This window comes from Lithobates pipiens, unplaced genomic scaffold, assembly GCF_037356315.1.
Source record: "Lithobates pipiens isolate NorthernLeopardFrog02 unplaced genomic scaffold, aLitPip1_a1.2 Scaffold_18, whole genome shotgun sequence".
NCBI lineage: Eukaryota > Metazoa > Chordata > Amphibia > Anura > Ranidae > Lithobates > Lithobates pipiens.
The window spans coordinates 319,545,649-319,834,006 of record NW_027507758.1 but is presented as its reverse complement, the minus strand read 5'-3'; the positions used below and the strand labels follow the sequence as shown (position 1 = coordinate 319,834,006).

Genomic DNA, 288,358 nt, shown 5'->3' with positions numbered 1-288,358 from the left:
GAAAGAGCTGAAGTTACAAACAATAATCCTATTTACCCCACTTTCCCTGTGAAATATCCCATGAGATCGCCACTACAGACTATACTCCCTGTCTATCCTCATCTAGCATACTATTGTAAATCAGATCTACTATTATCTCAACAAGCCTGCATTAATAAATTCCTGATATCACAATATAAAATAGTATTATTTTTTTCAATAAAATGTAGCCTTTGCCACTAAAATTAAACCTGTAACCTTGCATGTTGTTAATCTCTTCTGCCATTCTTGTAGCTGCTGAAGCCCTTGGAAATACCTAGTACTTCTAGGTATAGGGGATATATGACTTTTTACTCTTCCTTCCTCCCACAATGTAGTACTTAGGCTTGAGCCACCAATCACAAGCTCCAAACACTGCCACATGGGGGTGGGTGGAATTTTAATAGTCCTGTGTCAACTGACAAGGAATACTTTTATCTCTCGGCCCTGGATAGGAGAGAGAGCCTGCCAGGAGAGAGATGGGAGCAGTGCTGTGATTTCCATGATCAGTAAACTATAGCCCAGCTCCTCACCCATGGGACTGTGCTAGCAACTGGGAAAAATTCATGGAAGAAGCAAGAGAGCAATGGCAATTTTAAGCTGCTGGAGACCAAGATAGACTGGGCTCGGGGCAAGGGCTGTGCAGAGTGAGGGAGCATAAACGAGTCAGCTCAGTTGAAGAACCAAGGGGGTGCCTTGTGGTTTGTGTACAGAGATATGAAAAAAGAGGGTGCAGGCTTGAGAGGGGAGGCTTAGGGCATTTCAGGTTGTTTATTGCCTGACCTCTGGGGACATACTACCAGAGAGAGACCACCGGAAAGACCAACTAAAGAGATAGTGGGACCAACAACTCTAATCCTCCTTCGTGCAGCCAGAGAGGCATTGTGACCTATTTCCATTCACCTCAATCCAGCCTACAGGAGTGGCCATTGGAAGACAGAGCGGAGGACATTTGCTCAGTATCTGTGCCTTTCAGTCACCTTTGTATAGTTGCCACACTGTTTTTGGACTGTCATTTATACTACCTTACAGTACAATGATACCTCCTACTTTTTCAACTGTTACTGGTGTGTTGACATTATTCCCTTGCACCCACATAGTGTGTTCTGGCAGGGTTGTTTCACAGGCAAGAAATTAATGATATGTACTTTGCTACACTTATGTTTGCGCCAGTATTTAATATCAGGTTAATCCTATCATTGTTGAAACTGTTCCCTAAGCACTTCCCTTACAGAGCTTATTCTTACTTAAATAGAGCCTGTTTTATTGCTTATGGTGTGTTGGTGAGTTGTCTGGTTCACTTAAGGGTGGGTCTCCACTGGGATGGGCAGAAGAACCCAACAATTCAGTTCTTGAGCGAATCAATGTAACATAAGATGACTTTATATTAAGAGGTTTAACAGGGCAAGTAACCAGCTGAAATATCAGTCAAGCAGTAAATACAGTGCCTTTAAAAATTATTCATACCCTTTGAAATTTTCCACAATTTGTCTTACAACCAAATACGTAAATGTATTTTATTGACCAACACAAAGAGGCACATAATTGTGAAGTGGAAGGAAAATGATAAATGGTTTTAATTTTTTTTGCAAATATCTGAAAAGTGTGGCATGCATTTGTATTCAGCCCCCTTTACTCTGATACCCCTAACTAAATTCTAGTGGAAACAATTACCTTCACAAGTCCCCTAATTAGTAAACAGAGTCCACCTGTGTGTAATAAAATCTCATTATATATACAGCTGTTGTGTGAAGCCCTCAGAGGTTTGTTAGAAAACCTTAGTGAACAGACAGCATCATGAAGGCCAAGGAACACACCAGACAGGTCAGGGATAATGTTGTGGAGAAGTTTAAAGCAGGGTTAGGTTATAAATAAATATCCCAAGCTTTGAACATCTCACAGAGCACTGTTCAATGCATCATCCCACAATGAAAAGAGTATGGCACAACTGCAAACCTACCAAGACATGGATGTCCACCTAAACTGATAGGCCGCACAAGAAGAGCATTAATTATTGAAGCAGCCAAGAGGCCCATGGTAACTCTGGAGGAGCTGCAGAGATCCACAGTTCAGGTGGGAGAATCTGTCCACAGGACAACTATTAGTCGTGCACTCCACAAATCTGGCCTTTATGGAAGAGTGGCAAGAAGAAAGCCGTTGTTGAAAGAAGGGCATAAGAAGTCCTGATTTTCAGTTTGCGAGAAGGCCATGCGAGGGAACCAGCAAACATGTGGAAGAAGGTGCTCTGGTCAGATGAGACCAAAATTGAACTTTTTGGCCTAAAAGCAAAACGCTATGTGTGACAGATACAGGGCAATCTTAGAAGAAAACCTGGTAGTCTGCAAAAGACTTAAGACTGGGATGGAGATTCACCTTCCAGCAGGACAATGACCCTAAACATACAGCCAGAGCTACAATGGAATGATTTAGATCAAAGCATATTCATGTGTTAGAATGGCCCAGTCAAAGTCCAAACCTAAACCCAATTGAGAATCTGTGGCAAGACTTGAAAATTGCTGTTCACAGATGCTCTCTATCCAATCTGGCAGGGCTTGAGCTAATTTGCAAAGAAGAATGGTCAAAAAGGTCACTCTGTAGATGTGCAAAGCTGGTAGAGACATCCCCAAAAAGACTTGCAGCTGTAATTGCAGCAAAAGGTGGTTCTACAAAGTATTGGGGGGGGGGGGGGGGCTGAATACAAATGCACGCCACACTTTTCACAAAAGTTGGAAACAATAATGCAAAACAGGTTTCAGGACAATAAAGAGCATGCACGCACTGCATAATAATGCAAAACAGATTGTAAAAGCTGCACAAACATGGACTCTTCATTAAAATGTCTCTGTGAATCAATCAGTGTAGCATGTGGCTGCATTGCACAATCAGGGTAACGTGGCTGCATTGCACAGCCGCTATAAGATTTAATAATAACAGAGAATCTAGCTGAGAATTACTGCTTCAGTAAAACAGTTCAGAAAACAAATAGCTTCCCTCTCAGTGAAGTCCATGGTAGCTCTAGCAACACGAGCAAACAGCTGGTGGGATCCAAGATCAAGGACAATGAACCTCCCTATTGGAACTGGAGAATTCTGCTAGCAATTATGGTGCAGTTTTCCTAACAGTAGCTGGATATTCTAGAGAAGCTCTGTGTTACTAGACTTCCGCAGTCAGAACTGACTGTCCTTACTCCGGTTCTGACAGTGGAGGGCAGCTCACCTGGCTGCAGAGTTGCAGGACGTGGTTAAGAAGCCAATGCCTGCATTTCAGCACAGTGAGTAAAAGGACACTCCCCTACAGAGGCATTATTTCGGATGTTTTGAGCTACTGATGTTTGTGTTACCTAGCCTTATATACATGTTTTAATAAATACGTATTTTGCATTTTTTATTGGGAAGACAGCAATCTGGAAGCATTCCCTGTGGAAATGCGCTGGGCTAGAGCAGAGGTTTGTACCAGTAACTGACAAGCCATGGTTAGTGCCCAGGCATCCAGTCAGTGGAACAAATAAGTGATTTCAATCTTGGAAGTGAATTTGGATGCTGAATAAAGTTTTTTTAATTTGTTTAGAGCAGCGTTTCTCAACTCCAGTCCTCAAGGCTCCTCAACAGGTCACGTTTTCATGATTTCCCTCAGATGAAACAACTGTAGTAATTACTAAGGCAGTGAAACGGATCAAATCACCTGTGTAAAATAATGGAAAGCCTGAAAACATGACCTGTTGGGCTGCCTTGAGGACTGGAGTTGAGAAACACTGGTTTAGAGTGCTGGGTAGATGGATTCAGAAGTGAATTCCAACCATGGATGATGTCTAGGCAAAGATTATGCTAGCTTGCTGAGGGCGGAAAGGAAGTAAAAAACATTTGGGGGGTGTATTGTGACATACATATGTAGTGGAACAAAAATATTACAGCGCACACATGCACAACTAACATTTACCTCCAGCAAGGCTTTTTAAAAACACCTAGACATTTTCAAAAAACATTATCAAAAAATATGGGGATTTGGTCACACCATATTGCTATACGGTGCTTAAGCCCACTTACGGCAACAACGTTTGAAAATGTCTAGGTGTTTTTTAAAAAGCCTTGCCGGAGGTAAATGTTAGTTTTGCATGTGTGTGCTGGAATATTTTTGTTCAGTTGTATGGTCTTATGGCAGCACCATATTTATGCATTTTTTTAGGGTGTGCCCCCCAAATATCTTGTTTGTTTATACATATGTAGTGGTCTCCCCAGCTTCCAAGGGCCTGATGGCGACCCCCAGAGCTAGGGAAAACTGACATTCCTCCTCAGAATGCAGGTTACTAGGCATAGTGGGTGTGGTGCAAGGTGAAAAGATTTGGCGCCAGTCACTTTTTGTAAAAATTAACAAAGAGAATTTTATTCTTTTAACAGAAACAGTGGGAGAAGGGGGTAGGGCTCAGGGAACCTTTAGGCAAATGCAATTGTAATTAGGCAAACTCTGTAGACAAAAATAGAACTAGACAGACAGCAATACAGATAAAGGGCCTTTAAGCTGAAAGCAGCAATCTGTATCTTGTAGCAACTGCTGTCTCCTATAGCAGCAACTCCTCTCACAGTATCCTACTGTAGATCTCCCAGCTTAACTCATAGTATCCCACTGTAGCTCCTTAAGCTCAGCTCGCCATCTCTTACTAGATTTCTTGGCCTCTCTGCTCCTGCTGGATCCCTAGAACTATACCCACAGCTAACCAATGTACTTATCTTCAAGCTTTACTTACAGCTGCCCGCTGTACTCCTTCAAGCTTTACTCACAGCTACCCACTGTATTCCTTGATGAGTCTCCTTTGAAGCTTTCCCACTTACTTCACCATTCCCTGGCTAGTGAAGCATCTGCTCTGATACTCCTTTAGAACTTCATCCCTTCCAAACTTTCCTCTGGTAACAGGAGTGATCGCCCCTCCGGCAACTGCTTCTCCTTTACCTCTGGCAATGAACAGGATCCCCTCGGGCTAAGCCTCTACCACATGCAGTTCTGCCCCAGGCTTCGGGCTTAACCTTTGCTGCTCTTCCTTTGTGGAACCCTGAACTACTGTATAGGCCTCATGTAGAACTAGCAACCAGTAGGACTCGGGCTTCAGGCCTAGCAGCCAGGAGCTGTTTGACACACATCCTCCCAGACTGCAGCCCCCGGGCAGGAAGAACCTCGATCACCTGACTCCTCCCGAATAAATAGCCTATCCCAGCATGCACAGTGACCAAAAGAAACTCCTGCTGATTGGCTGAGACAATTTATTTACCCATCACCTGAATTGACTATAATCCATCATCCTAATGCCAAGGGGAACAGTTCCACCTATTGACAGAAGAGAGAGACCACCAATTAAATTCAGACTTAGGACAGAAATCAGTGGATCAAACTATTAACCAGGCTAGTTACCACCTAGCACGACTAGATTTATTAACAGCCCTGTTTAGAATCAGGGTCCTACATATACATGCAGGGGTTACTACTAGGGATGAGCCGAACACCCCCCGGTTTGGTTCGCACCAGAACTTTCGAACGGACCCCAAATTCGTACGAACTTTAGAACCCCATTGAAGTCTATGGGACTCGAACGTTCGAAATTAAAAGTGCTAATTTTAACGGCTAATATGCAAGATACTGTCCTAAAAAGGGTTTGGGGACCTGGCTCCTGCCCCAGGGGACATGGGTCAATGCCTAAAATGTTTTTAAAAATGGCCGTTTTGGCGGGAGCACTGATTTTAATGACGATTAAAGTGAAAAAAAAAGTGAAATATTCCTTTAACCACTTCCCACCCAGCCAATGCATATATACGGCCGGGTGGGAGCCGTCTACTTCTGATAGGACGTTCAGGAACGTCCTTCAGAAGTAGTGGGATCACGCGCGCGTGCCCGCGCAGCGGCGCGATCCCGATGTGCTCGTGTCACCCGGACACGGCACATCTCAGATCGGCAGGAGGGCTCTGTGATTGGCCCTCCTGATCACATGACGGCCATGTCCAATCACGGCCGTCATGTGATGTAAACAAACAGCCGATTGCTAGGCAATCGGCTCTCCTCTCCTCACACGGAAGTCATCGCTGAGGAGAGGAGAGCAGAACGCTGCAGCCGGCTGATGATCAGTGAGTATGAGCTGTTTTTTACAGCTTTTTACTCACTGATCATCAGTCTAGTGTCAACACACAACACACAACACAGTGTAAACACAGTCCCCACATATGTCCCCAAAACATACATGTCCCCAAAACATACATGTCCCCAAATAATAAAAACACATGTCCCTAATAATAAAAACATGTCCCCCACATATGTCCCACTAAAATCACATGTCCCAATGATTATCTGCACACATATGTACGTGATCACCTGCACACATATGTACATGATCATTTGCGTACATATGTCCGTGATCACACAAACCAATTATTATACACTTAACGGAATTTTTTTTACCAAAAACATGTAGCAGAATACATTTTGGCTTAAATTTATGACAAAATTAGATTTTATTGGATTTCTTTTAAAATAGAAAAAAGAAAATATTGCTTTTTTTCCAAATTTCAGCTTTTTTTGCGCTTATTTCGCAAAAAAATTAAAAACAGAGTCGTGAATAAATAACACCAAAATAAAGCTCTATTTGTGCGAACAAAATGATAACAATTTCATTTGGGTACAGTGTAGCATGACCGCGCAATTGTCACTGAAAGCGCTAGAGCGATGAAAGCTGAAAATTGGGCTGGGAAGGAAGGGGCGAAAGTGCCCTGTATTGTAGTGGTTAAATATGGTGCCTGGGGGGTGTCTGTAATATGCCTGTGAAGTGCCACGTGTTTCCCGTGTTTAGAACAGTCCCTGCACAAAATGACATTAAACGGAAATAACATCATTTAAAACTGCTTGCGGTTTTAATGTTATATCTGGTTCCTGCAATATGGTTGAAAATCATTGAGAAAAATGGCATGGGTAGCCCTCCCTGCCCATTACCAGCCCCTTTGGGTCTTGTACGCATATTAAGGGGAACCCTGTACCCATATTAAAAAAAGGAAATGCATGTGGCCCCCAGGCCCTATATACTCAGAACAGCAGTATACAGGCGGTGCAAACAAGACAGGGACTGTGTAGGTTTGTTCTGTTAAGTTGAATCTGTTTGTAATTTTCAACTGGTACATTTTTAAAGTGTAGCTCCAGTCAAAAAAACAATTTTTAAGCTTTTTGGAAAACATAGGGAAGTGTTATCACCCCTGTATAATTTGTTTTGTCGTCCATCTTTTTTCATCTCACTTGCTGTTGTCTCCTTCCGTTTGCAAGTAGGAGATGTTTGTAAGTTGGATGTTTGAAAGTAGGGGCCTGCCCTATATGCTCTGCAGAAATGGCGGAACAAGGTGTTGGTTTTGCCACAACATTGTAAGCCCTGAAAGTGACTCTTGGTGGGCGCTGGAGCGCCCTGCTGTGAACGATTATATCAAGAATTGTAATTACATGCCATTGTTGAACAGTGTTAGAAAAATTGACCTTTGGTGGTTGTGGTGCTGGTGCCACAACACTATAAGTCCTCACAGTTACTCTGGGTGGGCACAGGAATGGGCCCTCCTGTGAAATATTATATCAAGAATTGTAATTACATGTCCCTGTTAAACAGGGGCAGAAAAATTGGGCCTTAGGCACTGGTGCTGGTGCCACGACACTGCAACCTCTCCCATATACTCTAGTTTTATTGCAGGAATTAGCCCTGCTGCAAAGCATTGCATCAAACATTGTACTTAAACTCCCCTGTTAAACAGGGGCAGAAAAATTGGGCCTTAGGCACTGGTGCTGGTGCCACCACACTGCAACCTCTCCCATATACTCTAGTTTTATTGCAGGAATTAGCCCTGCTGCGAAGCATTGCATCAAAAATTGTACTTAAACGCCCCTGTTAAACAGGGGCAGAAAAATTGGGCCTTAGGCACTGGTGCTGGTGCCACCACACTGCAACCTCTCCCATATACTCTATTTTTTATTGCAGGAATTAGCCCTGCTGCAAAGCATTGCATCAAAAATTGTAATTAAACGCCCCTGTTAAACAGGGGCAGAAAAATTGGGCTAATGGCATCACCCAGAACCAGAAATGTTCTTCCAACATATCAGTGGAGGAGGAAGAGGATAGACAATCAACATAACAGGACAGTCACTCAGCATCAGCATAGGCAGTCTTGAAGGGATGTGATATTTCAAAAAAAAATTATTCGGTTACATCAGCTTTAGGTGCTTGGTAGCTGTGGGTGATCCAAGACTGATTCATCTTGATGAAGGTCAGTCGATCAACTGATTCAGTGGACAGGTGCACCCTGTGATTGGTAACAAAGCCACCAGCAGCACTGAAGGTGCGTTCCGAAAGAACGCTGGATGCAGGACAGGCCAGTAGCTCAATTGCATACTGTGCAAGCTCTGGCCAGTGATCCATCCTCAAGACCCAGTAAGCCAGAGGATTTTCGGTGGGAAAGGTGTCCAAGTCTGACCTTGCTCCTAGGTATTCCTGCACCATGTAAATCAGACGTTGGCGATGGTTGCTGGAACCGATCATACCTTGGGGCTGCAGACTAAAAAATTGTCTGGAAACATCAGTCAGACGGCCACCTTCTCCACCGCTCCTTCTGACCGATGCCTCAGCAACACGTTGTCCAGGACCAGGAGTTTGTAACCTCCCAGTCTCTGGGAACGCGTTGCACAGACCTTTCTGCAAGGCCTCCTGGAGATGTCTCATCCTCTGCTCCCTCTGCGATGGCAAGCTAAGGTCGGCAACCTTACCCTTGTACCGTGGATCAAGGAGAGTGGCCAGCCAGTAATGGTCCCTCTCCTTGATCCGAAGAATACGAGGATCCTTCTGCAGGCTTTGCAGGATCAGGGAGGCCATGCAGCGTAGGTTAGCTGAGGCATTCGGTCCGGAGTCCTCTGGGTCACTAAGGGCAACATGATCCGCAGCTACCTCCTCCCAGCAACGTACAAGTCCACGTGTTTCTTGGGACTGTAAATCATCCCTACAAGACTGCTGCTGCTGATGCTGAGTGCCAGCCTCCACCTCCATGCTGACGCAATCATCCTCCTCCTTCTCCTCCTCATCCACTTCCTGTGTGATGGGTGGCACAGCAGGAACACTGTCTGGATAAAGGGGGCCTTGAGAGGCAAGGAATTCCTCCTCTTCCTGCCTCTGTTCTGCCTCAAGTGCCCTGTCCATTATTCCACGCAGCGTATGCTCCAAGAGGTGGACAAGAGGTACAGTGTCACTGATGCATGCACTGTCACTGCTCACCATCCTTGTGGCCTCCTCAAACGGTGACAGGACAGTGCATGCATCCCTGATCATGCCCCACTGGCGTGGTGAGAAAAAACCGTGCTCCCCTGACCCTGTCCTGGTGCCGTAGTCGCACAAGTACTCATTGATGGCCCTCTGCTGCGTGCGCAGCCGCTGCAGCATGGCCAACGTTGAGTTCCACCTGGTGGGCATGTCACATATAAGACGGTTCTTGGGCAGGTTCAACTCCTTTTGGAGCTCAGCCAGCCGGGCACAGGCATTAAATGATCGGCGGAAATGCACACAGACTTTCCTGGCCTGCTTCAGGACATCCTGTAAGCCGGGGTACCTGCCCAAGAACCGCTGCACCACCAGGTTAAGGACGTGAGCTACACAGGGCACATGGGTCAGTTGTCCCTGTCGGAGGGCGGAGAGGAGGTTGGTGCCATTGTCGCAAACCACCATTCCTGGCTTAAGCTGGTGTGGCATCAACCACCTCTCGGCCTGCCCCTGCAGAGCTGACAAAACATCCGCCCCAGTGTGGCTCCTGTCCCCCAAACAAACCAGCGCAAGCACGGCATGGCATTGTTTTGCCTGCGTACTTGCGTAGCCCCTGGAACGCCTACGGAGCACCGCTGGTTCTGAGGACAGAGCACTGGAAGAGGCCATGGAGGAAGAAGAAGAGGAGGGGGTGGAGGAGAGAGGTGTGTCACAACCAATAGTAGCATTTTGGAGGCGTGTTGGCGGAACAACCTCCAACACTACTGCACCTTGTCCTGCATCCTTCCCAGCTGCCAGAAGAGTGACCCAATGGGCCGTGAAAGACAGGTAACGTCCCTGTCCATGCCTGCTGGACCATGAGTCAGCGGTAATATGCACCTTACCGCTGACCGCCCTGTCCAGCGAGGCAAGGACATTGCCTTCCACATGCCGGTAGAGAGCCGGAATCGCCTTCCGTGAGAAAAAGTGGCGTTTGGGGACCTGCCACTGAGGAACCGCACATTGTACAAACTCACGGAAGGGGGCCGAGTCTACCAACTGAAAAGGCAGCAGTTGAAGTGCTAGCAATTTAGCCAAGCTAGCATTCAACCGCTGTGCATGTGGATGGCTGGAAGTGAACTTCAATCGCCAGTCCAGCAGCTGGGGCAGGGACATTTGCCTGCTATAATCGGACGTGGGTGTACTGCTAGCAGAGTGCCCGGAAGCACTTGGCTGTGACACACCTAATTCTACACCTTCATTCCTCTCAGAGCAGGTTTCAGAGAGGACTGAAGGTCTAGTGGGGTTGGAGATGCCAGCTGATGGGGAGCAAGGAGAGGTCCGCTTTGTTCTTTGGTGTGGGTCTTTGAGGTACGCTTGCCAACGAGCTGCATGGCAGGTCAACATATGTCTGGTCAAGCATGTGGTGCCCAAGCGGCTGATGTTTTGGCCACGCGAGATAGGCTTGAGACATATGTTGCAAATAGCAGCGGTGCGATCAGATGCACTCATCTCAAAAAAGGCCCACACCAAAGAACTTTTAGAATAACGCGCAGAGGCAGCGCCCTGCACAGGCGGAGCTCTGCGGTGTGATTCAGTCGGTGTGCTGCCCCTAAGCTGGCCCCCGGAGGGCATTCTGCCTCGTTGGACATGTGCCTCCTCCTCCTCCTCCTCTCTCCTACCAGGCATCCACGTGGAGTCAGTGCCCTCATCATCCCCTCCCTCTTCATCGCTGTAGCAAACCTGGCAATATGCTGCAGCTTGTGGAACATGACTGCCAGATTGCTGTCCTTCTTGAGCATCCCCTCTCTCTGCATTCACGCTACTGCCTTCCTCTAGCTGAGTGTCATCATTAGAGCCCACAAAACACTGGGCATCCTCCTGGAGCATGTACCCAACACTGTGCTCAAAGAGTTCAGGAGACTCCTCAGGAGGACGTGGTGGGTCTAGGGAAGGAGTCACTGATGATGACATTGAGACGAGGGAAGACGATGCGTTGGCAGCTGCTTTGCTAGTACCCTGAGACTGGGTGAGAGAGGATGAGGAGGATGAAGAGGGCTTGGTCATCCACTCTACCAAGTCGTTGGCATGTTGCGGTTCAACATGTCCAGCTGCCGAAAAGAAGGACAAGCGTGTCCCATGGCCACGTGCTGATGACAATGCACCGCGTTGGGTAGTGTATATTGTGCTGGAGGCACACAACACCCACTAACTCCTGCAGATGCCTTTATCATAGAACACCAGAGATAAAGGGGTATACTGTAATGGAGTCACACAACACCCACTAAGCCCTGCAGATGGCTCTATTAGAGAACAGCAATAAAGGGTAGATACAGGTGTATATTGTGCTGGAGGCACACAACACCCACTAACTCCTGCAGATGCCTTTATTATAGAACACCAGAGATAAAAGGGTATACTGTAATGGAGTCACACAACACCCACTAAGCCCTGCAGATGGCTCTATTAGAGAACAGCAATAAAGGGTAGATACAGGTGTATATTGTGCTGGAGGCACAAAAAACCCACTAACTCCTGCAGATGCCTTTATTATAGAACACCAGAGATAAAGGGGTATATACAGATGTATACTGTGCTGTGCTGGAGGCACACACAACTTCCAAAAACTCCTGCAGATGGCAAGTGGGCTCAAATAGAGAAGAGCTATGTAGGTGGATATAGCGGTAAGTACTGGGTACAGAGCACGCAGACAGCACGCACAAGCTCCTAACACTTCTGACTGCAAGCTCTATTATAAAAGATAGATCACTAGCTATATAGGTGAGGTGAATATAGCGGTGTATACTGCGGTCAGGGCACGCAGACAACAACCACTACAGAAGAGCAAGATCTCAGTTAGACCACTAACTGCTTCAGACGCCAACACACTACACAAGGCCGCCGCGCTGGCGGCCTTATATAGTGTGGGGCGTGTACTACACAGCGTGAGCTATGATTGGCCACAGGCATCCTGCCTGTGGCCAATCATGGCTCTCCTCGCTGCTGGCGCTGTGATTAGCCAAGCATGTGGGGTCACAGTGCATGCTTGGCCAATCATGAGCCAGCAATGCACTGCGATGACGCAGTGCATTGTGGGCCGTGAGCGCCACACGAATTTGGCGCGAACTGCCCATAATGTTCGGAATTCGCAGAGCGGGCGAACAGCCGATGTTCGAGTTCAACGTATGTTCGACTCGAACACGAAGCTCATCCCTAGTTACTACTTTCAAAAATTCTCTTTCTAAATTGTAGTGTTCAGCATGTGTCTGTTTATAAAGTTTTAATAATAACTTCTGCTTTGTGGAAAGTTAAGTTTGATCCTCCTGTTGGTGTATACACAATAAAACAAGACTTTATGAGTAGTGTTTGCAGCCTCTACATGAATGGCATGAGTCCTGTTTTTTTAGGTGTCCAATAATTTCCATGTTGCACTGCAAAGAAAGGTGTACATGGCCAGATAGCATTGAACAGTGAGAGTTGCTTAAAATGGATGGTTGAATAGAACATGGGCAGAAACTGTTAGGATACATATAAAAGGCAGCTTACAGAGTGTGGCAGTCAGGAGTATGTATTGCACAAAGCAGCTTATAGAGTGCAGCTGTCAGGAGTATAGAACGTACAGCATAGCCTAGAGAATGCAGCATTGAGGAAAGTCCAAAAATTTGTGCTAGGCTTGTAAGGTTATCTTACTGATGTTGATGTAAATAATCTGGTTCCTGGGCAGGCGGCTTCTATACCCTAAAGGATCTCTATGGTTTCCTTGGCTTGTAGTGTAATGTAACAAAAGTGGATCTTGTAGCTCCACATCACTGCTAAGAGGTCAGATACAACTTTATTTAAATTTCCACTTTTAGTCTGTTCACATTGTTGCCAATCAAGCTGTGATAAAGTGAGCATTTTTTTAATCCCTGAAATACATTGGATCATTTTTGGATTGTGCCCCTTACTTTTATTGCAAAAAAGTTGTATCTGGACCTCTTTGCAGTGGTGTGCTGCTTCAGTTTCCATTTTTGTTACATTATAATAAATTGCACTAGAGCCACTGTTCTCAACCACAAACGCTTGTTTGGGGTTCCTTGAGCTTTGGCTTATTGAGCTCCCATCTGTTTGTGCCTATATAGTTCAGAACCAGTATCATGAGAATAATGAACTTTTTAGCTGTATGTAGGGGTCACATTTTTATGACCACTAAAAGAAGAGCATTCTTCCGACTGAGTATCAATGTAAAGGGCATTTTGCCCCCAGACTGCCAACAAATTTAAGTTTTTCAGGGGTTCCCTGAGACCTGAAATTTTTTTTAAGGCCTCATGTTCAATTCAGCTGGTAAACAGACGTTTAGGATCGTTTGGGTGTTTTTTTCAGCAGCCCCTGAACTCTCCTTAACGTTGTCTTAGGCTGGATTCCCACCAATGCAGTTTTAGTGCTTTTTACATTTTTAGATTTGGACTACAGTCCATTTAACATTTAACGTTCTGTAGTGCAAATCCGCAAAATGCAAAAAGCACTAAAAAGGCATAGGTGTGAATCCAGCCTTATGGGTACATGTACACTCAGGCGTTTGTTGTAGTTTAGAAGTAGTTGAGGTTAGCAGCATTTTTCTTAAAGTAAAAAATGTTGTTCAGGATGGAAGTTTAGGGGCATTTGAAACGCCAAATTCTTGTAACAGCGTTTAAACGCTGTAATTTACATTTATAAGCATTTTTGTTTATAGGCGTTTTCAATGGCAAAGAGAGAGAGAGAGAGAGAGATTTCACCTGCATTGGGAGGGTGTACTGATCTCAAATATCTGTTATCTGTAAAAAACGCTTCTGAACATAAATGCCCATAAATGGGGCATGTAAAAGTGGCAAAACCGACGTTTTTAAACATCCATTACTAGCTGTCAACTTCCAACGTTCAGAAGAGGATTTCAAATGTCCTGTGTACATGAAGCCTAAAGCCTCATACACACAATTGGATTTTCCATGGGGAAATGTGATGACAGGCTGTTGGCGGAAAATCCGACCGTGTGTATGCTCCATCAGACAATTGTTGGCCAACTTTCCGTGGACAAATGTTGGATGGCATATTTATAAATGCTCAGAAGCAAGGACGAGCCAGAAGTGGTCGGTATCGTAAAATAGCGTTTGTAATGGACAATTAAAATTTGTCAATTTACCACAACACCATTATCACGTAGATTTTAAGATCAAAGCTACAACTATGTTGGTGTCCCATGTTAATTTTACATTGTATTTTTTTTAAATGTAACTACTTACTCCCAAAATGTCATTTGAAGTAAAACATATAGCCAAGTATTATGCCCTGTATACACGGTCGGACATTCTGATGACACAATCCGTCCGATTTTTTCGGATGTTTTTTGGCCAAACATGTCTTGTATACACATGGTTGCACAAAGTTGTCAGAAAATCCGATCGTTCAGAACGAGGTGACATACAACACGTACGATAGGACTATAAAGAGGCCAGTAGCCAATAGCTTTCGTCTCATAATTTATTCTGAGCATGCGTGGCACTTTGTGTATTGGAATTGTCTTCACACGATCGGAAATTAAATGATCAGATTTTGTTGTCGGAAAAATTTTAGATCCAGATCTCAAACTTTGTGTTTTTTCTTCCGTTGGAAATTCCGACCTTAAAAGTCCAATGGAGCCCACACACGATCGGAATTTCCGGCAACACAGTCAGATCGCACATTTTCCGTCGGAAAGTCTGACCGTGTGTACAGGGTATTATTCTCCACAATTTTTTTATTGTGCATTAAAAAAGAAAACAAATAAAATTGGACATGCTATCTGCCAATAGATCTTAACCAAAAAGTGCATTCTATGCATCCAAAAATATAGAAAATATACAAGATCAAATCATTATTCCCCCAAAAAAATTATGTAAAAGCAATAATAAATAACACATTATCTCCTCCAATTCCGCAACATGGCTGGTTGATGAACAGCCGTCCAAAAACTGAAGAGTGCAAAATGAAAAGTGCAAAATGAAAAGTGCAAAATGAAAAAGCGCGAATCAATACTCACCAAACTTCTACTAACATAAAATTAGCAGAAGGAGCCCAAAGGGTGGCGCTAAAGAGCTGAAAAACAATGTAGTACGTCACTACATTCGTAATTGTTTGCCAACAATTTTGTGGCCGTGTGTATGCAAGACAAGTTTGGGCCAACGCCGTTTGGACAAAATTCCACGGTTTTGGCCAACAATCTGATCGTGTGTGCGAGGTTTAAGGGTTCCTCTATGGTACAAAGGGTGGGAAAGGCTGAACTAGGGAGTGCAGCAGTCTTGGGCATATAATGAAAAGTATGTCCTACTAATTGCAGCAATTGGATGTAAAACAGAGCTATGCATTTTGCAGAACAATGAGTCTGTTTGAAGATTTCCCTTTGTTTCCAGTTCCAAAGATCCCAAATTTTGGGATGTCACCAGAAAATTAATAGAGGGGATATCTTCAAATGGAGACAATAGTTCTGGTGACACTGGTGAAAATCAGGGATTCCCTCACTTTAGAGGGATTTTCTCTCTCTTCCTCTTCACTTGGCTTTGGGACAGGAAGTGAAGGTAAATCTCCCCAGTCGGACACAAATGGCAAAAATAATCTGACAGGTAATATAACCCTCTTACTCTATCTGATATGAAAAAAAAATGTTTTGCCCTCTGCTTTAATACAATTTTTCTGATATGCTTGCTTGCGGAGTTATTGCTGTATAACAAAATCAGACACTTGATTAAACACTCCAAATGGCACTCCAGATTTTAATGGAACAGCTTATGTAGTCATTTGTAGATATGCTCCCTGTGGGGGCAGTCTGGTCTCTTTTTCTTTATGATTATATAACTAACAATCACTACCAACATTTAATTAAATATGAAAGCACATGTGAATATAACTGGAAAGCAGTGATAAATGTAAAATAACATTTTCATGGAAGCTCAAAATTTGTCCCTTTGTGCAGCATATCAGGTTCTCATAGGAGTCACTTTATACATTCATGATTTGGCCATTAGTTATTACTTTGTGGGCAGTATAGCTAAATGACTGAAAATGTACTTGTCTTCACAGTCTATAGGAGGATAGTCATGCTGCAGAAAAAAAACAACCAACTTTCCCTAAACATGCACATTAATTGACATATTTCTCAAGATAGCCAGCAGAAAATACACAACTAGCTCACAAAGATCATCTGATTTCTCTTAAAGTGAACCTATTCGTGAGCATGTAACTTGTTTTCCTGTTCTTTATTATGGTGATGTGATGGGTGATTAACGTGATATTAAAGGCAAGCTTTTGCGATTCGGCACTGCGTTGTTTTAACTGACAATTGTGCGGCCCTGCGACCATACACCAAAATAAAATTGACGTCCTTTTTCCCCTCAAATAGAGCTTTCTCGTGGTATTTGAACACCTCTGTGGCTTTTATTTTTTTTGCGCTATAACCAAAAAAAGAGCGACAATTTTGAAAAAAAAAAAGCAGTATTTTTTACATTTTGCTATAATAAATATCCCCCAAAAATCTATACAAAATTTTTTTTTTCCTCAGTTTAGGCCAATATGTATTCTTCTACATATTAAATCACAATAAGCGTATATTGATTGGTTTGCACAAAAGTTATAACGTCTACAAAATAGGGGATATATTTATGGCATTTTTATTATTCATTTTTTTTTATTAGTAATGGCGGCAATCTGCGATTTTTATCGGGACTGTGACATTATGGCGGACACATCGGACACCTTTGCCTCTTTAAAAATGCACTGATTACTGTGTAAATTACACTGGCAGGGAAGGGGGTAAACACTAGGGGGTGATCAAGGGGTTAAGTGTGTCCTAGGGAGTGATTCTAACTGGGGGGTGGGCTACCACTGACATGACAGCGATCATTGCTCCCGATGACAGAGAGCAGTAGATCTCTGTCATGTCACTAGGCAGAATGCCTTGTTTACATAGGCTTCTCCCTGTTCTGCAGCTCCGTGACACGATCACAGGACACCGGCGGACATCAAGTCCACCGGACACGTGGGCATGGTCATGCTGTACGCGGCAGGATGGACAATTAAAGGGGACAATTAAAGGGGACGTACAGGTATGCCCATTTGCCCACCACTGCCGTTGTGCCGACGTATATCGGTGTGCAGTGGTCAGCAAGTGGTTAAATAACATACGTTATGTCTGTTATTTAACCAACAACCACCACCAACAAATGTTATGCTTACCTGCTCTCTGCAATCAATTGTTGTGCATAGAGAAGCCTCGATTACAGGTTATGCTGCAACTCCTGAACCCACTACAACCCACTCTCTCTGGACCTCAGCTGTTCCCCCTTTTAATAGCGCAGGAGGGCTGGCTAGGACCAACAGTCTGGGAACTGAGCTTACAACAGTTAACCCTTTCTCCCAACCTGAGCAAGCCGCTAGCTCGATAGAACCAAATATTTCAACCTCCAAATGAACCAATGTATAAATGAACCATCTTTGAAATTTGCATATGGATTAGCTTTACTGGCTCATTCATATGCATAAATAAGATGCGGGGGGACCGCATCTTATTTATATAGTAAGCTGAAGGAAGCTCCTCCATTGGCTCCTGCCAAGGGAAGGACTACCTGCTGCTGCATCTCTCCAGTCCACCAGTAAGGAGGGGTCTGTACAGGAGGGTTGCGGTCTGTACTGGAGGAGGCTCTGTACTGGTGGTAAGGGATGGAGTCTGTACTGGGGGGTTCTGTACTGGTGAGAAGGGGCTCTGTACTGGTCAGGGTGAAAGAGGTCCATACCAATCAGGGGTCTCTGGACTAGAGTGAAGGACTCTGTACTGTGGGGGGCTCTGTACTGGATGGGAGGAAGGTGGTCTGTACTGAAGGGGGGCTTCTTCACTGTTGGGGAGGGAGGGGGACTGCACTGGGGGGGGGCTGTACTGGTGGGAAGGAGGGAGGTCTGTGCTGAAGGTTAGAGTATGTCCTGATGGGGGGGAAGCTTGTACTGGAAGAGGGTTCTGTACTGAAGGGTGGGGTCTGTTCTGATTTCGGAGGGAGGGACCGCTACTAGAAGGGGTATCTATACTAGTAGGGAGGGAGCAGGTCTGTACTGAAGAGGGGTCCGTAATGGTGGGGAGGGGGTCTCTACTGGAGGGGGATCTGTACTGGTAATCAGGGAGGGGTATGTACTGAAAAAAGGGCTGGGTGAGGGGTAAGTGGTGTGGGACTGATCTGTACTGGGGGTCTGTATTGAGATAAGGGTTGGGAAAGGGTCAGTGTTGTGGGGTGGTCTGCACTGGGTGATCTGTCTGGGAAGAGGCTGGAAAGATGGTCTGGCTGTTTAGGGCTGTGAAGGGAAATCATTTCTCAGATGGGGTTTTGGTGTTGTGTGTGGGGGGGGGGGGGATTCTGTATTTGGGGGGATAGAATTTGTACTGGAAGGAGGGGGTCATTATTGGATGTACTCTGGCCTGTGTGATATACACTTGTGTGCTCCTGACCCCTGCACTCCTGAGCCCTGTGTGACAGACATTATGTTGTGTATTTCTTTGTATTTATCACCATATTTTGTGCAAGAGCTGTTGAGTTGCTGCACTTTAAACTGACTGCAGCAATAATGTGTAGATTGTAATGTGCAGATTGTGCATATGTTTGTGTGTAATTTGCAGACATTGTTTATATTTTATGTAATGTGCAGATTGTGCATAATGTGAAGACTGTGCATAATTGAAAAAAAATAACCATAGCTTGTTGACATGCATTATTTGACCAACGGCATATATGATACTAAAGTGCCACCTTGTCACGTACCTAGTGGACGAACCCGACCTGCAGGGGATGGCTCTCTTGCTGCTCCGACTCAAAGGTCCTGGTAGGATGAACAGGAAGCACAAGAGTCAAGAGTGGCACGAGTGCCTGGCAAGATCAACAGCAGAAGATGGATCAGGAACTCAGGAAGCACTATGTAGAAGGACATCAGACTGGGCCAGAAGGTAGGCAGGAACCTGGAAGGAGCTGAATCAGCAGGCAGGTGCAGCAGACTGGAACCGGACAGCAGACTGGAACTGAACAGCAGACTGGAACCAGGAACCAGGATACCGGAGCTGGACCTCAGACTGGAGCTGGACTGCAGATAGGAGCTGGACCGCAAGCTGGAAGCTGGACAGCAGACAGGAACCAGGATACTGAGACTGGAGGGTCAGACAAGCCGGGTCGGTAATCAGGCAGACAGCGGAGGTACCAGAGGATCAAGCAGAAGAGTAGTCAGACAGGCCGAAGTCGGATGCAGGTGGATGACAGGGATGATCGGGGACAAGCCGGGTAAAGCACAAGCACAGGAACAGGTTTTCAGGGGTCAAGACACACACATGCTGTAGAACAGACAGCGCCAACGGGCGCACGCGCACCTGTGCGCGAATGCGCAACGGCAAGCTCAGGATGCCTGTTACTGGCAGGAACTTCCTGACACACCTAGAGTTTGAAGTTAGAAAATGTTTCTCTCATATAAACAGATGTAGAAAGGTATATACACCCATGTGGGAATGGCTATCCAAACTTTCTAAATAAAAGGCCAATAGTTCAAGCTGAAAGTGGGACTGTACAAGATCAAATAGGATTCTGCGAAAGGGAATAACGCTAGATGCCATACTACAAGAGAGAAACAATACAAGAACACCTGCAATCTCCTGCAATTGCTTGAAATTCCTGGAGTTCTGTTTACTATGAAGATCGCAAACCAGCTATAACACAAGCCAAGTTACTTTTTAGTGTATCCCTATACAGTAGCTGTCACGATCGCCCTAACGTCTCGACTAGACATAGAAACCTTACCCGCCGGAGCCTGTCGTGGAGAGTCCGTCGTTCCCCGTCAACGCGCGTCAAAGCTAACGAACGCACTCGCGTCGACACGAACGCGCGCACGCGCACACGTAGGTCACGAACGGGTGCACGTCTACGTGCGAGGGCGCGCTGACCCGTCGTACGTTCGCTTGGCGCCCTGAAGCCTTCTTTAGTCATTGGCTCCCTTCCATCTGTGCTGTCCAGTCTACAGCGTGTCCGTGATCCGTGCTGCTCGTATCCAAAACCTGTTATCTGATTCCTGACATCCGGCTTGTTCCTTGACTCTGATTGATTGCTGCCTGCCCACGACCTCTGCCTGTTTGACCACGTCTTCTGCCTCATCCCTTTGTACCTTGCTGATCGTCTCCTGCTGACCCGGCCTGTATCTGATTCCGCTGTTCCTGCTACCTACCTGAGTTCCTGCTTTACGGAACATCTGCTCACAGCCAGTTCCTGCACTTGTGCCTGCCAGCGACAGTCAAGCACCATCCGCTATACCAGCCTGTTACCAGTGCCCAGCTGACCTCCCGGACTAATACCGGCTACCAGGCACTTGTGCCCTCTGGACTGTTGAATACCTGTCTCCACCTTCAGGGGTTCAATAGCCAGGGGATACGAGGGGCCGCTCCCTGCACTCCAGGCTCGACCATCAGGTACGTGACAGTACTGGACAGCCATGTCCGAGCCTGCGCAGGGAGCCTCCCCCATGGATGAACTCTGCCACCATCTGGCCGGCCTTACACAGGCAGTTAAGAATCTACAAGAGGGCTACGGCAGACTGGAGGAACAAATCCAGGCGCTATCCGCCTCTGCACCAGCGGCTCCTGGGGCCCATGCCCCGCCGTCAGTCGTAATGCTGCCACCGGAACCCAGGGTCCCAACCCCGGAACGGTTCACAGGGGACCGGAGCAAGTTCAGGGCATTCCGCAACTCCTGCGAACTCTACTTCGCCCTACAGCCCAGAACTTTCTCCCTTGAGGCAACGAAGGTGGGGTTCGTCATCTCCCTATTAAGCAATGAACCCCAGGCCTGGGCTCACCGACTGTTGGAACAGAAGGATCCGTCCCTAGACTCCGTGGACACCTTCTTCCGGGCAATGTCCAGGCTTTATGAGGATCCCCAGCTAGCCGCCACTGCCGAAGCAGCCCTACATGCCCTACAACAAGGACGCAGACCCGTAGAAGACTACGTCTCTGAATTCCGACGTTGGAGTGCAGACACGGACTGGAACAATGCGGCCCTGCGGTACCAGTTCCGCATGGGGCTTTCCGAGGCCCTGAAAGACGAGCTGGCACGAGTGGGTGTTCCTGAGACCCTGGAGGCCCTGATTGACATTGCTATCCAGATCGACAGGCGTTTGAGGGAGCGCCGCCAAGAACGATCCACCACGACTCCCCGTCCGGTTTGGATGTTACCACGGGTGCCTAGTCACCCACCTCCGCCTGTTCCAGTTGCATCCACATCGGACACCCCGGAGCCTATGCAGCTGGGGCTACTACGCCCGTCCCTGACCCAGGAAGAACGCCAGCGTCGTCGGGTCAATAACCTATGCCTATACTGCGGGGAACCAGGGCACTTTGTTCGTTCCTGCCCGGCGAAGATGCGTAAGTGCCTCCGTGTTCCACCTGTCTCGTCTCCTATGTTGCCAGATAACATCTCCCATCTAGCTGTTCCTGTTCTCTTGCAGCTCCCAGGAAGGACTATCTCAACCCACGCGGTAATTGATTCCGGGGCATGCAGTGGCTTTATTGACTCGTCTTTCGCCCGAATGAACAGGATCCCTCTTAGACCACGAGTGAAGGGGCTCTCGGTATACTTGGCTGATGGGTCTACTCTGGAATCAGGGCCAGTAATTCAGGAGACCAGTCCTCTACCCGCCATCATCGCCGGGTCTCACCAAGAACTCCTTTGCCTGGATGTCATCCAGTCTCCCCTGTTCCCCATCATCCTAGGCATGCCTTGGCTGAGGGCACACAATCCTCACATCAACTGGGCCACCGGAGTAATCAAGTTCCCCTCTGACTACTGCCACCAGCATTGTTGTCCGACTCCCAATGGTGACTCGTCAGTCCTTCTCTGTCTGGATGCGGATGAAGAAACCCGACAGGCTGTACCTGAGCAATACCATGCGTTTCTCGATGTTTTCAGCAAGAAGGGCGCAGAGACTCTCCCTCCTCATAGGCCTTATGATTGCCCTATTGAACTGCTCCCGGGGGCAGAAATTCCGTTCGGAAGGATCTTCCCACTGTCCGAATCCGAATTAAGTACTCTAAAGACCTACCTGGACGATAATCTTAGAAAAGGGTTCATCCGACCTTCCACCTCCCCAGCGGGCGCTGGAATCTTCTTTGTCGAGAAGAAGGATCAATCCTTACGTCCGTGTGTGGACTATCGGGCACTAAATAAAATCACAGTTAAAAATCGCTACCCTCTGCCATTAGTACCTGAGCTTTTCCAGAGACTGGGTTCCGCTAAACTCTTTACCAAGCTGGATCTTCGGGGGGCTTACAACCTCGTCCGTATCAGAAAAGGCGATGAGTGGAAAACAGCTTTTCGTACCCGCTTCGGACACTATGAATATTTAGTGATGCCTTTCGGGTTATGTAACGCCCCGGCTACGTTCCAGCATTTTGTGAACGACATCTTCAGAGACTATTTAGATTTGTTTGTTATCATTTATTTGGATGATATACTAATCTTTTCCTCCACTTTAGTTACCCACAGAGAACATGTCAAGAAGGTCCTGACTCGCCTCCGCTCTCACGGCCTGTATGCCAAGCCAGAAAAATGCGTTTTCGAGAAGGAAAGTATCCAGTTCCTTGGTCTGATTATCTCGATTCGAGGGGTCGAGATGGATCCCCAGAAGATAACTGCAATCCAGGACTGGCCTGCCCCATCCGATAGAAAAGGAGTTCAGCGGTTTGTGGGCTTCGCGAATTTCTATCGCAAATTTATAAAGGGATTCTCCTCCATCATCGCCCCCATTACCGGGCTAACCAAGTTGGGCACCAAGTTCCGCTGGACACCTGAGGCACAAGAGGCCTTCGAAGCCCTGAAAAAGCTATTCGTTTCAGCTTCGATTCTGAAACATCCTGATCCTACCCTGCCATACACCCTTGAGGTTGACGCTTCGGAGGTGGCAGTAGGAGCTGTGTTGTCCCAGAGGCAGGGACCTAAGTCCGTACTCCACCCAGTTGCGTTCTTCTCCCGCAAACTATCCGAAGCCGAGAGAAACTACGACGTGGGCGACCGTGAGCTACTGGCAATTAAGTCGGCACTGGAGGAGTGGCGCTATCTGCTAGAAGGGGCTATCCACCCAATCCTGATCTATACAGATCACAAAAATCTCGAATATCTGAAGACAGCTAAGAGGTTGAAGCCTCGTCAAGCCAGGTGGGCACTCTTTTTCTCACGATTCGTATTCCACATAACCTTCCGCCCCGGATCCAAGAACACGAAGCCAGATGCTTTATCTCGCATGTTTAGCCAGCCGGAAGATCCACCTCTCAGTGACACCATCCTTCCTGCTGGAAACTTCCTCTTACTCCAAGGAGATGTGGTCTCTCAAGTTAAACAGGCTTCCAGAGGCGCCTCACCTCCACCCGGTATCCCGCTGTCCTCCAGCGATGATCTTATGTGGCATGGGAACAGGATCTTCGTCCCCCAGACAGCTCGGACCTTAGTTCTGGCTTCCTGTCATGACCATCCCATGGCTGGCCACTTTGGAACGTTCAAAACATTAGAATTACTCAGGCGTAACTTCTGGTGGCCGAAGATGAAGAACGACTGCAAGAGTTACGTACAGACCTGCACGACCTGCATTCGGAGTAAGGGCAACAAGTCCAGAGCCTGGGGCTTACTAAAACCTCTACCTGTCCCTGATAGACCATGGAGAATGATCTCCATGGATTTTATCGTCGAACTCCCCCCTTCGGAGAACCATACAGCGATCTTCGTCGTAGTCGACAGGTTCACGAAGATGGCTCATTTCTTGCCCATGAAGGGCACTCCCTCTGCCGCGGAGACAGCTAACGTCTTCATAAAGGAAGTTATAAGACTTCATGGCATCCCCACCAATATCACATCTGACAGGGGGGTGCAGTTCACATCTAGATTTTGGAAGGCACTCTGTGCAACTCTGAAGATCGACCTCTGCATGTCCTCAGCCTACCATCCGCAGACCAACGGTCAGACCGAGAGGACGAATCAGACCTTAGAGCAGTACCTGCGTTGCTTCTCGTCCTTCTCACAAGACGATTGGGTCTCCCTGCTACCTATGGCCGAGTTCGCCTACAATAATTCAGTCCATTCAGCCACCAAACAGTCCCCTTTTTATGCAAATTTCGGGTACCATCCGTTGTTCTTGTCTGGCGATCTTCCTGAATGTCCGGTGCCAGCACTTCAGAAGAGACTTGCTTTCTTTGAAGAGAATAATAAACTCTTACAGGAAACCTTGACTAAGTCGCAGGAACATAATAAGAAAGTCTTCGACAGAAGAAGAAGAGGGGAGCTGGATCTCAAGACCGGGGATAGGGTCTGGCTGTCCACCTTAAACCTCAAGTTAACCTGTCCCTCCAAGAAATTGGGTCCCAAATTCCTGGGTCCCTTCCCGATCAAAAGGAAGCTAAATGATGTGGCATTTGAGTTGGAACTCCCTGAGTCTTTCCGAATTCACCCGGTGTTCCACGTATCGCTCCTCAAGCCTGCAGTTGAGGATCCTTTCTCTGACAGGACTTCCTGCCCTCCGGAACCGGTGTTGGTCGATGGAGAGATCGAGTTCGAAGTCGAGGCCATCATGGACTGTAGGAAAAGAGGAAACCAGGTCCAATTCTTAGTTAAATGGAAGGGCTACGGACCCGAGGAGAATTCCTGGGAGCCAGAGGCTAATATTCATGCCAAGAGACTCATCCGCACCTTCAAGAACTCTCACCCGAACAAGTGGGCTCGGTTGGGCATCCGGGGGCTGCCCCTTGGGGGGGGGCAATGTCACGATCGCCCTAACGTCTCGACTAGACATAGAAACCTTACCCGCCGGAGCCTGTCGTGGAGAGTCCGTCGTTCCCCGTCAACGCGCGTCAAAGCTAACGAACGCACTCGCGTCGACACGAACGCGCGCACGCGCACACGTAGGTCACGAACGGGTGCACGTCTACGTGCGAGGGCGCGCTGACCCGTCGTACGTTCGCTTGGCGCCCTGAAGCCTTCTTTAGTCATTGGCTCCCTTCCATCTGTGCTGTCCAGTCTACAGCGTGTCCGTGATCCGTGCTGCTCGTATACAAAACCTGTTATCTGATTCCTGACATCCGGCTTGTTCCTTGACTCTGATTGATTGCTGCCTGCCCACGACCTCTGCCTGTTTGACCACGTCTTCTGCCTCATCCCTTTGTACCTTGCTGATCGTCTCCTGCTGACCCGGCCTGTATCTGATTCCGCTGTTCCTGCTACCTACCTGAGTTCCTGCTTTACGGAACATCTGCTCACAGCCAGTTCCTGCACTTGTGCCTGCCAGCGACAGTCAAGCACCATCCGCTATACCAGCCTGTTACCAGTGCCCAGCTGACCTCCCGGACTAATACCGGCTACCAGGCACTTGTGCCCTCTGGACTGTTGAATACCTGTCTCCACCTTCAGGGGTTCAATAGCCAGGGGATACGAGGGGCCGCTCCCTGCACTCCAGGCTCGACCATCAGGTACGTGACAGTAGCATACAGACCATTGTCAATGGTGATTTGCTAGAAAAGTGTACACATGTGTGTTGTATGTATATTTGTAGTACTCTGTATGTTTTGTATTGTTTTCCTACAGTTGCAAGTAGTTTGTGGGTGCAGCATTCTTGTTTAGTAACAGCATGTTAATATACTACAGGGTTATTAATTTCCATGTTTAACCAAGAAGTAGCCAAGATACAAGAAAACACCCGAAGCTAAGGAAAGGGGGATGTTGGGGCATGAGCTGTGACATTTCCCCGTCCTATGTGTCCTTTTAATAATAGCAGTGGTCTCCAAACTATGGCCCGCTGGTTGCTGTTGACCTGCCCCTGCAGTGAGAAGGTCCTGTATGCAGGTCTTTCTCATTGCAAACCAGACTGAAGGTGTTGAGTATTAAGAATAGCAAGGCAAAGCATTCCAGCACCCAGCAACAGGTGAAGTAATCTCCTTCATGATTGTGCCTGTGTCATCCTGGCCATGACATCACTATGAGGAGCAGCACAGGACACGAAGCTTACCAGGTAAGTACTCTACATATTCATGTTTGAGAACAAGGTCAGTGGTCACTGAACACTACTGATAGGGCACTGTTCCCACTGACACAGGGGCACCTATTATCCCACTGATCGCTCACACAGAGGCACCATTACTCCCATTGACACAAGTGCACCATTCCTCCCACTTACCACTTACGCTGGGGCACCATTTTTACCATGTTCACAGGAGCAACATTCCTCCTTGTTAGAATATTATTCCAAATTCATATTTTGGCCCTTATAGGTGTTATATTCATGGCAAGCTTGCAAAACAAATTTGGTTTATGATTAGTCATAATAAATATAGTATGTGTGAATGACTTTGATCAAATGTTCAGTAAAATAGATCCTCATCTAAAGCTGAGTATTGCTAGAAGTATCTGGTGTATGTAGTTAGTTTGAAAATTACATATAAGGTATCTGGTATAGAATGTCAAGGGAGGTACAGAACAGACCAGTATTTATGTAGTTAGAGAAATAATACATATTTGTTTATATCCTGTTAAGTTTAGTGTAGTCTCAGTCATATTAATAAGTATTAGTATATAGTTACTTAATGTAGTTAAAGTTGGTAATATGTGTTCATATTAGTAGATGTTTGGTTATATGACATTACATGATCATCACATTACTACAAGTGTTGCACGTGGGATTGTCACTAAAAATCCATATATGTCTCTCTAAGTTAGTATCTCCTTTTGTATAGCATATTGCTGAAGTTTGCAGAAATGGATATGTGCCATACAAGGTTCTACGTTTTTGTGAGGTTATTATGTTCACATGTAACATATAAAGCAAACGCTTCAATATTGAAGGTCAGACAGACACACACACCCACTAGTAGAGATGACACAGACATATTCACACAAAGACACTTTGACAAGTTGGAACAGCTGAATTCTCGCAGAAGTCTAAGAACGTAATTTCCTGCTTCTTTTTGGTTACACAAGACAGCATGGAGACAGACGGCAGCAGCCATGAAACACACATGCTTTTATAAGCTTATTACAACTATTTATTCTATTTCATATATTTTTACCTTCACTGATCTGAACTATTATATCTTTTACAGTGTATTTATAATGCCAATAAACTCACACTTTGTTTTAAGTCAGTCTGAATGCTATTCATCCAGAAATGCCCTTGAGATACAACAATATTAGATATTATTTTTATTCTTCACTCCCACTGACACATGGGCATAATTCTCACCATTGACAAAGTAATTTATTACTCCCACTGACCAATGACATTAGGGCGTTTATCAATCCCACTGATGCAGGGGGGTATTTTTTCTCCTACTGACTATGGATGTAGAAACTTTTTTTTTTTACTTTCACTGATACAGGGCCATTTATTATTAACACTGATGCTAGGACATGCTTTACACCTGATGCAAGGGCAATTTTTACTCCCACTGACCTCTGAGACAGGAGCATTTATGACCCCTAATATCCACTGATGCAGGGACATTTATCATTCCCACTAACAGATTTATGAGCATATTTAGTGTCACTGACTACTTACATAGGGGTAATTATTATTACCACTGATGGTGGAGCATTTACAACTCTTATTTACCACTGATGTGGGGGCATTTTATGCTTTCATTTAAATAAGATCATTTTTTTCTTCCACTGACCACTGATGTAGGAGCCTCTCACTGACCACTGGCGCAGTTGTATTTTTTTACTCCCGCATACCACTGAATACCAATGTACGGACATCTGTTCACTCCCACTGACACAGGAGCATTTGTGACTCCCATTTACCACCAATGTAGGGGTGATTCCTATCTTTTGTTATTCTGAAGAAATCCATGTGTGTTTGGTGGGAGTGGTTTCATAATTATCACCCTGCTATGGCAGCTGCAGAGCACTAATGAGGAAAGCTGCTTGGCCTGCAACCCTTTAGACACGTTCCTATTGGAAATATCTCACCAAAAATTACATTTTTGTTGCAGGTGATGCCTGAAATCTGACTTGTATCTTAGGCAGATTTTTGGGAAAATTGGTGAGCCAATCAAACAAGCAGGAAATTATGTTTCCGGGGAGTGGTCAGTACACATTCTGTGTACAGAACAACTCCATGTAGCCATATTACTTTGCATTTATAGAAAATTACAGCGGCTGCAGATTGAAAAGGAAAGGTAATTTTTAAAAACATTCAATTACGATATGACTTGTATCGTAATTGTACACGCTATATTATTTTATCTTTATTTGCTATTTTCTTTCCCCACAAAAGTGGAGTTACCCTTTAAGTATATTGTCCAACTCCCAGCTGTATGAATTTAAAAAATTCTTATTGAATTTAAGCATATCAGGTGATGTGGATTTGTGTAATGAGGGAGGGTGTGGCCTAGGGAGATCAACACTCTATATCAAGGTGTGCATAATTGTTAGGCAGCTTTTTTTTCCTCAGGGAAAAAAAGAGATTTAACTGACTATAGAAAGTCTTAGGCCCCTTTCACACGTGCGGACCGTATGTTTGTATTTCAGCCATCCGTTTTCGGATGAAATACGGACATACATGCATCCCTATGGGATAGCGGGTGTCATCCGACGGTTCAGCGGGGATCAACGGAGCGATCCCCACTGAGCAAGTGGATGTTCATGGGGCGGATCATCACGGATCCGTCCCATGTGAAAGGACCCTTACAGAGGGATTCAGTACTCTTGAAATTGCGGAGATATTGGGGTGTGATCACAGAACAATCTTTTGTTGCAAATAGTCAAGAGGGTCTCAAGAAACCTGTTGAGAAATAAAGATACAAATGAACTGCCAAAGATTTGAGAAGAATCAAACGTGAAGCTACCAGGAACCCATTATCCTCCAGTGCTGTCATATTCCAGAACTGCAACCTACCTGGAATGCCCAGAAATACAAGATGTTCAGTGCTCAGAGACATGACCAAGGTGACTGCCAGCCATGAGCGATCGTGAGCACGAGAGGCAGAACAGGGACATGTGTGTGTAAACACACTCATCCCAGTTCTGGGAGGAGAGGAGAGAGAGATTGTGAGTTTCTACTAGCTGGGAACCACAATCTCTCATCTCCTATAGTCAGTCCCATCCTCCACAGTTAGAACACACACATAGAGAACACAGTTAACCCCTTGATCGCTCCATAGTGTTAACCCCTTCCCTGCCAATGACATTTATACAGTAATCAGTGCATTTTTATAGCACTGATAGTGCTATATAGTGTGAAAGGGGTCTTAGTTGCACAATAATTTTGCACACTAATAGTTGCTCAATAATTGTGCACACATAGATATTCTCCTAAGAAAGCCAAAATCTCACTTTGACTTTCTTAAATATGCAGGTTTGAGGTTTAGATTGAAAGCACTGTAGTTGTTCAAATATAAAATGAATCCTCAAAAATACAACTTGCCCAATAATTATGCACACAGTGTATACTCCTGCTGGTCACAGTCTGGCCCCAAAAGGGTGATGGACACTAAATTGGTCCATTTTTATAAAACTGTTTGTGGACCACTGATTAATAACCACCACCTTTTCCACACAATATTTACGACCTCTTCCACACAAATAATACATAGAAAATATATGCAAAGAACATACCATGATAGTCCATTTTAGTTGCTTTATACTCAGTAAATAAACATCCCATTTCCTTTTTTTTTTTGATTTATTCGACTATCTTTTGGATTCACTCCACACCAGCCAAACTGATGTGACCTCTACCTAAATTGAAGGTATAACATGCTTTATAAATATTTATGTGTCACCTTGTATCCACCCCTTAGTTAACCTTCCTGCACGACTGTTTTTCCCCTGATCTCTTGTCCATCTATTTTCACCGTGTATCTCATAAAATGAAAATTCATATGGTGTAGTGTTCTAAATGTTATTAACATTTGAACTGACTTAACTTTTGCAAAAAGTCTGCTTAGTTGTTAGGTAAATGAAATCAGGTAGAAAGATACAAAAGGAGCAGAAATATTAAATATGACCTCAGATAATAGAAAAATAAAAAAATAGTAGTATAAAATTTGTACCATCATCCAGAAATCAAATAATGTAAGGATTGGTAACCTGATCCCCAACCAGGTTACCAGAAATGGGGGCAGTTTGGACTATTGCGGTACAATAAAAACGATACAATGAATAATATAACAAGGTAATGATAATGAAAAGATACAGATGATTTTATTGATGCCAGAAAACAAATCATCATTTACATATTAAAATATTAAAAACATAAGCGCAGTACATATGTATATCATCAGTGAGTAGTCACAATACAACTGTTGATCACAGATATCAGTTTCCTCGACTAGTTTCGCAGACTTATACTGCTTCATCGGGAGGTTATCTGTGATTAGATCAAAAAAGCGAAAAAATAATCAAAAAAGGGAACAAAAAATATAATAATAATAATGAAATTTTATGCAGCATCCCAATTAAGAAAAATTGGTTCAAAAAGGTTAAAAACGGGGAGAGAGCGACACAGCTTACCCATGCTCCAAACAGGCGTCAAGCTCACAGTGCTACCACCTGATAACTAGTCCCCTGCGGCAACTCGGGGAAGCTATATAGTGTGATGATTAGGGTCTAGGTAATGGAATAAAATAAATAAATAAAATAAATCAGTGTACTGTCAGCTTATCGGGATAAGTCAAGTGAAGTGAGTAGATAATTGGATGGTAGTGCGAATAGTTGTGAAACCATATAAGTGAAACAAATGGAGGAAGGAACAATTGCGCGTGTATTGGAATATGTGAAAAAAAGAAACCCAACAAGTCAAAAAGTGGTGGTAAAACGGTGTGAATTAGTGAAATTTGTGGAGGTTGGGAAAACGACGTGTGGGAAAAAGGGAAAAAGAAAAAGTGAAGAGGGGAAGGGAAGGGAGGGGAGGGGAGATGGGGACAGTGAGGACGTGAGTAAAGGAGAAAGTGAACGTGCATAAAAGAAAATAAGTAAAGCAAGTGTGGATAAGTATGAAATAAAGTGAATAAGGGGAAGCAGGGTATACCTGAAATTGTTGTTAATAAAGGTAGAAGGATCCCGGGAGGGGCATACCCAATAGGGGAAATGATGCCGATGTATGACCCCAGTAGGTATTGATAAACACCACGGGTTCAGAGTGGAGGCATAGTAGACCCTATCCACCCATGCCTAAGTCTCCTGTAGAGGAAATAAATGGTAACACTTTTAAATTCGGTTCACAACGCCAATAATAATACCTGAAAATACAGGGTGTTATCTGGGGATTTGAGAGAGGTATATAAGGTTTGAGAGAGACACTTACTAAGGGTTAGCTGGAGCATACCATCCCGGGAACTCCAATCTAGATCCACACATCACAGGCAGACACCTGTTCTATATAGCTCCCAACCCTGTGACGTTTCAAGAGCGCCCTAAGGCGCCGGTGCATGACGTCACAAAGCCAGGCTAACGCACAGTGCGTGGGCAGGATAATAGCGCGCACGCATGCGCACCAGCCCCGCAGAGTCCCACGCACAACGCCACAAGGTCAGAGCTCCCACATAGCGTATGCGTGAAATAGTCGCGCACATGCATGCGCATCGGCCACTAAGGCCAAAGGGACATAGTCCCTGCCAGTGCCAATGCAAGGGGAGGAGACCGACCCGTAAATGGGATGGGCTCCACCACCCGGGGGCTCACCGGGCTGCCGCAAGGGGACGCAGATGGAACAATCCGAGCGAACGCCTGTCAAGGAGGGGGGGGGTGAGGGAAAGCAGGGAGCTCATTTATAATAATACATAAAAGGGATGTATTAGCCATAAGGATTAATAGAGATATGTGTAGCACAGTAGTTAATTATATAACAAAAGGTACATATGAATAATATACATAGATAGGATGAAACATCCTATGAAGCCAATGCAAACTACAGATTCGAAAGAGGTCCAAGGTATCAAAAGGGCAAATGATTAGAGGCCATGATAGGGTATATCCTGGTCAGGGGTGGCGGGTAGCCTATGGTTTGATTGTAAAATATATCAAGCCCGACCTAATGGATGTCTAGAATGAATAGTTGCATGAAGGCTTACAGTAATAATAAATTAAATGATGAGGTAAGAGTAGTTAAATATAAAGAGAGGTCTTTGTAATGCTAGGAAAGGGGGTTAGATAATGACGTCAAAAGTGGGGGGCAAAGGGGCGGCCCATCCCACCTAGATCATTCACCAACGAATCCAAGCCTAGCAGCATGCCAGGTGTGTTATCCACCCATAATTGTGAGAAATATTAAATATGACCTCAGATAATAGAAAAATAAAAAAATAGTAGTATAAAATTTGTACCATCATCCAGAAATCAAATAATGTAAGGATTGGTAACCTGATCCCCAACCAGGTTACCAGAAATGGGGGCAGTTTGGACTATTGCGGTACAATAAAAACGATACAATGAATAATATAACAAGGTAATGATAATGAAAAGATACAGATGATTTTATTGATGCCAGAAAACAAATCATCATTTACATATTAAAATATTAAAAACATAAGCGCAGTACATATGTATATCATCAGTGAGTAGTCACAATACAACTGTTGATCACAGATATCAGTTTCCTCGACTAGTTTCGCAGACTTATACTGCTTCATCGGGAGGTTATCTGTGATTAGATCAAAAAAGCGAAAAAATAATCAAAAAAGGGAACAAAAAATATAATAATAATAATGAAATTTTATGCAGCATCCCAATTAAGAAAAATTGGTTCAAAAAGGTTAAAAACGGGGAGAGAGCGACACAGCTTACCCATGCTCCAAACAGGCGTCAAGCTCACAGTGCTACCACCTGATAACTAGTCCCCTGCGGCAACTCGGGGAAGCTATATAGTGTGATGATTAGGGTCTAGGTAATGGAATAAAATAAATAAATAAAATAAATCAGTGTACTGTCAGCTTATCGGGATAAGTCAAGTGAAGTGAGTAGATAATTGGATGGTAGTGCGAATAGTTGTGAAACCATATAAGTGAAACAAATGGAGGAAGGAACAATTGCGCGTGTATTGGAATATGTGAAAAAAAGAAACCCAACAAGTCAAAAAGTGGTGGTAAAACGGTGTGAATTAGTGAAATTTGTGGAGGTTGGGAAAACGACGTGTGGGAAAAAGGGAAAAAGAAAAAGTGAAGAGGGGAAGGGAAGGGAGGGGAGGGGAGATGGGGACAGTGAGGACGTGAGTAAAGGAGAAAGTGAACGTGCATAAAAGAAAATAAGTAAAGCAAGTGTGGATAAGTATGAAATAAAGTGAATAAGGGGAAGCAGGGTATACCTGAAATTGTTGTTAATAAAGGTAGAAGGATCCCGGGAGGGGCATACCCAATAGGGGAAATGATGCCGATGTATGACCCCAGTAGGTATTGATAAACACCACGGGTTCAGAGTGGAGGCATAGTAGACCCTATCCACCCATGCCTAAGTCTCCTGTAGAGGAAATAAATGGTAACACTTTTAAATTCGGTTCACAACGCCAATAATAATACCTGAAAATACAGGGTGTTATCTGGGGATTTGAGAGAGGTATATAAGGTTTGAGAGAGACACTTACTAAGGGTTAGCTGGAGCATACCATCCCGGGAACTCCAATCTAGATCCACACATCACAGGCAGACACCTGTTCTATATAGCTCCCAACCCTGTGACGTTTCAACAGCGCCCTAAGGCGCCGGTGCATGACGTCACAAAGCCAGGCTAACGCACAGTGCGTGGGCAGGATAATAGCGCGCACGCATGCGCACCAGCCCCGCAGAGTCCCACGCACAACGCCACAAGGTCAGAGCTCCCACATAGCGTATGCGTGAAATAGTCGCGCACATGCATGCGCATCGGCCACTAAGGCCAAAGGGACATAGTCCCTGCCAGTGCCAATGCAAGGGGAGGAGACCGACCCGTAAATGGGATGGGCTCCACCACCCGGGGGCTCACCGGGCTGCCGCAAGGGGACGCAGATGGAACAATCCGAGCGAACGCCTGTCAAGGAGGGGGGGGGGTGAGGGAAAGCAGGGAGCTCATTTATAATAATACATAAAAGGGATGTATTAGCCATAAGGATTAATAGAGATATGTGTAGCACAGTAGTTAATTATATAACAAAAGGTACATATGAATAATATACATAGATAGGATGAAACATCCTATGAAGCCAATGCAAACTACAGATTCGAAAGAGGTCCAAGGTATCAAAAGGGAAAATGATTAGAGGCCATGATAGGGTATATCCTGGTCAGGGGTGGCGGGTAGCCTATGGTTTGATCGTAAAATATATCAAGCCCGACCTAATGGATGTCTAGAATGAATAGTTGCATGAAGGCTTACAGTAATAATAAATTAAATGATGAGGTAAGAGTAGTTAAATATAAAGAGAGGTCTTTGTAATGCTAGGAAAGGGGGTTAGATAATGACGTCAAAAGTGGGGGGCAAAGGGGCGGCCCATCCCACCTAGATCATTCACCAACGAATCCAAGCCTAGCAGCATGCCAGGTGTGTTATCCACCCATAATTGTGAGAAATATTAAATATGACCTCAGATAATAGAAAAATAAAAAAATAGTAGTATAAAATTTGTACCATCATCCAGAAATCAAATAATGTAAGGATTGGTAACCTGATCCCCAACCAGGTTACCAGAAATGGGGGCAGTTTGGACTATTGCGGTACAATAAAAACGATACAATGAATAATATAACAAGGTAATGATAATGAAAAGATACAGATGATTTTATTGATGCCAGAAAACAAATCATCATTTACATATTAAAATATTAAAAACATAAGCGCAGTACATATGTATATCATCAGTGAGTAGTCACAATACAACTGTTGATCACAGATATCAGTTTCCTCGACTAGTTTCGCAGACTTATACTGCTTCATCGGGAGGTTATCTGTGATTAGATCAAAAAAGCGAAAAAATAATCAAAAAAGGGAACAAAAAATATAATAATAATAATGAAATTTTATGCAGCATCCCAATTAAGAAAAATTGGTTCAAAAAGGTTAAAAACGGGGAGAGAGCGACACAGCTTACCCATGCTCCAAACAGGCGTCAAGCTCACAGTGCTACCACCTGATAACTAGTCCCCTGCGGCAACTCGGGGAAGCTATATAGTGTGATGATTAGGGTCTAGGTAATGGAATAAAATAAATAAATAAAATAAATCAGTGTACTGTCAGCTTATCGGGATAAGTCAAGTGAAGTGAGTAGATAATTGGATGGTAGTGCGAATAGTTGTGAAACCATATAAGTGAAACAAATGGAGGAAGGAACAATTGCGCGTGTATTGGAATATGTGAAAAAAAGAAACCCAACAAGTCAAAAAGTGGTGGTAAAACGGTGTGAATTAGTGAAATTTGTGGAGGTTGGGAAAACGACGTGTGGGAAAAAGGGAAAAAGAAAAAGTGAAGAGGGGAAGGGAAGGGAGGGGAGGGGAGATGGGGACAGTGAGGACGTGAGTAAAGGAGAAAGTGAACGTGCATAAAAGAAAATAAGTAAAGCAAGTGTGGATAAGTATGAAATAAAGTGAATAAGGGGAAGCAGGGTATACCTGAAATTGTTGTTAATAAAGGTAGAAGGATCCCGGGAGGGGCATACCCAATAGGGGAAATGATGCCGATGTATGACCCCAGTAGGTATTGATAAACACCACGGGTTCAGAGTGGAGGCATAGTAGACCCTATCCACCCATGCCTAAGTCTCCTGTAGAGGAAATAAATGGTAACACTTTTAAATTCGGTTCACAACGCCAATAATAATACCTGAAAATACAGGGTGTTATCTGGGGATTTGAGAGAGGTATATAAGGTTTGAGAGAGACACTTACTAAGGGTTAGCTGGAGCATACCATCCCGGGAACTCCAATCTAGATCCACACATCACAGGCAGACACCTGTTCTATATAGCTCCCAACCCTGTGACGTTTCAACAGCGCCCTAAGGCGCCGGTGCATGACGTCACAAAGCCAGGCTAACGCACAGTGCGTGGGCAGGATAATAGCGCGCACGCATGCGCACCAGCCCCGCAGAGTCCCACGCACAACGCCACAAGGTCAGAGCTCCCACATAGCGTATGCGTGAAATAGTCGCGCACATGCATGCGCATCGGCCACTAAGGCCAAAGGGACATAGTCCCTGCCAGTGCCAATGCAAGGGGAGGAGACCGACCCGTAAATGGGATGGGCTCCACCACCCGGGGGCTCACCGGGCTGCCGCAAGGGGACGCAGATGGAACAATCCGAGCGAACGCCTGTCAAGGAGGGGGGGGGTGAGGGAAAGCAGGGAGCTCATTTATAATAATACATAAAAGGGATGTATTAGCCATAAGGATTAATAGAGATATGTGTAGCACAGTAGTTAATTATATAACAAAAGGTACATATGAATAATATACATAGATAGGATGAAACATCCTATGAAGCCAATGCAAACTACAGATTCGAAAGAGGTCCAAGGTATCAAAAGGGCAAATGATTAGAGGCCATGATAGGGTATATCCTGGTCAGGGGTGGCGGGTAGCCTATGGTTTGATCGTAAAATATATCAAGCCCGACCTAATGGATGTCTAGAATGAATAGTTGCATGAAGGCTTACAGTAATAATAAATTAAATGATGAGGTAAGAGTAGTTAAATATAAAGAGAGGTCTTTGTAATGCTAGGAAAGGGGGTTAGATAATGACGTCAAAAGTGGGGGGCAAAGGGGCGGCCCATCCCACCTAGATCATTCATCAACGAATCCAAGCCTAGCAGCATGCCAGGTGTGTTATCCACCCATAATTGTGAGAAATATTAAATATGACCTCAGATAATAGAAAAATAAAAAAATAGTAGTATAAAATTTGTACCATCATCCAGAAATCAAATAATGTAAGGATTGGTAACCTGATCCCCAACCAGGTTACCAGAAATGGGGGCAGTTTGGACTATTGCGGTACAATAAAAACGATACAATGAATAATATAACAAGGTAATGATAATGAAAAGATACAGATGATTTTATTGATGCCAGAAAACAAATCATCATTTACATATTAAAATATTAAAAACATAAGCGCAGTACATATGTATATCATCAGTGAGTAGTCACAATACAACTGTTGATCACAGATATCAGTTTCCTCGACTAGTTTCGCAGACTTATACTGCTTCATCGGGAGGTTATCTGTGATTAGATCAAAAAAGCTAAAAAATAATCAAAAAAGGGAACAAAAAATATAATAATAATAATGAAATTTTATGCAGCATCCCAATTAAGAAAAATTGGTTCAAAAAGGTTAAAAACGGGGAGAGAGCGACACAGCTTACCCATGCTCCAAACAGGCGTCAAGGCGTCAAAAGGAGCAGAGTCTTCTGTACTAGATGAATTTGGTCATCTCAGGGGGCCTGTGGTATTGCAGCTGAGATGTCCCTGATTTGATTATTGTACAGGGCCCCAAATTATTTAAATCAGTCCCTTAATGAAGAAATAACATTGCTACATTTTAACTCTCATTAACACTTCAGACACGGTTCTGCTAATGCCATTTTACACAGAAGTAGTAATATCTGCTCCAGTGTTAGAGAACAAGTCCCCTCTGTCAAGTGGCCAGTAAGGAGCTCAAGGGGGAGAGGAGCAGAGTGTATTACACATGTCCAAAGTACTTAGATAAAAAAATGTTTGGGTGTGCGTACTGTAGTATGTCTAAGGTCCACAACTAAGCTTTTATCAGAGTTAAAAAAAAATAGTTCTGGAATTTTTTGCCAGACAGAAAACACCCTTGCTAAAAAACGCTGATAACAGCCTATGCGTGCATGGACGCGTAGGGTAACATGCTGGGGAGTTTACTGGCTGCAGAATAAAATGTCTAAAGCCAAAAACAACAGTTGTAAAAATGTCTAGTGTATATGAGGCCTTAGCCCTTGTACACACGGTCGGACATTCCAACAGAAAATGTCCGATCGGACCGTGTTGTCGGATAATCCGACTGTGTGTGGGCTCCATCGGACTGTTTCCGTCGGAATATCCGACGGACAAAGTTTTAGAGCTGGGCTATAAAACATTCCAACAACATGATCCGATCGGACTTTGTATGTAGAGAATTCTGATCGGACAAAGAGCCACGCATGCTCAGATCAAATTCCTAGACCAAAGCTATTGGCTACTAGCCTGAACGTAGTCCCGTTGTAACAAAATTACTTCATCGCGTTACGTACGATCAGATTTTCCGACAACTTTGTCCGACTGTGTGTATGCAACACTGGTTTCGGACAAAATCTGTTGGACAAAATCCGACGGATTTTGTTGTTGGAATGTCTAACCGTGTGTACAAGGGCTTAGAGTTATCCCCAGAACAAGAGGTATAGGGAAATCTTCCAAAAAAGACACAATCTGGGGATAACTGTCTAATGCCCCGTAGACACGATCAGAAATCCCGTCAGCAAAAGTCAGATGAGAGTTTTTGGTAGGAAAATCTGACCGTTTGCATGATCCACCTGGGTTTTGCTGGCGGAGTTTCCGCCAGCAAAAGATTGAGAGCAGGTTCTCTATTTTTCCGACAGAAAAAGTTCCAATCGGAAATTCCGATCGTCTGTAGCATTTCCGAAGTGCAAAATTCCTACGCATGCTCGGAAACAATTGGACACACGCCCGGAAGCATTGAACTCCATTTTCTTGGCTCGTTGTAGTGTTGTATGTCACCGCATTCTTGACGATCGAAAGTTCAGAGAACTTTTGTGTGACCGTGTGTATGCAAGGCAAGCTTGAGTGGATTAATGGCGAAAAAACCATCCAAGATTTTTCCGACTAAATCAGATCGTGTGTACGTGGCATAAGAGGAGAATACCTTTCACTTTCAGAGTTTTCTCCTAATTTCCATCTCTGGCATAGGAAGTAAAGAGAAATATCCCTGTGGTACAAAAACAGCAAAAGATTACCTGGCAGTGGTTATATCCCTAATAAGAAGGGCGTTTTGGGGACTTTGAGTGAGGCACAAGACACGTGGTAGGAGAAATTGTAAAATTGTTTAATTGGCATTTAAATAAAGCATTGAACGTAACTATATTTATCTATATACACAAGGCGAAGGCATACAAAAAAGAAGAATTCATGTATGTACATGCACGCATCTGAAATCGCATAGTATCCCATGGAAGTAACCATTATAAAAAGCCAGTGCTTATTGAGTAATGGATACAAATGGGTTATAGGATGCAAATAAATCACAGTTGAGATCAAGCTATGTGTTGCCACTTATCAGGAGAAAATGCATAACGTTTCTGAAAAAAATGAAGACCCCCTTGCTTTGGAGGTTATATACCTTTCCTTCTCTTTGGTTATATTTACACTTTAATATGTACAGTCTTGAGGAAAGAAGGGAAAGGGGGGACATGACTGAAACCAATGGTAATTTTGTGACCGAAACGTTTTTCGTCAAAGATTTCTTCAGCGGCATTTTTACAGTGACGAAAACTAAAAACAAAGTACAGCACTTTTTCATCCACTGACGAAAACTATGATGAAAATCAGATCAGTTTTCTTTAACGAATGAAAACGGGGATAAAAATGTCAAGCAGGGACATTTACCCTTGTGAAATAACTTCCATTTTTTTCATGGAGCTCCGCCTGCTTCCGCAGTCCACTCCCAGCAAGCAAGCGCACCATGACGAGATGACTGCCAGAGACCTGAGAGTGAGAGCAGCACTGTGCATTACAGGCCTCCCGAGTCCTAACTCCTGACGTGTCAAAAAAGCCGCCAGGCACCCAGAGCAGAGCAGACTGCGAGTGTACAGTAATAACAGCTGTGGTACATTACAATTACAGCAGGCATTTTAGTTGACTAAAATACGATGACTAAAATTGGACTAAAACTAAAAATTAGTCCTAAGACTAAGACTAAAACTAAGACTAAAACTAAATCGAAATTTGCTGCCAAAATTAACACTGGTCCGAAACCATTACATTTATTAAGGTGTGAATAAGGTTTAGGAGGGCAATATTTTCAATATGAAGACAAGATAAAGAACTTAGCGACATGATCTCAAATTAGCAGTTGAATTGTTCAAAAACAAACAGAAGAATAGTTTATGCTTGAAATAGACTTCCAGCAGAAGTAGTAAGTCAGTAAAAAGTAAGTCTTCATGTGCACGGGATGTTTTTAGAGCCTCTCCTGAATGATTTAACTTGACAGATAGTAACCAACGTTTAAACCATTTGTTTTGCCGCGTTTACATGCCACGTTTAGCAGCGTTTTTTTTTTTAAATAGGCAAAAATGAAAAACCCCTATAAATGAAATGCGGCTTAAAGCGAGTTACTGCATTAATGCCTCTAAACTCAGCTTCTGAACCCATTTTTTTGCGTTCCAAAAAAAAACTTTAAATGCAACTGTCTAGAAACTACTATAAAATGACCCTGTGTACATGTACTGATAAGTTAACATAGAGGAGAGTTCAGGAGCATTTGAAAAAAATGTCCAACTGCTCCTAAACATCGCTTTACCAGCAGCAGTGTACATGAGGTATGAGTGGATTTAAACATGCTTGGGACAAAGATAGATCTACAGTATATTCAGGCAAAAATGTTAAAAGAAAAGAAAAAAAAAAAAAGAAGAAGAAAAAAAAAAAGGCACACAAAATGGTCCACTTGGTATTTTTCTGTCCGGTAATTCTTCAGTGTTTCTTCGATTAATATCATTCAGTTGAAAAAAAGAAAAAAGCGTAATTACCAATGTTGTTTACGTATCACTAAGATTTTATATCTTTCCCTAGGGGGACCTCTGGTGGATTTTATGAGTAACTGTAACAGCAATAAGACTGACTTAGGCAAACATTTTCCTATAAAAATTTTAATGCAAACTTATGTTCTCTGTTTATATTGCAAACCTTTACTGCTTTTCCTGATTTTATATCAGAGCGATAATGTACCGGAAGTCATTAACAATATATTAGCCAATAACAATAGTAGCGCTCAGTCTCACTCTCTACAGTAACACACTATTCATATTGTATTCATCTCCGTGTTCATATTTATATATAAACACATGTCCACCATGTATAACTGTAATGGCCAGACTTGGCTAATACTTGATAGATTTTTGCAAACCGGTGTCTTACAAACTAGGGTTGCACCAATACCATTTTTTTAAGATGAGTACAAGTACCCATGAATTTATCTGGCCGATACTTTATCTCTAAGAAGCCTGAATATAGAACTCAATAGAAACTGTTTTATGAGTGACTATTAGGAAATTTAGATGTAATCACCAACCTTAAAGGGAATTTAGATATTTGGAAGATAGGGGCAGATGGAATGGGGATGTATCCGCATTAAAAGTTATCTGGGGTTGGAACTCTATTGGAAGGAAAGGATCTACTATTTTTAGGCAAAATATATAGTGAGTAATGAGTGATTTTAGAGATGAGATTTTAGTATCTTATAAATATGTCAGATTCATTGTACATACATTGGTTTTAATAATACTATTTTAGTATAAATAAAGTGCATAAATAGTTTTTATAATGTATTTATTAATACACTTATGAATTTAATGTACCCTAAAATTATAAATTAGGGTGGCATGTTGATGTTAACATCAAATCCAATTAGCCCGGAATGAACCCATTGACTGAGACAGGCAGCAGTTCCAGGAGATGATGTGGAATTAGGCTAAATCAAGATTAAGGAGAAAAAAGGGTTTAGCATTCGGGTGAGGAAATTATAAATTCCGGAATGCCGCTCTGTATGGCCTCTCCCTCAGACAAAGTCATAATGACGAAATGCGCCAGATCGGTAGGGTGACCTGTATATACAGTGATGATGTAACCTAATGAAGGGTCACCGATATTTGTAAACCAATGCTTTTACGCTTGGTGTGTTTGTAAGTGTGATTTTAAGGGGGGATGGAGTATCAATAAACTTTGCATGTATACTGGATTACGCCATGTATAGCTGTTTTCTTTGATAAGATCATCAGCTCCAGGAGTGATCTTACAGTAAATGCGGAGTGCCATCTCTCAGTCGATCTCAAAGGGACACTGAATTATGCTGATGATTTAAGAGGATCTGGTGAGTTTTAAATCCTAAGGAAGCGGTTTTCACGTGGTGAGGTGCTGGTGGATGCTATACAACACTTCAGAGAAGGAGCAGTATCAGTTAGACATGGTGGACTGGTGTTTATATATAAATCTGATCACGGAGATCAATACACACTTATATGAATAGCGTGTTACTGTAGAGATTGAGCGCTGCTATTGTAATTGACTAATATATTGTTAAAGTGGTAGTATGGTCAATTTTTTAACTTTTACCTACAGGAAAGCCTATAATAAGGCTTACCTGTAGGTAAAAATAATATCTCCTAAACCTGTACGGTTTAGGAGATATTCCCCTCGGTATGCGCCGCTGACTGCAGCGGCGCATGCGCACAAGGGGGTTCTCTCCGTGAAAATTCGGCAGCGCTCGTGCGGCCGGACTGAAATCTCCCGCGCGCATGCGCGGGAGTGACAATATCGCGGCTCCGGCCACTCACAGCGCCGGAGCCGCGATACCCGGCTCCCTCGGCGTGGATCGGGCCAGATGTCGGGGCCTCGTTCTAAGGTAAGTATTTCATAATGAGCTAGTATGCGGTGCATACTAGCTCATTATGCATTTTGCTTTGCAGGTTTAAAAAAAAATAAAAAAAAATTGCGGGTTTACTACCGCTTTAATGACATAATGTTTGATGTATTGAATTTAGGTTTATAGTAGCTGCATAAAAGTCATATTTGTTTGAAGTATATGTTTATGATCAATAGCCTAATATTAACTGAATTGGGGCACTGAGTAAGAGGGATCACATTTTTTGGTGAACATTTTAGAGGAATAAATGTACTGGAAGTGTAGAGAGGGGCCTGATCCTTAACCTTATGCTCCTTGTTACAAAAATGTGTACATTGCCTGCTTACTGCCATGAGGACAGGATGCAAGATTATGTGCACTGAAAATGGGAATTATGATACTTATAGCCTGTATATCATAGTTTAACAGTGTGAACAAAAATGATTACATTTTGTTGTGTTCAAAAAAAATGGTTGGCCATTTGACTTTTTTTCTCTTTTCATAGTTAAGTTTGGTTGCACACTTGCCTTGCTATGGTTTACATTTTCAAAGCATATAAATCAGTTCTTGCAGTTATAATGGCATATATACAGTGTACAAAGGGACTATAGGCCCTTTTCCAGGCAAAAAAAATAGATGGAGTGAGGGCTTACAGAGGCATAACTAGAACCTTCAGGGCCCAGTGCAAGAAACCATGAAGAGCCCCCTTGACCCCCAGCTAGAGCCCTTCCCCACTGATCTCGAGACCCTTTACTCCTGTCACAAGGCCCTTTATTATGGTCCCATAGTGGGACCCTTTCACATGTTCTGTAGTGGGCCCCTTCTTGCTGTCTTGGGTTTTTCCATCAGCAAAATTGAAAAAAACATGCTATCAAATTTTTACTGGCGGGAATTCAGCCAGCTAAATTTCCGATGGAGCATACACACGGTCGCATTTTCCGATGAAAAGCTCTCACCAGTCTTTTGCTGGCCAAAATTCTGATTGTGTGTACGACGCAGCATTACTGTGTCCTGGAAATAAAGCTAACAGACCTTTAACTATATTGTTTTGTTATTTACTTTAATGCCTGGGATGGGTGTATTCTAATAGAGAGAGAAGCGTGGATCAGCATATGTCTTGAATGGCTTTTGAAAAGAGAGTTTATTGTTTGCTTATTTTTTGAATTCTTAGTATTTTTATTAGCTTCTTAGCTTTTTTTTTTTAAAGTTATATGGGGCTAGGGTAAACTAGTTAATTTCCTCACTCAGATGTATACATGTATACAATATGTATTTCCTTGCTGGAAAAAGCATGTTGTCAGAAACTATTTTCTGTGGAATACTGTTCTGGACCCTAATTTTGTAATGATGATATTTTGAGAACTAATGGGTATTTAGTTCTAGTAGGTGCTTAGAAATTTCCATAAGCTATATTTATAGCGTTACACAACTCTAGCCTTGTTTACAAATGCCATGCAGCCAAATAGCTGCTTTATATGAGCACCAGTGACATTTTGTCTACCTCAATGCAGGTGGTCAGACACTATAGCTTGCTACTGTGTGCTTCACCTATAGCAGCCCCCTTTCTCTTAAGACAAGCAGGCCTATGGGTACTTGGTTGCCTCCAGGACTTTTACACAATGGTATAGTGCCTGTCCACCACACTAGGGCAGACGCAAACAGAGCAAACAACATAGACTCCCACGGGAGTCTATGCCTCTTCCTGTCCCAGCGCGCTGTCTGCTGGGACACACATGGGTCCCAGAGACAGCTCGGACCATTCCCATTGCACTGCGCAGCTTGCGCATGCACAGTAGGGAACCGGGAAGTGAAGCCGCAATGCTTCACTTCCTGATTCCCTCACCAAGAATGGTGCCGGCAGCAGCCGAGAGCCGAGTGGTTGCTCAGCCTCGGCTGCCGACATCGTTGGACTCCAGGAAAGGTAAGTGCCCATTTGTTAAAAGTCAGCAGCTGCAGTATTTGCTGGATTCCCTCTTTAAGGCTTTGAAAAAGGCTTCAACTGACCCTCTGACTGGATCATTTGTGGGGAGACTAAACACCCAACACTGGGGATCTCCCTGCAACCATGTAATAATCAGGTTAACTCGCTGTGCTTCCAAACCAGAAGAGTGTGGCTTAAGCTTAAAAAATAGCATACAACTATTTTTAAAGTTGGAAAACGCATGGGGGTCACAAAGAAAAAGATCAAGTGGGTTAACTTTGGGCTATGGCTCCTGCGTTACTGCTGGAAGTGCATGCATCGTGGTGCATCGGTGACGGTGTAGAAGCTGTATATTCATCACATAAGATCTGATTGGATTACACTGATTATTATTTATTTTTTTCAGTGAATAAGGGTGCGAATGGACATTACCTTATGTTGATATTCAGCACATTGATTGATAATGGAGTTTGTGCTGTAACCTGTGCTATATATTGGTTTTGCTAAGCATGGGAATTTAAAAAAAAAACTGCAATATATGTAATATTTTATCATTGAATGTTTATAGATATTCACCATAAGATCCTCAGTTCTATTTCTAAATGTTTGCGCATTTGCTGTTTTAGGCCTTCCTTTAAAATGCAACTAAGATGTGTTGTGTTAATTGTATTTATTTATTTATTTGTGAAGGGCATATGTTTTTAAACTTTTTAAAAGTGTTTTTTTTCTGTTTGTGTGGAAATGGTAGCTTGAGCTATTGCCAATATATTACCATATAAAATATTACCATATAATATTTCATATCAAACAGGTTACCAAAACAAGTTTTATATTATATTTCTTAGTCCTGACCATAATAAATATAGACAATATATACAAAATGACTACATTCCCTTTAAGGCCCGGTTCACACCTGCGAATCAACTGCAGGTTACCGCATCTCACCGGACATGCATGGTAGTTCACACTGCCATATGCGAACTGCCGGGGAGTGTCATTATATGTTAACAACACCCCCATTTCAGCTCGCATATCGCACTGCGAACTGACAGTTCGGTCATGAATAGGATCGCATATGAGTGAACACATATGCAATCCGATTCTGGTCCAAACAGAAAAAAGGGTCCTGTGCGTGTTTGGACCAAATTCAGTGCGATATCAGCCATACTATCTGTATGGTTGATATCGCACCGCACAGACATCGTATGTAATGTGAACAGCAGTGGCGCTGCAAATTACATGCGATGTCTGGCATCGCACAAGTGTGAACCAGGCCTTAAAGGGGTTGTAAAGTTTTTTTTTTTTTTCTAAATAGGTTCCTTCAAGCTAGTGCATTGTTGGTTAACTTACCTTTTCCTTCGATTTCCCTTCTAAATGTTTTTTTTTACTTTGTCTGAATTTCTCACTTCCTGTTCCTCCTCAGTAAGCTGTTCAGTAAGCTGTTATGGCTGACTAAACACCGCTCGGATGATGGTGTGAAGTTTACTGAGGAGAAACAGGAAGTGAGAAATTCAGATAAAGAAAAAAAACATTTAATAGGGAAACCGAAGGAAAAGGTAAGTGAACCAACAATGCACTAGCTTAAAGGAACCTATTTAGAAAATAAAAAACAAAGCTTTACAACCCCTTTAAAGTATAAATAAACACAATGCGCATTTTCTAAATACCTAAATGTTGGATATGATCAGCTAAAGGGTTAACAGATGATAGGATGGCTTACAAACTGCAGAAAATATTTCATCTGCAAGTTTTCATTGTTGATTGTATCGCGCTTGTCTGATCCTTTACTATCTCTACAATGAAATTTCCATACACGTCAAAAGATTGAAGGCTTCACTGTAACTCACTGGTCACAACATGGACAATACCCACTGAATGTGATTACGTGGCTATTTTAGGTCAGCGAAAATAGCAATAAAATGTACTGAATCATCAGGACGTTTATATAGGATACAGTCCTGCTTCTTAATAGCAGCCAACATACACAAAACTGTCTAAGAAGCAATAAGACAATCAGCTTGTGACAGTGGGGTCACTTTGGACACAGGGTGAATAAAAGAAACCCCCGATACGGTCTGTGATAGCCATATTCAAGGCTGTATATACATTGTATATAGATTGGATGTATACTGTATATGGGGGTTAAGTATCATTGCTGTGAGGAATTAAGTTGTTTTGCATTTCTATTGTTCATTTAAGTCTGTCCTTGTGTGTATTGTAAAGTGCCAGACAGACTGGCTGCCAACCCTTTGTGAAAAGATGTGTATTGGGTGGGATCGTTTGAAGCCTAGCAGACGTCAGGATGAGGTGTTGAGTCTTGGGATGTGTGGGTGGAGCTGGGCCCTTGTTCATGTTAAAGCATGTGCCTTGAATTGTGTATAAAGTTACAATGTTTCTCATTAATAGAGTCATTCCTACTACAGAAGAGACAGAGTGCGTCTCGTCTTTTTGCCAGAGGGGTCGGCTCCTATAGGAAAGGGTCGTTTAGCTGTGGATATTGGTAGCGAGTGGATGTGTGTCTAGGAGAGGGAACATCGTAAACGGCGTTAACCCCCTTTATATTAGGGGTGCCGTTACACAGCTTTATTTAACAAATATTACTTTGATTAAATTTTAATGAAGTTTTAGGAAGAAGCACAATACTGAATTCAGTAAGTGAAATAAGTAGTAAGGGATCTAACATCACTCAGCAGTCTATGTGTATAATACAAATGTTTAAAAAATTACAATATATGATTCAACATTTAAGAAACTATGAGGCCTCATGCACACTGGAGGTTTTTGGACGTTTTTACAGCAGCTGTTTTTTTTGAAGTAGACGTTTTTTTCTACTGTCACAGCAGTTTTGGGCAGTAACGTTTTTGAGCAGTAAAAAAATCCCCAAACTAGTGGGTTCTGAGAGATGTTTATCAGCTGTAAAAACACTCTAACGCAGATAAATGCTGATAAATGTTGATAAACGCTCAAAAACGTCACTCACCTGCATTTTTTATGTTTTTGATCCATTGTAAAAAAAAAAAAAAAAGCAAAAAAACGCAGAAAAGCGCCAATAAACGCTAAAAAACACTATTGCAAAAACGCTGAAAAAGTAAAAAAACTCACTGCAAAGCTACTGACGTTTTTATAACGTGATTTTAACGTCCAGTGTACATGAGGCCTTATACATAATAATAAAATTAGATCATTTTGTGTTTATTTTCCTTTTTATAGAAATTCATTTTAAAGTGAAACTTTTTTAACTTTAGTCACAAAATGAAGTCCTGCTAGATTATCTTTTGTAGGTATAGCTATGTAAAACATTAAGGCCTCATGCACACTGGACGTTAAAATAGAGTTATAAAAACGCCAGTAGCTTTGCAGTGAGTTTTTCAACTTTCTTTAACGTTTATCAGCGTTTTTTGATGTTAGAGCATTTTTACAGCTGAAAAACTCCTCTCAAAACCCAGCCAAAAACTGCTGATAACAGCCTATGTGTGCATGGACATATAGGATAACATGATGGGGAGTTTTTATTGATTGTAGAAAAAAAGTCTGAAGCCGAAAACAGCTGCTGTAAAAACGTCCAAAAACTTCCAGTGTGCATGAGGCCTAAAAATAAGTGTCTATACTATACTATACTATACTATACTATAGAATCCAGTAATACACTGTCTCACCCTTATCTGCACATGCTCAGTTGCTCTCTATTCTTCGGCATTGTGGCCACAATCAAAGCCACTAGAGGTTGATCTGCTAACAGCCTAAAGTTTTACTGATCCTCAGTGGTTCTGGGATTAGGCAAAATGGCAGCCTTCAGCAAGAAAACATAGGGGCAATGCCGGTGGCAATTTACAGCACACACTAAATGTGGTAACATAATTGTATATTCCTTGCTAAAGAACATTATTTTTCATCAAGTTACTATGGGTAAAATTTCACTTTAACCAGCTGATTCCCAGGTATTGTATTCCACTGGGTTAAATTCCACTGGTTCAGAATGGTGTCAGTTCTGTTAATTTTTGTCTTAGGTTAACCACTTGCCGACCAGTGCATGACAATATATGTCGGCATAATGGCACGGCTGTGCAAATTGGTGTACAGGTTCTCCCTATTTAAGACGCGGCATTGTGGGTGAGTGCGCACCGGTGTCCTGCAATCATGTCATGGAGCAGCAAAACGGGGAGATGTAAACAATTAATTTTCCCCGTTCTGCCTAGTGACATGATAGAGATGTACTGCTCCCTGTCATCAGGAGCAGTGGTCGCTGTCATGTCAGTCATAGCCCCCCCCCACAGTTAGAATCACTCCCTAGGACACACTTAACCCCTTGATTGCCCCTGTTAACCTCTTCCCTGCCAGTGTCATTTATACAGTAATCAGTGCATTTTTATAGCACTGATCGCTGTATAAGACAATGGTCCCAAAATAGTGTCAAAAGTGTCCGATGTAAAAAATAAATGTGTAGTGCTATGTTAAAGGAATAAAATTATATGGATCCTCATATAAATCATTCAATAAAGAAGAAAAGCCATATTCCTTAATATTAGTTAGACATAAGGACCAGAAACTTTTTCAAATAAATTGAAAATACATGATGAATGCCTGGCTAGATAGTATTGCCTTGTTGTTCCCATGTGGGGTCGCAAGAGAGGGCGGGTCGGGCCTCTTCTTCATGTTGAGGCTTGGACACTCGAGATGCAAGACCGGATGTATAGCCAAGCCTCGTTTTCAAAGTGAGGCTTAGATGTTAAGAATTTCAGACCGGATATGACGCTACCCGTGCCTCGATCTCATAGCGAGGTGTGATCATGTAGCGGGGATTGGTCGTTCTCGTGCTGGGAGCGAGGCTCGGATAGCGTAATCGGCGGAGAAGTGAATTTGATGTTTTTTGCCATATAAACCAGGTTTTATACAATTTTTCTGGTTGGGTTGTTTTAATGCTAATGACGGACGTTAGTGGTGAGTACCTCCAAAGGGGCTATTTAATAGACAAATAAGTTTTTTTTTTTTCTTACGAAGCAAACACTTCTGGTTTATTACCAGAAGTGAGGTCAGGCGGGAATTTCGAGTGGCGTCCCAAATGACATGGGGGTCAGCATCCTTTTAAAAGCGGTGCAGGCAGAGGGGGTCCACACCCCAGGTGACGGCTTTTTAGTTGAAACGCGCCGGGTAGATTCCTCTGCAGACACGGCTATTTCTGTATTCTTGTACATGACGCTTTTTGATACCTACAAAATGTGAGTCTTTTTCTAATTTAAATTATTAAAATTTTCTACGTGACAATATTACGCTATGTCGGGTTTCTACTTTTATGGTTCCATGCACAAGATTATCATTCCATCTCACATCGGACAGTAACAATTTATTCACCCTATTTGATGTGGCCCTATAAGCTCAGTCCAAGGAATATCCATACCATTGGAGAGATCCCATATACAAAGCCCATAAGACGTGGGGGAGGTATGTCTCACCAAGTCCAAGTCCTCTGGTAAGCCTCTTCTACTCCCATGGTGGTGGCGGTGTTGCATGTTAGAAGAGCACGTCGTTTCTGAAAGCAACCTTTGGAAAAATTGACCTCTCTACTTTCTTACCATTGGACATTACAGTTTTGAGACTTGTTTGGCACGAGCACTTTTCTAAATAATATTTTTTCTTTTTTTAACATATATTTTTTATTTCATATATTTTCATATATATATCTGTTCACTTATACTTTATGTAAGTTTCTGGTCCTAATGTCTAACTAATATTAAGGAATATGGCTTTTCTTCTTTTATTGAATGATTTATATGGGGATCCGTATAATTTTATTCCTTTATCATAGTGCTACACATTAATTTATTTTTTGTCATTTACGCTTTTTTGTCTAGAAGCTGTGTTGGCGGCTTGATAAAGTTTATCGCCACAGCGCAGTATATATTGAATCACAAAAGTGTCCGATGTGTCCGCCATAATGTGGCAGTCATGACAAAAGTGCCCTGGTCAGGAAGAGGTCAATTCTTCCGGGGCTGAAGTGGTTAAAGACTGTGGCTAAGGGAAGTGCTAAGTTTTATGGTCATATAACAGATTGGGTCAAGAGTCAGGGACATGCTGGAAATTACATTTTTAAAGGTACTTAACCAATTAAGCTTTAACACCTGTATATAATCTACATTTCTCCTGTGGGCCTGTACAGTATATTAAGCAATAACTTTTTCATTACTTAAAGAGTAACTCCACTTTTGTTGTGAAAAACTTGCAGCAGATTCCTAATTGTTTCTTTTCTGACAAAATAGCTGTTTGTTGTCTGCAAAGTGAATCTGAACAGAGTTACTTTTCATTATTAATCAGCTGATGCACTCATAATGGGGAAACCGTCCCCACCAGGAGAAGACAGTGAATATAGCTAGCAGCTATTGTAATAGAATCCGGCAGGCTGGTTGATAAACTTGGTACATCAGCACATGCCAGAAATGTAACACTACCATTGGTTGTGCTCTCAACCAAACTGTCAAGTCATCCAATGGCTGGTGTCTAAACTGATCACATGTGCATTATCATGGCAATTGTAGATTAAACAGAGGCAAAGATGGCAGCTTTCTTGGCTGAAAATGATAGGGGAGTTTACTTACCCTTTAATAGTTCAAACTGTGTATAGCCGGCCTTAGCCATACTAATAGCAGAACCCATTTCCTCCAGTTAACCATTCAGCCCCGGAAGATTTTACCCCCTTCCTGACCAGAGCACATTTTACAATTTGGCACTGCGTCGCTTTAACTGACAATTGCGCGGTCATGTAATTCTGCACCCAAATGAAATTTGTGTAATTATTTTCCCACAAATAGAGCTTTCTATTGGTAGTGTTTGATCACTTCTGCGATTTTTTTTTTGCACTATAAACAAAAAAAGTGCGACAATTTTGAAAAAAAAAAAAAAACAACAATATTTTTTACTTTTTGCTTTAATAAATATCCCCAATTTTTTTTAAAAAACAAATTTCTTCATCAGTTAAGGCCAATATATATTCTTCTACATATTTTTTGTAAAAAAAATTGCAATAAGCATATATTGATTGGTTTGTGCAAAATGATAGCGTCTACAAACTATGGGAAAGATTTATGGCATTTAAAAAATTTTTTTATTAGTAATGGCGGGGATCTGTGATTTTTAGCGGTATTGCGACAGACAGATCAGACACTTTTGACAAATTTTTAGGACCATTGACATTTATACAGTGATCAGTGCTATAAAAATGCACTGCTTTCTGTGTAAATGTGACTGGTAGGGAAGGGTTAACACTGGGGGGCGATCAAGGGGTTTACTGTGTTCCCTCAGTGTGATCTAACTGCATGGGAATAGGACTGACTAGGGACGGAGACCGATTGTTGTTCCTACTTAGTAGGAACAATGATAGGTCTCCTCTCCCCTGAGAGAACAGTGCTGGCTCTCGTGCACGCAATCGCGTGTGGCCAGCAGCGATCGCACGTGGCCAGCGGCGATCGCACCCCCCTGGCCACATGCATTGGGTCCCCCGGCGTGCAGTGGGCATGTGCGCGCGCCTTCTGGCGACTCTTAAAGGGGACGACATACCCTTACGGGGTTTTGCAAAGCCATGCCATTCTGTGGCAGTATATCTGCGTAAGGCCGTTGGCAAGCGATTAAGCACACATTTGTCAGTTAAACAATGTAATCAATCTATTGGGATTTTTCTATTGCTGTGCATTGACAACAGTTTAATCGGCAGAAGATAAGAGCTACAGGCACATGTGTGTCTCATTCCACCAAGGGAAAGTGCCAGGAGCGCTATGATGATAGATTTGTTTTGCAGAGACTTATACTCACTGTTATTGACCTTTTCAAATCCCAAACTTGAATCCCGCTTGCAGAGCTCATCAACGCTTTCAATATAATGAGGGTCTCTCATATAAAGCACTATCCCCGCCCGCAAAATAATTTGCCATTCCAACTGGAAGTAGTTGTTACAGGGTGGGATTCAGGGTCCGTCTCATGTTGCCTAAGTCAATGTACAGGGATAGGGACAATGATAGGCACTCACTCAGGTTGAACTGGATGGACTGGTGTCTTTATTCAACCTTACTAACTATGTAAATGGGACAGGTGGGTGTCAGAGAGGTTATATAAGAGCCCTTTCACACTGCCAGTGCCCAGGCATCAGCGGTAAAGCACTGTTTTTGTGTCGCTTTTCAGGCACTAGTGTGGAGCTTTTAACCCCCGCTAGAGGGCAAATAAAGGGTTAAAAGGTGCTTTACAGGTGCTTCAGTGGCACTGCCCATTGATTTCCTAAAGTGCCTCAAAGAAGCTGCTTGCAGGACTTTTTTTGACGACCTGCCAGCGCAGCGCCCCAGTGTGAAAGCACTCTGGCTTTCACACTGGGATTGCAGATGAGCCTTTTTTCAGGCGCTTTACAGGCACTATTTTTAGCGCTAAAAGCCTAAAAGTTTTCATGTTTTTCTGGCTTCCGGTGAGCTGTGCGAATCAGCATCTCCATGGCATCTCAGTGATCCAGATAAGGGAGCATACCTAGACCAATCAAGAAGGAGAATTTTTCTCTGCAGTATCTGTTCTTTTCCTGCAGAATCTCAGAATCTCGGGAGTGTGGTGCATGGTATTTGGGGAGTACATCCTGCTTCATATCACTGTGTACTACAGCACTACTTCCCAGAGGTGCCGACACTCAATACTGGGGGGTTCCAGAAAAAGAAAGGCTCGCTTTACATAACAAAGTAAGATATACAGTGGTGTGAAAAAGTGTTTGCCCCCTTCCTCATTTCCTGTTCCTTTGCATGTTTGTCACACTTAAGTGTTTCAGAACATCAAACCAATTTAAACAATAGTCAAGGACAACACAAGTAAACACAAAATGCAATTTGTAAATGAAGGTGTTTATTATTAAAGGTGAAAAAAAATCCAAACCATCATGGCCCTGTGTGAAAAAGTGATTGCCCCCCTTGTTAAAACATACTATAACTGTGGTTGTCCACACCTGAGTTCAATTTCTCTAGCCACACCCAGGCCTGATTATTGCCACACCTGTTCACAATCAAGGCATCACTTAAATAGGAGCTGCTTGACACAGTAAGGTCCACCAGAAGATCCTTAAAAGCTACACATCATGCCGAGACCCAAAGAAATTCAGTAACAATTGAGAAAGAAAGTAATTGAGATCTATCAGTCTGGAAAGGGTTATAAAACCATTTCCAAAGCTTTGGGAATCCAGCGAACCACAGTGAGAGCCATTATCCACAAATGGCGAAGACATGGAACAGTGGTGAACCTTCCCAGGAGTGGCCGGCCGCCCAAAATTACCCCAAGAGCGCAGCGACGACTCATCCAAGAGGTCACAAAAGACCCCACAACAACGTCCAAGGAACTGCAGGCCTCACTTGCCTCAGTTAAGGTCAGCGTTCATGCCTCCACCATCAGGAAAACACAGGAAGAGATCCTGAAGGAGAATGTCCGACCATCTGTTCGTGTACTCAAGCTGAAACGAACTTGGGTTCTGCAGCAGGACAATGATCCTAAACACACCAGCAAGTCCACCACCGAATGGCTGAAGAAAAACAAAATGAAGACTTTGGAGTGGCCTAGCCAAAGTCCTGACCTGAATCCTATTGAGATGTTATGGTATGACCTTAAAAAGGCAGTTCATGCTCGAAAACCCTCTAATGTAACTGAATTAGGACAATTCTGCAAAGATGAGTGGGCCAAAATTCCTCCAGGACGCTGTAAAAGCCTCATTGCACGTTATCGCAAACGCTTGGTTGCAGTTGTTGCTGCTAAGGGTGGCCCAACCAGTTATTAGGTTTAGGGGGCAATCACTTTTTCACACAGGGCCATGATGGTTTGGATTTTTTTTCACCTTTAATAATAAACACCTTCATTTACAAATTGCATTTTGTGTTTACTTGTGTTGTCCTTGACTATTGTTTAAATTGGTTTGATGTTCCGAAACACTTAAGTGTGAGAAACATGCAAAGGAACAGGAAATGAGGAAGGGGGCAAACACTTTTTCACACCACTGTAAGTCATTCTAAAACTAGCATCTGTAATGGAGATATCACGTAAATCTTGTATGTAGGTTCGTAATTGTTGGCCAACAAGACAAGTTGGAGTCAACATCCTTCAAACAAAAGTCCACAAATTTGTTGTCGGAAACTACACATTTTATTTTATATTTTCTCCTGTTTAAAGAGGAAGTAAACCCTGATGAGTTTACTTCTTCTTTCATTCCCTGCAAAGGTAAAGCATAATGGACTACTATGCATCGCATAGTAGTCCATTATGTGTCACTTACCTGACACAGGAGCCAGCGAAGTCACCGCTGTCCCCTGTAGTCCGGCGCATTCATCTTCTTGGTGGGTCTCGGTGCTCTGCTGCTGTCATTTGGCAAAGCCGCGATGATGTCACTCCCGCGCATGCGCACGGGAGCCGACACTCGTGGCATATCGCCATTGACCGCGGCGCGCTACGTAGACATCAGTGCCTGTCTTTCGGCAAATATCTCCTAAACCGTGTAGGTTTAGGAGATATTTCTTGGACCTACAGGTAAGCCTTAATCTAGGCTTACCTGTAGGTGAAAGTGGTTTGTAAGGGTTTACAACCACTTTAAATTACACTACATTTCCCTTTTGCACTTTGACATCAGAATGTAGGATTTCTGGTTTAGACATTGATAACAGGCATCTGTGTATGCCTGTGTATGCCCATTAGTACGGCCTATCATTTTTTACACACTTTTTATGTATGTATATAAATATACATCTCACATCCTTCACATATACCATTTCCTTATTGCCAACACATAAGTGGTAGATTTATTTTTCACAGCTATCACGGGGACTTGTTGGATTTCTCTCCATGCCAGCCATTCCATCTTGTCCTGTTTGCACTGTTGGCCCTTTGAATCTCACACCCACAGTTCCCGGGTCAGACATTTCCAAGGGACCACCATTAGGTCAGGAGTATGTGATGTCTTGCAGATTTGTAAGTATGGATCCCCCCTTGGTTGATACCCAATGTTTGAATTAACAGAATACATCTTATTATGTATATCATATATTCCTTAACTTTTTCTACTTTTTAGACAATTGTGTGTACATCAACCCCTGGGGAAGTGATGTCATGTCACAAAATGCGTCAGGTCACATAGATGCAAGTTCGCACCTATTATTGATTTCTCTTTGTAACACTGTACCTGGCTACGGAATTAATATGTATACATGGACCAATCTGCTTGACTATATGGCATTATGCTACTGTTCATCCGTGGAGGAGGAGAAGGAACCAAAAATTTCAGGGACGTAGGAACCCCTTTTTCAAGAACCTCTTGCCTTTACAGCCGAGAGAAACCAAACTCTAGAGTATATCATACACTATGCAATCAGACCACACAATCTTTGCACAATCCCCCACAGATTCATACAAACCATGCATTATGTGAACTAACCTATATAATCCTATTAATTGGCAACTCATCAGGCAAGCCTGTGAACTATACAATTTACAGTGTGTAGCACCCTCTACTTAGGTAGGTGCTGAAGGTAAGATTTTTGGTGAGTGCAGGTAAATTTAGGCAGGTCTAGCTGGAAGCTGTCCATTCTTCCGTGTATAATTTCCTAAAGGGTTGCCCAACCCACTGTTGCCAATGGATGCAGTTAATGTCCACCTGCACCAGCTTGACAAAGGCCTGTGACGGTGTGTACCTTGATTTCTATTGTCTCTATTTATCCACTTCAATACACTTCACTTCAATAAAGGGCACTTTCACCCCCTTCCTGCCCAGGACAATTATCAGCTTTGAGTGCTGTTGGACTCTGAATGACAGTTGTGCGGTCATGGAACAATGTATCCATATGACATTTTGGATAATTTTTTTTACAAATTTAATGCGATTTAATCACCACTTGTTTTTTTTTTTTTTTTTTTTATACTTTGCTAAATAAATTAAAAAAGACCGAAAATTTTGAAAACATTTTTTTTCCACCTCAGCGAATTTCCCGAGAGACTTATTTTAACTTTCCCAGTTCAAATTTTGGTCTCTTCTTGTTTTCACATCATCATGGTTAAAAAATTTCAAAATTATTTATTTTTATTGATCGGATATTTTTAAACTTACATACATAAAAACTCTACCACCAAATTTTAAACCCCTGTCTACCCCCATGCCCCCTCCCTGACCTTGTTCTCTGTGTTTTCTCTATAACCCATCCTTTTTTTCTTTATACTTTTCTGTAGATTGAATTTTTTCCCATTTTTGAGTGTAAGTCAAGACTTTTCCATTTTCTCTGCTTTCCAGGTTTGCCATCTTATTATAATACTCTATTTTCTCCAACCAGTCTCTCAAATCTGGCTTTTCACTGTTTAGCCAGTTTTTCGGAATCAGCCCTTTTGCCGCCATAAGGAGTATCAGCGTGATTGTTTTCCTTGTCTGCTTCCTTGATTTTTAAGATCCTGAAACAGGCACGTCTGAAAATTATATTCTATGTTTTCTTTAGTTATTTATTTTATAATATTCACTATCTCCTGCCCAAACTCCTTTATTTTCGGGCACTCCCACCATATGTGCAGCATTGTTGCCTTTTGGTTACAATTCCTCCAGCATAGTGGGGAGCTCTCTGTTTAATATTGGCTTAATCTTGCCGGTGTCCAGTACCACCTGGCTAATAATTTATAGTTCATCTCAATAGTTTTCATGTCTCGAGCACCGTCGTGGACTGCTCTGATCATCCTCTTCCCTTGTTCTTCACCAATTTTTAGATCCAATTCCTTTTCCCATTGGTCTAGGTAAACCGGTCTTCCTTGTCCTTCTAGTCCTGTAAGTATATTGCATATTATAGAAATTCCTTTCTTTAAAGAATGTTGTGTATAGCAGAGCTTTTCCAAGGGCCTCTTTTCTCCTTCACCTCTTATTGGCATTGGGAGTGATTTTACAAAGTGTGTTATTTGAACTAGATTCCAATCATTTAACCAGCGTCCCTTTCTATTTCCTGTCATGTTTTAGTATTTCCCTTCACCACTACATCTTTCAATTGTGGGTTTTTTATTTTCTGAGCCATAAATATCTAATTTCCAGAGGCAAAAAAATAGGTTCCTGTAAGTGCCATTAACGGGGAGTTGTGCTCCCATTTCTCTCTCCGGCATAGTGTATGCGATATTTTGAACACATTTTTAGTCAATATGTGTGAATCTTGTCCCAATATCCTGTATTTTTGTGATACCCAAATATTTTTGTGCAAAGTGGTTCATCATTTTCCTTCGTCCATTCTATCATCCGTGTCAATATTACTGCTTTATAATATCTGTATACATCAGGGGTTGCCAATTTTGAAAATAGTTTTTTTTTTTTTGTATTTCTGCTATAAAGGTTTGTAAATAAATAATCTTTCTTCATAAATTTAGGCTAAACTGTATTCTGCTACATTTCTTTGGTGAAAATAACCCAAATCAATGTTTCCAGTATTATTTGGTCTGTAGGAAAGTCATAGAGTCTTAAAACTATGGTATATACACTCTATTACTAAAAGTATTGGGACACCTGCCTTTACACCAGGGGTCTCAAACAGGTGGCCCTCCAGCTGTTGCAAAACTACAAGTCCCATCATACCTCTGCCTGTGGGAATTATGCTTGTACCGGCAGCCTAACAATGCCTCATGGGACTTGTAGTTTTGCATCAGATGGAGGGCAGCCAGTTTGAGACCCCTGGTTTACATGCACATTAACTTTAATGACATCCCAGTCTTAGTCCGTAGGGTTCAATATTGATTTGGCACATAACAGCTTCAACTCTTCTGGGAAGGCTGTCCTCAAGGTTTAGGAGTATATCAAAGGGAATGTTTGACCATTTTCCCAGAAGCGCATTTGTGAGGTCAGGCACTGATGTTGGACGAAAAGGCCTGGCTCACAATCTCTGATTTAATTCATCCCAAAGGTGTTCTATCGGGTTGAGGTCGGGGCTTCCCTTCACTGGAACTAAGGGGCCAAGCCCAGCCCCTGAAAAACAATTCCACACCATAATCCCCCCTCCACCAAATGTTTCGGACCAGTGCACAAAACAAGGTCCATAAAAACACGGATGAGTGAGTTTGGGGTGGAGGAACCTGACTGGTCTGCACAGAATCCTGGCATCAACCTAATAGAACACCTTTGGGGTGAATTAGAGAGGAGACTGTGTGCCAGGCCTTCTTGTCTTCATCACTGCCTGACCTCACAAATATGCTTCTGGAAGAATGGTCAAACATTCCCCAAAAGACCAATTCCAAGTTATTTAGTAAGAGATATTACAAGTTTTTTAGAAATTGTTATTTTTTTGTCACAATTTTTTGGAAAGTGAAGAAATTAGCCATCATATAACTTGTGTGTCAGCAATGTGGGACATTGACTGGTGACAGTATGCAAAAAAATAAAAATTTAATTAAAACAATTCTTAAATTCTTTTATTTTGATGACTTTTTCTCACAATTTTTTTTTTTAACACACTGTGACCAGAGCAATACAATGTTACAATGTTACTGTACTACTCTGGAGAAGTTATCAGGATTTATTTTTTATTTTTTACACATTATAATTGCTTATACCATGTCCATAAGCACAGTCAGTCACAGATCATGCCGCAGGGTGGCCAAGAAGGACGTCATATGACATTCACCTGGAATAACGAACGTGCTGCCCAGCTGTCAATGGACAATAGGCTGGGTGTTTAATCTGCATTCATATTTCCTGGATAAACCTGTTCCCCCTGATAATCCATGATCTCCTGCTTAAATTTATCAAATATAGCCCTACTCTTTCTTTTCACCAGGGTCCCGCTCAGGTCTCCTCATTTTTCTATTCTGTGTACTGAATTCCTCTATGTTTTTTCGAACATCAACTGCTATATATCTAATCAGTGCTTACTTTATTTATGTTTATCATTTTTTTTTTGGGTTATAGATTGGAATTGACAATGGAATAAATGCCTATCCTATAATGCTTGATGTGATATGGCATACTTGGATATTTGCTACTATTGTAAACGAATTACTGACCAACTAACTTTATACAGAGAATACAGGGAATCAAAAGAATCTGGTAGAACAGAGTCAGCAAAAGAACAGAATAACCAGTGTCAAGGCAGGTCAGGAACGATGCAGCAGGTAGCAGGTACAAGGGAATGTTTACAACAGGTACTCGGGAGGTAGCAGGATGCAGGTCAGGAACAGAGACCAGAACAGATAGCAGGTCCAAGAGCAGCGGATCCGTGAGAACAGGCACACAGATAAAGCACTGAGGCAGTGTAATGCCCCATACACACGTTCAAACATTCTGACCACAAAATCTGTCAGATTTTTTCCAACGGATTTTGTCTGAAACTAAGGTTGAATATATTTTTATTGAGTTTCAATGTAAAATATAACACAGTGAAGAAAAAGGAGGGGGGGTACATAATGAAGAGAGTTGGAGGGAAGGGATGGGGGGGGTGGCGGTGTTCACATACCATCCATGGTGTATAATATTACATTGGATACAATGGAATTTCGCTCTTCAAGACGAAATGTATAGTGTACTGTGTTGTCTTTGTATTGTGTTTTTCTTTCAGGATGCAACGAGATTGACTGTCAAAGCTCATCCGAGGGCAGGTGGGTTTAGTCAGTTAGCTGGGTGGTATATGTACAGCATTGAATGTGTTACTGTGAAAACGTTAATGTTTGAATATGTTTTCCTTTCCTTCCCTTCCCCAACACCCATGAAAAAAAAAGGAACTCAGGCACTGCATAGTTTTTGATAGGGTAGGATTTTTACCCTGGTTGTTGCCTAGACGATGAGGACATCTTCTAAATAACCAAGGCGGGGGGGGGGGGGGGGTGTAGCGGTCACATTATGGACAAAGTGTCATTCGTGTGCTAAATTAGTTTTTTGACTCAGAACTGTAATGGGATTCTGAGGGTTAATTATGTAGGTTAACTTTGACATCAGTTTGACTGGGCTGTGTTAGCGTTCTGCCTGGTCATGTGTACAGTGAGGTGCACATGACAGGCCAGAACCAGGCCTGATTGGTCGTTTTGGGTATCAGATTCCTTGGAGCCAATCAGTGGGTGTGCCAGGCCCCGCTGAGGAATCTGGGAAGGGGTACTTAAGATGTTGAGATCACATGTTATGGGTGGTTTGTTCGTGAGGCCCTAGCGGTCTGTTCCTGATTCTGGACCAGGGTAGCCCCGCGAGGGGTCATGGTCACATTAGCGTTCATCGCTCCGTGACATGCTTCGGTTGGCTAACCCCAATAGACCCGCCTGGTCTGGGGTTGGGATCAGTCTGTTCTCGAGTCTCGGGAACTGGCTGGTCCGAGGAGCAGTAACTGAGGGAGGATTCAAGGCATCCGGGTGTGCTCTCGGCTTGGAGGGGCACCGCAGCTCGTGCAAGTGACCGGGGGAGGACTCTTCGGAGGAGGGCCAACAAGCTGGCATCCTGAGAAGTGCCTGGTTACTGAGTTGTTAAGGACATTGACGAATCCACACTTTTTCCAGTACTGTCAAGGAGACAGAGAAAGTTCCAGGTACTGAGGAAAAAGGTTCCTGTTCACTTTCAGTTACAACTTGTACAAGGTCAGAGATTTCACAAGTTCTGAGTCAAAGCGCTGATTGCCATAATCTCTGGCTAGAGATTTGTTCAGTCTTGAAATGCCCAGCTGCGAGTGGCTACTCTCTGGGTGGTACTAGAGACTTGTTATATCTGCAGTTCAAAGTGCCTGAGTTTCTTCACCCTTGCCCTCTGTTCCCATACGAGACTGTATTGTTGGATGTTACCCCTGCAAATAAAAACGTTTCAAAAGGACTTAATTGGTGTCAGCATCCAAAGTTGTTGGGTACCAACCCTGGGAACCCCTAGACGTGGAAGAACAAGCCAAGCGGAGGTAACCGGTAAGCCCAAATTTAAGGCCGCCCTGCAAAGGGTTATGGCCGCTACACAGACAAGAAAGTTGCCATCCTATCCTCTGTTTGATTTGCAGTTGTCATGGTGCCATACATGTGATCAGTTATGAAACCAGCCATTTAATGACATGACAGTTTGAGAACACAAGCACAAACATGATGGGTTTGATGGGTGGATTTAGTTCCACTTTAATCTCTATGAATGAATGTCATGAATTCACAGAGGGCAGGTATGGCATGCCCAAGGACATATTCCCAAGCATTTTTTGACAGCAGTTGTTTAGGTCTGTGTTATGTTATAGTTCAATTTATTTGTGTTAGTCGGGGTAACAGTTTTTACTAGTAAGGGTCCATTCAGACTAGAATGCAGTGCGGCCTCCCACACTGCATTCCAATTGCACTGCCCTTGTGATCTGCTGTGAGATACAGTTAAAAGTTAAGGACACCCCAAACGCAGGTTGTAAAAGCCCACACCGGATCACGGATCATCTGGTACAAATGTAGCATGCAATGTGGTTGCCCTGCGTTTCAAAAAGTAGCACATGCACTACTTTCGGTACAGTGCGATTACAGCCCATTCAAAGTAAATGAGCTGAGATTGCACTGTATAGAACTGCATGGGAATCGTACACGAACCGAACAGCGTTCCTGTGCAGTTCACATGCAGTTCCTAGTGTGAATGGGCCCTAATACTTTAGAAAGGTATGTATGACCCCAAAATTTCCTTTCTCAAACTGTTCAGCCTTTTTAAGGGGATCTTTAAACTTCAAGTTCATTTTTATATATCATCCTGGAAATTTTCTGGTAATGGCATTTTTATTATAAGACTAACTTCTGTTTTTTGAGGAGCTGCAAGTGATGTTATTCATAAACTTTCTACTGGAAATGATGAAATTTGAGTTTCCAAATCTACCCACTAGCCAATACAAGCCATTACAAGAAAAATCTGCTTTACCATTTTGTTTTTTCATTTGGTATATATATATATATATATATATATATATATATATATATATATTATATATAAATATTTTATTATTATTATATGATAAATAACATAGCAAGATGTACGAAAACCCCCTTGCTTTAACTTTAAAAATAAGACTGTAAATTCGAGGAATTGTTGCCAGGTAAGAAACCTGCTGGTGATTTAGAATCGACTCATTACTGAAAATGAAAAAAGTTGTTAACACAATCCTACCACTTAGTCTACCAGCATTAAGTGACCCAAGCCCATTTTGGTGCTGGTATGCAAGGCTAATGTAATACTGACATAATGTATTTGGATAGTTATGTAGCATTTTATTGAGCAGCATTCTAAATATATATACTTTACACCAAAAAAAGAATAAAAAAAAGTTCCAATAACATTACTGATATAATTAAAGAGCAAAGTGTGGCATATAGGTATTATTCAGTAAAAAGCACTTCATATACTTACTGAATATGTCTTCTTATAACCAATAATATATATTTTGTTAAAAAAAAAGGTTTAGTAGATAAAGAAATTTGTTCATGAAGCAAGGTCTAGGTTTGTATACTGCAATCACTGTCATCAATCATAGCATATACATAGAAAAAGTCATGTACACTTTATTTACATTGTTGATCTGATAGGTCTGACTTTTATATACATATATAATATATATACATATAATTGTACATACATATAGATAGAAATTAACCAGATGAAAGTGTAATATGTCAATTAAAAAGTTGCTGTGCAATTTAGTTTTATATCTGAAGAGTTTTATGCACTGCATTATATATATATATAATAAAATTTACAAATCTCGGTTAATGCTAATTGTCTAGAATCAATGGCACATCTATCAGTCTGTCCCCAGATGCCAGGGTGCTAGGGGTAACCTTGGACTCCGAACTGTCCTTTCAGGCCCACATACAAGCCCTGTCCAAATCATGCCGCCTTAGCCTCCGTATCATTTACAGAATACGCCCCTTTTAACTAATGTCACCACCAAGCTTCTAATTCACTCCCTGGTTATCTCTTGCCTCGACTACTGCAAGTCCCTCCTCGTTGGATTACCTTTACATAGACTATCCCCCCTTCAGTCCATAATGAATGCCGCTGCCAGACTCATCCACCTTACCAGCCATTCAGTGTCCTCCACCCCTCTCTGCCAATCCCTGCACTGGCTTCCACTCACCCAATGAATAAAATTCAAAGTACTAACAATAATTTACAAAGCCATCCATAACTCTGCCCCTAGTTACATCACTAACCTAGTCCCAAAATACCAACCAAGCTGGTCTCTTCGGTCATCCCAAGACCCCCTGCTCTCTAGTTCCCTTGTCACCTCCTCCTATGCTTGCCTCCAGGATTTCTCCAGAGCTTCTCCCATTCTTTGGAACTCCCTACCCCAATCTGTCTGACTGTCCCCTAATCTATCAATCTTTAGACGATCCCTGAAAACCCTTCTCTTCAAAGAAGCCTATCCTACTTCTGACTAACACTGTTTTACTTCCTCCATCAGCTCATCCCCCCACAGCTATTACCTTTTGTATCAATTGACCCTTCCTTTTTAGATTGTAAGCTCTAACGAGCAGGGCCCTCTGATTCCTCTTGTACCAAATTGTAATGTAAATGTAATGTCTGCCCTGTTGTAAAGCGCTGAGCAAACTGTTGGTGCTATATAAAACCTATATAATAATAATAATAATAATAATAATAATAATCTCTGTGCGGCACTTTTTTTTTTTTACTCTTCTTGACAAAATTGAAATCTTGCATTTTAATTTGTATTACTGCTGCAAGACTGATTTTCTTTGTTTAAAAATACTGAATGCAATGGATTTATGATGCCTAATTTCTTTCCCAGGGGTGTACTATTGCACAATATCACTAGAAGTGTCCTTTGTGCTTCCTCTCCCACACAAGTATGTCACTCATGTTCCTGTATTCTGCAAGAGCTTGCAATGACCTTCATACTTAATGAGTGAGCTAAAGGAAATAACGCAGTGTGCTCTTCCCAGCAACTGGTAACTTGTATAGGTAGGAAAAGTGACCTTTGGAACATAATAGCTGGAGAAGGCAAATTTGTGACCAGAATGAAGGAACATAGTCTTTTCATTAATATTACAGGGTCGCATGAAATGTGAATTTCATGGTGGAAATATCCACCCAAGCTAAAAGTAGAGCTATAGGCAAAACATTTTTTTTTTCATTTTGGATAGAGCAAGGGATGGTCATAACCCCTGTCAGTTTTTTTTTCACCATCTATGTCCCATTTGGGGGTTTTACCTTTACTTCCTGTCTCATGGGCAAATAGAAAGCGAAAAGAAAACCCTTCAAATTAAGGAAATCCCTTAGGGACCTCCAGGTTACTAGAACCAGGAAGAACTAGGGGACTGTTCCCATTGGAAGATTACTATTACTTTTATGGGGACAACCCAAAATGTGGGGTTTTCTTTACTTTCAATAACAATGGTAAATGGGACAAATAGAGAGGGTGAATCTCCTTAACGGGGACACACACAGCAATGAAAAAAGACAAGGATTCCAACCACTCACTCCAAAATCAAAAAAAAAAAAAAATGTTACCCTTTAAAGCTGCTACTGTATGTATTCTTCTAGTTGTGCTGCAATAAAGGTGTATTCCAGCAATGGCGATAGCTATGATGGGTCTTGGAAAACACAACAACTAACACTGCTTCTTGGCAATCTCTCTGATCATGTGACCAGATGGGTTTTATGAATGTACAGTATATCTACTGCATATTGTACTATGCTGAAAATACCTGTGTGGTAGCAGTCCTTTTGTTGGGGATTGTTAGTGGTGGCTCTAACCTGGTTCTGTATAGCTGTCAAACACAACCTTAAACTTGACAATACAACAGCTAACATCATGAAATTATTGTGCTGCATGATTTTTAAATGCATTCAACACCATATGGTGTACCCATGAGTATTATGCTGGTTAGTTGGGATAATTCAAGGCCATATGATTACAATTTCAGCAGAATAATAATAAACTGGAAAATATTAAAATTCAGTCCATAAAAAATATAAAATATTAAAATTCAGTCCATATCTTTCAGGTTCAATCCATAGCATTCAGTAATCTATGTGCATTAATAACAATGACCCTCGTGTTGATTAGCTTTGCATTTTCAGGAAATGATATACCAATGAAAGCAAACATTTCTGTATTTGTATTTATGCCATGCTATTACATATATATAATCATTTATATTGCTGTATACAAATAATTAAAGTAAGCTTATGAGAGCAATTAGACTTCCATCATTTTACCCACCATTACCAACTACAATACCTCTAGCATCTGTGAAAGAAAGTATTTTTTATTACATTTTTCAGATAAATTCAACGCTATCTGGTGAGGTACTTGCAGAGAAAACAAAACTTTTTTTCCCAGTTCAAAATCTCTCTGTACGTGATTTTAATTTTACCAGTGCACTGCATTAAAGAGGACCTATCCTTCTTAAACCTAAAAAGCACAGGTGTATGCAGTTCTGCAGGCAGAACTAAAAACACATTCAAGTCTGCAGCACAGTGGCTAAGGCTGGCCATAGATGGTCGAATTTAAAAATCATTTTCTTTTGAAAATCAGAAAATGTGTGAATTTTGTGATCCGATGATGCCACCATTGATTTCAAAATTCGACCAACCAAGCCTTCGATTTCACCTCATGTTGCTACAGAAAATAATTTTCGTGGCGGGGAATCTTCTTTTCTTTCCGGGAATTTTCTTTCTTGCACGTGCGCATTTCTTTTTTAATTATGGTTCTTGCACGATTCTCCCATCATTGATTGGAAATCGTTCCTTTTTCAAAAAATTTCCATGTCCAATTACTCAAATTCGATGGCTGCACAAAATCGGCTGTTGCTGCAGCCCACTAATGGGGTGAAATACGAACGAAAATTCTTAGATAAGATTTTCTAAATAAAAAATGATTTTGAAATTCGACCCATGTATGGCCTGCCTAAGTGGTTAGCACTTCTGCCTGGTAGCACTAGGGTTTCTTGGTTTAAATCCCAACCACAGCACTACCTGCCTGGAGTTTGCATGTTCTCCCTGTGCTTGCGTGGATTTCCTCCCACATTCCAAAGACATGCAAATTGGCCCTAATATATGTGAGTTAGGGACTTTTGAGTGTAAGCTACTTGAGGACAGGGACTAATGTGAATGTACAATATGTATGTAAAGTGCTGTGTAAATTGGCAGTGCTATATAAGTACCTGTAATAAATGAATTCTAGGGAGCTCTCATGTGCAAACTGCAAGATCTCATGGGCGAAGGCCTTTTTTTTTCATAACAGATGACTAACAGGTAGTGGTTCCTGACTTTGCACATGCATCTATGGCAATCTATCACAATATCTTAGGCTTAATGTACACGGGTTATTTTAAAACCTCTCCTGAACAATTTTACTTGACAGATAGTAACCGATGTTTAAAAACATCCGTTGTGCCACATTTACATGCCGTATTTGCATTTGGAAGCATTTTTTACATTGAAAATAGTCATAAATGCTTCTCCATTAAAAATGTCTGTAAACGAAACATGGCTAGACGCGAGTTACCACGTTTAGCAGCGTTTACAAGCTGTTACAGGCATTTGGCATTTCAAATGCCTCTGAACATCCATCCTGAATGCATTTTTTTGCTTTCCAAAACATGCTTCTAAACACAACTGTCTAGAAATGACTATAAACTACCCTGTTTATTCTTGGATGCATGCCAGTAGGTTGAATCACTCACACACTTCTTTCATTTCTGGGTGAGTCTAGCAGCTTGCCTTCCACCCCCACTAGATGCCCTGTGTTAGCAACGCTACTGCCACGCCTCCCTCTACATTACACTAGTTGCGCCTGGGGCAGGTGAACTCTCTTCCCACCCCTTTCCCTGCCCTGGGATTTGCGGCCCCAGACCCCTGGGCAAATGCCCAGTGAACCCTTTGGCCAGTCCTGGCCTGCTCTATACCCAGTGATTAAGTGTTAGTATTTAAGAATTTATTGAATTGGCGGTCTAGAAATTTGTCTCCACGGGAGTCCTTTGTTGATTATGTTCAATAAAAATGCCAGTAATACTTACATATTCTAACAGCAAATGTAAAAATTAAAAAAATCATTGTAGTCAGAAATTGTAAATGCAAAAATGTAAATTAAATTGCATTAGGGCATTTTTATCTAATAGTTGTAAAGTAACATACCTGCCATTTTATTGAGGTATTTGTTCTTTTAAAGGATAACAGCAATCATAATTAGCAATTATAAAATAGTAAAGGCATTTAGTCTAGATCCCACATTCCCATTATTCACATGGTGAAAGAGTCTTAAATGTGAAGAGAGTCCTTCACTACAATTCTTAACAGAACACAGACCAATATATCAAGTTAAAAAAGATAAAGGACCCTGGAAAGATCATCCTTGAATATGTGTCAATTGCGTGGGTATTCTGCATTAGCCGCAAGCCAACGTGGCCCTTACGTCCTTTTTTCCTGGCGGTATTAGAATTTGGACTCAAGGTCAAATGCACCACCATTTTGTCCTGCTTCTCTACGTCTTCTGTGGCAATCTGACTTTTAGTGTATCCAGCCAAACTGTTGGTGTCAGGGTCACCATACATTCCATCCAACATCATTGTCTTTGTGTGAGACATCCCACATGTGCAGGGAAACTGAAAAGGAGACAGGGAACTTTGATTAGCTGTATCTTACTATTGTGAGTTTATAAACAAGAAAGTTATTTACACAGCTCATTGCATTTCTGCATGCAACAAATTGCTTGAAGCATATTAAGCAGCTAATTAACTTTGAATTGGAAAAAAATATTTTTTTATCATTTAAAATTAAGGAAGTAAAATTGTAACAAACGACATAGTGACCTTAATTAAGGTTCATAATAAAAATCATAACTGTGTTTTTAACTTTTAATTACACATTTGATTAAAATATTTTCTTATGCAAAGTTTTTTTTATATATGAAACATATTGACTATGCCAGCATGTAAGGTCAATTTGGGAAATAATATAACTGAGATGTTTACAAATATTGCTGAAAATATAGTAGAGCATCTGTAAGCACACACTAATATCAAAGCGTTTATTTTCATTTTTCCATAAATCTATGCCCCAAGCTAATCCACAGCGCAGAATTGGATAACATACATTGCAGATAATCATTTTAAGCAATGAAATTAAAGACACAACATAAAATAAATGCATCAGTACATGCTAACAATTCACATGCGAGGCCAGCCAGTCAGTGCTTCTCTCTCACGTAGAAACGACCCTTGGCCATGGCTTAGAGGTTTAAGTAGTAGCCAGGCAAGGGTTGGCAAGGGTTGACAATAGGGGGTACAGCCAGTCCTACCATAGTGGGTTCTGGCCCCATCGGGTGAGAAGGGAGGCCAAAACCCGTCAGTCATGTGGCAGGCAAAAGAAGAAACTGGGCTGTTGGGAAAGTTGGCAGAATGGAGGATGGAGAAGAGTGAATCTGGGGAGGAGGATCAGGGAGATGTAAATGGAGAGACGAAGGGGGACTCAGATCATGCTCTGGGAAGTAGACAATTGAGGGAATGAGGATCGGAGGTAATGCTGGGTGGGAGGACAGGTTGAAGGATGACTGCATGGATCACCTAATAGGCAGGAAGACCAGTGAGCGTAGGACATGATCAGATATAGGCTCGGCAGGAAGACCAGTGAGCATAGGACATGATTAGATATGTGCTCGGCAGGAAGACCAGTGAGCATAGGACATGATCAGATATAGGCTCAGCAGGAAGACCAGTGAGCATAGGACATGATCAGATATAGGCTCAGCAGGAAGACCAGTGAACATAGGACATGATCAGATATAGGCTCGGCAGGAAGACCAGTGAGCATAGGACATGATCAGATATAGGCTCAGCAGGAAGACCAGTGAGCATAGGACATGATCAGATATAGGCTCGGCAGGAAGACCAGTGAGCATAGGACATGATTAGATATATGCTCGGCAGGAAGACCAGTGAGAGTAGGACATGATCAGATATAGGCTCGTCAGGAAGACCAGTGAGCGTAGGACATGATCAGATATAGGCTCGGCAGGAAGACCAGTGAGCATAGGACATGATTAGACATGTGCTCGGCAGGAAGACCAGTGAGCAGGGCTGGACTTACCATTGGGCTTGACTGGGCTCAAGCCCATGGGCCCCGCCCAATAGGGGGCCCCGCAGGCCCCCTGAGATACACAGCTGAGTGTACTCGGCTTGGCTTCACTCACAGTCACGCCCTATGATGGACATAACACAGGGACTGAGCATTACTGTGAGCTGAGTCAAGTAGACTCGGCTACTCTTGGCTCCGTTCGGGACTGCAAGAGGACCCAAGAGCTGCCGAGAGGACCTGAGAGCCGCTGAGAGGACCCGAGAGCCGCTGAGAGGACCTGAGAGCCACCGAGATACACAGGACTCTGTATCTCGGCAGCGCCATTTTTAAACTTCAAGACTGCAATGACAAGGCTGCAAATGACACTGACAAGGCTGCAAATGACACTGGACAAGGCTGCAGATGGACACTGATAAGGCTGCATTGATGGGTATTTAAATGTAAGTTTTTTTCCTTAAACTTCCCTCCTAAAAGTTTTTTCCCTTAAAATTCCCTCCTAAACATGGGGTGCGTGTTATACGCTGGTGCGTGTTATATGTCGATAAATATGGTAATGTATAGAAGGTAGGGCCCAAAAGTGACTCAAGCCCAGGGGCCCCCACCACCCTAAGTCCTGCCCTGCCAGTGAGCATAGGACATGATCAGATATAGGCTCAGCAGGAAGACCAGTGAGCATAGGACATGATCAGATATAGGCTCAGCAGGAAGACCAGTGAGCATAGGACATGATCAGATATAGGCTCAGCAGGAAGACCAGTGAGCATAGGACATGATCAGATATAGGCTCAGCAGGAAGACCAGTGAGCATAGGACATGATCAGATATAGGCTCAGCAGGAAGACCAGTGAGCATAGGACATGATCAAATATAGGCTCGGCAGGAAGACCAGTGAGCATAGGACATGATTAGATATAGGCTCGGCAGGAAGACCAGTGAGCATAGGACATGATCAGATATAGGCTCGGCAGGAAGACCAGTGAGCATAGGACATGATCAGATATATGCTCGGCAGGAAGACCAGTGAGAGTAGGACATGATCAGATATAGGCTCGTCAGGAAGACCAGTGAGCGTAGGACATGATCAGATATAGGCTCTCTATCTTTGCCTAGGATTGATTACTACAAGAGGAGGCACATCCTGGAGGAAAGGGCAGAACAAGCTCACTTGTAGATATTATAGTTACAGGATGATACAAACCATTTACCACTGATACAAGTGCTTACAATGATCAGCTTTTATTTATTTATGAAAAACCTTTATCCCAAAAGGAAATAACTGTTGTTGTAAATGCGTATAAAGTTTGAGCTGGAGTTCAGCTTCAATTTGTTAGTGTATCTAAATCTGCTAGTATATTTAAAGGTCCTCTCCCCCACATGAACAATGCTGCTCACATGTGCCCCCTGTGCAACTTCATCCAGGGTGGGGGCACTCTAATGCAGGAGGTGTGCTACTGGCCAAATCAAGTTGGGAAAACAGAGGGGAAAAAAAGCCTAAAAAATAAAGCAAATGCAGCCATCACACTTAAGGATTGACAAGCTGCAATATATTACATTTTTGTTTTGGGGTTTAATACCGCTTTAAACCTCATCTGAATTATCCCCTCGACTCCTCTCATTATTCGATTTTAGACTTTTATTTCATCCAGAGATGCAGTAAAACTATACCTAACTTCTAGTTAGAACAGCCTAGTAGTTTTTTTTAACCCTTTCATTACCAGAGATCACTAATGGCCAGATGCCCAGGCTAAATTTAGTAGCCTTGGCCTGCATTGGTTAACTTTACAACTCGGATTAATTGCATATCCAAATATGTATTTTTATATTTTCAGGACATAGCTGTAAAAACAAAAACAAAAAAAACGTTTTTTAATACTGTAATTCTATTAAACAAATTAACACTGCCACCTGGCACACTGCAGTGCCATTGACAGGCTCAATTATTATTTTGTACATTTAGCCTTTAGCCTGCATGTAATTAGTATGTCATAGTGATCACATAATTGGGAAACACTATGATTGGTTCCAAATTGTTTGTGGGGATTTGAGATTGGCAGTGACATCTGAGTTTGATAGCTAGCAGCAGTGCAAAGAGTCACTGAACTGGAACATACTGGGGTTGATTTACCAATAGACTGTTCGCTTTGCAAAGGAATTTGCACTTTGCAAGGGAATTTTCACTATACCTTAGTGAATGAAGTGAATCTCTTCTCCAATCCTGTGCAAGCAAAGGCATGTGATTGGGTATTCTTTGCAAAGTGAAATTTTACTGCATTTAGTATGCTTTGGGGCAAATCCCATCTCAAAGTTCAAGTTTGCTTTCATAGTGAACATTCTATTAGGTTTTAGTAAATCAACCTGTCTGTGTTTGCATAACAGAGGTTGCAGAGCACTGCGCCCGGGCCCACCCACCTGTGTGACATTAGCAAATTAATATTCGCTTATGTCTCGCTGCTTCTCCTCCCCACCAATCAGGAAGTGACTCCTGAGACTCGATTGGCCGGGAGTCTTAAAATGGTTCTCAGGATCTGCCTCCTGTTCTGCCAGGAGGAGAAGTATTGGCCCCGGGGCAGCAGAAGTCTCTTCTTGGAGCCCTCCACCAGATTCAGAACAGCAGTGCACCGCCTCCTCGTGTTCCTCCCTGCACCTCTCTTGCAGAATAAGGTAAGGCTATGGATCGCGGGGGAGGGGGGTTGGGTGGGAGTGTGAGAGGAGTGCCCCCTATCCAGTGTGAGGGAGGCCTGTGGGGTCTGGGGTGTAGTGCCGGTGGATCGATCGCCACGCAGAGGGGGGTCTGGTGTGTAGGGCCAGTGGATCGATCGCCATGTGGGGATGGGGGGTCGGGGGTGTAGTGCCAGTTACGTGCAGAGGGTATGATTCTACAGCAATCCAGTGTTCCAGCAAAGAAATGGTTAAAATGCTGGCTGCAAATATGAACCAAAAGGCAAACTAAGCTACATTTTAGGAGGTGTCACAGGTTAGAAAGCCATTCAGAATAGATGGCACTGCATTGCATAAATGTGCATACCACTGAGTGTGTGTGTGAGAATGGAGTCAATGGCTGAGACTGTAAGCCCTTGTACACACGGTCGGAGATTCCGACGGAATGTGTCTGATCGGACCGTTTTGTGGGATATTCTGACTGTGTGTGGTCTACATCGGACTGTTTCCGTCGGAGTATCCGACGGACCAAGTTTTCCACGCATGCTCAGATCAAATTCCTACACCAAAGCTATTGGCTACTAGCGTGAACGTAGTCCCGTCGTAACGAAATAACGTAATCACGTCGGATTTTCTGTCAACTTTGTCCGAACGTGTGTATGCAACAGTTTCGGACAAAATCCGTCGGACAAAATTCGACGGATTTGGTTGTCGGAATCTCCGACCGTGTGTACAAGGGCTATGAAGAGCAGGTGAACAGTGTAACAGACGGCAAGATAAGAAACTCCTGAAAGTGGCACAAACAAGTGACAATGACGTTTTCCAAAGGTAGGGGTCTAGCATGCGTTTGCAACCTCCTTTTTCAAATACCATCCTGCCTCACTGTTTAGGTCCAGATCAGTGGTGCATGGGGGGGGGGGGGGTGTAGTGCCAGTGGATCACCCTTTGATCGATTGATCAATCAATCATGGCCAAAATTTTGACCACCAGCCGCCACTAATATGTATGTATAATTAAAGACATCCCAAAATACTGAAAGACAATTTTTTCAAATACACGTATAAAGTATAAAAGTATTATATACAAGATGTCCAGGATTTCCTTTAATTTTTACTTAATCCACACATAGCTATATGTAATGCTATATGTAATACTATGGTATTGTGTGGCTTTAAAATGCTGAATTTGTGTCAACAGTAGAAGCCATGTCAGCGCTATGATGAAATCATCACTGCTGTTCATTGATTGAAGTTTAACTTTGTAAGTATTTTGGCAATTGAGGTTCAAGGAAGACACCTTACCAAAATTCACTTTCAGATTCACAACAAAGGGAATCTTTTGCATCCTCTACATATTATTAAGTCTTTGCACAGTTAATGAACTTTTCACAGAACTGTGTTCATAACAACGAAACCAAAATTTTAATCGCAAAACATCTGTTAGATGATATGTCCAATTTTCTTACCTTTTCTCTCATCTTCCTCTCTTTTCTCTCTTGCACTGTAGTCAAGTAATTGACAGCAGCATATTCCAACACCGATAGAAAAACAAACACAAAACTAACCCACAGGTATATATCAACAGCTTTAATGTATGATACTCGGGGCATGGAGGCGTTCACTCCAGTAATGATGGTTGACATGGTCAGCACTGTTGTTATACCTGAGAAAAAAAAAGGAAACCAAGATCTGTTAATACAGAATTAACCCACATTAAACCCACATATCTCCTAAACTCCATTTGCTTTGGCACAATATACCCACATACTGTATTGGAATGGTTAAAATGTGGGAAAAAAGGAGAAATGTGCTCTTGATATGCAGTGTAAGAACCATGACACTCAACAATTTATTTCAAATATAATATTCAAAATGTTCAAAATAGGTGGCCACAGCACTAAGGAAAACACAGATATAGTTTAGAAAGCATTGATTCCAACTCAAAACAGTTATGGCATGAGTTGTACTGACAGCAATCAAAAAACCCTATAGGTCATGTAGCATTTCAGTGGAGTACCAGGATAAGATCAATAAAGTATTTATGTAGCCAAACGGTAGCTTTGTTCTTACCAAACCACATCTAAAAGTCTAAGGTCAGCAGTTGGTAATAGCTCACAACCAAAAAAAAAAAAACTATCTTTACAGACAAAGAACCATAATGTATCTGATTCTCACTGAAGTTGGTCATATGCACATGGAGAGAATACAGAAATCCTACAAAAGGACATGCTTGCAAAGGTCTAGAGCAGTGATTCTCAACCAGGGTTCTGTGGAACCTAGAGGTTCCTTCAGCATTGTGCAATTTCTGCCTCTCAGATAAGTTCCCACTGACACCATTGATCTTTTTAGCTATCTGTAAGGAGGTATTTCTTCCCAATGACCACAAATGTAAGGACCATTCTTCCCACTGACCATCACACTAATGTATCATGAGTTGTAGATGTAAAATTTTTAGCAGTGGTTCCCCGAGACCAGAGAACTATTTCAAGGGTTCCTCTGTGTTGAAAAGGTTGAGAAAGGCTGGTCTAGAGTGACTTTTTGTAACATATGGCTGACGCTCATTCCGCAGCATTTTATCCAGGACAGTAACATTGTGCCCAGAGTTACAGAGAATGGGGGCAAAGTATCAATTTAACTTTTTTCTTTACAGCTATATTTCAGATCTGCTATATGCTAGTGATTTATACTGAGGAACCTGTGCATTTTACTGCAAGGCCCTTTTTATTTTTACATTTTAACCAGAGTGCATGTTTACATTTACAAATGATTCATATTAAAAAAAATATATTTATATAAGTTCTGGTAAGTTCCATATCAAAATCTTCATATCAAAATGCCTATTAAAACAAGCATAGATGGACCAGCAAAGTGGCTTAGTGCTGGAGTCCTGCTCAGAACACTATCTGCATGGAGTTTGTAAGTTCTATCTGTGCTTACATGGGTTTCAACTGGTTTCCTCCTACATTCCAAAGACATGGTGGTAGGTTAGTTGGCTCCTGTCTATATCTTAATATTAGGCATATATGAAAATAATTTTACTGCAATCTTCTTTTCTCATCCACCTGTACATAAAGAGGATTGCGGCCTTACCAAGAGAAACTCTGGCAGGAACGGCTCTGCGATCTATCCAGAATGAGACCCAGGACAGCATGACCATAAGAGTTGCAGGGAAATATGTTTGCAGTAGGAAGAAAAAAATGTGACGTCTCAATGTAAAATTAATATACAGCCGGTTGTACCACCCTAGAAGACACAGCATTTATATTTTTATTAAAAAAATAACAGAAGATAGGAATTAATTAATTAGATGTATACTAGAGTATAGGAGCCACATATACTAAATCTATAGGCATCACACATCGAACATGTAACTACCACAAAATAGTCCATGATGTTGAAAGTGATAGCGTTAGCTGAATTTTTTTTAATATTTCACAAATAAATTCTGAAAAATCATGACTGCATAGCTTTCACAGTGTTTGGTGTGAAGCTCTAAATCAACTCTTGTACACACAACAGTAACCTATGTTGTTGAACAGAGCCTACCTGTGTGCAATATACACATATACACAAAACAATTTACATAGATCATGCTCACATAGTCTTTACACCAAAAAAAGTCCCAGTTGAAGTTTCCCTGATATAAAGTTTGAAGGAGCAAGAGTGACTCTTTAATAGAACCAACAATAGACAAAACAACTCAGTACATACAGTATGTGGTCAGGCTGCCTATTGATATGTTTTGCTTCCACTGGGGCAAGATCAGAACATTGTTCCAACAAAATGGAAATTGGATGCTTTTCTGTATCCAATACCTGAGTGGATTCATCTTACATGCCCATATAAACTATCCAATCACTCAAAGATTGTTCAAGGCTCAATAAGCCCATTAAGTAAGACCCTTTCACTAAGGCCGCGTACACACGGGCGGACTGTTCGCCCAACTTTGTCCGCTGAACAGTGTTTGGGCGGACAGTCCGCTCGTGTGTGGGCTTTCAGCGGACAGTTTCAGCGGACAGTTTGACGGACAAGGTTTTTCGGAATTTCCGAAAAACTGTCCGCTGAAACCTTGTTTCAGCGAACAGTCCGCTCGTGTGTAGGCTTGTTCGTCAAACAAAGTTGCGCGCATGCTCAGAAAGGATTTTCACGCCGAAAGTTATAATGCAGTGTATAGGACGTCGTATTTTTCGTCCCGTCGTACGTGCCGTTCACGTCATCGCGCACGGTTTCAGCAAACTGTTCGTCCGTCGTGTGTGGCCATGTCCGTCCATGCTAATTTTGAGCGGACTGTTTGCCGAAACTGTTTGACGGACAAAGTTGGGCGAACAGTCCCCGCGTGTGTACGCGGCCTCAGACTTTCTGACCAGGTCTACCGGTCAAGCTTTTGGGTGGACCTGCACATTGCAGGTAGGTGATGTAAATGGACTTGTATCCCTTTATATCCGCCAACCTCCAAGTCTGTCCAAATTCAGAAAAAAAAAATGAAAAAGAACTGTCCATTTTTATAGACCTAAATATGACTTATCAGAGGTAGCATGATGTAAACAGACACAAGTCCATTTTCATCCAGCAGCCTATATATCCAACACGGGTCCACCACAGTCAACTGACAAAATGCAAAAAAAAAAAAAATGAATGGCTCTGATGTCACAAAACTAATGCCATCCCATTCAGATCAGATTTGGCCCACAGATTCCCTACTGAACAGAGCAGAGCGGCCATGTGTAAAAGGGCCAGTGTCATGTTATATTTATGGCTATTTTCTTTAGTTGTGTTGTTCAAGTTACCTGTGCTACTGTAGAAGGCTAGTCTAGATGTAGTATGAAATTTTTGAATCAGGAATTGAGATAGTGAGATCTTCTCATCTGTTTTTAGGGATTCATTTCCATTCTTCCAGTAGAGCATCAGATCTTCATCAGTATATGCATCTTTAAATAAAAGAATGTTAGACAATGTTAGATGTAATGTTAGCTAAACACCCATAATTTGTAAAACCTGGAAGGTTCTCTCTACATTCAAGCATCAAGTGGTTGATTTTCTTTTCCTAACAAAAATGGAATTATACATTAAAGTGAAACAACAAAAGCAACAACTCAATGTAAAACTAGCAAACAATGGAAAGGTATACATGGGCGTGGGGAATATACAAAACATCACAAAAATTCCCAGCACACTTTCAAGCTAGCCTTCATATGTTTGAATATTGCAATTACATTATATGCATTAAAAACCTCTATTTTAACCTGAGTAGCTGAAACTGTTTAGCATTTGATAGACTAGGAATAACTTGTACGGAGGAACATTTCTATCAAAGATTAACCTCCCTGGCGGTACGATTATTTCAGATTTTAGGTGCTGAAAGCGGTACAATTATTTTGCATGAAAATTTGGCGTTTTATATTGTAGTCCTGTAATTCTTAGGAATAACTCACTTAAATCTGTCCAAACCAGAGTCTAGCAGACATCCCCAGTATGATAAAGTTTGAAAAATGAAATCATAAATTCTAATATAATAAATAACTATAAATAATTATACCAAATAATAATATAGTAATAATAAAAATTATTCAATAATGTAATCAAATCAAAAACACTGACATTTGCTCAGTTGCAGAATTGTCGCTGTCATTACTTTTCAGTATTCAATGACGGATCTCCCCACAAATCGGTATCGCTCAATTCTGCGAGTGATTCTAATTTATTTTCACTGTTTTCTAGCTGGTCTAAAACCACTTTTTCTGTAAAGGGACGGTTTTGGTTGCTATGGACAATCTCCATTTTCCAGTCAGAAAGAAAAGTATTTATAATATAAAATTGCATGCAGGACACTGGGCAGACCACTAGGGACAAAGGGGATGTGAAATAATGACATACAGTAATGTAATCTGTAAGATTACATTATACTGTATGTAATGTGTGTGTTTTACTTTTTGAATTTGGCGCCGTTCTCCATCCCCAAGCGTTGCAACCCTCGCAGGGAATCGAGCTTGGCTCCATGATAGATCGAACGGAGGATGAGCTGCTCGCACCATGGGGGAACATCGCTGGATCCAGGGGATAACGTAAGTTTACTCATCCTGGATCCAGCGATGCAATCCCGAGTCTGGCTCGGGGTTACCGCTAATGGTACTGATTTTTCACCCCGAGCCAGACACGGGAATACCGCCAGGGGGGTTAAAGAGATCCTCTTACTAAGAAACACAGCCTTGGAAATTCAATAAAGCCTTGGAGCATAATTCGTTCCAGAAACATGCTTCTAATCCAAAGCACTTGTATATCAAAGCAAATTTCCCTATAAGAAATAATGGAAACTCAAATGATCAAGACATCACTTGTATATCAAGTCAACATTTATTTAAAAATGTTGCTTGTCTTGCAAAACGCTCTCAAACCAAGTTACTCTCAAACCAAGGTTTTACTGTACATCAATTTAATAAATAGATAAGTCAGTGGCCCAGTTAAAGCGGAATTATAGGCAACATAAAACATGACCTACAGTATACAGTATGCTACTACTAAAAGTAACACAGCATGTTTATCTTTCTAAGATCCTCCTGTAGCATAGTATATTACCTTTTGATCCTTCCAGGAAATCCATGTTACTTTCCACCTTCTATAGCAGGTGCAGCAACAAACTCCTGAAGGAGCTGCTGGGTTTAATGGGCCTTCATAGGTTTCTACTGGCAAAAACAGCAGAAAACTATTTCCTTCACTAAGTAGCTTCTTCCTCTAGCACAGGCTAATGCAGATTCCATAAACCAGATGGACTTCTACTAACCTGCTGTAAGAATGGCTTAGACACTGACAGATCCAGTCCTTTAAGTGCCCAAGCCATTCTCACAGGTTAGTAGAAGATCTTTAAAGTGGTTCCAAAGTCTCAAGGTTTTTTACCTTCATGCATTTTATGCATGAAGGTGAAAAACTTTTCCTGTACAGCAGCCCCCCCAAGCCCTAATACTTACCTAAACCCATCTCAATCCAGTGATGTGCACGAGAGCCCCAGCATTCCGGGGACTCTCAGTCCTCATCGGCTGAGATGACAGCAGGAGCCACTGCCTACCATTGTTGTCAATCACAGCCGGAGAGACAGGGCGGGGCTGCCACGACTTTGTGTGTGAATAGACATGCAAAGCTGAGGCTTGGGAGTGAGACTGCTTGGGTGTCCCCATTGCAATTTGCTTGCTCTTGGGGTACTCTGCAGGAGGGAGGGACACAAGAAGAGGAGGATGGAGACTTTCTGTGCAAAGCCGCTGCACAGAGCAGGTAAGAATGACATGTTTGTTATTTTTAAAATAAAAGAAGCCTTTATAAAAAAAAAAGCCTTTTATATTACTTTAAGGCAAGTCCGAAATTTATAGTTGTGGTGCTTTAAGCTGGGACCAACAAATTATGAAACAGGACTCTTTTTCATGTTTCTCCCCCAGCATAGGGGCCCAAAAAAAAGAAGAACTGGATCACTCAGAAGGCCTGGGAGGCAATAGCCTCTGGAATCACAGCCTCTCCAGGAAGAAAGTCTGGGAAGTAAGGGATCCCTTATACACCAATCCTTTCCAGAAAATACCCTCCTAGACAGTTCAATTATTTATCACTTACTCAGCCCATATCACTGGCACAGACTCCCAGTGATTGGCCTGGGTGAAATAAATATTCATAACCCACAACACTGTATGTCCTAACTCTATCTACCGAAGAACACTCCCCAAAAACTGGCAGAAGCAAACAATGTGTTGGGCTTAGGAGAAACATGAAAAACCCAGATAAGGTAGGAACACAGGCTTGGGCTAACTGTAAACATAAAATGTAGACTGGGGACACTCCAGCTCATTGCAGCCTGCAGTGAAATAGCTCAGCATCGTTGACTCCTTGTGGGACAGAGTAGTCTAAAGCCTGGTACACACGATCGGATTGTTGGCCAACAGAGTGTCAGACTTTTGCCAAAAGGGAGTGTGCCAAGAACTTGTCTTGCATACTAACGATACACAATTGCCAGTCAACAAACATGAATGTAGTGACCTACTACGAGGAATGTCAGCTCTTGTGTTTGGTGAGCATTGATTCGGAACATGTGTGTTTGTACTTTCAACTTTTGTGTGACGGATTTGTGTATTGACCATACGAAAATCTGACCATTGTCCACTGAAAATTTACTAGCCTGTCAAACAAAATTTGTTGGTGGAAAATTGGACAACAATTGTCAAAAGGATAACACTAAGGGCCGGTTCACACTGCGGGCGATGCGAGGCGACACGACTCGCCTCGCCTCGATCTGACAAGTCGCCCCCGTTCTGTACAATGGAACCGTTCTGAGAGGAGCGACTCGAGGTTCCTGTACTACTTTCGGGCGACCTCGGGGCAACTTGCATTGACTTCTATACAGAAGTCATCTGCAAGTTGCCGCTGAGGTCGCGGCAGGTCGCGGCGAGGCAAGTCGGTGTCGCCTCGCATCGCCTGCAGTGTGAACCGGCCCTAACAGCGCTTATACTGCTTACTGGTGGAACTGTCAGTCTCCTGTTCCCACCATGCAGTTAAATTAGGTTAAGTAAAGTATTATTTTGCAAATAATCATTAGTAACCAATATAAAAACTTTAAGAACTTGCAAGCATATAAAAGAAACAATATATATAAATGAAACACAGTCCCATAATAATCAGTCCAACACCAAAAAGTGACAGAGTCCTTTACACCTTTCTGCGTGATTGCAGCACATATCATAGAGTCTGTCTTCCCATGTGTGTGGATATACGTAAGAGGAATCCTACACCTTCACCAGATTTTCACCTCTATGTGTGTCCACTCAAATGGCCGCTTACCAGACGTTAGTAGCTTTTAAGCCTATCTCTGCTGCAGAGGATCCCGCTGTGTGTTCCTGTGTCCTCCGTTTAAATCACACTCATTGTATGCAGACATGTAAGAAATGCAAGGGGTCTAATATAGCGTAGTATCCTTTATTAATAATACCCGTCTCCCCCCTTACAAAATGCACTTACTTTAAAATTTCAATTAAAAGCATGTACAACATGGATGTCAGCTATAATGGACAAGCTTCTCACCACCAGGCTGGTATCCTCGTCCGTCACAGACTACTGCGTACATTGTGTGACCACGCCCTCTGAAGACGTAATCACGAAACGCGTCAAGGCGTGGTCACGCGAGTAGTGAGGGTGAACAGCAAAGGACGAGGACCCGGGTCTCTACACACAGGCTGTGACAGACGAGGATACCAGCCTGGTATGCATGCACACTAATAGTTGAGTGGATACTCCTGTTCAATACCTATAATTTCTGAGACTTCTGTTACTATACCCTGAGCGAACATGGATGCGGTCAATTTTTTGAATAATCGTAATATAGATTTGAGTACCATTTTCTCTGCAGAAGAAGACTGGGAGGAAAATGAGGACTTGAATGTTACATTAAACAGTCTGGCAAATGCACTTGAAAAACAAATCCGCACATGGTGGGATATAAATGCATTCGAACATTATATAAAGGAACAAATAATCATGCGCAGCATGAGATGGGAAGTCAGCCCACAGGATGGCCTGGATGACCCAATCTCTACCACTGAATGGTTAGATTTTTTTAATGATGTAGGTATGAAACTACAACATTTAGTTCTTAAACGTAAAAAGAAAAAAATGGATACACTAAAAGTAAAAATAGCAGAATTACAATTAAAAATACAACCTACACCAATTACACCGCAACTAATGAATTTTGATGAGAGCATTAAGAGAAGACTAGAGAAAGTAGACAAGGAGGTACAAAAGAAAAAGGCAAAAAATATTAGGAGAGATATCATAGATTTTAAGACAAATAAAATTTACACATGGCAGGATCCCCGGAACAAAACCACTATGAGCACTCTTATCATCAGTATCCTCGAGATACACAGGATCATTTTTTAGATCGGGACAGGAGAGACTACTCCCCAAGGAGACCTCAGGAGACACATTGGAGGAGGGATTCGCCTGGAAGAAGACCACCACAGGAACCGTATCACTCCCCCATAAGAAGAACAGAAAACGAAAGAATACGAAACAGCCCAGAACGAAGAGAGGCTGCAGAGCGGGAAAGAGAATCCAAACGAAAAAGAGAATGATTGGAGAAGGAGTTATCAATTTGAGCGATACTCCCATTTCCCCAGAAGAACTAGCCGTTCTTGATAAAGGTCTCAAATTTGCCCCCACAAAAAATTTGAACAAATTTGACACGTATATTGGCATCCAAAAATACATTAGAAAAATCAATATCAAAAAGTACATTATGAACAATCCTATTAAATCCAATACTATTATAGCAAATGAACCTAATCCTGCACAATTTAGCACTTTACGCAATAATTCAGTGTTTAATCCACAAGTCAGTGGTAATCAACATGTCGAAGTTTTCAAAAAACTCGTGTTGGATGATATATATACCATGAAGATCAAAAAAGTTTCCGATCCAGGATATATCAAAAAAGGTATTAAAACATTGACACAAAGAAAAGATATTGTTGTTCGGCCGGCTGACAAGGGAGGCGCTGTCGTTATACAATCAAAAAAATCCTACTTAGATGAGATGGATCGACAATTGCAAGACAGCAATACATATACCAAACTTTTGGGTAATCCTACCACGAAATATAAAAAGGAATTGGAACAGCTAATTCATTTAGGAAGTAAGAAAGCTATTTTAAGTAAAAGAGAAAGCAAATATCTTCTTCCTGAATCATGCAGAGTACCTATTATATATATGATTCCAAAGATACATAAAAATAGAGATAACCCACCCGGCAGACCGATCGTGAATAGCATCGATTCTCTCACTTCCAGATTGGGAGAATACCTAGATTTTTTTATTCAACCAGCCATACAGAAGACCAAAGCATACCTTAAAGATACAAAACATACACTTCAATTACTAGAAACTGTAACTGTTTTAGAAGGAAGAACCTTGCTTGCCACCGCAGATGTCTCTTCCTTATATACTATTGTTGCACATCATGAAGCATGTTCTGCTATCAAATGGCTTCTGAGAACCTTCACTACATTAAGCTGCCAACAACGGAAGTTCCTGATCAAATGTTTGGATTTTTGCCTAAAACACAATTTTTTCTGGCATAATCAAACTTATTATAGACAGGTTATAGGGATAGCTATGGGCGCTAAATTTGCGCCCAGTGTTGCAAATGCGTTTATGGCCCATTGGGAAGAAGATGCCATATATAAAAACACACCAGCAGAGCTAACTTTTTATCAAAGGTATATTGATGACATCATCATAGTATGGAATGGTAACCATGATGCTCTAGAGAAATATTTAACAAAACTAAATGTGAATGACAAAAACATCCATTTAGAATGGAAAATACACAATAATAGAATTAATTTTCTAGACTTAGATATTTCCCTGGATAAAAATAAGATTATCACGAAAACGCATTTTAAAAACGTTGATGCCAATAGTTATATTTCCATCAACAGCTGCCACTTTAAGCCATGGTTGTTTAATATACCCAAAGGACAATTGGTTCGAATTAGAAGAAACTGTAGCAAAATTGATGATTATCTAGAACAAGCTGATTTAATTGCTACCAGATTCAAAGAAAAAGGATATGATGACGCCTTTATAAGAAAAGAAATTGAACATGTTAAAAGTATGGATAGGTTCAAAATGCTTGAAAACAACAGTAAGGACAAAAATAAAAGTAATCCAGAAGTCCCTTCGATTATATTGGATTATAATGTACAACACAAAGAAATCTCCCGTTTGTTAAGTCGACATTGGCACATATTGAAGAAAGATAAAGATCTGGGCAATCTCTTGCCGCAAAAACCTAATATTATTTTTAAAAGGGCTCCCACGTTGAGAGATATCATAGCCAAATCCGTGGTTGATCCACCCCCTAAAAGAGATTTTACTTTTTTTACTGGAAAAGGCTTTTATCCTTGCAAGAATTGCTTCACATGTCGACATGCCAAGAAATTTCAAAATAAAAGATCTGATTTTACTAGTACTATTACCGGAGAAACACATACGATACGTGATTTTATTGGATTCCATACAGAAGGCGTGGTATATTGTTTACAATGTAGTTGTAAATTACAATACATTGGAAGAACAAAAAGAGCACTTAAAGTAAGACTAAAAGAACATATACAGAATATTATAAAGGGCTTTCCACAACACAGTGTCTCCAGACATTTCGATCAAGTTCACAATAGGGACCCTTCCCATTTAGAATTTTGGGGTATTGAAAGATTTAATTCTTCATGGAGGGGTAGCCACAAAATTAGAACCATCAGTCAGAAGGAATCTAGGTGGATTTTTACTATGAGATCTTTTTATCCTGATGGTTTAAATGTTGATTTTGATCTTAACTGTTTTTTAAACAATTTTTAATGTTTTTATGCATTATACTGTATACATTTTTATTATGATAGGATATTTCATGTAAAGTCTTGCTCTATTTCCGGTATGCCATCATTATCAAAAAAAATTTCCGGCACTTTATTTGGTGAACAGTCTGAGTTATATTTCACTATATCTACTATTTTTACATATATTTTAATATTTTTATATTTTTAAATATTTTATTTATTGCCGCTATTTATATTATATATACATTTTCTATACAGTGATGGAATATTTTAAATCGCTAGGATATTTTATTCCTTATCCACATTGTTTATATATTCCTATTTTGTATATTATGGTATTTATACATTCATGTCTATTGCGGTTTTTTTATATATAATTTTTGATGATCTTAATATAAATTGCTAGATATATACTATTTTTCAATTTTTAGGCTTTATATTTTTTAGTATTTATATTTCGTTCTGATTCTATATTTTGTTCGGATCTTTTTTGCTCTTTAAAGGGAGAATGCATATTTCTCTGTACACCACATTGTATTAAAATGGCCGAAGAATCATTTCCGGTCTAAAATGGTGGTGTACATACACTTCCCTTTCATCATTTTGGAGGAGCAAGATGGCGGAGTTTCTACATCCGGCCGACATGATTGTTTTTACCTCTTTCAAAATGGTCGTTCGGACGCTTTTTACCTTTTTCAAAATGGTCGTTCGGACGTTTCCGGTCCGATCGTTTCCGGTTTTCTCGTATATAAGCATATTACGAACGGTCTAACGTCATCCCCATGAAGAAGTCACGTGGTGACGTAACGCGTAGGGAGTGGCCGTAGGAATACCGGAACAAGCGTAAGACTGGCTGTACACGCCAGATCTCTTTCTGTTTGATATTTTCTTTTTAAATGTGAGAGTCCATTTGCTTTCTCTTAAATAAATTTATCCAGTTTTGGAAACCACTACACTATTGGAGTCCCCTTTCTCTCTCCCTTCCCCCTTCCCCTCTGTGTTTTCTTTAAGTTTCATACCACGAGGATACATATGCTGCAGCATTACTCATAAGAGGTTGAATCGGCCCTCTAGTGGTAGAAGTTTATACCATTTGATGATTGTGTACAGAGAAGTGAAGGAGAAGTCCATTGGAATTACTTTCTTTTGCCTTATTATTCCATCTCTGAGGTGAGAGTTCTGGGAGCCTGATCTTTTGGAACATTTGGTCCTGTTCTTTCTCCAGTGCTTTTTCACTACACACTTACACTATTGGTGTGTTTATTTTGAAATATTTTCATTGACTCTTGTCTTTTTCACATTTTTATACATTATTCATTTTTTGTGGTATTATTTGCGCAGGACTCTTTTTTAATTAAGGATCCCACAACTAGTGTGGTGACAAATAGTGGCAATCAAATGGGCATATATTCCACACCACAACCATCATCTTCTAACACACAACAGATTGAACAACTACCATATAATACACAACAGAGTAGAACAAATTATTCTCCAATTCGTCCCACACATGTTACATATAAAGAAAGGGCAAAGGGTAATAGAAGGGGGAGAGGAAGGGACCCTACCCCAGCCACATTAAGGGAAAATAACTATAACGTAGATACCCAGAACAGATATGAACCCCTATATGAAGAACCCCCTTATCAAACACAAACACAAACCCCCAAACGCAATCAACCTTTTTTAGGGAGGGGCAGGAGGGGACAACACAGGTGCAGAACACGGGCTACACGTCCCTGGAGGGGACGATCGACATATTACAACTACCAGCAACAATGGTGGCAACCCCCGCAGACGGTAACACAATACACAACCCCAGGCCCCATAAGAGTGGGACATGAAGGGCAGTCAGGGCTGGATACCGCATCCAGCAGAAAAAGGCCCAGAGAACGCGAGTAAGCGGTATATACAATTTGTCCAGCATTACACTTACACAAAAAGAAACCAATATCTTAACCACTTAATAACCGCCCTATAGCCGAATGACGGCTTTAGGGCGGTTTCTTAACTGTGGGAGGCCGTCATATGACGTCCTCCCAGAATTCCGCTCTCGCGCGCCCCCTGGGGCGCGCACTCGAGAGCATCCATGACCGCCGGGTCCACAGGACCCGGCGCATCACGGATCACGGTAAACGGCCGCTCGTCGCGGCCGTTTACCACGTGATCGCTCCGTCAAATGACGGAGTGATCACTTGTAAACAAACCGGCGTCATGTTATGACGCCGGTTCCTCCCTCCCCCTCTCTGTACCGATCGGAACAGCGGAGGGGGAGGAGATCGGTGTCAGTAGCGATGTGGGCTGCATCTGCAGTGCCCACATCGCTGCTCACCGAAAATTAACCCCTCAATTCCCTGCAAATACTCTGCAATACCCTGCCATTACTCTGCATTACTCTGCAATACCCTGCAATACCCTGCATTACTCTGCATTACCCTGAATTACTCTGCATTACTCTGCATTACTCTGCATTACTCTGCAATACCCTGCAATACTCTGCAATACCCTGCAATACTCTGCAATACTCTGCAATAGTCTGCAATAGTCTGCAATAGTCTGCATTACACTGCAATACCCTGCCATTACTCTGCATTACTCTGCATTACCCTGCATTACTCTGCAATACCCTGCAATACCCTGCAATACTCTGCAATACCCTGCAATACCCTGCAATACCCTGCAATACCCTGCAATACTCTGCAATACTCTGCAATACCCTGCAATACTCTGCAATACCCTGCAATACTCTGCAATACCCTGCAATACCCTGCAATACTCTGCATTACCCTGCAATACTCTGCAATACCCTGCAACGCTCTGCAACACCCGCCAATACCCTGCAACACTCTGCAATGCTCTGCAACACTCTGCAATGCTCTGCAACACTCTGCAATGCTCTGCAACACCCTCCAATATCCTGCAATGCTCTGCAACGCAATACTCTGCAACGCCATACTCTGAGATACCCAGCCATACTCTGATATACCCAGCCATACCCAGCCATAGTCGGTGATACCCTGCAATACCCAGCCATAGACACCCCCCCTCCCGCCGCCCTCCGGTGCTTCTACCGACTCGCCAATACTATCAAATCCAGAATCTTTTTTTTTTTTTTTCAGGCTTCCCAGCTTAGAGGTGAGATGCGGGGTCTTATTGACCCCACATCTCACTGTAAAGAGGACCTGTCATGCCATATTCCTATTACAAGGGATGTTTACATTCCTTGTAATAGGAATAAAAGTGATCAAAAAATTTATTTTTGGGGAAAAAAATGTCAAACTAAAATAAATAAAGTAAAATGAACAATACATTTTTTTTTTTTTAAAGCTCCCCTGTCCCCATGTGCTTGCATGCAGAAGCGAACGGATACGTAAGTCCCGCCCACATATGAAAACGGTGTTCAAACCACACATGTGAGGTATCGCTGCGTACGTTGGAGCGAGAGCAATAATTCTAGCCCTAGACCTCCTCTGTAACTCAAAACATATAACCAGTAAAAAAAAAATTAAATCGTCGCCTATGGGGATTTTTAAGTAGCGACGTTTGGCGCCATTCCACGAGCCTGTGCAATTTTGAAGAGTGACATGTTAGGTATCGATTTACTCGGTGTAACTTCACTTTACTGTGTTTTTTTTTTTTTTTTTAAGCACAAAACAGTTTTTTTTCCAAAAAAAAGCATTTGAAAAATTGCTGCGCAAATACCGTGCGAGATAAAAAGTTGCAACGACCACCATTGTATTCTCCAGGGTGTTTGCTAAAAAAACATATATAATGTTTTGGGATTCGATGTAATTTTCTAGCAAATAAATGATGATTTTTACATGTAGGAGAGAAATGTCAGAATTGTCCTGGGTGCTCCAGAACGCCTGATGGCTCTCCCTGCATGTTGGGCCTCTGTATGTGGCCGCACTGTGTAAAAGTCTCACACATGTGGTATCGCCGTACACGGGAGTAATAGCAGAATGTGTTTTGGGGTGTAATTTGTGGTATGCATATGCTGTGTGAGAAATAAACTGATAATATGACAATTTTGTGAAAAAAAAAAAAAAAAGTTAAAAAAAATCTTGATTTTGCAAAGAATTGTGGGAAAAAATTACCACTTCAAAAAACTCATCATGCCTCTTACTAAATACCTTGGAATGTCTTCTTTCCAAAAAGGGGTCATTTGGGGGGTATTTGTACTTTTCTGGCATGTTAGGGTCTCAAGAATTGAAATAGGCTGTCAGTACTTCAGGTGTGATCAATTTTCAGATATTGGCACCATAGCTTGTGGACTCTATAACTTTCACAAAGACCAAATAATATCCACCAATTTGTACTTATTTTTACCAAAGATATGTAGTGGTATAAATTTTGGCCAAAATTTATGAAGAAAAAATTACTAATCTGCTAAATTTTATAACAGAAATGAAGAAAAATTCATTTTTTTACAGAATTTTCTGTATTTTTTCTTTTATAGCACAAAAAATAAAAAACCCAGCGGTGATTAAATACCACCAAAAGAAAGCTCCATTTGTGTGAAAAAAAGGACAAAAATTTCATATAGGTCCAGTGTTGCATGACTGAGTAATTGTCATTCAAAATGTGAGAGCACCGAAAGCTGAAAATTGGTCTGGTTATTAAGGGTGTTTAAGTGCCCAGTGGTCAAGTGGTTAAACGCAGGCCTGAAATGCACGGCAATTAAACCAATGAATAAATTTAATGTCTACATGGACATACACAAATACGTAAGAAAACTGAACATCAAAAAAATTGGTTTTATCCAATGATACAACCACATGGGCTAATAAAGTCAACGGTACAATTGGGATAAATAGTGGACTTAAAAATAAGTCACTATTTAACCCTCCACACCCTTCGAATCATCAGGTCAAAGTGTTTAAACAACTAACACTAAAAGACCTAGAGACTCTACAAGTACAGAAACAGGTGAACCCTAAACATATAGTAGAGGGAATTAAGGCATTAGAAAAGAGAAAAAATGTAGTAGTCAGACCAGCAGACAAAGGGGGAGGTGTGGTTATCTTAGATAAATCCTATTACCATTCCCAATTACAGACCATGTTAGAAGACCAAGAAACTTATAACCTTCTTAAAGGGGACCCTAAGAAACAGTACCGTGAAAAACTTTTTAATTTAGTGGATCACGGATACTATAAAAAAAATCATCACAAAAAAGGAGAAACAATATCTATGTCCCAGTTACAACAGAATCCCTACCATTTACACAGTGCCCAAAATACATAAAGACGCCACCAAACCACTGGCTAGACCAATAGTTAATGGTATTGAATCAGTAACAGCACGACTAGGAGAATATCTTGATGTCTTTCTACAAACTAGCGTTCAGACCACCAAGGCATACTTGAAAGACACCACGTCGTTTATACAAAAAATTAAGCAAGTTTATTTTACAACAGATAAGGAAATATATTTGGTGATGGCAGATGTGTCATCCTTGTATACTATAATACAGCATGATGACGCACTGCAAGCGCTCAACTGGGCCCTATGTAATAGAGATGACATTCCGTTTGAACAGAAAAGGTTCTTGGGTATGATACTAGATTATTGTTTAACCCACAACTATTTCTGGTACAATGGCGACTTCTATAGTCAGAGGACTGGAGTCGCCATGGGAGCCAAATTCGCTCCTAGTATAGCGAATCTTTTCATGAGTCAATGGGAAGACAGGTGGATCTACTTAAACAGACGTAGGGAACTCATATTCTACAGTCGATATATAGATGATGTAATTTTTATATGGGAGGGCACAGAGATATCTTTGAAGGAGTTTATGGAACATCTAAACAGTAACACGAACAACATTAAGCTTGATTATAGCTGGAATCAGCTACAAATACATTATCTGGATGTTGAGGTAATAAAAGATGGTACTCATCTCCGTACCAAAACGTATTTCAAGAGCACAGATAGAAATAGCTTCATTCCTATACACAGCGGACATCACCCAAAATGGCTGATCAATATCCCCAAAGGCCAGTTCACTAGGATTAGGCGTACCTGCACAATAGATGAGGATTACACCATGCAAGCGAACTCACTCAAATTACAGTTCGAAGAGAAGGGATATAAACCGGAAATACTGGATAAGTTAATTTTAGATATAGGCCAAAGAACTCAGGACCAATATTTACAACCAAAGATTAAACAAAAAAATACTACCTTCGAATGGGGTTTTATTTCTAACTATCATAAACAATGCAAAGATGTAGAGGCCATTATCCCCAAACACTGGCACATTCTTCAGCTGGATAAGATAATAGGTAAAACCCTACCAGAAAAGCCTCCATTCATATATAGGAAAAATGCCACATTTGGGGATCAGGTAGTTAAAAAGGTCTGGACCCCCCTAAAAGACTAAAAATGTTTTGGGAACAAACTGGCTTCCACGCTTGCAGAAGATGCAAAGCGTGCAGACAAGTTACCACCCATTTAAGGGCACTGACTCAATTCACTTCTACGGCCAATAATGAAGTATTTCCAATCAAGGAATGCATTACATGCAGATCCACCCATGTGATTTACGCTTTGGAGTGCCCGTGCAGCCTGATGTATATAGGCCGCACGAAACGCAAGCTTTCTACACGAGTGGCGGAACATATTTACAATATTAGTATAGGATATAAAGAACACAGTGTATCATTACACTTTAGATATAAGCATAAGAGAGACCCGAAGGGCCTGAAATTTTGGGGGGGTAGACAAATTACACCCAAACTGGAGAGGCGCCAACATGGTAAGGGAGATTTCCCGGCGTGAAACTGAGTGGATTTTTCTAACGGATATGCTTAGCCCTAAGGGCCTTAACATAGAATTAGATGTAAACTGCTATATTACTAATTATTAGAATGGATCAGGCTCCCTCCCCCATGGATTTTTAAATAGGAAGAGACCCATTGGTCCAGTCACTTTTATTGTGATTGGAACAATGGAGTAATGTAGGATGTTTCTCATGCTGTCAATAGCTCCGAGATATGAACTTATCTCGGAGTGATGCCAGTAAGGGTATTACTTTAGCACTCTACCCTTATTTTATGTATTACACTTAATAAGGGAAGGATGGGGAGATGAATATATTAAAATCATTAGAAAATATCATATGTAATAACATGAAAATGTCAGAGTGATTAGCCATTATAGGACTGCCTGTACAGATAATACAAGGTGCTCGATCATCTATACAAATAGATAAATGAGTGGTCAAGCCCTAATGATACATTATGAAATACCAAGTACCTTTAAGTGGTACAGCAGAACTCGTGCCCCCGCAATTTAAAACCTCTTTGTCTATTTATCTCTATTGTGAACTAATTGTTAAGGAAAGGTTAATGTAAAAATGTTGTTGTGTCGGTTTTTATGAATTTTTAAAATGCACCTTTTATGTAATTATTAAGCAATATATGTGTAATGAATATAATAGTTATGTAAATTCAGCACTTGAATAACATTTTACATTCTCTCTTCTCCTTTCTCACACGTTTTCTCTCTTTCCTCCTTCGTCACCTCCCTTGGTGTACCATGTTGTGCCCCGAATGGGGTCCTAAGAAAGGCAGTAGCCATGTTATGGGCTAGTTAGTCACCCAAATTCCTACCGGCATCCCAGGTATTGGAACCCTGTAGGGATGGGATGGGAGTATGCTGGTTTTGGTGGGCGGGTCCGAACCCTGGTCTGCAGCTTGATCCTGTTTGGGGTGCCAGGGGGCTTGGGGCTCGTGTGCCTTGACTGGACATACTCCATTGAGGGGAATTGACTAGATGATATGGGTCCATGATATTACAAGTGATATATCAACATAATGCCTGATTGTTTTACAGGTCTGTTCTGTTAGGTTATTGTCTAGATCTATGTTTGTCTAGACTGGCTATGTATATGCAAAGGTGGATTTTACTTGTTTGTTATAAGGAATGTTCGTCTTTATTGTTCTGATGAAAATCTTCAATAAAAATTATTGGAAATAATAGTTATGTAAATTCAGGCACAGCTTTCCCGCAGAGTTATTATTGTTAGCAATGCGGGAGAGACAGACTGTATACTAGCAGACACGGATGGGTATATCTATCCTTCTGGGGACACCTGATCCGGAAATCGGAGGAAGGAATGCAAAACACCAGAAGGACCTGCTTTGCAGACAGCCGTTTAGACTAGTAGGAGGGACGAGCGGCCTCACTGAGCAAATGACGCTGCTCGCCTGTAAAGAGCATGGTATAAAAGACTACTGCGTACATCGCGTGACCACGCCCTCTGAAGACGTAATCACGAAACGTGTCAGGGCGTGGTCACGCGAGTAGTGAGGGTGAACAGCAACGGACAAGGACCCGAGTCTCTACACACAGGCTGTGACGGATGAGGATACCAGCCTGGTGGTGAGAAGCTTGTCCATTATAGCTCACATCCATGTTGTACATGCTTTTAATTGAAATTTTAAAGTAAGCGCATTTTGTAAGGGGGGAGACGGGTATTATTAATAAAGGATACTACGCTATATTAGACCCCTTGCATTTCTTACATGTCCGCATACAATGAGTGTGATTTAAACGGAGGACACAGGAACACACAGCGGGATCCTATGCAGCAGAGATAGGCTTAAAAGCTACTAATGTCTGGTAAGCGGCCATTTGAGTGGACACACATAGAGGTGAAAATCTGGTGAAGGTGTAGGATTCCTCTTACGTATATCCACACACATGGGAAGACAGACTCTATGATATGTGCTGCAATCACGCAGAAAGGTGTAAAGGACTCTGTCACTTTTTGGTGTTGGACTGATTATTATGGGACTGTGTTTCATTTATATATATTGTTTCTTTTAAATGCTTGCAAGTTCTTAAAGTTTTTATATTGGTTACTAATGATTATTTGCAAAATAATACTTTACTTAACCTAATTTAACTGCATGGTGGGAACAGGAGACTGACAGTTCCACCAGTAAGCAGTATAAGTGCTGTTAGTGTTTGCCTTGATGCTATCAGGTCGATCACATTGATTTATATGATATAGTTTTTATTTTTTTATAATAGCTGCTGTATTATTGAGCATTTACCCCAGGTGGGAACAGGTGCATGCATACTAATAGTTGAGTGGATACTCCTGTTCAATACCTATAATTGTCAAAAGGAGCGCAATAATGGTAAGATTTTAGGACAACAGTCTGTCAACAGACAATCCCCTGCCAACAATCGTACCGTGTGTATGAGGCTTAATGCCGCGTACACGCAATCGGATTTTCAGATGGGAAATGTTGGATGTGAGCTTGTTGGCGGAAAGTCCGACCATGTGTATGCTCCATCAGACATTTTTTGGCGGACTTTCTGCCAACAAATGTTGGCTAGCAGGCTCTCAATTTTTCCGCCAACAAATGTGTGTTGTCAGACTTTCCGAACCTGTGTGCACAAGTCCGTTGGACAAAAGTCGAAAGTACAAACACACATGCTCGGAATCAAGGGCGAGCCAGAAACGTTCGGTCTTGTAAAATTAGAGTTCGTAATGGACATATCACATGACTATTGAACTTTCTTTTTATCGGCTCACTCTGTATGTCTTTTAGGTCACTACGTTTGTAATTGTCGCCCAACATTTGTGTGACCATGAGTATGCAGGACAAGTTGGAGCCAACAACCTTCGAACAAAATTCCACAGTTTTGTTGTCAGAAAGTCTGATCGTGTGTACAGGGCATAAGAATTTAAATTTGTATGCAATCAGGCAGACCCTTGCACTACATGTTTTGGTAAATATGAAGACAAAAATCTGCAGAAAATCGAATAGTGTGCACGGGGTCTTAGGCTTTCTGAAGATTTATCAAAACCATATAATACAAGGTATTAACAAGGTAAAACCTGAACACTTTCCATTTGTATGCAATCAGATAGGCCCTTGCACTACATAGTTGAAGGTAAATCTAAAGGAAAATTAATAATACAACTGTATCATGTATGGCCAGCCTTACACGGTCTTGTATTTTTAAATGGACTTTGAGAAAGAGACTAATGCCGCGTACACACGATCAAACAAGCGGATGGAAAAGTCCAGCAAACTCAAGTCCGCCGGACAATCCCCCCGTGTGTAGCCTCCGGCATACTTTGTTGACCCCGAAAGTACGGCGGACTTAGAAAGTAGTTTTACACTCCAATCTTACCGCCGGACTCGCATTTTGGCGGACAATCCGGCCATGTGTATGCCAGTCTGCCGTACTTTTGAAATGAACGGACTTTTCCCGCCCGGAGAAAAGTCCGCTCATTTCGAGCGGGTCTCCAGGTAGGCGGGGCCCGCGAAGGATACGTCGCTGGCCCCGCCGCCTGGTATGGACTTAAAGGGGAACCCCAACGCCGAAAAAAATTGGCGTGGGAGTCCCCCCAGGTCCACATCAGACCCTTGTCTGAGCATACTACCCGGTTAGCCAGGAAAGGGGGGGGCGAGCGGGCGCCCCCCCTCCTGAGCCGTACCAGGCCGCATGCCCTCAACATGGGGGGTGCCTTGGGGAAGGGGGGGCCGCGCGGCCCCCCCACCCCAAAGCACCTTGTCCCCATGTTGATGAGGACAAGGGCCTCTTCCCGACAACCCTGGCCGTTGGTTGTCGGGGTCTGCGAGTGGGGGGCTTATCGGAATCCGGGAGCCCCCTTTAATAGGGGGGCCCCTGGATACTGGCCCCCCACCCTATGTGAATGAGTATGGGGTACAATGTACCCCTACCCATTCACCTGTAAAATAAAGTACAAAAAAAAACACAACACACAAGGGTTAAAATAGTTTATTGCACAGCTCCGGGGTCTTCCGTCTTCGGGGGTCTTCTCGCCGGACTCCTCCGCTATCTTCTTGTAGCTCTTTTACTAGCGGAGGAGCCCGGCTTTCTTCCTCGCCGCCGCCCTTCTTCCGACCTCGGAGGTCTTGTCCCCCTCTTCGGTTCTTCTGCCGGGCCACCACGCCTTCTTCTAGCTCCTTTACAGGCGGTGGCCCGGTCTTCTGCCGCCGCCGCCTTCCGTTCTTCTGTCCTTCTCTTCTTCTTCTTCAGATGTTGCCTCGCCGAGTCCTCCGCTCACAATGACAGGGACCGGGCACGCGGCGACTTATATAGGGACAAGGGGCGGGGTCTTCGGTTGATGTCACATGGGTTGATGTCACATGGTGACCCTGCCCCCTTACGATGTCACAGTCCCAGAGGATGCTGGGCCTGTCGCCATGTGACATCAACCCATGTGTCATCAACCCATGTGACATCAACCGAATACCCCGCCCCTTGTCCCTATACAAGTCACCGCATGCCCGGTCCCCGTCATTGTGAGCGGAGGACTCGGCGAGGCAACATCTGAAGAAGAAGAAGAAGAAGAAGAAGAAGAAGAAGAAGAGAAGGACAGAAGAACGGAAGGCGGCGGCGGCGGCAGAAGACCGGGCCACCGAGCTAGAAGAAGGCGCGGTGGCCCGGCAGAAGAACCGAAGAGGGGGACAAGACCCCCGAAGTCGGAAGAAGGGCGGCGGCGAGGAAGAAAGCCGGGCTCCTCCGCTAGTAAAAGAGCTACAAGAAGATAGCGGAGGAGTCCGGCGAGAAGACCCCCGAAGACGGAAGACTCCCGGAGCTGTGCAATAAACAATTTTAACCCTTGTGTGTTGTGTTTTTTTTTGTACTTTATTTTATAGGTGAATGGGTAGGGGTACATTGTACCCCATACTCATTCACATAGGGTGGGGGGCCGGTATCTGGGGGCCCCCTTATTAAAGGGGGCTCCCGGATTCCGATAAGCCCCCCGCCCGCAGACCCCGACAACCAACGGCCAGGGTTGTTGGGAAGAGGCACCCACCATGTTGAGGGCACGTGGCCTGGTACGGCCCAGGAGGGGGGCGCTCGCTCGCCCCCCATTTCCTGGCCGGCCGGGTAGCGTGCTCGGACAAGGGTCTGATGTGGACCTGGGGGGACCCCCACGCAGATTTTTTTTGGCGTTGGGGTTCCCCTTTAAGTCCATACCAGGCGGCAGGGCCAGCGACGTATCCTTCGTGGGCCTCGCCTACCCGGAGACGCGCTCGAAATAAGCGGACTTTCCTCCGCGTGTGTGGGCGAGTCCGTCCATTTTAAAAGTAGGGCGGATAGTACGGCGGACTTAGTACGCCGTATTAGTCCGCTGAAAAAGTGCCGTGTGTGGGCAAGTAGCCGTTCGGAAAGTCCGACGGACAGTCTGGCGGGAAGTCCGCCAGACTAAGTACGTCGGACAGACGGCTACGTGTGTACGCGGCTTAACAAATAAAGAACTCCAGCCAACACATTTTAGGTAGTTACAGCAAACTATGTTATAGGAGGGCCATAAAAAATGTGTTTATGTGAGTGAAAGACTGCATCACATAGCTTTGTAAATTTTGATTTTTCCTATAGTCCTCCTTGAATGTTACACTGTAACACAGATTTTACTATGGAAATAACAATGCTGAACAATGATCTGCAGTATCCACATACAGAAACTTGCCAAGAGTTCCAATACAGACAGTTTAGAGGTTTAAATAACAGCCCCAAAACTGTTGTTTATACACTATTGAGCACATGAGTTTATAAAGTATAAGCATTTTCTGCATTGCACAATGATACTGCTTCCTACATAACAGATTCTCTTAACCACTTCCCGCCTGCCATATAGCAATATGACGTGCAAAAAGTGGTTGCATTATTGTGACTGAACGTCATATGATGTCCAGCAGAGAAAGCCCTTAGTGCACAGGCGGGAGCCTGCAGCGCGGCAATCAGTGGTGTGGTGTGTCAGTCTGACGTAGCCTCTATACCACGTGTACAATCACAGCTGATCACCGTGTAAACAGGAAGAGCCGTAAATCGGTTTTCGTCCACCTTCTCTGATAGGCACAAATAGAGGTGAGTCGATCAGCTGCTCTCCTGACAGGGGACTCTGCACTGATTGATTATCAGTGCAGCCCCCTCAAGGTTGTCCACCCAGGACAGCCAGGGAGGCCCACCCAGATCCACCAGGGATGCCAATCCATGACCACTAGGCATGGCAATCAGTGCCCAATAGGGGTGGCACTGTGCCCATCAGTGATGCCTGCCAGTGCCTCCTAATCAGTACTGCCTAACAGTGCCATTTATCAGTGCCACTCATCAGTTTGCTATCAGTGACACCCATCAGTGTCCATCAGTTCCCACCAGTGCCACTTATCAGTGCCCACCAGTGCTGCCTATGAGTGCCCATCAGTGCCACCTATCAGTGCCACTTATCAGTGTTGCATATCAGTGCCACCTATCAGTGCTGCTTATCAGTGCCACCTATCAGTGCTGCATATAAGTGCCTCATCATCAGTGTCCATCAGTGCCAATCAGTTCTGCCTCATCAGTAGGGATGAGCTTCGTGTTCGAGTCGAACGTACGTTCGACTCGAACATTGGCTGTTCGGCCGTTCGGCGAATTCCGAACGTTTGGGCCGTTCGCGTCAAAATTCGAGTGACGCGCGCGCGGACCACAATGCACTGCGGTGGCGCAGTGCATTGCTGCCCCATGATTGGCCAAGCATGCACTGTGACCCCGCATGCTTGGCCAATCGCAGCGCCGGCAGCGAGGAGAGCCATGATTGGCCACAGGCATCCTGCCTGTGGCCAATCATAGCTCAGGCTGTGTAGTGCATGCCCCACACTATATAAGGCCGCCTTTGAGGCGGCCTCGTGTAGTGTGTTACTTAGCATCTGAAGCAGTAGGTGTTCTGTGTACCTTCAACACAGTACACACCAATCGTTTTTGGCTGATTTCCTATCTTGCTGCTGTGTAGTGGTTGTTGTCTGTGCCCTGACTGCAGTATATACCACTATATTCACCTCACCTATATAGCTAGTGATCTAGCTTTAACCACTTAACAACTGCCCATTGCCGATTAACGGCTTCAGGGGGGTTGTTTAACTCTGAGAGGCCGTTAATTAACGGCCTCCCAGAATTCTGCTCTCGCGTGCCCCGAGGTGTGCGCACTCGAGAGCATCCGTGACCGCCGGGTCGCATCACGGATCACGGTAAACGGCCGCTCATAGCGGCCGTTTACCACGTGATTGCTCCGTCAAATGACGGAGTGATCACTTGGAAACAAACCGGCGTCATGTTATGACGCCTGTTCCTCCCTCCCCTCTCTGTACCGATCGGTACAGCGGAGGGGAAAGAGATTGGTGTCAGCAGCGATGTGGGCTGCATCTGCAGTGCCCACATCGCTGCTCACCGAATTTAACCCCTCAATTCCCTGCCAATACTCTGCAATACCAGTGCATACTCTGCAGTACCCTGCCATTACTCTGAAGTACCCCGCCATTACTCTGCAGTGCAGTACCCTGCCATTACTCTGCAGTGCAGTACCCTGCCATTACTCTGCAGTACCCCCCATTACTCTGCAGTAACCCCCATTACTCTGCAGTACCCCCCAATACTCTGCAGTACCCGCCATTACTCTGCAGTACCCGCCATTACTCTGCAGTACCCCCAATACTCTGCAGTACCCTGCCATTACTCTGCAGTGCAGTACCCTGCCATTACTCTGCAGTACCCCCCATTACTCTGCAGTAACCCCCATTACTCTGCAGTACCCCCCAATACTCTGCAGTACCCGCCATTACTCTGCAGTACCCGCCATTACTCTGCAGTACCCCCAATACTCTGCAGTACCCTGCCATTACTCTGTAGTACCCCCCAATACTCTGCAGTACCCTGCTATTACTCTGTAGTACCCCGCCAATACCCCGCCAATACTCTGTAATACCCTGCCATAAATTGCCATACCCAGCCATACTCAGAGATACCCAGCCATACTCGGTGATACCCTGAAATACCCAGCCATAGACGCCCCCCACCCCTCACCGCCCTCCGGTGCTTCTACCAACTCACCAGTACGATCAAAGCCAGAATCTTTTTTTGATTTTTTATTTCAGGCTTCCCAGCCTAGAGGTGAGATGTGGGGTCATATTGACCCCCCAGATTCCACTGTAAAGAGGACCTGTCACCCCATATTCCTATTACAAGGGATGTTTACATTTCTTGTAATAGGAATAAAAGTGATCAAAAATATATTTTTGGGGAAAAAAATGTCAAACTAACATAAATAAAGTAAAATGAACAATAAAAAAATAAAATTAAAATTAAAGCGCCCATGTCCCCATGTGCTCGCATGTGCCACACATGTGAGGTATCGCCGAGAATGTTAGAGCGAGAGCAATAATTCTAGTCCTAGACCTCCTCTGCAACTCAAAACATGTAACCAGTAAAAAAAAAATTAAAGCGTCGCCTATGGGGATTTTTTAAGTAGCGACGTTTGGCGCCATTCCACGGGCATGTGCAATTTTGAAGAGTGACATGTTTGATATCTATTTACTCAGCATAACTTCATCTTTCACTTTATGCAAACATTGGGCTAACAAGTGGTTAATAATAGAGCTTGCAGTCAGTAGTGTTAGGAGATAGTGCGTGTGTCTGCGTGCTCTGTACCCAGTACATACCGCTATAATATAGGGCAGGCCCCTACTTTCAAACATCCAACTTACAAACATCTCCTACTTGCAAACGCAAGGAGACAGCAGCAAGTGAGATGAAAAAAGATGGACGACAAAACAAATTATACAGGGGTGATAACCCTTCCCTATGTTTTCCAAAAAGCTTAAAGATAGTTTTTTTGACTGGAGCTACACTTTAAAAATGTACCGGTTGAAAATGACAAACAGATTCAACTTAACACAACAAACCTACACAGTCCCTGTCTTGTTTGCACCGCCTGTATACTGCTGTTCTGAGTATATAGGGCCTGGGGGCCACACGCATTTTCTTTTTTTAATATGGGTACGGGGTTCCCCTTAATATGCTTACAAGACCCAAATAGGCTGGTAATGGGCAGGGAGGGCTACCCATGCCATGTTTCTCAATGATTTTCAACCATATTGCAGGAACCAGATATAACATTAAAACCGCAAGCAGTTTTAAATGGTGTTATTTCCGTTAAATGTCATTTTGTGCAGGGACTGTTCTAAACACGGGAAACACGTGGCACTTCACAGGCATACTACAGACACCCCCCAGGCACCATATTTAAAGGAATATTTCACCTTTTTTTTTTCACTTTAATCGTCATTAAAATCAGTGCTCCCGCCAAAACGGCCGTTTTTAAAACTTTTTTTTGCATTGACCCATGTCCCCTGAGGCAGGAGGCAGGTCCCCAAACCCTTTTTAGGACACTATCTTGCATATTAGCCGTTAAAATTAGCACTTTCCAATTCGAACGTTCGAGTCCCATAGACTTCAATCCCTACTCATCAGTGCTTGTCAGTGCAGCCTCATCACTGCCCATCAATAAAGGAGAAAACTTACTTATTTACAAAGTTTTGTAACAGAAACTAATAAAAAAAATATTTGTGGTGCAAAAAATAAAAAACCCAGTGGTGATCCAATACCACCAAAAGAAATCTCTATTTGTGGGGAAAAAAGACACAAGTCTATCCAGTTCAACCCACAGAGAAAATAAACAAAACAAAACACACAAAAATCGAAAATCTCCTCATACACAATCCTATACCCACAGTTTATCCACAGGAGGGCGAAAAACCCCCCAAATAAAGCATGATCCACTTTGTTTGAGTGGGAGGAAAAAAAATCCTCTCTGATACCACAAGAGGCAATCAGATATTCTCTGGATCAACTTTGCCTATAACTATTAGTATCCCGTTATATTTTGTGCATTTAGGAAATAATCCAGGCCCTTTTTAATACAATAAACTGAGCTGACCAGAACCAGCACTTGGGGAAGTCTATTCTACATTTTCACAGCTCTTACTGTGAAGAAGCCTTTCCATATTTGGAGTTAAAATCTCTTTTCCTCCAGATGTAAAGTGCGCCCCCTTGTCCTCTGTGAAGACCTTAACCTCCCTGGCGGTACGATTATTTCGGATTTTAGGTGCTAAAAGCGGTACCATTATTTTGCATGAAAATTTGGCGTTTTATATTGTAGTCCTGTAATTCTTAGGAATAACTCTCTTAAATCTGTCCAAACCAGAGTCTAGCAGACATCCCGGGTATAATAAAGTTTGAAAAATGAAATCATAAATTATAATATAAGAAATAATTATAAATAATTGTACCAAATAATAATATAACAATAATAAAAATTATTCAATAATGTAATCACATCAAAAACACTGAAATTTGCTCAGTTGCAGAATTGTCACTGTCATTACTTTTCAGTATTTGATGACGAATCTCCCCACAAATCGCTATCCCTCAATTCTGCGAGTGATTCTAATTTATTATCGCTGTTTTCTAGCTGGTCTAAAATCATTTTTGATGTACAGTGACAGTTTTGGTTGCTATGGACAATCTCCAGTTTCCAGGTATAAAGAACAGCTTTTATTATATAAAACTGCATGCAGGACACTGGGCAGACCACTAGGGACACTGGGGATGTGAAATATTTACATACAGCAATGTAATCTGTAAGATTACATTATACTGTATGTTTACTGTTTGTTTCACTTTTTGAATTTGGCGCCGATCTCCGTGCCCGTGCGTCGCAACTCTCGCAGGGCACGGAGATCGCCGATGTGATAGATCGAGCGAGACACGGCTCGCTCGTACAGCGGGGAGACGACGCTGGATCCGAGGGAGAAGGTGAGTATTCCTCCTCCTGGATCCAGCGATGCAGTCCCGAGTCTGACTCGGGGATACCGCTTTTGGTATAAAAAATCCACCCCGAGTCAGACTCGGGAAAACCGTCAGGGGGGTTAAAGTGAATAACGCACCACCAAGTTCCCTATATGGACCTCTTATATATTTGTACATGTTGATCATATCCCCCTTATCTCCTCTTCTATAGAGAGAATAAATTCAGTTCCTCTAATCTTTCCTAATAGCTGAGCTCCTCCATGCCTCTTATCAGTTTGATTGCTCTTCTCTGCACTCACTCCAGTTCCCTGATATCCTTTTTGTATACTGGTGTCAAAAACTGAACTACATATTCCAAGTGAGGTCTTACTGATGATTTGTACAGGGAAACATGATATCTCTCTCTTTCTGGAGTCCACACATATCCTAATACAAGAAAGGACTTTGCTTGCTTTGCTTATGATTTACCAGAACATCCAAATGTCAGGATGTTATTCCACTGCATAGCTTGGTGTCATCTGCAAAGACTGAAATGTTACTTTTAATCCCAGACCCAATATCATTTATAAAGGTATTATAAAGTAAGGGTCCCAACACTGAACCTTGGGGTACACCACTGATAACCTTAGACCATTCAGAGTAAGAATCCATCAACCATTACTCTCTGAATTCGTTTTTTAGCCAGTTTTCTATCCATTTACAAGCTGAATATTGCAAGCCTGTAGACTTTACTGTACATATTATTTGTGAGTGACTTGTCAAAGGCCTTGAACAAACATGCAGCAAACAAAACCTAGTATAAAGTCAGAATTCCTTTTCTGTATTTAGAAGCAAAGTATGGCAACCAGACAACCAGAATTTTCAGGGCACTAGAAGGTCAGATATTAGCAGCTAGGGATGGGCCGAACACTCCCCGTTTCGGTTCGCACTAGAGCACCTCAAACAGATAAAAAGTTCTAGCGACATGCAAACCCTATTTGGGACACAAAAATAAAAAATAAAAAAGTACTAATTTGAAAGGCTTATATGCAAGTTATTGCCATAAAAAGTGTATGGGGACCTGGGTACTCAGGTACTGCCCTAGGGGACATGTATCAATGCAAAAAAAGTTTTTAAAACAATCATTTTTTTTAGGAGCAGTGATGCTTCAAGTGAAACAACAAAAATAAAATATTCCTGGGGGGGGGTCATCTTAGTCTGCCTGTAAAGTGGCACATACGTGCGATGTGCAGAACATGCTGCAGCACTAATGACATTTCTAAAGGAAAAAATGTAATTCAAACTCGCTCGTGGTTGTAATGTATTGCCAGCTCCTGGCAATATAGATGACAAATCCATTTTAAAAATAGCCGTGGTGCCCCCCCAGTCCATACCAGGCCCTCCGTGTCTGGTATGGATTTTAAGTGGAACGCCACACCAAAATGTAAAAAAATTGGAACCCCCCAAAATCCATACCAGGCCCTTATCCAAGTGAGCGAGCGCTACCCCCCCTGAACCATACCAGGCCACATGCTGTCAACATGGGGAGGATGCTTTGGGGTGCACCCCAAAGCACCTTGTCCCCATGTTGATGGGGGCAAGGGCCTCTTCTCAACAACCCTGACTGGTGGTTGTCGGGGTTTGCAGGCAGGGGGCTTATCTGAATCTAGAAACCCCCTTTAACAAGGGGGCCTCCCAGAACCCGCCCCCCCATGTGAATGGTTATCGGGTACATCGTACACCTACCCATTCACCCAAAAAAGTGTCAAAAACTAAAAACCATAAGAGACAGTCTTTGACAATTCCTTTATTAGAAAAAGAAAAAAAATGTGTCCCGCAATATACACCCATCTTCAACTTGCCGCTGACAGAACCGAAAAATCTAAAAATGTAAAAAGCTCCGCTTCGATGGGAGGCTACTGCTGTCTTTTTGCTTTGACAGCTCTTATATAGGCAAGGGTGGGGCCACCTGCTGATGTAACTGAATGACGCTGCCCCCCTCTGACATCACATGATGTCACATGATGTCAGAAGGGGCGGGGTCACTCGGTTACATCACCGGGTGGGCCCGCTCTCGCCTATATAACAGCTGTCAAAGCCAAGAGACAGCAGTTGTCGGCAGGCCTCCCATCAAGGGAAGCCTTTTTAATTTTTCTATTTTTTTGGTTCATCAGGCGGCATGATTGAAGATGGATGTACATCGCAGGACATTTTTTTCCTCATTTTTAATAAAGGAATTGTCAAGAACTGTCTCTTGTGGTTTTTACTTTTTGACACTTTTTTGGTAAATGGGTAGGGGTACGATGTGCCCCTACCGATTTACATGGGGGGGCCGGCATATGCCCCCACGGCCTGATATAGTTCGGGGGGGCGCTCACTTGTCCCCTCCCATTCCTGGCCTGCATGCTCGGATAAGGGTCTGGTATGGATTTTGGGGAGACCCCTCTCCAATTTTTTTAAAATTTTGGCGTGGAGTTCTTCTTAAAATCTATGCTTGACCCAAAGAGCCAGGTATTGATTTTGGTAGAGACCACATGCTGTTTTTTTTTAAATGTTGGCGCAAAGTTCCCCTTAAAACTATATCAAATCTAAAGGGCCTGGTATGGATATTGGGGGGCGACCTCACACTGTTTTTTTTCTTAATTCTGTCATAGGATTCCCCGCAACCACTTCAATACACTGTATTATATACCCTGCACTGTATTATATATACTACACTGAGTGCACTATATACTCTGCAATGTATTATATATACTATACTGACTTCCCTATATACTTGTCACTGTATTATATATACTGCATGGACTTCACTATAGGCTGATCTAAAGGCGTGGTACCCCTGTAGGGGTGTAAATTTCTGGTGAGTGGGGAACCTTGTGGGGGAGCACGCAAGTCACCTGAAGGATATATACTAAGCACTAAAGTCACCTTACGAATACAGTCTTCTGCTGGATTTGCACAACTGAGGACTTTTTTTTTTTTCACTTGTGGACACTAAAAACTCTATTTTTCTTTTAATTTTTTTTCTTTAATTTAAATTTTTTTTATTTTTATATTTTTATATTATATATATTTTCTTGATATATTTTTCTGATATATATTTTTTGACTGTTTTTTTGAGCGATTTTTAGTTATATATTTTCTGTTTTCTGTTTTATGATATATAGAAACTTTGATATATATCTCACGCACACACGTTTTTCTATTTTGATTTATATAGGGTTTGATCTTTTTGTTTTAACCTGTGTTCTTGCACTATCATATGTATGAGGATTTGAGTATATGTTTGCATATTCCTACAGCTACAATTGATATTTATTTACTATTTTTCACATATTTGCACTTTATAACTTGTTGAATTTACCTTATGTAGTTTAGCAGTGACCTGGAAAAAATTTAACACATAATAGTACTTATGCGATTTTAAACATAAATCGCATCGAGTATTACATTATTATCTTGCACTTTTCCTGCACAAAGCACTTTTTATGAGCACCTATACCCTTCTTTTACAATTTACTGCCTTTACCCTTTAGGGATACGGTAACTATAATACTTAAATTTGATATAGATACTAGAGGAGAGGTCACTGTACTATAACAAATCTAATAAATTGATGGGATACCTGGATCCTTAGAAATACCGGGGTCCATTTTTCCAATATCAGGTAGCGCCAGATACCCCATTTTAACATATTACGAATCACTTGTGAAAACCACTCGTGGGGATTTCTTGGCTGGGGGGCTGCAACCTATTTTTGTACTACATAAGTGCGGCTTTGTTCAACATTTATATTCACTATATACTCGTCACTGTATTATATATACTACACTGACTGCATTATACACTAACTACCTGCCTAATCTCTATTCATTCACTATATACAGCTGCCGTGTAAGCAGCAGTCTTATATAATGTGGGGCGTGGACTTAGCCCCTGAGCCATGATTGGCCAAAGGAACCCTACCTTTGGCCAATCGTGGCTCTCATAGCACACCGTGCTGAAATTGGCCAAAGCATGCAGCTCAGGTGCGGGCTTTGGCCAATCAACAGCCGTCAATGCACTGTGAGTGCCCCATATGTTAGTTTGTTCTACGAACAAGCGATCAGCTGATGTTCGAGTCGAACTTACGTTCGACTTAAACATTGAGCCCACCCCTATTAGCAGCCTCAATATTTCACTAAAGACAGATTTCTTTCAAGGCTTCTGTTGGTTCAATTTCAAAACATAATGGTTAAAAAAATGTATAACATTTTGCATGTATTTGCATATCTTGTTTATTAAACTTTTGTTAAAACCTTTAAAATGGCTACTACTCACAACTTTCGAGCTCCAAGGTACAGGTCTGGGTGTCCAGAGGAAAACGACTAAAGTCCATGTTACACATTGCCGTCACAGTAATCCTTTGTAGTAATAAAAAGGATATTGTGCTTAGAATATGATTTGACAGAATTATCCGTAAACATATTTTTAACACTTTCTCAAATTTTTATTACTAATAAAATACCTATATTAAAAATATCTGTTTATTAACTCTGTGTAAATAAAGAGCTAATGCCGGCCATACGCGGTTCGAATTTCGAAAGAATTTTCATTCGAGAATCGCATCTAAGAATTTTCGTATGAATTTCGCACCATTAGTGGACTGTAGCAAAAGCCGATTTTCGTGTGGAAATCAAGTTTGAGAAATCAGACATGTTGGAAATTTTTTGAAAAACAAACGATTTTATAATCAATGATGGGAGAATCGTGTGAGAAATGTAATAAGAAAAGAAAATTTATGGAGAGAAAAGAAGATTCCCGGCCACGAAAATTATTTTCTGTAGCAACATGAGGTGAAATTGAAGGCTTGGTCGGCCGAATTTCGAAAATCAATGGTGGCATCATCGGATCACAAAAAAAAACTAATTTTCTGATTTTGAAAAGAAAATTTGTTCGAAATTCGACCATATATGGCCTGCATTACATTCTCTCCTACTTCCCAACTTTCTGAGATGGTAACAAGGGACACTTGTTAGCAAAAGGATGTAGGCATAGGACACATCCCCTGCCATGCCCCTTAAAGGAGAATTATACCAAAAAAATGATTAGTTAAGTTATTATTTTTTTTACCATTACTATTCTTTTATACTGCCTTTTGAAATTTACCGTAGCTTTCCCGTAGCTTTCTTTTGCTCCGTTCTTCTGTTATCAGCCTGATAACTCCTGACAAGTTCTCCGTCAACTGAGATAAAAGCAGCCCAAGTTTTGTGTTGGGGAGGATGGGATGCTATAAATAGATTAGCACTGAGCTGAACAATTCAATGAACAGCTCTGAATGTCTCTACCTATGAGGAGAGGGGGTGTGTGCCTTTCCTCCAATCGGCTGTCTTGGCTGTATACCCAGGCTTCACTGCAGTGCTGACCAGGAAGAGAAAATCTCCTAACACAATGTGCACTTTCTAAAGAATATATAAAGCTGAAGACAGCAGATATATATGTAAAGCTTATGTAGGGAGATTTGTTTCATCGCTGTGTATCATCTGAGGCTGTTCACATCACTGAATATATATGAGGGTTTAGATCCACTTTAAAGCGGGATTCCACCCTAAAGTGGAACCTCCGCTGATCGGAACCCCCCCCCCTCCGGTGTCACAATTGACACCTTTCAGGGGGGAGGGGGGTGGAGATACCTGTCAAAGACAGGTATTTTCACCCACTTCCGGGCATAGACTCCCACGGGAGTCTACGCCATTTCCTGCCCTGCCGCGCTGTCTGCTGGGACACACACGGGTCCCAGTGACAGCGTGGAGATTTCCTATTGCGCGGCGCAGCTCGCGCATGCGCAGTAGGGAACCGGGAAGTGAAGCCGATTCGCTTTACTTCCTGATTCCCTCACCTCGAATGGCGGCGGCAGCAGCCGAGGCCCGAGCGGTCGATCGGCCTCGGCTGCCGGCATCGCTGGAACCCGGGACAGGTGAGTGTCCATTTATTAAAAGTCAGCAGCTGTAGTATTTATAGCTGCTGGCTTTTAATATTTTTTTTTTGGGCGGAATCCCTCTTTAACTGCACACATAGGTTTTGGAAGATCCATATGCGCAGAAAGTGTACCCCACCCCACACACTCTTATCTCTGGAATTGGGCAGCCTTCCATCGTATATCTATTCACTGCCACATTCTGTCGATAAATGTCCCATATGAATCAACCATATCCTGATTTTTTTTTTTAATCTTACATCAATTACCCAGCACTTTTCCATCTGGTAAGCATTCTGTTCAGAGATTTTTCTCTCCACTCCATCGGCTATAACTGAAAGCCTTGGATATCCTTGTATTTCCCCGAACACTGTTCTGATCTGCCCACCTGCCCTGTGAGGATCATGTACTGTTGAACAAGACTGCACAGTAACAAGCTACCATGTAAACATCCTCTAGTACAAGCATCAATTCAGTACATGTATGTGTCTGATGATATTCAGCACTGAATATATAAAGGGTCTTTCCTTAGAATTTCACACACTTAGCTAAATGCATTGGCACTGTAAGGCACATATCTCAGTATGTATTTCAGAACCTTGCATACATTTTCAGAAAAAATAATAATATTAGGATAATCACCTCATGCTGTATAAAACGTGTCCATCTGGATATACTCGCAGCATAATGTTATCTGTTGTTGTATCATGTATAAAAGATCTTTTTGAATGAACAAAAAAGACATCAGGCACCCATATCTTCTTTACAAGTCGACTATCAAATGTCATACTCTTGTTGGTGCTACTCGGGAAAGACAACCGCTCATCCTTCCAGTAATGTCTCAGGTACAATGTCATGGTGAAGTCCTGATTGGAGAAGAGGAAACCTACCTGTTAGTCATAGGTTATGATTACATATGCTCGACAGTAATGTAATTTAAAGTGTTACTAAATCCAGTACCCTGCATTCACTATATCTGGTCTCCAACAGTACACAGACCATGGAAATGTTAAAGTTAGAGCAGTCTTGTGACTTCTATCAGTGTCTGGTTAAAGCTTATAGGAGGTGTTTTCATTCTCCCATGATTGTCCTATGAGGATGCAGGACCCCTGACCCTCTGTCTGAACAGTGCTTATTGGCCCTGTGCTGAATCTGCTGATCACATGCACTTTCGAAAAAAATCAATAAAAACTCATTAGCAATACACACCAAACTGACCATATGCAGCTTGTCCCCAAGGCTCTGTTCTATCAGTAGAAGGATTGGGGAGAGTGGAAGAAGTGGAGGATCAGAGGAGACAGGATCAATTAGACTCTTTACACAATGCAAAGGAATAACCCCTTAGGTTCCACAATGAGTATAACAAGCATGCTTTACTGCATATACAGACTGATTTTTACTATTGTGGATTTAGTAACACTTTAGTAACATAGTATAGTTTTAAGGACATTTTTTTTTCAAATGATTATAGCAATCAGCATTTACCATATCCACTTCTGAAATACTATCCAGGCTCTCAACTTGTACATCAACTCCAACAGGAATTGCAGGGCCTATGGAAAAGAAAAATGAAAAAATGACTCTAGTTATTGCTTCACGAATATATATATATATATATATATATATATATATATATATATATATATATATATATATGTGTGTAACCATGGATAAATAGCCCTAAGCCATGGTTCACACAAATGTGGCTTTGAAAGCGCATTACTTCAGCGCGATTTCAAAGCTGGAGATCAGTGTGATTTGGACCTCCGATTTCACAGCAGCTTGTGACTTTATTTAACAGAAGTCAATGCAAGGCGCAATGAATTCACTAAAAAAGTACTGCAGGAACCTTGTTCAAAATTGCTGCGACTTGAGTTGCAACGATTTGAACGGTTCCATTGTTGGAAATGGGGTGCGACTTGTCAAGCAATTTTGAACTGTCAAATCGCAGGACACATCCTGGGAACCAGGGCTTAAAGTTCATTTTTTTATAGTTAATAACAAGTTATACAACGTTTAAATCTGCAATCAGCAGGGTATTGGGGCTGTGGGAAGGTCCCCAGTTATTAGTTATTATTTTGTTATTTTGCACAATTAAGGCATTTTTTACTGGAGTGCGGCTGTCCAGACCTTCCCTCTTCTAATTGCTATATGCTTAGCCTGCACCTGATGCTTCCACCTTGAGGAGAGTGCCATTTCCGCACATCCACCCGGAGCGGTGATCCCTTCCCCAAAGGTCCCCAGTTAGATGGAATTACCATCCACAGACATAACATGCTGAGGCTTCTGGACTTTCTTTAGCCCAAAGTCAGGACTGAATAGAAAATTCAGTGGCAAGCAGTGCATTCAAAAACCAAAGAGCCAATTAATTTGAAGTAAACAGTTATACAGCATACATACAATTGTACTGCATTTTTGTGTTTGCCTGTAGTTTTACTGGTGTTTGTTTTTTGATTTGTATATATTTTAATGTAATACAGGCAGAATAATGCTATGGTATATATGTAAACACAAACGAAGTCATCGCTTTAGTTAAAGAAGATAGGATGGTAACATATTTTAGAGGCTTGTTCTCTTACATGATTTTCATTTGGCTGTAGTAGCAAATTGCTAATGCAAAAAGCGAATATAACATACATTTATCACATCTTTACTTCTAACCATATGGGTTATCAAAGTTGGCTATCGAGCTGGCCACCACTGATTTTAACTAAACTTAAGTGAAATTTCAGTGTATTTATTTTTTGAGCTATTATATTTTATATATTAGCCATACTAACGTAGCCAGTAGCAATAAAAATTGTTTTAGACTGGAAGAAAATTGCGTGTATACAGTTTTATGTGGGGCGGGGGAGTAGAACTGAGAGGACTCAGTACTAAAGCTAAAACGCTTCTTTTTATAACATTTCCCAGATTTACTATCATGGGGCATTTTTTTCATCTATGATTCAATGCTATTTACTATTATGTAGCAAGAGAATCATCTGTACCAATAATAAGGTCATTCTTCTCTTGCAGCAAAATCATTGAAGCTGAAACACAATTGTACTAATGGTCTATCTTATTACTGTAAAGCATGTCATCCCCTGATATTCTGCATGGCTTGTTTACATTGGATTTCACGTAGATACAAAATCTCTTGAAGCAAGTGGGGCCAGAAGATCTTAACAGTATTGTTGTAGCGTTGTGCTTCAGAACTTAGCGACAACGTCTTCATATTTGCAAGGGAAGGTTATACTGTGTTAGCTGACGCAAGCGATCAAGTAGGGAGTTATAAATCCATCACATTACTGAACCTTAGGATTTCTGATACACACATACATGGACAAACAAAATAGTCTGTGTTAGACGTTGATACAATAGACAGTATAGAACCACCACAAAGCCATTTTAGAATGTTATGCTATTATAACTTTTCTATGGCAAGGCAGTTTAGAAAAATTCAAGCAGTTGATCATAACAACCAATACGACGCCTTATTTAATTTTCCCAGTAATAAAACTTCATTTGTGGCTGCAGCCAACAGCTCTTATCGCTTTCTTTTTTCAATTTTACACAGCAGCTTTTACTTATTCCACAGGACTATGAACAATACACAGTGCTATATTTACCACAAGGCACACTTTGCACATGCCTATAGGGACTACTTTACAAGGGGCACCTAAAATTACTTGGACTCAACAATGAAAATGATAGCTGAGCCCAGGTCTGCTGACAAAACTGCTCTATGAACGAAGCTGGGCATTGTTTATACAGGAGACACAGGCAGTGTTTCTGTATAACTTTAAATAAAGCTTGTTTATACATGAGCATTAACAAACTGGGGCTTTCATTTTTGATATCTGGGTCCCAATCTGTGTTGCAGGAGTACTAGAAGTACTGTATTTATTGGTGTATAACACTCACCTTTTCACCATGAAAATCGGGTGCAAATAGCGTGTGCGTGTTATACGCCAATACAAAAATTTCAGTTTTTTCCTGAAACTTCCCTCTTAAAATGAATGTGCGTGTTATACACCTGTGCGTGTTATACGCCGATAAATACGGTATCTCCGCAGATAAAACAGTTTGTTGGGTTTCTTTTTAAATACTGTATATTGGGGTAATTAATAAACAGCATCTGAAAACAAATTTTGTCTTGACTTTGTCTCAACTAGACTGCAACCAGCTTTTAAAGTTAAAATTTCATGTGATTTATTTTTTTATTCTTTTAGTAAACGGTCTGCCTATTTAATCTCTAACTTTAAATTAACCTTAGTCATTCTATATACTGTAACTTCAACCTCCTTTCTCCTACCTTCCTAACTATTTAGTTTTCCGCCCTTTTTGTGTTGAATTTTTTATTCCTATTAGTTTTAAATATTTTCACTAGGTTTGTGTTTTTTTTGTAGTTATGTATTAAAATGTATGAATGTATGACTACTTAAATTCAATTTATAAAAAAATTGTATAAGAAATGTATATTCAAAGTCATTATTAACATGAGAAATTACAGAGTAAATGAGAAAAGAACTGAAAATGGGTCAAATAACGGTGAAGTGGTCCAATCCCTATATACTTATCAAAAAAAAAAAAAAGGCTTCCCCCTGAGTGGGTGGGATTTTAAATGACCATCAACTCCGGACACAAATGGACACAATAATATACAATTTTTATTCATAAATTACACAATGTACATAATATTACCAGGAAGTGCAAATGGGCTAAACAATGTCCTCCTGGTATATTAATAAATGAACAAACATATATACAGAACAAAATATGATTAAAACAATGCCCGACGTGTTTCCAGTTGCTGATAATTCAGAACCTTCATCAGGGGTGAACAAACTTGATGATATAGCAATCTAGTGAGGTGTAAGTTCGAGGATCAAAATGCCTTCCATTTAGAAAAATATAAGTATGTCTGAAGAGTACTTCAAATACTATCGAGATGTCAACCAAGTACAGGATGTCCTGCAAATTACTTTCAGATCAGTTAGACGTATTCTATGGCAAGGGGGGTTTTTGTTTCTATGTGAGACTTTAATTGGAACAAACACTGGCTATCTGGATGTTTCAAGTCCACCTTCATGTGTGTGTCAAACTGAATTGGCACTGGCACATCCATAAGCTGCACATAGAGGACTGCTTTGCCGTTTGTAATTTGTGGTTGGACTACAGCTTCCAATTTTTCCTAGAGTGCCATCCATACGCTGCACATAGAGGACTGCTTTGCCGTTTGTAATTTGTGGTTGGACTACAGCTTCCAGTTTTCCTTTTGGGCTTATTTCCTGGGAATGGAACAAGGCAACCCTGGGTGCAAGTCATATACATGCTAATTCAGCTTGACACACACATGAAGGTGGACTTGAAACATCCAGATAGCCATTGTTTGTTCCAATTAATGTCTCACATAGAAACAAAAACCCCCCTTGCCATAGAATCCGTCTAACTGATCTGGAAGTAATTTGCAGGACATCCTGTACTTGGTTGACATCTCGATAGTATTTGAAGTACTCTTCAGACATACTTATATTTTTCTAAATGGCAGGCATTTTGATCCTCAAACTTACACCTCACTAGATTGCTATATCATCAAGTTTGTTCACCCCTGATGAAGGTTCTGAATTATCAGCAACTGGAAACGCGTCGGGTGTGGGTGATATAGGACAAGCATATATTTATTTATTTTTATTTTTTCTGTTTATAGATTGCATAGAAAATAAAATAATTTTTGCAAGACAATATTGTCAAAAGAAAGTCTTATTTGTCCAAATTTATATAGCTGCCAGGAGGGCTGGCAGTGACTGAAAAGGTGGTACTGGAAGCAGTCGCCACAGGCAAAGCTAGCACTGGAACTTTTCTATTTGCTACACCATAGGGGCTTGCGGTCCATGCCTGTAAAGGGCTTTTGCTTTAGGCTTGGCTAAGGCAGTGTCAGGCCTATCAAATCAGTGCTAGTTAGTCTGCAGAAGTAAAGAGAGGAAGCTATGTGCAAGAGGAGAAAAGGAGTGATATATATACAGGATGCACTGTATATAGTCCCAATTCTTGATGTTTGATTCAATAGGCATCTCATAAGTTCCCATCCCTATCCAAGTTAAATTTCCCTCAATTAAACATAAAAACAAAGCGCAAGGACTGCTTCATGTCTCTTGATGAATGACAAGTGTGTGCCTGGCTGGGGCAGGGTGACAGATGGACCACAATACTCAGCAGCTTCTACGGGGGTACCGCTACAGACATGCAATATTCATATCTCCTCTAAATATTTATGTAGCGCCAACCCACGTAGGAGCCACAGATTAACTGGGATCCCCTACCCTGCACAGCCAGGCACATCAAATTTCCACAGTCTCCCAGAGTCAGAAATCAGTCCAGTACTTTGTTTTTTATTTTCTTGAGGGGATAAAACTTGGATAGGGAGTAGGGGTATTGTACAAAAAACTTCTAGGACAACTTTCCTATATACAGTCTATATACTGTACACTCCCTCTCTTCCTCCAGCACTAGCTTGCTTGCAGAACTCCAGCTGGCACACTTTGCAAGGCCCCCTTGAGGTGTGTAGAAAGCAAAAGTCAGTGTCCAGCTTTACATCCCTGTGGCTCCTGATCCCAGCACCACCTCTTCAGGCACTGCCAGCCCACCTGGCTGCAGCTGCCCCTTTGACTAGCCCTCCTTACTACTTCTCCTCAGTCCTCCCAGACTGCTCACTCACCAGCCTACCCAGCTGACTCCTCTGGAAAACCTGTGCTGACCTGCTCCTTCTGTCCCCTCTCTGCTCCCGTGCCGCAAGGAAGGATATCCTCCATGTGTTGTAAAGGGCCCCTCCAGCACCCGAGCCACAGGCCCGAGGTCACCCCCTCTCAGACTAGGGGGCACCCTCAAGGACCACCAACAGCCTCCTAAGCACTCCCTCTCTATCTTCCACCTGACTGCCCCTGCTGGCCTGACCCATGAGTATTTATGAGGTACCCACCCCCTGCCAGCCTACTTACTGGGGATTGGCTGGGGACCTCATCAATACTCCAGGCAGCTCCTCCTAAACTCCATCCTATACTTCTGGAAGCTTCTTCAAGGTTCCAGAGAGCAGGGGGAGTTACCGAGACATTACCTGCTGAGTCATCCAGCCTCCCTAAGTCACTCTGCCCTGACTCAGATTCAACCCAGGCCTGGCTCTCAGCCATGCCAAATTTTCCTACACTAACATCTAACCAATTCTAGCATACTAGAGTGTGCTACACATAGAAATAACAGTCACTGAAAGATGGTTTCTTAGGTGTATTAATAACATCATATACTGTTGCTGGTGATTTCACTGACCTACCCAATTTTAATGCTTGAAATATTAGGACAATATTATTAAAATGTGTGTATTTTTCTACCTTTTGATTATCATGGGTAGAGATTACAGCTTTAACTTAGATTATTCAGATTTAAAGATGTGTTAAAGATGTGTTAATCTGGGGTGTGCAAGTCTTTTAGCACTCATTTGCCCTAGTCTTTATTTACTGTAGTAAGCTGTAGTGTTAGACTCCTAATCTGTCAGTGTTGTCGTATGATCAAAAAACCCTTTCCTGCAATAATGCTTCCTATACTTACCAGTCAGTACTCTTCTTCCCACATTAGCAGAATTAGAAATTCCTACAATATATAGTATTGTTGATATCTTTTTTTATTTCTTAGCTAATCTGTGTTTTGGAGACATCTTATGCCATGTTTGTTATATCTCCAGCATCAAAGAGGATTTGTTCATTCAAGTAATCAGAGCACTGTTCCCCTACTTTTGTCTGCTACTGTATCTAAGCTTTCCAATAACTGCTTGGTAATGAGATATACTTTACCCTTCACTCTCATTTTCTAAATTATTTCAACCAGTTAATCTCTTTTTTGTATCTCTACAAACTGATTTGATATCTGCCTTAATCTCTGCCTAGCCTGACACAATGCAGTGCAGTTGCCTTAGCTGAATGTATTATAATAGTAACACAACTGTAACCCAAATACAGTACTATGACTGCATTTCCTCACGGTGATATCAAGTTGTTTTTTCGTAGCTTGTGATGTAAAAGATGTTATACACATGCTCTAATGATAAAGGAAACAAAATTATATAAATTGATAAAACACTTAATAAGAGCTGCAGGAATTCTTATGAAGTTTTATTACGAGATAAAAAACACTTACAATGCATCCGGAAAGTATTCACAGCGCTTCGCTTTTTCCACATTTTGTTATGTTATAGCCTTATTCCAAAATGGATTAAGTTAATAATTTTCTTCAAAATTCTACAAACAATACCCCATAATAATATCCCATAACAATGTGAAAGAAGTTTGTTTGAAATCTTTGCAAATTTATTCAAAATAAAAAATGAAAAAATCCCATGTACATGAGTATTCACAGCCTTTGTTGAAGCACCTTTGGCACCAATTACAGCCCCATTGAGTATGAAGCTAGAGGTTATTGAGTATTATGCTACAAGCTGGGCATACCTATTTGTGGCCAGTTTCTCCCATTCTTCTTTGCGGGACCTCTCAAGCACCATCAGGTCAGATGGAAAGCGTCAGTGCACAGCCATTTTTAGATCTCTCCAAAGATGTTTAATGGGGTTCAAGTCTGGACTCTGGCTGGGCCATTCAAGAACATTAACAGAGTTGTCCCATAGCCACTCCTTTGTTATCTTATCTGTGTGCTTAGGGTCATTGTCCTGTTGGAAGATTAACCTTCATCCCAGTCTTATGTCCAGAGCACTATGGAGCAGGTTTTCATCACGGATGTCTCTGTACATTGCTTCATTCATCTTTCCCTCGATCCTAACTAGTTTCCCTGTTCCTGCCACTAAAAAATATCCCCACAGCATGATGCTGCCACCAGCATGCTTCACTGTAGGGATGGTATTAGCCAGGTGATGGTTTCCTCCAGACATGCTGTTTGCCATTCAGGCCAAAGAGTTTAATTTTTGTATCATCAGACCAGACAATTCATTTTCTCATGGTCTCAGAGTCCTTCAGGTGTCTCCAGGCGGGCTGTCATGTGCCTTTTACTGGGGAGTGGCTTCCGTCTGGATGGTTGTTCTTCTGGAAGGTTCTCCTCTCTCCACAAAGAAATGCTGGAGCTCTGTCAGAGTGATTATTGGGTTCTTGGTCACCTCCCTGACTAATGTCCTTCTCCTCAGTTTGCCTAATCTTAGAAATAAAAATGCAAAAAAAAAAAAAAATACAGCAACCAGAGGAAACCAGTAGAACGTCCTTCTGTATAAGTACAGTACATATGGCCATTTCAGGTTTTCATACACTTTTATTCAGTTTTTGATCAACAACAGGGTTGAATGGAACAAGGCAACCTACTACCTACAATCTAAATTGGATCACAGTTCTAAAAAATCTATTGAAGCATTGTTGTTCTGAGAGGACGTCATATGACATCCTCCCAAGATCGCTCCTTGTGCATGCCCCATGAACTGCACTCCGGCATGATCTGTCACCCACCATGTTCACCAGACACGGCTAATGACAGATTACTCTACCGGTCCGCTACCAGCACCATGTGACCCCGGTGGCCCATCACAGCAGATCACATGACAGTTGTACACAATGGAATGCTTTGTGACATGTCTTTCATTGTGTACTATTGTGATGAGCTCTGCGATTGGTTACAGTGATCCCATAATACAGAAAGGGCCAATCACAGCCCATCTGTACCATGTGATTAGCTGTGACCAATCAATAGTAAACACTAAAAGTAGTTTGCATTCAGTAAAAATGGTTGCTTATAACTGTAAAATGCACATAAATGCTTATAAATTATAGTGTGTAATAAATAAAAAGAAATCCTGATCGCCCCCCACCCAGAGTAGTACAGTGTTACTATGGTAACACTGTATTGCTATTGTCACCGTATGTAAAAAAAAACATACTGTCACCAGTCAGTGTCCCTGATTACTGCCACACCAGTCATATAATGATGCTGTAAAAATAAAAAGCATATGTGTTGCGCTTGAAAATAAAAAATGCTAATTAGTCCATGTGTCTTCAAAATGGCACCAATCAAATGCCTTCACAGTATGAATATGTGCAGAAGTTCTAATTCACTCAACTACTCCACCACGTGAATAGACCACCACCATAAGTTAGGATGTACTCTTACCAGAGAGTGTTGACCACCTATTACGGGTGGTCAATCTCATATGTTCCATCCACGGTTGTTACTTAGCATACAAAGAGCAGGAGGGATTGTCCAACTGTCACATGGAAAACAATACTCCTCTGGTCTCAGATCATAGTATCCAGTGGAATATATCAGCAAAGAGATAAACGCCACATAGTGTAAATCCTTAAAATTAGGTTTCATTCACGTAATGCACTTACATGCCATTACATTGAACAAAAAAAAAAAAAAAATGTCATCAGCCAAAACAACGGGCTAAATCCAAACTTGATTTTGAGGCTAAATTAACAAAATTGGTTTTGAATACTTTTCATTCCAATTTAAATAATTTTGTAGCTTGAAGCTGAAGTAGCACAGCTGTTGAAAATTGATGCAAACACCAAAATTGCTTGTACCTCCTAGTATGTAAACACTGTCAAACTTTTAAAAAATTACGTTAGTTGGGTATAATTCTAGTAAATTGTAAAAAAAAAGCTAAACCCTAACAAAACTGAAGTTGTATTTTAGATATGTATCATTTTATTTTTACCAAGTGATGACAATGGCATGAACTGATGATGATGACAATGGTAGTGCATGAAAGTGTACAATACAAATACATGTCAACACACATCAACAGTAGTAAAAAGGCTTAAATGTAAGACATCATTATCTATACATCTCATATTTTTTATATATATATTGTGAAAGATAATGTTACACTGAGAAAATTGATACCCAACATGTCACGCTTCACAATTGTGCCTGCTTGTGGAATGGCGACAAACTTTGCCCCTTAAATATCTCCATAGGCAATGTTTAAAAATTTCTACAGGTTACCAGTTTTGAGTTACAGAGGAGGTATTTTGCTAGAATTATGTCTCTTGCCCTAATGATCGTGGCAATACCTCACATGTGTGTTTTGAACACCGTTTTCATATGCGGGCGCGACTTATGTATGCATTCGCTTCTGCGCACAAGCTCGACAGGACAGGGGGCTTTACATTTTTTTTATTCTTATTTATTTTACTTTTTATTTAATTTTTTTTTACACTGTCTTTTTGAGTCACTTTTAAATCTATTACAAGGAATGTAAACATCTCTTGTAATAGAAAAAAGCTTGACAGGACCTCTTTAATGTGATATCTGGGGTCATAAAGACCTCAGATCTCACATTTACACATAAAAGCAATAATAATTAAAAAAAAAGTATTTTTCTTTCAATAAAAAAAAATTCCGCTTAAAAAGCATTGGGTGGAAGTGACGTTTGATGTTGCTTCTGTCATCCAATGGTATGGAGCCGAGTGGGGGCCATCTTTCCCTTAATGGTCTCCATGCCTCAGAGGGGAAAGGATCAGATCATTTCCGCCGCTACCGATGGCTCCGGTAAGTGGCGGAAACCCCCTGGGAGAGGCGGGGGCACCTCTCCCGCCACCAATAAAAGTGATCTTGCGGCGAATCCGCGGCAGAGACCACTTTTATCTGAAAGCAGACTACCCACTGTTTAAAAGGTACCGGGGTTATGGCAGCTATCTGATGCCATAACAACTGTATTGAGAATCAAACAGCCTATGTCCCACGACGGCCGGCGGTCCGTAAGTAGGTTATCCTTATGTAAATAGATAGGAAAGTATATCATATTTAATTGTTTTAAACCTTTTTTTTTACATATGTTTGGTTACTTCCTGGTTTCCGTGCCTAGACAAATTATGTCATACATCCCAGGAGACTTCAGGAGGGAAGGAGGAGTTTTCTTAGTTAAGCACACCCTCCTGTCTGCATGCCTGAGCAAGGGCAGATGCATTCCAGGAAGTAAATGCTACATGAATCTTCTGCCCTTACTCAAGATGGCCAGAAATGCTAGGGGGTGTTTTTCAACATGATTTCTTAGCCACATAAAGCATGGAGACATGGATGGATGGGTGAGTTTGCTTTGAATATTAAAAATGAATTAAGAGGTGTTTTTGTTTGAGGTGTTTAGATGCAGTGAAGTTCCGTGTTAAGGAAAAGAACACCAGGCTTCACATAGAGATAACTTAACCACTTCAGCTCCGGAAGGTTTACCCTCCTTCATGACCCCTTCATTTTTTGTTGTACGGCACTGCGTTACTTTAACTGACAAATATGTGGTCATGCTACATTGTACCCAAAGGCCCCTTTTTTCCCAAAAATAAAACTTTCTTTTGGTGGTATTTGAGCACCTCTGCGGTTTTTCTTTTTTGCGCTATAAACAAAAAAAAATACCAATAATTTTGAAAAAAAAAACAATATTTTTTACTTTCTGCTATAAAACACATCTAATTAAAAAATTTAACAAATCTAATTTCTTCATGATATTAGGCCAATCTGTATTCTGCTACATAAAAAAATCCCAATACGTGTATATTGATTGGTTTGCGCAAAAGTTATAATATCTATAAGCTAATTTTATGGAATTTTTATATTTTTTATTTTTTACTAGCAATTAATAGCAGGACTGCGACATTGTGTCCACATGTAGTGGACACATTGGACACTAAGTGACACTTATAGGGACCAGTGACACCAATATAGTGATCAGTGCTAAATAATATGCACTGGCACTGTACTAATGACAGTGCATATTGTTTAGCACTGATAACTCTATTGGTGACAATGGCAGAGGAGGGGTTAACAGGGGCAATCAAGGGGTTAAATGTGTTCCTAGGGAGTGCTTGCCAACTGTGTAGGGGGGGTGCTTGTACTGGGGGAAGACAGAGAACGGAGTTTCTGCTTAGCAGAAACACAGGATCTCTGTCTTCCCTACTAACAGAACGGCAATCTGCCTTGTTTACATAGGCAGACTTCCGTTCTGCCTCTGTCGGTTTGATCGCTGGGTCCACCGGAACCGCTTATTGGCTCCTGTTCTGTCCAATCACAGCGGAAGTCGCCGGCAGCGCGTGTGCGCACCCTAGGCTCGGAAGTCCAAAATCACATACCTACACATGATTCTGTGCCCAGGAGCCACCACCCCACAGTAAATGTATGCGGGGTGATCGGCAAGAGGTTAAAGCCTAACTCCAGACTAATTTATGTGGGTTTTTTTTTATTTTAATTACCACACAAACACTGTGGCTTTTTTGTACTATTTCAGTAGCACTCTAAGCTATTCTGACGTGTATATATATATATATATATATACAATTCCAGCTCCAGGTTGCATCAGAACAGTGTTTATGATCAATAACAGTTCCGACGCTATGCCTACAATGCCACTCACACTGCTTTGCCATTTACAAAGCACGGTACATACATCCCAAATAGGGATGAGCCGAACACCCCCCAGTTCGGTTCGCACCAGAACTTTCGAACGGACCCCAAATTTCCTACAAACTTTAGAACCCGATTGAAGTCTATGACAATTAAAGTGAAAAAAAAAGTGAAATATTCCTTTAAATATGGTGCCTGGGGGGTGTCTGTAGTATGCCTGTGAAGTGCCACGTGTTTCCCGTGTTTAGAACAGTCCCTGCACAAAATGACATTAAACGGAAATAACATCATTTAAAACTGCTTGCGGTTTTAATGTTATATCTGGTTCCTGCAATATGGTTGAAAATCATTGATAAAAATGGCATGGGTAGCCCTCCCTGCCCATTACCAGCCCCTTTGGGTCTTGTACGCATATTAAGGGGAACCCAGTACCCATATTAAAAAAAGGAAATGCGTGTGGCCCCCAGGCCCTATATACTCAGAACAGCAGTATACAGGCGGTGCAAACAAGACAGGGACTGTGTAGGTTTGTTGTGTTAAGTTGAATCTGTTTGTAATTTTCAACTGGTACATTTTTAAAGTGTAGCTCCAGTCAAAAAAACTATTTTTAAGCTTTTTGGAAAACATAGGGAAGGGTTATCACCCCTGTATAATTTGTTTTGTCGTACATCTTTTTAGATCTCACTTGCTGTTGTCTCCTTCCGTTTGCAAGTAGGAGATGTTTGTAAGTTGGATGTTTGAAAGTAGGGGCCTGCCCTATATGCTCTGCAGAAATGGCGGAACAAGGTGTTGGTTTTGCCCCAACATTGTAAGCCCTCAAAGTGACTCTTGGTGGGCGCTGGAGCGCCCTGCTGTGAACAATTATATCAAGAATTGTAAATACATGCCATTGTTGAACAGTGGTAGAAAAATTGACCTTTGGTGGTTGTGGTGCTGGTGCCACAACACTATAAGTCCTCACAGTTACTCTGGGTGGGCACAGGAACGGGCCCTCCTGTGAAATATTATATTAAGAATTGTAATTACATGTCCCTGTTAAACAGGGGCAGAAAAATTGGGCCTTAGGCACTGGTGCTGGTGCCACGACACTGCAACCTCTCCCATATACTCTAGTTTTATTGCAGGAATTAGCCCTGCTGCAAAGCATTGCATCAAAAATTGTAATTAAACGCCCCTGTTAGACAGGGGCAGAAAAATTGGGCCTTAGACACTGGTGCTGGTGCCACCACACTGCAACCTCTCCCATATACTCTAGTTTTATTGCAGGAATTAGCCCTGCTGCAAAGCATTGCATCAAAAATTGTACTTAAACGCCCCTGTTAAACAGGGGCAGGAAAATTGGGCCATAGGCACTGGTGCTGGTGCCACCACACTGCAACCTCTCCCATATACTCTAGTTTTATTGCAGGAATTAGCTCTGCTGCAAAGCATTGCATCAAAAATTGTACTTAAACACTCCTGTTAAACAGGGGCAGAAAAATTGGGCCTTAGGCACTGGTGCTGGTGCCACCACACTGCAACCTTTCCCATATACTCTAGTTTTATTGCAGGAATTAGCCCTGCTGCAAAGCATTGCATCAAAAATTGTACTTAAACGCCCCTGTTAAACAGGGGCAGAAAAATTGGGCTGATGGCATCACCCAGAACCAGAAATGCTCTTCCAACATATCAGCGGAGGAGGAAGAGGATAGACAATCAACATAACAGGACAGTCACTCAGCATCAGCATAGGCAGTCTTGAAGGCATGTGATATTTCCCAAAAAATTATTCGGTTACATCAGCTTCAGGTGCTTGGTAGCTGTGGGTGATCCAAGACTGATTCATCTTGATGAAGGTCAGTCGATCAACTAATTCGGTGGACAGGCGCACCCTGTGATCGGTAACAAAGCCACCAGCAGCACTAAAGGTGCGTTCCGAAAGAACGCTGGATGCAGGACAGGCCAGTAGCTCAATTGCATACTGTGCAAGCTCTGGCCAGTGATCCATCCTCAAGACCCAGTAAGCCAGAGGATTTTCGGTGGGAAAGGTGTCCAAGTCTGACCTTGCCCCTAGGTATTCCTGCACCATGTAAATCATACGCTGGCGATGGTTGCTGGAACCGATCATACCTTGGGGCTGCGGGCTAAAAAATTGTCTGAAAGCATCAGTCTGACGGCCACCTTCTCCACCGCTCCTTCTGACCAATGCCTCAGCAACACGTTGTCCAGGACCAGGAGTTTGTAACCTCCCAGTCTCTGGGAACGCGTTGCACAGACCTTTCTGCAAGGCCTCCCGGAGATGTCTCATCCTCTGCTCCCTCTGTGATGGCAAGATAAGGTCGGCAACCTTACCCTTGTACCGTGGATCAAGGAGAGTGGCCAGCCAGTAATGGTCCCTCTCCTTGATCCGAAGAATACGAGGATCCTTCCACAGGCTTTGCAGGATCAGGGAGGCCATGCAGCGTAGGTTAGCTGAGGCATTCGGTCCGGAGTCCTCTGGGTCACTAAGGACAACATGATCCGCAGCTACCTCCTCCCAGCCACGTACAAGTCCACGTGTTTCTTGGGACTGTAAATCATCCCTACAAGACTGCTGCTGCTGATGCTGAGTGCCAGCCTCCACCTCCATGCTGACACAATCATCCTCCTCCTCCTCTTCCTCCTCCTCATCCTCTTCCTGTGTGATGGGTGGCACAGCAGGAACACTGTCTGGATAAAGGGGGCCTTGAGAGGCAAGGAAGTCCTCCTCTTCCTGCCTCTGTTCTGCCTCAAGTGCCCTGTCCATTATTCCACGCAGCGTATGCTCCAAGAGGTGGACAAGAGGTACAGTGTCACTGATGCATGCACTGTCACTGCTCACCATCCTTGTGGCCTCCTCAAACGGTGACAGGACAGTGCATGCATCCCTGATCATGCCCCACTGGCGTGGTGAGAAAAAACCGAGCTCCCCTGACCCTGTCCTGGTGCCGTAGTCGCACAGGTACTCATTGATGGCCCTCTGCTGCGTGTGCAGCCGCTGCAGCATGGCCAACGTTGAGTTCCACCTGGTGGGCATGTCACATATAAGGCGGTTCTTGGGCAGGTTCAACTCCTTTTGGAGCTCAGCCAGCCGAGCACAGGCATTAAATGATCGGCGGAAATGCACACAGACTTTCCTGGCCAGCTTCAGGACATCCTGTAAGCCGGGGTACCTGCCCAAGAACCGCTGCACCACTAGGTTAAGGACGTGAGCTACACAGGGCACATGGGTCAGTTGTCCCTGTCGGAGGGCGGAGAGGAGGTTGGTGCCATTGTCACAAACCACCATTCCTGGCTTAAGCTGGCGTGGCATCAACCACCTCTCAGCCTGCCCCTGCAGAGCTGACAAAACATCCGCCCCAGTGTGGCTCCTGTCCCCCAAACAAACCAGCGCAAGCACGGCATGGCATCGTTTTGCCTGCGTACTTGCGTAGCCCCTGGAACGCCTACGGAGCACCGCTGGTTCTGAGGACAGAGCACTGGAAGAGGCCATGGAGGAAGAAGAAGAGGAGGGGGTGGAGGAGAGAGGTGTGTCACAACCAATAGTAGCATTTTGGAGGCGTGGTGGCGAAACAACCTCCAACACTACTGCACCTTGTCCTGCATCCTTCCCAGCTGCCAGAAGAGTGACCCAATGGGCCGTGAAAGACAGGTAACGTCCCTGTCCATGCCTGCTTGACCATGAGTCAGCGGTAATATGCACCTTACCGCTGACCGCCCTGTCCAGCGAGGCAAGGACATTGCCTTCCACATGCCGGTAGAGAGCCGGAATCGCCTTCCGTGAGAAAAAGTGGCGTTTGGGGACCTGCCACTGAGGAACCGCACATTGTACAAACTCACGGAAGGGGGCCGAGTCTACCAACTGAAAAGGCAGCAGTTGAAGTGCTAGCAATTTAGCCAAGCTAGCATTCAACCGCTGGGCATGTGGATGGCTGGGAGTGAACTTCTTTCGCCGGTCCAGCAGCTGGGGCAGGGACATTTGCCTGCTATAATCAGACGTGGGTGTACTGCTAGCAGAGTGCCCGGAAGCACTTGGCTGTGACACACCTAATTCTACACCTTCATTCCTCTCAGAGCAGGTTTCAGAGAGGACTGAAGGTCTAGTGGGGTTGGAGATGCCAGCTAATGAGGAGCAAGGAGAGGTCCGCTTTGTTCTTTGGTGTGGGTCTTTGAGGTACGCTTGCCAACGAGCTGCATGGCAGGTCAACATATGTCTGGTCAAGCATGTGGTGCCCAAGCGGCTGATGTTTTGGCCACGCGAGATATGCTTGAGACATATGTTGCAAATAGCAGCGGTGCGATCTGATGCACTCGTCTCAAAAAAGGCCCACACCAAAGAACTTTTAGAATAACGTGCAGAGGCAGCGCCCTGCACAGGCGAAGCTCTGCGGTGTGATTCAGTCGGTGTGCTGCCCCTAAGCTGCCTCCTCCTCCTCCTCTCTCCTACAAGGCACCCACGTGGAGTCAGTGCCCTCATCATCCCCTCCCTCTTCATCGCTGTAGCAAACCTGACAATATGCTGCAGCTTGTGGAACATGTCCTTCTTGAGCATCCCCTCTCTCTGCATTCACGCTACTGCCTTCCTCTAGCTGAGTGTCATCATCAGAGCCTACAAAACACTGGGCATCCTCCTGGAGCATGTACCCAACACTGTGCTCAAAGAGTTCAGGAGACTCCTCAGGAGGACATGGTGGGTCTAGGGAAGGAGTCACTGATGATGACATTGAGACGAGGGAATACGATGCGTTGGCAGCTGCTTTGCTAGTACCCTGAGACTGGATGAGAGAGAATGAGGAGGATGAAGAGGGCTTGGTCATCCACTCTACCAAGTCGTTGGCATGTTGCGGTTCAACATGTCCAGCTGCCGAAAAGAAGGACAAGCGTGTCCCATGGCCACGTGCTGATGACAATGCACCGCGTCCACGACCAACACTGTTGTCTCTAGACACAGAGCCTGCTTGCCCTCTTTTATCGGCTCACGCCTGTCTGCCTCTCCTTGCTGGCCTTCCAGACATGGTAATGGCCTGAAGGGAGTTGGGTAAAACAGCAGTTGGGTAGTGTATATTGTGCTGGAGGCACACAACACCCACTAACTCCTGCAGATGCCTTTATTATAGAACACCAGAGATAAAGGGGTATACTGTAATGGAGTCACACAACACCCACTAAGCCCTGCAGATGGCTCTATTAGAGAACAGCAATACAGGGTAGATACAGGTGTATATTGTGCTGGAGGCACACAACACCCACTAACTCCTGCAGATGCCTTTATTATAGAACACCAGAGATAAAGGGGTATAATGTAATGGAGTCACACAACACCCACTAAGCCCTGCAGATAGCTCTATTAGAGAACAGCAATAAAGGGTAGATACAGGTGTATATTGTGCTGGAGGCACACAACACCCACTAACTCCTGCAGATGCCTTTATTATAGAACACCAGAGATAAAGGGGTATAATGTAATGGAGTCATACAACACCCACTAAGCCCTGCAGATGGCTCTATTAGAGAACAGCAATAAAGGGTAGATACAGGTGTATATTGTGCTGGAGGCACAAAACACCCACTAACTCCTGCAGATGCCTTTATTATAGAACACCAGAGATAAAGGGGTATATACAGATTTATACTGTGCTGTGCTGGAGGCACACAAAACTTCCAATAACTCCTGCAGATGGCAAGTGGGCTCAAATAGAGAAGAGCTATGTAGGTGGATATAGCGGTGTGTACTGGGTACAGAGCACACAGACAGCACGCACAGGCTCCTAACACTACTGACTGCAAGCTCTATTATAAAAGATAGATCACTAGATATATAGGTGAGGTGAATATAGCGGTGTATACTGCGGTCAGGGCACGCAGACAACAACCACTACAGAAGAGCAAGATCGAAAATCGGCCGATAACGATCGGTGTATACTGTGTTGAAGGTACACAGAACACCCACTAACTGCTTCAGAGGCACACACTACACAAGGCTGCCGTGCTGCATCCTGCCTGTGGCCAATCATGGCTCTCCTCGCTGCTGGCGCTGTGATTGGCCAAGCATGCGGGGTCACAGTGCATGCTTGGCCAATCATGAGCCAGCAATGCACTGCGATGACGCAGTGCATTGTGGGCCGTGAGCGCCACACGAATTTGGCGCGAACGGCCCATAACGTTCGGAATTCGCCGAACAGGCGAACAGCCGATGTTCGATTCGAACGTATGTTCGACTCGAACATGAAGCTCATCCCTAATCCCAAAACATGTAATATCTATGCTTAGGCTGGGTTCACAATGAAGCGATGCGGGAACGCCGCAAATTCGTGGCGTTTTCCCGCATCGCATGCCTCCCGCCGGCAGTTCACACTGCCCTATGCGGACTGCTGGGAGTGTCAGTGAAATGTTAATGACACCCCCAGATCAGTTCGCATATCGCAGTGCGATCTGCAAACTCGGACAGGAATCGGATCGCATGGTGTGAACACCCATGCGATCCGATTCCGCTGCGAACCAAAAAAAGGGTCCCGTGCGAGTTTGCGGCGGGTGCGATGCGAATTCAGCCATACTATCTGTATGGCTGAACTCGCATCGCACAGAGATCAGATGTGATTTGCACTGCAGTGCGGTGCGAATCACATCCGGTTCTCGCTGCCGCAGCGGTGTGGACCCAGCCTTAGAGTTGGGATTTAAAAGGAAAAAACATTTTTTTCAGTGTTTTTAAAATAAACATAACAATGTTTGTTAATCTTTAAAAAACATTGTATAACTGTATAATTCAATATTATATAGTTAAACAGTATATGTGTGGAAGTCATTTTTTGTGTTTTACTTCTCCTTTATACAATGCAAGTATATCAGTTGGGAATCTCACTGAAAACAAAAAACTCTCTACGTGACTGACATTTTGGGGTTGATTTACTAAAGGCCAGTTGCACTCTACAAGAGCAGTTGTTCCAGAACTTAGTACATGAGCAGAACCTTTGCAGATTTCCATCATCCAATCACGTGCAAAGCAAAAATGATGTTTTTTTTATTTTCCTTGCACGTGATTGGGTATTCTTTGTAAAGTGAGGCTTTACCTCATTTATTGAGCTCTGGAGCAACTGCAATTTGCAAAGTGCACAGCCTATTTGTCTTTAGTAAATCAAACCCTTTATTTCAATAGTTGTTAAGAGAGAACAGAATAACAGCTCTACCTTTTGGATAATCTATACATCATTCAAATTAATACAAAAAAAAATGGAAATGCAAGCTGAAAGTCTTAATATAAATCATCTAAACATTTACTTTTAAAAGAGTAATTCCCCCCACTTGGCAAGATACCAAGTGGTCTAGTAGAACAGGGCTAAAAATGTCAAGTCCTGAGCTACTAGCCAGGCCTCAAGGGTTACTCACCACCAGTAGGCCCACCCAACCCCAACTCTGCCCCGCCCCTAATTCCACCCCTAAAAACACCCTCATGAAATGACACTTAAATATTTTATGCAGAATGCAGTTATAAAAATAAATATTAACAACAACTTTATCCGTGCCTAACAATGCAGCCTACCTGTGTCCATCAATGCTGCTTCACCCATGTTCATCAATGCAGCCTCACCTGTGCCCAGCAATGCAGCCTCACCTGTGTCCATCAATGCAGCCTGCCCTTTTCCATCAATGCAGCCTGCCCGTGCCCACCAATGCAGCCTGCCCATGCCCACCAATGCAGCCTGCCCATGCCCACCAATGCAGCCTGCCCGTGTCCACCAATGCAGCCTGCCCATGTCCATCAATGCAGCCTGTCCGTATCCACCAATGCACCCTCCCCGTGTCCACCAATGCAGCCTGCCCGTGTCCACCAATGCAGCCTGCCTGTGTCTATCAATGCAGCCTGCCTGTGTCCACCAATGCAGTCTGCCTGTGTCCATCAATGCAGCCTGCCTGTGTCCACCAATGCAGCCTGTGCCCAGCAATATAGCCTGTGCCCATCAATGCAGCCTTCCTGTGCCCGCCAATGCAGACTGTATCCGCCAATGCAGCCTGTGCCCACCAATGCAGCCTGCCTGTGCAGGGGAAGAGAGGAGAGGAACAGGAGAGCCGCGCTGATGATCAGAGCGCTGGGAACACAGTGATAACCGCCTTAATTTCCTGCTGCTCGCCTTCACATACAGCTCAGCCCCCTGGCTGGGAACTTTGATAGACAGATCACCCTTCCTGGGACAGATCACCCCAATTTTTTTTAATCCTAGCTCATCTCCTCCCCCTCTACCATGTTACCTTTTCTAGCACAAACACCCCAAATCGACCCTTCTAGCACAAATGCTCTTCTCCCATCCCCCTCACAAATTCCCCTAAATCACAACTCCTAGCATACGCCCCCAAACTTCCCCTCCTAGAACAATCCTTACCCCTGCTACCCCCCCCCCCCCTCAAATTCCTCCTCCCAACACAAATCCCCTCCCCCCTCAATCTCCTCGCACTGCCCTTCCACCTCACATGATACCACGGTGCCCAGGGCAGCCACTTCTCCTGCTCATCCCTTGTCCTGGCCCTGATTAGAATTCCTGGAAATAAGGTGACATGAAGGTGTACTAATTTTATTTAAAAGGGATTCATACAAATCACAATTTTAATATTCTTTAAACCCCCTTGCAACAAATCCATCACTGTGCCGCTGTATCTTTTTATTATTTTAGATATCCCCTTCTTAAAACATTTCGCAGGATTAAAGAATTTGCATCCTTGACACTAGATTTATATTACAACCAGGGAAATATGTTCCTAATGATGTTACATAAAATGATGATGTTCTAGAAATAAATCCTTGTAATTCTAAACTTCTTAACAGAAAGTGAGGCTGAGTCATGATTTAACTGGCTGGAATGTAGTAAGGTAGTGTAATGTACAGAACTGGGGGTGCCTCCATTCTTCTATTGTCCCTATTTCTGCAGGTCTTTTCATGCATATGTTGAAAATTTGGGGGTTGATTTACTAAAGGCCAGTTGCACTCTACAAGAGCAGTTGTTCCAGAACTTAGTAACTGGGCAGAAGCTCTGCTGATTTCCATCATCCAATCACATGCAAGCAAAAATTATGTTTTTTTTATTTTCCTTGGACTTGATTGGGTATTCTTTGTAAAGTGAAGCTTTACCTCATTTACTAAGCTCTGGAGCAACTGCACTTTGCAAAGTGCACAGCCTATTTGTCTTTAGTAAATCAACCCCTTTATTTCAACAGTTGTTAAGAGAGAACAGAATAACAGCTCTACCTTTTGGATAATCTATACATCATTCAATTTAATACAAAAAAATGGATGTGCAAGATGAAAGTCTTCTATTAAAAGTAGTATATGGTAAGCAAGGCAATAATAACAAAATATGTGCTTAATATAAATCAACTAAACATTTACTTTTAAAATAGTAATTCCCCCACTTGGCAAGATACCAAATGGTCTAGTAGATCAGGGCTCAAAATTTCAAGTCCTGAGCTATTAGCCAGGCCTCAAGGGTTACTCAAAACTAGTTACCCCACCCAACCCTGCCCCGCCCCTAATTCCGCCCCCTAAACACACTGCTCGTGTCCATCAATGCAGATTGCCCATGTCCACCAATGCAGCCTGCCCATGCCCACCAATGCAGCCTGCCCGTGCCCACTAATGTAGTTGAGCTGAACTATTTGCTCTTCCCATGAACTTCCTGGTTTGAGCCATGTCTCTGTACTTCCTGTTGCCAGATTATTGTGCTTTCTCAGCCAGTATCTTGCTTTTGTCTTCCCAGCTGCCCTCCACATTTTTGATAGCACTCGTTATCAACTGCCTCCTCGACTATGTTTCTGACTGATCCCAACCTGCAACTATTCATCACTGACCTTTTGGCTTGTTAACCTACTACGCTTCTGTTTTATCCTTACCTGCTTAATCCATTACTGGACCCTGGCTTGCTCACCTCCTGGTGATGCAATCCTGAGGACCATGACCTGGTGCTAACATGCAGCAAAATCCATCTCCACCATCAGGAGCTCTGGTGAACACCGGTTAGCACTTAGAACCTGCACCTCAGGTGAGCCCGCATCATCCACCATGGTGACCTGCCTGTTTCTATCCTGCTGGTTTCTGTGTGAGCTTCCCATTGCTATAACAACTGGTCTTCAAACCTGACCCCTTGATCGTGACAGGGATGTTTATTACTTTATAACCTGTAAAGAAAGTGTTTGAACAGGGAAGAATGTTAAATACCCATTCTAATAACAACAAATGTGTCCTTGATGTGTAATGCATTTTGAATCTAACTACAACTTCATTTTGTTAACAATGTATTAATGTTGTGAAGTTGGGTGAAGCAGAGCCAGTTAGCATCAAGGATTACTATTAATAAATGTGTACACAGTGTACAATGATCTAATTTTTCATTACAACTTTACTTAGTTAACAATGTATATATTGAATAGTGGTAATTTAACCACTTCCAGGCCAGGCTTATTCTGGATGTAAAAATCATAATTTTTTTTTCTAGAAAAATACTCAGAACCCCCAGACATTATATATGTTTTTTTTAGCAAAGACCCTAAGGAATAAAATGGCAGTCATTACAACTTTTTATGTCACATGGTATTTACACAGCAATTTTTCAAACATTTTTTTTGGGAATGTTTCATGAATAAAAAAAATAAAACACTAAAGTTAACCCAGTTTTTTGTTTTGTGTAATTTGAAAGCTGGTGTTACGCTAAGTAAATAGATACCTAACATGTCATGCTTTAAAATTGCGCACACTCTTGGAATGGCACCAAACTTTGATACTTAAAAATCTCCATAGGCGTCGCTTTGAATTTTTTTTCTACAGGTTACCTGTTTAGAGTTACAGAGAAGGTCTTGGGCTAGAATTGTTGCTCTTGCTCAAACATTTGTGGTGATACCTCACATGTATAGTTCGAACGGCATTGACCTATGCAGACCAATGTATGCGTTTTCTTCTGCGTGTGAGTACACAGGGAAAGGGGTGGTTAAAAAAAAATTTCAATCACTTTTATTTCTATTACAAGGAATGTAAACATTGCTTGTAATAGGAAAAGGGCATGACAATTTCTCGTTAGGGAGAGATCTGGGGTCTGTAAGAAAAGAAGCAATCTGAGCCTTTCCAGGTAAAAAAAAGTCAGTGTTTACATTCGCCTAGGCCGGACGTGATGTCATAACGCAGACGGTGGGTAGCCTCTTAGGAGGTGAAGCGTTTTTTGCCATTTTTCTATTCTTCGGGTTGGCGGGTGTTGTAATGGACATCAAGGGACACTATTTTTTTTAGGACTTGGCAAAATTGTTTCCTGTGTTTCTTAGTTTTTGAAAAAAAAATTTGTATATGGCCACGGGTACGATGTACCCGATACCCATTCACATGGGGGGTGTTGGGAACTGGGACTCCCCTTGTTAGGGCTTCCAGATTCAGATAACCCCCCCACTCGCAGACCCGATAACCACAGCCCAGGGTTGTCGGGAAGAGGCCCTTGTCCCCATCAGCATGGCAGCTGATGGGCACATCTGATGGGGCTGTGTTGATAATAAATGTGCTGTTTATCAGTACAAACCCCCCCCCCCCCCTCTGACAGGGAGAGTTGCCGAAGATAGACTCATGGCTCAACATTCATTTAAAAGGCACACACAAGTTTATTAAAAGTTCTACTTACAACAGATAAAATAGGCATATATGGAAAAGTTCGTTCGGCACCCTCCATGGGTGTACCGATTTCACTTCTGCTCCATGCCTAGCCTGACATACGTTTCGTCAAATGGAACTTGTTCTGTGAGGCAGACTCATGTGTGTTAAACAAATGTTGCGCAATGAGTCTATCTGCTGAAAGGTTAGGTTGTGGAGTCCCTTTGAAGGGTAATCACTGTGAGGGCTATCTCTCGGGAATCCAATCAAGTTGGCTGGACAGCTAAAGTGGTTATATCTGTAGTTAGGGGTGAATGTTCACTGAAGTGCTTATAGACCTTGGGAGGTCTTAGTATCTAGTAAGCAGATATATTTATCATACCTCCCATTAATACCTGTAGGGGTTACTCACACTTTTTTCCATATTTCAGGGATGTTGGCAACATACTATGTATGGCTCTCTGTGGAGGCTTTAATTCTACAGTATGCAAAGCTGTAATGAAATCAGAGCCAGCTCCATAAATCCCAGATAGTCCTGAAGAGAGGAAGCTGAGCTAAGAGTTGACAGCAGGAAAGACATTGCTGAACTCCATGGGCTGGTGTTTATTTCTTAAATGTCAGCAGCTACAGTATTTGTGAAATTGATTGCTGATAATCATCACCTATCCTTATATTTTCTGTGCATTTTTGCTGGTTGGTTACAGGCTTCCATGGGGTATCCTAGGTGGCTTCACTGGCCCTCATTGGAGGGACTGATTTGACCATGGGTCCTGGTGTTTTATTTGGGAGGACATTCATGCTATATCAGTCTCCCTCTACCCTCTCGAAGAAGCAAGAGAGTAAAATATGTCAAGTGAAAGCTACTATCTGTTTCAACAAGCAAGTCTAATGCCGTGTACACACGACCGGACTTTCCGGCAGACTAGGTCCGACGGCCTTCCCGATGGACTTTTGGCGGACTTCCGAGGGACTTTCCGAACAGACGGACTTGGCCACGCACAATCACACCAAAGTCTGATGGATTCAACCGTGATGAGGTACGGCCCGGACTAGAATAAGGAAGTTCATAGCCAGTAGCCAATAGCTGCCCTAGTGTCAGTTTTCATCCGTCAGACTAGCATACAGACAAATGGATTTTTCGACTGGACTGGAGTCCGTCGGAAAGATTTGAAGCAGAAAAGGTCTGATGAAGCCCACACATGGTAGAATTTTCCGAAGGATTTGTTCCGTCGGACCTTTGCTGTCGAAAAGTCCAGCCGTGTGCACACGGCTTAAGTGATTGAACTAATGCAAAATTATATATTTCCATTTGAGTTGATGTAATGCATAATAAGGGGAAAATCTCTGTGGAAGAGAGTTATATATAAATATATAATATATATATATATATATATATATATATATATATATATATATATATATATATATATATATATACACATAGTTAGTCATACATACAGGTATAAAAGTAGCCTACATCCATTCAAACAATTGTTTAAACCCATGTATGTATTACTTTTGGGGTAGGCTAAGTCAATGAAAATAAAGCAGCTAACTATGGCAAATCTGCATATCCCAAATGTAGAGCTGTAGGTGAAACTTATAAATGTGCAGTCAGTATGTAGTGCCTGCATTTACAAGTGATTCAGGTGAGCTAATTTGTACTTGAGAAAGACTCTAGACCTTAGGCCCAAGTCGTATACAGTGCCAAGTAAAGATTAAGCCATTCACCATACTGGAATTAAGCCCTTCCACATTTAAAAATCTAGTTCCAGAACCTCAGTGGATAAAAAAAGCTCTGGTACTTGACAGTTGGCAGAGCTTGATGTAAATCTGACCAGAAGTCAAAGATCCATGTACAACCTGGGCATATGATCCTTAGTCCTCCTAGGAATAAATCTGAACACATTTTTTATTTTTTTTGGGAGATCAAGTCAAGGGCAAACAAAGAAGCTTAGCTTGGATATATCCGCATCCCCAAACACATATTGTTTCGATTTTTTTCTGCTTCTGAAATTAGCAATAGCCTTAGATTTCCCATGACTACGGCATATTGTTTTATTCATATACATATACAAAGACATTCAATACTATTCCTAAAATGTACAGAATGATCGCTAGATGAGTGACTTCTAGGATGAAAGCAGGGCTTTGCTATCTAATATGGTGTGCACACATCATGTCCACTAAATTCCCATATGTGCAAATGTAAGGATGATAGGAGAGATTTAAAATAGATGCACTGATAGACTGTGATGCACTGAAATGATCTCTGAGAACAACATGGATCATCGTACAAACTCTTACTGAAATAACAGATGTATTATATCTGACGATAGGGACAAATATGTCATTCAGTTGCATCCGCTGGTTTTTAGTCATTTTTATGTTGCTGTTTTTTTTTTTTAATAGCTTTTAGTGTATATAAACTGGTATTTGTCGCTATTGTCTATATTTGTATAAAATCTTATTTTACAAATAAATATTTAATATAGGTTACTATTATGCTTCAGGACACTGTAATAACGAATTTAGATTTTCCCAAAATTCTCATAATTAACTGTGTATAAAGCTTAAAAACTTCAATATTGGGCACTTTCAACCCTTCCTGCCCAGGCTAATTTTCAACTTTCAGCACTCTCACACTTTGAATGAGCATTGCGCAGTCATGCAACTGTACCAAATAATTTTTTTTATTATTTTTTTGAGACAGATAGAGCTTTCTTTTGGTGGTATTTAATCACCACTCTGGTTTTTTATTTTTTTTCAAATTTTTTTAAAAAAAAAGTTTTTCTTCATTTCTGTCAGACAATTTTGTAAACAAGTAATTTTTCTCCTTCACTGATGTGCGCTAATGAGGCGGCACTGATGGGCACTGATGAGACAGAACTAAAGGTCACTGATGAGGAGGCCCTAATATGTTGATAGCGGATCGGGTGGACAGATTATTGGGTGGGGCTGGGGAGGACCCAGTGGTCATGGTACATGTTGGTACCAATGACAAAGTGAAAGGGGGATAGTCCTGAAAAACAATTCCATAGACTTAGGGAATAAGCAGCATTCTTCTAGCCAGCATAATCTCTGGGATCGCAGCAATGAAAACAAGGCTTGGATCAGGCCGATGGTGAGGGCTGGAATGCGGCGCCGGGCGTGATGACGCCTATAGGGGATTAACAGTCTGTTGATATCTATATTATTTTAGTTCTGGGTATTTCATGTTGGAAAGTATCCTTTCCACTAGATGGCAGTGTTCAAAGGCATATATAAGGCTGTTATCAGACAAAGTCTCACTAGAGTGACAAAGGAGCGTGTCCTGAGTGCCACCTACCAGTGTGCATGCTCCGAAACGTTGTTGCAACCCACCAGTGATGTCCTCACGCCGGCGCCGTGTTCCAGCCCTCACCATCGGTCTGATCCAAGCCTTGTCTTCATTGCCGTGGTCCCAGATATTCTGTTGGCTTCCCCAACAGGCAGAAAAATCAGCTGTTCAAAACGCTGCTCTGCAGTGAACGCCACGCCAGTGTGGATGGACTCATGCCTTACTTCCTTAGCCTCCATGTAAGTGGATAATGCACCTGTATCTCATTAAAATGTTTACAGTTCTAACCTAGAGGCACCTGTGTTTCTCTTCTCATTTGCATATCTGGAGTTTGCTTTCAACTCCCCCCTCAAAGGCTGCCAAGGTTGTTTTGGACTGCTAAAGCAATCTATACAGGTCTCCCCTCTTCAGCTTTCCCCCTCCACATATACTGAGAATCCACTTCAAGGACTTATTGATGGACTAATTTATTAAATCTCATACTATTTATCAGAGTCCTCAGAGAACTTAGCCAAGTTATAGCCAGACCATTGTTCCTAATCTTTTGCAGACAGCATACTCACAGGAACTGTACCAGCTGATTGGAGAAAAGCCAATTTGGTACCGATATTCAAAAAATGGCAAAGACAAATTTTTCATGTTCGTGTCCCATAGACTTTAATAGGGTTCGCATGTTCGCTAGAACTTTTTGCCTGCACGAGGTGTTCTGGTGCGAACCGAACTGGGGATTGTTTCGGCCCATCCCTAGGTGGCACTGATAGGAACTGATGGGCGGATTTGATGGGCACAAATAGGCGGCACTGATGAGCAGGCACTGATGGGCACTAAAAGGCAGCACTGACTGGCATTACTGATGGGCACTGATTGGCATCACTGCTGCGCACTGACTGGCATCACTGCTGGCCACTGTTGGGGCTGCACTGATAACCTGTGCGGAGATGCCACTGGTTGGCTCGCCTCTCTTCTCAGGCTGTCAGTGTAAGCAGAGAATAGCTGATAACACTTGAATGTGCTGCCCTACGCACGACAAACACCTCAAAGAATCTCCTGAACTTTTTTAGAGCAGAGCATGGCTAATTTTTTACAGCGCTTTTTGGTGCGTTTACAGCATGTTTGTCACACAGGAGACACGTGCTTGCTACCCGTGCTTAGGGTACCGGTAAACATTTAATGATAACGCAAGCATGATGCAAATATGCAATGCGTTGCCAAAGCGCACAGAAAAGCATGCATTTTCTGTGTGGTTTGCCGTGTGTTCGGAAACATTCAGATGTGAATGAAGCCTCATTGTTCTTGTGTATACACAACAATTTCACATTCAGGCCTCATTCACACCTAGCGTAGTGGGAGTGTAAATATTTTGGCTCATTTTTCCAATGACATGCATGGGGCAGCCAATTTATATTAATGGGCTTTACTACGTGTGGCAAAGTAGCTCATGGGATATTTTGATGTGTTGCGGTTTGCACGTTTTTACTGCATATTTTCCTGCATTTGTCTGCATTAATGGCTTGAAAAGTGCGACTAGTTTAGGTGTATAAAAGTGGCCATACATTATACAATCTGATTGTACAATCTCCTTTAGATTTACTAAAACTATATAATAGGAGGACAAACCTTCCTATCTAATCACTTTGTGTCCAATCAGGCAGGCCCTTGCACTATATAGTTGATGGTATATCTAAAGGAGATTATACAATCAGATTGTATAATGTATGCAGGGCTGGGACAAGGGGTGTGCAGGAGGGGCATTACCCTGGGCACTGTGGTATCATGTGACCTGAGGGGGGCCACAAGGAGATTGGGGTGTGGTATTTGTGTTGGGAGGGTGAATTTGGGGGACAGCAGGGGGTAAAAATAGTTTTAGGCAGTGAAATGGGGGGGGGGGGGTGATAGGAGTGGTGATTGGGGGGGGGGTGTGCTAGTGGGGATGATTTAGATGTATTTATGCCAGGATTGGAAAAATTGGAGGGAATGATTTTTGATAGGAGGGGGCTTTGGAGTGGGGGGGATTTGTGCTCAAAGGGGAAATTTGGGGGTAAAGAATTTGTGCTGAGAGGGGGGCTTTGGAGTGGAGGGGTTGTGTTTGAAGGGGACATTTGAGGGGTAGAGGATTTGAGCTAGGATGGTTGTTGTTTTTTTGAGGAGGGGTTGCTCTGGGGGGGATTTGGGGGGAGAGAGAGAATTTGAACTGCAAGGGGGGATGGGGGACAAAGATTTCTGCTGAAAGGGGATTTGTACTGGGAGGAGAGGAAATTTATACTTAGGGGTAAGAATGCGGATTGTTGCTAATTTTTTCTGGGGGAGGGGATTTTTGCTGATACATAATGAATGCTCATACATCTTTTGGTGTGGGGGGTGCACAGTTTGGCATGTTTGCCCTGGGCTCTACATAGCCTTTTCCTGGCACTGAGTGTATGGTGAGCTTTACAGACTTTTGGGGACACACTTCTCCAGTTTTCAATACTACAGCTCTGCTCTACGGCTGTTTTGTGATTGCTTAGCTCTGGCACACTCTGCCTAATGAACGATCTATGCAAGATGGAGGTAGCATACAAAACTATTGATGGTTGTGTATCAAGTGAGAACAGTTCTGACTGATAATGACTGCATTGGAAAAGCATGTAACTGCAAAGGTGGGTGGGAGCAATCTCCTGGGGGGACAGGTGCATGTGTTTTTTTTTATCTGGCTTTTTTTGGCTTTTTAGTAAAGGAAAACATTTGAACTACCGTAAGTATGATAGTTCTATTTCACACAAAAGATAACGGCCTAAATTTAGATATGGGTTTTCTTGCTCATTATCCAACCTTTTTACAACCCCTGTGACCGTCAACCACCCCCCCCCCCCCCACACACACACACACACACACACACACACACACACACACACACACGGCACATAATTGTGAAGTGGCACGTAATTGTGAAGTGGAAGGAAAATGATAAATGGTTTCAGAAGTCATCTAATTAGTAAATAGAATCACCTGTGTGTAATTTAATATCAGTATAAATACAGCTGTTCTGTGAAGCCCTCAACGGTTTGTTAGAGAACATTAGTGAACAAACAGCATCATGAAGGCCAAGGAAAACACCAGACAGGTCAGGGATAAAGTTGTGAAGAAATTTAAAGCAGGGTTAGGTTATAAAATAAAAACCCAAGCTTTGAACATCTCAGGGAGCACTGTTCAATCCAACATCCGAAAAGGGAAAGAGTATGGCACAACTGCAATCCTACCAAGACATGGCCGTCCACCTAAACTGACAGGCCAGGCAAGCAGAGCATTATTCAGAGAAGCAGCCAAGAGGCCCATGGTAACTCTGGAGGAGCTGCAGAGATCCACAGCTCAGGTGGGAGAATCAGTCCACAGAACAACTATTAGCCCTTGTACACACGGTCGGACATTCTGCCAACCAAATCCGTTGGATTTTGTCCAACGGATTTTGTCCGACGGATTGTGTCCGAAACTGTTGCATACACACGGTCGGACCAAGTTGTCGGAAAATCCGATCGTTCAGAACATGATGACGTTATTTCGTTACGACGGGACTACGTTCGCGCTAGTAGCCAATAGCTTTGGTGTAGGAATTTGATCTGAGCATGCGTGGCACTTTGTCCGATCAAAATTCTCTACACATGATCGGAGTATGTCCGATCGGACCAGTTTGTCGGAAAATATTTCCAACAAGTTGGAAAATTGGGTCCGACGGATATTCCGACGGAAACAGTCCAATGCATACCACACACAGTCGGATTATCCGTCAAAACGGTCCGATAGGACACATTCCGTCGGAATCTCCGACCATGTGTACAAGGGCTTAGTTGTGCACTTCACAAATCTGACCTTCATGGAAGAGTGGCAAGAAGAAAGTCATTGTTGAAAGAAAGCTATAAGAAGTCCTGTTTGCAATTTGCGAGAAAACATGTGGGGGACACAGCAAACATGTGGAAGAAGATGCTCTGGTCAGATGAGACCAAAATGTAACCTTTTGGCCTAAAAGCAAAATGCTATGGGTGGCGGAAAGCTAACACTGCACATCACCTTGAACACACCATTCCCATCGTGAAACATGGTGGTGGCAGCATCATGTTGTGGGGGATGCTTATATTCATCAGGGACAGGGAAGCTGGTAAGAGTTGATAAGAAGATGAATGGAGCCAAATACAGGGCAATCTTAGAAGAAAACCGTTTAGAGTCTGCAAAAGACTTTAGACTGGGGTGAAGGTTCAGCTTCTAGCAGGACAACAAACATACATCCAAAGCTACAATGGAGCAGTTTAGATCAAAGCATATTCATGTGTTAGAATGGCCCAGTCAAAGTCCAGACCTAAATCCAGTTGAGAATCTGTGGCAAAACTTGAGAATTGCTGTTCCCAGATGCTTTCCATCCAATATGCTATATATACCTTCTTTGTGAGCACTGATCGGCGGTCACATGACCCTGCCGGCTCTCTGCTCCTTTCCTCCTCTCCTCCAGACTGACATGCGGGGGAATCTCAGTCCCTCCCACTGCATCTGTCAGATGGGGAAATAAGAAAGTGACCGCCGATCAGCGCTCAAAAATAAGGTATATACCGTTTTTTTTTTTTATACAACACACACAGGGGGACATAACATTAGGCGAAAGAGTGGATTATTTCAATTCAATCATGTGGGTTAACAAACCCTTAAAGTATGGCCAGCTTAGTAGAGAAAGACCTTTTGACCCTTTGTTGATGCAACACATTATCTTATTTAAAGAACACTACATAAATTTATGATTTTCCATTCCACACACCATATTTTATCACAGTAATACTCAACGTTATTATAGAATAGGGGTAGGCAACCTTCTGAGCATAGTGTGCCAAAAAATGTTATCAAAAAAATTGAGAGTGCCAGCTACATAAAAATAAATGTCACCTTCACACTCTGAATCATGAAAAGTAATTTCTATAAAGTAAATGCTGTAAACTACTTAAATAACAATAAGAAATTAATATTAAGCTTTCAAAGATCAGTGGTAAGTGGCAAAAAAGTGATCAGAGGTCAACAGAGTGCAATACTGGTTCAATATTCCTTTCATATGTGAAAATATTTGCTCACACATATAAGTAGGTCCAAATGTAGATAGCATTGCCAAGGCTACCTTCACCAATTTGTTCACCTTCACTCCTTGGTCAGCCCAAATCCTACACCTTCAGAACTCATGTGATCCCAATTTCTGCACCATCACACCTCAGACCAGCTCCAATTTCTACACCTTCACACCTCTGAACAGCCCCAATTCCTTTACCTTCACGCCTCAGATCAAGGCCAAGTTTCTGCACATTCAGATCTCAAATAAGCCCCAGTGCATGCACATTCACACCTCATCTCATGCCCAATTTCTGCACCTTCAGATCTCCTTTGAACCCCAGTGCATGCTCCTTTACACCGCAGACCAGGCCCAATTTCTGTACCGTGAGATCTCAGATCAGACCCATTTTCTGCACCTTCAGTTCTCATGTGTGCCCCAGTGCATGCACCTTCACACTTCAACGCAGGCCCAATTCCTTCACCTTCAAACCTCAGATCAGCCCAAATTCTGCCCCTTCAGATCTCATGCGACTCACAATTTCTGCACCTTCACACCTCAGATCAGACCCATTTTTGGCACCTTCTGATTTCAAATGAGCCCCAATGAATACACCTTCATGCCTAAGATCAGGTGCAATTTATGGACCTTCAGATTTATTATGAGCCCCGATTTCTGCTCCTTCACATCTTAAGATCAGTCACAATTTCTACACATTCAGATCTCATTTGAGCTCCAAATTCTGCACCTTCACACCTCAAATCAGGTCCAATTGTTGCACCTTCACACCTCAGATTAGGCCCAATTTCTGCACTTCCAGATCTCCAATGAGCCCCAGTGAATGCACCTTTACACCTAGGATCAGCCACAGTTTCTGCACCTTCGAATCTCATATGAGCCCCACTTTTCTTGTGCTACTATGCAATTTCATGCCCGCAAATGCGCTTTGTTTGCAATCTGTGTTTGGTGTGTCATTAACAATACATTGGCACTCACATGCAGACTGCAAGGGCAGCACATTCAAATGCAAAGCAGGAAATGCACACAGGACGCACCTTTCTCGCACTACATTTCCCGCACTGACTAAAGGTTGGTGTGAACCAACCTTTAGTCAGTGTTTTCTAAAAGTAGTAGTTACCAATAGAATTTCTAAAGTTGTAGTTACTAAACCCAGTTCTAATGTAGCGGTTCCTGCTATTCGGAACTACTACTTCAGAACATGGTTTGGTACCTACACCTTTAGTACTACTTTAAACAGGGTTTGGTAACTACTACTTTGGAACTTCTATTGGCTCTAAAATAGTAGTTCCTAGTAGTGTTCACATAGATAGTTGTGTCAAAAAACTAGAACAGAGATAGAATAGATACCATCAGTCCCCTTTAATGCTGCTGCTGAGGAAGAGGAATGACCTTCAAGGTGTGAGCAGGCATGCTGACAGGGAAGGCTCGAGCTAAAAGAGTGCTGCAGTCCCATAATTACTTGTTCAAAGCCAGAGCACAACAGCAGGCAGCCTGTCTGACTTCACACTGCTTCAGGATCAATCTGAGCACAGATTGAGGCAGACGGGAAGGAACTGAGGATGGTGGGACCTATCTGTTCAGCTTTCTATGTAAGTTGGAAATCAATGGGGCAGAAACTGAGGCTGGTGGGAACAATTATGTAATGTCTGTCTTTCGTGTGAATTTGATTTAGTCTGCTTCCTGGGATGTTTCATTAGTGCACTTACTTGGTAATCCTTTTTGGTACGAATTTAATGCCTAATGTGCTTTGTACACTGTTACATGTTAGAGTTTGTTTATCCTAAAGGAGGCTGATCACTTGGTCTTCACTGAGCAAAGAGGGGTGACTGTCAATTTACGGCTTTTTGCACTGCCCCTCCAGCGCTCACTGGAGTGGCGGCTGTGGAGGTGTGGGAGTGGCTGGCTTAGCGGGCTGGAAGGATGAGCCAACTACCTGTAAAGCATCTGGGTGGACCTCAACATTTTTGTTGGGGTCCCTTAAGAGTCCGGATCGGCCCTATACCCCATATGTCTTGAAATATCTTTTATGCACATCTATTCACATTTTTTATTTTTTTTGTTATACGCTGAGTTTTGATTTTTTTTTTAGCAAATAAATATGGGGTGAGAAGGTTGAGAACATTCCAAATATGCTGGTTATTATTTTTATTATTATTTTAAGTCCAAGAACATTGTTTCTGTGCCAATATTAAGCAGCAGAGGTGTGGAACCATTAACGGGTATCCTGGTTATGTACAGTATCTCACAAAAGTGAGTACACCCCCTCACATTTTTGTAAATATTTAATTATATCTTTTCATATGACAACGCTGAAGAAATGACACTTTGCTACAATGAAAAATAGGGAGTGTACAGCTTGTATGACAGTGTAAATTTGCTGTCCCCTCAAAATAACTCGTCACACTGCCATTAATGTCTAAACTGCTGGCAACAAAAGTGAGTACTCCCCTAAGTGAAAATGTCCAAATAGGGCCAAATTAGCCATTTTCCCTCCCCAGTGTAATGTGCTTATGTGACTGTAACTGTAATGCCCTGTACACACAATAGGATTTTCCTATGGAAAATGTTCGATAGGACCTTGTTGTCGGATAATCCAACCGTGTGTATGTTCCATCACACATTTTCCATAGGAATTTCCGTCACACAAAATTTGAGATCTGGATCTCAAATTTTCCGACAACAAAATCCGTTGTCGGAAATTCCGATCGTGTGTACACAATTCCGATGCAAGTTCCATGCATGCTCGGAATCAAGCAGAAGAGCCGCACTGGCTATTGAACTTCATTTTTCTTGGCTCGTCGAACGTGTTGTACGTCACCGCGTTCTTGACGTTCGGAATTTCCAACCAACTTTGTGTGACAGCGTGTATGCAAGACAAGTTTGAGCCAACATCCGTCTGAAAAAATCCACAGATTTTGTTGTCGGAATGTCCGATCAATGTCCGATTGTCTGTACAGGGCATTAGTGTTACAAGGTCTCAGGTGTGGATGGGGAGCAGGTGTGTTAAATTTGGTGTTATCGCTCTCACTCTCTCATACTGGCCACTGGAAGTTAAACATTGCACCTCATGACAAAGAACTCTCTGAGGATCTGAAAAAAAGAATTGTTGCTCTACACGAAGAGGCATAGGCAGTAAGAAGATTGCCAAGACCCTGACCCTGAGCAGCAGCAAGGTGGCCAAGACAATACAGTGATTTAACAAAACAAGTTCCACTCAGAGCAGACCTCGCCATGGTCGACCAAAGGAGTTAAGTGCACATGCTCAGCATTATATCCAGAGGTTGTCTTTGGGAAATAGAGTGCTGCCAGCATTGCTGCAGAGGTTGAAGGGGTGGGAGGATCAGCCTGTCAGTGCTCAGACCATACGCTGCAAACTGCATCAAATTGGTCTGCATGGCTGTCATCCTAGAAGGAAGCCTCTTCTAAAGATGATGCACAAGAAAGCCCACAAACAGTTTGCTGAAGACAAGCAGACTAAGGACATGGATTACTGCAACTGTGTGCTGTGGTCTGATGAGAACAATACAAACTTATTTAGTTCAGATGGAGTCAAGCGTTTGTGGTGGTAACCAGGTGAGGAGTACAAAGACAAGTGTGTCTTGCTTACAGTCATGCATGGTGATGGGAGTGTCATGGCCTGAGGCTGCATGAGCGCTGCCGGAACTAGGGAGCTACAGTTTATTGAGGGAATCATGAATGCCAACATGCACTGTGACATACTGAAGCAGAGCATGATCCCCTCCCTTCGAAGACTGGGCCGCAGGGCAGTATTCCAACATGATAACGACCCCCAACACACCTCTAAGACGACCACTGCCTTGCTAAACAAGCTGAGGGTAAAGGTGATGGACTGGCCAAGCATGTCTCCAGACCTAAACCCTATTGAGTATCTGTGGGGCATCCTCAGATGGTAGGTGGAGGAGCGCAAGGTCTCTAACATCTACCAGCTTCATGATGTCTTCATGGAGGAGTGGAAGAGGACAGTGGCAACCTTTGAAGCGCTGGTGAACTCCATTCCCAAGATGGTTAAGGCAGTGCTGGAAAATAATGGTGGCCATACAAAATATTGACACTTTTGGCCCAATTTGGGCATTTTCACTAATGCCCTGTACATGTGACCAGTTTTCCCGTTGGAATAAACTCTGAAGGTTTTTCCGACGGAGTTCCAACAGAATTCCGCTGAAACTTTCTTGCGTACACACAATCACACCAAAGCCCAATTGTCAAGAACGCGGTGACATACAGCACGTACTACGGGACTAGAAAAAGGAAGTTCAATAGCCAGTAGCCAATAGCTTCTGTCTCGTACTTGCTTCAGAGCATGTGTAGTTTTTGGTCCGTCGGAACATCATACAGACGAGCTCTTTTCCCGATGAGGCATACATATGATCGGAATATACGACGGAAAGCTTCCGTAAGACTTTTTCTATCGGACATTCCGCTCTTGTGTATGTGGCATTAGGGGTGTACTCACTTTTGTTGCCAGCAGTTTAGACATTAATGGCTGTGTGTTGAATTATTTTGAGGGGACAGCAAATTTACACTGTTACCCAAGCTGTACACTCACTACTTTACATTGTAGTCAAGTGTCATTTCTTCAGTGTTGGTATATGAAAAGTTATAATAAAATATTTACAAAAATGTGAGGGTGTACTCACTTTTGTGAGATACTGTAGGTATTACCATACAATGGACAATGCAGGATTCCAGAAAAGCCCAGGCACCCGATCATGTATAGAAGGAAGGGGTTAAGCAGCTGTTGATCACTCACATAAAGATGCCCTGCTGTTTTTGTTCAACTAATCCTCATGATCATTAGGAAGCTTCTCTGTATAATCCCGGTGCCCTGCAAAGACACCAACACATGCTGTACAGTTCCAGATGTGTGTCACCCATGTGTACTATAAAAATCATTTGAAAAGATCTTTATACAGTTCTTAGTAATGCTTGGATATCAAACAAGTAAACCAACCTTTTAACAAAAAAAAAAACTGTCATTTTCATTTGCATCCAGTTTGTCTGGAACGTATGAATTGTCAGTGTAAAGTGATAACGACTAACAATATCATGATACTTTTTTTATTTACAGTAATATTTTTGGAACAACCTGGAAGCTTGTTCCAAAAATATAAATGTTAGCGCAAGTTGATTTTTTGAAAGTGCGTTTTTATTGCTACAATCACCTACTGCACAATTGGAGTAACAGACGGATAAATAAGTAAAGCAGATTGAATGCTGCAACAGTTTGAAGCATAACATTTTGTTGACTATTTTTTTTTATTTAGCGGTAATGGGTTACAGCAAAAAAAAACATTTAGATAATTTACAATACTAGAGCAAAAACATCTTCCAGTGATTAGGAAACATAGTGATTATCATTAGAGTATAATAAAACAGCAGTTGAAAATTGCGATTCATATTTGCTCATGTCCATGCATATATGTCCTACATAATGCATGTACAAAGAACTCCCCCTTATGCCGCGTACACACGAGCGGACTTTTCAACATCCAAAGTCCGAAGGACTGAGTCCGTCAGACTATCCGATCGTGTGTGGGCTGCAACGGACTTTTGACTCGCCAAAGTCCGAAGGACTTTAGATTATGGAACATGCTTCAAATTTTTCCGAAGGAACTCCGCCGGACCCGGTCCCCTTCGAAAAATCCGCTCGTGTGTATGCTACTCCGACGGACTAAAACCGACGCTAGGGCAGCTATTGGCTACTGGCTATGAACTTCCTTATTCGAGCCGAGTCGTACGTCATCACGTTCCAATCCGTCGGAGTTTAGTGTGATCGTGTGTGGCCAAGTCCGCTCAGCCGAAAAGTCTGTCAGAACTCCGTCGGAATTCCAGCAGAACTCCGACGGAACTCCTTCGGAAGTCTATCGGACATAAGTCCTCTCGTGTGTACGGGGCTTTAGTGGGACTTTAAATGGAGCCCCGTACTTTTTTGTCTACATAATGCATGTGTGTTTCTATCAAATTCAATAACTAAAGTAAATGTAGGTATATTTGTTCAAAGCTTGCAGTAATTAAGCTCTGAAGGGTGCAAACGCAAGTGTTCTCAAGTACTCCAGCAAGCTGAAATACCTCTGTGGTTAAGCAGTCATTACTGATCAACAGACCAACGGAAGCATCATTGTGCATGCAACCAAATCTAGGGCACTGTGTTACAGATGCTGGCAGGTGCTACAGTCCCGGTATAATGGGCGCTGTGAGAGATTTGCTAGTTAATGGCCAACACTAATGATTATACTCCTGCGTTCTAATCTAATAAAAAATAAACATTGAACACCAATCATCTAAACCACACATTTCAATGTCTCAATTCACTAAGCTATAACTGTATACATAGTTACGGAGCTAATAAAATCCGAAAACAACAATATGGCTGAAAATAATGGGTGCTATTTAATAAAAAACAAAATTGTTACAGGTTTAAGTAGCACCAAACTTTGGTTAAAAAAAAAATCTATTTAAAGTGGTTGTAAAGTCAGAAGGTTTTTTATCTTAATGCATTCTATGCATTAAGATAAAAAGCCTTCTGTGTGCAGCAGCTCCCCTCAGCCCTCCCAATACTTACCTGAGTCCACTTCTGTCCAGCGATGTTCATGAGTGTTTTGGACATACAGGACTTTCCTTCCTGATTGGCTGAGACACAGCAGTGATGCCATTGGCTACCACAGCTGTCAATCAAAGTCAGTTAGCCAATCAGGAGAAAGAGAGGGTGGGGCCAATACACAGCTCCGTGTCTGAATGGACACACAGAGCTTTAGCTAGACTTGGGTGCCCCCCTAGCAAGCTGCTTGCTGTGGGGGCTCTCAACAGGAGGGAGGGGCCAGGAGCACAGAAGAGAGACCCGAAAAGATCCATTGGGGATCTGGGCTGCTCTGTGCAAAAACCACTGCAACAGAGCAGGTAATTATAACATGTTTGTTTTTTTATAGAAAAAAATAGACTTTACAATCACTTTAAGTTTCCATTCTTATCATGAAAAAATACCTCCTATAGCTCTCTCTCTACAAATCTCTAAATTCCCTTTTCTCTTTTTTTTTTTTTTTTGCTGCTGTGATCCAACTTCCTGTTAGTGGGTGGCTATGCCCATTATCCTTGGTTCCAACATATGTAGGAACATAGTCAGCATCCCTTGCTAATCCTTAGATAAACAAGGGACTGTGGACTATGGAATGTGTAATGTGTAGTGTGCATAGAGGACAATTCAGCTGCTTCCAAATGGCAACAAGGGCATTTTCCACGCCACGGGATTGTTAGATCGACTTCTGTTGAGCGGCAGTGGGCACACATGGATCATACAGTATACATAGACACACACACATAGACACACACACACACACAGTCATGCATACAGTATACATATACACAGTATACACACACAGTATACACACACCAGCACTTTTGACCCAAAAATCAGCCTGATGGAACACACTGATGCCTCCATCTCTTGGCATGCTGGGACTTGTAGAGCCCCAGCAGCTCACAGACACATGAAGTGGTAATGCAGGGTAGAGTGACTGTGCCTGTGTACTGGTGGGCAGGTAATGAGTAGGGAGGTATAGTAGAGATTGGGGGAGACATTCAGGACATGTCCTTCCCCCAGAAACAGCGTACTTCTCCTCACACAGAAAATCCATCTAACTGCTTCAGAGACAGGAGGAGCCCTGCTAGAGGAAAGACAACCTCTCCTCTCCTCATCAGGGTAAACCACTGATAAGAATACATTCAGCTCAGTTAGCTTACCTTGTATCAGACTGCAGGCTGTCCCCTCCTCCCTCCCCTCTCCTCCAGCTGTCGGCTTCTCCTGCTCATTTCTCAAATAAGCCGCACTGGAGAAAAGGGCGGGTACACTGTGTTCCCATTGGCTGAGGAGGCAGTGGAGAGGCAGAGCAACTACAATCTCTGGATTTTTACATCAAAAGTATGTCGGTAAGGGACATTTTAGGGACAGATGTAAAAAAAAGTGATTTTTTACATACTGTTCCTGGTTTTACTGAGATTGGCCACCCTGATGGGGCCCCCTAGTGGCCCGGGCCTTCGGCAGTGCCCGAGTGCCCGAATGGTCATTCCGCCCCTGAATGCAAGATCTGATAAAAATTTGATCACATTATCCTAACCAATGCAAACTGTATACAGCACATCTACGGATGTGCCAACATAAACAGTATGCTAACCCCCATCTAGCAACTAATAACTGACAGTAATCTAATTAACATGAACTAATTAACAACCCTGGATACACAAAGTACATTACACATTATCATAATCACATTACTAGCTAAGAACACAGCAAAAAAACAAACATTGAAATACTATGTTTGAAACTTCCACTGCATGGAATCCCTGTTGTGTCCTGAAGCACTTATGACAGTACGCCAACACTTTCAGTTAGAGAGGGGCGAAAGATGTGTGATAAATAACGTATACTCAGAATGGTCTAGAGTGGTTAGTGGGGTACCCCAAGGCTCTGTCCTGGGACCAATTCTGTTTAATTTATTTATAAATGATATAGAGGATGGGATAAATAACTTGCTCTCAGTATTTGCTGACGGCACAAAAATATGCAGGGAAATAACAACACAGCAGGATATAGAAAATTTACAAGAGGACCTGAATAAATTAATGGAGTGGGCTACTACATGCCAAATTAAGTTAAATACTGGTAAATGTAAGGTAATGTAGTTGGGGGTAAAAATATAAACGCAAGTTACTCTTTAGGGGGAGAATCTGTAGGGGCTTCCAGGATGGAGAAGAATCTAGGGGTCCTAATAGATGACAGACTGAACAATAGCATGCAGTGTCAAGCTGCGGCTACCATAACCAGCAGAATATTAGAATGCATTAAAAAAGGAATTTACTCCAGAGATAAAATGATAATTCTACCACTTTATAAAACACTGGTTTGGTCGCATCTGGAGTATTCTGTCCAGTTCTGGTCACCAATCCTCAGAAAGGATGTGCTGGAGAAAGTCCAAAGAAGGGCAACTAAATGAATATGGGGACTGGAGGACCTCACTTATTAGGAACAAATACAAGCTCTAAATGTATTCTTCCTGGAGAAGAGACATTTGAGAGGATATATGATAGTGATATACAAATATATCAATGTGATCTCAGAGTAAGTATGAAACTTTTCAGTCTCAGGGAGTGTAAGAGGACACGAGGCCACATGATGAGACTGGAAGAGAAGCGGTTTAACCTTAAGCTGTGTAGGGGGGTTTTCACTGTCAGGTCGGTAAGGATGTGGAACTCACACCTACACACACCCCTACACAGGTTTAACTCGATGGACTGTTGTCTTTATTCAACCTAACTTTCTATGTTACTATGTTACTCCCCGACCACAGTGGATCACAATGGGAAATAAACAGAAAAAGGCTCCATACCATAAAACTTTTTTTTTTATAAAGTTGCTTCCTATGACCTGCATGGGCATCCTTGTTAAAGTGAACATTATTTTATGGAACATGTTGCAAGCAAAACACATCTACAACATGCAGGATTTATGAAATGTAAATTGTAAAATCTGTTTTTGAAAATCTAAATCTAAATGGCTAAATCTTATTTTTTTTGTCAGTATTATTGTACTATAAGGCACAGAGAAGAACACTGCTTACAGCAAGAGCCCAGCATCCAGTTTCACGCAAAACATTCAAGCCAGTAATCTGGCTAATATTCTTCTTAAAGACAATTTGTTTCCCCCAGAACATTTAATCCAAATGGTCGAATTGTCCTTTATCCTTATATAGGATGGTTTATAATCTTTCAAAGAGCACTAGGCATGGGAGAGAATTGCTGAATATACAAAGAAGCCCTTGTGAATCTATTGTTTTCAAGCAAAACTGAATATAGATGTTATGTGCATCTAAAATTGCCAGTTATAACATGCAAAAAAATCACTCCTATATACAAGTTCACTTAGTGTGCTATTGTACCACCAAACCATCATTCACATGCCATTTTCCCATGCAAGGAGCTTGACTATAAGTATTGTGTGCATCCAATATAGACAAATCAAACATGCACAAAATCCCTCTTATATGAACTAAAAGTTTAAATAGTCCTTTAGAGTTACCATCACACTGTCATGTACAGACCATTTTCCTGAGACGTGCTGCCTTAGTTAAAACTTCCAGTTTCTGAATTTAACTCATATCCACCCTCATTGTTCCTTGATTATTAAATACAACAAGTAGTCACAGTTACAGTGATACATGGAAAGTTCTTACCAGTCCATCCTGTTAAATCTCATATTTATAGGTGTGGTCATTTTATTTAGATTACCAGCCAATGTGCTTGTATCTACTAGTTGCAAAGATCAATGGTTCAGATCAAAATATTCTGATACAACTGGGTTTGCAAAACCATAGTAACAATATGTTCATATAGTGAGGGGGGCTTTATTCGCCACGACGTACTGAAATGCATTTCTTCCTTTTTCTGGGGCTTTCTCAGAGGGCCATGGCTACTGTTTCTATAAAGACATGCTTACGCCACTTCGCTATTTCACCGGACAGCAAAATCTCACAATCCAAGCACAGGACAACCTTTAGACTCTATCAATGCATATTATGTTATCATAACATAAACTTTTCTGTACAATTTTCCAGATAACAGAAATCTTGGGTGAACTGATATTTAAATACCTATTTTCCACAAAAGTAAGGGTAAATCAATAAAAAAATAAATTAGGGACTACAATGGATTAGGTAGGTGGATAAATTCACAATTCACATACACAATCGATAGAAGTCTTATAAAAAAATATATATTTTTAGTTGTTTTCCTCTTTCTTTTCTGGTTCAATACATTTTTATTGGAGGTTTTACAAAAAGTTACAACATCATATATCACGTGTGCATGAAAGGTAACACACATTAAGGTTATAAATCCATAGAACAATTACTAGATACAAGGTACTCGAGACCCATCTAACTGCCATTCCCACATATAATCAGAAGTACGAAATAGGACTCCGTGCATTAAAGAGTTAAGGGTTGTTCTTGAATACAAAATAATTATATTTGTAGGACCCAATAAATTTGTAAAATAGATTGTGTTGAGAGCTCAAGAAAAGGTTTAAATGTGCGTCATTATATATATATATATATATATATATATATATATATATATATATGCAAACATAGCAAAGTGGTTAAAAGGGAAAAAAAATAAACAAAATCAAAATGGGGATGGGGGGGTTGGGGTGTTGTGGGATAGGGGCCAAGCATCACCCAAAAGCTCCAGGCCGGGCCCACTGACACAAAAAGACAAAAAATGGTGTGGGGAAGATGTATGTATAGTCTAAACAAAAATCTTATTTTATGGACAATAGTTTACAGGCCAAAAATCACAAACAAAAACTGAAATTTTAGTTCTTCAAAAACGTTTAGTCGATGTATGCACCTGTATTCTCTTTTTCAGTTCCAACCTCTTTTACTTCTGAGAATGTGAGCAAGTACAAAGTAGCAGAGTTTATCAATCTTTCCATAATTTTCAAACATCATATGCCCTGCCCTAGAATACATCAAATTCCATATATTTAAATCATGTAAATAATTTGAGATTCTAGTGGTAAAGTGATGCTAAACACATGCTGTTTAATTTACATTGTCCCTTCTGTTTCTGCATTTGGATGATGGCACTGCAATTAATTGAAAAAACAATAACACCTTTTTCCTAATTGATATACAGCTGTCACATGACCCAGCTCTTTCCCAGCCTGTCTGCAGGGAAACATAAGCAGGAGGAGCTTCTAGTCCTCTGCTGCTGGTCACATGTTCCAAAAAAATAAACTGCCTTTGAGATACAGAGTAAAAATTAGTAATATCAATAAACTGTTTTAAATTGGCATACAAATATATATTTGAAATTAAATCTTTATTATTTTGTGGGGATAACATGTTGTGGGTGGATTTCTGCCAGTCAAAGACTGTCACGCTCCTTCAGCTGGTGTCCTAGGATAGGAGGGAGGTGATGTGGCATGTGGTGTCCACTATTTTACACAGTATTATTAAAATGGCATTATAAAGTGGGTTTCAAAGGCAAGAAACTAAAGTAATGAAAGGGGTGCAAAACCTTACTTACAGTCAAAGATTGTTTAGTTTGAATGAACAAAAAAATCTTAGGGATCTTAATTAATTTGCTTGAATTTCTAAAACTGGCCTGTATAAAGATTTGTAAAAAATTTTTTTTTGTTCCGAGGACTGTTACAAAGTAACATCAATTTTGCATGGAAGTAAGAAGATTTTCCATCCATTTAGGAGGGGGTTCCCCACAGTAAGAGAAGTTAAGCTGTGGAATGATTTACTATGAGACGGTATAATGAATTATTTACTTACAACCAATAATATCCTTAGTAAAGGCTAACATAGCAATATTTTGAAGGTCAGAAATTATTTATTTTTCCTTTTTCCTTCCAGCATTTATTTTGCACTTCTCTAGCCCAAAGCTGCAGGAATTATGATAGATTACACTTGACTTTGTAACTATGTGTAATATTTTGTAGTCTATTTTTCAGCTACCACGTGGAGCATGCAGCTTCATTTCACATGTTTCCTGTTTCTACTTTCCTCCATTTGTTAAAAGCTTGTTCAATAGCTCAAGTTGTGTTAGAGCAATGAGTCCTCTCTCCTGCTCTGTCCACAAGGCTATTTATTTTCAATTACAAAGAATGAAGAATTTGTGCTATCCTCCATCTCTGGAACATCCATGGTGCTCTGGAAATCATTTGTCCCGGGGGAACGCTGTATGTTCTCTCTCTCTCTCTCTCTCTCTCTCTCCCTCTCCCTCTCCCTTTCTCTCTGTCTCTCTGTCTCTCTCTGTCTCTCTCTCTCTCTCTCTATATATATATATATATATATATATATATATATATATATATATATATATATATATATATATATGCAGTATCTCACAAAAGTATCTCATAAATATGTTATTCTATCTTTTCATTTGACAACACTGAAGAAATTACACTTTACTACAATGTAAAGTAGTGAGTGTACCGCTAGTATAACAGTATAAGTTTGCTGTCCCCTCAAAATAACTTAACACACAACCATTAATATCTAAACCACTGGCAACCAAAGTGAGTACATCCCTAACTGAAAATGTCCAAATTTGGCACAATTAGACATTTTTCCCTTCCTAGTGTCATGTGACTCATTCGTGTTACAAGGTCTCAGGAGTAAATAGGTAGTGTGTTAAATTTGGTGTTATCGCTCTCACGCTCTCATACTGGTCACTGGAAGTTCAACATGGTACCCCATGGCAAAGAACTCTCTGAGAATCAGAAAAAAAGAATTGTTGCACTATATAAACATAGCCTAGGCAATAAGAAGATTTCCAAGACCCTGATACTGAAATGCAGCACAGTGGCCAAGACCATGCAGTGGTTTAACAGGACAGGTTCCACTCAGAACAGGCCTAGCCATGGTCCACCAGAAGAAGTTGAGTGCATGTGCTCAGCCTCATACGCAAAGGTTTTCTTTGGGAAATAGACATATGAGTGCTGCCAGCATTGCTGCAGAGGTTGAAGGGGCAGGGGGTCAGCCTTCCAGTGTTCGGACCATACACCGCACACTGCATCAAATTGGTATGCATGGCTGTCATCCCAGAAGGAAGCCTCTTCTAAAGATAATGCACAAGAAAGCCCACAAACAGTTTGCTGAAGACAGACTAAGGACATGGATTACTAGAACCATGTCCTGTGGTCTGATGAGACCAAGATAAACGTATCTGGTTCAGATGGTGTCAAGCGTGTGTGGCAGCAACGAGGCGAGGAGTACAAAGACAAGTGTGTCTTGCCTACAGTCAAGCATGGTGGTGGGAGTGTCATGGTCTGGGGCTGCATGAGTGCTGCCGGTACTGGGGAGCTACAGTTCATTGAGGGAACCATGAATGACAACATGCACTGTGACATACTGAAGCAGAGCATAATCCCCTCCCTTTGGAGACTGGGCCACAGGGCAGTATTTCATCATGATAACCGCCCCAAACACACCTCCAAGATGACCACTGACTTGCTAAAGAAGCTGAGGGTAAAGGTGATGGACTGGGCAAGCATGTCTCCAGACCTAAACCCTATTAAGCATCTGTGGGGCATCCTCAAATGGAAGAAGGGGGAGAACAAGGTCTATAACATCCACCATCTCCATGAAGTCATCATGGAGGAGTGGAAGAGGACTCCAGTGGCAACCTGTGAAGCTCTGGTGAACTCAAGAGGGTTAAGGCAGTGCTGGAAAATAATGGTGGCCACACAAAATATTGACACTTTGGGAACAACTTGGACATTTCACTTTTGTTGCCAGCAGTTTGGACATTAATGGCTGTGTGTTGTTATTTTGAGGGGACAGCCAATTTACACTGTTATACAAGCTGTACACTCACTACTTTACATTGTAGCAAAGTGTAATTTCTTCAGTGTTGTCACATGAAAAGATATAATAAAATATTTGTGTCAAATGTGAAGGGGTGTACTCACTTTTGTGGGATACTGTGTGTATATATATATATATATATATATATATATATATATATATATATATATATATATATATATATATACAGATATAGAGATATATAGATATAGCTATTGTGTCACGTAGAGTAGATTTGAATGTTGCATGCAGAATTTGAGTTGCGTTTGCCTGGGCACTAAATTCAATATTTTTTGGCCTGCCAGGGTAAAGAGAGCAGTTGAACAAACATTAGAGGTTCTGTAAACTCTATACATCTGTGTGGCCATAGTTTAGGACTATAGAAAATAAAAGGGGTGTAAATAAAACATTGTGAGAGAAAAAAAAGTCTATGTTGCTTTAGCATAAAGTATGGCAGAATACCATTGTTTCATTGTGTTCTTCTTTCAGACATTTTTACTTAAGGCACTCAATTTGCTTAGTTAATAATGTTTTCTTTTAAGAGACTAGTGGGCCTAAAGTGTGATGCCGCGTATACACGATCGGACTTTCCGGCAGACTTTCTCCGGCGGACCGGAATCCGTTGGCCAATTCAATCATGTGTGGGCTCCAGTGGACTTTTTTTCACAAAAGTCCGACAGACCTAGAAATAAGACATGTTTCCAATCTATCCGACGGACTAAAAATCTGGAAAACCATTCTTCTGTTTGCTAGTCCGACGGACCAAATACAACGCAAGGGCAGCTATTGGCTACTGGCTATTGAACTTCCTTGTTTAGTCCCGTTTACGTCATCACGTTCAAAACAAACTGACTTTCGAAGGGACTTAGTCCAGTCGTGTGTGGCCAAGTCCGTTTCATTCAGAAAGTCCATCGTACCTCCGCCAAAAGTCTGCCGGGAAGACCGTCGGACCTAGTCCGTCGAAAACTCTGGTAGTGTGTACGCGGCATAACTCCATGTTTGCTAAAAAAAAAAAAGCAATCCCCCAGTCAGTTACATATATTTTAGGGGTTTTAGCAAAGCACTGTCTTGCTATTTTTACTAGTTCTTACCCATGGATTCCACCGAGGTGAGCTTCCATCGAGCTGCTTCCTACTTACTTATACATGGGTTAAACTATATTTGAAATGCTAAATAAACTAGAAATTAATTTTATTTGCACTAAATTGCAAAAAGACTTACGTAGCAATTATACATTAAGCATCAATCTTTAAGTTTAAGTGGAATTCAGGTCAAACAGCTAAATATACAGATTAAATGTCAATATGAAAGCTTTTTTTAAGCTGCCAATGATTTTCTCCAGTAGTTCCTTCTGTAGTTTCTATTTTACCTACAAATTTATTCCCCACCCCCATACTCTGACTAGACAGTAACGCAGAACACTTATGACTTTGTCTGTCACTCTGCTTTCTTCTCCTATCCGCATGCCCCTTTGTACTGCAGCACACCTGATTGGCTCCTTGTGCTGTTTCTTCCTTCCCATAAGCTCTGCTGTACAGGGATTGCAAGAGACTGATACCAGGTCCTATCCATGTACTTATGCAGCTTACGTTTAAAAAATGTAATTGATGATGTGTTAATGATTACAGTGCTCTATTACTCTGTGCTTTTTATATCTGCTGAGAGTTCAGCTTAATGTGCACATATGTATTGTTACCAATATTTTTCCTGTATATAACAATAACACTAAGCACTTCTTATTAAACTTTACACAAGACTGCAGTCCCTGCTGTGTCCTATTTGCTGAAATGCAGAACTGATTATTATGCTATATAAATAGCATGCATAGCACTTCTGGACACAAGAGCGGGACTTACGATGCTCTAGGCCATGAATGTCAGCGTAATGACCTGTCTCAGCAGTTACGCGCTGTCTTGTGAATACTGACATAGCCTTATTTCTGATCATTTTACATGCTTACCCTCAGGCGTGATGTGTAACAATATCTTCCTCCACTGCTGTACGCTATACCCTGATTCTGCAGAGTTTTAAGATGTACTGAAATAAGCAAGATTACAGACTGCAGCTTTCTAATGCATACATGCTTGCCGCATATATTTTGATTTCCCAAATTCATTAGCAGCATCATCATCCACATTATCTTCATTTACTTAGCAATACGTACAATAACTTGTTGGGCAAATTATTTTGTTACTATTCTTGTGTATTTGTAGCATTTGAAAATAAATAAATATAAATATATATATATATATATATATATATATATATATATATATATATATACACCAAAAGTATTGGGACACCTGCCTTTACACACACATGAACTTAGATGGTATCCCAGTCTTAGTCTGTAGGGTTTAATATTGAGTTGGCCCACACTTTGCAGCTATATCAGCTTCATGTGCAAAATAAAGAAAAATAATACTGTGCTAAACCAAAACGAATGAAGAATAGAAAAAATTACTTTCTGCAGCAGCTAAGGCCGCGTACACACGCGGGGACTGTTCGCTCAACTTTGTCCGTCAAACAGTTTCAGCGGACAGTCCGCTCAAAATTAGCATGGACGGACTTGCCCACACACGACGAACGAACAGTCCGCTGAAACCGTGCGCGATGACGTGAACGGCACGTACGACGGGACGAAAAATACGACGTCCTATACACTGCAATGCAAACTTCGGCGTGTAAATCCTTTCTGAGCATGCGCGGAACTTAGTTTGACGAACAAGCCTACACACGAGGGGACTGTTCGCTGAAACAGAGTTTCAGCGGACAGTTTTTCGGAATTTCCGAAAAACTTTGTTCAGCAGACTGTCCGCTGAAACTGTCCGCTGAAAGCCCACACACGAGCGGACTGTCCGCCGAAACACTGTTCAGCGGACAAAGTTGAGCGAACAGTCCCCGCGTGTGTACGCGGCCTTACACTCAAAGTCAGACAAATTTGGGAAAACTTATGTGTAGCACTTAAACACTTAGGGTCATGAAAGACACGTACCCAAACAAATATGAAATCAAGACATACAGTAGTGTACAATATTCAATGTAAAAGTCCAGTGAACAGTGGTGAAACTGATTTGTGAAAGTCTCTCTTGGAGGACTCAAATGTAGATAGAAATGTATCAATGATGTCTCAGAGACGATAACTGAAGAGGGATATGTTGTTTGGAACACGGGGTACTATAGACACACAATGAGGTACTCTTACCAACAATGGTGGACGCACATACCATATGGCAGTGAGTCAAATACGCTTATGTTTCTCCCGTTGGATGTAGCAACAAAATCCTGGTTCGAAGGGCACACCGTAAGGATGTAGACTCGCGGCCAAGGAAAATCTTCGGCTCATCCAGGGTCTCAAACTCCAACTCGTCAAGAGTTGATATCAGCTTCAACTCTTCTGGGAAGGCTGTCCACAAGGTTTAGGAATGTGTCTATGCCAATTTTTTACCATTCTTTCAGAAGCAAATTTGTGAGATCAGACACTGATATTGGACAAGAAGGCCTGGCTCGCAGTCTCTGCTCTAATTCACATTCATCCCAAAGGTGTTCTATCGGGTTGAGTTCAGAACTCTGTGCAGGCCAGTCAAGTTTCTCCACCCCTAACTCGCTCATGCTTGTCTTTATGGACCTTGTTAGTACACTGGTGCACAGTCATGTTCGAACAGGAAGGGGCCATCCTCAAACTGTTCCCACAAAGTTGAGAGTATGAAAATGTCCAAAATGTCTTGGTATGCTGACCCCTTAAGATTCCCCTTCACTGAATCTAAGGTGCCAAGCCCAACCCCTGAAAAACAATCCCACACCATAATTCCGCCTCCACCAAATGATTTGGACCAGTGCACAGAGCAAAGTCCATAAAGACATTGATGAGTGAGTTTGGGGTGGAGGAACTTGACTGGCTTGCACAGAGTCCCGACCTCAACCTGACAGAACACCTTTGAAATGAATTAGAGTTGAGACTGCGAACCAGGCCTTCTCATCCACATCAGTACCTGACCTCACAAATGCGCTTCTGGAAGAATGGTCAAACATTCCCATAGACACATCCCTAAGCCTTGTGGACAGCCTTCCCAGAAGAGTTGTTATAGCTGCAAAGGGTGGGCCAACTCAATATTGAACCCTATGGACTAAGATTGGGTGTGTATAAAGGAAGGTGTCCCAATACTTTTGGTAATATAGTGTATACATTACAAGATATATATCCTCAGAAGCCTGCAATGGAAAAGTCATGCATTGAAAGTTTTCACCTATTCTTGTATTAAAAGTGGAAGTAAACCCATCGATTTAAACAGTTAAAAAAAAAAGGCATGCCGGGAATGCTAACTGCACGTTGGCTGTGCTCTCAGTCAAACTATCAAACCATTCAATGGCTGGTGTCATAACGAATCACATATGTAGCACCATAGCAGTTGAAGATTAAACAGAAACAAAGATGGCAGCTTCCTTGGCTGAAAAGGATAGGGGAGTTTACTTCCACTTTAATGAAATACATTTCTATAAAGAAACTGTATAGCGAAAGAAAAGGCTAATGCAATCCAGAAAACATTACCAGACATATTACAAAGCAGAGAATCTGACATTCACCAAACATTCACTGGTGGTGAATCATTTAATGTATATTAAAACACGTTCAACAGGAAGATTCACTTGGAGTGACAGTTTGGCAAATATCACATTCACTGCTTTAAAGTAAATATTCCCCCATGTTAGTCCACTCAATTCCCCTCTATGTTGCATGTAATCAGGGCCGGACTTACCATTGGGCTTGACTGGGTTCAAGCCCATGGGTCCTGCCCAATAGGGGGCCCCTGCCTACATACATAGCTGAGTGTACTCGGCTCGGCTCTGCTCACAGTCACGCCCAGTCCTGCCCTATGATGGACATAACACAGGGACTGGGTGTGACTGTGAGGCGAGCTGAGTTTTGCATTTTAGAGGTATTTATAACATTAAAGTTAGTATACAGTGAAATACAGGACTTACAACTCCGTCTGACTACTTAGATGTTGATCCACATGCTCAGTCTCTAAATGCTAGCTTTGCCAAATTGCTAGCACTACAACTGCTGTCTTTTCAGCTGGTAGACTCTGACCCTTTTTGTAAATTTGTGGAATTTCAAAACGCCATTTTTTTTCACGGAAGGCCATTCTCTACTGGCATGTGGAAGGCAATGTTTTGGCCTCGTTGGACAGGGCAGTCAGCAGTATGGTTCATATTACCACTGACTCATGGTCCAGCAGGCATGGGCAGGGATGTTACCTTCCTTCACGGTGCACTGGGTAACTCTGCCGGCAGCTGGGAAGGATGCAGGACAGGGTTCAGTGTTGTTAGAGCTTGTTCTGCCACCGTGCCTCCAAAATGCTAGTGGTGATTCTGCCACAGCTCTCTCCTCCACCCCCTCCTCTTCCTCTTTCTCTATGCCCTCTTCTGCAGATTTGTCCTCTTAACCAGCAATGTTCCGTAAGTGTTCAAGTGGCTATGCAAGCAGTCAATCTAAAAGATGCCATGCGGTGATTGAGTTGATCTGCCTAGGGTACAGGAGCCACACTGGGACAGAGATTCTGTTAGCTCTGCAGGGGCAGGCACAGAGGTGGTTGATGCCATGGCAGCTTCAGCCAGGAATGGTTGTATGTGAGAATAGCACCAAATTTCTCTCTGCCCTCCGACAGGGACACTTGATCCATGTTCCATGTTTGTCACACATCCTGAATTTGGTGGTGCAGTGGTTCTTGACCAGGTACCCAGGCTTACAAGATCTCCTGAGGCAGGCCAGAAAAGTCTGTTGTCATTTCCACCGGTCATACAATGCCAGTGCTCGGCTGGCTGACATTCAAAGGGAATGCAACCTACTCACCAACCGCCTCATTTGTGACATGCCCACCGGGTGGAACTCAATGTTGGCAATGCTGCAGCGGCTGCACACACAGCAGAGCGCCATCAATAAGTACCTGTGTGAGTATGACACCAGGACAGGATCAGGGGAGCTTGGCTTCTTTTTGCCACACCAGTGGCTACTGATCAAGGATGCATGCACTGTCCTGTCACCATTTGAGGAGGCCACAAGGATGGTGAGCAGTGACAATGCATGCATCAGTGACACTGTCTCTCTAGTCTTCCTGCTACAACACACGCTTTGTGGAATCATGGACAGGGCACTTGAGGCAGAAGAGCAGAAGTCCTTCCTTTCCTCTCAAGGCCCCCTTTATCCAGATAGCATGCATCCAGGTCTGCCAAGCACACAGGAAGAAGAAGAGGAGGAGGATTGTGTCAGCATGAATGTAGACGATAACACTCAGCAACAGTCTTCAAGGGATGGTTTTCATTCCCCAGAAACCCAAGGAGTTGTACGTGGCTGGGAGGAGGTAGTTGCGGATAATGTGATCCTTAGTGTCCCAATGGACTCAGAATCGAATGCCTCTGCAAACTTATGCTGCATGGCCTCCCTGATTCTGCAAAGCCTGCGAAAGGACCCTAGGGTTCATGGTATAAAGGAGAGGGAGCATTACTAGCTGGCAACCCTTATTGATCCACGTTAGGATAAAGTTGCAGAACTCATCCAATCTTCGCAGAGGGAGCAGAGGACGAAACATCTTCAGGAGCATCAGGAAGCCTTGAAGAAAGGTTTGTGTAACATATTTCCAGACCGGGGAGGTTGCTATTTCCTGATGCTGGACACCGTGTTACTGAGTCTTCGTTAAGTCAGAGGAAGAGCAGTGGAGAAGGTGGCCGGCTGACCGATGCCTTTAAACAATTTTTCAGTCCTCAGCGCCAAGATCTGATTGGTTCAAACAACCATCACCAGTGTCTGCCTTATATGGTGCAGGAATATCTAGGGGCAAGAGCAGACTTGGAGCCCCTTTCAACAGAGCATCCATTGGGTTACTGGGTCTTGAGGATGGACCACTGGCCAGAACTTGCTCAACCTGAAGGGTTCTTAAGGGATCAATGAGTGCACCTGTCCACAGACTCTGTTGATAGGCTCACATTCATAAAAATGAATCAGTCTTGGATCAGCAGCTATCAAGCACCTGATGGGGATATAACTGATTTAATTTGCTATAGATCTTGGATCCCTTGAAGACTTCCTATGCTGACTATCCTATTCCTCCTCAATCTTGATGATGCTAGCTTCCAACAATATTTTTGGTTTAGGGCACCACCACCACCACCCAAGGCCCAATTTTTCTGCAGAGTATATAGGGCAGGCCATATAGTATATATATTTCTATTCAGAGTATATAGTGCCTGGGGGCCTAGGGGACCCCCATGCTTGGTATCAGTTTTGGGGGGTACATCCACGGTATTTTTTTTGTATTTTTGGCATGGGGTTCCCCTAATATTCATACCAAAGGGCCTGGTAATGGACTGGGGGGGGGGGGGGGGGCAAGCAGATTTTGTTCAATGATTTTTATCTATATTGCCGGGATCCGACAATACATTACAGCTGCGAACAAATTACATTTTTTCCTTTAGAAATGTACTGTTACTGTAAATGTACTGTTATAAACATGGGAAAGATGCGCTACTTTACAGGCAGACTAAGGGGAACCCCCCCCCCCCCCCCGGGCACAATATTTAAAGGAATATTTCATTTTTATTGTTTTATTATTAAAATCACTGCTCCCAACCCACCAAATTGAATTCTCCCCAGCACAAATGCTCCTACACCACACCTCTATCCCGATAAGACAGTACCATCGTTCATTTGTTTTACATCTATTGAACACGGCAAAAATGTGCATCCCAACCCTCTGGAAATCGAATAAACCCCCTATTACATCAGACTGGATCAAATGCATAACAAGAGTTGCAAAAATACCTGATCCATCAATCTAATATGGAAAATATGGTCTTGCTGGCACCTTTTTAGAACCTCTGAAGAATGTTCACTCCTACTTTCATAAGAGCCAACATTCTCGCATGACCCCAACTCTGTACACCCTTCTTACACCCCCCCCCCCCATGAGATTCACCCAAAATTTCCTCTACTCCAGCAGTCTTGATAGCTGTGACAAGTGAAACATCGCCACCCTCACTTACCCTTCTCAACACTCCACTCCACACTCTGGCACATTCCCTCTCTTACACCCCTAAGTCAAGAGCGCTAAAGGACCCATATTGCTCATTCCTCAGCAGATTTCCCCCCACGTTCCATTGAGAGCCCAGCCCCCACTTACCCATCAATCCAAATGCTATCAACAGAAGACAGGTTTGACATCCCAAAAGACCATGAACACATATCCACAAGACAAGTGCACCACACCCCTTTACGACCCTAACCAGACAAGAAGTGCTACTTTCCCCACGGAGAGAGACAAATTGGCCTTAAGGCTTGCACTTGCTTTACTTGAAATCTCCATGAGTAAACCCACGCCTTCCAAACAACCAAAGGTTAACTGTTCATTTTGAACTCTGTTTACTGGTTAACTCTTTGTGTCCCTATCCCCTTCCTGTTCCCCTTTTAGCGCTTCTTGAGGTTAAAGACTTTGTGCTGTTTGTACAGACAAGGCCCTTCAGGACCTTCATACTCTGTATTGTTAACCCAATAGTGACTGTACTCATTATTATCATACCTGTTGAATGTTGTATCGATATTGTCACTATATTGTTTTAATTTAAAACTTTGAACTGAAAAAATGACTGATACATGTCTCCTGGGGCGGGACCCGGGTCCCCAAACACTTTTATGGCAATAACTTGCATATAAGCCTTTAAAATTAGCACTTTTGATTTTTCACATTTGCGTCCCATAGACCTGAATGGTGTTCGCACAAATGTTTTGCCTGTTCGCATGTTCTGCTGTGAACCTTGAGCAAGCTGAGGTTAGAAGCTGATTGGTTACTATGCACAACTGCAACCGGATTCTGTGTGCACCAAATCTCCCCATAATGGCCCATACACACGATCTGAAAATCGTACGAAAAATACTGCTTTCGAAGAAATCGTATGATAATTAGATCGTTAGTTCAGAGCTTTCGAGAGCCAATGATGATAGTTCATCCGATATTATGCGATCGTACAAGCATGAACATTTTTCTCATATGCTACCAGATCATATGATTTTCATTTAATCAGTATAATTGTCATCCAAAAATACAATACAAATACACTACAACACATAAATACACTACAACACATTAAATCACTTCCGATTTTTTATTGTGTGGTACGAGAATGTTTGTAACTTTAGTATCCTCTCTATATCTTTGGTTTGATGCATGTAATGTACAGCACCTTTTTACAATGTAGAACAAAATGTGTGGAGTGTAGCAGAGTAAGTTAAGGTGCCCCTTATATGGTTGGTCATCAAGAGGAAAAGAAGGCCAACATATGTGGCCAACAGGAGGAAAAATGTCCTGCATTGGTGGTCAGTGGGAGAATAAAATGCCTATTATTGATGGTTGTGGAAAGGTAAAAAGTCTGGCATCAGTGGTCCGGGGAGGAAGAATGCTTAGCGTTGGTGATCAGGAGGAGGGGAAAAAAAGGAGGAAAAATGTTGGTGAGAATATACAGTCAGTGTCTGTGCCCTCTCTACAGTGTTCAGTGTCTGTGCCCAATTTCATTGGTGGTCAGTGTCTGCCCCCCCCCCCCCCACCCTTACATTGGCGGTCAGTGTATTTGCCCTCTTTACACTAGTGATCAGTGTCTCTGTCCTCTTTACATTGGTCTGTGTCTTAACTTTCCCACTCAGAACCCTTAAATATTTAGTACTTCGGTAGACAAAGTAAAAAAAAAGCGTGGCTATCCAGCATTCATCCTTCTGTATAACTTGAAGGTTATCACCCTGTAAACAAAAAAGGGCACAGCTTCAAAGACCTCAGTTGCATGATTGTCACCCAATGGAACTCTTTCATAATTTTCAGAATTTCCAGTATCAGCAGCTCAAACGTACGCTAGATGTATTCCTAATAGTCACATCAATAACAGTGCTTTCTCCTGCTTCACCTATATACAATATGCATAAAGTCATACTATCTGCCTGTTTATGAATCTCCACCAGCAATATGGCAACAAGTAAATATAAACTTGTCATCTCACTACAATAAAAATGAGAGGGTTCATTTCATAGTTCTTCCTATTGAAAATGTACTTGCTTCTTTGAAGCACCTATGTATTTATTAGCTTCTGCCTTTACACCTCTCTTTATTCTCTTAGCCTTGCTTCTGTACTACAGTCAGAGGGGTTGTACAAAAGCCACAGATATCTTGCAAATTACCCCCTACCAAACTCACTAATTGAAGTCAAAGGGACTGTACTGCAACTGTAAGCCAAATGTTTGACTAAGAATTGCAGCATATTAGTAACAAGAAAGATTTACTTTTATCTAAAAAACAAAGCAAATGAAAAAGGGGGCATTCAGGAGGTGGGCAAATTGTCTGCTGAAAGCCTGGAAGCCAATACTCTACCATGGATCGCTTTTTGGTGTACAGTAAAGGCTGCCGCATGTGTGATTCCAACGTAAAACCTATTTTAGATACTTTATTTGGATCTTTGAGGATCTTTAAGAATTACTGTATTTATCGGTGTATAACACGCACAGGTTTATAACACGCATATTCATTTAAGAGGGAAGTTTCAGGAAAAAACGTACATTTTAAATAAGGCAGCTAAAATTTAAGTATAAAATTTAACACGCACACGCTATTTGCACCCGATTTTCATGGTGAAAAAGTGAGTGTTATACGCCAATAATTACAGTAATTACTTTGCATTATAGGTATATAGAAATAGTTTAATGTTCATAGTCAATGAGCACAGGTTTGTATTAACCACTCGTACTGTATAAGTAACCTAATCTTTAGTAATATTAAAATGTTGCCCTATTGAATTTTTATCAAATCTTGTAATAAATCATTTCCCAAACCTTTATTTCAACCTTAGCTATATGTAGGTTTTTTCAAAGTAAAACAAGCAGAGCATTTCTAATAAACTTTCATTGTAAGTGAAAGCTCCCATTCCTTTTTCTGATCTGGTTGGCTAACTGGAAACCCTCCCAAAATGAACAAACAGCGTACACAATTAGTTTTAAAGGAGGGATAACAGAACTGGTGAAATCAGGTGCTTATTTTCAACCTTCAACTTTTCCACTACTAGATATGCATGAACATCACAACCACCACCAATGACAACTGTTGGATATCCAATGTTTGTCTCCTACCTATTATATTGCACTTCTAATGCCGCGTACACACATAGCCGACTATCCGACGGACATAGACTGGCGGACTTCCCGCCAGACTGTCCGTCGGACTTTCCGAACGGGCTACTTGCCCACACACGGCACTTTTTCAGCGGACTAATACGGCGCACTAAGTCCGCCGGACTATCCGCCCTACTTTTGAAATGAACGGACTCGCCCACACACGTGGAGGAAAGTCCGCTCATTTCGAGCGCGTCTCCAGGTAGGCGGGGCGGGACCCGGAGACCCGCTCGAAATTAGCGGACTTTTCTCCGGGCGGGAAAAGTCCGTTCATTTCAAAAGTACGGCGGACTGGCACACACACAGCCGGATTGTCCGCTGAAATGCGAGTCCGGCGGGAAGATTGGAGTGCAAAACTACTTTCTAAGTCCGCCGTACTTTCGGGTCAAAAAAGTATGCCGGAGGCTACACACGGGGGGATTGTCTGGCGGACTTCAGTTTGCCGGACTTTTCCACCCGCTTGTTTGATCATGTGTACGCGGCATAAGTCTCGCATCATACCATTCCATACACTGGAAGTTTTTGCTTGGAAAACAAACAGTTTAGAATTGGAAGATGACCCTGATTATTATAGTATTATTAACCGTTCTGCACCATAAGCAAACAGAGACGATATTAAATATGATATAAACTCATACATAGTAGAAGATGAATTACTCTGTTACTGTTACTTTTGAACAAATTTGAAACAGCAACATTATCTAGCTGCCATTGTTGAAATGCATACTGCTGTCAGCATTACAGCCCTCATGGTACCCAAAATAGTGAAGGTAGAAATATTTTTCATCAGTGTCATTTCACCCCCTTACTTCTGTATAGATGATGATGATTATTACATTGTTTAAATAAATAATAATATACTTTACATCCACTTTAAAAAGATGAACCTTTCCCAAGATAAAGGAACAACACAACCCATCTCTTCATTACTTTTTTCTGTCCCATGTTGCAGTCTGATTGTGTTAGTCAACATATTGTGAGGGTCTACCTTATTGGATAAAAACTGAAAAAAATGTTGGTTCTCATAATTCATAGTTATTGATAAATCTAAAATAGTTTGCACAGAGATTGTACAATTGGATCATGACATGTGTGTCCAGCTTAACACTATTTTAAATATTAGCATGCATTACTTACAGTATTTATGCACCACACAGAAAATATATATTTGTTCATACTGTGATATTCTTTTACCTTATATGGCCATTTACAGTATTTTTCTTCTTTCATTTTTAATCATTATGTACTGTATATACTGTAGATATATATATATATTTGATATATTTCAGATCTTACCTCCAAATGCAGGTCTCATAGAGAAGTCATGTTCATTCACTCTGAGCAGCTGGTCATTTTTACTTCTTCTAAGTTTTGTAAGATCGTGATTCTTTTTATATACATGGCTGCAAACATAAAGCATAGGTTTTTACTTCACATAGGAACATTTTTAAATACATATACAAATTGTCATGTATGTAAAGTACAGAGAATCTGGTTATTGCAATAAATGTACTTGTGAAAATGAAATAGGTGACATTATGGGCATATTTACAAAAACAGAATTACCAACCTCTGTCCTTCAATGGTTTTAATTCATTTTTGGTACTTAGAGGGTTACATTTTTAAAATTTTAAAATTTAAAGTGGTTCTAAAGGCTGGAGTTTTTTTTTACCTTAATGCATTCTATGCATTAGGTCTAGTCCCCCTTATACTTACCTGAGCCCCTACCCGATCCTCATTGGAGTAAGAGATGTCACCAGCACACCAGGGATCTAAAAAATAGGTCCAAAGTTTATTCAGAAATCACATAGTTACAGCAGATAGCATTGTTTCGGAGCTACGCATGACCCCTATATATAAGTGGATACTGAGGCGACCACTGACTGGAAATGTGAATAGTCAGAGTAAGAGATCTCACCAGTAGACCATGGATATCCAAAATGGGTCCAAAGCAATTACATTGATACAGCAAATAGCAATGTTTTAGAGCCATGCAGGACCCCTTCATAAGGCATGTGATTTAAAATGTTGCTATTTTCTGTATCAATGTAATCGCTGCATAAAGCTTTGGACCCATTTTGGATATCCATGGTGTGCTGGTGAGATCTCTTACTCTGACTATTCACATTTCCAGTCAGTGGTCACCTCAGTATCCATTTATATATACGGCCATTTAAAGGAACGTATGTGTTGGGAATAGTGCATTAGAGTCTCTCCTCATTAGGCCAAGCAGCAGTAGGACTTTCAAACTCAGAATTCTGACTTTCAAACTCAGAATTCTGACTTTCAAACTCAGAATTCTGTAAAAAAAAAAAAATTTTAACTCAGAATTCTGACTTTCAAACTCAGAATTTTGATTTTTTTTTTTTCAAAAACTTAATTCTATAAAAAGCAGAATCTCAGAATTCTGCTTTAAAAGATAGGACTGATGTAACAGACTTTAACGGTACCAGTGAAGGACATCAAAACCAAAATAATACTAAATATCTTTATTACAAATTAGTTTAAAAATATTTTACAGGTAAAATCAATTCAGAATTGTATGGCTCCAATCAGTTTGACCTCTAATCAATTTGATCAGTTATTATTATGTAATAGATCTCTGTTAGTACGGTGTCAAGAGGTTGACGCGTTTCACATCTGAGCTTCCTCAGAACCTTACATTCTTGACTAAAAACAGAGATCCTGTTCAGAAAAAAAATTAAAGGAACATAAACATTATTTTCATTTTGATTATGTGGGAGTGCAACTAATTCATTATAGCATACAATCCAATTGGGTAAAAAGGCGTGCATGGAGGGCTACTCACAACTAGAAAGGAGCCCTCAAGAAATGATGTGCCAAGTGTCATGGGGAAGCAATCCGATAGCTAAAGTCTTCAAACAACAGATGGATGAATATATATAGAGTTATGAGATGACGATGTGGTTCCACTTAAAATAATTCAACAATCATGGAATTGGTAGGTTGTGCTATGGGACGAGGTAAAGTCAAGTATCACCAAAATAATATAGTACTTACTGGGGAGGAGATCCCAGAAAGAAAAAAGGGAAAGGGGGCTGCCCTCAGCCACAGGTAGAGGCCTGAAGACCTTGCAGTCAATTCATCAGCATTACCCCTATACAATCCATACAAAGTGCAAAGTCAATATTTAAAGTTAAGTAACTCCTGCACTATCAAGATGAAGGTGAAGATAGGGGGCTAAATACACTGCAGCAAGTACCTGATTAACTGATCCTAAGCAGAAAAATATATATAAATGTATATGTTAAGGCACTGCGCAACGCCATCACGTACACAAAGTCAATATTCTATATGCCGAATCCAGGTTACTACGATCATCACAAAGAGACAAGCAGGAAAATGTACCTCAATAGTATTGAAGATTTTACTCAATAGTACTGTTTAAGCCGGAGTCCTTTTGTCCCTTTCAGGATGTTGTTAGAAATTAAACCTACAAACAATCCAAAATAGTACGGTATGATCAGTATGATCCCATTCCCTAAATATACGTTTGAGTCCAAGTGAGAAAAAGATTTACTTGAAACAAATTGCAACAGTGTGCACACTTGCTGTCTAGCTTGTGACAAAAAAATCTATACCCAGTTGATATCTCTAAGTAACAAGCATCTCTCTTCATATCCTATTCAGTACATAGTGCCAGAGAGTCTATAGATATATAATAGTAAACAGCCAGTAAGTTGGAATCAACTCCTCCAAACAGCATTGGTAATATCAATGTTAGCATAACCAAATGCATATTACACTCATCTAGATTAGCACCCACCACACAGCACAACATTGTCTTCCAATCCTTCCATCCACAGACTGATCAAATATAGCCAGTGGTTGGCGCCAAAACGGCGTCTTCATTTCTAGGTGTGTCAGGTGAGGAAGAGAACAAACGAGAAGTACTCGCATGCGCAGTAGAGCCATTTTCAGGAAACCTCAGTGACCATTGAATCAAGTAGGGGTATGCATAAATGTGGTATGAGTGAATACTGCAATTGGATTTTAGAAGGAGCCTTCCTTTGTTCTGACTAATGGAAATATACATAACATTGAATATCATGTCAATTGTCAAACGAAAGGTGTGGTTTATATGTTTTTTTGTAAATGTGGATCATTCTACATCGGAAAGACGTTCAGGAATTTTTAGAAAATAATCTATGACCATATTTACTATATTAGAAAAAAATTACTTTAGACTCCCATTGGCAGACATGTAGCTCTTCAACATAAACATGACACCTCAATGGTACAATTTACAGTCCTTGAAAGGGTTCTTGAGGATCCAAGAGGAGGAAACAGACAAAAAACGATTACATTGTGAGTCAAGGTAGATTTTTTAATTAAATGCCACTCACCCATCAGGCCTTAATGAAGTTCTTAGTTACAAACCATTTTTGGGCTAATTGGATTACTACCGCTAAACGTCTGGAACCCCTGGGTCCCTGAATCTCACACAATACAAGATATGCAACCATATTGTAGTATGATCCATATACCTGCATATGTCCTAATGTATCTTGTTTTTAAAGGCAAACATATCAGATCATTAAATTATTATATTCTGTTATGTAGAATTGTTGTAAACAGGTTACAATGTATAAATTGGATATAGATGGATTGTGGAGGTAGATGCAGCATATTATAATTTTTATAACTAGCATACGAGGGAATAACAAATCCCTTGTTTTTTTTAAAATGTTGGGAGATGTGTGCTTAACCACTTGCCAATCAGCTGCCGCAGTTTTACTGCAGCAGAATGGTACGGGTGAGCGGAACGGCATTATGTAACGACACTTCTCCCTGTGGCCACTAGGGGCGCGCACGAGAGCCGCCGGAGGCGCGACCACTGCCCGCCCCCCAGAGCTGATGCGAGTGCCCATCGGTCGTGATCACGATGGTTTGCTGTGGCTTGGCTGTTATGTTGTTTTGTTGCAGTTGAAGGTCACGAGGGGGCTTCCCAGAGGTTTTTGTAGGTTTATCCATGTTTGTATTCTGTGTTTTTTTGTATTTTTTTTCTTTTCTTTTCTTTTTATTTCTTCCTCTTTTTCTTTTTTTCTCCTTATCTCTCTCTCTCTCTATGGGACAGTTATCTGCCTACGAGGAACACTCGACAGCACAAAATAGTCATTATGAAAGAATAGGTAAAAATACCTAATTATATGGTTTTGGTTCTTTTTTCTTAGCCTTTATGAATTGTCATAGAGGAAAATTTGGAGCTATGTACCAACAATTATATTATAAAAGGTATATGTGAATACATTATCTACGTGCTGTGAGTGGAACGTGTGTAAATACAAAATGCTTTTTTTTTTAAAAGATCACATACAATATATAAAAATGTGCAGTGTGTAGAGCTTTAGCAAGCATTAACCCAACACATTTTGTCCTACAGGACTTCCACTGGGGCAACTTGCTGGCTTCTATTGTGCTAGATATACCTTTTTACATTCAGCCCACATATTTACTATTACTGACCTCCAAAATTATTGAATCGTTATTGAAATACATAACAGGATTGGCTGTCAAAACACAGCTGCTCCTGTGTAAAATTTCACTTAACAGCTAGTCTACCAGTGAGAGTCGAGGTCATTTTTTTGGGGTGGCAGCAAACAGTACCCCCTCCAGGTTGGTCAGGTGGTCGGTCAGGTCTGGATCACTTACCCCATCTATGGTGGGCACTGCTTCTTCACCGGCGGCTTCCCCTGCTCAGCGGCAGTGGTGGTGACTTCCTCTTTCCCTGCTCTCCACGAGCAGCGTGGCAGCTTCAGTTTCCTCACTCCTCTGCTGCCAATTGGGACTTTTCTCTTTTTGGCCAATCGGAAAATGGGTCTCAAACCCACTTCTGATTGGCCAGATTGAGGATCGGTGTTTTAATAGCAAATATTAATTTGCTGTTGTAACACCTGGGTGGGCTCATAGCACAATGCTCTGCGCCACAAGCCCACCCTATTTTGAAGCCTATTAGAGCCTCTGGCTCTAATCAGGTGCCTAAAAACACCCTCGCCACTGTAATTCATGCACCCGGTGTCCTGAAAGGGGCCGGAAACATGAATGGGGGTGGCTACCGTGGGCTGGATAGAGCATGGGGGTAGCGCCCGTGGATAGAGGGGCTGGTGCTTGGGCACCCCTAATGAACGGGCCGCCACTGTAGTCTACAATTGTCATTAAGTAATACAGCCAGCAAAGCATTGCTTCATTGTATTTACTATTTTATTCATATTTACTGTATATCAAAGGTGTGGCATTTGATATGCTTTGGACATCATTTACAGAAATCTTACAAGTAGTTACATAGTTACATAATTCATAAAGTTGAAATTAATACAAAAAAATCTATTGTAAAAGGTACATTTAATTGAATTAGGCTACTGCTTGCCCGGGGCATTTATGGAATAATCATAATTACTCTGTGGCATAAACAATTCAGGAACATTACTCTGAAAATCATCCCTGCTACAGTTAATCCAACTGTAGCTCCCTAGCATAACTATAGATTGGAGCACTTATCACCAAGGTTGATCTGGTACTTCAAGTCACTTTACGTAGCTCCCACATTGACATCAAAAAATTAGAGGCTTACGGACTCTACATTTCCATCCATAGTGTGTGTAATTTTTATTCTCTAACAATTCCCATAGCCTTGTACTGTATAGTCTGCTTCCTAAGGAAGACATATGAAAAAAAAATGTAATGTTGTTGACACTCTCAGCTAGTACCACTCCCTGAGGGAGGGAGTTCCACATTTTAGCTGCTCTTACAGTAAAGAAGCCTTTCTGCAATCTAAGATTAAGCCTCCTTTCTTCTAACTGCAAATCATGGCCACATATCCTCTTAAGGGGCCTTAGAGTAAACAGTTTACTGCAGTTACTGAAGTGATCTTTGATATATTTGTGCAATGCAATCATATTAAAAAGGCATATTAAAAAGGTGCTCCAGGGTCCTTCCGAAAAAAATAAAAGTCAGCAGCTACAAATACTGTAGCTGCTGACTTTTATTATAAGGACACTTACCTGTTAAGGGATCCCGTGATGTCCTCCGGCAGGCGCCGGCATCTCTAGTAAGGGAGACAGGAAGTGAAGTCTTGCGGCTTCACAACTTGTTTCCTACTGCACATGCACGAGTCACGCTGTGCCTTGTGAATGGTCCTGTAGTCTTCTGGGACCTGTGATAGGTCCCAGAAGACTGTGGGGGAAGGAGGGGGGGTCGAACTTCTGCCTCAGTTTGCTGTGGTGGTCTATGCCAGAAGTGGGAGAGGGTACCTGTCAAAACCAGCTACCTGCCTCCCCTCCCCCCTAAAAGTGCCAAATGTGACAATGGAGGGGGGGGGGGGGGGGAGAGCGTACACTTTTGGGTGGAGCTCCACTTTAAATGGCTGTAATTGCCAGCTTTGTTAGCTGCAGCTTGGCATTGCATGGTATTGCTAAGTCTGTGATCTACAGCCACCCCTAGATCTTTTTCCATTGCTGATTCTCCCAATGTGTATTTTGCATATGTATTTTTGGCAACAAAGTGCATAACTTTATATTTATCAATATTGAACCTCATTTACCATGTAGCCACTCAAACATCTATTTTGTCAAGGTCTTTTTATAATGATGCTATATCCTGTGCCTGAAGTTTTTTTTTTCCTGAATTGTTTGATAGCAGGCGCACTGGGCAGGCCAGAGATCGCGGCGACATGCCGCGAGTGTTGGCTCCCATGCGCGGGAGTGACGTCATCGCGGCTCCGGCGAATCACAGCGCCGGAGCAGCGAGACCCACCAAGAAGATGGACGCTCGGAACTACAGGGGACAGCGGTGACTTTGCTGGCTCCTGTGTCAGGTAAGTGACACATAATGGACTACTATGCGATGCATAGTAGTCCATTATGCTTTACCTTTGCAGGGAATCAAAGAGGAAGTAAACCCATCAGGGTTTACTTCCTCTTTAATAATCAAACTGAACAGCACTGGCCCCAAGACTGGACACTTGGGCACACCACTCACAACTTTAAACCATTCAGAGAATGAGCCATTTATCACTACTCTCTGGACCCCTTCATGTGACCAGTTTCCTACTTATTTACATACAATTTCATCAACTTCAACAGACCTTATTTTATAGATAAACCTTTATGAAGCCCAGTATCAAATGCCTTAGCAAAACCTAGATAGACTACTTTCACTGGTCTTCCACCATCCAATTTCTCACTTACTGCCTCATAGAATAACAGTTTGATCTCACAAAAATGGTCTTTCATAAATCCATGCTGGTTGTCACTTATGATAACTTTTTAACAGACAAACATCTGAATAGTGTCCCTGAACATTCCTTCAAATACCTTACATACTATTAATGTTTCCTGATACACACCTCAATCACTTTTTTTTTGTAAATTGGTGCCACATTTGCCCTACATGAATCAGTTTTTTCTATTTTTCTATGAATCAGTTGGTGCTATTCCAGTCAATAAGCTGGCTTTAAAAATTAGAAATATAGGCTAGGCTATAACTGAACTAAATTCCCTAAGGGCTCCAGAGTTGTAACCCACCAGGACCTGGTGATTTGTTCACATTAAGTTTCTTTAGTCTCTTTTGTACCTTTTAAAAAAAAAATGTATTCCAATTTAACCCCTAATTAACCCTTAGTTAACCTTAATCAGCCCTCAACGACTTCTTTCTTCCCTTAGCTATTATTTCTCAGCTTATATTTTAAAATATTTTCATATTTTTTTTGGAAGTTCGCCCCAATAATAAAAATCACTAAATCTACCGGCATCAACAATCTAACACTAACCTATAGAGACCTGTAAATCACTATACATACCTTTTATGAAATGTGAAATGGTGCCTATGACCCCTTAAGAGTGGAGTTACACCACAGCACCGCAGAGGTCCTCTAGTTATTGCAGGAACATTGGTAGGTTTGACAGCATGAAGCAGGGCATAGGCAGAATTTAAAATTCTAGCTTGTAGCCCCTGGATGACACATTCTAGGCCCAAATGTCTGAAAAGTCCTGGGACCAGGTGGCCCCAAAGGCCTGCAGACATCCCCGAGGCAGATTTGCTTGAAGTTTAGGATGATTTGGAAATCTAGGATTTATGGCATAGCTGAGTCTCAGGCTTTGTCTTGAACATAGAAGACTGGGAGAAACAAAAATAATTCTTCTTAGCCTCTGAGATAGAGTACTTTCCAGACTGAGGCTGAGCCTTTTGTTTTCTGGGTCAAAAGAGTGCTTTTCCACCAGTGACATCCTTCATAAAGTTTTCTAGAGATTCGCCAAAAAGGTGTTTTCCATCAAAGGCCATATTCAATAGGTGTTTCTTGTGCTGATGTTCCGCAGACCAACATTTGAGCCAAAGGCTCCTCCACATGTACTGAATGGAGACTCACGCTGGACATTATGTAAATAATATCCTCTAACCCATCAACACTGTAGAGTAGCGCCACAGGATGAGCTCCATGTGTTGGCGGACAGAAGGAGCTATAAGGATAGACCTAGGATCTTGAGAATAATCTTGGACCAGACATCCAAGGTCTTGTAGATAGATACAGTAGCAATGGAAAGTTGCAGGGTAGGGTCCACAAGGCACAATTTGGCCATGTAAAGGTCTTCTACCCTTTTAATAACAGGGTCTTTAAACATTGGGATGTCTTCTACAGAGGCAGTCAAAGTCTTGTTAGGACAGTAAATGGCCAGATCTACAACAGGGACATCCCACTTTTTAAACAATCCTCAAATGGATATTACTAGGCAAGGCACTTGGGAAGAGTAATGTTTTTTTCTGGATTAGGCCAGTCATTATATGCAACATGTTGCAATATTTAATGTACAAGAAAGGTTTGGGGGTCTTTAGGAAAACCCAGGCTAGTAACTATAGATATGCAGGCTGTTCCAGGTCTAGGGAGTGTGCACTGCATCAATAAGGGCCAAAATGGTATCCTTATGTTCTGGAGTTATATCAACAGACTGAGACTCCTCACATTCAAATTTATCAAACAAGGATATTTTACATTATTCTTTATCCTCAGCTGACTGTGTAGAACCAGCTACAGGGAAATCAGAGATGGACTGTGGAAGAGAGGTAGCGTGGCTTCAAGCTTGTGGTCCCTGCTTTCTGAGTCAGCTGAAATGGCAAAAATTTTCCCCATAAACTCAGACATAGTAGCAAAAAATACCCCCTATTTAACCACTTGCAGACCGGACCAATTTGCTGGTCAAGGACCAGACCCCTTTTTGCGATTCGGCACTGCGTCGCTTTAACTGACAAAATTGACGTCCTTTTTTTCCCACAAATAGAGCTTTCTTTTGGTGGTATTTGATCACCCCTGCGGTTTTTATTTTTTTCGCTATAACCAAAAATAGAGCGACAATTTTGAAAAAAACGCATTATTTTTTACTTTTTGTTATAATAAATATCCCCCAAAAATATATAAAAAAACATTTTTTCCCTCAGTTTAGGCCGATACGTATTCTTCTACATATTTTTGGTAAAAAAAATCGCAATAAGCGATTATTGATTGGTTTGCGCAAAAGTTATAGCGTTTACAAAATAGGGATAGTTTTATAGCATTTTTATTAATAATTTTTTATTATTTTTTTTTTTTACTAGTAATGGCGGCGATCAGCGATTTTTATTGTGACTGCGACATTGTGGGGGACCCATCGGACATTTTTGACACATTTTTGGGACCATTGTCATTTATACAGTAATCACTGCTATATAAATGCAGTGATTCCTGTGTAAATGACACTGGCAGTGAAAGGGTTAACCAGTGGGTGGCAGTGTAGGGGTTAAGTGTTCCTAGGGGTGTGTTACTAACTGTGGGGGGGGTTGGGTTTTCATTTAGTGAACACTGATCTCTGCTCCAATCACATGGAGCAGAGATCAGCGTCACTAGTTGCTAGGCAGAATGGAGAAATGTTGTTTACACAGCATTTCCTCCATTCGGCCGCTCCGTGAGACGATCGCGGGGATGCCCACGGCGATCGAGTCCGCGGGTCCCGCGACCGGACTCACGGGGGTCCCGACCAGCGCGGGAGCGCGCCGGCGGCGTGCTCCAGATGGCAGGGCGGCATTGAATATCGGACGTACCTGTACGCCAATATGCCTGCCCGTGCCATTCTGTCGACGTACATGGTCGTGCGCTGGTCGGGAAGTGGTTGAAATCCAAAATTGGTGACCTGAGGAGCACATATCTTAGGGAGCGCAAGAAGGTCCAGGATTCCCAGAAGTCAGGAGCTGCAGCAGATGACATTTATGTCCCCAAGTTGTGGTACTATAACAGACTGCATTTTCTGTTAGACCAGACTGAAGTCAGGGAATCCCTTTTAACCCTTCCTTTCATGCTTTCTTCCACCCCAGCTGAGGCTTCCAATGCCCACCCTGGGCCTTCCAGCCAAGAAGAATTGGAGGAGCCCAGCTTGAGCCAGTATTGCGTATAGTATTGTTCTACATATTTTTTTTTGTAAAAATGAATGATGTTAACTAGATGTGATTATTGGTCACTAAGTGCTGATTTAATAAAGTGTTTTACATATCCATAGACAGTAGTAGCCAAAAATAATTGGGGCAAGAATGAAAAATGCTTGGTTCAGAATGATAGTCTTTTCTATTTGTTAACATTCAATTTGCAACAGTCATGAGCTGAAAATTGTGTGTGGTTGATGAACCAAAAACTAAAAGAATGTCCCTTTTTCATACACAGGAATACTTCAGCCAGGAGGAGGGCGTGGAATGTGGCAGCCAGGAGGAGGCAGAGGTTAGTGTCAGCCAGGAGGTGGGCAGGCCTAGGAGCCTCACAGAATCCCAGGTCCCTCCCCTCTGCCTTCCAACTAAAAGGCCCAGGTAGGGGAGGAACGTGGAGGAGTCAGCACTCAGGCTGATTGGGGAGGTTTCTGCGGCCCTCAGAACCCCCCACTCATCAAGAGGCATTTGCCTCCATGGCTGCATGCAAACTGCAAGACATGGAGGAGGGGCAACACCTCATGTGTGAGGAAATCATGTACCTCACACTAAATAAGGGGTTGAGGGGCGAAATCACCAAAAAATAAAAAAAAACACCTGTGTGAGTTGGACCATCCTCCTCCTCCTCCTCCTGCCACACCTCCAACACCATATCCACAACCTGGAAGGAAGACAAGATAGTGATGGCCTGGGTTCAGTCTGGTCTAACAAAAAGATGCAGGCTTTTGTATGACCACAGCCTGGGGACATATATGTCATCTGCTGCTATTCCCAATCTCTTGGACTTCTGCACCAGATTGTACTCCCTTATATATGGACTCCTCAGGCCACCAATTTTGCCTTAAAGGAGTTGATGCGTGCCCTGGGGGCCAAAGGCTTCACCAATTTATTTGGTTATGACCCCTAATAAAGGTTTTTTTTTTTGTTAAGGAAATACATGCCTATGTGTTTTACTTCAAATAGGACAGTTTATTTGGGAGTAGGCAGGTACATTTCAAAAATACAAAGTCAAATTAACAAGGGACACCAACACCACCAACCTCCTCGAGATTAAAAAATAAAAACAATAAATAAAAAGATAATAAGGCTGTTGTGGTAACTTGACACAAAAAAATTATGGAGATCACCAACAAAAAAAACAAAAAAAACAGGAAATCTTGATTAAAAAAACAACCACGAAATAAGTAAAAATATTAAAACATAAAAAAAATTATTCGGGAGATCTGACGAATAAAAATAATATATTCATGAATTGAATAAAGAAAAGAGAAATAATAAAGAAAGAAGTTTGTGAGAATTCTGTGTGAATATGAGCAGCAAAACAACTTAATTCTTCTAGCATTCTAAAGAAAAAGAGAATGCACTACATTAAACAATTTTAAACATTGCAGTGTGACGAATGTGCTATACCCATTATGAATTCTAGTTTTACCAGCTTCCGTCTCTTAATTTATTCTGAGCATGCGTGGCATTTTGTGTGTCGAAATTGTCTACACATGATCGGAATTTATGCAATCGGATTTTGTTCTTGGAAAATTTTAGATCCAGCTCTCAAACTTTATGTGTCGGAAGTTCTGATGGAAAAAGTCCAATGGAGCCTACACACAGTCTGAATTTTCGACAACAAGCTCCGATCGCACATTTTCCATTTGAAAGTCCGACCGTGTGTACAAGGCATAAGAGCACAGAGACAAAAGGACAGAAGAAACAGAAACAACTTGTCTTCTTTGAATCATACCCTGAATAGCAGAGGAGAAGACCCCAGGAGCCCGGACCTATCACCTCCTCGGAGAAGAGATCGTATGGACACGTGAACCCTGCCTACGCAGCTACAGTGCCCCCCCCCCCCCGGCTTTTTACCTATTTTGTTACATTACAGCCTTTGGTTAATTTTTTTAAAATCTGAATTATATGTGATGGATTAGAACACAATAGTCTAAGTTGGTGAAGTAAAATGAGAAAAATATAGATAAAACTATTTTTCCAAAATAAAAAAATGATAATTGGCATGTGCTTATGTATTCATCCCCTTTGTTATGACGCCCATAAAAAGCTCTGGTGCAACCAATTACCTTCAGAAGTCACATAATTAGTGAAATGATGTCCACCTGTGTGCAATCTAAGTGTCACATGATCTGTCATTACATATATACACCTTTTTGAAAGGCCCCAGAGGCTGCAACACCTGATCAAGAAGCACCACTAACCAAACACTGCCATGAAGACCAAGGAACTCTCCAATCAAGTAAGGGACAATGTTGTTGAGAAGTACAAGTCAGGGTTAGGTTATATAAAAATATCCAGATCTTTGATGATTCCTAGGAGCACCATCAAATCTATTATAACCAAATGGAAAGAACATGGCAGAACAGCAAACCTGCCAAGAGAGACGGCCACACACCAAAACTCACGGACTGGGCAAGGAGGGTATTAATGAGAGAGGCAGCACAGAGACCTAAGGTAACTCTAGAGGAGCTGCAGAGTTCCACAGCAGAGACTGGAGTATCTGTACATAGGATGACAATAAGCCATACGCTCCATAGAGTTGGGCTTTATGGCAGAGTGGCAGAAGAAAGCCATTACTTTTAGCAAAAAACAAAATGGCACGTTTTGAGTTTTCAAAAAGGCATGTGGGAGACAAAATAAAACGCTATGTCTGGTGCAAACCCAACACATCACATCTCCCAAAGAACACAACATGGTGGTGGCAGCATCATGCTGTGGGGATGTTTTTTAGCAGTCGGGACTGGGAAACCGGTCATAGTTGAGGGAAAGATGGATGGTGATAAATACAGGGATATTCTTGAGCAAAACCTGTACCACTCTGTGTGTGATTTCAGGCTAGGATGGAGGTTCACTTTCCAGAAGGACAATGACCCCAACGACACTGCTAAAGCAACACTTGAGTGGTTTAAGGGAAACATGTAAATGTGTTGGAATGGCCTAGTCAAAGCCCAGATCGCATTCCAATGCGTTGTTTTAGCGGCGCCGCTGCAGCGCCGCTTTGCTGCCGGTATAGCCGCTCTGCCCCATTCATTTCAATGGGTAGGAGCGGTTTAGGAGAGGTGAATACACCGCTCCAAAGATGCAGCTAGCAGGACGTTTTTTACCATCCTGCTAGCGCACCGCTCCAGTGTGAAAGCCCTCCGGCTTTCACACTGGAGTGAAAGTGGCTGGATTTTTTCAAGTGCTATACAGGCGCTATTTTTAGTGCTCTAGCGCCTGAAAAACGCCCCAGCATGAAAGGGGCCTAATTGAATGCATTGGTCAATAGTATTACACTCCCTTATAGGTTTTCTAGCATAAGTCAATGCATTGTTTACTGGGTTATTATAAACCACATTAGCCCCAGAAGATTTGGCTGCTCAATGACCAGGCCATTTTTTGTGACATGGCAGTGCGTAGCTTTAACTTTGTACCCAAACAAAATTAACTTCTTTTTTTTCAAACAAATAGAGCTTTCTTTTGGTAGTATTTGATCATCTCTGTGGTGTTAATTTTTGTGCTATAAACAAAAAAAGAGCAATTTTGAAAAAAACACAATATTTTGTACTTTTTTTTTTAAATAAATATCCCCATTTTTAAAAAAAAAGCAATTTTGTTCCTCAGTTTAGGATGATATGTATTCTTCTATATATTTTTGGTAATAAAAATATCAATAAGCGTATATTGATTGGTTTGCACAAAAGTTATAGTGTCTACAAAATAGGGAAAAAATGTATGGAATTTTTATTATTTTTTTTTACTAGTAATGGCGGTGATCTGCAATTTTTAGCAGGACTGCGATATTGCGGCAGACAGATCAGACACTTTTGACACATTTTTGGGACCATCGGCATTTATACAGTGATCAGTGCTACAAAAATGCACTGATTACTGTGTAAATGTCACTTGCAGGGAAGGGGCTAACACTAAATGTGTTACCTAGGGAGTGGTTCTAACTGTGGGAGGAGGGGGCTGACTGGGTGAGGAAAGCGATCGTTGTTCATACTTAGTATGAATAACAGATCGCCCTCCTTACTCCTGAGAGCACCGAGATCTGTCTGTTTACATTGACATATCTCCATTCTGTCACTGTGTGGAGCGATCACAGGTGCCCGGCAGTCGTTGCAAATGCCAGGCACACGCATCAGCTCTGGTGTGGTGCCACGGTGTGCAAGCGCCCCCTCCAGTGGTCAAGAGACGAGCCGACCTATAGCTAAGACGGCTCGCTCAGGGGAGGCAAGTATAACTGCGGCAGCTAGTCGGGAAGGGGTTAACATGCTTTGGTTATGCAAACACTGTCATTTATCTGCTATAGAAAACAAATGAGCTTAACAGGCCAATCAGCCCTGACTGGCATAGCTGAAAAATAGAGATATGAAATGGTACCTATTGCTCAGATATCAAACTCAATCTACCACATTTGGGCAATGTATGCCAATCAGTGTGGTAACACACCTTAGTGCTAAAAATTATGGTTTAGAGCCCTTGGCCCATCGGCTCTCTTCAGAAACAGATACCCTGCAATAACCGAATGATGCAGGAAACAAATCTACACACTATTACAGTTAAACCTGTTTTGTTAGAATAGTTGTCCTCTTATGACCTCAGGCCGCGTACACACGCGGGGACTGTTCGCCCAACTTTGTCCGCTGAACAGTGTTTCGGCGGACAGTCCGCTCGTGTGTGGGCTTTCAGCGGACAGTTTCAGCGAACAGTCCGCTGAACAAGGTTTTTCGGAAATTCCGAAAAACTGTCCGCTGAAACTTTGTTTCAGCGAACAGTCCCCTCGTGTGTAGGCTTGTTCGGCAAACTAAGTTCCGCGCATGCTCAGAAAGGATTTACACGCCGAAAGTTATAATGCAGTGTATAGGACGTCGTATTTTTCGTCCCGTCGTACGTGCCGTTCACGTCATCGCGCACGGTTTCAGCAAACTGTTCGTCCGTCGTGTGTGGCCATGTCCGTCCATGCTAATTTTGAGCGGACTGTTTGCCGAAACTGTTTGACGGACAAAGTTGGGCGAACAGTCCCCGCGTGTGTACGCGGCCTCAGAATCCATTTTTAAGAGGATTAGGAAGATTCTTTAAAATACCTATAATGGCTAACACGTTATTCCTCAAAGTTATTCTCCTAATTATAGACTTGCAATCAGTTTTTGTTCATGTTATTTTCTTTCTTGGTTTCTGTTTTAACAAAATATTATTTTAACCACCTCCCTTTTGAGGTCCAAAGACCCATTGAAACAACACTCCAAATAAAAGGTGTCAGGAATCTGTCCGTTCCGTACGATCGACCTTCCGTACGCGCACACGCATTCGTGCCGCGGGTCGTCGTGGGCACGAGCGTCGTCCAACGCGCGCGGGTGCACGTCGATCGTATGTGCGCGCGGTACACGCACGCACGGACGAGCGTTAGCTCGATTGGCGCCAGTGGCCCTTTTTAAAGGCGCAGTTGCAGTGGTTCTGTGCTGTCTCGTCTGCAGCTAGTGCCTGAGTATACCTGTTTACCTACCTGCTACCCATCTGATATCTGACCCGGCTCCGTCTGACCTTGCTGACCTCTCCTGCTCCGACCCCGGCTTGTTTGACTCTTCTTGGACTGATTACCTGTTGCCGAACCTTGCTTGTACCTGATACCTCTGCTGTCTCCTGCCTGTTCCTGTATCTGCTACCTTACCTCCGGAGGATCCATCCATCCTGATCCAGTGGCCTGCAGCCTTCTGCTTCTCCGCTACAGAGAGTTCCTGCTTCAGAGGATCCTCATCTCCTGACACCTGCTGCTGCACCTGGCTGGACTCTCCTACCCCACTGTGCTCCGGTCTCCCTGTTTCCATTCCAGTGAGACCAGAACCAGAGCCGTAAGGGAGGTCCCCTTCCACTAAGTCAGACTCAATACCCGAAGTTCTTAACAGTACGAGACAGCCATGTCTGAGTCTGCGGAAGGGGCCTCCGCCATGAAGGAGATTTGCTCTCACCTTGCGGCTCTCACCCAGGCCGTGAAGTCCCTGCAGGATGGCTACACCAGATTGGAGGAGCGGGTCCAGCATCTCTCCATTTCAGGGTCTCCAGACACCACACCTCAGCCTCCTCCTGCCCAGCCTGCAGCTCATTCGACTGTCATGATGCTCCCACCTGAGCCTAGGGTCCCCATTCCGGAAAGGTTTTCTGGGGATCGCTCCAAGTTCCGGGCTTTTCGCAACGCCTGCCAGCTTTACTTTGCCCTCCAGCCCAGGACTTTTTCGCTGGAGGCAACTAAGGTGGGTTTCGTCATTTCTCTCTTGCAAGAAGAACCTCAGTCTTGGGCCCACCATCTCCTGGAGAATGACAGCCCCCTTACACAGACTCTCTCCACCTTCTTCGAAGGGATGGCACAGCTTTACGATGACCCCCAACGGGCTGCCACCGCAGAATCTGCATTAACTGCGCTCCAGCAAGGCCGTAGGACGGCCGAGGACTATGTCTCGGACTTTAGACGCTGGAGCGCAGATACCCAGTGGAATGAGTCGGCCCTTAGACACCAATTCCGCATGGGCCTGTCTGAAGGTCTCAAGGACGAGTTGGCTCGCGTTGGCGCTCCCGACGCCTTAGAGGACTTGATTGCTCTAGCCATTCAGATTGACCGCAGACTTCGCGAGCGTAGGGCCGAACGCTCCTCCCAACCACTGAGACCTGCCTGGATGACGGCCAGGACCCCATCTTCCACACTCTTCTTCTCTCCTCTCCCTCAAAGAGGACCTGCCAGCGTGCCTCCTGCTCCTGAGGAACCCATGCAGCTTGGACTTCTCCGACCTTCCCTGTCACCTGAAGAGCGAGCCCGCCGTCGTCAGATGAACTTATGCCTATACTGTGGCGGCTCCGGACATTATGTGGCCAACTGTCCGGTGAAGTCACGTAAGTGCCTTTCTTCAGTGTCTCACAGTACCTGTATTTCTCCCTCCAACTCTCTCCATGTCGCCCTTCTGCTCTCGTTTCAGCTTTCGGGAAGAACGATCCACGTCAACGCCATCCTTGATTCCGGAGCCTGCGGTTGCTTCATTGATTCCGCCTTCACCGACCTACACTCCATTCCACTTAAGCAAAAGACCCATGGACTCGCTATCTTCTTGGCTGATGGTTCCCAGATTAAGTCCGGCCGTGTCACCCAGGAGACCCTTCCAATACCTACCTCCACCTTTTGCCAACACACGGAACTACTAATCCTTGATGTAATTTCATCCCCACTTTTTCCTGTGATTCTGGGCATCCCATGGCTGCAGGCCCACAATCCTTCCATTAACTGGACTTCGGGGGAGGTGAAGTTCCTCTCCTCTTACTGCCTGGACCACTGCTTTTCAGGGGCTTCTGAACAATCCGGAACTCTTCTCAGCCTAGACCCAGATCTGGACTTATGTCAATCCGTCCCCGAGCCTTACCATGAGTTTCTGGACGTTTTCAGTAAGCGGGGGGCTGATTCCTTACCCCCGCATCGCCCCTATGACTGCCCCATTGAGCTCCTCCCTGGGGCAGAGATCCCGTTTGGACGAGTCTATCCGTTGTCCGAGAAAGAACAGGAGGCTCTGAAGACATACATCTCTGAGAACCTCCAAAAGGGGTTCATCCGGCACTCTACATCTCCTGCCGGGGCTGGAATATTTTTTGTTTCTAAGAAGGACCAGACCCTTCGACCCTGTGTGGACTACCGGGAACTGAACAGGGTCACAATTAAAAATCGCTACCCTCTACCCCTGATTCCAGAACTCTTCCAAAAGCTAAGGTCGGCCACCATCTTCACTAAGCTAGACTTGAGGGGAGCCTATTATTTGGTCCGCATTCGAGCAGGTGACGAATGGAAGACTGCATTCCGAACTCGTTTTGGGCACTACGAGTATCTGGTGATGCCTTTCGGGTTATGTAACGCCCCAGCTACCTTTCAGCACCTAATTAATGACGTCTTCCGGGACTTCTTGGATATCTTCGTCATCGTATACCTCGATGACATCCTGATCTTCTCTGGGTCCCTGGAGCAGCACCGGGGACACGTTGGCAGAGTATTGCTTCGGCTCCGACAACATGACCTCTACGCCAAAGCCGAAAAGTGTAAATTCGAACAACAGGAGATCCAGTTCCTCGGCCTTGAAATCTCTCCAGCGGGCATCAGGATGGACCCGCAGAAGGTCGCTGCTGTCCTCGAATGGCCAGCCCCCTCTGACAAGAAAGGCATCCAACGCTTTGTGGGCTTTGCTAACTTTTATAGAAAATTCATCAGGGACTTCTCAGCCATTATCTCGCCCATCACCCAGCTCACCAAACTGAATACGCGCTTCCATTGGGGCCCTGAAGCCCAGGCCGCCTTCAAAAGACTTAAGGACCTGTTCACCTCTGCTCCTATCCTTAGCCACCCGGATCCATCTAGACCTTATATTCTGGAGGTAGACGCCTCCGAGATAGCAGTAGGGGCAGTGGTCTCCCAACGCTTAGGTAAAGACGACCTGATGCACCCCGTGGGGTTCTTTTCCCGAAAACTCTCTCCAGCGGAGAAGAATTATGATGTGGGCGACCGGGAGTTACTTGCCATCAAGTCTGCTTTGGAGGAGTGGAGATACTTACTCGAGGGGGCGGTACACCCCGTACTCATCTACACGGACCACAAGAACCTCGAGTACCTCCGTACCGCAAAACGCTTAAAACCTCGGCAGGCCCGCTGGGCCCTCTTTTTCTCCCGGTTCTGTTTCCACATAACCTATCGCCCTGGATCAAGAAACGTCAAACCTGATGCCCTTTCCCGTATGTTTGACAGCCCCAAGGACATCACACCCCCGGATACCATCCTCCCTGCCAACACCTTCCTACTCATTCAGCCAGATCTAGTGTCTCTGCTAAGGAGTGCTTCCTCCACATCTTCCTGTCCCCCGGGACTCTCATTAACATCCAGAGAGGGTTTGTTTTGGAAGGATAACCTGATCTTCGTCCCCGAAGATGTGAGAATTAAGGTTCTGGGCCTCCTTCACGACCACCCACTTGCTGGGCACTTTGGTGTCCGTAAAACTTTTGAACTGGTACAGCGCTCCTTCTGGTGGCCAGGAATGAGGGAGTTTTGCAAGCAGTATGTAAGTTCCTGCCCCGTATGCAATCGGAATAAAGTTCCCAGAATTCGGGCTTGGGGGCTGCTTAAACCTCTTCCCGCACCCGACCGCCCTTGGCGGATGATCACTATGGATTTTATTGTGGAACTTCCCCCGTCTGAGAACTGCACTGCCATCTTTGTAGTTTGTGACCGTCTGACCAAGATGGCACACTTCTTACCCTTAAGGGGAACCCCCTCCGCGACCGAGACTGCCCATGTCTTTATTAAAGAAATAGTCAGGCTCCACGGGGTGCCCACCAATATCGTGTCTGATAGAGGGGTTCAGTTCACCTCCCGTTTCTGGCGAGCCCTTTGTGAGTCTTTAAAGATCGATTTGGCCCTGTCCTCTGCCTACCACCCACAGACCAATGGGCAAACGGAGCGCACCAATCAGACCCTCGAGCAGTATATTAGGTGCTTCTCTTCTTTTGTCCAAGACGATTGGGTGTCCCTGCTACCACTGGCGGAATTCGCCTACAACAATGCCAGCCATGCCACCACCGGGCAGTCCCCGTTTTTTGCCAATTACGGTTTTAACTTGTCTTTTCTCCCCGATGTTCTTACAGAATCGCATGTGCCAGCAGTACAGGACACGGTATCCTTTCTCCAGCAGAATAATCGGACCCTGCAGGAGGTCATAACCAAGGCTCAGGCTGACATCAAGAAGAGTTTTGACCGTGGAAGAAGGGGTGAATTGATCCTTCAAGTCGGGGACCAGGTATGGCTGTCTTCTTCTAATTTAAAACTAGCATGTCCCTCCAGGAAATTGGCACCCAAGTTTCTGGGCCCGTTTCCCGTTAAGAGGAGGATTAACGAAGTGTCTTATGAGTTGTCCCTGCCTGATTCCATGCGAATACACCCAGTTTTTCATGTAGCCCTTCTCAAGCCTGCTGTACCTGATCCCTTCCCTGGTAGAGAAACAAGGCCACCTGATCCCGTGCTGATTGATGGCAGCGAGGAATTCGAAGTGGAGGCCATTCTGGATTTCAGAAAACGACGGGGACAAGGTCAGTTTCTAATTAAATGGAAGGGCTACGGCCCAGAGGATAATTCTTGGGAACCTGCTTCCAATATACATGCCGATAGACTGATCCGAGCCTTCTTTGCTACACACCCGGAGAAAAGAGCCACTTGGGGCACCCGGAGGTTGCCCCTTGTGGGGGGGCAATGTCAGGAATCCGTCCGTTCCGTACGATCGACCTTCCGTACGCGCACACGCATTCGTGCCGCGGGTCGTCGTGGGCACGAGCGTCGTCCAACGCGCGCGGGTGCACGTCGATCGTATGTGCACGCGGTACACGCACGCACGGACGAGCGTTAGCTCGATTGGCGCCAGTGGCCCTTTTTAAAGGCGCAGTTGCAGTGGTTCTGTGCTGTCTCGTCTGCAGCTAGTGCCTGAGTATACCTGTTTACCTACCTGCTACCCATCTGATATCTGACCCGGCTCCGTCTGACCTTGCTGACCTCTCCTGCTCCGACCCCGGCTTGTTTGACTCTTCTTGGACTGATTACCTGTTGCCGAACCTTGCTTGTACCTGATACCTCTGCTGTCTCCTGCCTGTTCCTGTATCTGCTACCTTACCTCCGGAGGATCCATCCATCCTGATCCAGTGGCCTGCAGCCTTCTGCTTCTCCGCTACAGAGAGTTCCTGCTTCAGAGGATCCTCATCTCCTGACACCTGCTGCTGCACCTGGCTGGACTCTCCTACCCCACTGTGCTCCGGTCTCCCTGTTTCCATTCCAGTGAGACCAGAACCAGAGCCGTAAGGGAGGTCCCCTTCCACTAAGTCAGACTCAATACCCGAAGTTCTTAACAAAAGGTGATTGTCATCCCACTAATGCCTACCCATCTAGTCTATCCCCCTTGGATGCGTATCAAGGCCAATCATATCCTACTATTGTTGATATATTGGTAAATGCACCTAGGCCCTATCCTACATCTTCCCCAAGGTTCATTGTACACTGTGCTTTTAAAAGTGCTATAAAGACTCCCTTACAGAGTATAGAACCCAACTCATTTAATCTAACATACAATTTAAACTGACAATTCCCTTATCAGAACCTTCATAAGCACAGCTCCAGAAATGCAGGACTCTGTCACCCATCACACTCAGTTAAACCTCAAACCCACTTAGAGAAAAAGCCTCTTCCTCTCTGACCCACCCGAATTAAGTACACTCGTTAGGAAGAATAGCTGATCTACTGTATATCTTCCTTTGGTTTATCAATCCCCCTCCACCTAACAAGTTATCCTTTACAGATTTAACCCACACACTTATTCCCAAACTCTCCCCTACTCCTTCCCCCCAACCACCCTTTCCCCCCTTCTCCAGATACCCCTCTCTCTCTGTAAAATAATACCTACGCTGCATCTATAAAACCCACATTTTAATACGGAACATACTCTAAGTTTATTATCTTCCCTTTACCATAAATGATCCAACTGTACTCCTCACACCATGGCTCCACAAAATCTTCATTCCACTCCTCTTTCGCTGAAAATGGCCTCTATTAACACCAAAGGCCTAAACATTCCTGAAAAGCGATTCCAAATTCCAGAGAATGCCACAAACTCAGAGCAAACAGGAAACTCACTTTCTGACAGAAAAAACTCCTAAACTCTCAGATAGAGAATTTCCTCAAGCATTTCATTGAACGAACAAAGATTCTAAAACAAAGGGAGTATCCATCCTCATATCCAAAAACACGCCACTTCAAGTGACAGACTCATTGTATGATCAGAACGGTAGCTACATTTTCCTCAAGGGGAAAACAGGATCTCAGCCTATCACAATCGCCAACATCTATGCTCCCAACACCAAACAAGTTGCATTTTGCTGACATATTTGTGACCATTTGTCCTCCTTTTTAAAGGTATACTAATTCTCGGAGGGGACTTTAATGTCCCTCTCAATCCACTCCTGGATACATCCTCAGTCTCCTCAGCTATGCCCTATAGGGCGTTAAAACAGAACTCCAAGGCCTCATGCTACACAATACCTGGAGAACGCTGAACCCACAAGGTAAAGACTACACATACTTCTCACCCTTACATCAAAAGTACTCAAGGATTGACTACTTCTTCATTCTGACATCCCCTTACTACGAAAAACTACAATAGAGCCCATGACACTTTCAGATCATCATGCGATAACTATCCTTTTAGTCTTTCTGGAAACAATTTCTAGGACAAAAACCTGGAGACTTAACTCCTCCTTACTCTAGTAGACATAGAATGATTCGCTACTTGCATTAGAGAGTACTTCTCTCTCAACGGAACAGCAGAAGCATCTAACCTAAATCAATAGTAAGCACATAAATGCGTCATCCGGGGGGGGGGGGGGATTCATAAAAACCACCTCCAAAATCAAAAAAGAATGGCAATCTAAAATCTCTTCACTTATGATGCACATTGGAAGCGACACGCAAACAAAACATAGCATCTACAACATACCAAGAACTGACTCAAACAAGACTTCTTTTTCTGGAAGAACTAAACATGAAAACCAAAAGACTGTACATACTAAGACACAAAATGTATTACAAACAAGGAAATAAAAGTGGCAGACTTCTCGCCAGGGCAGTTCAAAACAAAAAATGCAGTGGCACTATACACCACATAAAAGACAAACAAGGGATTTCACATTCCTCCAACAAGGCTATAGCACACCAATTCGAAAACTACTACCAAACGCTATACAACATCCCCTCTAAGCTCTTGTACACACGGTCGGAGATTCCAACGACCAAATCCGTTGAAGTAATTCCGACGGATTCATTCCGGAAGAGGTCCGGAAGTGATGTTGCATACACACGGTCGGACTAAGTTGTCGGAAAATCCGATTGTACATAACGTGATGACGTTATTTAGTTACAACGGGACTACGTTCAGACTAGTAGCCAATAGCTTTGGTCTAGGAATTTGATCTGAGCATGCGTGGCACTTTGTCCGTCGGAGTAGGCTACACATGATCGGAGTATGTCCGATAGGAGCATTTTGTCGGAAAATATTTCCGACAAGTTGGAAAAGTTGGTCCGACGGATACTCCGACGGAAACAGTCCGATGCAGACCACACACAGTCGGAATATCCGACAAAACGCTCCGATAGGAAACATTCCGATGGAATCTCCGACCGTGTGTACAAGGGCTAACTCTAATTGCCCTCATAACTCTGAAACAAGAAATCACATCATCCAAGATTTCCTTTCGAAATATGGCCACCACTGATAGCCACAGTGACAGCCCGAAAACAGAATGCCCCTCTCTCTGAAGAGGAAGTTGAAAAAGCTCTCAAAGATATGAAAGTAGGTAAAGCCCCTGGCCCAGATGGCCTCTCACTACAATATTTTAAAATCTTGAAAGACATATTAAAACCCCGATTCCTCTCCGCTTTCGCTCCTTTAAATCCAACCCCCTCTCCCTCCCCCCACAAATGCTGGAAGCAAACATAGCAGTCATTCCAAAAGAAGGAAAAGACGCTTCACTTGTAACAAACTATTGCCCAAGATCTCTCATTAATGTAGATGTAGAAATATATGCTACAATTCTGGCTAATTACTTACTACCGCTTCTCCCTTCCTTAATCTCTCTTGACCAGGTAGGTTTTATACCCAGAAGAGAGGGCAGGGACAACACCATCAAGGCCCTGAACATACACCACTGGCTTAACTATAATGGTAAACAAGGTTCTCTGGATGCGGAGAAGGCATTTGATGGGGTGGCCTGGGATTATATTAAAGACTGTCCTTGCAGCTATTGAAATAGCAAGTTCAATGTTGTCATACATAAGAGCACTATACTCCTCACCCACTGTGAGGGTCCGCCTCAACAGCCACCTGTCAAATGTCTTTCAACTCCACAATGGCATCAGTCAGGGATGCCCCATTTCCCCGCTACTCTTTGTCCTTAGGCTCGATTCACACTAATCCGTTTTTTGATACATTTTGCATTTTTCAGAAATGCATGGAAAGTTTTTGACATGTTCCTACATGCATTTTTGTGCCTCTGCATTTTTGGAAAGGGTTGGGAACTCTTTTTCCCACAAAATGCAGCATTTTGCATGTAATAGAATTCAATGGACCCGCATCCAAAACGCAAGTACCGTGTTTTTACCACGATTTTGCTGTGATATTGCTGCGATTTCCTTTTTTTTATATATATATAGCTGGTTGCTAAGGAGGCCGCTCAATGTAAAAAAAAAAATGCCGGCTAAAAAAAAAGTAAAAAAAAACAGCGTGGGGTGCCCCCCCCCCCCCAGGTCCACACAATGCCCTTGGGTCTAGTATGGATTTGGAGGGGACCCTCCACACTAAAATTTAACACTAAAATAAAAAAAAAATGTCATGGGGTCCCCCCAATATCCATACCAGGCCCTTATCCAAGCATGCAGCCCGGCAGGTCAAGAAAGGGAGGGGACGAGCAAACGCCCTGCCTTCTGAACCATACCAGGCCGCATGCCCTCAACATGGGGGGGTGGGTGCTTTGGGGCGGGGGGGTCCCCCCATGTTGAGGGCATGCGGCCTGGTATGGTTCAGGAGGGGAGACGCTCACTCGTCCCCTCCCTTTCCTGACCTGCTGGGCTGCATGCTCGAAAAAGGATCTGGTATGGATTTTGAGGGGACCCACATGCCTTTTTTTTTTCAATTTTGGCATGGGGTCCCCTATGAATCCATACTAGACTCAAGGGCCTGGGGGGGACCCCACGCTGTTTTTTCTCTCGATTTTATTTTTAGCCAGCAATTCCTGACTTATCCATTGTTAAGGACATGGCGGCTGGCTTCCAGACCCTCCTTACCAACCAGCTATATACAGTGTAAAAAAAAGCAAAACACAAATCACAGCAAAATCGCGGTAAAAACGCGTTACTATTGGGCAACACACCTGGCCCAGATGGTGGACTGAAACATCCACCAAGATGTAAAAGATTGGATCATATTAGAACACTCAATCACTCCCCAATGCTTGAGATCTTTACCATGGCTACACCTGCAACATATATCTCTCAAACCAAGCTTCACCCCATAATAGGTCCCATATTAACAGTCTTCCAGAACTCGACCAAAGCAACAAACCCCACTCCCTGGCTAAGCCTGCTAACTCCACTACGTGCTAACTCAGATTTCCCCCCAAGGCACAAATGACATCTTTCTTGTTCATACTTGGCCCCACAGAGATGTACTAGCAAATCACCTGTTCAATAGAGGCGTCTTCCTAACACTGGAAGACCTAAATGTCAAAATATCTCCCAAACATATACCACAGTGGACACACATGCAAATCCAACTGCACATCACTGGGCAAGAAACTTGTCTACTCTGGAAGAACTCTGTTCCAAAAAATCCCCCCAAAGACATCTTATATCTGCCTTGTACTCGTCACTATTCAAAGATAGTTTAGCGTTCTCCAGTAATGCGTATTCTGCATGGGAACAAGACCTAAATATAAAAATCACTGATCCTGAATGGGAGCTAATTTGCTCCTATATTTATAAAGGATCCCTTAATGTAGCCATCCAAGAATGCAGATTTAAAATCCTTTCCAGATGGTATAGAACCCCTACACTGCTTCACAAATATTCAAACTCAATCACTATCAGGTGTTGGCGATGTGATGGCACGGAAGGAACAATGCTTTATATTTGGTGGTCCTGTCCTCTAATCCAAACATTTTTGCAGACAGTACATAACACCATCCTCTCAATTACCTCAAATAAAATTGACTGCTGTTTACCTGCTCCATCACAGCAACATACCTAAGGCTTGATATCTCAAGTCGCTTACCATGTTTATGATAAATGCAGCCAGGCACTGCATTCCATGCCATTGGCCCTCTCTAATTGCCCTAACAAAAGAGGAGTGGTACCGCAGACTCAATAACAGAAAAAAAATTAAAAACTTATGAGCATCTCACACGAAAAGCTACCCAAATTCACATCAACATGGTACAGTTGGCAACAATTTAAGACTACAGATGCATATTCTAGGAATGACAGATGACAGAATCGCCTTACTGAAATAGGAATCCCCAAACATTCCACCTGGCATTAGTCATTCCAGTCCCTAATGTGATCCTGGGGAAGAGGGATCTACATATTAGACTCTCAATAAGCTGTTGCCTCATTAAAATCCTTATCATTTTGCATCAATTTGAATTGAGAGAGAGGAGAGTTTGGAACTTCCTTTCCCCTCCCCCCCTCTTCCCCTCTTCCCCTCCTCCCCTCCTCCTCTCTGACCCAACCCACCTACCCTTCTTCTTCCTTTACCCTGCCTCTTCACTCTTTTTTGAACATCATACTACATATTTAGCCACAAAATATTTTATCTCCAAAAGACTATTATAGCTTCATGTTAAGCACAAATACCATATAACCAAACTTTGCATATGATGTCTTAGGTCTTTACAGGGAAAGATATTACTACTGTTTGTACAGTTTTGCTATGAAAAAGCATACCATATCTTATTATTTTTCCTACATATGCTAATCATAGACCTCTGAAAGTTCATATGTTTTAATGTTTTACCAGCTATTTCCTAGCTGTACTTATGCTATCATTTCTGAAATATTATTTTTGTACGTTTCATTCACTTTAATAAAAATTTATGGAAAAGAAAAAAAAAGAAGCAAAATAGATAATAAAATCAAGGAAATTCCATATGCGTTCAAATTCCACCTTTAACTGCAACTGCTTCATTGTTTTAAACATACTTAAATGGTAATTTATGTTGCCTTCAAATTCTTTACCTCTGTCCATATCACTGTGATGTTTGTTTTTGTTTTATTATTGTCCATACCTAAATTATGAGCTGTTTTTATCTTTATAGCCATGATCCCCTGCTCTCTTGCTGTATGTTGTAGTCGGTCTTTGGTGTGAGACGTTCGTTCTGTCATCCTTGTGTTCCTCCTATGCAATGCAGGCTAATTAATTAGCAATAACACCCCCACCCAACTCAGTACAAATTTAGGCTTTCTCTAGGGCATGCCCAAGCAGGGGTTGCACAGGCAGGGATTGCTTTGGCAACTATCATTTTGGATAAAGTATTCATATTGGATTAAATATTACACTTTGGCTCAGCACTTCAGCGAAAGCACAAAGCAAAAATCTACAAAAGACTACTGCAACACACTAAACAGACTATAGGTGTCCTGATTCCCCATAGAACATTTCTCATACAGTCTGTTTCTTAATCTCACCACTCTCTATCATATACTCCCTATTTTTCCTTCTCACAGTTGCAGCCTCTCTCCTTAAACTTTCTCTCCTTCACCCCTCTTCTCCACCCCACAGCTTATATATATCACCTTCACTTCTGTCTTCACTGTATTACTACACTCATCAGCTCCTGCTAATTTTGAGCCCACATACCAATAAAACCTCCAGGACACTGAGAAGTGTCCCCCCACATAAGTCACACTCCCATATCACCCTTCTGTTTCTCCTAATGTTTGGAGATATTTCTCCAAATCCTGGACTGCCATAACTTACCTTTAGCCAACATACCCAGCACCTTCTATACTCTGCCAGCAGCCGTAACCTACACAATCTAATTTCTATTTCTCTTCTGCCTAGAACCAGCCTCCCCTTTTCCTGTGCCCTTTAGAATGCCTGCTCAGTTCGCAAAAAAACAACAACTTACCACCGTCCATGACCTATTTATCACAAACTTCTTCAACCTACTTGTAAATACGGAGACATGGCTTCAAGAATCTGACTTTCCTTCTCCTGCGGCCCTCTCCCATGGTGGCCTCATGTGGACTCACTCTCTCAGGCATAGTGGATGGAAAGAAGGTGGTGTTGGAATCCTCCTATCCCCCCAAAGCACTTTTCTGTTTTTTCATACAACTCCCTTTCTGTTCCTCTTCTCATTTGAAGCTCACTGTATTCGTCTATTTTCTCCAGTTTTGTTGAGAATTGCTGTGATCTATCAGCCTCTTGGACCGGTATCAAGCTTCCTTGGTCACTTCTCTGCCTGGCTACCTTAGTTTCTCTCTTCTGGAATCCCAACAATCATTCTTGGTGTCTTCAACATCCATGTTAATCTTAACACTCCCGCTGCTTCTAAATCTCTGAACCTAACCGCCTCTTTTGACCTGAAACAATGGGCAAACGCTTGTACTCACTCTATTGGCGGCTGCCTTGACCTCATATTCTCCTACCTATGCACTGCATCAAACTCTCAAACATTCCTTTTCCTCTCTCTGATCACCACCTTATTAGTTTCACATTCTCCTTGTCTTCCTCCTCCTTGCCTTCCAACTACCAAACAATTACCCATAGAAACCTTTGCCATCTTAAACCTTTTCTTTTTTGTGCTACAGATTCTCTCTATGCCAAAATCTCATCCTTGTCCTGCCCCAACCTGGCCACTTCTATCTACAACAGTTCACTGTCATCCACCCTGGATACCTTGGCCCCCACCGCTACGCACAGAATCAGGCCCCCACCGCTACAACCCTGGCAGAGAGACATTACCAAAAGCCTCAAAAAACAGAGCCTTGCTCTTGAGCGTCTCTGGCATGAGACATGAGTCACAGTAAGATTTCAGCCAATATAAATCTGCCCACGAAAAATACCATTCCTGTCTCCACGCTGCCAGACTTACTTTATCACTCTCATAAGCACCCTCTCATGCAGTCCCCATCAACTCTTTTCTACCTTTAATGCTCTACTTCGTCCACCATTACCTCCACCCACTAACTTAATGCTCAGGAGATTGCTAATCACTTCAAAAATAAGATTGAGACAATTCGTCTCGAGATCTCCTCCACTCCACAGATATCTCCCTCACTTTACACTCTAAGTCCTCTAAGTACAATCAAAACTCTTGTTTAACCCAACTACTACAGAGGAAGTCAATAAAAAAAATTCTAATGCCCACCTAACCTCCTGCTGCTGGGTTCGTTGTCAAATACTACGGTCGCCCTCTGACTCTATCCTACACCCTTTAAATCATATCTTCAACCTCTCCCTCTCTACTAGTAACTTCCCCAACCTTCTGAAACATGCACTAGTCACTCCCATACCAAAAAAGGCATCACTGGACCCCACCAATCTTAACAACCTAAGACCCATCTCCTTACTCCCTTTTGCCTCCAAACTCCTTGAGCGTTTAGTCTACAACCGACTGAGCGACCATCTCATTAAGAATAACCTTCTTGATCCCCTTCAGTCTGGTTTTATCCACAGTACTCCACAGAAACTGCTCTCCTAAAACTCACAAATGAAGTGCTAACAGCTAAAACCAACGTTATTATTCCATTCTCTTACTCTTGGACTTCTCCGCTGCCTTTGATACAGTTGATCACTCCCTCCTCCTCAGAAAAATAAAATTTCTTGGAATCCATGGCCGTGCTCTCCATTTGTTCAAATCTTCAGTGTCACTTACAACTCGACTTCGTCCTCTCCAACACCTCTTACCGTTGGGGTCCCCCAAGGTTCTGTCCTTGGATCTCTACACATCCTCCCTGGGTCAGCTGATGGCTGATCCCATGGCTTTCACTACCATTTATATGCCGATGACACCCAAATCTATCTCTCTACCCCTCAAGCTTACCCCATCAGTCTCCTCACACATCACCGATTTACTAACAGACATATCAGCCTGGATGTCAAACCACTTTCTCAAACTGAGTCTATCTAAAACCAAGCTCATAACAAACCCCCCCCCCCCCCCACATGCCGCTTCCCCTGATTTCTCTTTCAAGATCAATGGCACAATTATCAGTCCATCCCCACATGCCAAGGTGCTGGGGTAACAATAGACTCTGAATTGTAATTTCAAGTCCACATCCAATCCCTTTCCAAATCATGCCGTCTTAGCCTCCACAACATCTCTAGAATATGCCCCTTTTTAACCAATGACACCACCAAGCTTATAATTCACTCCCTGGTCATCTCTCGCCTCAACTACGGCAGCTCACTCCTCATTGGACTACCTTTACATACACTATCCCCCTTCAGCCCATAATGTATGCTGCTGCAAGACTCATCCACCTTACCAACCATTCAGTGTCCTCCACGCCTCTCTGGCAAACCCTGCACTGGCTTCCACTCACCCAAAGAATAACATTCAAAGTACTAACAATAGTTTACAAAGCCGTCCACAACTCTGCCCCCAGCTACATCACTAGCCTAGTCCCAAAATACTAAACAAGCCGCTCTCTTCGGGCCTCCCAAGACCTCCTGCTCTCTAGCTCCCTTGTCCCCTCCTCCCATGATCGCCTACAAGATTTCTCTAGAGCTTCTCCTATTCCTCTAGAACCCCCTACCCCAATCTGTCCGACTGTCCCCTAATCTATGCATCTTTAGATGATCCCTGAAAACCCTTCTATTAAAAGAAGCTTATCCTGCTTCTAACTAATACACTGTTTTACTTTCTCCATCAGATCATCCCCCACATCTATTACCTTTTGTATCAATTGACCTTCCCTCCTAGATTGTAAGCTCTAGCGAGCAAGGCCCTCTGATTCCTCTTGTACCTAATTGTAATGTAACTATAATGTCTGCCTTAATTTTGTTAAGCACTGTGCAAACTGTTGGCACTATATAAATTCTGTATAATAATAATACACAGTAATAAAAAATATAGACAACATTTATGTTTTCTTTCTCGTTGCTGCGGCAATGGGTGAAAATACCCTGTAATAGCAGCCAGACCCCTGCTCAACACAGAGTCCTACAATCAGGGTCTCCAATAGTAGGACATGCCTACCTGCACACTGTTCCAACCACTGCTAGAGGCCCAGACCATTGCCTTCTGTGATGAGCAGGGTCCTGGCTCTCTAACATACTTTTATCAGAGGGTGTTCACTTCAGCAAATAGAAGGGAAACAAATAAAACATTTGTCAGTTATTGGTTTAAATGTCAAATCACTATATACTTCCACACCTCATCATGTTGACCTGTAATGTTGCAATTATATCCTCAAAAATACGTTTTTTATAACAATGGCATTAATGTGAGTTATTATAAGCAGATACAGGGAGTGGCCATGGAAGCGGTGTGCACACTGGCATATGTCTGCCTGCATTTGGGGCATTGGGAGGAGCGTAAGGACTTCCCAATAATAGAATTGGGTGCACACATCACTCTATGCCAGCACTATGTTGATGAAGTGTTGGCATCAGTAATTACTAAAATTGATCCACAAATTGAACAGGAAACTATTCAATGGGTTTCACATTATGACCTGTTATGCTTAAAAATTCGATTTTTTGATATTTTTAGAGAGGGAAGATGTTCAAAAACAATCACATGCATAAATCCACAGCAGATAACTCACTGCTTTGTGCAAAAAGTCACTATCTCCCCATTCAAATAAATGCACCTCCTTACATTAGAAAGAAATATTCTAGACTTCAAGATATTAAGGAAAAGGCCAAAGAATTATCCAAGTTAAATCTACAGGCTGTTCAAATAAAAGAATTTGACAGTGTCATAATTTTGAGGCAAATTATTGAGTTATGAGAAAAAGCATATGAGAGAAAATGGAGACAGACGTACAAGTTGTACAAGTACAATTGTCAAGAAAGATCAATCAGCTCATTTCCTCCTGCAATCATATTTAAATTTGAAAAATCAAATGTGAGATTAGGATTAGAATGTCTGAACATATAAGAGATATTATGACAAATAATGCAAAACTTCAGATAGCAACACAAGTTCTTGGATTGCCATTATTTATCATTAAAGGCATTAGGGCTCATTCAAATGGGCAGAAAAAATGCTGCGTTTAGATGTGTATTTTCTGCATAGAAGAAAGGTTTTTGCTTGCAGAGCTAGAACTTATTGCTATGGGTAGAAATAATTCTACATTTAGATGAAAAAAATATCCTGCATAAAATACGCACCTATAGTACTTATGCGAATTTATACACTATGTGGTAGTATGGTACCCCACCAGCAGAAGGATGCAGGGTTTTCAACCAGGCAGGTTGAGGGGCTCCAGGGGAGTTGTTTATTTGGGAGGAAACTGTCTTTTCAGTATCCTCATTGTTTCCAAAAATCCAGTTGGGGACCTGGAGCCCAGAGATTCCATAGTGTTATGGGTGGGACAGAATCTCCAATCCTGGGACCGGGTTTTGGGACTCACCAGCACAATGACTGTGTTGAGGTGTGTTGGTCTATTTCAAGACACCTGACCATGGTTCTGGGCTCCACCCTCCCAAGGAGTCCAGGCAAGCAAGGGAGAAGCATGCATGTCTGCATGGTATAGTCAGAGGGCCCAAAGCTGTGGGCTGAGCAGCAAGGAACATAAAAAGAGGTACAGTAGTTGTACGTGCTCTCTGTTAGATGGCCTAGAGGGCTGAAATGTAAAGACTAAACGGCAGTACTGCTGAAGAGAGCCAGGTGGCTTGGTATTTTTCTGTTATTACATTGTTGCTGTGGAAAGCTGAAACCCCTGTGTGGGCAACCCTCCTGTTATTGGACTTGTTTTCGTTTACTTTTAATAAAAGTGGGCCAACAAACCCTTAAATGGCATAACTGGTGTGGACTCTGCTCACTGGTGTGCTCTACGCAGAGGCTAAATAACCCCCAAATATTACAACATTTATGCGCAAACATGAATAAAATCTGCAGACATACATGTGTAAAATCTGCAGCTGTTTCCTACTTCTTTTGTGTGCGACTAAACACAGTGCACATTTTCATATGTAGACGCAGCTGTGTGTAGGGGCTTATTGATTACTAAAGAGCTGTGTTCAGATGCATGCAAAACTATGTGCTGTATGTATCTTAATGCCGTGTTTTTGTCTGTGCTTGTGAATAAGCCCTGTGTATGTGGACTGAATACCATAGTGCGTTTACATGCATAAAAAACAATCTGGTGTACACATCTAAACACAGCAGTTTTTCTGCCCATGTGAATGAGCCATTAAAGGCAAAAGCCTATATACCATCTGCAAATAAATTCATGGAAGGGAAGACATCAGTAGGCTTGTGCAATTCGTTTCGTAACGAATCTAAATTCGGCCGAATTTTGCATCTTTCGGACATTCGGATGCTTCCGAATGTCCGAATAAAAAAAATAACGAATAACAACGAATACGAAAGAAATATAACGAATGAATTCAAATGAATTCAAATGAATTTGATAATTCTTTAAAGATCTAATGAAACAAAAGGTCAGCTCTAAGTAAATCTTATAGTCCAATCAGCTAATTAATTTTGTGTCAGAGGTTGGATTACTGGCAAAGTGCATTCCTGAGAACTGAGTTAGAAGGGTGTTGTATTGTATTTGAGCCGAGGAGAAGAGACGTTGTCATTGTGTGTGTTAAAAGATTCAATAAACGACTTTCCAAACTACGAATCACTACGAATCACTACGAATGTCTATACATACATAAATATCGAATTTCAACGAATACGAACGAATGAATTCGACACTCTACGAATAATAACGAATTATCCGAAAACGTATTAACGTAACATAACGAATATAACAGAACGAAATTATGTATTTTACGAATGACAACGAACCGAAACTAAACAAAATTTTCCATTGTGCATAAGTCTAGACGTCAGCCAAGTCCTCTTGCAGAAACAATATTATTGGATATATACTGTACCTATGCTACATTGTTAACATAGCGTTTGAACTAGGAATTTAAAATAGGAGTTGGATACCAATCTTGCCTTTTTGCACTTTTGAAGGTGTATTTTTACCACTTTCCATCTTTTTCTTTAAAGTCTTTTAATGCTTCAGGTCACATCTATCTGGGAGATGTTCCATACCCTAAGATTTTTTTGGTGCACTATATGTAGATAATGTTAGGAGTATAACGTTTTTTCAAGTGTATAAGAGAATAGATATAGAAAGTGAGGACAGAAAAAGGGTAGTTATGTGTGACTGCAACTTATAGGTATAAGATTGAGTTTGACACATTTGCAATTACCATCCTGAAGAAGCCTTAGGCCGCGTACACACGAGAGGATTGTCCGTCCAACTTAGTCCGCTGAAACGTGTTTCAGCGGACAGTCCGCTCGTGTGTGGGCTTCAGCGGACTTTTTCAGCGGACAGTCTGGCGGACTAAGTCTTTCGGAATTTCTGTAATATTGTCCGTCCAAACTTGGTTTCAGCGGACAGTCCGCTCGTGAGTAGGCAAGTTGGACGGACTAAGTATGGCGCATGCTCAGAAAGGATTTACACGGCCGAAGGTTGCATTGCAGTGTATTGGACGTCGTATTTCTAGTCCCGTTGTACGTGCCGTACACGTCATCGCGCAAGCTTTCAGCGGACTGTCTGTTCGTCGTGTGTGGTCAAGTCCGTTCATTCAAAAGTAGGACGGACTGTCTGTCGGATTGTCTGACGGACTTAGTTGGACGGATAGTCCGCCCGTGTGTACGCGGCCTTAGCATTAAGCCGAAATGCTTCATTGCTTCTTACATTTACTACACCCTTCATGCTCTGTAAGGGTTGACAAGCATGACTATGTCATGTTATATTACCATTTAATGATGGTTTTTGCTGTAGTCTTAGAAAACTTGGGAAGAGAACATTATGAAAATCACAGCAAAACCAGCGTGCATGCAGAGACAATGGAATATTGACCAAGTTAAATGAACTTCATGGGCTGTATACCCATGCACTTAAAAGTTGGTTACCCAATGTTTTAAATTGCTTGCATGTGTGCTGGTCTGTGAATGAATGAATGAAAGAAATACTTGTATAGCGCACAATGCAAACCTAATCACCTCTAGGTGCTGGACATCAGTGGACATCAAATTGAATGAGAACCCTGTTCACGAGACATAAAGTCAAGAACAGTCCACTCAATTGATATTTAATGAAAAAAAGACAACATGAGATGCACATAAGGTGTAATGTATATTGAATGATGCTGCAATGAAAATAAATATCTATGTTGATTTTAATGTTTGAATTTGCGTGTTGAGATTGCAAAAAATACTCCCCACCATTTGAAGTAAAACATATAAACTATATAAAGGCATTCAACACCAAGAGCATGACCTTTCTGAATTTTATGGGTCTTGGGTCCTTAAAAGAAAGAGATTTGATCTGATGATCTCTATAGCTGCTTACATATTGAGTTTTGCTTAGTCTCTGTCTGCAGTTAACTTGGATAATAAGATTGAAATGTAATGTGACAGACCTTGCATTTGGAGTCTATGTAACTTATGAGTTACATAGACTCCACATGTCAACTACTTTCTTTCATAGTTTTCAGTGTTTGTTTTATTGCAACAAGTAACTAGTTCCATTGAAGTTCTGGGCAGAAAGCTGAATTTAAATAGCAGCATAAACGATGAGGGGTCTTTGTGAATTATAATGACAGATTAATCCTTTTTAATATGCGCATTGAGAAAAGGTGTGTGTTTGATCTACTGTACATTTCCTGTGGCTATAAAATGCCTTTTAAATATTTATAACATGTCAGACGTTATTAAATAATTTCAGTAACTGTAAATAATTTTTTTTCATTAACGTTTTTGCATTTATACCAACTTGTCAGATATTTTTTTTAATTATTTTCTAATTAATACTAGAAAATGACAGCTATATGTGATTGGTTGCTATACATAGCTCTCCCGTTTTCCTTTTTTCTCTTTGATATATGATGATTAGTACTGTCAGTATTTGTATATATTGCCAGGCTTACTTAGCAGCCTTATAGTGCGCTTACACCACATTAGTTCATTTATGGAGAGTATTAAAAACTTGACTTCCTGCATGGCATTAGGAAAGCTCTGAATTATTCCTAGATGGTGGTATTAATGAACTTTCAAATTCTTTACCAGTCCTTATGTTAGACATGAGACCATGGATAACATGATTGCTGGAGACAAACATAAGAGCATCCTTAGGGAAAAAATGCAAATGTTCCTATTTGAGGCTAATATATGCATAATCCGTTTTTGCTTCTAGATCAGCTTTAACAAATAATCTAAAGGGACACGTTTTTTGTATAATAACATAACCACAGGGCAGAGAGACTCCTAACAGATTGTGTGAATGGTTTAAAAGATTTACTTTATGATGTAACACAGAGAACTCCAAGTCCGCAAACAGTAATCACATCCTCTGATTTCATGATAATACTTTTCTGCCCACCAATGAAGGACATACCATAAATGATATTCTGGTTTTGTTAACCAAATTTGTCAACATTTCACATATGCCAATGCGTGTTTTAATGCAATTTTAAAAAGACTCTTTCTTTTGCAATCTACAACCATCCAAAACTTTTGATAACTGCTATAGCTTGAAGCCAGAAGTTTACAGAAATCCTCTTCCTACTTTTTGTCCTCTGTCACAGAATGCAGAAAGCCTTGGACAAATTATGTAAACTGATGTATGGAACCCCTTAGATATGAGTATGTCCCAGTGTAGTAAGCATGTTAATAGAAAAGATTTGCTGCAAACAGAGGCTTCATTTATAACAGGGGCCTTCAAACTATGGCCTTCCAGTTGTTCAGGAACTACAATTCCCATCATGCCTAGTCATGCCTGTGAATGTCAGTGTTTTACAATGCCTCATGGGATGTGTAGTTTCGTAAAAGCTGGAGGGCCGTAGTTTGAGGATACCTGATTTATAAAATACAGAGGCTACTTGGCATTTTTTTTAAAGAATTTTGTAAATGGGCACAGCATCCAGAGCAAAATGAAAAGGACAATAGGACGATAGGTATAAGTATATCCTTTGGATTTTTGACTTTTTGAGATATTAAAGCAGATTTACTAAAGGATTTGAGAATGTTCACACAATTAATTGTGTAAACATACACTACAAATTTCCAATCAAATTAAATGAGTAAACCGCAACTTTGTTTTCACATACAGTAATTGGATAAATTAAGTGAATCTCGACACAATTTTTTGTGTGAGCATTCTCAAATCTTTTAGTAAATTGGCCTTACTGAGCTGTAAATATTGTCCAGGAACCATTTTTTGGGAAAGGGGTTGGGAAAAGGAAGTTTCATATGCACAGTTGATTGGCTGATCAGTAATGTTATTAAAATACACTAGAAGCAGCTTTTGGTAAGTCTCTTTTAGAACAAAAATGACAAGTGACATACAACAGTAAGGTTTGGTTAACTGTCTGGCAGTTTTAAACACAAAAACTCGACAGATTTATGCAAGTATGTGAAAAGTTACATATACAGTGACTTATAATCACATACCGTATATGTAGTTCAGTTTTGGGCACCGGTTCTCTAAAAGGATATTGGGGGAACTGGAGAAAGTGCAGAGAAGGGCAGCCAAACTGATAAGAGGCATGGAGGAGCTCAGCTATGAGGAAAGATTAGAGGAACTGAATATATTCTCTCTTGAGAAGAGGAGATTAATGGGGGATATAATGAACATATACAAATACATAAGTGGTCCATATACTGAACTTGGAGTTGAGTTATTCACTTTAAGGTCATCACAGAGGACAAGGGGGCACTCTTTACATCTAGAGGAAAGATATTTCATCTCCAAATACAGAAAGGTTTCATCACAATAAGAGCTGAGAAAATGTGTAATAGACTCCATGCAGAGGTGGTTCTATCCAGCTCAGTAGATTGCTTTAAAAAAGGCCTGGATTCTTTCCTAGGTGTACATAATATAACTGGGTACTAACATTTATAGTTAGAGTTGATCCAAGGAATATCCAATTCCCTCTCTGGGGATCAGGAGGGATTTCTTTCCCTGCTGTAGCAAATTGGATCCCGCTTTGCTGTTTTTTTTTTGCCTTCCTCTGGATCCACTGTGGGTGTAGGATTGTGTACATGGGATTGTATGGTTCTTTTTTCTTCTTCTTTTTTTTTTTGGTTGAACTAGATGGACTTTTGTCTTTTTTCAACCTGACTAACTATGTAACTATGTAATTATGTAACTATACTGTATGCTTTACACAATTAAATCAGCTTTTACGGTCCTGGATTTTAATGTTCAAAATTTATATAAAGGCAAAAATCCTAAAATGTATTACAGTTGCACCATTATTCTTATTTCCACCAACTGTCTCATGTATACCAGTTTACAGTGTAAGGAAGCTTGCTTTCTGACCATAAAGCAGTCACATGGTCCATGGTCCAGCGCCTAGAGGCGATTCAGTTCGCATTGTGCGCTATACAAGTATTTCATTCATTCATGTAGCAGAACATTGTACCTTACACAGCATGAGGTAACCTATAACAACAAGAGTTCAATTTACCAAGCCAAGTAATTAAAAAAGATACAAAGGTATAATCAATTTGTTTTTCTTGAGTTACTGTAGCTTACAACAAATTAACCTAGGCCAACAATGTCTTATGCGTCAACCACCTTCATATCTGTCCCTTTGTATTTCTTTATTATTTCACTCAACCTGTGGATTACACATAAAATGGAATTGATAACTAATTAGAATTTTTTGCATATAAGTTACTAATATTGTCTTGATCTTTACAGTAATGTAACACCCAGTATTTATCAGATTTGTTTCTGGTAAGCATAATATCAAAAATATCAATAAAACTTTGGTGCAACAATAGAAGAGAGAACGTTTAAATGTCTTTTAATAGATTTTTGGTTTTTAAAGCACTGGACAAAAGCACATTGGAAATGATCAATTGGATTTAAATGTCTGGCACCTAATCTTGTTAAGTAAATTGTAATGGGCACTCGATTTCACTGGATTACAAAGTTCAACATAAACAAAGCATCAGGTTGCCCAACAATATACATAGCTAGTAAGGTTAATGCCATTCTTTATTAAACTACCACTCTTTTGTACCTTTCACTAAATAGGGTTTTGTAAGGTTGGAATGATTTTTAACATACTTTATGTTTTTAGGTGATTATAAGAAAAAAGTATATAAATGATGATTAAATGCAGAAGGTTTAACATCTGTAAGGTTTAACTGTAATTATCCCAAACAGCATCAAAAGAGAAGTAAAGCATTTAATTTATTTAAAATACCCAGCGTTGGTTAAATGTATAAAATCTTAACTGTATTTCTCAAAAAATAAAACAGTGGAAATCACTGCAAATGGAAAGCCATAAGTATGTTTGTAGTACTTCACACAGTAGTGAAACACATCTGGCACAATGAGATCCTGAATAATACAACGCAGCTATGAAATAAGAGGAGGATACAGGTGTACCATCACTTACCTGGCCTGTTTTTGCACATCCATCTGATTTGTCCATCTCCTCCTTCGATGCTTTTTACTTTCGGTGAGAAGGATGAGGCAGAAGATGAGCAGAAGGAATTTGAATGAATGAGGCATTTTCAGCACAGCAGTTAGACTAGGATCTGCTCTGCAGTTTCTTCCAGCAGTGGCAATGCCTAGTGGTGCACACATTGAGTCAGCTGTTTGTCCTAGGAATCATACTGACCAGACAGATCAGTGTGCAGGCTGTGCTTCTGACTCCTATAAAGCACTCAGATCACAGACCTTCCTCACATGAATGATAGGCACTGGCCATTTCTGAGGGCTAGCAGAAGTTGGCTGTGCTTTGCTACATATCCCCCGGGGTCCTAGGACAGAGATTTCACTAAACCCCTTACATAATAGGCATGTGGTTCACAATGCAATTACGGACACTCTGGATGATTCATCAGAGCACTAATCTGGGTTAGATTTTTCATGACAGACGATGGAATCTTGACAAGTACTTCCAAACGTTGCGTTAAGAATTTTAGTTTTAACATTCCATCTAATGACTACTCACAAATACTGACAAGCACTGGCATAGGGCAGATAATTCACAGTGTTCAGATCTTGTAGTAAACACCATTGTGTAAGTCTCGTATGCTTTTAAAAGTAATCTATCAATATGCATACATGTGCTTTATATAGAATGCTAACATAGCAGCATTGCATCAGTCTGAAACAATACATAACATTTCTAGCATGTAAGAGATATTAAAATTAAACAGAGGAATAACAATTACATAAATTCAGAGATAAGAATTTTGCTGAGAATTAATTTAAAATCATGATCAACTCAGTATCACATACAGTACCGTATATTGTCTGTTTTAAACCATTATGCATTGCTGGCATCAAAATGATTTTAATATAGCAGAATCAAATGTGTAAGTAGTGACATAAAGCTATTCTGTGTTATATTATGTGTTGTAAGTGACATGAGTGACAAGAGAAATTTAGAGAATAAAAGAATAATAAATAAAAAGAAAACTTGATTCAAATATGACATCATGTCTAAGCAATAAAAACGCAACAATTACAGTTATTACAAAGTAATATACTGTATACATGGCTTTCAAAAATAATAACAGGAGTAGAGCAAGACAGAAAATTATTTTCAATTAGTCAAACTACTTCTGGAGATCATACAACTACTAAATTTGAATCTTCTTGAAACTATCCCAAAACTGTGAAATTAAATTCATTTTAAGATAATGTGTGTATGGATAGAATTATTACGATAAAGAGAATAATATTATTATTTTTACTAGAAGTAATTTATCTTTTGGTCTATTATGTTGACTTCCAAAAGGTTTATTTAGACAGAATAATCTGTCAGCCCTACATTAAATGGACACTATTATCTTTGTTATTATTCCTATAAAACCTTTATAGGAATCTTGATAAACTGGTTTCTAAAGAGAGGATAGTAGTGTTTTTTTTTTTTTTTTGTTCTCTGCCTTTGGAAACTCTCTATGAAGTGGTGTAGTCCAGGGAGGAAAGAGGGTTCCTCTAACTGATTCTGCTGTTTGTGTATTGAGTTCTGTAAGCTTTTTTTCAGCAAAGCGGTTAAGATTAGCCTGGTAAGAATGTAAAAAGGAGCCTAGCTTCTCACTTATTGTTCTGGAGTGGTAAACGTATAATATTCATATGTAATGCTCATATTTATCTGACTAAAACCATATTGAAAATTGTAGTTTTCAGCCCTTCATATAAGACACTCACAATAGTAAAGGATCAGTTGGCTCTGGCGGGTCTGTGTAATCTACCTGCTGGTGCAGTTGATGTTTACTAGCAGCTGTCAGATCAGCACACAGCCCCACCAGCACTGACTGATCTTTTACTATTGTGAATGATCAGTTACACAGCCCTGCCAGGCAAATTGAGCGAACCTCTGCCCCTGCTGTGCTGAGTGACAGTGCACATCTCCATGCACCTGCTGCCAGAGACAAGCACTGTCAATCAGCCCTCAATAAATAAACATCTTCTTGTGAGCAGCATGGTTGGAAAACAATTGGGGAAGAGGGACACTCTTTCAACCATGCTAGCTGAAGAACAACAGCACAGAACAGAATGGGATAAAGAGCCCCATGCATTTGGTCCACTGGGGAGTTCAATAAGGATTTTTAAGATGTAAAGAGGAAAGGATTGCCACTACTCCCGACCAGCCCAGGTGACAAAGCGATAAAGAGCGGCCCCAGCCTACATGCGTCCACCAAACCACATACTCTGATGCCCCCCTTGGATGGGGTGAAACACATCAGGGTGAGTGGTTTGGTGAATACATGTAGGCTGAGGGGGCGCTTTATCATTTCGTCATCTGGGCTGGTCAGGAGTAGCGGCGATCCTTTCCTCTTTACATTTACTAACTCCCTGGATTGGTTTTAGGACAAGTCTACAGCTCTACAGTCTACAGCTACAGCTACAGTCTACAGCTCATGTTCTGAGACACAGGGTTATGCTTTAACCTCTACTTTGAGCAGTGCCAAAAGCAATCAAAAAAGGATTTTTAGGATTTCATTATACTTTTTTAAAATTGTAATGCAACAGTCTTTCTATAATGCAACAGCCAAACATTCCAATGTTTTAAAAACACATGGTTTTCTTTACATTTTCTGGAGTTATGGACTTTCCATTTTTGGCACTGCTGATTTTTAACAAACATTAGAAACTGCGTTCAAACAATACTGGCTGTTAGATTTTTCCCTTTAATGCTACCAAATGCATATGATGAAACATCGTTACAAGTACTACAACTGCTCATTATGACTACTGTTTTCCAAACTGCTAAACATGTCTACTAGCAAACTGGGTATTCTCAAGCATGCTTGCAAATACTCCATCCCATTGATGCAGTTTGTTCACACTTGAGATTTTCTTTTTATCTGCACATCCCATATAACCTACTTCTCTACTATTAGACTTTGAGCTCCTGTGTATCCCTGAATGAGTTCTTACATGCTATGTCTTGTGTTGTTTAGATCCTATGTATTTCAGGTAATAGATCTACGTCCTCAGAAGAAGTGTCTTTACTACTTCCCCCTACAAAAAGTTTTAGAACATAGTTGGGTGGAAGCTCCCGAATTCCAGTCCTGTCCATTGATGAATGCTAACAGGCAGGCAATAGTACAATCTAAAACCAAAGGTAAAGTTAGAATTAGACAGAAGGCAGGATAGGTGGCAGATTATATATTTATATATAATATTATACAATTATAAATATTTAATTATATTTGAAAAACAGATAAAAAAGACAGACATAGCTTGGAGCCAGGGGCATAACTAGGAGCAACATTTTAGGAACGGTTATCAGAAAACAAGTTAGCCAAGAGCAAGATAATCCCAAGAGAACTCCCCAAAGCACTTACAAAAAGTAGTTGACACTGTATCAGTGCACTGAGCTAGATTTAATACTAGGGCATAAGAGGTCAGTTGCATTGTGCTAATGTAACATTTCTGTCTGAACCTAGAAAATGTATGACCATCTGCACTAGTGACTGAATGACAGGTGAGTCAGCTTGTTGCTGGAGATTTATGAGGGGTGAGCAGCTGCCACGTGCTCTTAACACATTAAACATTATTGAGGAATTTATAGCAACTTTGAACATTAAAGTTAATGGTAATGATTAGCAACGATTATTTAAAATGTGCAAAGAATGGAATGCAAGACAGCAGTCTCATAATTTCTATAAAAGTACAAACCAAGCAAACTGTGTCAATAATAAAACAGATTTATGTGAAAAGCAATCTATAATGTATTAATCCAAAATAACAGAGTACATTTGTAGCTCTGGCAGTTAGATATGGTTATTTGGGATGTGTGCGTTTCAAAAAAAAGAAAATGATGAATAGAAATGTCTTATTATTGTCAGTTTTTATAAAACATGAAATGAGATGCCAGAATTAACAACTGTTGTTAGAGGATGCTTGAAACTGAAAAGTACTTGGCATGTTATCAGTGTGCCTGAAAATAAAACAATCCACTTTGCGGAAAGTTACGCATTTCAAAAAAAGGAAACCGTGCTTTTCCAAGAAAGTGACTTTTTTGTGCAGGGGCGATTTCCAATAAATCAACACTGGATAAAATTGAGAGTGAGTGCAAGTAGCATAGGGTGCTTATTGGTCATATTGGGGGTATTGGCCCCATGAGAAAAGGAGTTCAGTGCCAAATAGGGTGTGGCACTCCAAATAGGATTCAAGAGGCCTGGCTTTCAAAAGATGTAATTTGTCATTTCAAAAGATGTTTTCAATCTTTGTTTAGGAAAAATATACAACTTTCATTACCTGGTCATTCTACATTGTTCCTGGTATGGGGTGAAAACTGTCTCCCAACTGGGCTCCTCCATTCAGGGCAAAGACCAGGTGGGGGGGGGGGGAGGGTGGAGACAGGAGGAGAAGCTGCCAAAACAATGTTTTCATGTGTAGGGAGGGCTGCAGCGGTGTGGTGACCCTACTCTCCCCTTATCCTGTGTTGTACTACAGTATTATCTAAATCAGGGTTGGCAATTGGTTGATAATGGCACTGTGATGGATGGATTGTATCCCCTTCTTACCACCACTTCCAGACTTCCCCAGTAGCAGGCAAAACCTGTCACTTCATGTTATTTATTGTAATTGGGCTTCTAGTTGTGCCTGTTGTCCATGCCTGCTCTCCTGTTGATTGCAGATGACTGGCGGAGAGTGCAGACTCAGCTAACGTTATGCACCGTGCATCTCCTTTACCTGTGCAACCTCAAGGCAAACTCTGAGGTTGGGTTCAAACTGCAAACAGATGAGACTGACAGTAGGGGGTACGTTTCTTCCCTGTTCTCTGTTTCAGGGAGAAATCAAATTTTTGCCTGGATTCCGACCAGAAATTGAGTCAGACACCCAGAACTTCTGTGTAATTCGGTCCGTAGCCACTCTGAAGATGTGTGAAATGGCTCCATTGAGAGCCGGTCACAATATCCTGTCATGCTAATTGGATGCGGGGAAACCCACATTCAGTTCACACTAGTTTAAACCCTGCCTAAAGGGCAACTCCACTTTTGTGAAAAATATTTAGTAGATTAAAAAAAAAAATATAGCATATAAAATACACAAGTCATTTTACAATTTAATGATAATAAAAAGGGACTTTTCTTTTTAATCTGCAGCCGCTGTCATTTTCTGTAACATTCAATGCAATATGAAAACCTGGAAGCGCTTCGGTACTCCATCACTGATTTTCTTAGAAGTCTGCATGAAGATACAAGTCAAACTTCCAGCATCCCCTGCAATAGAAAGTTTAGTTTTGATAAGATCTACAAGGATTAACCACTTCAGCCCCGGAAGATTTGGCTGCTCAATGACCAGAGCATTTTTTGCAATACGGCACTGCTTCGCTTTAACTGACAATTGCGCAGTCGTGTGACTATGTACCCAAATAAAATTGACATCCTTTTTTTTCCACAAATAATGTTTTTTTTTGGTGGTATTTGATCACCTCTACGGTTTTTATTTTTTGCGCTATAAACAAAATAAGAGCAACAATTTTGAAAAAAACACAATATTTTGTATTTTTTGCTGTAATAAATATCTCCAATTTTTTTTAAAAAAAGCTAATTTTTTTCCTCAGTTTAGGCCGATATGTGTTCTTCTATATATTTTTGGTAATAAAAATCTCAATAAATGTATATTGATTGGATTGGCGCAAAAGTTATAGCGTCTTCAAAATAGGGTATAGATTTATGGCATTTTTTTATTTTTTTTTATTTTTTTACAAGTAATGGTGGCAATTTGTGATTTTTATCATGACTGCAACATTATGGCAGGCACATCGGACACTTTTGACACATTTTTTGGGACGATTGACAATTATACAGCGATCAGCGCTATAAAAATGCACCGATTACTGTATAAATGTCACTGGCAGAGAAGGAGTTAACACTAGGGGGCAATCAAGGGATTAACTGTGTTCCCTGACTGTGTGTTCTAACTGCAGAGGGAGGGGAATGACTAGAGGGTATGACTGATCGTGGTTCCTAGCTATTAGGAACTCGCGATCTGTCTCTCCTCATAGAACAGAACAGGGACACAGAACACACACACACACATCCCTGTTCTGCCTCTCGTGCCCGTGATTGCAAGTGGTCGGCGGTCATCACGACCATTGGCCACTAGCATCGGCACCTCCGCAGTGTAGTGAGTGTGCGCACGTGCCTGCTATCCCGCTTCAAGGAGCCAACGTATAGCTACAACGGCTCGTGGGAACGTGCTGACCTGCCGCAGTATGACGGCAGCTGGTCGGCAAGCGGTTAAAGAAGAATCCATGCATGGATATTTTTTCCTAGTTACACTGGTCCAGCATAGACCTGTGGGCTCCATGTTGAAGGTTGAAAATAACTGAAGCAGATACCGCTACTCCAGCGACCTCCACAAAACTCAGCGAAGGCAATTCAGTAAAGCTGCTGCACTATTTTTCTGGAGTTAATTGCTCTTCTTTAATATGTAGTGCCTTACTCAGAAAACATCTGCAACAGTTTGTGTTCTGACAGCAACGTGTGTACCAAATTCAGATAGTTCTAATTTACTCCACTTCTACATTGTGGAGCAACACCTGCACGTACTTCAAAATAAAATACAGACAGTTCATATCTTTAAAAAGTGCAGCTTTTTTTGCTAGAAAATTTGTTAGAACCCTTACACATTATATCTTTATTTTACCACTTCAATACAGGGCATTTTCACCCCCTTCCTGCCCAGGCCATATTTCAGCTTTCAGCGCTGTCACATTTTGAATGACAATTGCGCAGTTGTGTGATGTTGTACCAAAATTAGATTTTGATTGTTTTTCCCCCACAAATAGAACTTCCTTTTGGTGGTATTTGATCACCTCTGCGTTTTTTATTGTTTGTGCTATGAACAAAAAAAGAGCGACAATTTTGAAAAAAGTGCACTTGGAAGTAAAGTCACTGTAAATTCGAGGGGGACATGCAAGGAAAATAAAAAACAGCATTTTAGCTTGCACATGATTGGATAATAAAATCAGCAGCACTTCCCCTAATTTCAGATCTACCCCTTAGATTTAAAGCGACTGCACTTCCAAGTGCACTTTCAGTGCAATTTCACTTATAGTGCAAAGTTGATTTGCCTTTCATAAACAACCCCCAATATTTATTACTTTTGCTATAATAAATATCCCATTTAAAAAAAACAAAAAAAAACAAACATTTATTTTCCTCAGTTTAGGCCGATATGTATTCTTCTACATATTTTTGGTAAAAAAAAATCCCAATAAGCACATATTGATTGGTTTACGCAAAAGTTATAGCGCCTACAAAATAGGGGATAAATTTGTCATTTTTATTATTATTTTAATTTTTTTACTACTAATGGTGGTGATCTGCGATTTTTATCATGACTGTGACATTGCGGCGAACAAATCGGACACTTTTGACACTATTTTGGGACCATTCACATTTATAAAGCGATCAGTGCTATAAAAAATGCACTGATTACAGTATAAATATGACTGGCAGGGAAGGGGTTAACACTAGGGGCGCTGCAGGGGTTAAATGTGTGTCCTAGGGAGTGATTCTAACTGTTGGGGGAGGGGACTGATGAGGGGAGGAGACCGATCAGTGTTCCTCTGTACAAGGAACATATGATCAGTTCTCCGGTCCCCTGACAGAACATGGACATGTTTACACACACAGATCCATGTCCCTGCTCTGTGATGAGCAATCACAGGTGCCCGGTGGAGATCGCGGCCACTGGGCACGCGCACACTCCACAATGCTGGGAAGCCGAGGACATCATATGACGCCCACCCGGAGGGAGGAATGGTTCCTGCCGTCATCATTTTACAATACGGCGGTAGGGAACTGCTTAAAGCAGAGACCCTAGAGAATAAATTGGTGGGTTTTTCAATTTTTTATGTCTCACAGTATTTGCGCAGAGGTTTTTCAAACCCAATTTTTTTGGAAAAAAGACATTTAGTTTTAATGCAAAAAACACAATACATAACCACATTTTTAGGAAAAAATACACTTTTTTTAATTTTAATAAAAAAACACAATACATAACCCAATTTTTTTGTAAAATATAAAAGATGATGTTGCACAGTAAATAGATACCAAACATTATTTTATTTTTATTTTTACACTGTTGCTTTAAACATTCCCCGTGACAGCAATAGGCATGTGACAGTACTCTTTATGGAGAGATATGGGGTCTATAAGACCCCAAATTCCTCTTGTGCCCTTAAAAGCATTCAAAACAGAAAGATCAGTGTTTTTGAATGCTTTAAATTTTTTTTAAATGGTGCCATTGACACCCGGGTAAGCAGGAAGAGATGTCATGTCATTGATTCCTGGGCACTATAGCAAATAGCCGCTAATCCTGGCTTTGTTTGGATGTCCAGCCAACTGGCAGATGCGCTGGCTGGTCGTATGGGTCTCCCAATGGGACGGGAGAGACTGAGCAAGCCTCTGAAGGCGGCAGGAGGGGAGGACATCCCCTCCCACTGTTTGTAATAGCAATTGAGCGGCTACTTAGCCGATAGATTGCTATTACAAGAGATGCCAACCACTGACTCCAGAAAACGGCTCCTGGGATGATGCCTGTGGCTGCAGGCTTTATCCTGGTATAACCACCATAAGTCCAGCAATTACTGTAATCTACAGAAGTTGTTAAGCGGTTAATACCAACTACTTATACCACTTTTTGGTGTACAGAGACAGTTTTTGCAAAAGTGTCTTGAGTTCTAAAAGTGGCACAGCATGCAATAAATTCAAGTACAAGTTCTAAAACAGGTACATGAATTTGGCGCACGCTGTGCCACATCTATAATTCAAACAGGACACTTTCGCAAAATCTGTCTGCGCCAGTCTTTAGGTATTTCAGAGAGTAACTCCTAATCTAAGATATACCACCTCTACATTATATCAAAAGAGTATACGAATCATATCTGCAATCTTAATTGGTTGTACAAACTGGACTGAACTATGTCCTTGATAACAGCAAATGTATATCTTTTTAATTATAAAAATCAATAAAAACAAGGCTGATTAGTCTCTTCCTCTCAAGATGAAAAACTGGAAAAAATAGATAAACAAGGATGGAGTATTGCACTCTGCAACAGAAGATATCATCTTTTAGAAAGGACTGGAATTCAATACCTGGTCCAAAAAGCCAGGAACCAAGGCCTGTTTGGCTGATGGGGAATTACTGCGACAATTGAAACAGAAAAAGATGAAAACAGTCATTTTATTTAAAAAAATAAAAAAAACTAAAAAACTAAAAACTGATACACAATGCTTATGAATGCCCAGTTGGAGTTTACATCAACTTTAAATATGGTAAAGCACCAACATAGTGTCTTCTAATTAACTTATGTATATGGCAGAAAGCTGCATGCAATAATGAGAAAAGGCACATAAAGTAAACCCCATGAAAATTGTTGACTTTTTCAATATAGTTTGATAGTCAAACATTGGATGTTCTTTCAAACACTGCCTACAGATGAAGGTGATATACTTGAGCAAATGGCAGACAAAATTTGCTAGGTAAGAAAGTGAGACAATTGGGTTGATTTACTAAAGCTTTGTGAATTTGTTAAAATTTCACTTTGCAAAGAATACCCAACCACATGCAAGGAAAATAAAAAAACACAGTTTTTGCTTGCACATGATTGGATAATGGAAGTCAACAGTTTCACCTCATTCACTGAGCTCTGGGAAAAATTCTCTTGCAAAGCACAAATTCCCTGTGAACAGTCTATTTGCCTTTAATAAATCAACCCTAATCTGTCCAAAAGTTGAACTGGATCTTTTAAAACGATAATGAGCTGAAGAAAATGCACCAAGGAATGGCTCCAAAAGAGGAAATTGAGAGCTTTGGACTGGCCTTTTAAAAATCCTTTTTGAATCCCATTGAAATATTATGGGAGGAATTGATCATTCCAGAGACTGGTGTAGAAACCCTGCCCTAAACACGGGGCTACTAAATAAATGTCGTTTTGGCTGGATGGTAATTTGCACAGATTGATTGTGTAGTTTTTCACTTGATATTTTCAAAGGCTTTAGTTCGGTTGTCATTTCTTACTGTTGCCAGTAGGAGGTGCCACTGGTACCACTGGCAATAGATTGAGATTTCACAGTTATGAACATTTATATTTCTTTAGGCCAGCTCAGTAAGCAGTTCAGACCACTGGTGCATGCTAGGGAAGATATTAGGGACAGGCCATGTACTAGCTCTTTTCCCCCAGGCTGAGGCTTGGGGAGGTGCTGCTGGATGGCGCTCTGCTGTTAGGCTTAATAGCCTGTGTGGCGCCTAACATGCTGAATGTGGGCTTAGGACTGAAGTGGTCCTGAAGCTGTCCTGCCTGGTGATGGGGAAAGATGTCCCAAGGAGAAAAACCAGGGGAGGACCCTTGCTGGAGAGAGCCAGGAAGAAGGCGGGTTTCTCCTTAGGGCCTAGTGATTTGCTTGGAGGACGTACAGAGCCTAAGAAATGGTGAAAGCAAAGTCTATGAACCAACTAAGTTAATGTCTTCAGTGTTGTTGGGTCAGCATAACGATTCTGGCACTTAGAATATGGACATGGATTTGGAGAGTCTATAAGTGATCTGCTATGGTATCTGGGACCCCTAACCCTCATCGCCTTGACTGTTCTGAAATAAATATTTAAAAAGACAAAAGTGGCTGGTGCCCAATCTTCTTCTCATTCGCCCCATTTTAGCCATGGACTCAGCCCTGAGGTGAAATGTTGCCCCACCCCCTGCCTCTGGAGGTGCCAATATGCCTCTGGGGTGTCAGGGGGGTGCTACACTTGTGCTCCAGACACTTTTACTAAAAATGACAATGGCATCTTTAAAGCAGGACTAAGTCCTCCTATCCTTTACAGCTAACGTCTACTTGATCTGCAGATACCTTGGTGCTGCTCCTGTGTTTGGTTATGACACCAGCCATTTTATGGCTTGACAGTTTGGTTAAGTGCACAAGGAACTGTTTAAGTTATCATTCATGTAAAAGTTTTTCTCTAAAACCAACCACCTATGCTCATTCTCCCCATCGGTGGAATATGCGCTAGTGTTATGTATTAGTGTATTCAAGGGACTCTTATGCTGACAGGTCAGAGTTTTTCCTAGAAGCTAATAAGGAGGGTGATTCAGTGCAGAAAAGAGCTGTGTTACTGAGTGTTATTGGGTCTATGACTTTTGATATTGTCCGCTCACTGATACCTCCTGCTAAACCAAAAGACTGCCCATATGGGGAAATACTGGCATGGTTAAAAAAAAAAATTTCACCCACTGCATCTGAAACAGTGAGGTGTTTCCATTTCAACACAGGAAACCAACAACCAGGTGAGAGCATTGCAGCATATATTGCAGAATTGCGCAAGCTATCCGAAAATTGCATTTTTGGTGCCAGTTTAGAATCCTTGCTAAGGGACAAGCTAGTGTGTGGAATACAAGATGAAGCACTGCAGAGGAGACTTCTAGCCAAACAGAATTTAACTTTTATTACTGCACAAGAGGAAGCACTTGTATATGAGGCCGCATACCTTCATTCGAAAAAGATACAATCTTCCTCCAGCAAAGATAATTAAATCAACATAAATCGAGTGGCAAAGGTAAATGTGACATCAAAGGACTTTCCACCACACACTGATGTCGCAGTTCCATTTACAAGGAAGTGTTAAAGCTGCAGCTGGAAACACAGGCGAAATACATGTTGTTTTAGAAATGCAGTTTGTCAAACGTGCAAACATAGAGGTCACATACAGTCTGTCAGACTAAAGATTAGTCTACAAATGTGAATACAATACCAACGGCAGCACACTCCATTAATGCACCAATTTTTGTCCTGAATGATGAAACCTCTACAGGTGTTAATACAAATGACTGTGTATAAAGTGGAAAACTCTTCATCTGGACTGAAGATTTACACCAAGATTGTGTTACAAGATGTTCCATGCAAAATGGAAGTAGATTCAGGGTGTGCATATTCCTTAATTTCAGAAGAAACGATTACCTCATTATGACCTCACAATGCTCCTTTAATAGCCCCCGGTGATATCCGGTTGGTAGACTACAATAAACAAATTGTGGAAGTTGAGGGTGCTTGTTTGTACTAGTGAAATATGGACATTTTAGAGGATGCTTACGCCTAATAATTACTAAGGGACAAAGAGCAGGTTTGCTGGGTAGAGAGTGGTTTGAACCCCTTGAAATTTCATTATCGGGAGTTCATAATGTATTTCCAGTTACTCTACAGAATGTGATAGAGGACTTTAGTGCCGTTTTTGAAGAAGGTCTTGGCATTTATAAAGGCCCTCCTGTTTCTTTCAAATTAGACCCTACAGTAACCTCAATTCATATGAAACCACAAAAAGTTGCATTAGCTCTCAGACCAAAAATTGATACTGAGATTACACATTTTGTGGAGCAAGGTATACTTGAATCTGTAACACACCCTAAGTGGTATACCCAAATAGTTCCAGTATTGAAGCCAAATGGCGATGTTAGTATTTGTGCTGACTATAAATGTACCATCAACAAAGCACTGCAGGAACATCACATCACATCATCAAATTTCAGCTGTACATAAAATTCTGACTACGTTAGCAAAAGGGAAGGTATTTGCCAAACTGGATATAGCACAAGCTTACCAACAATTACCTGTGGATGATGATACTGCGGATGCACAAACAATAATAACACACAAAGGAGCTTTCTGAGCAAAATGTTTGCAGTTTGGAGTTTCCACTACTCCCGGCATATTCCAGAAACTAATAGAGGACCTCTTAGCTGGACTTCTAGGTATAAGACCTTATTTTGATGATGTTCTTATTGGAGCGGATTGCATTCAGTCTTTGGCTTCACAACTACAACTTGTTTTGAAACGTTTTTTTTGATGCTGGTCTCAAACTTATAAAAGAAAAGTGTGTTTTTTTGGGGTAAAGCGTGGATTTCATTAGATACAGAATTGATGAACAAGGAATTTATCCAACTGATTCTAATTTTGAAGCTATCCATGAAGCTCCAGTCCCAACAAACAAGAGCTGTAAGCTTTCCTAGGGTTACTTAATTTTTACCATCCTTTTCCGCCTGACAAAGCCACTGTTGCTGAACCCCTGCATTGTTTACTAGATTAAGATGTTCCATGGAAGTGGACTGACATTCATTCTACAGCTTTCAATGCTGAAAAAAAGCTGTTATCTTCTGATAGTGTACACTATGATTTACAAAACCACTCACACTTACCTGCGATGCTTCTCCATATGGCATTGGAGCTGTAATGAGTCATGTTTTGGAAACTGGTGTTGAGGCTCCTATTGCAATTTATTTAAGGACCTTGTCTACAACAGAGAGGAATTATGCTCAAATTGACAAGGAGTCTTTAGCTATTGTGTCCGGGGTAAAAAAGTTTCATGACTATTTGTATGGGCGGAGGTTTACCATTATAACAGACCATAAGCCTTTGCTGGGCATGTTCACCAGAAGTACTCCCACTCCTCAAATTCTTTCCCCACGAATGCTCAGACAGTCACTCATGCTGAATGCCTATGACTGTGATTTTGAATATCGTCCTGGTAAGAATATCACTCATGCTGATGGGTTGAGCTGGTTGCCTTTGTTTTCTCCTGATTTCCTTTTCCCCCTGTACCTGAGGTTCTCATGTTGTAATCCATTCCAAACCCTCCGTTACATGCTAGAGACATTGCTGGTATGACTGCTAAAGATCCAGTGCTGGCTTGTGTGCTCAACTGAGTGTGGAGGGGATGGCCCAAATTAAAAATTGAAGAGAAGTTCAAACCATTTTAGTGTGCCAACATGAACTGTCTGCGTATAAAGGTTGCCTATTATGGGGAAACAGAGTGGTAATTCCAAAGGCAGGACAAGCTCAAGTACTGCATGCTCTCCACAAAGGACATCCTGGCATAGTCCGCATGAAAGCGTTAGCCAGAAGTTATATCTGGTGGCCTAAAATGGATGAAGTTATTGAGAAGTGGGTACAGAAATGTGTACCATGTCAATCGACCCGTCATGCTCCACCTAAAGCCACCTAAAGTCCTCCTTTTCAAGGACAGATTTTTTTTTAGTTGTCAATTCCTTCTCAAAATGGCTGGAAGTTGTATAAGTTACCTCCCCCCACCTCAGCCACTGTCATAAGAGTTTAAAGGAGGCTGTTTGCTACATGTTACATAGTAAGGTTGATTAAAGACACCAGTCCAACCTGAGTGAGTGTCTACAATTGTCCCTATCCCTGTACATTGCACACTCACATTGGTCCCTACCCTCAAGGAGCCCACAATCCAAGGTCACCATTCATATACTAGGGCCAATTTTGAACAGAAGCCAATTAACCTACCTGCATGTCTTTGGAGTGTGGGAGGAAACCGGAGTACCTGGAGGAAACCCACACATGCACAGGGAGAAAACTCCAGGCAGGTAATGTCGTGGTTGGGATTTGAGCCAGTGACCCTTTTTACTGCTAGGCGAGAGTGCTAACCACTACACCACTGTGCCACCCCATGTTGGTACAATACAATACAATACAATACAATCTTGTCTGATAATGGAACGCAATTTATCTCCTCAGAATTCAAAACCCTTATGGCAAGCAATCTTATTCAACATGTTGGAGCCACAGTTGGGCACCCACAGTTACAATACCGGCATCGTGGAGAGGAGGTGGAGAGGATCAAGGCATTGTGTGCCCGCATCGCTGGACCGTGGGACAGGTGAGTGTGAGCTGTGAGCACCAGCACTTTTACACTGGGGAATGTTTTTTTGATATTTCATTGATATTCATTTGTTTATATTTTTTTATTGTAAGTGAAACACATTTCATAGGATGAGTATTTGTTTACCACATTGTGTTAATGTGAAAAGTGCGGTTATAACAGAATACACAAGGGTACAATGTGGAGGTTAAATATCTGTATTCCGCTGTTGTACTGAGTGCATTTACACATGTGGTTTTAAGTATATAATACAAATCATTATTCACCAACTGTTCAGATGGGCTGCACATATCCACAAAATGGGTCATTTTAAATCGCTGCCACAGCTCAGGCACATGTCAGGATAGAATCAGCATAAGACTAGAAAAAGACATTTTTTTTTGGCTCCATTGATGAGGAAAACCTGCCATCTAGTGGTAATAATGAGATCATGCAAGATTATCGGTTTACACAGCTTTAATAGATAATCCCTCAAATGTTACTTTGCCATTTGCTAGAAACCTGTACCGTAAATACGCTGCCATTGCTGAGGTTTTCACTTGAAAAACTTTCTGTCTGCTGTTTAAAGTGGATTTCCAATCATTTGGTTGTTTAATTAAAGTCAGCTGTTACAACAAGTGTAGCTGCTGACTTTTAATAAACAGCCATTCACCTGTCCCACAGTCCAGCAGTGCACTCACCGCAGCCGTGCTCTTCCAGTGTCCTCCCTTGGCAGTGGCGGCATCTCTACTACGGCACCCGGCTGTGATAGCTTGCAGTTTCACAGCTGGGTGCCCACTGTGCATGTGTGAGCAGCGTTGCAGTCTGTGACCACCCCCAAAGCCTTTTAGGACCTGTCAGATGTCCCAGAGGACTTCGGGAGGCAGAGCTTTAGATGACTGGAATGGAAGTGGGTGCAGCTACCTGCCCCCTCCCCTTTTGGGTGGAACTCCGCTTTAAATTGATCCAAAGGCGTCAGCTACTAAAATAGTATTGTGGCCCAAGACAACCAGGGAAATAGTACATTTTTTTTCCAAATGTTTTATTGAGATTTTCAGGGTAATGTACAGAAATATCAAACAGAAGGCGGACCAATCGGTTACAGATATTGTACAATCTAGAAGTACGAGCATACTGTATAATGGGCACCCTAGAGGCAAGGGTACTGAGGGGAAGGGGGAAATGGGTTAGTGGTACAAGTGGTACAAACAGTCTAAATGTATTTATTAGAATGATTCTACTCTGCTTTCCAAGTGCTAGGAGGAGGGTGATGACTGCCCCCACTCTGCCAACTCATATGGGCTCTTACTGTGGCAGAGCAGGAGCTGCCCATCACAGAGGGATGTGAAGCAAAGTGAGTGAATCAAGTGTATTGGGACTAGATGTCTATTAAGTGTATATTTCTAGCATTAAGATATCATTGGATTTGAGGGGTACATAGCTGTTCAAATTTTCATAAGGATGTGGACAGGAAAATAGTATTTTCAGATGGAGACACGTAATGGCAGGCTCTGCATTTCTTGGTTTCTTTAACCATTTCAATCCCGGAAGGTTCACCCCCCTTCCCGACCAGGCCATTTTTTGCGATACTGCACTGCATTACTTTAACTGACAATTGCACAGTCAAGCAATGCTGTACCCCCCAAAAAAGTGATTTACTTTTTTCCTACAAATAGAGATTTATTTCAGTGGTATTTGATCACCTTTGCAGTTTTTATTTTTTGCACTATAACCAAAAAAAGACCAACGACTTTGAAAAAAAAAATAACTATATTTTTTACCTTCTGCTATAAAACATACCCAATATATATCTTTTTTTTTATTTATTTTTATCGAATTTCTGCATCAATTTAAGCCAATATGTATTCTGCTATGTATTTTTGGTAAAAAAAATCCCAATAAGCGTACATTGATTGGCTTGCGCAAAAGTTATCTACAAACTATGGGATATTTTTATTGAATGTTTATGTATTTATTTATTTTTTTACTAGTAATGGCGGTGATCAGAAAATTATAGCAGGACTGCGATATTGCGGCGGACAAATCAGACATTAAGTGACACTTTTTTGGGGACCAGGGACACTAATACAGTGATCAGTACTAAATAATATGCACTGTAACTGTACTAACTGTACTAACAAATGAGGTCTATAATGTGTAGGTCAAAATTACCTCCATCCCTAATTCTAAAGAGAAACAAGAAAGGGTTTGGGACTTTAAATGAAGCATGCAATTGGGGATGAGTAACGAACTGTAAATTTGGAAGAAAGTTTATTGCATATATCCATAAGTATGGTCAGAACCAGTACACACATACATAAAAGTATGATATTGATTTGATATACACATATACATAAATGCAAGGGCACAGTATTTCATGGAGGGGAAGTGGTATAACATCCACCCATACTCACACTCGAGACTCATGGTTAGCCTGTGAGTATGGGTGAATGTTATACCACTTCCCCTCAACTGTTCTGCATCCCTACACCTAGTCTGGCTCATTGTTTATACTCTTTAGACACCCTGGCCGCATCTGCTCCTGATGAGTGGTAATTAACCACAAAACGCATCGAGCTACTGATGCCACAACAAAGCGTTTTCTACTTAGAATAACATCAATATATGTGCAATAATTTGTCTGACCTAATTTCTTACTAGATATTTATTTTTTATTATGTCATCAACAATTCATGATTTTAGAAATTGACATGTGAGCCACCAAGAAATACTATGCCCTTGTATTTATGTGTATGTATATATGAAATCATCAAATCAATATCATACTTATATGTGTGTTATGATGTATATATGCAATAAACTTTCTTCCAAATTTACAGTTCGTTACTCATCCTGTAACTGTACTAATGACACTGGCAGGGAAGGGGTTAACATCAGGGGCAATCAAAGGGTTAAATGTGTCCCTAGGGAGTGCTTTCTAACTGTGGAGGGGGGGTTGCTAATACTGTAAAAAGACAGAGATCCTTATTCCTGCTTAGCAGAAACACAGGATCTCTGTCTTCTCATGTCACAAAATGGTGATCTGCCTTGTTTACATAGGCAGACTGCCATTCTGTCTGCCTCAGGAACAATCGTCTGTTCTAATCACATCGGGAGCTGGTCGCTGGCAGCATGCGTGTGTGTGTCCCTGAAATCAAGTGATTTGACACACAGAGGCCACCCTGCTGCAGTAAATGTATGTGGTGTGGTCCAGAAGTGCTTAAAAAGAAAACTGTTGAAAATATGAGCCTCATCACTGACCTCCTGGGAATGCAAGTTGCCTGGTAGTCTCTGGCTTCACTACTGAGTTTCTGATCTGGAACAAGCATGCAGCTACCAAAGTCAGAGCTTGTTAGCAATGTCAGGCTCAATATTATGTCATCAGATATACTTCATTTAACGAGAAGGTTCACCTTTTCACAAAAAAGTAAAGGTGATCTGACTCCAGATATCCTAGACACCCCTCCAAATCTGGCTGTGATGGAGGCCCAGTGCTGCAGGTGTAGCAGTCCATACACTGCAATTCTCAGCACAGGAATGAGTATCCAACATAATGCTTGCAAGGGTAAGCACTTATTGGTCAGCATGAGACCCCACTGACCAGTGATATGTGTTTCTTTCTTATGGGACAGTTTATCAGAAGAGATTCTCATTTACCAGCATGATCATATGACCTATGAGCACTTGCCATTGCATTATGATGGATAATCGTTTTGGGGCTGTGCATTGAGGTGTACAGTGTATGGACCGCTACACTAGCATGTGGTATCAGTGTCGCTATGTGCAGCAGGGTCCGAAGGGGTGGCCAGGCCAGGAGGAGCTAGTTCCCTTTTTAATTTTTTTGGTGAAAAGGTGAACTTTCCCTTTAGGGTAGATTTAGATGTGGCGGGAAATCTTTCTTTCTTTTGCAACCCAACCCGCATTTGGATTGCGCTTCAGAGTCTGTTGACAGGCAGTGAGGAAGTGTGCGACGCCTCCCATCACTTTCTGTACAAAATTATCATACTTTTTTTACATTTATAGCTGTTTTCATCCATTAGCTATTATACATTAGGCTGTGTCCTTCTAGAGCCTACATCAAGCACACACAATTGGCCATAAGGGGATACAGTGAGTAAAATAAGTATTGAACACGTCACCCTATTTCTAAGTAAATATAAATTATATATATATATCTATATATATATATATATATATATATATATATATATATAAAATATTCTAAAGGTGCGATTGACATGCCATTTTTACCACATTGGTAACAGGCCATGCAATCCATACATACAAAGAAAAAAAAACAAATAAGTTCAGAAATTAAGTTATGTGTAATAAAATAGAATGACAAATGGAAAGATTGTTGAACACATGCAGAAAGGAAGGTGCAAAAAGGCATGAAAAGCCAAGACACCAGCTGAAATCGATCAGTAATTAGAAAGCAATTCTGCCCCTTGTCAGTGCAAATTAATATCAGCTGGTTCAGTCTCAACTGATGGCCTATAAAAAGGTGTCTCATTACCAAGGTGTCACACAAGAAACATCTCATGATGGGTAAAAGCAAAGACCTTTGCAACCTCATTGTTGAAAAATATACTGATGGCATTGGTTACAGAAGGATTTCTAAACTTCTGAATGCTCTAGTGAGCACTGCTGGGGTCATAATCTGGAAGTGGAAAGATCATAATTTCACCATAAACCGGCCACGACCAGGTGCTCCTCGCAATATTTTTGACAGAGGAGTGAAAAGAATTATCAGAAGAGTTGTCCAAGAGCCAAGGACCACTTATGGAGATCTTCAGAAAGACCTGGAAACAATTGTTTCAAAGAAAATAATAAGTAATGCACTCAACCGCCATGGCATGTATGTATGCTCACCACGCAAGACTCCATTGTTGAAGAAAAAGCATGTTGAAGCTCATTTAAATTTTGCTGCACAACATTCAGACAAGCCTGTGAAATAGTGGGAGAATATAGTCTGGTTAGATGAGACCAAAATTGAACTCTTTGGATGCCATAATACATACCATGATTGGAGGTCAAATGGCACTACACATCACCCCAAAAATACCATACCAACACTGAAGTCTGGAGGTGAGAACATCAAGGTGTGGGGCTGTTTTTCAACATATGGTACTGGTAAACTTCATGTCATTATAGGAATGTGGAATGGTAAAATGTACCAAGACAATCGTGATAAAAATCTGCTGCCATCTACCTGAATAATGAAGATGAATCCAATGTGGAAATTTCAGCAAGACAATGATCCCAAACACAAAGCCAAGGAAACTCTCAATAGGTTTCAAAGAAAGAAAAAAGAATGGCACAGCCAATCACCTGAAAATCTACAGAAAGAACTAAACATCAGAGTTCACAGAAGAGGCCCACGGGAACATTGTTTGTGTGGAAGAATGGGCCAAAATCACACCTGAGCAATGCATGTGACTAGTTTCTCCATACAGGAGGCAATTTGAAGCTGTTAATACCAACAAAGGATTTTGTACTAAGTATGAAATACATTTTTCTGAACGTATTTGTTTTGGTTTCTTTGTATGTATCAATTGCATGGGTTGTTTTTCATGTCAATAGACCCTTTAGAAATATATTTACCTAGAAAAATGGTGACATGTTCAATACATATTCTACCTGCTGTATTTTGACTAGAAGGTGTCATACAGGGAGGAGAAAAGAGTTTTATGTGGCCCAGCAGGTACATCTGACCAATGGCTTCTACAGTGCATTGGTCAGATGGTTACTCTTCTTCTTTTCGTTTGAACTATCAGCAATGTATTTTATGTATGTTTTAACAATAATGAGCTAACACACTGTAAAACAATCCTACTAGAAGATCACATGCTGATTAAGGCATAATTACTATGCCACAAGTGAGAGTCTCACATAAACCCAAAGTACAGTACAACTTCAGCACTGGTTACACTGCGTAGCTGGGTACAGTGTCTTTGTGTACCGCTATTGTCCAGCACTGGATATTCTGCGTAACTGTGTACATGGTGGTATTGCACGGGTAAGGCTAGGTAGTTTGCTGGATCAGTGCAGTATACTTGTATCGCATTCAGCACTATTTATATTATATAGCTCCATGTGTTGTTGTGGACTACTCGGATATATTCATCTCAGGGGCACCCCTGTACACAGCTGGTAGGCGCCTGGCTCAGCAATGTCTGTAGCATTTCCTCTCACCCTGGGCATCAGGGTACTACATGTTGTGGCTAAAGAGTAGGGATGAGCCGAACACCCCCCGGTTCGATTCGCACTAGAACCTGCGAACAGACCTAAAATTCTTGTGAACTTTAAAACCCCATTAAAGTCTATGGGACTCAAACGTTCAAACTCAAAAGTGCTAATTTTAAAGGCTAATTTGCAAGTTATTGTCCTAAAAAGGGTTTGGGGACCTGAGTCCTGCCCCAGGGGACATGGATCAATGCAAAAAAAACTTTTAAAAACTGAAGTTTTTTCAGGAGCAGTGATTTTAACCACCACAATACAGTGCACTTACACCCCCTTTCTGATCAGACCAATTTTCAGCTTTCAGTGCTCTCACAGTTTGAATGACAATTACTCAGTCATACAACACAGTACCCATATGAAACTTGCATCCTTTTTTCCACACAAATAGAGCTTTCTTTTAGTGGTATTTAATCACTAGTGTTTTTTCTTTTGTTTTTTTTGTGCTATAAATAAAGAAATACGTAAATTTTGTGAAAAAAAAATCATTTTTCTTTGTTTCTGTCTAGAGATGAGCTTCGAGTTCGAGTCGAACTCATGTTCGACTCGAACATTGCCTGTTCGCCTGTTCAGCGAACAGTGAACAATTTGGGCTGTTCGCAGCAAATTCGAAAAGCCGGAACACCCTATACAAGTCTATGGGAGAAATCTAAAGTGCTAATTTTAAAGGGTAATATGCAGGTTACTGTCCTAAAAAGTGTTTGGGGACCCGGGTCCTGCCCCAGGGGACATGGATCAATGCAAAAAAAAGTTTTAAAAATGGCAGTTTTTTCAGGAGCAGTGATTTTAATAATGATTAAAGTGAAACAATAAAAGTGTAATATTCCTTTAAATGTGGTACCTGGGGGGTGTGTATAGTATGCCTGTGAAGGGGCGCATGTTTCTGGTGCTTAGAACTGTCCCTGCACAAAGTGTCATTTGTGCAGGAAAAAAAGTCTTTTAAAATCACTTACGCCTATATTGTCGGCTACCCGTAATACAGAGTACACTCAATGAGTGTTCTCTGTATTAGCCGACAATTTATTCATTCATTGATAAAAAAAAAAAAAAAGTGTGGGGGTTCCCCTAAATTCAATTACCAGGCCCTTCAGGTCTGATATGGATATTAAGGGGAACCCCGTGTCAAATTTTAAAAAAAATTGACGTGGGGGTCCCCCTAAAAATCCATACCAGACCCTTTATCCGAGCATGCAACCTGGCAGGCCGCAGGAAAAGAGAGAAGCGCCCCCCCCTCCCTCCTGAACCGTACCAGGCCACATACCCTCAACATTGGGAGGATGCTTTGGGGGTCTGTGACTCCTCAAAGCACCTTGTCCCCATGTTGATGAGGACAAGGGCCTCATCCTCACAACCCTGGCCGGTGGTTGTGAGGGTCTGCGGGCGGGGGGCTTATCAGAATCTGGAAGCCCCCTTTAACAAGGGGACCCCCAGATCCAAAAGTACCCCTACCATTTCACAAAGAAAGTGTAAAAATGGTTAAATGAGACAAACACACTTTTGAAAAATTCCTTTATTAAAAATAAAAAAAAGATTCCAGCGTTGCTAATCCACTCTTGCTATCCAGCGATGGATGATCATATCCAGCGACAGGGGATCTCTCAGTCCAGCGCTGTCCATACATCCGTCTTCTGTCTCCACTGCGGAGACAGAAGACACCCGTCACCTGACCCGCCCCTCTGACGCTGGTGAGGGGAGCCAGGGATTCCCTAATGACGTATGGGTGACCCCGCCCCCTCTGATGTAACGGAAACCTGCGTTACATCAGAGGGGGCGGGGTCACCCATACGTCACTGGGGAACCCCTGGCTTCCCTCACCAGCGTCAGAGGGGCGGGATCAGGTGACGGGTGGCCCCGCCCTCCTAATATAAGAAACGTCAGCGCTGGGATCCCCGCAGTGTCTCCGCAGTGGAGACAGAAGACGGATGTATGGACAGCGCTGGACTGAGAGATCCCCCGTCACTGGATATGATCATCCATCGCTGGACCCCGGAGATCCGTCGCTGGATAGCAAGAGTGAATTACCACCACTGGAATCTTTTTTTTTTTTTTTTTTTTTTAATAAAGGAATTTTTCAAAAGTGTGTTTGTCTCATTTAACCATTTTTACACTTTCTTTGTGAAATGGTAGGGGTACTTTTGTACCCCCTTACCATTTCAAACAGGGGGGGGTGGGATCTGGGGGTCCCCTTGTTAAAGGGGGCTTCCAGATTATGATAAGCCCCCGCCCGCAGACCCTCACAACCACAGGCCAGGGTTGTGAGGATGAGGCCCTTGTCCTCATCAACATGGGGACAAGGTGCTTTGAGGGGTCACAGACCCCCAAAGCATCCTCCCAATGTTGAGGGTATGTGGCCTGGTACGGTTCAGGAGGGAGGGGGGGCACTCTCTCGTCCCCCCCTCTTTTCCTGTGGCTTGCCAGGTTGCGTGCTTGGATAAAGGGTCTGGTATTGATTTTTAGGGGGACCCCCACGTCAAATTTTTTTTTTTTTTGATGCGGGGTTCCCCTTAATATCCATACCAGACCTGAAGGGTCTGATATGGATATTTAGGGGGACCCCCACGTCAATTTTTTTTTATTTGACATGGGGTTCCCCTTAATATCCATATCAGACCTGAAGGGCCTGGTAATTGAATTTAGGGGAACCCCCACGCTTTTTTTTTTTTTTTTTTTTATCAATTTATGAATGAATTGTCGGCTAATACAGAGAACACTCATTGAGTGTTCTCTATATTACGGGGAGCCGACAATATAGCCGCAAGTGATTTTAAAATACTTTTTTTCCTGCACAAATGACACTTTGTGCAGGGACAGTTCTAAGCACGGGAAACATGCGCCCCTTCACAGGCATACTATAGACATCCCCCAGGTACCACATTTAAAGGAATATTACACTTTTATTGTTTCACTTTAATCATTATTAAAATCACTGCTCCTGAAAAAACTGCATTTTTTTTGCATTGATCCATGTCCCCTGGGGAAGGACCCAGGTCCCCAAACACTTTTTAGGACAGTAACCTGCATATTACCCTTTAAAATTAGCACTTTAGATTGTGAACGTTCGAGTCCCATAGACTTTAATAGGGTTCTAAAGTTCACACGAAGTTTAGGTCTGTTCGCAGGTTCTGGTGCGAACCGAACAGGGGGGTGTTCGGCTCATCCCTATTTCTGTCATAAAATTTTTCTTCATAAATTTTGGCCAAAATGTATACTGCTACATATCTTTGGTAAAAATAACCCACATTAGTGTATATTATTTGGTCTTTGTGAAAGTTATACAGTCTACAAACTATGGTGCCAATCACTGAAAATTGATCACATCTGATCCTTCAGTACATCAGGTGGATCTCATTTCTTGAGACACTAACAAGTCAGGAAAGTACAAATACCCCCCAAGTGACCCCTTTTTAGAAAGTAGACATTCCAAGGTATTAAGTAAGTAGGATGGTGAGTTTTTTTAAGTTGTCATTTTTTCCCACAATTCTTTGCATAATACATTTTTTATTTTTTTTTTTTTTTTTTTTTTTTTTTACAAAATTGTCATATTATCAGGTTATTTCTCACACACAGCATATGCATACAACAAATTACACCCCAAAATACATTCTGCTACTCTTCCCGAGTATGGCGATACCACATGTGTGAGATTTTTACACAGCCTGGCCACATACAGAGGCCGAACATTGAAGTAGTACCTTCAGGCGTTCTAGGAGTATAAACGACACATCTCATTTCATTCCTACCCATCACAGTTTTGAAGGTTCTGGAGCACCGGGACAGTGAAATTACCCACACAATTACCCCATTTTGGAAAGCAAATACCCCAACGTATATTATATGAGGCATGGGCTGCAAATAGGTACTTGGGTACTCTGATGGACTGCAGATAGGTACTCTGGTACTTTGATGGGCTGGTGACAGGTACTTGAGTACTCTGATGGCCTGGTGACAAGTACTTGAGTACTCTGATGGCCTGGCGACAGGTACTGGGATACTCTGATGGCCTGTGACAGGTACTTGGGTACTCTGATGGGCTGGTGACAAGTACTTGAGTACTCTGATGGCCTGGTGACAGGTCCTCGGGTACTCTGATGGCCTGGTGACAGGTACTCGGGTACTCTGATGGCCTGGTGACAGGTACTCGCGTACTCTGATGGCCTGGTGACTGATATTTGGGTACTCTGAAGGGCGGTAATAGGTACTCATATGGACTGTGACAGGTACTCGGGTACTCAGATGGACTGTGACAGGTGCTCGGGTACTCTGATGGACTGTGACAGGTACTCGGGTACTCTGACAGGCTGTGACAGGTACTCGGGTACTCTGGTGAGGAGTGACAGGCACTCTGATGGACTGTGAGTGACAGGTACTATGATGGGTGGTGACAGGTCCTCTTTATTGGGGGGGCAATCAGTGTGATTTGTGTGTACTGTAAGCGGTAACGAGATTTTACCGCAATCTCCTCCTCACACATGATCGGTGTGTGAGGAGGAGAACCCCGTAACATCTCATTACCGCGGTTTGCTTACATCTAGTGATAGGCTATGAAAGGATCACAGCCGATCACGTGGGTAAACAGCCAGCCAATGGCTGTTTACCAGCATCGGTGATGACCAATGTTCCTGGGAACATGTCGCCACCGACGTGCACACGCAGCTTGCTCGCGATCGCATGCACGCGCCGTCCACAGTGGGGGTGTAACCATCTCAACCAAGTCACGGCCGATCACATGGTAAACAGCCATGCCCAATGGCTGTCCCCCCCCCCCCCCTCAGTGGCGAGCTGTGTCTCCGTGACACGTCGCCACAGAAGGAACAGGGATGCGCACACACGATCATTCCCTGTTTAAACAGGACGTCATATGACGTCCTCCCACCACAAGAGGTGCGCAACTAGTTAATAATGCTCTCTGTATTACGGGGAGCCATAAGTGAAAAAAAAATGCGTGGAGTTGCCCCCAAATTCAATTACCAGGCCCTTCAGGTCTGGTATGGATATTAAAAAAAAATTATGTGGGGTTCCTGGCAGGCCGCAGGAAAAGAGGGGGGACGAGAGAGCACCTCCCCCTCCTGAACCGCACCAGGCCACATGCCCTCAACATTGGGAGGATGCTTTGGGGGGTGTGACCCCTCAAAGCACCATGTCCCCATGTTGATGGGGACAAGGGCCTCATGCCCACAACCCTGGCCGGTGGCTGTGGGGGTCTGCGGGCGGGGGGCTTATCGGAATCTGGAAGCCCCCTTTAACAAGGGGTCCCCCATATCCTGCCCCCCCTATTTTAAATGGTAACGAGTACAGTGTACCCCTACCATATCACAAAGAAAGTGTAAAAGATTGTAAAAAAAAAGACACAGACACTGTTGGGATAAGTCCTTTATTTAAAAAAATCCACTCTTGGTATCCTGCAATGGCTGATCTCTTCTCTGGGGTCCAGCGATGCTTGATCTCTTCTGCGGGGTCTAGCGATGATCTCTCCCGATGATGCCCAGCGCAGCACATCCTGTCTCCACCGGTGACACCACGGGAATCTTGGCAGCCTGATAGGTCTTAGCTGAGGTGGACAGGGCCACCCGTCACCTGACCCCACCCCCCTCTGATGCAAGGGGAAACCCGAACTTCCCCAGTGACGTGCAGATGACCCGCCCCCTCTGATGTAACGGAAACCTGTGTTACACCTGGCATTACACCAAGGCATGCCTTGAATGACAATTGTTACAGATCCCAGTGTGCTTATGTTGGCGCTCACCCAAACTGTTAAGCCATGAAATGGCTGGTGTCATAGCTGATCACATGTACAGCACCATGGTAACTGCAGATCAAATAGAGGCCAAGAAGACAGTTTCCTAAAGCGGAGCTCCAGCCCCCCCTCCCCCCACCCAAAGATGAAAAGTCAGCAGCTACAAATACTGTAGCTGCTGACTTTTAATATTAGGACACTTACCTGTCCAGGAATCCTGTGATGTCGGCACCCCAAGCCGATCCATCCATCATCTGCCGGGTGCTGCCACCACCATTCCTTGTGAGGGAAACTGCCAGTTTCTGTTTTATCTTCACAGGTTCCCTACTGCGAATGTGCCAAGTGCGCTGCGCTTTCTGAATGACCTGGCAGAGGGGTAAAGGAGAAGGATGGCCGAACCTCCTGCAGCGAGGTCTCCTGGAATTGGGGATAGGTACCTCTCAAAAACACATACCCGTTCCCCCGAAAGGTGCCAAATGTGGCACTGGGGGGGGGGGGGGGTGGGGTGGTTGTTATAGATGAGAGGAGCTTCCACGTTTGAGTGGAACTCCAATTTTAAGGTTTAGCTGCACTTGTTTACAGCCTAACCACAGGTCTAAATTAAAGTAAACCTGTCATGACAGAAATGTGAAGGCTACCATTGCTGACCTTGCCTAATGAATATGCTAATTTCGCAACCACAAGGCTCATTGTTTGACTTTATTGCTTTGAGTGGCTGTCCTAGAATATGTGTGTGTATATATATATATATATATATATATATATATATATAAATAAATAACAGGGTTTTACTTTTTCTTTCGACAAGTCCAATTTATATTCTTCATGTTCAAGTTCATTCATTCATTCATGTTCAATCAAGGTTGGTGACTCACACTGTAAAGACAGAGAACAACAGTATAGAACAGACAACTAGCAGGTTCAGAAGGAAGTCAAGCAATGGCAGTGCCTATATTTCTTCTAGGTCAAAATTTTTGCTTAAAAAAGGCAGCCTCTGGAGAACTTTATTTTTAAAATGCACACTCTTGGACTCTCATCCTTACTGATTTCACTGACCCAGACCTTTTTGAGTTGGAACCTCTGTCAGGTGTTTATTGCTACACCAAAAAAGCAGAGACCTATTGCTGATTCTTTATTCCTGATCACATGTATAGGTTCTCATGTATGTAGTAAACAATTATGCCTGATTCACACCTATGCATTGTGCAGATTTGCACTACAGTCCATTTAACAAGGTTTCCTATGGAACGCATTCTGTAGAACAAATCTGAAAAATGCAAAAAGCACAAAAGATGCATAGGTGTGAATCAAGCCTTAAACTCTGGGGATTGTGAGTCTTTAAACCATTTCATCACACTTAAAGCGATACTAAACACACACTCTTTAACTTACATTGTCCCTTCTATTTCTGTATATTGATGATGGCACTATAATGGATAAAAAAAAAAAAAAAACATGTCCAAGCACTTTTTTCCTAATTGATATACAGATGTCACATGACTCGGCTCTTTCCAAGCCTGTCTGCAGGGAAACATAAGGAGGAGATTCTAGTCCCCCACTGCTGGTCACATGTTCAAAATAAGAAAAAACTGCTTTTGAAATACAAAATTGGCATACAAATATGTATTTGAAATCAGATCTTTATTATTTTGTGGCAATAACATGGTGTGGACACAGGCTGAGCCACACCCCTACAGCCTGTGTTTTAGAATAAGGGGGAGGTGAAGCCTCCGCTAATCTACATGTAATATCCAGCCCCCATTATGTTTAGCTGGTTATGGAGGAGGAGGGCTGTAATTTACCACTGTGTATACTTCCTCACGTGTAACTCTATAGTCACATGGGCTGCTCAGATGTGATAGGGAGGAAATGCTCAGAACAGAAACTCAGTGAAAACTGAGCATGTGAAAAGTTGCAACCACAGCTGGAGATAGAGGACAGCAGGATCAACCAGGATTTTTGCAGAATATAGAAAAGGAATCTCATAGTGACTGAGTGAATACTAACAGCATGTAATACACAATTTATTGATAGTTTTCTATTACATCGTAGGTGAGGCTGAAAAAAGGCACCAGTCCAAGTTCAACCTATGGTGTGTGTGTGTGTGTTTATGTCAATAGTACATCGTATACCCCTGTATGTTGTGGTCATTAAGGCGCCCATCTAATATTTTTTAAAACTATTGACACTCCCAGCTGATACCACTGCTTGTGGGAGAGAATTTCCACATCCTTACCACTCTGACAGTAAAGAACCCCCTACACAGTTTAAGGTTAAACCGCTTTTCTTCTAATTTTAGTGAATAGCTGCATGTCTTTTTAAATTCTTTCACTGAAAAGTTGTTTCCCTATGCTAGGGTCACCAGTACAGTATTTGTACATTGCTATCATATCCCCTCGCAAGCGTCTCCTTGTAGTCTTTCCCCATAGCGGAGGTCCTCCATTCCCTTTATTAGCTGTGTTGCCCTTCTTTGTTCGCTCTCCAGTTCCAGCACATCCTTCCTGTGGACTGATGCCCAGAACTGTATGGCATATGCAAGATGAAGCAAGACCAGAGTATTGTAGAGTGGGAGAATTATCGTTTTATCTCTAGAGTGAATACCCTTTTTAATGTATGCCAATATTCTGTTGGCTTTGCTTGCAGCAGCCTGGCATTGCCTGCCATTGCTGAGCCTGTCATCTACTAGGACCCCCAGGTCCTTTTCCATCCTAGATTCCCCCAGAGGTTCTCCCCATAGCGAGTAACTTGCGTTACATATATTTGGCACCCAAAAGGCATTACCTTACATTTTTCAACATTAAATCTCATTTGCCACGTAGTTGCCCACCCCATTATTTTATTTAGGTATTCTTGTAAGGTTTCAACTTTCCACCTCGTACGTAGAAGTTATTGCCCTGCACAGCTTTGTATCCTCCGCAGATACGAAGATTGAGCAGTACAGCACGTCTACAGGCCTGCCTTCATCTAGACAGCTCACTTCTTCAAAAGAAGGTTAAAAGATTGGTTTGGCAAAAAGGATTCTTCATGAATCCATGCTGATTACTTCTAATAATACCTTTTTCATTACCAAAATCTTGTATATAGTCCTTTATCATCCCCTCCAATAGCTTGCAGGCTATTTATGTTAGGCTAACTGGCCTGTAGTTCCCAGGGATATATCTCGGCCCTTCAGCCTTGAATTTTTGAAGGCCTTCTCTCTTGCTTTTATATGCATTTTTACATTGGAGTTTAGAAACCCAGGATTTAATTTAGCTCTTTTAAACTTATTTCCCATTGGAATGCACTGGTCAATACATTTAGTATGCTCTTAAAGCACTCCCATTTAATATCATCTAGCAAAGAGCGCAGTTTAGAGAAGTTGGATCTTTTGAAATTCAGTGTCCTTGTATTACCCTTGCGTTTCCCATTTCTGTGATTTATACTGAAACGAATTAATCTGTGGTTACGGTTTCCTAATTTGCCCTGCATGTCTACATCCGCAATAAAGTCTGTATTGTTGGTAATGAGTAGGTCTAGTAATGCATTGTTTCTTGTTGGTGCATTCACCATCCAACCCATGAAATTGTCCTGCAAGACATTTAGGAAATGGCAAGTCTTAGCCCTTGTACACACGGTTGGACATTCCGACAGAAAATGTCCGATCGGATCGTGTTGTCGGACAATCTGACCGTGTGTGGGCTCCATCAGACTGTTTCCATCAGAATATCCGACTGACAAAGTTTTACAGCTGGGCTATAAAATTTTCCGACAACATGGTCCGATGGGACTTTGTCCTATGGTTTGTAGAGAATTCCGATTGGACAATGTGCCACGCATGCTCAGATCAAATTCCTAGACCAAAGCTATTGGCTACTAGCCTGAACGTAGTCCCGTTGTTATGAAATAACGTCACCACGTTCTGAACGATCGGATTTTCCGACAACTTTGTCCGACCGTGTGTATGCAACACAAGCATCGGACAAAATCCGACGGATTTTGTTGTCGGAATGTCTGACCGTGTGTACAAGGGCTTAGACAAATGCACGGTTCCTTCTGCCCAGTCTATCTGGATAATTAAAATCCCCCATTATAATAGAATTTCCCATCCTTACTGCCATTCCAAGCTGTGATAGGAGAGCCATCTCCCCCACCTCCCTCTGGTTAGGGGGCCTATAACATATGCCCAGCATTACTTTGCTATTAGTTTCCTCCCTTTTGAGCACTACCCACAAGGATTCCACCTCCTCCCTTGGTGATATTGTCCCTCACATTCACTTACACATCATTCTTGATATACAAGCATACCTCTCCCCCTTTTTATCCTCCCTGTCTCAGCGATATAAGGATATAGGGAATACCCCTGAATGGTTGTCAGCCAATCATGAGAGCTGTAAAACCAAGTCTCTGAAATTCCCACAAAACTGAAATCCTCCTCGTACATTAGCAGCTCCAGTTCTCTCATCTTGTTAGTCTGACTTTTAGCACTGGCATACAAGCCTTGTAATTTTGTCGGGTCGCATACTATTTCCTTGTTACTTATGTTGCTGCAATTTGGATTTGCCAACTTGGGTTTTGATATTCTAGTCACCCTACCACTAATGCCAACAATATTACCTGCTGAGCTTTGTACCACGCTGGCTAGCTCTACATATGGACCCTCCCCCATTACCTAATTTAAAAGCCCCTTTTTAGCCAGCTTATCTCTCAGGCAGAGCTACACCCTCCCCATTAAGGTGCAGTCTGTTCCTGCTAAAGAGCCAACTGAGAAGTCAGCCCAGTTCTCCCAAACACCTCCTTTCTACACCAGCACCCCAGCCACTTGTTAATTCCCCTAATCTCCCGCTGCCTCTCTGATGTGGCTTGAGGTTGAGGGGGAGATCTTTGGATCCCAAAAACATGTTGCCGTTTTCCTTACCATGTTCACTGCTTGGCACTTTTTTTTTTAAATTCTGATAAGAGATTGCTCCTGTCTAACAGGTGCTACGAAAGACAGCTAGCTATATCAAAAGCACATATTTAAATTTCAGAATAAAACTCAATACACTTAATTTATTGTTGACATATTTTTCAGAGAACAATAATTTTAGGTAATTACATATAGTACATTAGAATAAATGTAAGAATGAACAAATTAAGTAATTACTTTTAATTAAAAAAGCAAGATATACATCTGAAAATAGACTACAGGATACTGACCATATTATCTTCAGAGACAAACCCTGAACCCCTCTCCTCAAAAAACAAAAACAAAAAAATTTGCAAGAAAATATTTCGGCCACCTTTTTTTTTTAAGAACATTTTGTGATGTATTATCACATGTTGATTTTGTTTTTTCCAAGACTCCTTTTCAGAAACAGTCCTTTTCGAAAAAGTCTTTGCCAAGTTAAAAAAAAAAAAGAAGTATAAATAAATTTGCATTAATAAAAATGCAGCTCTGAAACTAATGAACTAGCTAGCCAATCTATGCTAAAAGTAGAACTGTAGGCAAAACTTCTCGTTTTGGATAGAGTAAGGAAGGGTTATAAACCCTGTGGGTTTTTTTTTTTTTGCACCATCTGTGTCCATTGGGGCTTTACACTATCACTTCCAGCTCCATAGCCAAAACACGAAGTGAGAGGAAGTTCTTGCAGATTGAGAAAATCAATGGGGGGGGGGTCACCAGAACTAGCGTCCCCATCGGATAATTTACCCTCTATCACTATTCTGAGAACAACCCATAAACGTGGGGTTTTTTTTTGTTTTTTTTTTACTTTTCTTTTCAGCGATGATGGTAAACTGGACAAATAGGGAGGTTAAGGCTGGGTTGCCACTTATGCGATCCCAGACATTGCATTTGACTCACATCGCATTGCTGTGCACATCACCTGCGATATCTGTGCAATGGGAAAACAGCCATACAGTTTGTATGGCTGAAATCGCATTGCATCAAAATGGTGCAGGACCCTTTTTTTGGTCCACACTGGAATTGGATTGTATGGTTGTAGAGACCCATGCAATCCAATTTCACAGTCCACACTGCGTTCTGCAAACAGATTTGGGGGTGTCATTAACTTTACATTGACACCCACAGCAGTGCGCAGAGAGCAGTGCGAACTGCCTGCGAGTCAGATGCGATGCTGCACAGAAATTGCGCTGGTTTCTGCATCACAACCAGTGTGAACCGAGGCTCAATCACCCCAACAACTCCAGACAGAAAAACTGTGCAATCTAAAAAGGCAGTTGCATTTCCTAGCACTCCCATGCAGCATATATACTGTCATGCAGCAAAAACACTCATATCTACTATACTGGCCACTTTGGTCACTGAATCCGTCTGCTTACATCCCAAGTAGAAACACTGGGGTTGATTTACTAAACTTGGAGTGTGCAAAATCTGGTGGAGCTGTGCATAGTAACCAATCAGCTTCTAGGTTTTATTGTCAAAGCTTAATTGAACAAGCTGAAGTTAGAAGCAGATTGGCTACCATGCACAGCTGCACCAGATTTTGCACTCTAGTTTTAGTAAATCAACCTACTGCGTCATATGTCTATCTGAACACTGTCATTTTCCCAGACTGTGCAACATTACATAAAACTAGACTGGTAAAAAGTGTCCCTGGTCAATACAGGTGCTTAGAGCAGAGTCACTACTGATTAAAGCCATGCACTAATTGAGCAGATTTAATTCTGGATGTAAAATTAAAGCTGGCACTCATAATTGACACTTCCACCACACAATAATGGACTGCTTTGCTAGAGCAGCATTTGTGGAGCCTTTGACCCTCTGCTGTTACAGGCCTACATTCACTGACCATTCCAATATATTACAGCATGTGTGGTCCTTTGGAGATACAAGGGGCTGCACTTGAGGCTCCCTATGCCAAAAAATAAATAAAAAAAATTGACCACCACTGGTGTAGATATATATATTCAGCCCTAGGAACATGCCAGCAATCACCCAATGGTTTGGGTTTATGGATGTTTATCATTACATAGAAAGAAAATGTGCAAAAAGCAATCCACTACAAACCTTGCACAAAATAAGGTTAAGAAAAAAGGAACTCATTTGCATCAGTATTTCTATCATGGGAGTGCAGTAGTTTTCTTTTCTACAAAATAGGTGGTGTGCTACCCATTATTCGCTTTGTTCAGTAAACTTATAAACATGGGTATAAACAAAGCACTTGTTCAAAGTGTATAGCCTGATTGGAAGAAAGATCCAGCCAACTCCAGCAACAATATTATAGTATGCCATAGACAGCCATTTAAGCAGATAAAGGTTTTGTTTTTTGTTTTTAACAGAAAGTCATTCCCTTAAACAGTTGTTATAACTGATACACGTTTTAACAAGTGTTCATGTCAATCCCTTACAGAACAAACCAAACATTATAGCTCATAGTCAAAAATGTAGTCGTTGGCCAAGTATATTCTACGGAAAATAAGCGCTGCCAATGCTAAGGTCAGCAATACTATCAGCAGTGTTGTTCCGGTGTTGCTTGCATCGCCAGTATGTTGCTGGACTGGGATGATCCCTGGAGAAGCCGGATTTCTTCTCGGTTGTGCTCGTCGCTGCCGAGGGCTCATGGACACATTGGGAGTTGGGGCTGGCTGTTCCTCTTCTTCACCAGATGGAGCTTCTCTATCATGGGTCTCAGCCTGAAAAAAGGGGATTGCTGAATTAAGAACAGTGCATAGGTGTTTTTCCAACATATCCCAGTGTATATGATTTTACTGTGACCCCGACTGTCAGTTTGCTATTGTTCTGAAACCACAAAAAGACACTCAATGAAAACCCAATCCAACAACTGTTATATTATTAACACAAAAAGCCAAAAATAGTTATTTATTCTTTAATTTTTAAATTTCCAATATGGTATAGAAATTAGCGGACCTCCAGCTATCGCAAAACTACAATTCCCATCATGCCTCTGCCTCTGGGTGTCATGCTTGTGGCTGTCAGAGTCTTGCTATGCCTCATGGGAGTTGTAGTTCGGCAACAGCTGGAGGTCCGTAATTGCATATGCCTGGTATAGAGCTACCATTAGTATAAATAACAGTATACTAATGAATAACAGAAAAACAAAAGAAACCAATTTTCATGCAAAGTCTTTTTCTTTTCCCTCATAAGAACATATATGCAGGCTAAATATGCATTTACATATTTCTGCAATCTTTATATTTTCATATCATTTATATTACTAGAATCTACTGAATCCCACTCCATACTGCTTGCACACCTCATTGATCCCAACAACATATAATTAATTGGTCTATATTTGGCCTGTTTTTGTTCCATTCTTAGAATGTAAAGCCTGAAAAACGTAAACTTCTTGTCTCCTGCCTGATAAATATACAATCGGAAGTTTTTTTAACCACTTCAATACAGGGCACTTAGACACCTTCCCGCCCACGCTAATTTTCAGCGCTGTCACAAATTTAATGGTAATTGGGTGGTCATGCTACACTGTACCCAAACAAATTGTTTATCATTTTGTTACCACCAAAAGAAAGCTCTATTTGTGGGATTTGATCGCCCCTGTGATTTTTATTTTTTGTGCAACAAATAAAATAAATTAAAAAAATAAAAAAAAGGACCAAAAATTTTTGGGGAAAAAAAAAAAAATGAAAAAAAGTTTGTTAAATTGTTTTGTAAATAAGTATGTTTTCTTCTTCAATGACGGGCACTGATAAAGGCGGCACTGATGAGCACTCATAGGCGGTACTGACAGGTGGCACTGATGAAATGGGTGGCATTGCTGGGCATTACTCAAATCAATGGCTTTTCCTGTTTACATCGTGGTAATGAGTCTCCATCGGAGGCTCTTTACCGAGATCAGTGTAGTGTTGTGTCAGACTGACGCACCGCACCACCCATCGCCGCCGCGATACGCACCCCCACAGGCAAGTGGAAGCTGTTATCCTGAAGGACGTCATATGATGCCCAGTCAGGATAACTGAACCACCGTCTGGCCGTCATTTTGCTATAGGCTGGGTGGGAAGTGGTTAATGTGTGTTAAATAAATTTGATTAAAAAAAAAAATATTTTGGAAATTTAGAGCTGTCCTGTTTCCTCTGCACACTTCCTGTATTATGTGAAAGATACTGCTTTGCCCCATTTGCTATCTTGGACTACAGAATGCTTAGCCTTTATGTTATATAGGGTTTAGAAGTTTGTTAAAAGTCAGTGGGCAGAATTGACACCACTCAGTTCACAAAAATAATTTATGCCGTCAGCTCACAACAAAGCTTAAGAGCCAAGAGCATTTCTTGCAGATCGACAGGTATTTTACTGTACTTGAAGGGTTTTTGAAGAGATACAATATGGGGATATTTAGGTCTAGCTATAATTAGATCTATAAAAAAATATCCATCTTTCTCCACCCCAAGTAACACGACTGGGCACTGATTGCACAGTACCTTAGGCAAATCAGAATACAATAAATATAAAAAGGCTGTGGCATAAAAAAAAAAAGTTACATAGTATGAGGTATGGTGGCATGTCATATCAACATTTTATATACAACTGTCAAACTTTCCATACACTAAATACCAATATGCATTAACCAAATGTTAACCACTTGACCTCTGGAAGATTTACCCCCTTCATGACTAGGCAATTTTTGCGATAAGGCACTGCGTTATTTTAACTGACAATTGCACGTACATAAAATTATGTAATTTTTTCCCCACAAATAGAGCATTAGAGCTTTCCTCACAAATAGGGGCGGTATTTGATCACCACTGCATTATTATTATTTTGCGTAGAAATAAATAATAATTAAAAAAAAAAATAGACAATTGTAAAATTTACTTTCTGCTATAAAACACATCCAAAAAAATAAATAAAATGTAAAACATCGAATTTCTTCATATTATTTAAGTCAATATGTATTCTGCTACGTTTTTGCTAAATAAAATTTCCATTAAGTGTATATTGATTGATTTACGTGAATGTTACTGCATCTACAAACTATGGTATATTTTTATGGAATTTTTATTGATTTCTCATACTAGTACTGGCGGCAATCAGCGACTTATAGCGATATTGCTGCAGACAATCGGACACTTTGCGGGAACCAGTGACACAAATACAGTGGTCAGTGCTAAAAATATGCACCGTCACTGTACTAATGACACTGGCTGGGGGGGGGGGGGGGGGTTGGTTAATCATCTAGGACAGTCAAAGGGTTATCTGTGCGTCATTGAGAGGCTGAGCTGGGTGCCGGTTCACGCAGGTGGGTGGATCCCGACCATATGGTTGCAATCTTTCCTGAGCCTGGACCAGCACTGTGACGTCAACCGACAGCAGGCTGAAAACCGGTCACATGAGTACAGAAAGAACTGATGCACAGGAGAAGTACAGCTGTGCCTTCTCCTTTAAGTAGCGCAAAACTTGAGATCACAATACGAAGATATATTTTTCAAGAATATGACCATAACTGTGGTGGAAAAACAAAAGCTAAAAAAAAAAAAAAAAAAAAAATCTAATCCTTTAAAACGCTAATGCCTACACAAAAAGCATACTATAACATCAGGAGATAAGACAAAGCAAATATGTTTGCACAAGTTACAAATATTAATGCACAGTTCATCAGTTTAAGTGTTCCACAAAAACAATTATTCTGCATTTGTCTTTGCATAGGAAGCTTTAGCGTTTGAAGTTAACAGTTTGTTCCAGAGTACTTTGTTTTGTTAGGCAGTTGTCTGCTTAGCCTACAGCATAAATGAGATCAGGCAGCAAATGTAACTGAATGTGGAGTAAGCTTTCCGCAGCTTAATGCATTTCCATTGAGACAGGTCCCAGTCATCAGCTACGTCATACACTACATGCGAATTGTGTTTGTTCTTTGTGTAAATTCCCCCGTATAACAGAGCATTCAAGATAAAAGGGGCTTTTAGAAAAGGGAAAAAAAAAAAAAAAAAAAAAAAAACACACAACAAAAAAGAAATAAATAACAAAAAAGGACCACTGAACTCCTCTAGTGTGAAGTCGTCATTGGAGGGTATTCCCCCAGTTACTGAGCCTGTGAAATGCAAAGCCTGCCACAGCAGATGGTCTGACGTTATTAGACGTGTTTTTGTCTATAGCAATCCTCAGGCCCATCGCTGCTAAAATAAACAAATAAATAAATAAAGTGCAGCTTATCTAGGATTTGAGCACAATTTATCACTGAATTTAGATTGCATTTACAAAAGTCCTACAGCAGCTGCTTTGGCTCAGGACCAGGCTCCCTGCACTCCCATAATGGATGTGTTATATAAGTACCACAGGCTGGGAGAATTAGGCAAATGCCAAATTAATACTTACAATTATAAAAGCGGTATTACATAAACAAGAAGCTCTCATCACATTTCATATTTAAGGAAAAAAAAAAAGAAAAAAAAGAAGAAGCTTGATATCAAAGCCCCCAACTCCCTCAGTGCCCCCTCCGTAATGCAAACAACCATCTTCTGCCTAGATACTTACCCTCACCACTGGCTGGTATGCCAGATTATCTCTTCGGGAGTACGACAGTTAAAATCTTGTATTGGAAGCCATCCAGTATAGAACAGTACTTTGGAGGGCAGAAAGCTTGGTTTTCTGCTATTTTATAGAGGGATCAGTTCTCCTTTGTTACTTACTAAACAGGAGATTTGTGAGAAAATTGGGAATAATGTGTTTGTTTACAAATTTTGAAATTTTTTAAACAAAACTTTAAAAAACAGGCTTCTGGCGATCCAAAGGTTTGTCAGATAGAACATTACCTTTACATATTTAAAGGAGAGGGGGGGGGGGTGTTGTGGGACTTTATATGAGGCACAGGACCTATTGGTCAGATGCCTCCATCCCTAATTAACATTCAATGAGGAAAGGGAATACTATGCTATTTTATTATGATGCCTTGTTTTGTAAATTGTATATGGAATGAAAATTAGAATTTTCTATGTGCATTGTATTGAGATCCAATATGTACAGATATATAATCAATTGTTCAGACACATTTTTTTCATGGTCACCTTCTCAGTTACATGCTTCATATAAAGTCCCAATTCCTTCTCCAGTGATGGAAAAAAAATCCTCCTACATAAGTTGTACCAGTTTATCTACAGCTGTCCTTCCCCTACATCCAAAGTGCAAAATGAACACAGGATCTCTCAGCTCTGAAAAACAAGGGGTGGAGAGCTGAAGTTACATCCATGAGGAGAGCTCTAAGAGCTGATTGGAGTGAAAGGACACACCCTCCTCCACACAGCAAAACAGGAACAATCACACACTGTGCTCTCCAGTCACCATTTTGCTCTAACGTTTGCGGTGATACCCAACATGTGTGGTGCGAATACCGTTATGGTATATGAGCGGTGTCCTCTCCTGCCACTTCTTAAAGCATTCCAGCGGCTCATGAGCTGCTCGGTACGCTTTTATGAGAAAGCCAGCCGCTGGCTGTAAGAAAACGATACTGGGGTTTATAGCCAATATCTTCAGTCATGATCCCGGTAAACCACTTGTAAATTGCAAAGTATATATACACGTATTGCGGTCAGCAAGTGGTTAAATTGTCACTAAAGGCAAAAAACATTTTTTTGGTTGTTTTATTTATTTATTTTTTTGATAGAGAACAGGAGGTTAGAACAGTTTTTGTTTTGTTTTTTGTCATCTGTGTCCTATTGCGGAGATTTTTCTTCACTTCCTCTCCCAGGGCCAAAACAGGAAGTGAGAGGACATCTATCCAAAGTAAGGGAATCTCTGTGTATCACAGGGTCACCTATTTCTTTTTTGATGTCAATCTAAAACATTTGGGATTTTCTTTTACTTTCAATAACAGTAAACAGGACAGATAAAGAGGGTGGATCCCCCTTAAGCTTTGTTCTTACAATGGAAAGAGTTTAAATGTTTTTATGAAGAAAATGTTTTATATTTTCTTCAGAAATCAAAAGTTGAAATTGTAATATTCCAGGAGCCCCCTTTCCAGTCAGATCGTGTACCCGTATGCCATAATAGGTACTACGCCCCCATTGGTTTCATAGTACAAATCTCAAGGGTAAGTCTAAGGGATTGTCTATTGGTATTCATAAGAATCCCCCCCCCCCCCCCCCCGACTCTTGTAGACCAGAGGCCTGACCGTAAAAGGTAGATATCTACTTTTGAAGATCTTTGGGGAAGACTATTTACTGTTGCAAATCATCTACCCAATTCCAATCAGGTTAAAGTTGCTTTCCAGTTCAATCATCAATTTATCATTGGTCAATTGAAATCTCTTCAAGAGAGGCTTTATAATCGCCATCTAGTGGATGTTTAGAGGAGTCTTCATCCACAAACTACTAACTACACTTTCTTTTCCCTCCTTCCTCAAACCTATAGTGAGTAGGCTAGCTAGACTAATTTTTTTGTTAGTCATCCTGGGCTTGATTGGTCGCCTATGTGCGACATTGAGGCATAGATATGGTCAGATCATTCCCCTCTTTTTCTCCAGATCACACTTCCATTTCCCTCTTAGGGAGTGGATAATAATTCTATACTTAGATAAAAGTGTTTTTCAAACGATGATTATGACCATTCGCAACTTCCTGCAGATCTCATCATTGACCCCACTTCGTTACCACTCCAATGGAAGGCACTAAAATCAGTGTTAAGAGGGGATTTTATCCAACATGGCTATAGTTCAAAGGAGGAACGGTCGGAGATGATAATATTTACTCTTACTCATTTACGAGATTTCGAAATTAAACATAAGAATACCCCAACAGAAATTTTGGTGACTAGATCAAGACTGTTGGAGCTATATAGTTCTTCTATGACCACCAGATGGTAAAACGCTACAAATTGGAGAACAATCCCTTGCACAGTTATTAAAATCGAGAACAAATCTGACATACGTTTCTAAAATACTGACTCCCAATGGTACGTTAGTCCATGATCCCGTTTCCATTCTCCAGGGGTTTTGAACTCATTATCATGGATTTATATAGTTTACAGGTTTTCTTTGTCCTCAAAATTAGATGCTAGGGAGGAAGCTATGGCAACATATGTTGCTGAACATCCTCGAACAGTCTTGGACGAAGAAAAAAGGGACGCTTTAGAGGCCCCCTTTATGGAGGAGGAGCTTCTTACTTCAATTCATAGTATTTCACCAGGGAAGAGTCCCGGTCCAGATGGTTTTACCTAAAAATTCTATAGACAATTTTGTGATGTTCTTGCTCCGTTTTTGCTTAAAGGTGTTCAATGCGGTATCGCAAGGGGAGTCATTTCCAACTCAGGTTCTTTAAACACATTTCTTTAAATACCAAAACCTGATAAAAATCACGCTTTATGTTAACATTTTCAGCCTCTTTAATTGGGGTGGATTTAAACATTTACTCTAAGATGATTAATAGACTTCAATTGGTGCTTCAGGGTTCTTATTCATCTTGACCAGGTGGGTTTAGTCACTGAACAGAAGGCATGGGCGTATACAATTAAAACAATGTTGCTAATGCAACACGCCCAGTTCTTTTCTATTCCCATGTGCCTCCTTTCAGTAGACACAGAGAAGGCTTTTGTTTTGACAGGGTCAGTTGTGCAGTCTTGTGACATACACTAGTCCAAATGAGACTGGGCCCTAGGATGATCTCTAGTATTTTGGCCTTGGACGCCTGCCCCTCTGCAAGGGCGAGGGTCAAGGGATCACTCTCTGCACGATTCCCTATTAATAATGGTTTGCATCAGTGTTGCCCTTAGCTTTATATATTAAAAATGGAGCATTTGACGGTTGCCATTAGGCGTAATCTTAACCACTTAAGGACCGCCGCATGGCAATGTACGTCAGTGCAATGGCACCGACAGGCACAAGCACGTACATGTACGTGCTCGCCTTCCAGCGGGTGGGGGGTCCGATCGGACCCCCTCCCGCTGGATGCAGCCGTCCGTTTCGCTGCAGGAGCGATCCGGGATGAGGGGATGGCCGTTGGTTTCTGGCCATCCCCTCTTGATCGCTCCTGGCGAATGAGAAGCTTCCCCCTGCTGTGTATAGTAAACACAAGCAGGGAGGAAGTGATGTCATTCTCCTCGGGCGGTCTTTTTAAACCGGACTACGAGGAGAACACTGAAAGTAAGTGCACCAAACACTATACTAACATGTAGGCACACAAACCCCCCCCCCCCGATCACCCCCCGATCCCCCCTCCCCCTCCCAGTCACAGTGTCACTGATTGCAGTGATCATTTATTTTCTGATCACTGCATTTAGTGTCAGGTGTGACAGTAAAAACTGTCAGAGCAGTAAGTGTTAGGTCCAGGGTAGCCCCCTACCCCCCCCCCATAAAGGTTTAACCCCCTGATTGCCCCCTAGAGTTAACCCTTTCATCCCTTTTGCCAGTGTCACTAAGCAATCGTTTTTCTGATCGCTGCATTAGTGTCACTGGTGCCGCTAAGTAGCTAGTTATTATTTTAGGTTCACCGCCAGGTTTTTATAGCGCTGGGTACCCCGATATACTACCCAATAATGGTTTTAACCCCCTGATTGCCCCTAGTTAACCCTTTCACCCTCTTTTGCCAGTGTCACTAAGCGATCGTTTTTCTGATCGCTGCATTAGTGTCACTAGGTAGCTAGTTATTTTTTTAGGTTCACCGCCAGGTTTTTATAGCGCTAGGTACCCCCATATACTACCCAATAATGGTTTTAACCCCCTGATTGCCCCTAGTTAACCCTTTCACCAGCGATCACCGTATAAGTATCACTGGTGACGCTGGTTAGCCAGTTAGTTATTTTGGTTCCCCGTCAGGTTTTTATATAGCGCCAGGGACCCCCATATACTACCTAATAAAAATTTGAACCCCCTGATTGGCCCTAGTTAACCCTTTCACCAGTGATCACCGTATAAGTGTTACGGGTGACTCTGGTTAGTTAGTTTGCTTTTTATAGCATCAGGGCACCCACCATTTATTACCCAATAAAGGTTTAACCCCCTGATCACCCGGTGGATGATATCAATTAGGTTTTAGGGTCAGGGTCTGCGTCGCCCCAGGCAGCGCTAGGTTAGTGCCAGTACCGCTAACACCCACGCGCAAAGCATAAACCTCCCATAGTGGTATAGAATCTGAAAAGATCAATATCTGATCAGATCTATACTAGCGTCCCCAGCAGTTTAGGGTTCCAAAAAAACGCATTGTTAGCGGGATCAGCCCAGATACCTGCTAGCACCTGCGTTTTGCCCCTCCGCCCAGCCCACCCAAGTGCAGTATCGATCGATCACTGTCACTTACAAAACACTAAACACATAATTGCAGCGTTCGCAGAGTCAGGCCTGATCCCTGCGATCGCTAAGTTTAAATCCGGAAGGCAGTGCTCGGTTTTCGGGGTCCCGTACGTGGCTAGGCTCCCAAAAAGTCCCCCACATGTGGTATCCCCGTACTCGGGAGAAGCAGCAGAATTTATTTTGGGGTGTAATTTCACTTATGCCCATAGCATGTGTTAGCAATATATCATTTAGTGATAACTTTGTGCAAAAAAAAATAAAATTTAATATTCCTGCAACTTGTGGCAAAATATAAAATATTTCATGGACTCAACATGCCTCTCAGTAAATAGCTTGGGGTGTCTACTTTCCAAAATGGGGTCATTTGGGGGAGTTTTGTGCTATTTTGGCATTTTATGGCCTTCGAAACTGTGATAGGTAGTGAGGAGTGAAATCAAAAATTTGCACCCTTAGAAATCCTCAAGGCAGTGATTGGTTTTCGGGGGGGCCGTACGCTGCTAGACTCCCAAAAAGTCCCACATATGTCGTATCCCCATACTCAGGAGAAGCAGCAGAATATATTTTGGGGTGCAATTCCACATATAACTATGGCATGTGTGAGCAATATATCATTTAGTGACAACTTTTTGTAAACTTTTTTTTTTTTGTGTCATTATTCAATCACTTGGGACAAAAAAACAAAAAAAAATATTAATTCAATGGGCTCAACATGCCCCTCAGCAATTTCCTTGGGGTGTCTACTTTCCAAAATGGGGTAATTTGGGGGGGGGGGGGGAGTTTGTACTGTCCTGCCATTTTAGCACCTCAAGAAATGAGATAGGCAGTCATAAATTAAAAGCTGTGTAAATTCCAGAAAATGTACTCTAGTTTGTAGACGCTATAACTTTTGCGCAAACCAATAAATATACGCTTATTGACATTTTTTTTTTTTACTAAAGACATGTGGCTGAATAAATTTTGCCCTAAATTTATGATTAAAATTGAGTTTATTCGATTTTTCTTATAACAAAAAGTAGAAAATATATTTTTTTCTTGAAATTTTCGGTCTTTTTCCATTTATAGTCGCAAAAAATAAAATAAAAAATCGCAGAGGCAATCAAATACCATCAAAAGAAAGCTCTATTTGTGGGAAAAAAAAGGACGCAAATTTAGTTTGGGTACAACATTGCATGACCACGCAATTTACAGTTAAAGCAGTGCAGTGCGAAATTGTAAAAAGACCTCTGGTCCTTAGGCTGACAATTGGTCCGGGGCTGAAGTGGTTAACATCCCTGTGATATTTGTAGGTCCACTTCAGGTCAAACTGTCTCTATTTGCAGATGACCTCCTGCTGTACATGACCCAACCCCACATATTCATACCTTCTCTTCTACAAGAATTTTAAGTTTGGTTTTGTGAGTAAATTCAAGGTCAATCTTTTTAAATTGGAAATTCTCAATGTTTAACTCTCGGCGACCACAATACAGACACGACTTTCAGAATCTGTTCAACTTCTTTAAAATATCTAGGGGTACATATCCCACAGGATCAAAAGTTCTACTTTCTTAACAATGAAGCGCTTTTATATAAAACCATTCTTGTTCTTCAAAACTATGACAGGAAACCCCTCTTGTGGAGAAAATCATTACACTGAAAATGGATGTCATTCCAAGCTTTGTATCTCTTTTCCAAACAGTTCTAGTATATATTCCAGCTGCTTTTTTTCATAATCTGCAGAGGGCCTTTACAGCCTTCACATATGGGAATCAGAATGTTCCCGATTGAATCGTAAAGTGCTTTCTCTACCTAGGAATAGAGGCGGCATGAATGCCATGTATCCATGGATGCAGCTTTGTACTATCAAGCATCCGTCCTAAAAAGGATCGTAGATTGGTTTCACTATTGCCAAGGCAAACCGTGGGTTCAGACTGATCATTAGCCTTGTGGGATCTACAAGCTCTCCCCTGGATTCCTAAGAGTAAGGACACTGGACCCTTTAATACCTGCTAAAACAGACACTGGGTTTATGGGAGACCTTGACAGAGCGTCTCCATATCGCCAGCTATATTCCCCTCTATTTGATTTGATTTGTCTTTTCTGATAGGGGTACACATTGTCGCACCCTAGGTCCTTGGACTAAATCAATACTTTGCCGTTTGGCTTCAATTCTTTCAGAAGACAGCTCCCTCCCTAATCTTTCGGTTTCCATTTCTGATGAATATGGACGAAAATTGTTTTTTGCAGCAACAAATTAATTCATTTCTTGCTTCAGTTGCTGATAAACAGAAGTTTATCTCAAATACTACTTTGAGGATCTACTACTTAGTGATTTCCCCAAAAAGAAAACAACTTCCAAAATCTATTCTATTTTCTCTTTTCCTTCTCATCCAAACCCTCCTGTCCACTGTTAAGTGGGAGAAGAAATTAAAAACTAATTAGTGAGGGAGATTTGGAGCAGGCATTTATACTGTCTCACAAGCTCTCTTTAGCAATCGATGGTGCAGGTGCCCAGATACTTTACATCGTCAATATTCTTCTGTATCTAGCTTGTGTTGGCAACCTAGCATGTGGGAACCAAGAAGGTACTATGCTTCATATATGGGCTGAGTGCACCATGATTAAGAGGTCCTGGGCCTCTGTTCTACAACTTTATTGTAAAGCGACGGGGACTTTTATTCCCAATACTCCTCAGATTACTTTACTGTCCATATTGTCAAGTTCTATTAGAAACAAACTGCGACATACTTTGCCACCTTTTGACAGCAGCTAGAGCAATAAGACACTGGAAATCTCCAGTAGTGCTTACTTTGCCTGAAAGGGTATTGGAAATTGATTCAATCATGTATCTGGAATATTTACTGGCAGTGGAACATGATAGCTTAGATAAACACGATGCAACCTGGGCTACATATCGCAGTGTTTCTCAACTCCAGTCCTCAAGGCGCCCCGACAGGTCATGTTTTCAGAATTTCCATTATTTTGCATAGGGGAATTGATCAGTTGCACGGCCTTAGTAATTACCAGAGCTGAGGGAAATCCTGAAAACATGACCTGTTGGGGCGCCTTGAGGACTGGAGTTGAGAAACACTGACATATCGAACCACATAGGAGTTTAGATCCATTTTTGTCTCTTGAAGGGGTTTTCATGACGAGGCGGACAGCACATATGGTGTTTTTTGTTTGTTTTGTTTTAGGTTTGTCATAGGTTATCATAGGGTGCTTAGGTACCCATGTTTTTAAAAGCATATACTTATGTGTAATTTGTTGTAAAGTATTTATTTAGAGATTATGTGGCCGTCCTATGTATGTTAGAGTATGGTAATATTTTTTAAATCCCTATAGGTTATTATAATACTTCTGTTTTGTATTGAGTCAAATTCTCTTGACCTTCTTTAAAAAAAATAACCTGATTAAAAAACGAAACAAAAAACAACACGTGTTCTATTCCATCTCCACTCTATCCAAAACTAAAAAGAAATAGCCTTTAGTGACACTTTAATAATACTTGTTAAATTAAAACACTAAACTACTATATTAGTTTCCGATTTGTAATAGGGGATTATATATAATTCATCCCAAAGGTGTTCTATTGGGTTCAGGTCAGGACTCTATGCAAGCCAGTCAAGTTCCTCCACCCCAAACTCACTCATCCATGTCTTAGGGACCTTGTTTGTACACTGGTGCGCAGTCATATTGGAAGAGAAAGGGGCCATCCCCAAACTGTTTGCACAAAGTCGGGAGCATGAAATTGTCCAAAATGTCTTGATATGCTGACCCCTTAAGAGTTCCCTTCACTGGAACCAAGGGGCCAAGCCCAACCTCTAAAAAACAACCCCACACCAGAATACCCCCTCCACCAAATGATTTGGACCAGTGCACAAAGCAAATTCCATAAAGTCATAGATGAGCGAGTTTGGGGTGGAGGAACTTGACTGGCCTGCACATATTCCTGATCTCAACCCGATAGAACACCTTTGGAATTAATTAGAGTAGAGACTGCGAGTCAGGCCTTCTTGTCCACATGCACATTGAAGTTGATATAGCTGCAAAGGGTGGGTCAACTCAATATTGTACCCCCATGGACTACGACTGGGATGCCATTAAAGTTCATGTGTGTGTGTAAAGGCAGGAGTCCCAATACTTTCGGTAATATAGTGTGTGTGTACATTACTTTATTTTTCACTACTGTATTATTGACAGTTAGGCCAACTTCATACAGGTGGCAAGGGGGCAGTATAACAGGTGGTTGATCCAAATTTTAGTGCCCTCGGCAGCCTATCTACAAATTTACATGGAAGCAGCTCAGGTTCATTCACATTGCCACAGCCACAATTCTGTACTTCATCGTTCAGCAAATTTGCCTTGGCACGTCAGATATGGCAGGCATTCTGCTGGTCAATCACCCAATTAAAGTCAATGGGATTGTGCCACAATGTGCCAAACTTGGTTGTGGCACAGTCCCATTGAATTTTCAGAGGCAGTAGTTCCAGAATGGCAGTTTGCTGCTTCCTGAAATTCCCGTTTTCCTTTTTTTTGGAACGGCGATCTTACGTTTAAAATGCTGCTATTTTAAACACAAGATCGCCGTTCCGGAAAAAAAAAAAGGAAAAAAAACAGGAATTTCAGGAAGCAGCAAACTGCCACTCTGGAACTGCTGCCTCTGAAATTTGACCCTTCATAGATCACTTTGAAAGAGGCCTTACAGACATTTCCTTCTCTCCTAGAAAGCTGCTGTAAGTAAGAGGGAAGAAGATACAATGCAGCAGGGAAAATACGAACAAACTTTCTCTGTGATCGATTTCCTGTAACGACTTGAGGGTCACAGTAGAAGCCACAGTCTCAGTGGTAGACACCCAAAGTGTTGGCAAAAGTGGCATCCAGAGCCCCTCAAGAGATTGATATTTCACCACACAACCCACAAGAAAGGGGTGTATAAGGGTTCATGTTAATGGGCATTGTTCTCCTGGTTTTGGAAAGCACCTCAAATCACAGGCCATCCCAAAAGGGAGAGGTTAAAAACAAACACAGACCTGCATTTGCTTTCAAATGAAAGCTTCAGCGTTTGACTAGAACGCCTATCGACACGAACCCTAAAGCCCCATACACACTATCAGTTTTTCTTCAGATTTTTTCCTTCAGATTTACCAAAACCATATAATATGAGGTCAAATCTTAGGAGTTTCAATGTGTATACAATCAGGCAGGCCCTTGCACTACATGGTTTTCGTAAACCTGAAGGAAGAAATCAGCAGAAAATCTGATAGTGTATATGGGGCATTAGGCCTCTTTCACACGAACGATCCGTTCAGGTCCGCCTGTTGGTTTTTGTAGGCGGACCTGAACGGATGCTTCATAGACCTCTATGGAGTGTCGGATGTTAGTGGCGACACGTCAGCTGACATCCGAACCGATCCGAAAAAGTGTGACGGAGGAAAAACCTACTTTTCCATCCGTTTGTGGATCGGGTGATGACGGACTCTGCGGTCCGTCGTTATCCGATCTCGCATAGGGGAGAGCGGCGATCTGACAGATCTGTCCCTGCGCAGTGTGCAGAGGCGGACCTGTCATCTTCCTGCTCAGGGGAGATTGACGGAGCGATCCCCACTGAGCAAGTGGATGTTCACGGGGAGGATCATCACTGATCCGCCCCGTGTGAAAGAGGCCCAAAGCTTCATCTTTTACAGGGGACTGTTGCTATAAAACAGTAATTTTATATTTGACAACATGGTAACTTTAAAGGCCGAGGAGCTTATACAAATGGACTTTTTAAACCCACCCAGTAATAGTAACAATTTTGAGATTTATATGCATTTAACGCTAATGCAAGAAGTTTTTCATACCTTCTATCCATTCTCTAATAAGACAAAAAAAAAACACACACACACACACAACAGTATCTCAATGCACTCTGGATTAAGAATAATTCTAAAGCCATTATTAACAGTTAAAGTGGAAGTAAACCCCTTTTTTTGGCCATGTTCCCCCACAGGTAAGCCTATAATAAGGCTTACCTGTGGGTACAGTGAATATCTCCTAAACGTGCACGGTTTAGGAGATATTCACACTGCATTCAGCCGGGGACATCACCAGCACATGTACTCTGAAGGGACAGCTTGCCCGTGCTGTCCCTTCAGAGCTCCGTGCCGCAGTCCATGACATCATAACATTGCAGCCAAATTAGATGGCTGGAGGGCGCAAACACGGAAGGAAGACCGGTGCAGATGAAAGCTCCTTCAGTGGTGACAGTGCGCCACTGGAAGACTTCGTTCCAAGGGAAGAATTTCATAATGTGCTAGTAGACGATGTCTACTAGCCCATTATACCATTGTCTTACAGGGTTAAAAAAAAAAAAATAATAATAATAATGCAGTTTACGATCGCTTTAACTCTAAAATTCTGGATTTACAGTAAAGGTTTTTAAACCATCGCCCATAAACAGTTTTGAATATTGTAGGAATTACTGCACAGGCTCTCTTGTGTCATAGGGAAACCCTGCCGTCTTGTCACCAGCTTGCAAGCCAAGCGTGGTCTGTGCATAGTATGAGTAGCATACAGGTATAAAAATAACATGGGTTCTCCTGTATTTTATATTTCTTTAGTTACTTTCTGGTTTCTATGGCCTAGGGTAAACGATGTTCTACATCCCAGGAGTCTTCAGGAGGAAAGGAGGGGTTCTCAGCTAAGCAAACCCCCTTGCCTGCATGCCTAATATAAGGGAAGATGGATTCCAGGGAGCAAATGCTACATGAATTGTCTGCCCTTACTCAAGATGGCCAAGGCCACAAATGCAAGGGGGTGTTTTTCAAAGCAATTTCTCAGCAAAATAAAGCATGGAGATATGGTGGATGGGGGAGTTTGCTTTGCATTTTAAAAATGAATAGCTTTTCTGAGTTGTGGTGCTCAGATCTGCTTTAGGACACTACTCTCTAACTACTTTTTTTTCACACATTCTAACTGGCAAGTTTTGAGACTATTTCTCCACATGACAAGTTTGCCAGGTAGTAGTTTCTTGCATAGGCCAGTGCTGGATTTACCACCTTTAACTTTACATAAAAAAAGAGGACAGCTCTCCTTATTTATTTTTTTTCTCCTGGAATTGCTGATTGTTTGCCTTCTTGCATACCTACTCTTCAGCAATGCCCGGAGCCGATCGTCGGATGCTCTATCGAATAGTGCATCCCCGTCGGATAATGCCTCCGATTGATACCTTTTTCAGGTATAACTAACTGTATAACTGTAAATGTAAAACATTACAAATAAGTGTCTATACTATTTAATATCCAGTAAAGCGAAATTAAACCCTAAAATCCTTTACAGCCAAGGAAGCTGCTTGGTTTGATCTGCAACTGCCACGGTGCTGCCCATTATGAGAGAGTTACCTTAAAACAAAGCCCTCAAGAGCCGACAGGGCTTCCATCCTCTTCCTCCCGCAGGCTCCAGCCATCTTTTGCCAAGCCGCAATGATGTCACGTCCGCAATATCATTCTACTCACATGATAAAAATAGTTAAACGCTTTAGGCCACTTTCACACTGTTGCGGGCGTAGGCAGTAAAGCGGCGCTATTTTTAGCACCGCTTTACCAATGCTATTTGGCCGCTAGCGCGGTGGTTTCAACCCCCGCTAGCGGCCGAAAGGGTTAAAACCGCTTGCAAATTGCAGCATTGCTTTTCCGGTGCTGCCCCATTGTTTTCAATGGGCAGGGGTGCTTTAGGAGTGGTGTATACACTGCTCCATCAGCATTGCAAAGATGCGGCTTGCAGGACTTTACCGTCTGGCAAGCGCATCGACACAGTGTAAAAGCCTTCGGGCTTTCACACTGAAGAGACAGGAGAGTCTCTTTACAGGCTCTATTTTTAGAGCTGTAGCGCCTTCAAATCGCCTCAGTGTGAAAGTAGCCTTAAGAATACAATCCCGGGTTACACAGCAAAGTCTCCAATCAATAAAAGTTGTAGATCCAAAAGAGACGTGGTGACGTTGTGTCCATTAGCTCCCCTCGTCGCGTTTCGTCATAAGTGGCGTCATCAACCTATCATCACTTATGTGGAAACGCAAGACTTTTCTATGTAACTTTGCTATGTAACCCAGGATTGTTTTCTTAAATCACTTATTTTTATCATACGAGTAGATTTTGTACTATTTAGTACAACAAAAGTTTTAGCTAGACTTACATTATGTGGATTCCTCTATTTTGATTTTATGTGGATACTCGGGTAAAATATAGTTACTACTGATTCTACCACACCCTGGAGAGTGAGCTACATTTTGGAATTCCAGCCAAGTACTGTGAGCCGGAATATGGCTTGAGGGGATCGTAAGTAACAGGCTGATTTGACTCTGTTATGGGGGGTCATTCCATTCTGGCATGAACCCATCCTTTACAGTTGGTTATGGCTCACGTGGTGGTCACTAAAGTGGATTGAGCACCGTTTCTTTGTCAAGTGTCACAGCGATCGCCTGAAGATTCATTTGGATTGCGTTTACAATTTTTTTCATTTTTTTCCCTTTATGTGGACTCTGTATTGAGATTACCCATTAGTACATTTAAGTGGTGTTTGCACATTGTCATTTTAGCGTGACAATCTACATGATACATTAGAAGGAAGGCTTCCTGAGAACTGAGAGAAGTAAAGACGGTTCCTAGGGTCAAATGTACAGGACATTTCAGGAATATATCTTAGATAGTGCTAAACATCTGATAAGTGGGTGAGATTCTAGGGATAGGGAGATAGATACACACACACACACACAACGCTGCTCTATATACTTTTAGCAATCTCATGGAGAGCTCCTTATCAGCCCTATTCTGTACTCAATTCAAGACCACCAGGATTGCACACCAATCTGTGTTGGCAAATGAGGCCCCAAGCTATACTTTCCAAGTTTTTAGGTAAATGCATTTGGTAACTCTCCTTACTTTTGAGCAGAACGTTCACACCTTTCTCTTTCTGTGGGGTGGGGGGGGAGGCATAGCCCATCTTGTTTGATCATCCTGGAGAATGATCAGGGAAACCTCTGTTTTCAATGAAAAATTTTCAAGCAGTTTAGACTCAGTTTTTGCTGTCTAGCAGGAAAGTGTGCTGGGGTACTTTTAGTATTGTATGGTTTGTGAACTGCCCTCTCATAATGCAACTTAGGCTTCATGTACACTTGGCCGTCATTTACCGTGGCCCTGAAAAAGGGTTTTTCCTGCAGTCGATGGTCAAAATGTTCCTATCCTGAATGTGATTCTTCTACGTTCAGGAGAGGGAGGTTGAACCTCACTTAACCGCAGCAGCTTCTAAACTCTTGAAAAAAAACCTGTGTGTACATGGACACATAGGCTTCTATGGAGTTGCATTTAGGAGCTTTGGCAAAACACATCTCAAAATGTCTAATATGAGCCTTAATTGTGTTAGATATAAAGTAGTCTGTGTGGTAGCCTTTTTCATAATATATTTTATATAAGGCCCTTGGGATTAAACACCACAACTATAGAAACAATTAGAAAAATAATACCTGAAGCACTGTGTCAGTATTTTGTTCTGTTTCGGGTGGTTTTGGTATAGTGCCACTTCCTTCTGCTTGAGAAATTCCAGGAGGATTTACCTGTAGATGATCATGAAGGAGATACAAAATATTGATAAATGTATTACCACAAGTCAAAGGTCTTTTATATTTTGAACGAGTCAAAGTACAGGCAGTCCCCGGGTTACAAACAAGATGGGGTCTGTAGGTTTGTTCTTAGGTTGAATTTGTATGAAAGTTGGAACAGGTACATTTAAGTGTAAAGCAAATTTATGTTTTTTTGAATAGCATAGGGAAGGGTTAACACTCCTGTAACATTTGTCTGTGCCCCTGTTAAGAAGATGTCACCTCACTTTCTGTCTATCTGGATTTTGAAAAATTTGGGTTATTAGGGAAACAAGGATTGGTGATAAAGCTTCAGTGGAGACCCCTTTTTCCCATAATAACTCTTACAGGAGTGAATTTCCCTTCCTAGGGATAGATTTCCTCTCACTTCCTGTTGTCTCCCTCTGTTTGCAAGTACGAGTCATTTGTAAGTCAGATGTTTATTACCTGGGGACTGCCTGTACTCAAAAAATAGGAAGTACCAAACATAAACCATTAAAAGAGAAGTATGAATTTACTTTTTTTTTTTTTCATACTTACCTAGGTGGATGCTACATCTGTCCCCCGGCACCTCTGCACTGAAAAAATCGAGCAATTGAACATCACCGATCGCTCGGTTTTCAGAGCTCCTTGAGCAGAGAGCCGTAGATGGTCAATCACTGCTCTCTGCTCGTCTCCCTCTGCACGTATTGGAGCTCTGAGCTGTGGAGGGGGTGGAGCGGCGTCTCAGGCTCTCAATGGCTCACCGAGAGGATGAGATGGGTGTCAGTCCAGACTCCCATTGTCGGGATGACGCAGTACCTGGACGGATACCTGTGATGTCAGCAGAGAGTGGACTTCAGTCTGCTCTCTGCTGAAAACAAGTCACAGGAGTTCAAAACAAATTGCACTCCTGTGATCCTTAGGAGAAGCCCAGCCAAACAAGCTTTGGCTGGACTTCTCCTTTGAATAAGGGTAAGACCACCTAATTCTGTCATTTCCTGTGTGCAGAGAACGACTTGGAGTTATACAGGTTTAAATCAACAAAGAAATATATATTCCAATAATAAGACCCAACTATAGTAGTAAGGTCTTGGTCAACCAAGGACATACACAAGCCTTCAAAGCCTGTGCAACAACACAACACAGCAACATAAAAAGCAACACAAAAGCACAATTAAGGATTTTATTGAGACATCTATTTGACTCTGATATTACATACAGTCATGAGCATATTCTGCATAGAAGAGCCATTAAAAGACAACTATTTATGAAGTCTATATTGCACTCACAGCCCCGAAACCAGGCACTGCAACAATACCCTACTCGAACTGGGTGCCCAGTGCCACTGATTAAGTAAACTCCTCCTGATGCATCCCCAGCAGAGATGTTCCCTAACTACTACCCGAAGGGAACCACATCAGCCTAGGCCAGTTCACCGAGGTGGTAAAGTCCTATTATTGGACTTCCTCAGACGAAAAAGAGTGGGCCCAGAATACTTCTTGCCCCAAAATAGGAAGAGACCTGGGGGGGGGGGGGGGGGGGGGGGCTTGGGAATCCTTATCCGAGCCCCCTTCTACCAGGTTCCAATCGATGTGTCTCCTCTGGGTGGAGGAAACACAATGGCTGACCAGTTTAGAAGAGGGGCTTCATTTTAAATGGTTTTTGATGATGTGGTTCCTGCTCCTGTTGGAAGAGGCAACTCTATCTCATGTGTTGTTCTGGAAGACAATTTGGGGCAAATAAACAAAAAAAAAAAAAAAAAAACACACAAAAATTGCATTTTATGTTTATATTTTAACAATTATGCGTTTCATTTGCAGTGGTGAAGATTTAAAAAAAAAAAACTTGCTGTGGCATAGCATATATTTTGGACACTGGCACTGCCCCGCCTGATACATTGGAGCACTTGCATTCCTTACCTTTAAACCCCAGAAGAAGCAGTAAAGTAATACATGTACACCAAGAGAGATAAACAAGCCTAGCTCATGTACCGTAAAACTGATCTGTCTTGCAAGTTCTCTGGCTTCTGTGTCATCTTGGCTGGATTCTGAACTTAGTGGGAGTAAAGCAGCCTTCATGCTTGTTCCGCACGCGTCACAAAAGTACTCCTGAGACCTGTAAATAATACAATGGTCTGTTACAGTGAATGGCCTGTCATGCAATTGCAGTGTGACTGAGTCCAGTCAGGGGACTTCTGAAGTAGCACCTGTGTAGCTCCTAGTAGGCCACACAGCAGATATCGCTAAAAGAGTGGAGAGAAAGGTAGAATAGCCTGTAAAAGGATGCCAATACTAAATGTTTTATTATCCTTCAAAATCTTCTCATGCAATATATAGCGTTTGACTGGAGGGAATTACTTTATTCTCAAAGAACTTCAGAGATCTCCTTTAAATCTTCTGGGTTACAAATAGTTAAATCTCAGGCGGTGTATGCCATTTACGTCCCTATACTTCGGGTGCTACGTCACCAGACTTGCAGCTATCCTACACACAAGCTGCACTGTCTACCCTTCCTCTTTCTTGTCCATTCACAGAACGCTTTGTATTTTGCAAATCAGTTCTGTGATTGGACAAGCGTTCTGTGATTGGCTAAGGAGAGAGGATGCGGTGAACAAACAGGACAGCTGCTGTGTAGGAGAGTCGCAAGTCTCCTGTCAGAGTGCTTGAAGATTAGCAAAGACTATAGTACTATTGGTCCTACACGTACGTGTACATTTTGAATAACTGGCAGCGATCTGGAAGGTGGCATACACCACTTGAGATTCAGCTTTTTGTAAGTCAGCAGATTTTTTTACGTTTTTTTCCTGGAGTGCTCCTTGAACAAAACTGGGAGGTTGAGATAAAACTGCTGAAAGATGAGAACAAGTCCATATTTCTCACACTAATGGGCTTTATACAAAACACAGCAGGAACTTACTTTTTAGCAAGTGCTTTTCTTTCTTCAGGTGTGTAATCCAGAGAACCTATGGCACCTTCCCCTTTGGTGGGCATGAACCCAATTATAGCCAACAATGCAGTTCGTACTGAAAAGTTTAAAATAAACATGGTTAGTGTGAGTTTCTTAGTAATTCTAATTAAGCAGTACAGAAAAAAAATAAAAAATCCTTCTGTGTCCTGACTCCAAGGCAAACAAGAACCTGAAGTACAAACTGTTGAGTAATGATCCCAGCAGGGAACACTTAGAACTCAAAAAAATTCCTTGCTACTGCTGATAGAGGAAATCAACTTGTAATATCTCCTACACTTAGGCCGCGTACACACGCGGGGACTGTTCGCTCAACTTTGTCCGTCAAACAGTTTCAGCAAACAGTCCGCTCAAAATTAGCATGGACGGACTTGCCCACACACGACGAACGAACAGTTTGCTGAAACCGTGCGCGATGACGTGAACGGCACGTACGACGGGACGGAAAATACGACGTCCTATACACTGCATTACAACTTTCGGCGTGTAAATCCTTTCTGAGCATGCGCGGAACTTAGTTTGACGAACAAGCCTACACACGAGGGGACTGTTCGCTGAAACCAAGTTTCAGCGGACAGTTTTTCGGAATTTCCGAAAAACTTTGTTCAGCAGACTGTTCGCTGAAACTGTCCGCTGAAAGCCCACACACGGGCGGACTGTCCGCCGAAACACTGTTCAGCGGACAAAGTTGGGCGAACAGTCCCCGCGTGTGTACGCGGCCTTAGAGACAGAGACGGGTAAGCGCCAAAATGAGAGAGATGAGAAAAAAAAACAAAAAAAAAAAAAAAACATACTGTGAGGCCTACCCTGATAAAAAAAAAAAAAAAAAAATTGTGATCGGATGTTGTACTAGCTTTCTAAATTGTATATTGTTCATATGATTTTATTAGTTAGCATAACATTTTCCTACATTGTTCTTCAAAGAGGATTACACAAATGCTGATTTTGGGTAAAGTATTGTATATATGAACGTGAGTTAGGGACCTTAGATTGTAAGCAGGGACTGATGTGACTATAATAAATACAGTGCCTTGCGAAAGTATTTGGCCCCCTTGAACTTTTCAAACTTTTGCCACATTTCAGGCTTCAAACATAAAGATATAAAATTTAATTTTTTTGTGAAGAATCACCAACAAGTGGGACACAATTGTGAAGTGGAACGAAATCTATTGGATAATTTAAACTTTTTTAGCAAATAAAAAACTGAAAAGTGGTGCGTGCAAAATTATTCGGCCCCTTTACTTTCAGTGCAGCAAACTCACTCCAGAAGTTCAGCGAGGATCTCTGAATGATCCAATGTTGTCCTAAATGACTGATGGTGATAAATAGAATCCACCTGTGTGTAATCAAGTCTCTGTATAAATGCACCTGCTCTGCGATAGTCTCAGGGTTCTGTTGAAAGCGCAGAAAGCATCATGAAGACCAAGGAACACACCAGGCAGGTCCGTAATACTGTTGTGGAGAAGTTTAAAGCCGGATTTGGATACAAAAAGATTTCCCAAGCTTTAAACATCCCAAGGAGCACTGTTCAAGCGATCATTTTGAAATGGAAGGATCAGACCACTGCAAATCTACCAAGACCTGGCCGTCCATCTAAACTTTCAGCTCAGACAAGGAGAAGACTGATCAGAGATGCAGCCAAGAGGCCCATGATTACTCTGGATGAACTGCAGAGAACTACAGCTGAGGTGGGAGAGTCTGTCCATAGGACAACAATCAGTCGTACACTGCACAAATCTGGCCTTTATGGAAGAGTGGCAAGAAGAAAGCCATTTCTCAAAGATATCCATAAAAAGTCTTGTCTAAAGTTTGCCACAAGCCACCTGGGAGACACACCAAACATGTGGAAGAAGGTGCTCTGGTCAGATGAAACCAAAATCGAACTTTTTGCCCACAATGCAAAATGATATGTTTGGCGTAAAAGCAACACAGCTCATCACCCTCAACACACCATCCCCACTGTCAAACATGGTGGTGGCAGCATCATGGTTTGGGCCTGCTTTTCTTCAGCAGGGACAGGGAAGATGGTTAAAATTGAGGGGAAGATGGATGCAGCCAAATACAGGACCATTCTGGATGAAAACCTGTTGGAGTCTGCAAAAGACCTAAAACTGGGACGGAGATTTATCTTCCAACAAGACAATGATCCCAAACATACAGCAAAATCTACAAAGGAATGGTTCACAAATAAACGTATCCAGGTGTTAGAATGGCCAAGTCAAAGTCCAGACCTGAATCCAATTGAGAATCTGTGGAAAGAGCAGAAAACTGCTGTTCACAAACGCTCTCCATCCAACCTCACTGAGCTCGAGCTGTTTTGCAAGGAAGAATGGGCAAGAATTTCAGTCTCTCGATGTGCAAAACTGATAGAGACATACCCCAAGCGACTTGCAGCTGTAATCGCAGCAAAAGGTGGCTCTACAAAGTATTAACGCAAGGGGGCCAAATAATTTTGCACGCCCCACTTTTCATTTTTTTTATTAGTTAAAAAAGTTTCAAAAATCCAATAGATTTCGTTCCACTTCACAATTGTATCCCGCTTGTTGGTGATTCTTCACAAAAAATAAAAATTTTATATCTTTATGTTTGAAGCCTGAAATGTGGCAAAAGGTTGAAAAGTTCAAGGGGGCCGAATACTTTCGCAAGGCACTGTATATCAAGAGCTGCGTAAACAGACTACGCAGTATTACAGGTACTATACAAGCAACCTTAATAAAAATAAAATAAATAATTTTAGACCGATTTTGATAAATCATATACTGTGTAACCACTGGAATTTGGGTAGCTGGCAGGAGGTCTGTAAGGGGGCATTGATGAACTCATCCCTGCCAGCAGTACTGCAGGGAATTCACAGCAGCAATGTCTCTAGGAAAGGCAAGCAGTTCAGTCCTTCCATTTCTTCGTACTTAATCATCCAAAAATACTCAAATTGAAGTACTGGTTTCATTTAAAGCCCCATACAAACTATCAGTTTTTCTGGTGAGTTTTTCCGTCAGATTTACCAAAACCATGTAGTGCAAGGGCCTGCCTGATTGTATACAAATTGAAACTCCCAAGGTTTGACCTCATATTATATGGTTTTGGTAATTATGAAGGAAAAACTCAGCAGAAAAACTGATAGTGTGTATGGGGCTTAAGGGTATGTAGTTAATTCTCTGTCAGCTAAAATCCTTGGTAGGATTTTACTATGAAAGCAAAAAAAGATAAAGATAATGACTAGATCACTGTCACTAGATGGAATTGCGCCTGTTAACTGGATAAAAAGGAGGTACTCACTGCTCCAGGAAGGCTGCCATGTTTCGGGGTGATGACCAGAAATACTTAAGCAAATTTTCTTTCCAACTTCAAACCTACCATTAGCCTGGGGAAACAAAACGAGGTGTCAAAACTGTACAAAAAGGAAAGCCTGCATACAGTTAGCTTAAAGTACAAATTATGCAATTACCGTTAACAAAATGATACTTGGGGGTTTCATGGGATACTCTGGAGGAAGAACAATTCTGCCATGGTAGACACCACCATCAAAATCAGAATCTGGAGGGCCCCGAACAGTAAAGTGCCATTCAAACAGATTATCCTGTAAGGAAAAAAATAAATAAAAATAGGATTACCTTATACAAACACACTGATAATTCTTCAGACAGACGTTCAATATTGTTGCTGACATAACAACTGCATATCGACAGCAGCTTTTCCCATGTCATACAGGTTACCTTTTACATAACTAATCATAGGTATTATAGCATTTATTTTTATTTTTTATTACAGTGCCACATATGTCCACCATTGATAGTAATTTGGGATCACCAGTTCCCGAACCTGCAAATACGTGCAAAAGGTATACTGCCCCAACTGACACCTCCCTGGTAAGTAGAAATATAAAAAGGAATGCTACACAGTTTATAGGCTGCAGGCCTGTCTAGAAGCATAGGTTTCTACAAAGCTCAGGTTAAAGTGAATTATATTGACCTTCTGATTTAGCACAACCACAGTTTTTCCTTGTACAGCATTTTAAGTTCACTGCCTGGATTACTTGTTAAAATACCAAGATATGCAGGCACATAGAAGTGCATCAGTTACCTGATTTTGTGTTTTTACAAACACATATCTGTAAGTTGCTGGAATACATTTATAGGTGGAAAAATTTGATTGTATTACCTTGCCTACATATAGGTTTTGAAGAATGAAAATCACTAAATCTAGGGTTACTTCTAGCTCAGACATGAAGAATTAAAGTGGTTCTTTAGGCAGAGTGTTTTTTTTTACCCAAATGAATTCTACACATTAAAAAGATAAAAAAATAAAATAAAAATAAAACACTTTCTGGGTGCAGCTTCCCCCTCCAGCTCTCCCGGGTCTCTCTCTAATTGGTTCAAACAGCAGTGGGAGCCAAATGAACCAATGAGGAGAGAGCAGGGAGTGGGGCGGGGCCAAGCCACGCTCTGTGTGCGAACAGACAATGTCCACTCACAGGAACATGGCTCAGAAGTGAGCCTGTTTAAGTGCCCCCAAAGTAAGAGGCATGCTATTAGGGGCACTTAGCATAGGGGAGGAGTGGACAGTGCTGGGGGGGGGGGGGCAAAAAGAAGAGGATGGTGGCTGCTTTGTGCAAACCATTGCACAGAGCAGGTAAGTATAACAGGTTTGTTATTTAAAACAATATATTTGTACCTTTAGAATGACTAAGTCTTTTGTTCAAGGTGTGCAATGCCTTAGATTAGGTTGCCCTCAAGCATTGGATAGCTTAATGGGGTGTCCCAGATAGAATACAGAGAAAGTAGGTGAATAAGGGCACCACCCAGTAGTTCTAGAAAACAAAATCCCTGTATTCTATTATATAGAGATCCAAAAGTACAAAAGCCATTAGGTTTCATGAGCTACAATGATCTACATCTGCATGAGGTTGGGATAAAAAAAAAAATGAAAAAAAAAAAAAACACACACGGTTGGGATGAACAATAATTGAAAGCAATATTAAATGACAGAACAAAATAAGGCAGAATAAGAAACTTTCTTCAATCCACGTTTATCTCTCCGGTGCCAGCATGCACAATGCTGCCAATTTGTATTAACATATTTAGTTATAGCAGACTTCAGTGGATGTCTGCCCCAGGACTAGCCAACCCCATTCCCTACAGAAAAAGGAAGTGTTCTGCTGAAAGTATAAAGCTTAAAAATGTTACCAGGTAACGTGACCTCTAAGTGCCTGCAGACATTAACAGATTATTTCAAAAGAACACCAGATCCCTAAAATTCAGGGTGCTTTACATTCAACAGCAAAACTCAGCACCCGTAGTTTTGGGGATCCTGGGGAAGTAAGGCAAGGGGAACTCACATATTAAAGTATGCCTGTCACAAAGCTAGAGATTTTTTAACAGAACATATGATGAACAGATAACATAAAAGCAGAGGTTACCACCAAGGTACACAATAGATCTATTTATACAGCTAAAGCTGTATGCAAATCTTGATTTTCCTGAAAAAAAAAAAAAAAAAAAAGTTTGGCTCCGTCCCCTTTTTCTGAATGGGCCCAACATATCTGGGTTGTGGGAAGGAGTGTAGCCCATTCCGCGTTTACAGGAGAAGATAAAGATTTATATAGAATTTATTTTTATAATATTATAAAGCTGATCAAATGCTTGGTCTGCCAGGTTTCTGATGATCTTACTACAGTGTGCATTTGTTATTTCATTTTTTTGTTTAATCTGTTTACTAGCTGTGGTCATGCTCTATTAGGAGGCAGAGTTGGCAGGGCTCTGAGTACCCGAGTCCTGAGTAGGAGAGGTTACTACATAGGTAAACAGCAAGCTAGAGAGAAAAAATGCTGGGCTTTGTTAAATGATATTGTAGGTGACTGTTCTCTGATGTATGGGTACATGTTGGCTGGTGTCGTCCCACCTATAGGCAAGTTAGGGTTGGCTTACATGTGAGGTCTGGTCACCCATTTAAGATCAAGTGATTTAAGTGGACAGCAAGCCTTGACAGTATCTGAGGTATAGAACAGGGAGCACACCAATTAGGTAGGGAGGAAAGGTTCCACACAATCAATGTCAACCCATAATGCAGACTAGGTCTGACAGTCTTCCCGACTGACTTTTCAGCGGAGTTCCGCCAGACTTTCCGGACAAGCGGACTTGGCCACACACAATCACACCAAAGTCCAACGGATTTGACCGTGATGATGTATGACCGGACTAGAATAAGGAAGTTCATAGCCAGTAGCCACTAGCTGCCCTAGCATTGGTTTTCGTCCATCAGACTAGCATACACACAAACTGATTTTTTTGACCGGACTCGAGTCCGTTGGAAAGATTTGAAACATGTTCTAAATCTAAAGTCCATCTGATTTTTTAGACAGCAAAGGTCCGATGAAGCCCACACACGATCAAATTGTCTGGCGGATTCGTTCAGTCTGACCTTTCCTGACGAAAAGTCTGGTCGTGTGTACATGGCATAACAGGCTCTTCATGTGCATCAAGTTGTTCAAGGCTGCTAAGCATATTGTACAAAAATGTCATTTGGAAAAACAGCATGTTTTTAAGATAAGCTGGAGATCAGCAAAACTCATTTAAATTGCTTTTTTCTGACTTGGGAAACTAAGATATAATGTTATAACAAGTTTATAAATTGGACAGTATAGCAATAGCAGTTCAGTATAAGATTCTTGCAAAGACATACCAAGATGCTATTTATTCAATGTTCTAGCAATCTAAATTTGTATCTGGCACATGCAGAATAACCTCCCACGGCAGTGCTTTTCCCCCCGACAATACCAGATTGTACAATGGACTTAATGACAGCTCAGTTGTATGATGCAATTATTTTGATTCATTCATGTTATCCTAGTACACATATCTATATTGGCTGAAGAGAATATGCAATACATTTATTTCTGTTAATTTAGCATTATTCTCCTATTGAGGTCTTAGATCTGTTACATACACATTACTGTGAAAATATAATTAGCTTTTAGATTGCTTAAAGGGGTTGTAAAGGTAAAAAAAAAAATGTCACCTTAATGCATTCTATGCATTAAAGTGAAAAAATATCGGACAGTGCCGGCCCCCCCTATTTTACTTACCTGACCCCTTGAAAGTCCTGCGCTCGCCCCCAACGTCTGGCCGTTGATTGGCTGGAGTGGATGGATTGAAAGCAGAGCAGCCATTGGCTCGCGCTGCTGTCAATCACATCCAATGATGCAGCACACCAGGGGGCGGGGCCGAGTGATACAGTGAGTGGCTATAGCCGCCGGCTATATCACGGAAGTGCGCTCGCAAGTGCTTCTCACCATGCGAGGGAGCTTGCATGAACATGAGAAGTACTTACGGGGGGGGGGGGGGGGGTTGGGGTTGAGTAGAGACAGCCGTCGAGGGACCCCAGAAGACCAGGTTCCGCCACTTTTTTTTAAATAATAACAAGGAGCTCTTTACAACCCCTTTAAATCCCTTAACATAATGTTATTTCTGTCTCCTTGTGAAATATTAAGCTTTTTTGTAGTATGTACACATCGTGTTAAAACACTCATATGCCATGTTAAAAAGCTAAAAAGTCAAAGCAATGATACTGCACCTCTAGTGGTTGAGCATGGTAATGATCTGTAGCGTCCTTCAATTCTGCAGCTTCTTTCATAAGTCGTTTGACCGCTATAAAGAAATAGAATAAGCGGCATAATTAATACAATTTAAATCAAGTCAAGATCTGATTTAAAATCAAGCCAATTTAAATCACAATTTAAATCACTAGTAAAAAGGCTTAATTTAAATCATAATTTGTAAAGAGCAACTGTCATCTCTGTCATGCAGCGGCTCCTCCTCTGACCCGCTGTTCACTCACCGACAGTCCCATTCATTTTAATGGGACAGCTGGCAACGCAGCAGTGACAACAAGGTGAGGGACATGGTGGTGGTAGCAAGTGAGTGGATGCTCACTAACTGGCGTTGCCATGATGGATCTGAAATGCTCTTTCTAGCACTTATTCTTGCTGGGAGTTAAAGTCTTTAATGTTTGCAAACAAAATTAAGGTTTCCTATTTAGAGGGGGGGGGGGGGTCGGGTAATGTGAAGTGATCCCAGCTCAGTGAAGAGTCTCTGGCGCATCTTGGTTCAAAAGAGACCATCTCGATGTCTTGCCTAGGTACCTGAATCCCTAGCACAGGGGGTGGGGGCAAAAAGGACTGAGAGCGCACATAACAGGTAACCATAGGGGATCCCAAACAACCCCAAAAAAGAAGGGGGTCTGCTACACCTAAGGAAGGGGTCAAAAAGGTCCACAGGGAATATTTTGGGACTTGACGATGACCCAAGGCTACAAACACTACACTGTGGCAATAAGCTTCTAGGTAATGTTTGCAGAAGAACTGCTAGAATCTAGAAAACCGACTCTTTTCCAGGAAAATCACCAGAGCATTCCACAATAGGGATGGCAGAAAAAAAAAACACTAAGGATAGTGCTGTGAGCAGGATTTAGAATGGTTAGAAGACCCTGAACAGTCAGGTCCTTACTAAAGAAGAGATCAGTAGGGACTGATCCATGCAACGATATCCTTATTCTACAAAAATAATTTATAGACATACACAACCTAATGTCCCTGTAATATATTTTTTCTGAAATTGTTTCCTACTGTTTTCAGAATACTTGTAATGTGCTCTATGAGCTTCTGAGAGCTCCTTTTTTCCTCTCGTTTCAGTTTGTTTGGAACAACCAGTGCACGTTTGTTGTGATCATGTGCATTTTGAGGTGCAAGAAGGAGACAGTGGCTATGTTCCTACATACAGTGGGTCCAAAGAGAACAAACGGAATATGGAAATTTGGACGATTGCAATTAGGGTTGTCCCGATACTGATACTAGTATCGGGACCAATACCAAGTATTTGCGCGAGCACTTGCACAAATGCTCCCAATGCCTGATCTGATACCTGGGAAAGATTAGGCAACCCGGCGCAGCAGGTGGAACAATGGAAGTGACGCTCCGTGTCAACGTCAGCGGTTGGACATCCCGACTCCCATTTTGGTACACCCTGCACTTGGCCGCAGTAAGCCAGCAGTGGACATCTTGTTACACCCAGCCCATATAGTTCGGGCTGGGTGTAACAAGATTGCCACTGCTGCTTTTATGCAGCAGTGGCAATAGAGGCAAGTAGGAGTAAGGCCCATCAGTGCCCATAAATGCCACCCACCTGTCAGTGCCAGCCATCAGTGCCACCTAATCCTATCAGTGCTGCATATCAATGCCACCTACTCTGTATTGCGCTTTGAAAATGGTCATATGACATTAAAAAATAAAGTATCGGTATTGGCGCGTACTTGAAAAAAAAGCATCGGTACTTTTACTTGGTCTTTAAAAAGTGGCATTGGGACAACCCTAATTTCAATAGAAGGCATTTTTGAGTTAAGAATACATACTTTAAAAGAATTGTTTTTATAAAAGCGTTTAGGGTCACTTTAATATTGTGGGTCAAGAAGTCCCTTAGAAGAAGAAGGATAGGATTGAGAAGAGTCAAGCACCACAAGTCATGAACTGATTTGCAGTAAGGAGTGCAAACTAAAGTGGAATGCCAACTGCAAAAGATAGGTTCCTACCCAAGTTGGGATGAGTGGACCCAGGCAGCAGGGAACCCAAACAAACTTATGAAGATGCACGATGGGGTAAAATAATATTAAAAGGATGAAGAGGGGCAGCTGGAGGAAGTGGCTGACTTAAGGGTCTAAAATGGAAACTTCAGGCTGATAACTGTGTATCCAACCATCTGGGAGGTAAGCTACCCAAGGACCCAGCAAGATCTAAAGCAGATCACTTGGGATGGTGGTTAGAGGCACGGTTAGGATTTCATTCAGACAGACATAAAAAGCCATACATCATGAAAAACAAGCACATTCTGCTTTTTTTCTGGGGGGGGTGTGTGTGTGTGTGGGGGGGGCATCTAGGCGGGTAGCAGGTGGCGGGCAGCGGCTCAATGTCCTCTCCTCTATCAGTGGCTTCCAGTGTTAGAAACAGCAAATATTAATTTGCTGTTGTAATACACATGGGCATTCTCTGTGCCCCATGCCCACCCTATTTTGAAGCCTCTGGCTCTAATCAATGCTTCAAAAAACAAAACAAAAAAAAACCCACCCCGCATTGAAATCCATGCATCCAGCATCTTGAAAGGTGCCGGACGCATGGATAGGGGGTAGGTGGCAATAGATGGGAGGGTGCCTCCCTTGTGCCCTCAATGCATGAGCTGATACAGCCGCTTGTACAAATCAATGACAGATTGCAGCCACACACTGGTAACTGCACATTGAGCTTCTACTTGCACACACGGATGGATGGGAGGTCCTAGGAGAAAACTGTCGATGCCAGGGTCACACACAGCCATCCCTCTGGGCAAGTAAACAGTCGAACATGCAGTTACCATTGTTCAAATCCCAACTTGTCATTAATTTTGCAGAGGCAGCTTTATGCAAACACCTGTCACCCCCAGGTGCTAAAATATGCAAATTTTTCACTGTGTATGGCTCTCTGCACCTATGTCAATAAATACATACAGGGGTCTAGCTTCAATGCTTTGTTTGCCAGTGTCCCAACTTCCTGCAGCCAGCAGTATATGTTTAGGAATTCCTGTGTCCCTCAAATAAAAAAAGAATGTGTATTTTTTTTTTTTTTTTTAAGTAATTTTAAAATCTGTGTCAAGCAGCTTATAATGCATATCAGTAAACAAAATCACATCTATGCAGGGAAGATCTTTGCTTTAAAAAACAAAACAAACAAAAAAAACACTGGAGTGGAAATGTATTTCCAAAGCATGCACATTTCTACTTTTCCAAGATAAAATGGAGTTCATAGTACATTTCATCCACTCTAATGTGCAACGTGAACTGGACTAACTATACACCCTACTATAAAACTACAAACTATGGTAAAAATTCAGGAAGCAAGAACGCCATTGCTTTTATATCTGTGCGATATTACAATAGCTTACAAATGCTGTTATATCAAAATGCAAACTTAAAATTTCCTGTTAATGACTAACCAACGATGACAACCAGCAAGACGTCAGCATCATCAAAAGTTTTCAAATGCATAATAATGAAACTCACATCTGTTAGATGAAAATCAACACGTATCAAACAACGAGCATCAAGCAGAGCAGCAGCAGAATGTTTGGAGTCTACTAGGAAAGCACAAAGACTATTCCAACAGTGATCACTAAGGGGTACAGTTATAATGCAGTGAATGGGACATTCACTGTAATAGAAAAACACAGGCATCAGAAAGATTCACCACCAGTGTATGTCACATTCCCCATTTTAAAATTATAGAAAATCTTTCACTAGGGATGTGTGGTGCACAGACTTTCAATAGTTATGAATTGAGATTGTGGCACAATAGCAGCATAACCCAGGATTTTTTTTTTGATTCTTTTTAAAGAACTGCAGTGCCTAACCGACCACACAGAGAAGATCTCAGCAGACCAAGAGCAGGTATGTAGAAAAAAAAAATGTAGATCACCGATTTTACCTGGAAGTGAGAGCGGATACTTGTCATAACCAGGTATTTGCGCCCCCCCAAAAAAAAAAAAAAAAAAAAAAGGGCCAAATGTGGCAGTGGAGGATGCAAACAAGCAGAGCTTCTCCTTTGGGATGGAGCTAGGCCGGTTGGTAATCAGATATAGCAAAATCTAACTTCCAGTGCACTGATCCTGGGGTACTCTGGAAACCATGGCTGCTTCCACCTCCAATACTGGAGCTCTGCCTCAACCTGCTCATATTCCTAAATGCAATATGGTATACCTTTCTAACCAAAAGACACGTGTACATTTAGGGAGGAGGAGTGGTGACTTAAGAGATGAAAGTCAATATTTGCATACTGTGCAATCAGTGGCATAGAGGTTTCTAAGAAAGCCCGCACTGAACAAAGTATGGGGGATGTGTTTGTTGATTGGTTATGAAAATTCTAGCTGCTCAACTGTTTTTTTTGCTTTAATACTTTATGACTCACTGGACAAGCATACAAAAAGGGGACATCAGAGAAAAGTCAGAACTCTGGATCACATATGGGAAACTCCTGATCACACATGGGGCAATTACATGCAGTTAGGGGCAGATGAGTGGCCATGAACTGTCTGAATCTAGGGGTACACATTGTTCATCGCTAACTGAAGGTAACCTCTCAACATGTCATCACATGTAGACAGTATTGGTCTGTCATTGATCTGTACAGTTTTCCTGACTGATCTGTGCCCATTGTAGAGATACACTGATCCGGGCAGTGTGTAGTCCCAATTGGCTGTGTGTACGAGACTAATCATTTCTGAGCAATAACCAAGCAAAACTACAGTGAGGAAAAAAAAGTATTTGATCTCCTGCGGATTTTGTACATTTGCCCACTGACAAAGAAAGGATCAGTCTATAATTTTAACAGTGATAGACAGAATAACAAAAATATCCAGAAAAACGCATTTCAAAAAAGTTATAAATTGATTTGCATTTTAATGAGTGAAATCAATCCTCTCAATCAGCAAGATTTCTGGCTCCCAGGGGTCTTCTATACAGGTAACGAGCTGAGATTAGGAGCACCTCCTTTAAGAGAGTGCTCCTAATCTCAGCTTGTTACCTGTATAAAAGACACCTGTCCACAGAAGCAATCAGATTCCAATCTTTCCACCAAGAGCTGTCCAAGGATGTCAGGGACAAGCTTGTAGAACTACACAAGGCTGGAATACAAGACCATCGCCAAGCAGCTTGGTGAGAGAGTGACAACAGTTGGTACGATTATTCACAAATGGAAGAAACACAAAATAACTGTCAATCTCCTTCAGTCTGAGGCTCCATGCACGATTTCACCTCATGGAGTTTCAATGATCATGAGAACAGTGAGGAATCAGCCCAGAACTACACAGGAGAATCTTGTCCATGATCTCAAGACAGCTGGGAGCATAGTTACCAAGAAAACAATTGGTAACAGTACACCATGAAGGACTGCTCAAGAAAGCATATGTACAGGCCTGTCTGAAGTTTGCTAATGAATATCTGAACGATTCATAGAACTGGGTGAAAGTGTTGTGGTCAGAAGAGACCAAAATCAAGCTATTTGGCATCAACTCAATTTGTCGTGTTTGAAGGAGGAGGAATGCTGCCTATGACCCCAAGAACACCATTCCTACCATCAAACATGAGAGGTAGAAACATTATGCTTTGGGGGTGTTTTTCTACTAAGGGGACAGGACAACACTGCATCCAAGGGACGATGAATGGGACCACGTACCATCAAATCTTGGGTGAAAACCTCCTTCCCTCAGTCAGGGCATTGAAAATTTGTTGTGGATGGGTATTCCAGCATGACGACATTGACCCAAAACACATGGCCAAGGCAAGAAAGGAGTAGCTAGCTTAAGAAGAAGCACATTAAGGTCCTTTACTGGCCTAGCCAGTCTCCAGACCTTAATCCCATAGAAAATATGTGGAGGGAGCTGAAAGGGTTGTAAAACCTCATGGTTTTTCACCATTTTTAGTACTGCAGCACCCCAGCCCCACGTTTTACTTATCTGGATGCTGTCATCCTCTGTTCGGGAACGAGCACACCACCTGTAGCTGGTGTCTCATGTCCCGATTGGATAGATTGATAGCAGCACAGCCATTGGCTCCCACTGCTGTCAATCAAATCCAATGATGCGGCGCTGGGGGGCGGGGCCAAGTCCTGCATTCTGTGGGAAATGGACACAGATGCAGAACTCAGGAGCGCACCCCCACGGGTGTCCACCAAGGAGAGCGCTTCTCCAACGTGAACACTCGATGCGGGTGGAGCTACCAGCGCCGGCGTGGGAGCCCAGAAGAAGAGGTTCGGGCCACAAACTGCACAGTGGAGGCAAGTATAACATGTTTGTTATTTAAGAAAAAAAAAACACAAGTGTTTACATCACCTTGAAGGTTCGAATTACCAAAGGCCAGCCTCAAAATCTTAAGGACTTGGAGAGGCCCTGCAAAGAGGAGCGGGACAAAATCCCCTCCTGAGATCTGAGATGTGTGCAAACCTGGTGGACAATTACAAGACCTATGTAATTGTCAACAAGGGTTTTGCCACTACTAAGTCATGTTTTGTGAAGGGGTCAAATACTCATTAAAATACAAATCAATTTATAACTTTTTTGAAATGCCTTTTTCTGGATCCGCCTGGATGAGCCGTGGATGAGGCAGGGTACGGGGGGAGCCGTGGATGAGGCCGGGGGGGGTGGGAAGCCGTGGATGAAGCCGGGGGGGGGGGGGGTGGGAAGCCGTGGATGAGGCCAGGGGGGGGGGAAGCCGTGGATGAGGCGGGGGGGGGGGGGTGGGAAGCCGTGGATGAGGCGGGGGGAGCAGGGGATGAGCACATCGAATGCTGTCATTGGCCCTTTACCCCGTTCCGTTATGTGCTCGGAGGACCCAACGATCACGGACATTCTCAGGTGCGCATGGGAGCACGATTCTAGGAGGGCGTATGACATCCTCCCAGAATTATCTGTCTGTTCAGTAGCCATCATTCGGTTATGGCCCATCAACAAGTGGTTAAAATTATAATTTTCTTTGTCAGTGGGAAAACATACAAAATCAGCAGGGGATCAAATACTTTTTTTCCCCCCCCCTCACTGTATACTGTGAATCATGTTTTCAAAGTCACCTATTACAAAGTTACCTTTTTTATTCTCCACTATACACCTGAATCATTCACCAATCTGCCTGAGCAATTACCCAGTGTACAGTCTATGAGAGCACGGCAGAAGTGTGCCATTACTGCACATTAATCACCCAACATCAAACCCTGCTGCCCATTTCACATGGAGGAGTTTAAATGCACAGCTTGTCAATCACATTTGCAGAAATGATCATGCCTTAGACTTTTTCACCTAAAAGACCCAAATGCAGAATAATAAGCGTCATTAAAGTCTGTGCGATTCAATATAATATTGTTTTTACATGTGCCAGGTTTTGTAACGCACCATAAAAAGCATTATTGGTACTATTAAAGTATAACTAAAAGCAAAATTTTTATTTCATTTTGGATAAAGGGGTGATAAATTAGAACACCTGTCAGTTTTTATTGCCATCTGTGCCCCCGTTAGAGATATTCACTCTCTCCATTTGTCTTGTTTACCATTATCAATGAAAGTAAAAGGAAAACACACATTTTGGGATGTCTGCAGAAATGTAATAGAGGGGAAATCTTCCAATGGGGACACTAGTCCTGGTGGCCTGGGGGTCCCCAAGATATTTCCTTAATTTGCAGGGACTTCCTGTTTTGGCTATGGAACAGCAAGTGAAAGTAAATCTCCCTAATGGGACAAAATATATGACCCTGCCGTAGTCTATCCAAAATGAAAAAAAAAAAAAAAAACACTTCTGTTCCTGGTCCTCTCGTTCTAGGCCCCTTAGGCGTTTTAAGTTTAATGCGATGAGATGGCCATCCTGGTTTGACAGAAGGTGATCTCTTGTGTGGATGCAGTGGGCTTTTTTCCCCTCATTCAAACAAAAAACACCCCCAGCTTAACCACTTCCAGACCACCCACCATCGATATCGGTCCATTAACGATAGTTGCCATATTTTTTTCCAACGGCGGCCGGTATGCTTTAAGATAATAATGGTCTCTGCTGCAGGTTCAACGCAAAATCACTTTTAATCGGCGGTGGAAGAGGTTCACCCCCTCCTGCCGCATCCTGGTAATCTCTGCCGCTTACTGGAATCCATTGTAGCGGCGGAGACTATGGAATGCTGTCCCCTGATAGGCAGGAAGTCGAGTGAGGGAATGATGCCCCTCCACTCGACTTCATACCATTGGATGACAGCAGCAACATCAAACGTCACTTTCGTCCAATGCCCTTAAATGGACTTTTTATTTATTTATTTTTTTATCACTTTGAAGTGTAAATATGAGATCTGAGCTCTTTTTGACCACAGAGCTCACATTAAAGAGGTCCTGTCATGCTTATTTTTCTATGACAAGGAATTTTTACATTCCTTGAGATAGGAATAAAAGTGATCCAAATTTTATTTGAATTTTTTTTAAAAGGACAAAAAAAAAAAAAAAAAAAAAAGTAAAGAGCCCCGTCCCTCCGAGTTCATGGGGAGAAGTGAACGCATACGAAAGTCACTCCCACATATTAAAACGGTGTTCAAACTACACGTGAGGTATCGCCCTGATCATTAGAGTGAGAGCGATAATTTTAGCCCTAGACCTTCCCTGTAGAAATTTTTAACCCTTTCATGACTAAGCCTATTTCTCACATTTGGTATTTACAAGTTAAAATCCGTATTTTTTGCTAGAAAATTACTTTGAGTCCCCAAATATTATATATATTTTTTAGCAGAGAATCTAGAGAATAAAATGGCTATTCTTGCAATATTTTATGTCAAACGGTATTTGTGCAGCTGTGTTTTAAACGCAACTTTTTGGGAAAAGGGACACTTTCACGAATTAAAAAAAAAAAAAAAAAAACAGTAAACTTAGCCCAATTTTTTTGTATAATGTGAAAGATGATGTTACGCCGAGTAAATAGATACTGAACATGTCACGCTTTATAATTGCACGCACTCATGGAATGGCGACAAACTACGGCACATAAAAATCTCCATAGGCTACGCTTTAATTTTAATTTTTTTTACAGTTACCAGGTTAGAGGTAGTGCTAGAATTATTGCTCTCGTGCTGATGACCATGGCAATACCTCACGTGTGATTTGAAAACAGTTTACATATGTGGGTGCGACTTCCTTATGCGTTTTCTTTGCTGTGTGAGCTTAAAAAAAATAAAAAAAATTCTTATTTATTTTTATATTATTAAGTTGTGTTTAAAAAAAAGGAATCGAAACATCCCTTGTGACAGTAATATGTGACGACAGGTACTCTTTATGGAGGGATCGGGGGTCTTAGACCCCCGATCCCTCCTTTGCACTTCAAAGTATTCAGATCGCCATTTTCGGTGATTCTGAATACTGTATATATATTTTTTTTTAAACCGGCGGCATTGGCAGTCGTGTAAACAGGAAGTGATGTCGCTTCCGTGTTTATAATCAGGAGACTAGCACAAAGCCGTTTCCAGCTACGTGCCAGTCTGTCCCTAGCCGCTGTAAGCGGCGGATCGTCAATCGGGTCTCCCTGTGGGATGGGAGGCCCGTTCAGAGCGGCATGGGGGGGGGCTTTGAGCTGCTTCAGTTGTTATCCCTGGATAGCCGAACGCCAGCTCGAAACAACGGTACTGGGATGATGCCTGCAGCTGCGGGCATCATCCCAGTATAACCACCGAAAGCCGAGGCCGCACGTCGGTGGGAAGGGGTTAAACGTCACCTATGGAGATTTTATAATTGTCAAAGTTTGTCGCCATTCCACAAGCGGGTGCAATTTTGAAGCATGACATGTTGGGTATCACAATTTACTCGGCGCAACATCATTTTTCACAATATAGAAAAGAAAGCAAAATTGGACTAACTTTACTGGGTTATTTTTTGCTTTGTTTTTTAAATGGAAAAAAATAAGAAGCATTTTTTACCAAAAAAAAAAATGCGTTTGTAAGACTGCTGCACAAATACGGTGTGACAAAGTATTGCAACGACTGCCATTTTATTCTCTAGGGTGTCTGAAAAAAATAAATAAAAAAATACACATATATATATATATATATATATATATATATATATATATATATATATATATATATATATATATATTAGATAGATAGATAGGTGTGTGTTTGGGAGTTCTAAGTAATTTTCTAGAAAAAAAAAAAAAAACAACAGATTTTAATTTGTAAACAACACATGTCAAAAATAGGCCTGATCTTTAAGTGGTTAAACAAGCACTTAAGCAGCAATGGAGCATTTGTACCATCCCCAGAGATGGGATTTAAGAAAATATGGTGGGTGCGTTCTCAGTCCCTGATCTTTTATCCAATGCCCTGCAAAACCACAAATGTATTTTCGGTTTCTGTATGACTGAGGTGTCATCCTTTCAGAATGAACCAATCAGAAAGAGCCACATAAAGATGATAAACATTGGCAGATGTGCTTTTATTTATTCCACATACAACCAAAATCTAAAAGAGAAACATCCAGTTTTCTCACGGTATTCCCCACTACTGCCAACATACTTCATCTTACGGTGGCCATACACTCTTCAATTCTGTGATCTGATTGGTGGGCGACTCAATCAGAGCAATTGAATCTGCAAAAATAGCCATAAACTGCCTTCTGATCGGGTTTGATTCAAATTGATCAGAAGATTATTGGTTGTTTTACAAGACAGAGATGCTTTGGTGATTAATTAGTATTTTCATCGATCAGATTACGAGATCGCATAGTGAAAGCAGAGATGCAATGGATAACTTACAATCGTATCTCCCAAATTTTAATCAAACTTCACTTGTCTATCATATCGATCAATCAACTTCCCTATCAGGAAGAAAATGGATGGTTTATTAAAGTTTGTATGGCCATATATAAGGAAATAAGTGTACTATAGTGGAAGTAAGCAATGAGTGAGATCTGGGATCCCCCCACCTACACACAAATCCAGGAAAAGTTCAGTCCCATAGTGCAACCCTCGTATTACACAAAGCCCAGGTAATCCCTACCAACACAGGTCTTAGGAGATGTCATCACACAATAAACACAACACACAACTGGGTCACATCACATCCATACAGACTACGGAACACAAACTGGATCCATTGTGTCACATCACAGACACACACCAGTGACACCCCGACAATACATACACACCGATCCCAGCACACAGCCGCCTCCCCTGTCCCCTCTATTACCCGGGCTCTTCAAGTTGTAGCGAGCCTCCATGACTGTCTGACAGCGACGGCCAAATCCCCCGCCCTAGATCCGCCCACCCACGTCATGCCGCATCGCCCCAGCCACGTAACTAATGTGTGGCTACAGAGTGGGCGGGGTTTGAGGCTGCGCTGAATGCAAATCAGGAAGTTTCCCTGCGCATAGTGGGGCTGTGAGTGGGAGCACGTGACAGGCTAGCTGTCATTCAGGACGCTGTAAGCGCAATGCTCAGGGAGACACCGCTGATCAAATACACTCACTGTGCTCGCAGTTTTTAAAGTGGTATTGAAGTGGTTCTACAGCCTAAACATTTTTTTATTTTAAAGCAGTAGTAAAGTCCGCTTTCTGATGTTTACCTACAGTTAAGCCGAGGGTTGCCAACAGTGGCGGCTGATGCTCAAAATTGTTTTTGGGGGGGAGGGGTGCAAATAGGGTTGCCACCTTTTCATCAAGCCAAACCCGAACACTTTAGTCGGTGCATGTCAAATTTTTTTGTAGTATACATTGTAAATGTACATTGTAAAGACCTGGAACACCTTTGGGTGCACTAAGGAGAGCAATAATGTGGCATGCTTTATTGGACAGTGTTTCCTCCTATAAACCAGGGGTTATTGTCACCCCCTTCATAAATTACGGGTCAGTTTTACCCCCTCGAAAATGTAGGGGTCCCCCATAGAGGACCCCCCATTAGGGAGGGTAGCTGACAGAGGGGGAGAGTAGCTGAATGGGGGGGGAGTAGCTGACGAGGGGGGTAACTGACAGAGGGGGGAGAGTAGCTGAATGAAGGGGGAGAGTAGCTGAATGAGGGGGGAGAATAGCTGAATGAGGGGGGGTAGTTGACAGGAGAGGGTAGCTGATGGGGGGGGGGGGAGTAGCTGACAGGGGGGGGGGAGTAGCTGACAGAGGGGGAGGGTAGCTGACAGAAGGGTGAGAATAGCTGAATGGGGAGAGTAGCTGACAGAAGGGGTAATAGCTGACAGAAGGGGGAATAGCTGACAGAGGGGGGGAGTAGCTGACAAGGGGGGGAGTAGCTGACAGAGGGGGGGAGTAGCTGACAGAGGGGGAGAGTAGCTGACAGAGGGGGGAGAGTAGCTGACAGAGGGGGAGAGTAGCTGACAGAGACGGGGGAGGGTAGCTGACAGAGACGGGGGAGGGTAGCTGACAGAGAGGGGGAGGGTAGCTGACAGAGAGGGGGAGGGTAGCTGACAGAGAGGGGGAGGGTAGCTGACAGAGAGGGGGGAGGGTAGCTGACAGGGGAGGGGAGTAGCTGACGGGGGGGGGGGTAACTGACAGAGTTGGGGAGCTGACAGAGGAGAGGAGTAGCTGACAGAGGGGGGACTAGCTGATGGAGGTAGCTGACAGGGGTGGGGAGCTGACAGATTGGGAGTGGCTTACAGGGGGGGTAGCTGACGGGGGGTGGCCTACGGGGGGGTAGCTGACTGGGGAGGGGAGCTGACAGAGGGGGGTAAGTGATGGGGGGTAGCTGACAGGGGAGAGTAGCTGACAGGGGGAGTAGCCGACTGGGTAGGGTAACTGATAGGGGGGGGGTAACTGACAGGGAAGGGGAGCTGACAGAGGGTGGGGTAACTGATAGGGGGGGTAACTGACAGGGGAGGGGAGCTGACAGATGGGGAGTGGTTTACAGAGGGGGAGTTGCTGACAGAGGGGGGTGAGAGGGCAGATGAGAAAGATACCTGAGTGAGGTCTTGATGAGACGCAGCAGAGCACACGCCAGGCAAGGAGGCGGGACTCTGGGCGGCCGTGATCACCCACAGTCCAGCCCCGCCTCCACGTGTGACCAGGTTCCCCGAGCTAATCGGAGATCCTCATGCCCGCCGCCCGCACCTGACCTATTCAGCCAATCACAGGCTGAATAGGTACGCATGCGCCTGCTGCTCATCGCTAAGCTTGGCTCGTTGGCGGAGCGCACAGGCAGTAATAAAGGTGTAACACTGATGGCATGTGCGGGAATCGGGGATGCGCCGTTCAAGTTTGAACTGCAGCTATATGTGCCCCGGTTTCAGGTGGCTTGAAAACCGGGCACATGTGTCCAAGCCCGGACTGTCCGGGTCAAAACCGGACAGGTGGCAACCCTAGGTGAAAACAAACTGAAAAATACAGCAACAATTGGAGCTTCACGTTATCCATCAATTGCAGCCATTGTGCCCATCAAATGCAGCCATTGTGCCCATCAAATGCAGCTACTGAGCCCATGAAACGCAGCCACTGAGACCATCAAATGCAGCCATTGTGCCCATCAATTGTAGCCACTGTGCTTATCATATGCAGCCACTGAGCCCATCAAATGCAGCCATTGTGCCCATGAAACGCAGCCACTGTGCCCATCATATTCAGCCACTTGTGCCCATAAATTGCAGCCACTGTGCCTATCATATTCAACCACCTGTGCCCATCATATGCAGCCACCTTTGCCCACCATATGCAGCCACCTGTGCCCAGTACATGCAGCCACTGAGTCCACCAACCCCCCACCCACTCACGGGGCTCGCAGCTCTGACAGAGGGGACTTACCACAGCAGCTCCAATGCACCAAAGCGGCAGCGACCTCCGCTCCAGCATATCTCCTCTGCTCCTCTTCTTAAGTGTCAGCCATCCAATAGGTTGACCTAGCACGGGGAGGAAGGTTAGTGTGAAAATAGCGAAACTGTATTCACTATCGTCACACAATTGGGTGGGATCAGGGCGCACTCTCTGCTCCCCGAGCCCACACTATTTTGAAGCCTATTAGAGCCTCTGTGAGGCGCATCCCTGCCTAAACTCCAGGGTGCCACAGATATAAAAAGCCTACACACCCCTGTTAAAATGTCAGGTTTCTGTGATCAGCATGACACATCTTGACTTGGCAATATTTGCCCACTCTTCTTTGCAAAACACTCCAAAACTGTCAGATTGCGAGGTCATCTCCTGTGCACAGCCCTCTTCAGATCACCCCACAGATTTTCAATCGTATTCAGGTCTGGGTTTTGGCTGGGCCATTCCAAAACTTTTATCTTCTTCTGGTGAAGCCATTCCTTTGTTGATTTGGATGTATTGCTTTGGGTCATTGTCATACTGAAAGATGAAGTCCCTCTTCAGGTTCAGCTTTCTAGCAGAAGCCTGAAGGTTTTGTGCCAATATTGACTGGTATTTGGAACTATTCATAAATTCCCTCTACCTTGACTAAGGCCCCTGTTCCAGCTGAAGAAAAACAGTCCCAAAGCTTGATGCTGCCACCACCATGCTTCACTGTGGGTATGGTGCTCTTTTGGTGATGTACAGTGTTGTTTTTGCGCCAAACATATCTTTTGAAATTATGGCCAAAAAAATTCAACCTTGGTTTCATCAGACCATAATACATTTTCCCACATGCTTTTGGGAGACATCAGGTGTGTTTTTTTGCAAAAATTAGCCAGGCTTGGGCGATTGTTGTCACGTGTACCATACAGCCAGTACTTGCCAGATATTTCTGAAGCTCCTGTAATGTTGTTGTATGCCTCTTGGCAGCCTCTCTGACCAGTTTTCTTATAGTATTTTCATCAATTTTGGAAAGAGATCTTGGTAATGTTACTGTTGTGCCATATTTTCTCCACTTGATGATGACTGTCTTTACTGTGTTTACTGTGTTCCATGGTATATCTAATGCCTTGGAAATTCATTTGTACTTGTCTTCTGACTGATACCTTTTAACAATGAGATCCCTCTCATGCTCTGGAAGCTCTTTGTGGGCCATGGCTTTTGCTGTAGGATGTGGCTAAGAAAATATCAGGAAAGACCTACTAGAACAGCTGAACTTTATTTGGGTTTAATCAGATGCACTTTAAATAAAGGTAGTTGTGTACTGACTCCTATTTGACATGAGTTTGAATGTGATTTCTTAATTCTGAACACAGCTACATCCCCAGTTATAAGAGGGTACGCACACTTAGACCCCTTTAACACTGAGGTGTTTTTCAGACACTTTTGGGCTAAAAATAGCGTCTGTAAAGCACCTGAAAAACACCTCCCCTGCAATCCCAGTGTGAGAGCCAGTGTTTTCACACTGGGGTGATGCGCTGGCAGGACGTTATAAAAAGTCCTGCAAGCAGCATCTCTGGGGTGATGAAGGAGCGGTGCACTGCTCCTCCTCCACCGCTCCTGCCTATTGAAATGAATGGGCACTGCTGCCGAAGCACCCGGAAAGCGCCTCGTCAGCGGTGCTACACGGGCGCATTTAACCCTTTATTCGGGCCACTAGCGGGACACTTTTAGCTTTTTAAGCTAAAATGACTGTAAAGCGCCGCTAAAACTAGCAGCATTTTACCGTCAGCGCCCGCCCGTCCCAGTGTTAAAGCAGCCTATTGCAACCACATTAGTTTTGTATTTTTACTTTTCTCCTCTAAAAGATTTCAGTTTGTTTTTCAATTGAGTTGTACAGTTTATAAGTCACATTATAGGTAGAAAAAGTTCTGAAATGATTTATTTTTGTCTAATTTTTTTACATCACAGAAACCTGGCATTTTAACAGGGGTGTGTAGACTTTTTATATCCACTGTATAGGTAAAAGTTTGCACAGGAAATTTACTTCCTCTTTAACCGCTTGCTGCCCACCCACCATCAAATGATGGAGGGACAGTGCAGCTCTCGTTCTGGGTGGATGTCATATGGCGGTGCACCCGAATGGCTAGGACACGGCGCAACCCCGATCTCTGTAAAGAGCCACGGCTCTTTAACTATATGATCGGCTATGTCCAATCACAGCCAGTCACATGTTAACACGAAATGCCGGTAATCGGCGCTCATCACCTCCCCAGGGGACATCCAGACATGTAATCAGGGCACTGATCATCATTGCCCTGATTACAATGCAGCGCAACCAGTGCCAGCAATCAGTGCCCACCAGTGCCAACAATCAGTTCCCACAAGTGCCACCAATCAGTGTCCATTAGTAATGCATATCAGTGCCACCTATCAGTGCTGCCCATCAATAGCCATTAGTGCCACCTATCAGTGCTCACCAGTGCCACCTATCAGTGCCGCCTATCAGTGCCACCTATTACCCATAAGTGTGGCATATTAGTGCCTCCTCATTAGTGCTACCTAATCAGTGCCCATAAGTGCCGCCTCATCAATGTCCAAAGCACCCTCCCCATGTTGAGGGCATAGGGCCTGGTACGGTTCAGGAGGGGGACTCTCTCTTGTCCCCCCCTTTTCCTGTGGCCTGCCAGGTTGCGTGCTCGGATAAGGGTCTGGTATGGATTTTGGGGAACCCCGTGCAATTTTTTTTTTTTTATTTGACTCAGGGTTCCCCTTAAAATTCACACCAGACCTGAAGGGGCTGGTATGGATGGGGGGGGGCCCACACCATTTTTTTCAGTGATTTTTATATGTATATTGCCGAGATCCGACAATACAGCCGCGAGCAATTTTAAATTACATTTTTTCCTTTAGAAATTAAATTTTTCTGCGGTACTGTTATGGACAGGAAAGATATGCTACTTTACAGGCAGACTAAGGAGACTCCCAGGCATGATATTTAAGGGAATATTTAATTTTTATTGTTTCACGTTAAGCATTATTAAAATCATTGCTCCTGAAAAAATGGTTGTTTTTAAAACTTTTTTTTGCATTGATACATGTCCCCTAGGGCAGCACCTGGGTCTCGTACACTTTTTATGGCAATAACTTGCATATAAGCCTTTAAAATTAGCACTTTTGATTTTTCATGTTCGTGTCCCATAGACTTTAATGGTGTTGACATGTTCGCACACATTTTTTGTCTGTTCGCATGTTCTGCTGTGAACCGAACCAGGGGGTGTTCAGCTCATCCCTATTGGTCATCATTACCTCAGGGAGAGGACAGCAGCCATCTTTAGGATGGCTTTTACACCGAGCGGCTGTGGGTGTTGGCGTTAAAGCGGTGCTATTTTTAGTGCTGCTTTACCATCATTTTCATGGTGCTATTCAGCCGCTAGTGGGGCGGTTTTAACCCTTATTCCATAGTTCTGGTAAATCGAAAGAAAATTATAAAGATTGTACAATCAAGTTGCATGGTGTATGGCCAAGTTTTATACAAGTACATAGGAGGGAGTGGATGGTGACTCTCAGCTGTCAAGTGCCATTCGCATCTCTGTGTAGCGGGAACTCATATTCCCACATGTGTTTTTTTGAGGGAGGGCGT

The 288,358-nt window shown here is 42.2% G+C and overlaps 2 protein-coding genes across 2 annotated transcripts; both read right to left on the bottom strand.

Moving 5' to 3' along the window:
* Window positions 1-63,246: 63,246 nt before the first annotated feature.
* Window positions 63,247-208,339, bottom strand: GABRR2 (gamma-aminobutyric acid type A receptor subunit rho2). Its single transcript, XM_077487262.1, has 9 exons — window positions 208,007-208,339; window positions 168,654-168,760; window positions 109,884-109,951; window positions 109,041-109,264; window positions 106,763-106,845; window positions 77,260-77,400; window positions 75,563-75,715; window positions 73,939-74,135; window positions 63,247-68,344 (listed from the first exon to the last, which is right to left on the bottom strand). Exons 1-9 carry the CDS (start codon window positions 208,195-208,197, stop codon window positions 68,033-68,035), a joined length of 1,476 nt encoding a protein of 491 aa, XP_077343388.1. The 5' UTR covers window positions 208,198-208,339; the 3' UTR covers window positions 63,247-68,032.
* A 31,381-nt stretch (window positions 208,340-239,720) lies between these two features.
* On the bottom strand, window positions 239,721-282,281 carry UBE2J1 (ubiquitin conjugating enzyme E2 J1). Its single transcript, XM_077487261.1, has 8 exons — window positions 282,183-282,281; window positions 270,986-271,059; window positions 266,862-266,993; window positions 266,693-266,777; window positions 263,369-263,474; window positions 262,444-262,567; window positions 260,357-260,446; window positions 239,721-242,326 (listed from the first exon to the last, which is right to left on the bottom strand). Exons 1-8 carry the CDS (start codon window positions 282,211-282,213, stop codon window positions 242,057-242,059), a joined length of 912 nt encoding a protein of 303 aa, XP_077343387.1. The 5' UTR covers window positions 282,214-282,281; the 3' UTR covers window positions 239,721-242,056.
* Between the last annotated feature and the right edge of the window lie 6,077 nt (window positions 282,282-288,358).

Coding starts and splice junctions, on each gene's coding strand:
- GABRR2 (XM_077487262.1), bottom strand. CDS start 208,197: ATGTGTGCACCACTAGGCATTGCCACTGCTGGAAGAAACTGCAGAGCA. Junction 109,265..109,883: donor GTATTTCAGAAGTGGATATG/GTAAATGCTGAT, acceptor TTCTCCAATCAG/GACTTCACCATGACATTGTA. Junction 77,401..106,762: donor TACCTTGGAGCTCGAAAGTT/GTGAGTAGTAGC, acceptor TTTTATTTAAAG/ATGCATATACTGATGAAGAT.
- UBE2J1 (XM_077487261.1), bottom strand. CDS start 282,213: ATGGAGGCTCGCTACAACTTGAAGAGCCCGG. Junction 260,447..262,443: donor CAAGACAGATCAGTTTTACG/GTACATGAGCTA, acceptor GATCATCTACAG/GTAAATCCTCCTGGAATTTC. Junction 242,327..260,356: donor ATACTGACACAGTGCTTCAG/GTATTATTTTTC, acceptor CCCTTTTTTCAG/GCTGAGACCCATGATAGAGA.